General features: G+C 33.1%; 9 protein-coding genes across 22 annotated transcripts in view; 7 read left to right on the top strand and 2 right to left on the bottom strand.

The window, feature by feature from the left end:
• Nucleotides 1–1,411: 1,411 nt before the first annotated feature.
• On the top strand, nucleotides 1,412–120,584 carry LOC132696894 (tensin-1-like). Of its 10 annotated transcripts, none has more exons than XM_060662010.1 (21): nucleotides 1,412–1,693; nucleotides 41,869–41,992; nucleotides 48,666–48,703; nucleotides 60,671–60,946; nucleotides 86,082–86,123; nucleotides 86,322–86,540; nucleotides 88,168–88,340; nucleotides 88,395–88,544; nucleotides 89,021–89,184; nucleotides 89,694–89,912; nucleotides 96,124–96,300; nucleotides 102,225–102,356; nucleotides 103,452–103,840; nucleotides 108,867–109,261; nucleotides 113,774–114,137; nucleotides 115,003–115,311; nucleotides 116,181–116,377; nucleotides 116,565–116,734; nucleotides 117,282–117,585; nucleotides 117,953–118,294; nucleotides 118,652–120,584. In XM_060662010.1, the coding sequence occupies exons 1-21, from the start codon at nucleotides 1,619–1,621 to the stop codon at nucleotides 118,809–118,811; spliced, it is 4,419 nt and encodes a 1,472-aa protein (XP_060517993.1). In that variant the 5' UTR covers nucleotides 1,412–1,618; the 3' UTR covers nucleotides 118,812–120,584. The 10 variants fall into 10 exon arrangements, with proteins under 10 accessions (XP_060517993.1, XP_060517998.1, XP_060517992.1 ...); XM_060662015.1 differs by having other exon boundaries at nucleotides 1,413–1,693; nucleotides 115,003–115,089; nucleotides 116,466–116,734; XM_060662009.1 differs by having other exon boundaries at nucleotides 1,413–1,693; nucleotides 116,466–116,734.
• A 1,825-nt stretch (nucleotides 120,585–122,409) lies between these two features.
• Nucleotides 122,410–123,720, top strand: LOC132697242 (uncharacterized). The gene is made up of 2 exons (XM_060662580.1): nucleotides 122,410–122,775; nucleotides 123,467–123,720. The coding sequence occupies exons 1-2, from the start codon at nucleotides 122,454–122,456 to the stop codon at nucleotides 123,532–123,534; spliced, it is 390 nt and encodes a 129-aa protein (XP_060518563.1). The 5' UTR covers nucleotides 122,410–122,453; the 3' UTR covers nucleotides 123,535–123,720.
• A 352-nt stretch (nucleotides 123,721–124,072) lies between these two features.
• Nucleotides 124,073–127,430, top strand: LOC132697426 (drosulfakinins-like). Of its 2 annotated transcripts, none has more exons than XM_060662932.1 (3): nucleotides 124,073–124,137; nucleotides 126,029–126,240; nucleotides 127,227–127,430. In XM_060662932.1, exons 2-3 carry the CDS (start codon nucleotides 126,036–126,038, stop codon nucleotides 127,355–127,357), a joined length of 336 nt encoding a protein of 111 aa, XP_060518915.1. In that variant the 5' UTR covers nucleotides 124,073–124,137; nucleotides 126,029–126,035; the 3' UTR covers nucleotides 127,358–127,430. The 2 variants fall into 2 exon arrangements, with proteins under 2 accessions (XP_060518915.1, XP_060518914.1); XM_060662931.1 differs by lacking the exon at nucleotides 124,073–124,137 and adding an exon at nucleotides 125,241–125,267.
• A 3,586-nt stretch (nucleotides 127,431–131,016) lies between these two features.
• LOC132696692 (uncharacterized) lies at nucleotides 131,017–136,596 on the top strand. Its single transcript, XM_060661673.1, has 7 exons — nucleotides 131,017–131,251; nucleotides 131,763–131,969; nucleotides 132,026–132,198; nucleotides 132,636–132,799; nucleotides 132,856–132,941; nucleotides 133,126–133,462; nucleotides 136,577–136,596. Exons 1-6 carry the CDS (start codon nucleotides 131,198–131,200, stop codon nucleotides 133,399–133,401), a joined length of 960 nt encoding a protein of 319 aa, XP_060517656.1. The 5' UTR covers nucleotides 131,017–131,197; the 3' UTR covers nucleotides 133,402–133,462; nucleotides 136,577–136,596.
• On the bottom strand, nucleotides 134,156–144,532 carry LOC132697127 (uncharacterized). The gene is made up of 20 exons (XM_060662420.1): nucleotides 144,181–144,532; nucleotides 144,019–144,127; nucleotides 143,155–143,400; nucleotides 141,839–142,373; nucleotides 141,309–141,353; nucleotides 140,862–141,261; nucleotides 139,740–140,062; nucleotides 138,727–138,784; nucleotides 138,117–138,287; nucleotides 137,702–137,900; nucleotides 137,563–137,647; nucleotides 136,813–137,033; nucleotides 136,494–136,690; nucleotides 136,046–136,239; nucleotides 135,810–135,912; nucleotides 135,599–135,758; nucleotides 135,182–135,379; nucleotides 134,909–135,114; nucleotides 134,624–134,743; nucleotides 134,156–134,567 (listed from the first exon to the last, which is right to left on the bottom strand). Exons 3-20 carry the CDS (start codon nucleotides 143,393–143,395, stop codon nucleotides 134,352–134,354), a joined length of 3,672 nt encoding a protein of 1,223 aa, XP_060518403.1. The 5' UTR covers nucleotides 143,396–143,400; nucleotides 144,019–144,127; nucleotides 144,181–144,532; the 3' UTR covers nucleotides 134,156–134,351.
• LOC132696693 (protein Dr1-like) lies at nucleotides 144,156–145,299 on the top strand. Its single transcript, XM_060661674.1, has 3 exons — nucleotides 144,156–144,228; nucleotides 144,597–144,823; nucleotides 144,881–145,299. Exons 1-3 carry the CDS (start codon nucleotides 144,191–144,193, stop codon nucleotides 145,159–145,161), a joined length of 546 nt encoding a protein of 181 aa, XP_060517657.1. The 5' UTR covers nucleotides 144,156–144,190; the 3' UTR covers nucleotides 145,162–145,299.
• Nucleotides 145,300–145,549: 250 nt separating this feature from the next.
• Nucleotides 145,550–150,637, top strand: LOC132696258 (dynamin-1-like protein). 4 transcript variants are annotated; one of them, XM_060660994.1, is made up of 12 exons: nucleotides 145,550–145,710; nucleotides 145,768–145,912; nucleotides 145,968–146,176; nucleotides 146,226–146,684; nucleotides 146,808–147,082; nucleotides 147,511–147,652; nucleotides 148,006–148,032; nucleotides 148,090–148,377; nucleotides 149,631–149,687; nucleotides 149,795–150,044; nucleotides 150,101–150,312; nucleotides 150,391–150,637. In XM_060660994.1, the coding sequence occupies exons 1-12, from the start codon at nucleotides 145,609–145,611 to the stop codon at nucleotides 150,445–150,447; spliced, it is 2,223 nt and encodes a 740-aa protein (XP_060516977.1). In that variant the 5' UTR covers nucleotides 145,550–145,608; the 3' UTR covers nucleotides 150,448–150,637. The 4 variants fall into 4 exon arrangements, with proteins under 4 accessions (XP_060516977.1, XP_060516978.1, XP_060516979.1 ...); XM_060660995.1 differs by lacking the exon at nucleotides 148,006–148,032; XM_060660996.1 differs by lacking the exon at nucleotides 149,631–149,687.
• Nucleotides 150,638–150,735: 98 nt separating this feature from the next.
• LOC132696138 (adenosylhomocysteinase-like) lies at nucleotides 150,736–153,872 on the bottom strand. Its single transcript, XM_060660783.1, has 5 exons — nucleotides 153,745–153,872; nucleotides 153,499–153,689; nucleotides 152,415–152,756; nucleotides 152,045–152,252; nucleotides 150,736–151,387 (listed from the first exon to the last, which is right to left on the bottom strand). Exons 1-5 carry the CDS (start codon nucleotides 153,767–153,769, stop codon nucleotides 150,855–150,857), a joined length of 1,299 nt encoding a protein of 432 aa, XP_060516766.1. The 5' UTR covers nucleotides 153,770–153,872; the 3' UTR covers nucleotides 150,736–150,854.
• A 42,784-nt stretch (nucleotides 153,873–196,656) lies between these two features.
• The window catches only part of LOC132697051 (dual specificity tyrosine-phosphorylation-regulated kinase 4-like), a 41,677-nt gene continuing 13,515 nt past the window's right edge, over nucleotides 196,657–224,818 (top strand). The window contains exons 1-6 of the mRNA XM_060662310.1: nucleotides 196,657–196,885; nucleotides 209,224–209,322; nucleotides 213,635–213,754; nucleotides 216,739–216,919; nucleotides 219,260–219,423; nucleotides 223,026–223,303. Of these exons, the coding sequence (XP_060518293.1) occupies nucleotides 196,808–196,885; nucleotides 209,224–209,322; nucleotides 213,635–213,754; nucleotides 216,739–216,919; nucleotides 219,260–219,423; nucleotides 223,026–223,303 (920 nt within the window). The 5' untranslated portion in view covers nucleotides 196,657–196,807. The remainder of the gene's footprint in view (nucleotides 196,886–209,223; nucleotides 209,323–213,634; nucleotides 213,755–216,738; nucleotides 216,920–219,259; nucleotides 219,424–223,025; nucleotides 223,304–224,818) is intronic.

Genomic DNA, 224,818 nt, shown 5'->3' with positions numbered 1-224,818 from the left:
CTATTAGAACTGACAAACGTCACAATACCAGTTTCAAATGTACCGAAAACATCTGACCGCTCCCAACACGTGACTAAAGTACCGGTAATTGTCTCGCACTAGTGAAATGAGGCTGACGTTTGAAAGTGATATCTTCCGCACGCATGGTCAAAACAGTCTAAATTTTAATTAGTTAGTAAGTTATGCACTCCAACTTTTTAAAGTTGGTGCGCTTTTTCCTACTCGTCACTTTAAAATACCCAATTATCAAGCGTGAGAAAAGACTTACTTCGTTACCCACGGTCGCGAGCCATTTCCGGTACTTTAGTCATGGGTTCGGGAGCGATCGGATGTTTTCGATAGATTTTAGGCACGTTTTTTGACGTTTGTACTGTAGTAAAAAAGTATAGCCTGCAAAATGGTGATAAACTTTTTGGTTAGTTTTCAGTTTTCAAACAGGTTGCATAATTACTATTTTAATTACTACACTTTTTACTATTACTATTTTATTTACTACTTTGAAACAAGACGAGAAAATCCTATAAATTGTATCATCTTTCTACGCTGTATCAATTCATTCATTGGATCTACCTGGTGAAAACAGTCAAGCACTCTAACTTTTTAGACTTAGTGCGCTTTTTCCTACTCGTTACTTTAAAATATCCAATTGTCAAGTGCGAGGAGACACTTCGTTACCCACGGTTGCGAGCCATTTCCGGTACTTTAATCACGGGTTCGGGAGCGATCGGTTGTTTTCGATAGATTTTAGGCACCTGTTTTGACGTTTGTCGATTCTGATTGTCATGTTTTTTACCCCAAAACAACTGGCAATAGAAATAAGTTAGTTTGCAACACGGTGACAAACTCCTCCATTGGTGTTTTCACTAGTTCTTGTTTGCATAAAGACTATTCTAATTACTTACAAGAAAATCCAATAATTCTCCGTCCTCATAATTTCCGCTTTCTCTTGTATCATCTTTCTTCAATAAATCAATTCATTCGTTGGATCTACGGTTTAGACCACCGAGATGCAACAGTTTTTTGTTTCGAGAATTTCGTTTCCGATGGTTGGTCACAATCTCGGTCGTCAATCTCTCGGTCTATTTGCACCAGAGAAGAAAAGGACTCGCGTCGCGGTCAGCCACATGAAATCCGAATAGGTTTAAAGGATGGACATCTATCTGCTATCGCGCGTTCCAACGCTACCGTGTGGCGAACAGAGAATCGGCCGCCGTTAGTTTAACTAAAACGTTGCCGCATCGTCGAGGAGCGCCGGTATTCCACAAAACTCCATTAAGGATCCGAATCCGCCCTCCACGTTTGCGTCGCAGCTGTGCCGCTGGCATCAGTGCGGAGGCTGCTGCGTTTCGGTTCCGGATTAGTTATAGTAGCGGCGGGGATCTGTCAAACACACACATATACACACAAACACTCAGTCGCGTCCGGGACGTCGAAATCGTCGCAGCCGAGCTGCAGCCACGATGCCGCAGCCGTTGTTTTGACACTACGTGCGTAGAAACGTCAACTACTCCAAAACAAATATGCTCGATTGAAAGGACTATTTGATTTTTATGTTGCGCATTTGCCGGCCAGATCTGGCGGCGTTTTTTCAAGAGTTTCGTTCTGACGCGCGCCCGGCATGCCCTGGATAAAATCCTGTTTTTGCAATAAAGATAAGGGCGACAAGTCATCGTCGACGAACCCGCTGTCCAAGGTAGGTATTTTCGTGTAAATTCGACCGGTCGGTGCCTCGGCGACTCCAACATCGCGTCAAGATAAGTACGGTTTCCATTTGCATGTACCGGTTTATTCATTATCACCCCGCGGAACTTTGTTATTTTTGAAAATGGAAACGTAAATCTGAAATCGTTATACATCCACTTAATTCAGGAACATTTTTACGAATATGTGTTTCGGGCACTTAAAAAAAATGTTAATATACATCAAATCTCACAATACTAATGAATATTGTTAGGGTTCTTGCAATTTATTAATGACAATTACATACAGTGTGTCCCACTTATGACACACTTTTTTGTTGGATAGGTCTCTGAAAAATGCACTAAAACCTTGTTTTGCTTATTGCTTTCACTTAAAGTCATGGCCAATTGAGACTATTTAACAAAAGAGAGAGAAGAGAGAAGCACTATTAGGGATTTTTTAAAAAATAAGTTGGCAACGAATTCTTATTCATCTAGTAGTAGGGAAGAGAATATTCGACAGTCAAATTCACTCGCTAATTTATATTTTAATTTTGTTTACATCTTTCGAATACTATGATTTATTATGCTGCTGTTTTAAAATGATACTAAAAAATGAATATCCTTAAAAAGTCTTTTTTATCATTATTTTTTGAAATTTGTATAATTAAAATTTGTAAGTTTTTCAAAGAAACTTCCACAGGCTACTGAAATACTGTTTATAAAACTTCTGAATTCCTCCTGCGTCGGTTTTTGTTGAGTCGAACTAGCTAATGTTTCGCCAATCATCCTGTTGACTTCTTCAAAGCTTGACTGAAATTGTTTTATAAAAAGTAAAATTTGTATTATTATAAAAACACATACAAAAAAATCGTTATTTACAAGGTTTACAATATTTATTTGTCTTGTTTAAATTGAAAACTTTGGTCATTCGTCTAGTTACTTGTAGGTAGTCCTGTACACGAATCTGTTGTCATTTTCAATTTGAAAAAAATCTCTAAAAGTACTTCTCGATTTTCCACTACAAAAAACTGAGTCAGTTAGTCGATGCTATATGAAAAAACCGTTTCATTGCTCTTTAGTAAGATCTATCCAATAAAAAAGAATTATCAAAATGGAGCCATTAACAAACATTCTACAGGAATAATGCTTAAACCAGGCGCCTGCGATATTTCGAGCACTCTTTATTCGAACTTGTGGATATTAGTATGGTTAGATTTTATGTAGTCCTTAGAACAAGCATAAGGTTTTAGTGCGTTTTTGAGAGATCTATCCAGCAAAAAAAAATATAAACATCAAACCGTAATCAAAGCGGAGCGCAAACGATATTTCAAACACCCCGTATTGAAAAATTGGTATAGTTTGATTCTCAGTAGTCCAGAATAAGAATTATTTGCCAATTTATTTTTTTAAAAATCCCTAATAGTACTTCTCTCTGTTTTGGTAAATATTCTCAGTCGGCCATGACTTTAAGTTGAAGCAATAGCAAAACAAGGCATTTTTCGGAGACCTATCCAAAAAAAAATTATCAAAATCGAATCATAAACAAAGATTTTACAAGGATGTACAGTTTTAAAGTGGGACACGCTGTATATGATCGATGAGATTACGGGTGGAAACACTAATGAAGTACTAGTTCGAAATTTCAATAAAAACATTAAATTTGTTAAAAAAAAATCAAAAATATTTTAAATATAAAAGTAAAATCTCTGTCAATTGTCGCAGATTGGTAAGTTAGTTTTGAAATCGGTTGAATCATAAACGTCGAATTGACGCTTTAATCAAAACGATTAAAATGTGATGCAGATGGTAAAATTAAACGAGCCTGCATATTTTCGAAAATATTTTAACAGCCTAAAAACATTTTTCTTAAATCTTTTATGTCACAACTAAATAAGTAGAAAATGCAATCAATCACATTATCGCATGTTTAATTATGTTGAAATAATTGATTATGAATTTAGTTTTTTCTGCATATCTCCATCTTTCGGGCGGATATGTTAAAAAAAAATAAAATGAATAAATTGAAAATCAACAAGAGATAAAAGTACTCTAAGTGTTGTTAGTTCGTGGCTAGAATACCTATATGATTTGTTTGGTTGTCAACCAAAAATTTTGATTACTGCGAAAAAAGGTCTAGTGAAGAAATAAAGAAAAAGAAAGACATTATTCCAATAAGAGCATGGTGTGCTGTGTGGAAACTATGTGCTTTTAGAAAATCATTTATATTTTTCAATACATCACTGCTGCCAGGTTATTCTCAGCCGTGATAAGTGAAAAGTGATGGTGTTTATTTCTCACTAAACACTAAGACTATTAATACTTATTAGATAAATATCTATTTAATCATTTTTATTTAATATATATAAATATAAATGGGTAATTACAAATTTCATTGTATTGTTAAAATTATTTCGGTCAATTGACACAAAAATAATTGACCGCTCAATGGTGCAACGCTACAAAAATATCGACATATCTTCATAAATTGGATATTTTGTTTTTTAGTTTTTGAATTCACTGAAAAATAATTTTGTTATAGCACTAACGATTGGATTAGAAAACTTAATGTAATTAGGTTTTTTATTTTTTATTTTATTTTTGTCTTATTGATTTCATTCTGTGGGTAGCAATTGCCTTCAATTACTTACTTTACAACATTGACATAAAGTACCATAAATGTCAAGATATTAAAGTAATTTGTTGTCTAACCGGGTGAAATTTTATAGCAATTTTTTTTTTATTGTCGGTTATTTTAACAGCAAAACTGTTGAAGAGACGCTGATATAAGCAAATTGAGTATCCCAGGAACCACAATAATGGTCTTCGCAATTGCTTTAGGGTCGATGTAATCATTTAGCTGGTTAATAAAGCATAATAACAGGTAATCGAGTTATTCCGCTATGATTTGAAAGAGCTCTTTTGGAAAGACTCGCTTTTCAGATTACTAAAACCTTAATGGTTCCCACATTAAACGCGTTGGAAACTTGGAATAATATGATTTTTTTCAATTATGCCCACATTTTGCAAAGAAAAACATGAAAATTCAACACTTACAAATATAGGTTTTAGTTTAATTAAATTTATTATTTGCGTACTTAATTTTCTTTATCGTATTTAGATAAGAAACCACATGTCAACTTAAAAATTTTAAAATTGAACTGAGGTGACTTTTACTTGATGAAAAACCGTTTATCAAAATAAATAATATCTAAAAGCCCAGATTTTCACGAAATTATATATTTTTATATGACAATTGTTTGGACAACACCTTGTCTTTATCAAATGTAATATTTACAAACTACCTGCTACTATATATACCGAAAAATGACAATAACACTTTAATTAATGTTGTTACGAGAATTTAACTTCAATGAAGGAGAGGTATTTAAATCTAATTGAACGTTAAGCAATAAATTTGAATGTCTCATTTTGTTAATCTCTATGGCTTCCAATAAATATATTTTTTTTAAATTTAAATCATAGTGACTTACAAAAATTAAATTAATAAGTTTATGAAATTATTTTTTTCCTTATTTATATCGGAGCACCAAACTAGAAGGAAGTTTTGATAATTTAAATCAGTTCAATGTGCTGTACGTGACGCTCCCTACTAGAGAATGAATTTGTATTTCTTCTTTCAATTTTTTATTTCTACTTATGTAAAGCCTTAACAGGAATAAATTCATTTTACTTTGATTTTTTGAATGTATAAATTAAACGAATGGAAAGACGCTATAAACAGCAGCACCGAAACTCATTTGTACCTTTTAAAGATGTTTAATGAATTCCAATGGTGAAATGTACGGTGAATTTGATATTGGGTCGTTTTGCTTTGGAGTCGCGCCAAGTTTTATTTTACATTAACTGTAGACCTCAAATATGTCAATACATTGAAACCCATAAGACGCACATTAAAATCGTGACCTCGATTTAAAGCGCGCTCTAATAATTGAGTTTGTAATATATCGAAAAAAACTGTTCCCATTACTTCTTGATGATTAACTGCGGTGTCTGAGATCACTCAGCGCCGCAAATTTATCATTAATTAATTTAATGCATTTCAATCTTCGCGCCTGCCTTGCAATACAAATACTGCGACAAAATATGACCAGAAACAAATTACTCGCGATTGTTCGTTTTGCAACTTCGCTACTAATTGCAATTTTTACAAGGTCGAACTTGTTATCTAGAGAATTAGTTGTTAATTCTAGTCGTTGTTGGTTGTTTGGTTTTGCTAGAAACATAATATCCGTTTACATAAGGTTTTTCCAATTCATTTATTTCAAAATAACATTATAAGCGTTAGCTTAGGAATAATGAGTCCATTATCTTTCAAACGTGCGAAATTATTTTTGATTCGACAAAAATCGAACATATTTTCTTCGTTTTCGTCTGCATATTATCCCTGATAATAATTTTTGAATGGCAGGATGGAATCTGATTAAATAAGAAATATTTTTTTAAAATTAATCTTACGCTCCGAATGGTCTATTAAAATTATTTTATAATCATTTTTTCCTAAAATAAGGTGTGATATAATGGTTTTCTGAAATCGAAACGTACAAAATCCTTCAACTTAATCCGAAAAAACGCAAAATGTATTGCCTCTTTTTCAAACTTGCGTTTAGGTCTGATTAAAAAATACAAAATGAAGAACTGAAGAACTTTGGAAGAACAAGAAGAAGAAGCAACGAATTTCTTTTGCAATCTGCAATTCTTACAATTCTACAATTTTTAGCGACTCTAGTATCCTAGTTCCAGAGAATACTCTTTCGAAATAACTATACAGCACTGAAACTATGGACTTACATCATCTGCTGAGAATGTATTAGCGGTTTAGGATTTGTGTCTGGTATAAATCCTTATCAGGGACTGTGTGCGCCTCTCAGTGTACTATAAAGCTTTCGTTTACCTCCAGGCTGTAGCGTCGAGTAATTTTTATAGAATATTTTATAGGAATATAATATAGGATGGGATTTTGGATTTTGCGTGAAAGAGAATTAAAAACAACAATCTTTACATTGTTTGAAATCAAGCAGAATGCAACAAAAATTAAACCGCAATTTTCAAAACATCCGCAGTTGTAATTCTCTTTTTAAACGAAGTAACCGCTAATCGACATGACAATAGTTACACCAGTTCCAAATTTTTATAATAAAAGCGCAATTACATCAGCGGGCGCCTATTTTATGACCCGGATAGCCCAAAATTTGTGTGATAAATGTTCATTTACGTTGCGTAAACAGTAACGGTTTTCCGGTCGTAAAGTTCCCTCCGTATAGGCTGCATCGCTGAATTAAATCGCGGCTTATATAAATATACACACGACATTTGAATGCCAATAGGGGCATTTATACTGACACGTTTAACATGACCTCTCAAGAAATATATTTTTTATTTATTCTGTAGCGCAAGTGTATCTAAAAGCTAATAAAAGGTCTAATAAAATTATTAAAAGGTATTCCATTATAAAAAAACACAACTGACTGACTGTATTGGATTCTACGTACAGAACTCTTTGCAGACCAGTTTTCACATTTCCAATAAGTGTGGGCATAACTGAGGTGTCTAAGGGTGACTAGCATTAATACATTTTCAATATTTTCTTTTATTTTTTAGTTATAAAGTTGTATTTATTTATGCTATGGCTATGAACTAATTAAACATGCCGTGCCTTTTTCCAAATAGACTGAATTTACCATAGTTCACTTAAGCTTCAATCTGCATGATTTTTATATCAAGGAACAATAGGGTCGACTCTCGAAATTGTCATCGCTTACGTGGAATCACTGGGCTGGGTCTGCTAGTCTCAGTGTTGCAGTGCAAACTACCACCTATAAAAACAACAGCATTTAGGGTTTTCGGACTGTCATTTTTATTAAACGAACGATGTCGCCTAAATATTTATATAGCCCTCTTAGACGTTGGTTACTATAGTAACAGATCAAAATAGATCAAAATCAATTAATTTTTAAGTTATTAAAATAATTTGATGATGATTCTCGATAGCTTTGATTTTCCTCTATAAAACATACAAACCGTTTAAAAACTGCATAAATTCCATGGTCTGCACACCTTGAAATAAATAAAAACGAATTACCAACTGCGTGGATATATTCCTGAAAAGTTTCTAACAATATAATTGTCCTGTGAATTTACATACAAGGTGTACGGTTAAAAATAAAAAGGAGGGCAGAAAAAAAGTAATAAAACCGCAGACTTTTACAATACCGCGAAAGTGACACTTTGTGGTTCCGGTAATGAGTTTCATCGGAACTATTACTACCAATCTTGAAATTTTAAATAAAAGATCCGGTTTTTTGTACTGAAGCTCAACTTAATTTGGTTGTTCTAAAATATTTGTTAGTACACCTCTGATAATGCATCTAAATACACAACACAAAAAGTTATAATATGTAAATATTATTATATAAATATAGTATTTCCATGTTAATCATGCAAATTATTAATTTGATTTTATCATTTGCATAACATTGGTTAAATTTAATAATTATTTTAAGTTTTGAAAAAATTCATACTGCCATTTTCTAACTAATAATGTGTCTTAAAACTTTGAGAATTTCCATTTTAGAATGCATAATGCAGTGCATTGTATACATCATAATTACATGCCCTAGAATAATTAAAACTATAACAACTAGAACAACATTATTAGCTGCCATTTTCCATTGAAAAATTTGCCGCACATTGCCGATGTCATTCCAATTTACGTAGAGTTCAACGTTTTTTTTTATACTGATCGACATTAAAGCCATTGTGGTTCCAACTCGGGTGATCATGGATCAGCTACCCACAGCCATCCGGTCATAGGTAAATATGGTAATGTAGTGTGGCGATCTATATTAAAATGTATGTATCCTCCGGTTTAAAATGTATACATAATACGTAAACCGTACGCCTCGTTCCGCCCCACTTATTTGTCCTTTTTTTTTATTGTGTTAAACGTGCACCATGGAAATCCGTTTGGAAGGAAGCTGCGAGCGTTGTTTTACGAAAAGTAATTCAATTCAACGTAAGATCGAAACTTAATTTAGCAATCAATCAGGCGGTCGAACCGGTCGTCACGTTAATAATCCATTAATAACGGAAAATTTAATACGCAAAGCGTTACGCGCCGCCCATACCATTTAATTTATAATTGACGCTTGCCCGCGTACATTGGAAAAACGATGCATTATCTAGGTAGGAGGTCGGCAAAGGATTACGGACCGGCGATCTCATATGATAATGTGTAGAGTTAGAATAAATTAGTGATAAGGTCAAGGGCAAATTGAAAACCAATGAACACTCATAGCGATACGTAAAATATACCTGCAGTTTATCTGTGGTCAGGGATATTGAATGCATATGACCATAGAGAACGCTAATAAAAAAGAGAGTTGTAAATTCCGTAGTAAATGTGGGAAACGTAATTACCAACCCCACCGTGAACTACAGGACTAATTTGGTGACTTTAGGTGGTGGGAAGTTTTAATGAGGTCAGTAAAAATTAAATAATAAATAAATATGGAACGCAACAACAACAAACTAAGAAGCAAACCAAAATAGGAACTACAGACCGACTTAATACATGTTTTGTGTGCTCGGCAATTTTCTGGTATAAAAAAAATGGAACAAATTTGCATAATTTTTTTTGTAAAAAATGGAATGCATTGTTGCAAAACACTTAAAATCTTAACAACGGTATATGATAAATCTACATTGAGCACAAAACAATAAGTGGTACAAGCTGTTTCAAGATGGCCGGGAAGACGCCAATGACGAATCTCGCTCTGGACGCCCCAGTACGTCAATAACTGATCAAAGCGTTGAAGAAGTGAAACAAATTGTATTGAAAAATCAAGACGTTGGTATCTCTGCTCGTGCCATGCAATTTTTTCCGGGCATGAAACGTGTAGCAGCAAAATTTATTCCATAACTGCTTAATTTTTAAAAGGGCCGTCGAAAGAGCATCGCTCAAGGGCTGTTAAACGAAGTCAAAAAGGTCGTAACTGGTGACGAATCATGGGTATATAGTTATGACGTCGAAACCAAAGCCCAGTCGTCCCAATGGAAGAACCCAAAATCGCCAAGACCTAAAAAAGCACGTCAATATCAACTGTCAAGGTTTTGATTACTGTTTTCCTTGATTATCGTGGCGTAGTACATCAAGAGTTGTTACCACAAGGTCGTACGGTCAACGAAGAGTATTACCTTGAAGCGATACGCCGTTTTCGCGGAACAATAGGAAGAAAAATCAAGAAACCCATGAAAGGAAGGAAAGGAAAGGAAGGATTTGGGACGATTGGGGAGATAAAGAAAAAATCGCTGAAAGAACTCAAAGCCATATCAGAAAGTGCTTCGAGGATTAGAAAAAATGTTGGCACAAGTGTATTATATCTGGGAAGGATTACTTTGACAATATTAATTTGGTGAATAAAGCAATACTTTTTGATAAATCTTAAAAGGCGTCTTACTTTTTGAACACACCTCGTATATAAAACCTAGTGTAATGAAGCTAAAAAGGAATAGGAAATCTTAATCCTTTAGGCACTTATTTAACTATAACAATAGCTATAATTATAGCACTAACTAACTGGTTTTTACGGGACTAACGGCTCCGTTAGACTCCGTTTCTTTAACAGCTACCGTGTCTTTAGACTGCCGCCTCTAACCCTTCGGAAGTTGACTTTGGTCACTATCTCGATTAAAGCTCGCTTAAAAGCGTAGATTACCTTTGGTATACACAAAATGCCAAATGCCATAAAATCCTTCTTTTTTGAATAGTAACGTTGGAAAATCATCAACAGGGGATACCACACCACCAACTAGAATTTTAAGATGTTATATCACTTTTGGGATGTAATTATTCGAGGAATTATCGAACTACCGTACAAATTTGTTGTTTCCCCATCGGAATCAGATTATTTGGAATTACGATAATAAGTAAAATAGTAATACTAAAATACGTTCTGAGAAATCCAAGGAAATATATAGAATTATATGACCATACAAATAATTTTAGTAACTATAAAAGTTCATTGTTAGCACTTTTATCCCCGGAGCTCTTGTTTTATGAGTTCCACAAATTCCGTCACAGCTCTTGGAAAATAATAATTTATATGTTAAATAATAAATTAATAAGAACCCATTGTGTAGCTTGATCCTATATAGTACATATAGTACCGTAGTAGTAGTAAAATAGTTTCGATGCATATTGTGATTTATAACATTGATTTCGTGCCCAAAATAAACAAAACCCAAATCAGTGACACACATCAGTGACTGCCTAGCCGCAGTGACGAGATGTATTTTAAACTTGTCGAGTTTGGTATTCCGTGGGAGGTAATTAACATTAAAAAGTCAGTAAGTAATGGCAACTGGACCGTAACCGAAATTCGTTGATCATCCGTATAGACTGTTTTTCACCGTTGGTACGACTTTAAACTTGCCTATCGTCTAACACATTTTACTCTTTCGATACTTGCCGGTTTTTTGTTTATAATTGGACGCATTCCACAAGTCGTAGAAACCGACATATTTCAATAACACAATCTCCCATATGTACGCCGATAAAAGAAATACGTAGAAGTTCACTGCCATGGCCACTTTACATGGGACAGAAAACTCTCGGTGTTTACGCCCATGCAATTAAGTAAAAAGCTTTCCACTTTTATTATTGAGTCACTCCAGATATTCAGACATATTAATGCGGCCCGGATATTTTTCGATTATAATAAAAGCCGGTGATGAAATTTGAGCTGTTTGGTTGTAAAATGACCTTACGCTGTTACTACGTAGAATAAAATGTTCAAGTGCATAGTTTCTGATACATGGCTGATAAAATGTTACTAAAAATGACAATTGACAATGTGACAATTATTGTCTGACATCCGCAGTCATTAGTGGTACACAAAAGGTGCACCAGGAGTCTACTGTAATTGTACTCTGGTGTAGCCATGAATTTTTACCCGCCGTTTTATTATTGAAATAAGATTTACAGGTTTGTTTTTCAAATATTACCTTTAAATTTCTTAAGTAAAAAAACTGTTTGTGCGCGATGAACCTATCAATATTAATATATACAGTGTAATTTTACGATAAAAATTTCATCATTTTTTCCGGCTTCTCAGTTTGATTTTCATCAGATATTGAGGCCGTTATTTATTTGCGTGTTTGTCTCCCTCTTGATTTCAATAACTCATTTTGACAAAATATCATCGTTATTTTTCCCGTCGACTCTTTATACGCATAAGAAACTTGAGCTGGTCTGAGGCTTACAAAATACAATTTTTTTCTTCTTAATAAATCAATAAATAATAAATTCTAGACAGTTAACATGGCACACTGGAAAGGGGAGTCGTGTTCTTTTGTTTCAATTCAACATTAAAAAATTGATTGATTGATTATAATTAGACACAATTTGCTAAGCGTTCAATTGGGAAAATCGTCTGGGAGCCGCACTTAATAAGATTTTTTCCCGTCATGACAATTTTCGTTATATTGTGACGAAGTCAATGTGCTCGGCGACACACAATGAAACTATAAATACGCTGTCAGCAGTAGTGAAAAGGTTGTTAGTTCGGCTTTAAATATCCTGCATGATTTGGCGTTATTTTTCGACGTCCTATAAATCGAAGGTGGGCGGAAAATGGATCTAAAAAACGATGCTTTGAAAGCGAGAGCTTCTCCAAAATTGATGGTGTCATGATGATCTCGGACAAATCCACGTAATCCATTACGTTATTGACGTCTTGGTAGCATACGATGGTGATTTATAATAAATGTGTATACGTATACGAATTATTGGGCACTTTGATTGACATTTCGTATCATACAAATCAAGAATGTTATTGTTACTTGGATTTGATTACGACTGCAGTAACGGATCGTTTTTTTGCCACAACTGATGTCACAGCCCATAACTAAAACTTTTTAACTACAAAAAGTAAAGTGCCCATCAACAAAATTAATATATACGACAAATAATAATACTAATAATAATAATAATAATAATGTTTATTTCCATCCATCCAGTATCGGATAATGTCTGCAAGTAAAAAATATATCTTAGAACTCTAAAAAACAAACTTTAAAAACAGATACGTACAAACATACATCAACAAAAAAAAAGAAAAACACACAAAGTATATCACACTGGGAGATCGGCATTACTACAAAAATATCTAGACAACAATTTTTATTTCTTCGTTATTTTTATGTTTACTTTAGCTTGGCAATTGTAACAATAAGCAGCAAAATTGAAATACACACAATTTTTTTTCTTTCTAAATTGACACGTGACCGTATTTTTTACATTTATTTTGTGGAATGACAATATGACATTACAAATTATTTTTCGTATTCGTCTTTTACGTATTAATTTTGTATTTTCCATTTTCCAGGTATATTTATATTATAAATTATTTTCACTAACATTAGGTATTATGGTAAATATTCATATCCCGTACTTGGTTCCGCTTAACTGTTACACAGTATGAATTAGACTTTAAACCTAATAAATTTACACATGCCCGAAAAATGTTTGATAGTGGCAATTGAATTTTTAGAAATACTAAGAAATTGTGGAACCTCAATGGTCTTCATTCGGCCACTCTCTCGCAACACTCATACTTACACTTGATGACAGCCAGCAATTAAACTGCTCGAAGCGTTGTTTAAGGTTGACATCAATAGAATGAAAGTTTGACAATAAGATTTTTTTTTAGATAAATTTGTTATTTTATTTTTACTGTTTTACTATTAGCACAATCGGTTAATATTTGTCAATGTTACTAATTATAGCAAACTCAACTGTTCTCTGATCCAACCGTACACACGTGCAGATCTAGATGTCACATAAACATTAAACTTCTAAATCAATGCAATATTTGATATAACCTTGTGCAGCCGGAAATATACATAAAATACTCCAGTTAATTACTAATCGTATAATATTATTTATTACCTTTGGCCACATTTCAATAATTTCTGACGTAAACTTTTTCAAAAATTGGTTTGTTTTCGTAACTTAAATATGCCTTAAAGTTTAGTGTATTTTCAAAAATTATAGTTGAGATCATAAAATATATAATATATATAAAATTGCATTTGGAATTATGCCCATGTTTATACCCCCACAACGTTACTTCGTAGTTAACATACTGTACGATTTTTCACATATCCAAATATGTTCGTTTCATGTGTGATTAAAAAATGAAAACCTGTAAAAATAAAGTGTACATAACTATGAATACTGCATATTTTTCTAAAAGATTTTATTTTTTTCAAGCAATATTTAAATAATTTTAGTGTGTATACTTTGCATTTTTTGTACCTACTTATTGTTACGAATTTTATCAAAAGTATATAAAAAAAGCAAATTATCAAATTGGCCTGAATATTCTTCTTCAGTAGTAGATGTAGTAGATACAACCAAATATCACAAAATGCAATAAAAATTTTCACACGATCCTATGGCATTTTCACATAGACATCACCTAAATGCGAAAATAAACAACTGTTGACTTTACAGTGTTGTTGAAATTGTCCCGCTTTCATACTCACAAATTGCTGTAAATTACGATGCTGTTTGAACATTTCCGTTTACCATTAAGTCTGAAAAGGCAAAAAATAATATTTACTCAGGCCCACTTGCCTAAATTGAAATAACATCCGACTCGCTAAGGCGAATTCCAAATGTTCCTTAAAATTTTTCATAATCGATATTTTGATATTTGTAAAAAAAATTAGTTGTGTATAGCAATAGAAAGTGATTGATTTACTGTAAATTGTCTCTTAAACCAAAATATATTGTGACCATAGGGCACCCATTGCTTGGTTCGAATGAATAACATCGAACCTCCATAATAAACGTCCTGTTACACCCACACCTGGTCACTATAATGCAGGCAGATGTTTTTTTTATGTGGCGCACACACGCTTTTCGAAACACGCGTCTTTCATTGTCCGTTACGTTAATTTGCTGTAATGGGTTTCGAAATCCCCCTGTCTAAGCTCTGTCAAATAAATTAATTGGATGTTATTATTGCCAAAATTTGTTCTACTCACTCCTCGAAATTCCAATCAGGCGTGCGCAAAGCGTTACTTTAACATTTTTTTCAGTGAATCTCACTGTACCGAAAATCATTTAGACGAAAGTATCCAATTACGATTATATGAACAAAAAATTTTTTTGTCGACTATATAATATGATCATGCATATGAGCGAAAAAATCAAAGCAAAGTTATGGCAAAACTTGACAGTTATAATCTGTTAAATGTCGGTTCATAATTTTGTAGGGTTTTTTTGGATATGAAATATCTGTAGAAAAAAGCTATAAAGCGAATCAAGGCAAAAATACTGTAGGAAACTTAGATTTTAAAGCTTTTCATAACCTTTTACGAAGTGGTTCGTTATCCTAGAATTTTTTCCTCCGTCTCTAAAACTATCTTCGAAAAGATAATACATGTCACCCTACTATGTAAGAATTGACTACGATAAATTCATGCAAAAACTTGTGCAGTGTATACAGGGTGATCTCTTATTGAATGTAAAGAATTAAGGACGCATAGACACATGCTGAGAATCTCGTGGATGAGTAGAATTACAAACAAGGAAGTGTTAAGAAGAATGGACAAAGAACTCGAAATACTCTTTACCATTAAAAAACGCAAACTTGAGTTCCTGGGACATATATCACGCTGTACAAGAGCTGCTGAAACTCATTATGGAAGGCAAACTTGTAGGTAGACGAAGTGTAGGGCGCCCAAGAATCTTTTGGCTGCGTAATCTTCAAGAATGGTTTGGTCTATCGTCAATTGAATTCTTTAGATCAGCAGTATCAAAAGAGAACGTAGCCTTGATGATCAACAACCTCCAAAGAAAAAGCTGATACAAGAAGAAGAAGAATTAAGGAAGAGATTTTTGGCTCCATTAAATAGAAAATTTGAAAAACACAGTGGTCAAGTTTTCAAAAATATAGTTTTTTAATATCTATAGATATAGAGGCATTACATAATGTACCACAATCTTTTTAAAATACACCAGTGGTGGGCGTACGGAATTTCACCTATCTATTTTGTCATACATTGATGTTACGCTACTGATTTCTTAAAATAATTTCTATTTCTCTCTTAAAATAGAAAGTATTCTTACACTTTCCAATTATTTCTAAAGAAATTTAATTTTTTGATTTTTTTCAATCAGTTTCCGCTTAAAAAAATAAAAACCTATTCTCTACATGGTCATAATGATATCGTACTAATGTGACAGTTACAACAACCAGTTTAATAAAATTTTCTCTTAATAAATTAACAACAACTTTTTTGAAAAAAGTAGAACATAGAATCTAGATAAGTTGCTGAAAATGTCCTCCTCCTTGAACGATACACGCTTTCGCTTTTTTATTATTAAATTAAAGTTATTATTATTAAATTAAAGTTCTTTGATTTTTGAAGTATTTTAGTAAAACAGACAATGACTTAAGTAAATAACAATTATGATAATAATTCTCTATATGCTGTCATATTAGCGATATTCTTATGACCATGCAGAAAAGAGATTTTTATTTTTGTCAGGGAAAACCGTACTTCGGATTGAAAATAACCAAGAAATTAAATTTATTTAGGAATGATTGGAGATTTTGAAAATAATTTTTATTTCAAGAGAAATCAGTGGCGTATCATCAACCACTGGTGTATATTAAATTAATTCTGGTACATTAACTAATGTCTCTTGGTAAAGTGGTGTTTATTAAAAAAATATATTTTATTTTTGAAAACTTTACCACTCTGTATCTCAAAAGTTAAGACCTGTAGTACATATGTTCATATGAAGTTTTCTTATTGGAATGGAGCCAAAAATCGCTGCCTTACTTAGAAAACACCCTGTATATATGGTATTTGCAAAAATATACCAAAAAACTAATGGGCTTATGCTTTGAAAACTTCTAACAAAAGTGTCGTTTATCAAACTCGTTGCATCATGTACTATTTCGAGGCGGTACGCTTTTTCTAAGCGTTGACTCTAAGCGGTGTTCAAAACCCACGCGGAACTAATTTCCATCTCAAAACTGCACTAAATTACATTTGAAAATCTTCATTTCAACTACTTCCTACGCAGAGTTTGCCCATTGCAATTTTTTTTATTAATAAATTCGAAATTGAGGCACCTCGAAGAATAGTTATTAAGAATATTATGTATTAGAGAGTTAGTCTAAATTAACCCAGAAGTTGTAGATTATGGTTGACTGTTTATCTGTCACGTGTTAAAAATTGGTAAGAGTTAAATCGGGAATTGGCTTGACCCGTAACCTAAAAGTATTTGTCATTTTGTAATAGTTTTAATGTTATTAAACATTTTTTAATTTTTATTTGAAACTGTTTTGAATATGTTTTGCAATCATTTTGATCCATAATAATAATCCTGTTTGACAAATTTACTTTCAATTTCAGTTTTTCAGAAATCACTAATTAACCAGCTCTGGCTAACTTTAACATATTATGCAACTTGCAGTTTTTTGATAACATATTTCACAGTATACCAAATTAAAGGGGTGATAGTTGCGTTGGCCTTCCAAAGCTCTAGAATTATAAAAAATAATGCTTCTAAATTAAAAGATAAAGAAGATATACGGGAAATTTCTTGACATTCTCAAGGTACCCATATGAATAGATAGCTTGAACCCTCATTAAAATACAATAATTGAGAAATGCATTAAATTCCATAAATGGCATACGCTTATCTAAATGTTACCATCTATCTTAAATAACAAGAATAACATTTTGTCCTATTCTGTTAAACTTTTTCTCAATTTCCGCCCTTCTCTATTCTCTATCTTTTGCGAAATGGCACGCCAGCTTCTTTTATTTTGTAATACTGATTTAGATACTTAGAGTTGTCCAAGCTCGTAACTAATTAATATAATTTGTTTCAGTACTATTTATAAACAGCAGTTCATGGGTTTTCTAATAATTTATTTAAATAATAAAAGTTTTTTTTTCTTTTAGTGTAAACCTAGGTTGCCAATTATAGCCATTAATATACAATATTCATTATTCAATGTATTATTTCCAAACAAGCAAAAAATATAAATTAATTTCTTTGGCAAAATATTTAATTCAAAAACGCAGATTACCAAAAAAGTTTCCTTTAGTTGTGTTCTAACAATTTTATTAGGACGCTAACGTCATTTAAGCTATGGATTCCGTTAGAAACAATATTATTAATTCAAAAAATTTAGATTCTGGGCGAGAGCTTACAACAAAGTTTTGCTTAAAGCAGGACGAAAATTAACCTTCACTTTACACAGTTTCGGTTGGTTTACAAATGATTATTGATAGGGCGTGACCGTAACGCCAGAACAGTAAAACAAATTGGTCATTTTATGGTTAGTTGAATTTGTGCCCGATACGACGGACTAAGTGCAAACGATTACAGCCTTTTATTGTTTATAGCATTCGTATCTACCATTATGGATAAAGTTGTATGATGTATTGCAGCGCCACCTGCTCTGATAACCGACCACTAACGAAAGTCCCAAGACGTAAACTTGTAATTTTTTTCGGTTATTTTTGAGTTTCTAGAGAAAGCCATATGATCTTTAGAGTTTCAGCGGTTTTGTCGAGTTTAGTTAAACATAAAGTTTTGAATTCCAAAATGTCACATTTTTTAATAATCTAAATAAGTAACCAAAACTCTGTGTTTAAAATAAAAAGTTGCAAATTAACAAGTCTCATGGAAACATATAAATGCGGATTTGGGATACTCTGTATATTTTATAACAATTTAAAAAATACTAATTCTTTATACATCTTACCAAAACTACTGCATTTAAAAAGATGATTCTTCCACGTTGTTGTATACAAGAAAGCATAGTTGATCTATATCAATAATTCAAAGGTTAATGAACAGAAAAATATTGACTTCCGAATTAAAGAATATTTTTACAATTACCGTTAAGACTATATTTTAAACTCGTTTTTTAACTATTAGCAATCGAACATTGAAAATTTGCATTACACCTCGTTGACATCCCAATTTTTGGGCTTTAATAAAAAAATTTGTATAAATTCTCTAAACATATTTTTAATGTAAGATTATTTCATTTTCATTTTTCCTTTAATAACTCTAAGCTTGAACCGAAAAGAGTTTTACCACCTGATTGAGTACTACGAGTACCTTTTGCGTTGATATTTTCATCAAAATGACGAATCTTGACAAAATCTTGTTTTATTTGCTATAGTTTTCTCAGTTTTATTACTTTTCTTTTTCTAAATCCTCTTAATTTTTCTGCTTGAACAAGAAATTTCCAGACAAAATCTTACCCAGTGGGTTGACCGTACAGGAAGTCGGAAGGTCAAGATTTTGAAGTCGTAAAAATGGAGTCTGGAGATTCGAAATTGTTGGGACCATTATGAAAATACCAGGGATTCAATTCAAACAGCGATTCCGAAATTATTTATTGGCTTAATAAATTAATAAAAATGGAAAACAGTTCGGTATATTTTACTGCCTAGTGCATAATATAAAGATATTCACATAAAATTAATGGGGTTTCGTGCAGCTTCGTGCCAATTCGTACCTAGCTGCCACATACATAAGAGAAATATTTCACCCAAGCTAACGGGGGGCGGCATTAATGTTGGCCGTTATAAATTAACCTCTAAAATGAACATCTACCCTAATCTTGGTATATTTAAGGAATAATATTAATACTAATTATTTTTCGTTATGTTGTAAATTCAGCGTACTTCAAAAGAAATAAGATTTACCGACAATGTTGTGGTCACGGTAATGTTTGAATTTGAATTTCCAGCAAAAGTGTACATTTGAAAACCATGTGGACTAGAATTCTCTATGAAGAACAAATGACATTTATATGTCAAATTCATCTCTCATATTTTAAGAAAAGGCATTTTTGAAACACTTTTAAAACTTTACAACCTGTTATTATTAAAAACTTAGTGCTCTAGTAACGCAGACAGAATTTGTTTGATCATCTTTTAGGAATTGCGGGGAAGATGCCAACAGTTATATTTTATTTTGAATAATTAATTAGTTTGCCATCACTTATAATCAGGTCATGAGTATTTGTATTTGTATGTATTATGTATATAAAAATTGAAATTAAAAAAGGAATATTATCCAAATTTACGAAGTTAAAACTTTTCGTCCTTTTGCGATATGTCTCGACTCATCTTTGGTAATTTGTAAAAGAATTACTTTAAAAAAAATGTCTACCTTGCAAGATATCTACCAAAAAAAAAAACTGTTTTGCTCCGATTCTGCTTGCGTTTTGCTATATTAACCTGGTATTCCTTTGGATTTTTTAACGACTCTTTCTGAAGAAATTATTAAACTGCTGCGTATTGATTTCACATGTGACTAATAAGTAGTCGCGTATACATTACCTACAGGCCTAATTACCGCATAAAAGTCTAGAATACACGTTTGTTGTATTAATATACGGATTTGACTTACACCAAATATGGAGTGTTGTTTCATTCTCCGCACATTTCTACGTATTTATATTCTGTCGGCGTGTTATCACAGTTCCGTCCCAATGAACTACATTATTTGAAGCATTTATTGTGCGCAATGCCGAGCCACGAGTGCTAGAAAGTTTTTTGAACGGTATGCGGCATCTGTGGGGCAAAAACTGCCATGAAGTTTCCATTTTTAGTATTGTTGCTAATGTTGAGACGGTGGATTAGTTACATTACAATGCAGGGTACACCATATCTAATTAAATTCTCAAGAACGCCTATTAACGCTCTAAATTGTGTCTCAAGCATGGTGCACTCAGAAAAATATGCATATATACACAACCAATGGCGTTGGTGGAAAGGTAGAGGAAAAGGAGGCATAACTCTGCAAATAAAACGTTCCGTCAAAATCCTTTAAATACTATTTGCACCATCCATACAGAATTGTCAACATAAAATTTTGATAAACGGATCAAGCTTGGGTGAGTTAGCCACAAGCTGGTAACATTTTCGATATTTTAACAATGCAAGCTATATTTGGTGGAATTTAATATAAAAATGAAACAATATTTGAATGCCTGTACTTTTTATTTCTATAGTAAGGTGCGTAGATACTATTATAGCTTTTAAGGGCAAGATATTAGCTTCCAACTATACACATTTCTTTGATGTTCTATGTTAACATAAACTTCAGATCGGCACGTTTTCTAGAATATAGCAAAATGACCCAAGTGGTTCATTTTGCCCGGTCCGTTTCGAAATATCGCAAGTAAACGTTCAACAAGTCCAACGAAAAATGCACAATGCACAATGCAGGTGTAAATTATGACAAAAATGGAAAAAAAAAAAGAAAACTAAGAAGTTTTCCGACAAAAAAAGTACTCTTCAAGGGAAGAAGAAGAAGACGCGGACTGTCTATATTGTCACTATTTGTATTCAACGTCAACGGAGAGCTGGAGCCGCCTTACATGTAAACGTTGAACTCGATATTCCTGCGCTAAAGATGATATACGAAGAAGCAGTTTTTATTTGCGAAACATGCAAGGATCAAATGTATTGTATTGGATTTCATTATGCCTTCGTGTTGGTTCCGATGTACCGTCCTATGAAGGCAAAATGGACCCAATTAATGATTACACAAATATAAATTTGGTTTGTCAAAAGTGTTGTTCATCTTTCTTTATCCTGACCATACCTTTAACAGTACTATTTTGCCTACTGATCCCCTACTGCTTCAAAGAGTGTGTTCCAGCTCCAATTAGTTACACAGGGATTTATTGTAGAAAATGTATCTATATAGCTACTAAATATATAGGGACCTTGCTGTGCTAACAATACAGAAACTTTTGAAGCTACAATGGAAAAAAATGTTGAGACGTGCCACTCAATATGTGCATACGCGGTGATTTGAAATTTCGTTTTCGACCAATGACATGTTACCACTTCAAACCAACCAAGAAGGCCTAGCGGCATTCAACAATCAATATGGCCTCTGAAACTTCGTCAATTCAGCAGGTTTCAGCTTAGATGTAGCATTTTTACAATAATATTTCCTCAAAATATGCTTAGATTTGGAAAATGAGATGCGTGTGGAGGTCGCGGTTTAGAAAGAGAGTGGCACAAAGCGCCCCCATATTTTTGCATTTGACATTTGACAGAAATCATCGTTGTAGTCTTGAATTCGCTTTCCTCGTTGAAAGTTAAATGAAACTTGGAATTAGCACATAGAGAATATTGTCTTTCGAGTGTGAAACTTAATCCGATATCACTGGTACAACTCTTAATATCATAACGATTTTGTATGACCAATTCGATAGAATTTGTAATTCAGCGTTAGGTTCTATTCTATTCTATATCCAATGCTTTAAGGATTAAACTCCAAAAAAAAACCAACTTCAGCTGCACTTACTTAACTCAATAAAACTTAAAAGAAAATTTTGGTATGCCGAAAACTATTAACCAAAATTATTTCTCTTTATTTAGTTTGAAATAGAAATTATATTTTTAATATTTAGTTAAGTAAACTTAATTAGAAAAATATTTTGTGCTACCGCTAAATGCAAATGAACACAGCAAACTCGTTTTTATTTGAGATCAAAAGCGATATCAAAAATAGTAAATTCTTCGTGGTAATCGCTTGTGTGGCCTCTGACCCCAATTCACTCGTGCAGTTCGCGCCGACAACTTATTTGCCTGTCAAACAGGAAACAAAGTGTTCAATTTATTAATTAATGAAAACTCAAGTTTTATGTATGAGTTGAAACGTTCAAATAAATCCGTTAAACACGCACCGAACGGTGCACAAAGAGAGATTTATGGGCGACGATTTATTACATCTTAATAGGAAACATCTCTTTGAAGATGTGTTCCGAGGAAGTGCAGCGCGAAATTCATTTGTTTCGAATTGGTTTTGTTGGTTTCTCCGTTACCGATGATCTATACGGAAACGTTAAACCAGTTACTTTGGGTTAAAAGGGAACTTTTCTAATTTAAAATAATGGTTCTGTGACTACTTTTTCATACTTATACAGTATTTACTACAAAACACATAAAAAATACACCAGTACAATATCTTTCGTTATTTTCTTGATCTATTCTTTCTCCATCTATCTGGTATACGTGTTTGGTATTAATCTTTGCTGAGTGCCTAATCTTTGGTGGAACACCGTCTTCATATTCCGAAGTCCCCAAATATATTTTTATTTGTCACAAAGGGTAATATGCTAAGCGGTTTGTTACTGAAGGCGATCCGTACATACGCGTGTTTGTATAGAAAGAAAAAGATTCTTGCTACCATGGTAACGTGTGGCACATTGATTTTTATTCTATCTTCACATTTACACCATTTTGGCAAATGTCAATAAATTGTTGTAAAATATGTTTGAGTTTTTTACAAAACAGACGATGTTTTTATTCTCTAGGCTGTGAATCTTATTTTTTTGAATATATTTATCAGTTTTAATAGTTAACTGAAGTAACTGAGGTATATTCCACTCAGGAAAACTAACTAGCACTAACCACATTTTTTAGTTGTCATTTTCTGTGTTTCCTCTAAAACGCGTGTTCAATAAAATAGACAAATCAAGGAACAAAATCGCCGGTATATAAACAATAAGGAAGAATATCGGATAGAAGCGTACACAAATTTTTGTATTGCACTGATGTTGCTTTGAAGACTAAAAAATTATAATTTCTATTGAGTATACCTTAAATAGATTTATGTAAGGCTTAAATTGAAAATTGTGGCGTGTAAATTGCATTAATTGTTGGTAAAGAATAAAAAAAATAAATTCATTACAAAACATTTTGAAATAAATGGCCGCCTAACAATTTTGGTTAGTTTCCTTGAAAGTTTTTTATTTTTATACAAGTTTAACTTTTGTCTACATCTGAAGTATAGTTTAATCTCTAGGTTTATCCATTTTGTGCGTATCTCAATCGGAATACGGTTGCAGAATGTCATCGCGAATGAAATCGGATATGATTCGGAGATAGTAGACGAGTCATATCAGCCGTAGAGCATTCAGTTCAAACATTTTTATGACCCAACCCTTCGTTGATTTGGAAGAGCAATTAAATCCTAAATTAAAATTCGCCTTTTGGCTCGGGATCAGTTTGGGTTATCATTTTCATTCCAATTTGTCAATCAACAATTAAATTTCTTTCATTAGCAACGTGTTTTCGTGTCATGGCTCGTGCATCGAGCTTGCACGCGGGTAGGTACTCTTGCGACATATAGGAAGTGCGGTGAAATAGACGTGCGGTGGTTTTGGGCCGAGGGCAAAGCAGGTTTCGAGGCAAGTTCGAGGAAATAGTCGGTCGCTCTTTGTGTCTCTCCTTTGTATTGGTGATTTATATAAGCGTTGCCTTATTTATGCATTCCCCGCCCGGGTCAGTGTGAGGCAAATGAGATTGATGAAATTTTACTTTTTTATCAGTTTTAGTAGCTAGCCGTTAACAATATAGGATGCTTCTATCGAAAAACGATTCGAATGCGATAATGATACTCCAAGGCGGCCAATTTTAGGGATAGCTAAGGAGGTGCTAAAGATGAGAGAGTAAATTATTGTTTTAATGCTACAGAAGCCATCATAACCGCAAAATTAATAGAGATATTATTGCTCAAAACAAGAAGGTATAAAATGTTTAATATACTGCTGTAACTGGCTTTGCTTTTTGCATAAAGAACGGGCCTTAAGAAGAAATAAAAAGTTCCCTAGTTAAAAAAGATGTTTTTTGGAGCCAGTGGTAGGTTCATAGCCGGTGAAGGTGTTTACTAATAAAACTAAAGAACATACATTGTCTTTACTTGACTTAACAACACAGTGTAAACTAAACTAATTCCGAATACTACAGCGCTTATATACGCTGCTCAGCCGTGACCGTTTGTGTTTCGATATGTTTTAGGTGTTCTTCGAGTCTTGCTTTTAGATGTCTTCAATTTTGATGTCTCTAGCATACGCTAACGAATTCATGAGGTGCTTCGTAGATGCACTCTGTTTCTTGCTTCGATATTTTGGGTATAGTATTAGTCAAATCACTTCTGAATGTCGCTCGCAACTTGAAAACTGTTTTGATGTAACGAGATTTTTCGAAACCGTTTAGCGTGAGAGTGTGCCTTCATCAGATGGGTGTACTATAGAGTCTGTTTTACAACTGGTTATAATTATATTGATAGATTTCTCATTATAACCGTTAATCTGGTTTAATATTATCCATTTCAGCTCGGTGACTGCATATTGTTAATAGTCGTTTATATAATGTTTTAACTATTCCAAGTTTCGTTGCCCCTAAATGGGTTGACTAATACCTTTACTATTGACCCGTTCAGTGTTAGTTTCATATATAAACATGTGTTAATTAATTTACTTCTTTTACTTACTCACTCGTTGGGTGAATCATTGGAAAGACTGATAAACTCCATTACTCAGAGCATCAAACTTATTTTAACTAAAAAGTCATCACTATATCAAGTGGCAGCGAATCAATGTTTACTAATGTTGGTTTTTCATTTATTCCTACACTATGTACCTAAAGAAACCTCATACCATGGCAAGCGCGTAACACAGTTACATATAACATTTCATTGGAACCACGAGTTTTAACACTACGACGATTGATGCTTTAGGTTTTCAAAGAAATTAACTAAAACTAAAAGTTGATACTATAAGGATTAATTAAATTTTCTTGTTTTTCTTTAGACATAAATAAGAATAACAATCAAAATAAATAAGAACTAAAAGTTCAGATTTTCACGAAATTATATATTGTTTCGACAACACCGTGTCGTTATCGTGAAAATCTGAACTTTTAGTTCTTATTTATTTTGATAAATGGATTTTCATCAAGTAAAAGCCACCTCAGTTCAAGAATCACAATACCTAACATGTTATAACAAATTAATGGGTACTAGAAAAGCAGCCAAGTGCAGAAAACAATACAAAGTTATGTGAATCCGTGGTTATGTTGCGTCCATTTTTCAGAAGACATCTTAAATAACATTGCTGTATATGACGACAGGTGAATGTCCAAATTAGATGCACATACAGTAGCACATATATTTATATTTATAGCATCGAAGAGAGTACTTCGCAATTTAAATTACAACTTACAGTATTATAGGTAAACAACAACCTATAATCTAGTGTAAACTCCAGTGTGATAGTCGTGCACTCAATTATGAACTAATGACATCACACATCTATGGTAAAGAGCATCTTTAAGGATGTGGGAGCCCATATTTTTTGAACAAATAAGTTCTCACACCCTAAGGAGAAATTAAATTTCCGCCAATTTTCTATCATATCTTCTGGTTATTTATTGCCGTTACGCTGTTCTACTGACAAGGAAAATTTACTACAAAATCTAAAACAAAATGACTTATGCACGCTGCTTCTTCCTTAAACGTACCGCAAGGATGTTTTCGAGTGTTTTTTCGCTGCATAAAACTTGACACGAATTACTGGTTGATATTTATTTATTTATCTATTTTCACTATTTATTAATTAACTAAAATTATTTACAAAAGAAAGAAGCACACTAGAGACTGCGATATAACACTTAAAATGAACCTTTCACAATTTTATACCAATGATAACTGTTGACCAGACACTCCAGTCGAAAATATCTCATAATTAGTTTAATAATCTGGATGGTGTAGAACTAAATTACCTCAGTTCAGACAGGAAATCACCAGTCGCATAGTTACTTGAAAAACGGTATGCATCTTACGCAGATAGCAAACGAGTGGTTGCGTCCATAGACTGAGTTTTACGTCAGAACCGGCACTGAAATTTCACCGCATCCTAGTCCATTGGTGAGTGGACGATATGAACGCTCACTGGAGTGGACCGCAGGCTTCCTTGTCAAACTGTATAGGAACGGAGCCGTCTTGAAGCTTGGCAGTACGAAAGCTAACCATAAAACTTTTCCGGATAAAACAGAATTCGAGAAAATGACTCAGCTACCAAACAGCACTAACTAACCAAACAATAATTGGCAAAGTTCAGAAATAAGTACTGCGTGCACTGATGGTCACAGAGTGTTAATAGGAAGACTAGAGGGTATAACACATTTTCCGAATGCCGTACCTCTCGTTTAGACATGAAGTCGTGTTGGTCGAATCATATTCATTCTCTACTGAGATGCTAGAGACGATTTCTGGAGCTCTCATATTTGTAGAATCACCAGGCTTGCGGAAATGGTAAACCTGCTGGTGTGATGCAATTTTGCAAACCACCCTGCTTCACTTATCATTTATCACACTCTCCGATATCAAAACATATTCACAAGGGATATTAAAACCGAGCGTTTTCAGATCTCATTAATTTTTTCAGGGAAAACCGAATTAAGTATGCAGGAATCTCTGTTTAGAAAAAAAACACAAAAGACAAATTTAAAGTGTGAAGTTCAGGTACGTGTCCCGAAGATTCTTTCTTCTTTGCGCTACAATGTCATAGCTATGTGCTATATGGTTTTTCTAATCGACTAGGCTTTCAAGTTGGCTTTGTCGATAAAATGACAAATAAAAAACAGTGAGGATGCATTTTATTTACATATTTCTGCACACTCCATTTCGCTGAAGTGGGAATGCTTCGCAACAATGTCAGAACCAAAAAAAAAAATCAAAAGCAACGTTATTGTATAATTGAAGGCCTTCGCAAATATTGTCACGGAAGTGCCATTTAAAGACACGAAATATTCGCGTGGAATTTCTTCGGGCAAAATCGCCCGCTGAAATAATCACTTCCTCCACGTTCTCAGTTCGCGATCGAGACTAAATTATACGGCTGGACTCAAATCTTCGTTTGTATACTTTATTGTAGGTATACGCCGAGAAAGCTCTTAATAGTTAATAATTTATGTATATCTGGCTGAGTTTTAACGCGTTTCGACCGATCGCGCTGTATATTTCGAAATCTTTGGTTGGCGTTACCATACGCTGCTCTGTCTAATTGTTTAATTCTTCATTTACAACTGCGGTGATTATGAAGAAACAGATATTCTACACAAAATCTGAATACTGAACTGAAAAAAGAAGTTGGGAAGTTATTAAATTTAAAAATGTTATATTGGTAGAACTGACTAGAGAATATTACGACCGTCTCTATACTTTGGTTATGAAGTTTCAGTTATGTTATGGTTATGTCTCTCTCTAACCGGGCGTCCATTAATATGATCTGCGGCAGAAGTGATAGACGATATGTTGTTTTTGTTATGTTTGTCCGTAAGTTGAATAATTGAGAAAAGTGATCCGTTAGTATTAGATTTTTTACGTGAAAACTCAACTGGTCCTGACTTGAATGAAATCTTGCTTGGTTAGTTTCGGTTAGTTGGGCGGAGAAGAACATTATTCTTGCAAATGCGTTGAACTTCACTTTTTAAACTGGGTGCTTGAAATCGATTTTCTATACTTCACCATATTTGTTGGTGAAGTGTGCTCCTGAGGGCGTAGTGCGCATAGTTGTGGAGTTATCAATTTTTTAAAAATGTTACATACGTGAGTTACAAAAAAAGAAACAAAAAGATATAATAGTTTCAAAAGTTTGATATACCTCCCCTTTAGTCACGAGTTTGATTTGGCACGAGTGGAGTGCAGCGGAATGAATTGCTAAAGAAGTTTATCAACATGCATACTATACTTTTTCAACCATCACTTAGGTACATTTTTGCAAACACATTCACTGAATTATATGTGAAGTGACCATAAAAATTGAAAAAGATGAAAATACCATCAGTGGCTAAAGTCTACAGAAAATATCCGATTACTTCCAAACCTGTGATTAAAGTACCGGAAACGCTCGCCCAAAGGGGCTCTCGACCAAGCTCTTAACGAAACTGACGTCTTAAATTGGCACTGAGTGCACATGGATTATTTTATTTTTAGTTTTAGTTTTAGTTGAGTATTGTATTTATTGGCAAAGCATTAAATGCAATAAAGCAAAAAGAAACTAATTAAGTGATTAATTAATTGCATTGAATCATAATTCTTAATGTATATTTTGATATATGTATATGAAATTCTACAGAATTCAAGATGAGTAACTATAAGAATAAAATTCATTTAATGGTCCATATTTCGTTCTGTTCAAACAAATAGCAACATTGCGAAATGCCCCTGCAGGTAAGAAGTTTAAATTATGCTAAAAAATTAACCAAGCTAATATTCACTTCCCTAAAATTATGTGGTTGATATTTATACTTGTGTGTTTATGAGTGAGGTCCACTGTTTCTAAAATTAATGCATAATTGGATGTTCCTTAAAATGAAGAGAGGGTGACGTGCGAATTGCATAGGTGTTTAATTTGAAGGACAAATACTAAATACTATGTGGTGGCAAACAAGCGCCCTAGAAACAAAGAACATAACATAGGTGTAACTCAATTTCTATAGTGCAAACCTCTCTTATCTCGTCTCTAGTCAGTTACGTTATTATTTCTCTTCAACCTTTCTTGTCTGGATCTCGGAAATATCTTAGAATTTATAAATATCAAATAGTTTTTATATCAAAAATAATCATATAACGTTTTGCAACAGCTAGTGTAAAAGAAACACCAAAAACAAAGTTCAAAAATGTTTATTAATTCTTACTTTATCCAGTAAATAGATCAAATTGAATGACAATTTTGGAAATAATATTTACTTTTGGAAGAACTGGTGGCGTATCCTGCTTCCGTAATTTAAACAAATATATTTTACACCCAAAAATGCCCTTGATGATTAAAAGATGTATATTAAATTTGATAAAAAAAGTAATGTAGGGTTTATTTATGATAAAAACAAAACAAAGTTTTTTTCCGTAAAAATAATGGGGGAGTGACTATTCAAAATTTCGGACACTTGATTAGATTTTAAAAATAAGTGTCCTACTGGGTTTTCCATGTATTTTCGTTGATAATTAGACCACAACTAGCCAAGTTCGCATCATCAGCAGATGATATAAACTCCAGCTAAGAATGCAGTATACGTTTTTCGAACCGATAAATTATCTTTTATACATTATATACTTTGGGCGTGCTTCAAAAATTACGAAGGAAGATAGATTTAAATGATAAATAAAGCTGCAGGGGAGAAATATACACCAAGTTGAACGAACTAAATATCTAAACGACGACGTTTTTATTGTCTCGGTTCTTGGAGACCGCGACATTCCGCTATAAATAATTGTCGGCCGGGCGAAAGAAATTCTGATATCTCAATTACAAACTTGTCGTTTTATTTTTAATAAAACACAGTCTATGAGCCTGACGTCGTATTTTATGTTCATTCGTCTGAACTCTTGTACACACGGACCAGACTGTGTCGTGGGACGGGCACCGAGATTATAAATAAATATTTATGGCAAAGATTTATAGGAGGCAAATTTGCAAAGCCATTTACGCTACGAGCGCTAACTAGTAAATCAAAGGATCCTGATGTGAACGCGACCCACACGTAAACGCCGCTGTAAATCTAAACCGCGTTAAGTGTTTCGAGATAGTTTTTTCGGTTTCGGTGTAACGGTGCTTTAGGTATACTTATCATTCCAATGCAACAACACATCGTATAGCGTTTTCGAAGTCCGGCATAAACATATTCTGGTTCGATATGTGCAATAAGAACCACAACTCAGAAATCTCTTACTCAGTTTTTCAGACTACAAAATATATGTTTTGCAAAATTTATTTTTGTGAAACTTGCGTAGCGAATAGGGAATCCACCTAAAACTTGCGTCAATCTAACTTCAAACGGGTGGCGTATTTTAAAACATAAAGTGATTCGGTAAGAACGTATCTATTTCTAAGTGGTGCAACTGGTCCCCTTTCAACTGTGAAATAGTAATCATTTTCTTTTTCTGGGGCGAATTTATAACATTGTTTTACTTCCTCTACAATAAAAAATTCATTAACAACACCAGTCTTTACAAAGAAAACAAAGAAATAAAATAACTTAACAATATGCAGAGGATTCTAATACTCGCACTCATATAGTCGAAACTAATAAAAATAGATGAACATTAAACCGTCAAAAGCAACCGATGTGAAGCAAGAAGAAGCGAAGAGGGCGCTATATCAAATCAAAAAATTTGAAATTTAGGTTTCCGCATCTAGATATCTACGAATGAAATTCATTACGGTTGACAGGATTTTTGTAAAATTACTTATTGTGTGCTATTGTATGTCTGCGACTTTTACAGCAAATGTAGGCGCCAGGGTGTGTGTTTGGCAGATATCGATAATTCTATAACCCGCGCGTGATACTAAGATACCAATAACTATTCATTTTTCCCAAACATGTTACTAAAAAACAGCTTGTAACGCGTGCAAAGTTAACATGGCCGTTTCGCAAGGTAACCGCCTGCTGCGCGTCGAAGTCGCTCAGAACGGCACTTTGCGCTCTTAGTACATACTCACATTATATAATCTAATTGTTGATTTTTGAACCCTCATCTTAATGTCGAATCAATTTTGTTATTCGGTCTAAATCGTATTATAAAGAAGACTATTTTTTGGTAACCTTATCCGGGAGAACAGAACAACCCCAACCTGACATTTCATTGACTGACACTTGGGATGCCAATCAGCTGTGCTTTCCATGTAAACGTAAATTTATAATATTTTTTTTTTGTTGGTGTTGCTTAGTTTATGTTAGTTTTATCGAAACATATTTGCGTCAAATATTTCATTTAATTTTTCATAAGTATACTGCAAAACCTATTCTATTTCTCTGGGATAAATAAACATCCCCCTGTACCATTTATGTGTGCTGAAAGTGGTGAATTCTCGAATTGAATAGTGATTTTGTTAATAGCAAAAACCTTTTGCTGTGCTTATGGAACTAAATGGTGTGTAATTTTGTTACTTAGTAGTGGATTAAACTACTTTTGTGGCCTTTGAATTTGTCTTTAGTAATGCCTAACCAAAAATCAGGAATTGTTTCTCGTATTGGCAGACAAAGTAATAAAACGGATTAATGATATTGGTACGAATTAAATTAATGATGGCCAAATTTTGTTAACACTAATATTGGGAAAAATATTTTTTGACCTTTGAATTTATGGGATTAGCTATGTTCGTGTTACGAAGTAATCGGGAATAGCAGACAGCAACCGTCGAGTCGTAAAGAGTATTTTTGCCATTTGTCCGTCGAGCATGAAATTGCTTCATTAAATTATATGATGTCATTTCACTAATAGCCTGTATAGTGAAAGAAGACTGCGAAATTTTATTTTGTTTTCAGACAAAGAAAAATAATTATGGCTACTTCTCAAGAAATGTGATTTTGTTCAATATACTTGGGCGCCTGACATTGGGTTACTTTTGTTCTTGGCTAATCTGAGTTACTGTGGCAACTTCGTCTTTGGTTTGTTGTTTTACTTACATTTCCTGTCCTCTCTGTTATCTAAGAGATAGGCACTGGTCACCGCTGATTGTCTAGTAATGTTGAGACTCTTGTGGACCTATTCGTTCTATTAATGGTGATGCTATGTTGAGTTAGATTGATGATGGATTTTACCAAACTATTTAGTGAATGCCGTCATTTGTTTTAAATGAACTATTTCCAGGTTTTATTGCCCCCGAAATAAATTTATTTTACAATCACCCATTTGTCATTGTTATATATATTAATTATCTATAATAGCGAACATGAACATGTTTTTTTATTCCTTTAATACATTTTTTTATGTATCGAAATAACGCATACCACATATCAAAACTCAAAACCGAATATTTAAGTTGCAACAAATAATTCAAGTTGTTACACCCGGGTGACGTCATCCCGCTGCTTTTCGATGGATACGGTCACATGTTATAGTGTTATTCTCAGGTTATAGGTCGAGACATATTATTTAAGTTTATTTTTGGCTCGTATAAACACAAAACCGTAAAACACCAGATTAACCTTTTATTCGTTTTTTTCTAACATTATGTTCAGGTAACCGTGCACACATTTTTAACTCTTCAAACTGGCATCCGTCCTATTGCAGTCTCCATGGCTGTCATTGCCAATATATTTTAAAAGCAGTATTTAGGTCTCCAAAAACCCATTTTTGAATTTTAAAAACTAGAAAATTTTAAGCTGATTACAATATTATATTGTTTAAAACTAGTGGCTACATTTTGTATGAACATACCTTTTATATTTAACACCGCCAACCTCAGCAGAAAAAAAATTCTGTGTTTTGTATGAAAGATAAACCATAAACATATCCCCTTACGGTAAAATATCAGATTGACCTTTCAAAAACTCGGCTTCGGTCATCTTGAAAACTTTCTTTGTGATACTAATCACAAGATAACAAAAGCAAGCGACAGGATCAAGACTAAAATTAAATTTGAAACTACCAGGACGAACGCATTGTCGTTCTCTAATGGCTTCTCTATGCTACCGACCGCCTTTCGCGTAATCTTACGAGCGAATTGACGTCACAGATTTTAGTTGCTTATATCTGTTACATAGAACTACGAAATATTTTTTTTTGTGAACTGTGGTTCTATTAATAGTATAAACTAACTTTTATAATCAAAATTTTCCAAATTAAAATTTTGTTCAAGTTTCCTATTGAGTTTAAGCAAATAATAAAATTTCCAACTGTATTGAAAGTGTAAATAAAAATATTGCACTTAAAGCTAAACCTCTATTAAGATATCTTAAAGATATTGCCATATTTTCAATTTTTTCGGTTTGCCAGCTCTTTTCCTGCAGAATATGTTTAGGTGTCAGGCGAGAAATAAAAAGTAAATGGCGACAATTGCATGCATTGTATTGTATCAAAATATCTCTGCCGCCCGAGTTGTAACAATTTGAATTTTCATCCATTTTCTATTACCTTTCTACAACTCTATTTTTACCTTTACTATGCGTACTATTATAGACCAGCGCCCATAATATGTTCTTTTCCATTTTGGAATATTATGTTACAAGACATGGGCAATTCAAATTTTGAGAATCGCCTTGACAACAAGGAACGTCGTAAATTAAAAGCCTATTTGTAACTCTGTTGCCAAACTTGGCCGAAGTAAAGATTAAAAGAAAGCAGATTATGATCTCCTAACTTATGGGCCCCCTTCCGGTTACGGCTTTCTTATAGCGTAGTTATAAAATTCAGGCATTCAATTTTGGTGATCAAGTAATACTTCCGTCTAACAGCTCTCTGCACCTTGATGTGTTAATTTCACGCATAAACGGTTTTCTGTATAGTTTACGATTCTGGTAACGATTCCTAAATAAGTGCGTCATTATATGTCACGAGCGCTTTTGTATTCGGTTTGATTGCTCGGCGTTCTATTCAAATTAAAACCAACCCGCCCATTTCTCGTTGGTTTATAATAACAACGAATTATTCTAGTGGCTGTGCGCGAAACTTCATTTGAATATTAAATTGATACTATATATACTGTTAGAACAATTATTATTTAAACAATATATTCGTTCGCGCCGCAATCGACTGTCCGCGTCATATTCATTAGGTGAAATTATTCGTGGAAACCCGTTATAAATATTTGAAAGGTTGAATTTGGAATAAACTACGCACAGTCGTGAGATTAGCGAAATCGTGTCCTGCAAATCGTGTCAAATTATATTTCGACAAATCGCAATAACAGACGACGAAAATTATCTATTTATCGAAGCGTTTTAGACAAATCATGAGAGAAAACACCTGTAGGTGCGTCCATTGTATCACAAACCCGATTTTTCTTTGTGCCACTAGCTTACTATAGTCGTGCTGTAAATCCTTCAGCGTTTCTACTCTAGCCTTCGATTAGAAAAAGTGCCGTAAATCTTTTGGCGTTTAAAAAGAAGTACGTGACTCTTCTCGTATTGCGTTACTTTAGTCTGGCGTTAACGTGTTCTCCTTTTTGTCTGCCTACTGTCGGCGTTTTTGAATAAAATCCGAAACCCGTATCCCGTATGGCTCCGTGATGGTGTCAAAGATCGGCTTCCGTTTGTGGTCGAATTCAATTTGAAAGTGTGAGAAATAATAATTGAAATTAGGGTCGGTTAAAAACACCAAGGCAGGGGGAAGGCAATTTGTGAAAATGACAAATCATAATTTTGTAAACAGGTCCAACACTGCCTTCTTTGTTGGTGTTTGTGAAAGTTTAAGATAAATAATAAATAAATATTGTCCTTTCGCACATTTCTTCATTTTCTTAATGTGCACGTATAAGTATCCTCAATCCTAACAAGTTAACTGACAATTTTCTTTATTTCATTTGAAGCACCTCTTACAAGTAATGTTAAATTGAAAATAGCCAGAGCAATGTCGTTGAAAAAATGTTTTAAATTTCTGTGATACTTAAAATGTATTATTGTGCAGTGACTGCGTCCCTACCATTTTTAAAAATTTTTCTACAATTTACAGCAAATCATCTACATTTGGTAGTTTATTATTCATGCGATTGTAATTTTTTTTAGACACCCTTGTTTGGTTTTCAGTGGCTCTGTCATAGATCTAGACGATTCCACTTTTTTGAGAGATCCCGTGTGAGCTTTAGTCTTAAATTTGATAGTTGTTTCAATCTAGCTATCTTTTTCGGCAGCGTGCCAAATTCGAACTTGGTCTTACATCAATTTAATACAAATAAATATATGAATCTGATGGCGAAAGTATTAATAAACGTCCTTCTCTATCTAGCCCTGATTGAAGCTTACGTTTTATTTAAGTCGGTCAAATCCCAGGATTCTGAAGCCACAGCATGAATTGAAGAGTATCTTAGAATTCTATCAAATCATTAAATTTTGAAATTTCAGTTACAATCACCAAATTAGTTGTGCAGTTAAACAAGAACGCCAGGTTTTATTTGTGAAATTTGAAGCAAGAAGAAGAAATTTTTGTTGTAAGAACTAGTTTTGGTTGCCTTTCAATCAAAAATAAATTAAGCTATTATTTGCAGAAATAAACATTTTTGGTCATCGTGCTATTGAGCAACACATAATGTGGTGGACTTTTGATCGACGGAGCTTTCACAATGTGACAAAATAAAACAAACGTCTTTTGACCCAGTTAAATGAGTGAGTAGTTTGGGGCAACTCAACTTTTATTACATTAAAACATTAATACGTTTCTTGTGTTGCATCGCATTGCTGCAACTACGAGGGTTAATTATATTTGCTTCTTTGTCTAACTTACAGACCGAAATTCGTTTTGAGCGGTGACCACCGACTTTAGTTTTTGGGTTTATTATAGTTCTCAGAAAGAAAATCATTAGAATATGACAAGTTTCATCGTTCAGACTGTAGAACATCGTATCAAAAAAGGTAAGGGTGTATACTATTAGATAATACACCACATTAAACGAGCACATTGGAAAAAGATCTCGGCAGACCTGGAACATGACTTTTACGGAGGTCAGAAGAAGATTTTGAACATGCTGTGGAATAGGAAGAAACCAATTAATGAAGAAGTAAATGTAACAAAAATAACACTCAATGACTGGGAACAATACTGCTGTAAAATCTACAGCCCACTTATGCAGTATACATGGAAAAACGACAACTTAGCATTCCTCAGAAGCCATGGACCGTGTCTAGGAGAGAATTGAACAAACAACCATCAAAGTAAAAAACCGCAAGTCTGCTGGAGAAGATGAAATATCTAACGAGTTGCTGATGTACGGAAGAGATGAAATATCAATAACAAAATAATTAAGACCAACAAAATACCAACTGAATGGAAGGAAAGCATAACCATCCCAATATTTAAGAAAGGAAACGGATAATACCCAGCAAACTATCGGATAATCCCGCTGTTAAGCTCAATACTGAAGTTATTCACCAAAATCCTGTCGAACGAAATATCTTCTTGTGGGCTGTGTAAAGAGCAGAAGGCTTTAGAAAAAATAGAATATAGTAGTTGAGTTAAATAAATAGCAACAATATGACCCAAATACAAGTGGAGGGCAGAAAAACACGCAAAATACCTATGCAGATAGGAATAAGATAAAGGGGCAGCTTGAGCCATGTCCTTTTCAATCTGACTATGAATGAGCTAATATCTGAAGTGAAGAAGATTGGAAAGGAATACCGACTAGCGAACAAAGAACTAAAGATAATCTCTTTAAGTTCGAAAACATCGCCTCCAAGTACAACATGGAGATATCGGTAGCAAAATCTAAATCACTAACGATATCAAAAGAGTCCAGAAGATGTAAACTGGCCATATACAATGAACCTCTAGAGCAGGTCATGAGTTTTAATTATCTCCAAAAAGAAGTAAAATGCCAAACAATCGAGGTAGCCTTAATAGCAGGGTACCTGCGATATGGAATATGGCGAAACAAATATATGACAATAGAAGGTAAAACTCGCATATATAAGACCTGTGTGAGACCCGTTTTGACATACGCTGTAGATACAAGAACGTAAAACCTGACAACAAAAAGAATCATCCGAACAGCAGAGATGAGAACTGTAAGATCTATAACAGGCCACACACTGAGGAACCACAAAAGAAGCGAAGACATCAGAGAACTTTACGTTGTCATCGATATTGTACGATAGTCCCGAAACAGAAGGCTCGAATGGAGAGATCATGTTGAACGGATGGATGAGCACAGACTGCCCAAAAATTGCAAGAGATTGTCTCCCAAGATCGAGCAGATCTCCTGGACGTCCCCCCATACGATGGCATGATAGCTGGAGCTCATCTTCTCAGCTACGTCTCTGACTACAGAGTACAAAGCAAAAGCCTTGCTTCAGGTAATGGTAATGCTTCAGGCGACTATGATATTTTTATAGAGATAGTAATGATCTTCCGGACAGGCCTCTAAATTTCGGAAACTTCTCAAAAATTTGTTCATAGTTGCTTTATAAGTATAAATGTATGTGTTATCAGCATAGGCAGAACCTCTATATCTCTAGTAGCTATTTAAGTGTGTAACATCATCATTAAACAACAAGCTGCTTTAATGTCCAAGAGCGCCATCCTACAGGAACCGTCCCTTAATACTGAGAAGCTCTGTTTCAGCGCCATTCAAAAAGTTAAAAAAAAATCAAATTACTAAACGCCCACTTGATTCAGAAATGAGGATGCAATGAAAGGAAGTGCCGTTATTAATAAATCTTCTTAGCAATTTGTTAATATTAACCTGTGATTAATTGTTGCGGAATAAATCACCATGTCGGAAATTCATGGTCTATCGCCGCATAGTCCCCCGCCAAATATTCCATAATTATTTCTGAAAAACTTCTTTGTGCGAGTCATGAGGTTTCGATTTGACCACCCCGTACGCTCATCGCTCGTGAATGGCGTTACTGAACTACTCGAGAAAATTATTTATAAATCAAATTAAGAAGCGTTTTATTAAAACCACATCAAAGCGGGTGCGTCGATCAATGGTTTTCTGTTCGGAACTCTTTATCTCGATTATTTCTTTTGGTGTGTCGCAATATAACCGTTCGCCTTCAATTAGTTTCGTTAATACCGAGGCAGATGTGTTTTCAACCATCGACGCGAAGTTGTTTGCTTTCCTAAAATGTACGTCGGATGGATACACTTTGCTTATTCGTTATTTCGTTTTCACGATTTAAAACGTTTTGTTTAAACATAGGCGGGAGCCATTTAATATTCGACTCGTCGCACTTGTATGGTAATGCCGAGTTTAATTATGTGCGGTATGTGGCATGGGTATGCGACAAAAAGGAATACCTAACAGTTAAGAGTTTTGTGTTAGATAATCGAATGCCATTGGCAGTTATCGATGGTTTGTTTATGAAAATAATTGAACAAAAGCTCGTCCGATAATCACTAGGCAACGGTATATCTTCTGCGAAGCACTGACTACTGTTTTACTGGAACACCCCGCCTACTTGTTGTCATTTTCTTCTAGATCTGTGGTTCTTTTTCGTGTTGTGAAGTCGCGAAATATGTAAAATTATATTAGAAAGTAGAACCCTGTTGAATTAAACTCCTATTAAATTTGTTCTATCAGTACTAAGCACTTTTGAAATATTATTAGTGTCTTAAATATCTACCGGAAGCATCCCATTCCTCCCGACCCGTGACTAAAGTATCGGAAACGCGAAACTTCGCTCACGAGAGGGTTTAATGAAGATCATGTTTTGAAGTGAGACTTTGTGCACGCTCGATCAGTGCATAATTCGATACTTTAGAGTAGGGCGTCGTATACCAAACACAGTATCATAATACCACTGAGAATCAGTCTAAAGTCTTATGGTCACAAATAACATCTATATTTTTTGTTATAACCAGCCCTATAGAAACAATATTTAGCCAGAGTTTTCAATGCAGAGCAAAAAGCAAATTTATAGCTGCGTATGTATCTGGACAAATTACATCTATATCTGGTCCCTGACAATGTACAAATTCAAGCCTTTCCGTCCTAAAGTATGAGCTAAAAGAATTTAACAATTCAAATTTGAGTCTTTCCTATAGTAAAAATACACTCATATTTTGTGTTAGTCAAACTGAAGTTTAAGATCCGGAACAGGACTCACTTTTGACCCCAACGTCAAACTAATTTATTTTAAAGTACATCTTTAATGAAAGTTCTGAGTAATTAAGAAAAGGGCTAAAAAATGTATGGGGTTTTATTCAGTTTAACGAAATTGTTACTGACCCTACTGAATTGCCTATTGGAATTCACATCAGGAACTTTGCATTTGTTTACCATGGTTTCAACCTTATGGTGCCGAATTCCTTATACCTGTGAAATTTGAGGCTAATATACAGACACTATACATTTGTCATAAACCATTGTCTAATTTCATTAATTATTTAAAATACACATCCCCTCGCTTCTGAAAATCGCAAAAATACAAATCCTCAAATTTTGTGTCAGAATGTCAAAAATCCTAACTCATTTGACCCTTCGAAATTTTTAAGCATCTTACCAAAATGAAAAGCAATGTTGCCAGTTCGACATTGTACTTATACTGATTTATAAGAATTTAAAAAAACACATAAATAAAGTATTGAATTTAATTCTTGTTAAACAAATTAGAGAATTTCTTACTTTGCTTGATTATATGTGATGCATTAGCTAAAAAAAATTTGGTAACTAGCTATGTCCTTCCATTTTCATTTGTCTGTAGTTTTCCTATTTTCCGGACAAAACAAAGAGTCGGTATTGTACAAACTATAACAGCAATTGGCTCTATACTGGGACTAGCGCATGCACCATTTTCGCGAATAATTCTGTAGAGGCATTTTAAATCAGCATAATTCCTGGAGTTTCAAAGGAAATCAGCTGAGTAGAGAACAGAATATTAAATATTATCAAACCTGAATTCTTTGCCAGTAGAATCTCACAATCCTCATTATTTTTTTAATTCCTATTTTATGACATTCTTTTGCATACACCTGAATTTCATTTTTATATTTTTTAACGTGTTCATTATTTTTTATAAGGCGCTATGACATAAAAATTCTATAACAATTTCAAAGTTTCTTGGAAAATTACCAATCGATTACTATTACAATTGGCATAAAGTTTAAGCTTTCAGTTTACGCAACCTTACAAGAAGATAGCTTTCCTTTAAATTAGCGCGAATAGCGACACGCCTTGTAGGTATAACTCGCGCTATAAAATGGCGTCCGTTGTAATTAACCGTGAATATATTTATACCATGCGCGACTAAATGCCACACAACTTCGGAGAAGGCATCGACTTACAGATAATACAAGAATACGTTTAAAAAAAAGGTGCCGAAGAATTGTGAATGCCGCACGCATTTCAATCTTTGAGCGGGCCGAACAATGAACGCGATCCCTATATAATAAACCCGTCATTTTTATGTCTTTGTTACACGATATCTTTTATTTCTTTTGCCCCACTGAAGAGGCGTACAACATTATAGTAACTTGGCATTCGATTAATTTATATTAAAAAAATTTACACCGCAGATAAACACAATTTTTATTTAGTTCGTCTTCTTTTCTATAGCGTGTGACGTTTATATTTCGATATATTTTCTTACAGTTAAAGGCGAATTATAATGCCAAAATCAAAGATCAGTTTGGGTTTATCTGTTAGAGGGAGTAAAATAAGTTTCACAATTTAATCATAATCAAGAAAACTGTACGTGTAGTAAACAACTTTATTTATGCAATTTACAGATTAATAGTATTAACTTTTGCTCTTAAAAACGGACCCAGGTGGGGCATCAATATCGACAATCTTGCAAAAACAATGGGCAACCGAAACTAGCGACACCACATTTTAATAAAAGGAAATTAAATGGTTCTTAACCCAATAATAGCTAATCGGAAAACAGAAGCAGACTTAAACAAATATCACATGACTTGCTTGGTTAGTTTGAGAAGTCAAAGTTAGGAAATTTCAGTTGCTTATAGTGAGCAACAGATAATCATAATGGTATAGACACAGATTTGACGATTATTCAATTAATTTATAAGACCAATTTATATGCGACCAGCACTTTGGCAGTAAAATATAGGAGGTAATATTTCAATGTTGTTATTTTCTAGTTATTTTCCAAGAACTCGAAGGATAATAATAAAATTGAAAATAGAAAGAAGAAAAAAACATGCGACTTTGAATATGCCGAAAAAATCTTCACATTATTAAAATTTGTTTTGTGTTCCTTACAAACTTAAAATCGACCAACCAAAACTAAGTCATAGATTTGCAACTAAATTCGATCTGCAGCAAATAATTTATTTAAAAGTATCGAAATCAAATGAGAGTTTAACATATAAATAGAAGTTACTTTAAATTTTACAAAAAATAATTTAATTAGTGTACTAACCCCAATAAAGTATTTTTTGGGTTAATTTAGGTGCAATAATATTCTCAAAGCTACATATTTTTGTTGAAGTATTAGGTTATTAGGAATAATGTGAATTCATTGGAATTTTAATAATACTAGTTTCTTTAGTGCTACAGCATTGGAATTATGTGGGTGCTATTTTAATTATTCAAAGAAACTTCCACAGGCTACTGAACACTATTTACAAAACTTCTGTTGGCTTCTTCAGAGCCTAACTGAAACTTATAATAAGCGCTGAAGAAGCCAATAGAATGGCTGGCGAAACGTTAGCAAGTTCGACTCGACAACAACCGAAGCAGAAGAAATCCAGAAGTTTTGGTTAGTCTTGTAATAGTTTTGTAAAAAGTAGGTGCTATTTTGTGTATCTACATATTTTGCACAAAATATTTGGGACAAATTTTTTAAAATTAATTTCCCCTAATCTTGCTTAGTTTAATTAACATATTTTTCCCGCCTGTTGCAGAGCAAGGAAAACCAACGAACTCCAGAAGGATTCAGCCATGCATTCCGATGTAAAAATTTCAAGAAACAGCGCCCTTGCCACTATTGCCATCAACCCATCCTGAACGAGGGCTATTGTTGTCGAGGTAAACCTGAACGCCTACGTTTAAATGTTGATTGAAGGAATGGCCGCCGGTAATATGAACATTGCAAAAAAATTCCGTTGTGGATTATAATATAAAACGCTTTTGCGGTCGGAATAGTTCCAACTAGCCAAACTAGTGTTTCCTGCGTTAGTTATGCAAAATATTTCGGTAAAGTCGAAATTTTCTCTTCGGTAGTTTCAATAGTTCTCGTACCAGCTTAAAATTTATTTATGCGTTATATATTTGTTAGTTCGTGTTGTCGACGTAATTTGAATAAAAAGATAGGCGCGACTACTGTTGTCGGCTTATGAGAGACTTTAGTACAGAGTGTTACTCAAAATATGTACTAAATCTATGGTGCCAAACTTTATTTTTTGTTTTTTTATCAATATTTCAAACATATTTTTGTTATTGTAGAAAATTTACCAGTGTTCTTTGTAGCAGTTATACAATTCAAATAAAATTTTCTCTTTGCTAGGATAATTATTTAGTTATTATATAAATATTATTAGTTTTTATTATCTGTTGACACCTTACCTTTATGTATTATGTTCAATTGATACATATCACATATTGTTCATTAGAATCGCCAGATTGCAAAAATGGTTTTTTATAGCATATTAGTTTTTGGGTAGATTTTTGCAAAACAACACGAATACATTCACTGACATGACCTTCAGAATTGACAGACGTCAAAATTCAAGCCGTGCGGTAAAATCTTCGAAAACATCCGATGGCTCCCAAACCCGTTTTGTAATATTGCGGAAATGTGCGAAGGGGCTCGGATCCATGGGACAAAAGACTCATAGTGACGCTTCCCGCACGTTAGATCCGTGTAGTTGTAGGTATTTTACAGAAAGGAGTAAAAAAAAAGCACACGCGGTTCAGCTTTTGACTTCTTTGTCGTATCCAGAAAAATATTTTTTTCTACAAAAATGAATTGAAATCCAAAGAAAAGTCAATTGACACAAAAGGGTTATTTTGAGTGGCTTATTGTGAAAATTATATCAACATTTAAAAAAACTTAGCGGTGTACATTTTCCCTGCAATAATATTTATGTGGAAGTCTCCCGGGGTCTAAGTCAGGGCTAAAGTAGCAACTTAGTACTACAAATAAAGTTACGAATTTTCAGTAATTACAAGAGGATATTTGAAATATTAATAAAAAAACGCAAAAGGAACTTTGACACCCTGCATCCTAAAAACCAGAAGTTGTATGACACATGTTCTACTTAAAATTGGCCCCGCTTAAATTTAGTACATATCTTTACGTAACACACGGCATGCTAAAAAAATTATTTTTTTATTATTAACTAACCGTTAAAAAAAGGCAGTACCTAGATACTTCTACTATTGATTCAAGTTAACATTTGTGGAGGCGGATACCGTTTCATATCTGTTCGACAAGTTATAGATCGGAACATTCGAACGATTTGGGTAGAGCACAAAACTCTAGACAGTTACATCCCAATTATATTCCAACCATTAATATTAACTGGCGATTTTTTGAACGCTCTTGTTCGTGTCTCCCAAGCAAGCACGACCGTATATACCGATCGAAGATTTTTCCGAAAGGAACAGGATCGGATTTCTTTGCTAGATAAAGTACTTACGCTCACGTTGTGACACAACTGTTTTTCTGTGCCAGTCACCGTGCAGCTAAAACACATATTTATAAGAAATCTGACATATTCTCAACACCTAAAATTTTTAGGAAAAAATATAAATCATTACTTAATGTAAATCAGATTTTATTCTGTAGCTATAATTTGTCAATTTTTAACAACATTTGTTTGTTGGTGTATGGATTGTTATTTTTGCTTTTTTTATCTTTAATTTTTTCACTTTTGCCATATAAGCCCTTTAACGAATCGAGAAGTAACCTGTGCATAAAATTGATATTAGTTTGACTTTCTTTGCATCATACGATATGTTAATTAAATATGTAGCTTAATTTTAAACAATGATTCATTGGAAATCGAATTCAAATTCAATTTAAGTGTCGCTCTAGCTTGTAGAGAGGGTATTGTTACGTTGTTAAATCAAACGCAACTGTCTGACTTCGCGTAAAAGTTAAACTAACTGAACTAAAGATGTATTTCGCCCAAAATAACAATTAAAAACTGTATTACTCATATTTTTGCTCCATGGTCGTCCTGGCATTACCGTCCTTAACTTCCTACGGTTGCTGCCCTATGTCGAGTCGTGTTTCGCTTTTATAAATAAAATATTTAATATGAAGTAAATTCATCGAATTACTCAATTTTACAACAGAAAAAGTGGTCTAGTGAGGCATGGTCATTTATATAAGTGGAAGAATGGGATTTTATCTTCTAATTCCTTCGTTTACAGCGAACAATATTTTCCTTAAATATTTGTTAAAAAAATATGTTAGTCTTTTGTAACGTTTCAAAAAGATGTATTGGTCCGAAAATTGCACTATATATTTTTCAGTATTATTAGTTACTAGTTTTCTCAGAATCGGTTAAAATTATCAGAAAAAAATTAAGAGACAAAAGTTGTTTGGGGTAATGTTTGTATGTTTGTGGACAAGTAACAACTTTCTGATTTAAATGGAACACTCTAGGTAATAAGTTTCTGAGATATTTTTGTATTTTAAATTTGACGTTTGCAAGTTTAAATGTATCTATCGATTTCTCCTTTTTATATTTAGATTTATTTTCTTATAGAATGGGATTTACTTTAGTGATCTGTGTTGATATTTTAAAAATAGGTAAGTACAGGTTGATCAAAAAGCAACATAAAAATTTAAATGCAGAAATCGTTAAAAGTCATTTTTTCAATTGGATATTTTGAAAAAATTGTATTTTTCGAAAATTTAGCAATATAATGTTTTTTATTGTAATCATGGGAGTTTGGAAATCAATATTTGACAATTTTATGCCACCTAACTTATTGTTCTGGTTATTTTAATACAAAAAAATGAGATGTCAAATCCATAAACCGTTTTTGTAAAAGAAATTAAACAATGGAGAAAATGCTAATAGTAATAAAAGCAAATTAACAATTGTTTGCAACATTCACAAAAAAAATTATAAAAATATTTTTACAAAAATATATATATTATAATTATTTAATATAAAATTTTTCTGATTTATTTAAAACCGTGTTTCTTGTAAATTTTGTTCATCTGGATAATTTTCAGTAAATTTCTAAATATTTTTCCTAAAATTTGTTTCATTTTTAAGAAATTAAACAAATTTAAAAACTTGTTTTTTGTTGAATTTGTTTGTTTATTTGCCAGGTATGATTTACAAAATGTATAAAAATTTGTTAAACAATTGTGCAATAAAACGCTACTATTTTGAAATACACAACTTTTACTAGATCTTAAGATAGTCAGTTTATGAAAGTGACTTTTAACGAATTTTTTGTTCAAATTTTTAATGTTAGTTGTTTGCCACCCTCTATTTATTTATTTTTAAAATATCGACACATACTGCTAAGGTATCCTATTTTATAAGGAAATCAACACAAGCTATCGATAGACATATTGAAACCTGCAATCGTCACTTTTGAGATAAAGTTCACACAGTAAGATTTAGGTATAGGTTCTTATATGCGGAGAGGTCCGCAGAATTCAAAAATTCCTTAACATGCAGGGTGTTTTGTGGTGTTTGTTCACGAAAATAGAGACACCCTGTATACAATATTTCAAAGAGTACTTTTTTAAGTCTTTCATTTTTTAAAATATTTTTTACATAACAAACGGGCCACTCCGTACAGTTAACAAATATTTTTAATTTTTAAATAATTATGATAAATCATATCAATTTTTGTTATTTCATTATTATATACTTACCCAAGAAAGGAAGTTTCTTTTACTGGTTACTTATGCAACACATGAATTTATACGAATTTTTTACGATTTAGCAGGTATTCTACATCCTCAAAAAACCCGAAGGTATAAACATTGGGGAACAATAAAAAACAATCCTGCAATTGCACTTATCACTAATTACTAATAACGTGTATGACAAGGAAGAGAATTGTCATTACTGCCCGTCATTACTGCCCTCTAAATAAAATCTATATATTTCTACTATGGAAATCGTGCCAATTTAAACTATCTATTTATTCTAAACCGATCGAAATAATTGTTTTTACCGAATTAAGAAATGACAGGCCCTTTTAGCCAATTGGCGGCAGTTCCCGATTAAAGGATGTAATAACTTCCTGAACGATCGACCAATTGGCGTAATAGTACTTCCACACACACACAAACACATTCGCCATTAAACAATAAAGACAATAAGGAGTATCTTAATTGACGGCAATTGGAAATAATTTATTCTTGCGTAGCCTGTATTCGGCGCGATTCTTGATCTCTTACTATCGCAAGCCGCGGAAAATGCAAAGCAGTCCGTTCGTCGAGAAATGCGCTCGGAGGTAGCATGATGCCAACTGATTATTTGAAATATGCGCATGGGAAACGCGACCGGCTACGTTCATGGATCTTTAAAATTCTTAACTGACGGAACAAAACACCCACGTTTTGGGCGCAGGGCCGTAATAGCCGCGACCATACGTCCCTTTTTGCCAGTGAACTCGATCTAAACTGGAAAGCTTCCGATAATGCAGTCAATATGGATTTTGTGAGGCAAATTTTATTTAGAGGGAAGTGGGTAGGAATAGAGAATAGGGAACTTGAACATTTTTTTTTATTTCTTTTATACATTTGTTTATGTGTAACGCATACGACATATCAAAACTCGAAATCCAATGTTTAAATTGCAATAAATAATTCAAGTTGTGACATCCACCTATTCCTTTTAGACGACACTAAACGCACGGGAATGATCGTGACGTCATACCGCTGCTTTTCGATCGATACGGCGACATGTTTTGGTGTTATTCTCAGGTTATAGGCCGAGAATTGTATTATTTACGTTTATTAATAAAGATTCTTGTTTCTTCTTTCTTTCTTTTTGATACTAAACACAAGACGACAAAATCAAGCGACAGGATCAAGACTAAAATTAAAATTAATACCTCCAAGACGAACGCCTTGTCTTTCTCTATGCTACCGGCTGTCCGGCTAGTCACAAGCGGTGACAGCGCGTTACAAAGAGGATTTAAATTTTACAATTTTTAATTGTTTATATTTGTTACATAGAACTACGAAATTGTTTTTTGTGAACTGTGATTTTTTAGTAGTATAAACTTTCTTTGAAAATCAATATTTTTGAAATTAAAATGTTCGTGTGTTTGTAATGAGATGTTGCTTTATATTATTTGCCAAATTTTTCACCTATTTGGATTTTTTTGAGGTGAATCATTTGCAGTCCGGCTAAATAAAGTTTATTTTTCCGGGTAAGTAAAGCAAATATGTAAACTTGAATATATATTTTATTATTTATCTGTTGATATAGTTATCGAAAAATTTGAAAAGAAAATTTTTAATTTATCTGGAAATAACAAATATTGATTAAATGTAGTCTTTTTGGAATAATACTACAGAAATACATATTCATTTCTTCTGACCAAGAATTTTTTTAGATTTAATTACTTTGTATTTGTAATTGGTCTGGAATTTTTTAAAAATATTTACAGATTTTTTTTTTATCTAATCTAATAATATGTAAATGAAAAGAATTACACGTATCGGTTAATAAAGTAATTATACAGCGGGAGTACCCCATTCACATTTATGTAAATGAGCAAAATTTGTCACACTTCCCTATCACGTTGTCATTACAGTATCACGTTAAGGGACGGCTTCAACATGGCTTTTTGTTCATAAACGAATGCGTTTGTATTAATATCATTTTAATTTTTTATTCACTGAATAGTCGAATATTTATTAACGAATCAAGGTTTCGCATTGTGGATGTAAAAAAATTAACGGAATAAAAGATTTAAAAGCGGGCCGGTTACGCTATGACCAATGGCATGGGAAGCGATTTAGATAAATCATATCCCACATAAACAAGTGAGTGTGAGTATTCAACTTGAAAACACAGAAACATACAAGATTATAATAAAAAAGTTAGTTAGCTTCTATGTACGAAACGTACTCATAAAAAAATATATTATTAACATATACTTGATTAGCTTTGTTTAGTTTTAGAAATGAATAAATCTTGAAGTGAAGTTATATATATTTGGTGATGTATTATAACAGAAGGAGGAAATTTTTCTTTAATAGGATAAAATACAAAATATAAAGATTCCATTTTTTGGCTTTTTAGGACTTGCTTTGATGATCTAATTAGTATCAAGATAATAAGAGCATATTCTTTTGATAATAGTTATAATAGTATATAACAGAGAATAGTTATGTGTTACTTTTACAAAATCGCTTTTCAACTTCAATTTTACTGCTTACTCTTGAATGAACAAAATGAACAAAATCATTAAACCTTGAAAGTATTTGTGCTTAGTGTTATGCAGTTAAATATTGATGACATCGGTTGAGAGGCTTGGCTATAATTAGGATTTGTTTGGAGGACATATTCTTGACAAATGGTGGATGCGCTATTAATTAAAACATTACTATAAACCTTTCGTATTTTCTGTTATTAAAAATTTGAATCCATATTGAAGTGATTCCTTGTTCATTATAACTAAATGTTCCTAATGAATAAACTAACTAAATAGTCTAGCAAACTTGAAGTATTGCACAAATAACTAATAAAATTTTCTTTTTCAGTATGCAAATACGTCTGTCATAAGGAATGCGGCAATAAGGTAAGTTTATATTTTCACGGCATTATTATTGTTTAAGTTTTTTCTTTATTGTAATTATTGATTAAATGATTGTTGGTTATAATCGTATTAAATATGCTAACAGATCCGAGATTTCTATAAAATCAGCTAAGCATTCTTATTAACAGGATTCAATCAGGCAATATTGGAGGTGAAGGAGAAGGAATTTTGATAAGGTAGTAAAGGATTTTCCTTTAAAATACGCCTTTACAAAAAATGCATTACGTAGCAAAACGTAAAAAAATATCTGTGATTCTATCACTGAAAAATGTCATGCAAATTTTGAATTTAAAGATCTATTTATATAATTAATTTTACTTTTTAATACCAAGTTAGTTTTATTCAATCTAAAACATCTAACAATGATCTGAACAAATACTAGCACAAACGTGCGAGGTCGGGGTGCTGTAAATAAAGCAAGAAATCACCAAGAAAACTTTAAAAAAGATTTTTGTAATATTTCAAAATAAACAAACAAACAAAACTAACAATTTCAGCTATCACTGCATATAAACGTTTTATATGTACTCTAAAAAATGGTTTTGTATAATTACTTGGAAAGGAATAAAATAAATTGAAAAATTTTGATCGTGGTTGCCTGCTGAAAAAATGTCAAATGAGGTTTCACATATCCCCTGAACGAAAAAATAAAAACAAAAACAGAGGTCTCTTGTTTCACTGAATTTTAGAAACAAGATGATGTACAGGGCGATTCACTAATAATTGGACATATTTTAACTAGAGAATACTGAGCTTAAATTATTAAAATTTAACACAAATCACTTAGATAAAATGTGTTTTTTCTTCTTTTTTTTTGTTTGATTGTTTTTTATTGTTCTATTTTATTTATTTTTGTTAATAAGAATTAACTTTTCAGTTGCCTGGCCGATGCAATCCTACGCCTATGCAATCTAACGGACATAATTAATCAGTCCTTACCCATTGACATTAATTGAGAAAAAGTTTGTTATTTAATTTACTTATCTTATCAAGTATTGGAGAATCAGATAACAAGTCTGCCTGCGGGGAAGCATTTGAGAAGGGTTAAACAGCCACTTGTCCATATATTTATAATAAGTAGTAGCCCGAAATTTTTATTTAATATAATCTAGTAGAGTATACAGCGCCTACACTCACGCTTACTACGACAAGAATACGTCAAATAGTTTGAAAGTACCGACCAAAAGCAATTTTCAAGCGTTTAAATAAAATACCCTGTAAATAAGTTTAAATTTAAATATATTATGCTCATGAGTCTACAGTTAATTTTTTTTAATTATTAATGAATCACTCTGTATACAATAAGCTAGTCTACCAGAAAACTACTACACAAATCAAATAGGAATGTTGGTATTTCATTTAAACTATGACAAAGTACTTCAAATTTGTAAAAGAAATAAATAACTGTCATTTAATTCTTAAAACTGTTAAGTTTGTGACTACAGTTATGACTACGAATCAGAAAGCTAACTAAAAGAACTAGCAAATGTACCGGTTTCTTGAAAATTTAAAATGTTTGCTTTTAAAATGTGACTCAATTATATTCAAGAAGAATTTCTGTAACGTTTCCGGTGGACACGTGAAGAGAAGTTCTCTTGGCTGTTGTAAAATAAATCTGGAACTGCGACCGAGCGAACGAAAACAACACCAAATAGAATTCCGCGAAAAGTATCATAAAACCTGCGAGAATGGCTTTTTCAAGGTTAACGAGTCTAATAATTTTTTGGTTAATTTCAACCGGCCGTTTGGTCCGTTTTGTTTCGCTGGTTCGTAGCACTTAGTCCGGCTCTTTATGTGTCATTCAGCTGAGCCACAGTAATACAATGGTACAAGAACTAGAAACGTAATTTGTGTTTTGATATACTTTTGAGTCATTTCTCTCCAATAGTAATAATAGTTATCTTTTTATTTATTTTTGTCTTTTTTAACATTTGGTTTTCAATTCCTTAAACTTCTTACATGAAAGTGGGTTTGTTAAGCTTATTATCACCATTTGGGTATTGAAATTTCAAAAGTTTTACTTCATGTACAATTTGCCATTAAACTCTAGCACATTAAATTAGATGTTATTCGTACAAATTTGGCCGAAAATATTTTTAAAATTAATTAAATTTATAACGTTACACAATAATAATAGCCATAGAATTTTCAACGCCAAGTTTAATTACGAATATTGCATTCCGCTGAAACGATTCCAGCAATATTTCCTTTTTCGTGGTAATTTTTAGCTCCGTTTCGTAACGGACGGCGATAATTATTATCTGCCTTTGAGCTTCCAGACAATGCAAAATTGCTTGCTTTTATTATAGCAAATCTATTCCCTCACAATTAAGTAATTGTTCGGTTCCCTTAAATGACGAATTTATTGATGTAGCTATTAAATAATATAAGGGCTGTAAGCCTGAGGGGCCAGCTAACGGGTCTGATATTTCGTACAGAAGGGAGCGTGTCCTTGAATTTCATACACTGCACTTTACGCCATTTCCTTTCTACAACGATATCCACACACTAAACTCGACTTTTTACCAACTAGTAACGGTCATGAAGATTATTAAAGAGCGCAAGCTTTTATTCGTCCAAAGTGAGGTGTTGAATGACAGCTTTTATTGGTTGAAAGAGAAATTTAAATTGACTGGGACATGCATTTGAATTTGTTCGCTTCAAAAAATTTAGGTCACTCAAAAAATTTCAAATAATTAGAAAAAAATATATAACCGAAGTAGTAGTAGGCAGTTATTGTTAGTCTAGTTTCGACTATTTATGAAATAACGTAATTCGTAATTCTAATTATAAATTCGTGAGTGAGTAATTAACTGGTAATATATCCTAGCATTTTGGCTAGAATTGTAGCATTTATTCAAGATGGTCCAAGAAAATGGGAAACTGTATGCTAATGCTAATGAAATGTATACTAACGCTACGGGGAGACTGGCTTGGTTACTAGAAGACCACGATTCGGTCGAAAGAGGATCACCAACCAAAAGGATGATCAATTTTTGGTATCCGCAAGTTTGCATAATAGTACAACTTCTGCTGTTTTGGCTTCGAAATCAACTTCAAGTTAAAGGCCTCGTGCTAATGGACTGTCTTATCGAAGGTTGGCTACAGAGCCACCATTGCACCGACTGCATCGAATGGCAAGATTAACTTTTGCCTGAAATCACTAAGACTGGAATTATATGTGGAAGGTACTGTTTTCCGATGAATCCCGTTTTCGTCTCACTGGGTCAGATGGACGTCGGTGACTGTGGAGGAGACCAGGACTAAGATATGCCATAGATTGTATTAATGAGAGATTTGGTGGTGGTTCAGTTATGAAATATCAGTTCGGAAGAACGCACAGAGTTAGACTTTATACAGAATGGCTCTCTGATAGCTCACAGGTACATTACGGAAATACTGGATGATCACTATGGGTAAAGATTTTATGCACGATAATGCAAGTCCCCACACCGACAGAATTGTCAGTCAATATCTGGACGATTTGGGAACTACACGGTTTAATTGGCCAGCACTTAGTCCAGACATGAATTCCATGGAAAATATGTGGGATGAGATTCGACGACGTATTCGAAGACATACACCAACTCCAAGGAGTGTACCTAAAGCTGAGAGAGTTGCCGCAGGATTGGAACATGCCTCGTTACTCGTTTCTTTAGTTATAAATAAAAAGGAATTGGGCTTTGTTTATAATACACATGAAAACCAACATAAGATTTTCTGATTAAATGTGCAATTCAGTTAGCCAAATAGAGTAGGAATAGTATATTATGCAACAATTGTGGTAAACGGCATTTAAATCACGAGTTTATTTGGCACAAGCGGATCGCAGCGGAGCAAGTGATTAATAAACGAATGACTTAAAAAGTTTACCGAATGTTTTGCATACTATACTGCCGATAAACGTTTTTTCTCAAAAAATTGGTAATTTCTTGAGTGACCTAAATTATTTGCTTCCCAGTTTATTTATGTTTAATATGAGAAAAACACGTCCCTTCACCGCGTTCATCCGCGCGATGATGACGCTTTGCGATGGACTCGTTTAGAAACCAAAAGTATTAAACGAATAACATCGCTAGAAACCAGTAGCACAAATCGGCTCGCATCTGTTTCTCCGTTTAAATACGCAAAAAGAGTGCGCAATCCGCGCTTTAGCAGCGGGGAAATGTAAATTAATAAAATATACGCTTGAAATTATTTCAGACTTTTATTTACAACGGGCGAGCAGGCAGGCGGTCGTTCGACACGTTAAAGTAAACATTTAAGATCGGCATGGAAACGGATTTTAACCTACGACGACGGTACCGCACGTTCGTCAGTCGGTCGCTGCGTCGCCGTCGGTCGCTCTACGTTGCATCATCCGGTCCGGAACGCGATCGTTCTGGGTCTCGTTTCGCCGGCAATTTTTCATTTCGAGTGACGATGAGTTCTCGTTTTTTTTGATCGGCCCTCGTATGTGAACAAACCAAAAATTTCAAAATTTTTTCGGAATAATTATTATTATGACGTGGTATGAGAATTAGTATACTCTGAATCAGCTAAAATTTTAACGACGAGGCTGTGATTGTAGTTGATTTTTTTCTGCAGAGGTTAGGTCTTTGCAGGACCGTAGTCAGAATTATAATTGACTAATTTTAAATTATTTATGTATTTGCGAAATAGGTATCCAATTTTATAAACTAAGTGTAAGCAATAATGCATTGTGTGATATAACAATAGATTTGTTGTATATTGTGTGTCAGAAGATCGATGAAGTGAACACAGGATAAGGTACAATCAGATCAGTTATTAATAATGCAAAACACAAAAAAAATGTTTAAATTATAGTCAGGGCGAGTCTTTAACTTTGAATAAATTCAGTAAATCAAAAAGTGCTTTTTGTAAATATGTTTCCACACGTCGATTAGGACATGAAATTGTCTTCTTTTTAATGTAAATTCTACATAACCATTTAACATAAAAGTTGATTCATCAGAAAACAAGATGGTAGATAGATAAATGGACAACTTCATTTAGTGTTTTCCACAGCCAGTCATTATATATCTAGTAGATAGGTAAATGAAGAACTTCATTTAGTGTTTTCCATAGCCATTAATCATTAAAATTTCAATCTAGAGAATAAATAAAATTTTCAAATTTTGCACATCTGTCATCTTTAAAAAAATAGGGAAGGGATTTTCTGGAATTATTGCACATTAGATACTGTTTAAATTTCCCAAATTGACCAAGCGTAAGCGTTTTTGATAAATGGAACCTATGCTCCCCCAGAAAGTACTTATAAGAACACCCATAAATTGGACCCTTCTTATAGCAAAAATATTCCAATAAAATAAAACACTTAGCCACATCAAATACGGTTAGGCAAAGAGTCAGATTCAATTAAGTTTAGGTGCGGTAAATGAAAAGCTTTGACGTAATAAATATTAAAAATAACTTTAAACCTAATCAAATTTCAAATTGGAAACGTCATTTAAAAAAAATTAGCTGGACAGAGTATACATTTATATGATAAAGGCTAACAGATTATTTTTTCGATTATTTTATTCGTTTGACTAGAAGTTGGGTTTGGCAGTTTCCAAATTTATGAACAGCAATGAAACATTTTGGAGATATCATTAGAAGAAATTGTTTTATTGTTTTTTTTTTTAAGGAGAGACAGGAACTAATTCGCAATGCAATAAATCCACTCCGTGGGTGTCTTAGAAACGTATACTTAGCAAGGTCGCACGATTTGAAAATCTCTCTGCAAATGTGTTCTTTGCGATTGCTTGTCTGATCGTTTTCAAGATAATTACGGTATTCCAGAAAAACTGCTTATAACAACGACAGAGAGGTTCTGACATAAGGCAACAATTAAAAACAAAGAAAGAAATATTTAACTGCAAATATGCACTATGAAAAATATAACTACAAAGAATAATAGATAGTGGGCGTAGATGGATGTGGTTACAGTAGCACATTAAATGAATTATTGCTGACTAACCAAAACATTTTTATAACTTTTGGAATTGGTTCAGTTCTTTTAACTGCAAATACGTATCTTTTATTTGTAAACGTATTTTAGAAAATAGTTTTAGTATCTTTTAAAATCGGGGGCAGGTAATTTAAACGTTCGGGCCAAAAAAAAAATTGTGAACCCAACAAGAGATGTGAGACATGTGAATTTCAGAGAAACGTGAATGTAAACGTAATTTTGGACAGACAAGTCGAAAGTTCAGTCGAATTACTTTTTTAGGAAAGTATTAAATGGACTTTCAACGTTTTATGCAATTGCATCTTGGATTATATAATTTGAAGATTAAAATACAAATGATTTACAATTACCAGAGAGAGATAAGTAGGGGTTGCTGGAAAATTATCTTCAAATCATCAACAACTTCATGAATGTAAAATATAAAAAGGTGCCAATATCTTAGACATGTACTTATCAACGTCAGAGTCGGAGAAATTCAAACGAGGAAAACGTTATAAATATTTTAATGAAAATATTAAAGCGGCACTATTTGCACGCTCAATTTAAAATGATAAACAGGCGCGTTAATGAATTCATTAACTTTGAAATCATACGCTCGCCCTATTCGGAGTAATAAACAGGTATTGCCTACCTTTTAATGGGGCGGCAGCGTATGAATAAATGCGGATTATGTTGAGTTGATTCCCGAGGATGTATAAGTTTGTTTTATTGCAAGAAAAGTGCACATAATTCCATGCATATCTCGGAATTGATTATATTTAATACCTGCAGGCTTCGATGCTCACACTTCAAACCACATCTTTTGCTTTCTTTTGAGTTAATGATCCCGGTAATGCTTTTGGGCTGAATCGTTAATTGATAAAAAAGCAAAAGTGCGAAAGCATAGGTCGCACTTCGTTTGTTCTGAGAAATGAATCAATTAGTTATTAGCGCGCAGAGAGCTAGTGCGCAATGCCAGCAAATGATCTATTGTGCCACCGCGGATCTACATATTTGACTAAAGAGAAAGAAAAAATTAGGTCAAGCGAGACAAAGACTGCATTAAAGCGACGATACCTTTTTGTTTTATCCTAGAAATCAAACCGAAGTTATTTATTATGTACTTTTTTCGTGCCATACATGTTTTGATTTCTCATTTATTTGTGGATGTAGGTCACTCAACTCTTACTGACTAAATTATCCTGGTGTAGACGATACGGCATTTCTATATGGCCGTCGGTTTTGTTCTTCTGGGTATTTTTATGTGGTACATCACTCAAGTACCAAGACACCATGAACAACCCCTTCAACTCTATAAAAAACTGGTTCAAATTTCTAATTTTGATATATCCATAAATAGATTTGTGAATACCGATAATTTAACAGTCAGTAAATCTCAAAGTTAAAGAAATATTTTTTAAAATTTTATCAATAGTCTAAGAGTTTAAGATGAATTGGTCGATGCAACCCATTTAGAAACTCCGTTTTCTTTCCCAAATAGCCACACATTAAACTCAAAAAAATAACAAAAAATCGCTTTTAGTTAAAATTTTGGTTTCAACCAATAAGAAACTTGGCGCTTAAGCTACCAAGATGGCCGCTGACAGTTATTTAATTTTACAGTTTTGAATTTGGGCGCGGCATTTTTAATCAGTATTTTGTCAAAATATGGCCCACAGCCTATTAAATCTTAAGGGAAAAAGTTAAATGTGTTGAGATCCCTGTTTAGAAAGAAAATGCTACCATTCTACGGGATTTACCGCACTGTTTTATCTAATATATGATTTAGACAAGTAGATGATATGTGATATGAGTTGTATGCCCTTGTTGATTTGTGTATTTTTATTTTACTTTATTTTATTTATGGATTTTAATGGGCCATGATAATGGAAAGGCCCGATTCAGAAATGTTTTATTAGGTAAAAGAATTTATAAAAGAAAATTGTGGAAAGGTGGCAAATACCTACATACAATAAAAGCTTTTTGATAGTAGAGGCCTAACTTGATTCAATTGCAGTTTCTGCGCTTTTTTCAAATAAAAAACACCCAGAATATTTTAAATATTTAAACGACACGCCGAGTCGTTATGAAACTTCTAATTATAGAATTTATCACCTAATATAATCTTTAAAAGTTAGTATAGACTTTATGGCTAAGTACATACAATTTCTATTCGCATTTGTTTATTTTTGTTGCCGGTCGTACCTTTACTGAGCCTCAAAATAAACGTTTAAAAAAATGGTGTCGTAATTCGCCGACAGCGGCGTATAAAAATAATAATTATTAAAAGTGGCGATCCTTGTCTGGGCCGCGCGCGACATCGTCATAATAATATGCAAGTTTATACGACATGGCTGATTCTAGCGGCAAACGAACTCAAAATCTTAAGGTGCAAAGAAGGTTAAGCAAACACACAAGATAAAACAATGTCGAAATTGGATACGGGTACTGCTTTAATTCGAATTGCCGCGCGTAATCTCTACTTAAACACATAACAATGAGGTTGACTATCCACCGTCATTTGTTGATATTCGGCAAAAATTTTAAATAAAATCCGTAGCCATTTTTGTTCGCGATTCGCGTCAGTACGACATCTGTGTGTTTAAGCGAGTGATTAATCAGCGTCGCCTTGAAATGGGAAAGAAGAAAGTTTCTCTGAGCTCCGAACAACTGTGGAAAATTAGAGAGGTGCGTATCAACCAAAGATGGTGAAAATAAATAAGAACTAAAAGTTCAGATTTTCACGAAATTATATATTATGATATGACAATTATCATATCATAATATATAATTTCGTGAAAATCTGAACTTTTAGTTCTTATTTATTTTGATAAATGGATTTTCGTCAAGTAAAAGCCACCTCAGTTCAATCAAAGATGGTGACTTTGTGATCATCCCTGGTTTCTCAATTACGAACCAAGCTAACGGAGATAATTTGTTAATTATAATTATTTTGATGCAAGCTTTTTTTTTAATGCATTAGAAAGAGTAAGGTGTTTCAGATCTTTTCTTATGATTTTTGGATTTTAGAAATCGTTCACTAAAATTCATTTGTTGGACATATGTAAACATTTCCCCAATTTTCGCGTAGTACGAATTTAAGAAACTAAGAATTTAGGTTAGTTTTTTTATCATTAAAGAAAAATTGAATCTATTGTATACTATAAACATTAAAAAATCTTAGTCAATATTTTATTTGTCCATTGTTACAGACGTGAATAAAACAAAATCGAAATTTTTATTACATAACCGATGAGAGTATACCCCATTTTTTGCCATTTCGTCCACTCAAATTAATTACGGATCTCATAAATTAAATCCAGAGAGTTGGATTCGCTGAACATGTTGCGGTAAAAGAAACAGCAGATTAACCTTCATCACTTTTTTTGACAAACCTATTTAAAAAGTCATCAGGATATGCGACTTGAATCTGACTAAATGTTCGCTCGCCGGCTTCACAAAATTGAATCAAAATTTGGATGTGGAGCAAAAGCGTTTCGTTTAATAGAAAAACAGGTCGTACGGAAATTATATTTAGAATTAACGAAGATTTGCGCAATTAGATTTGTTCACAGCCGTACAATTTAGATCACTGCATTAACGTTTTAACCTTGACTAGTAAGTAATTTATACTACCACAATTTGATGAGCAGCCTGTTAGTATCAAGTGAAGAAATCGTAACAAAATACATCATACAACTAATTGCAAGTGAAGAAATCGTAACAAAATACATCATATAACCAATTGCACTAACACATTTTTATGTTCACTCGAAGGAATCTCAAAACTTTTAGATGGCAATAAGTCCATGTCAAGGAAAATTCCGGGTTATTAACGGAAATTATAGTTACAGGAAATTTTTTTAAGGAGTCATAAATACTCTGAATCGTATTCCTGAATTTATCCACCCTTGGTTTGCTATAAACAGTCACTTTTTGTCTGGATCAGTCAAATTGTTTATTTTTCGTGTGATTGGTAGAGTCCTCCCATCAATATACAGTTTTTCCAACCTTTTATGATTTTGACTTCGGCATGAGCTTAAGACCCTCGTGTTGTAAAGCGGAAGGGACCATTCTTTTCAGCACGTGTCCCACAAGCCAGGACCATATTTAAAATGACAGCCGACAAGAACGATGCCGTGCGCACTGTTGTATTTTGTGAGTTGAGAAATTTTCTTTGAATAAACCTTCCTAAAACAGTCCCTACTTTGGGTAGTTGAATTTGCCCATTAGGTAGGTTGCTCTTTTATTTTAAAAACACATTGGAAAGCTTAAACTGATTTCCAATTTAAGGATTTAACATAATGACCCTCAAAATTCCTAGGAAAGCAATACAAAATACCGAAGTACGGTTCTGGAACGTCATTGTGCAATTGCGAATCGGTTTATAGATGGTTACAAAGAGATATCCAAGCGGGATACGCCTGCGGTTAGTCTTCATAAAAATTTACCAAAGTTAAATGCCGGTTTATGTCGTAAAAACAGTATATGGTTTGGAGAACTCTACCTTTTACACCATTAGTATAGCACGTTATTTATTCGTTTTATACGACAGGAAAAGGCACGTGTACACTTGTTTACCTAAATTCCACTGTTTAAAAAAAATGGTATAACTTGCATAATTGCTTCCATCAGTAATTTTGGCGTAGACATGTGGAAAGTTACAAACAACAATACAAATATATCAGCCCTTTGCAGACCAAATCCAAAAAAAAACAATGGAAGCATCAGCATAGTTCGTATAGTTCAACATTTCTCGTTGTTCTTCACCCTAGCATCGTTTGCTTTCTGTCCAATATTTTCTTCAGTCTTCCGTACCTATTGGCCTCAATTATTCGCAAAATACATTGTAGTATTTATGAAAATTGCCTCGAAAATTCGAAATCATCGGTTCCCGTTGAAATAAAATTATAATGTATTTCTTAAATCATCTCTTATATTAAAGATATATCGGCAGCTGATGTAATAGCGTAATGAAAGGACGCAATTGGTATATGGCGATGCCGCTAAAAATAAAACGTCAACATCGTGATCGAGGCGGTTACTTGAAAGTTAAATTATCGTACATTGTTTTGCCAAACAATCGATAATGGTCGTTATGATAATTTCAGTTTCATGTAAACATTAATGCGGAACCGTATTGGGACAAAATTAATATCTGGGGGTGTGGTTTTGGTAAATCCGAGGTTATTTTCTCTCGATTCCAGTTTTCATCTAATTTTCTGATGTTTTTCATTGGTTCATATTTAAATTGTAAATACGATAGATTCGTTAGTTTGCCAATTCATTGCATATGGTGTAAAAATATTATTGCAATTTGTTATTACAACCGCACATAAAAATGAAAAATATCTTGATCGCCTATTAGAGTACTGCAAGAATACTTCTCAAAATTAAAGGATAACTAATTTAATTTTACACTCGCTTGCAGCATTTGAATAAGCATCAATCCCGTGTCAATAGCGAAGTAAAAACGATTGAATACAAACACTTTTCAAATTCATTGCATTCCTTAAATTGAAAATAAAGGACAGTATTGGAGGACACCTCTCTTGAACAAACATTTTTTTCTCAAATCTTATTTTACCTTACTAAAGTCGCTACCGTCGTAGTGATTGCAATAGAAAAGGTTCGAGCAATCTGATTTTCCGCATTCAGTTTTATATGTTTAGACAAGACATTAATTCGCATACGACCACTTTATTCCTGATATCTTGGATAATTTTCCCACTCACTCTAAAAAGCAGGAAAAAATATGTTCAATTAATTTTCACCGATTTTATAAAATTACAAAATTAGGTACAAACAGATCATTAAATGAAATAGAAAACGATGTGATTAATTTATTTAGCTTTTCTTTTTGTATCTTCAACATAGCAACAACAACAACATTTCGAAAAATTCTGATAATAATTCCCTCTTCCGAGTAATGCGTGACGTGAAAAAATACGAATATTTTCTTATTGAAATGTCCCAGTTTTTCGATATTTTTACAGGAAGCCGCACAAAGATACACAGACACGAGCTGGCGCATTTTCCGCCACCAAACAGATGACACGCCTCTACCTCAAGTAGACACAACACAAATAAATCGGCAAAATGGCGACCACAAAGGTAGCACGCAAGGGCTGTACGATTCCCTAACTCCCATAAAAGAAATAGCGGAAAACGAATGCGAAAATGGCTACAAAGACGGCCAAACTCAAAACACTAAACAAGTTGTCCAAATTGAAAGGATCGAAACCACCTACGAACCTATCCCCATAGATCTGGTAAGAGTCATGTGGAATGTTGGTACTAACCTGATAATTTTACTAACCCCAGTTTGGATTTAATTGTACACTAATTCTATGAACTAAACTCTAATTTAATTGGGATTGGGACGCATGTATGTTTATTTACCAGTTAGGACATATCCACCTAACAAATATAAGGAAAACCTATTGGTTTACTTAATTCGATCTAAATATTAATTATTAATTAGAGAACAAAAAATGGATAAAAGTAGAAAGACCACGAAATTCTTAATTTTGTATCATTGTGAATGTGAACAATCATTTAGTAAACAAACTACGATGGATTTTAATATTTATTAAATTATTATAAATTATAACCCAAAAGTTTGATCAAAAATATAATCCTACTTAAGTTACGTGAAAGGGACATTGTATTGCGCTATTTAACCTTTATTAATAAATGTCCAACCGATTTGTTCCAAATTTTGACATTCAACAAAAGTGACATACATAGTTATACCAGAGGGGCAAATCATCAACAAAATTTGCTATACCAGATTTCACAGATTTCACGCAATTTTGCGGACTTTACTGATTTTGAAAAATAATTTCTAAATTAAAAATTAACATACATAAAAAAATGCTACAGTATTAAAATAAAAATAATTAAATTAGTGAATGAGTAGGTAAATTAATCCATAAATTTTTAAACTGGACATAAAAATTTTATTTTTTTTTCAAAATTCTTAACTTTTTCTTTTTCTTCAGATTCAGAAGAAATATTTGCTTTAGAAGTTAGATAAATAAAAGAAAACTTGTGCTAGTACATAGTGTATGTTTTGAATTCGAAAATTTGAGGTTACACGGTAATTAACGTGATATTTTTAGGATATGCGCGATTGTCTTTGTAACTTTAATTACGTAATTTTATTTATAGAAAATGGCGTGTTTAAGACATTTAGGAACGAATTTTGATAATTAATAATATATGTTGATGAAATAATTAGTACATTGACAACTGCTAATAATTTTGACATTGGGTTGAGTGAACACTTATAAAAATCTAAATTAAAGATCCCAGCAGTAAAAAGCTTTTAATTTAACAATATTATTTCTCAAACGTAGCAACGGTCCAGCCAAATGTTACACTTGTTGACGCCGATCTACAAATAACTTAAAAATATTTATTTCATAATTGCATTTTGGCATTTTTAAAATTTTAATTTGTTTTAATTAATGTAAAATGTTCACACTTCAAGGAAACACGTTATGGTTTTAAAAATATTTCAGGGATTTTACATTTAACAAAGATTTCACAGATTTGACGGATTTCATAAAGACACGGTGTTGTCGAAACAATTGTCATGTCATAACATATAATTTCGTGAAAATCTGAACTTTTAGTTCTTATTTATTTTGGATTTCACAGAGCTGGTCCACCAAATTTTACGAATGATTTACCGCTCGACCATATCACGGCCCAAGCATTAATTCTTCAGAATTTGCAATGTATTTATAATATTTTTTAAATATATTTATGATATTCTAAACTTAATCATCCAACATACCATTGAGAGAAAATAATTGGATTATTCTAATCTATATGAAAAATCGAATAGTTAGGTATACATTGAAACTGTAATTCTAGTTCCTACTTAACACATATTATCTGCCTATTCTTCCATTTGCATTAAAAACTACACTTTTAAAACCGAGGAGCTTGTTTAAGGTCAACGAAAAAAAGTATAATAATGTATTGCATATGCTTTTAAATTTTATTAGCTAAAGTCGGTGATGAAATGGCTATTAATTACACAGGCCAACACATAATATGCCGGAGTATTTATAGCCGATTTATACACATTTGATGACCTGAATTCGCACATTGCATTAGTTTCGCGTTATGTGTTTTGACTCAGTCTCTTGTTCAGATCGAACTGGAATCTACCGTCATGTGCTTAACTCATCTTCTTTAGTCATTACCATTGCCTTAGTTTTCATATCTTAATTATATCTTTGGTGTACGGTGGAAGATCCAGGATGATTCTTTTTACCTCTGTTTTAAATCTTTGAAGTGACAGATCTTTTATGGAGGGTGGAAGTAAATTAAACAGTGTTATAGCTACACAATTATATAGGTTTTATGCCTATCTTTGACAGTTAGGTAGCCCGATCTTCTCGACCTAATAAAAATTAGACACTGATAGACAATCAGACCCTACAGGGTCGGAATCCTATATTCCCTGAATAGATCCCTACAGCTATCTCAGGGTTTGCGTTTACCCATAATCCTTAATGTGGTCTTTTGCATTTTAAATACCCGCTCCCAATCAGCAGAGCTCCCCCAAAATAGAAGTCCATATGCTATTCGTGACTGAAAATGACCAATGTAGGCAGTTCGAGATACATTGAGGGGTGTAATATCTTTTACTCTGCGAAGGAGATATAGTATTGAGGCTAATTTCTTTGTGAGTTCATTTATGTGATTGTTCGGCAACCTTTTGTCTAGATATTAACCCAGAAATTTCACGGCTGTACTCTGTTCACGTTCCTTAAGAGAAAAGGTTTTATTGAGATTGTTATCTGCGAACCAATCACGAAGTTTTTGTAGTGTTATGTATAAATTTTGTTTGTTTTGTCGCATATTGGACTGTTTTTAAATTTGGAAAGGAGGCTGGGAGTTCGCGTCCATATAAAATAAGCAATAACGGGCCTAAAATAGATCCCTGTAGGACACCCGCTATGACTGGTGGTAATAGATTTTTTTCAATATCAACAACCTGTGAACGATCGAATTGCGAATTGCCTCTCAAGTCATAGCTTGGCAGTTTATCAAGACCTATCTTCAAAATTTTATTACTAAGACCAAACACATTTTACTCACTTCTTCTGTACTTACTGGACTCAGGAACATTGAGACATCATTATGTATATATTTAGTTGTAGCATTGGATGGGCCTAGATCTGTTATTTGTAAGTTAGTGGTGAGGTTATTTGATATGTTTACTAAATAGGAGTTAAATTGTTCTGAAGTAAGCGAACAATTTAATACCTTTTCACTTTTATTTTCTATACTCTTTACAATACCCCATATTTCTTTTGATTTATTTGCACTATTCTTAATTTTCTCTGAGTAAAATTTAGTTTTGGTTAGTTAGTTTGGTTATCTTTATTTTATGTTTGTAGTCTTTAGCATATAATACAATGGTTTGTTCTATTTCTGCAGGAGAAAGGGTCGACTTTTTCAGTCTTAAAGCTACACAAATGAGAAGATCAAAACTATTGTGTCATATTCGTTTTTTTTTTTTTTGAGTTGAAGCCTATCGATTAATCCACAATAAATTAATAGCTTTTAAATTGATTAACTAGGGTTTCATAGACGTTTTAATTCACGTCTGCCTGATGCAAAGAGGATATCTAAAGAATTTAAAGTTGAAAAGCGGATTTTGTATTCGAATAGCTAAAGTTCTAAAATCATCGGCGGAAAAAAAATTCTTTTCCTGTGCTCTGAAATAGGAACTATGCGTCCTTTAAGATTCACTCTGGACTTTCGTCCTTATTTCACAGAAATGACGTTATTGTCGTATTTATATTTTTATTTCTACTATTGTGTTTCTTATTTATTTGAACTGGCGATATTCTATACGCGTAGGGAATAGGAAATAGTTCTATTTGGATTGTAAATAACTCGAGATTGTACCAACTGCATATAAGGTTAATCTCAAATGCGCTCGTTCCGAATCGAGCATCAGTTTTGTGATTTCCGGAAACTTTATAACCCCGTAACGAGATATTAACTAGATTGCGCAACGTAATTACTTGCGATGGTATAGTTAGGCGCTCATTGCCTAATTTTTAGGGGCTCGTAGATTTTAATTTATGTGCCGTTTAATTAATAATATTCTCCCGTAGGATAAATCCGTTGGCTCAGTTAAATTTTGTAGGTTGAAACTCCACACATTTTGACACTGAACATTTTGCCAGTAAGACATTCAAATTTTTTATTTATTAATTCTATTACGCGACTAATTTTTTTTAGATTTATGAAATTTTGGAAAAAAAAATGTCTATAAGTAACTGAAAGGCTTTTAATTGATTTTTTTTTATAAACCTACTAACAAACCTAGTAGCTAGTTTTGGGGATCTACAATTTGTGTTTTTTTTTTCTTGACTTTAATTTCAAATAAATTATGCCTTTGCATAAGTCGATACTATTCCCGAAACCCGAAGCTTAGATATTTCGTAATTAATTAAAATAAGTTGAGAAGAAAAAAATTAGCAATTAAAAAATGACTGACACCTTCCTTATTGGGCAACGTCCACACTTTATATGGATATACAGTTCTTGAAAACTAATTAAAACAGTTATGCCGCTTTTTAAAAGTTTATTTTTGATTCTTCTATAAGCCGGTGTAATGTTTCATGTTTCATCATGCAGCATTAGAAAATTGCGTTTGAAGCATTTTTTTATCAAGAATTTAATTTCCTGGCTGCTGCCTTAGCTTACTACTTCTCGGCTAGGAAATGAATCAAATATAATAATATGTTAATAATTTATAGAGAGATATTATTCCTTTTAGCAAATCAAAATTCAAATTTTTCAACAATAGGAATAACGCGCAGGGATATCATCAGCATCCCAACCACGTTGAGCGTTGAGTACTGTTTTGCCTACAGAAACTTAACACCAACATTATCAGTTCAGTTCATTTTAGCAATTAATCCAACAAAATCCAAAATTTTCAATTTCTAATGTAACACAAAACACGTCAATTTAAAAAAAAACATGAAGTTGACACGGGGGAATGATAAAATTTACCGACGAGCAATAAGATCGAGTTTTAAATTTTTTGTAATATTTTAAAAAATCGATTTAATGCATTTTTGAGGTAATGGGATTTGACTGAAAAAGCTCATTTATATAATAAAAAAAAATTAAATCCTTATAATTATGGTTCAGGATTTTAGGTATATGATAAAGCATAACTTTGTACCTTGACAGTTTTAGATCAAAATATAGAGGAAAAAAATTAACCTCGAATTACTCAAAAATTAATAGTACTAACAAACGAAAGGCAAAACATGCAGTTGTGGTTAGTTGGCAGCTAATCATTTTCGTCGGGTTTTAGGAAAATGTTTAATGAACGTTGTTTATATAAGTGGGTGGTCGGGTAGGGTTTCTTCAATCATTTGGTGTACATTTGTATCAAAGTTAAATAAACCCTCGCGAAGAATTGAACCAGCGAGTACTAGATTGCGCTGACACTTTTATTTAAATGAAATTACTACAGTTTCGGGTTAAAGTACAGGGTGGGCAATATAAAGTAACCCTATACCTTATCTCAGAATATATAGGGTTTACGAAAAAATCTTAAATACAAAAGTCATTTTTGAAGCGAAGTTTTATTTTATTATATTTTTGCATATACAGGACACTCTGTGTTGTTTGGGTAAATACAACTTCATTTTTTTTTAATGGAACATTCTGTATATTTTTACACTTTTGGATTCTAATCAAGTCTAGGAAAATTTCATATATAATATTTTATATCTATGTCTAATGGCTAATTTTTCCTAAAAGGAAATCTTTATTTTTTCATTTGGGTTTAATACCTTGTCGACAAGAACCTACTTTAATAGAATTTCTAAAATATTCTTATAACTAATAATACAGGGTGATCAAAAAATAAGATTAAATACTAAATTAAGAAAACTTCCAAAAACTTCCAAACTAACCACAAATCTTTTTTTTTAATGTAAACCCCCAAATTTCATAATTTTATCTTATTTACCATTAAAAATAAGGGTAAGTTTGTATAAAATGTTTGAAAATATTTAGTTTTCCAAAGATTGAAAAAATTGCCTTTGGGAACTCCTCAAAATACAGCAGAATATCTAATTGTTTTTCTTCAGTAAGGACAGTTCTCGATTTCGTCCTTGTTTTTTTTATGACTGAACCATTTTGTAGGTCACGCACTATTCTATTAAAAATCTCTTGGGTACTGCTTGTGGGTACTCCCGAAGAGCCAAAGCTGGACATTTTTTATTGTGAATTAAGCATTCATATAACTGTAGACGCTTTTCAACAGTATATGAAGCCATATTTGTGACAATAATAAAATAAAAACGATCAAATTACATTTTATCGGGAGCCTGTATGATTCTTGGCTTTTTGTTTCTCATATCCTTCTTGACATTTTATTCGTTGTCAGTTATAACAAAGCTTGAAACTCGAAGCAAAATCCTCATATAAGAATATTAATTTGTCAATCTTTCCAAAAATAAACATTTTCTTACCTTTATTTTTACTTTTATTTAAAAGTTAAATATCTCAAAAACCATTAGACATAGGTATAGAATATTATATATGAAATTTTCGTAGAAACTTTTGTAGAATCCAAAAATCGAAAGTTGTGTTTACCCAGGCAACACTGAGTGCCCTGTGTATGCAAAAATATAATAAAACAAACCAAATGACTTCTGTATTCAAGATTTTTTCGTACAACCTATATATTCTGAGATAAGGTATAGGGTTAGGTTATATTAACCACCCTGTGGTGTCGCTTCAAAACGTCAGCTTCATTACACACTGTCGCCAGCCACTTAGCACATTTCGGTACTTTAATCACGGGTTGGATAATTTTGACTAGTTATTTGATATTTAAAATACTGATGGTATTTTGACGTTAGTCAGTTCTGATGGTTCTCCATCCATCCACCATATCATTTGATTATATTCGTACTATGTCGTGATGGTCATATTAATATTCGTAGCTAAACAGTACCTAGTCTAGCCAGCTAAAAAAACAGTTCGTCTAAAGTAATAAGAGCATTTTAGCATTTCGCTCTTCAATATCTCCTGCTGGTTGCTCCAGTCCATCGAATATAGGATTCTTGGCGCGTTACGTCACCGATTATACCCGTCTCGCCAAGATTCTCTTCCTTGACGCTAATCGCGTTTCTTGCTCGTCGGTGGCCTTCAGTCGGCCTGACGGTTTTACATTATTCACCAGCATTCTGATAGTGCTAAAAAACTGGTTTATAATTCTGATGGGCAATGTGTAAACGCCCAATCTGCGATTACTTAAACTGCAGCTTTTCGGCTCACATCGACGACCTTTTATCTAGAGCACAGGTATTAGACGATTTTCCGTGTAACTTGACTTTTGCGTAGTATTCGAAGTTAGTGTTACCAATGGGTGGCAGTAATTTTCAACAAATAAATGATTGATCTAATTCCCATGTAACAAATTTTTATGGCTGAGACCATGACCGTTTATTTAAAATTAATTCCACAAAGTCGTCTGCTATAGTTTTTGGGAAATGTTGATTTGGTACGTTGGCAAGGAATTTTTTTGAAAAGTTGCCGTTGAAATTTTCCGATTTATGTGACAGGCTGGGCTTGTGTTTAGACTGTAAACTTGAATTTCGAGAACATATTACTTCCAAGCTTGCATACATTGCTTGTCAACTAAAAAACTTAACTGGAACTTCTTAGTTGCAGAGTTAAATCACTGCCGTGGTCTCCTTGGCCCCTGTACCATTAATAATAAACTTTAAAATTCATGTCTAAACTTAATTATGGGGTACGAGGCCCTCGCCATATTTCAAATTACTTACAAATTTCAACAGAGTTTAATATGCATAACAAATTTAACATACTAAGTTGAAGATAGTGCGATAGAGATGGTACAAATTTTGTATGTTTTTAAAGTTTAAAGTAATCTCTTATGTAAAAATCCCTAACAGTAATTTGTATAAAAAATCGTCGATTTATATAGTAAGTACAAATTACAATAAATTCGTGAGCACTGTGACATCTTCAATGTAAGTCAATTTGTCCATTTTCAATAGAACTAGTGTGTGGTGGTCTGTGCTGTTTCATACTCCAGCTTCACTAGAAGCCCGGTATACTGTTTTTGGTCTTTTTGGTGTGCTAACCTGTAATAGCAACTCAAAGTTCTCCACCGTTGTAAAATAAGTTCAATAGTTGACTGTTTTGCGGTATTATTATTGCTATTTCTTTTTCTCTCCTTTTTCTCTTTCTCGCCCCGTATTTAAATATACGATGCGATTCCGAAATTCGTTCTATCTCACGATAAAACTGGAAGGCCCCGTATATACATATAAGAAATCCGATAGCGTTCCATCGTTTGACACACGAGCAAAATAGAGGAAGATTAAACGCCAAACGCGAAGTTCGTTCGCCGATAGGCAATCTCGCGGGTCGTGGATGCCTTCTCGTCGGTACCGCCGTCAACCGGTCCCTCTCTACGTGCTCGCGGATTCTGCTGCACCAGCAAAACACGAACAGTACCCACACGGACACCAACGGTTTCGAACAGTACCCTATCAGTTTCGCACTCATGCACGCCGGCTGGTCGTAGTGAGGGTCGCGTATTCTCGTTCTGTTGGGATTTTTTACCGTCGCGACGCCGCCGCCGACACCGACCACAGCAGTCACGCTGAGAGCGCTGCGAAACAGTTTTGAGTGACTTCGGTCCGCGTGGAAATTCAAGTGCTGTCGCGATGTGTGTGGTTTTGTGACGCCGACTGGAATAATTGTTGTCGCTTCAGTCATGGGGAATAATCTGCACCTACACTTGGCCTGTAAGTGGACTTGATCTGTCGTTTCCGTATCCCATGTCAAGGATGCAGTGCACCGGATTGCAGATTGGTTCAACCGAAATGATTTCATAATAAACGAAGCTCTCATAAACTTAAAACATAAAGATTCATTGATTTTTGCACTACGAAAATGGTAATTAGATCAATTACAAAAAAAAAATTGTATGTCCTTGCAAAGAGAGTTTTATAATAAGAAATTGAATGTTGTGAGCAAGAATTTGAATTGAAGAAATATGATTATTTTTTTGCAAAACTATGATTCAATTAAATAACACGATACATGGGTCATCTTACTTTTGCCTCTTTTTTTTATTTGTTTTTAACAATGTTTATATTTTATGTTTCATTAAATTATTGTATTCTAGTGAATATTTTTGGATTTCGCTGGATTTAGAAAATTAGATGAGGTTTGATTGACCCTTAGTGTAAGGGCTGCGAATTTGTGAATTGTGAGTTCAAAGAAATCTGACAAAATTTTTGCTCCGTAACGATTTTGATTACGATTTGGCCATCATACGCTTTCAAACTAGTCACACTGATTGTACCCCAAAATGTGATATATGTTCTGTACGAAAGGACAAAATGCTTAGAACTTCAGTTGACGCAATATCATATCCATCAAACGTCTTATTGCAAACATAAGTTGCTTTTTCAGAAAATGTGCATAGTCCATAGTCTCGATCATTCTCCTATGAGTTGACAGAGTCAATTGTTGGTGTAAAGCGTACAACTTTAGTTTCGAATTATATGGATTTATAGTTAAGTGTACCTATTCATTCATTCATCAATTTCCCGCCTTTAAAATTAATCTAGTATTAGTATATAGCTAGCTATATTTATTCTTATTTAAAAAAGCTTGTTAGGTACCAGAATTTACGATTTATGAAAATAACCGATATATAAGCAACTTCACTTCGCTTGTGCTGTGAGATACTCGATAATAACAGTATATTATATTACTCCACATCACAAATAATTTATTAATTTACAAGTTTTTTGAAGCAAAAATTATATTAAAATGAAACGAATACGTACAAGGAGTTGATATTGCAGTAATCTCGCTATGAACATTTTCTAAATTTATATATGACATAAGACAACAAACATTTTGCAAAACTGCAACCTGAACTGTGCTATGCTTAATGACATTGTCTTACATACCGTTAACTATTATTTTACATGGACATTAATAATCTACGGTTATGTATTTAATCACGTATAAAACCAGAAGCACGACCCCAAAGTGTCTTTTCTTTCGTAATTGCTTTCCCTTCGTGCCACATTAATCCCTTTGTATATAACATCTCACCGCTACCGCGCATCTCACGATATATCATTCAGTTGCTAGTCATTAATTCTAAGTACGTAATTAGAGTTGCATAGAAATTCATAGAATTAACGCCGATAATAAAAAAATATAAAAATCCGCAAATCTTTGCAATTAAAAATATGTTATAATAATTCATTCCATCGCTGAGGCGCAGTAACATAACAATACGTATGAAAAACATGTGGAAATCATTGAATCATTGAACGCTTTCTCCGAGGCAGTACGATATAAGCTATGACGATGACATTTTGATATATATTTTTAAAACTGCAATCTATTTATAAGTATTATGCTAGTGTAAATATTTTTATTTAAATTTAGAAAACCATGTATTTTACACTCCCTTACAGTTGCTGCTGATCTTTGTTGATTGTTGTAAAAAAAATCTTTCACGGGACTGAAGTTTATACCCTGCTTAAAACTGCCGCTCTATGAAGCCTAGGAAATCCAGTTACCATGAACTTTACCTTTGCGTCTACGCAAGGCAATTATGAGTTTAAATCCAAAAAAATCGTTAACATTCTATTTTTTAAAAAGGCGTATTGAAAATAGTATCCTATTTTAAACATGTATATTACAGTTTGCCATGTCAATGTGCTTAATGAATCTACATTTTTCATGCTATCTATATTATGTAATGTATACATGTAATGAGTGTTATTAGTAAATCAACCATTTTGCCTTGCATTATTATACATTTTTCATAGCCCATTCGCTGATATTTTATAGTCAAATCGGATTAGTAAAAAAAATCGTCCAATTTTTGTTATCCTTTCAATTTAAGGCCAGCCAATATATTAATGAAATGTAAAGCAAAATAAAAATATACTTATTAACCACTCAAATTTTATTTAGTTTCGTAAAATACGTTCTCATATCTCTATGACCAGAATCATTTTGCGTTTTAATACTCTTTTCCCAGACAAGATCCATTCGCTTCGACATAAATCTCCGATATTAAATTTCCATTTATGAAAACACTCGACTATTGGCGTCGGGTTTTCTGTCCAATAAATTTTCCACTCAATTGCCGCAGAGTAAACTCTTTCAAGCCGGGATTATTACCGCATTTTTCCCGACATCACCTGCGTAAATATCTGCGCAAAACTACCGCAATCTGCTTTTTCGCCGATACGAGGGTTTAATTAAGGTCTATAAAGTAGGTGACGCTCAAGTTAACCAACCTAATTAACTAGAACCCCAGTAGCCTTGAAAATCGCTAACGTAAGTGTTTTCGGCTGTGCATATTAACTTATCTAATCGATATATTTATATATACGTGTTTATCCCATTAACCCAATTTTCTATCCGCTCCCAGCTCCTAGTTACAATCCGGTTTAGCCACGAAACGTGCAATCAAAATTTTTTATGTTGGATTCCCTCCGTGAGGCAAATTTTGATATTGATATGGCATCATTTTATATAATTTGCTCGGTAATTTGGGATCAGTCATTATTTGTTTTATTGAGTACGAGTATTACTTACTTAAAAATAAAGAGAGAAATATACAATCAATGCCGCCTTACAGAAAAGAGTGACCTACGCAATTAAGCACTTGGGGTAAAATTTGACGACGTAGAGAATATTCAATTAATTAATTCTTGACTTTTCTCTTTTTCAAAATGTTTTTTAATATTTTCTCAAATAGCTCTTTAATTTCTGATGTTAATGATTGCAAATCAAGCATCTTGAGATTTCGAGCTTAATGTACAGTCAGAGATTACAAGTCTAATAAGCACTAACTTTAAAGCTTCCTTGAGGCAGTTTGCTTCAACTTATACCGTCAAGTTCTAATGCAATAAATGAAACCCTATTGCGTAAATCACAACTTCAAATCGCAATAAGGAGGTACAGGGTCGGCTTGCAAAAATTTAATATCACATAATTGCATAATTATTACGAGTACAGTGCTAGACTTTGGAAAATACATATAAGATTGAAATTAAAAAAATAATGAGGGTACGCAACAAAACAGCTGCCAAGATTTACTTTTTCTACCTTAATCAAAATTTAGTTGCATATCACTATCAATACCTGCACCTAGAATTATGCTCAAAAACCCTGCTTGGTTTTGTATTAGTATACAAAAAATATAATAATTATAGTAAAAGTAAAACTTTCTTGGTTAAAGTTTTAAATAGTTAATCATAACTGTGTGTAGATACTAAAGAAATGGAAAGATCTGCTATTAAATTTTGTGGAGTAACACAGTGTTTCGTTGATTCTCTTTCCCACCACTCTATTCTGTGACGGCTATTTTTGGCATTTTTTTGAATTAAGTTCGTGCCATATTGGTAGCCCATGTACATCCTAATCTTCCAACTCATTAATTGTCAGTCTGGAATAGAATAACTTAATGATGGTTATGTAAATACGGTAAATTATTGTCATCAGTATGAGAAAATTTAGTAAAAATATCATTTTGATTCGAAAATATTATTTTTCTACTCAACAATACCCAAGTGTCTAACACTTCAAAAACGAGAACGAGAAAAAGAAAAAGTAGTATGCAACCAATTGATAAACGTCTTCAGTTACTTCAAACCTGGGCTGTACTATATTTAATAATGTTAATCTAGTTGTGGCTTAATTTTTAACTCTCACCGTAAATACCACGGTGAAATTTCAATACTGTCTATATGCGATGTGAAAATTGTCCCGTTCATTTTAATATTGGAGAATCAAACCATCCTTATACGGAGAAACTGATTGCGTGCTCGTCACTAAATAAACTATATAAGTTATCTGCGTGAAATCAAGCCTCATTTTAGTCGTTATTAATCTTGAGCTCGGTAGGGACCATGCAATTTTTACATGTATTTGTGCCTCCATTTTTTTGTTAAAATTTTGCAAATGCTATGAATAATGTAACTAAAGTTGAAAAACCCCGTTAGGTCCATCACAATTCTAATGATTCCAGATGGAAGGGTTGTCTCCTGAATAATATTATTATCCTATTAACCTAAGTTAGTATTCCTAATTTACGAGAATTGTCCAAAATTTCGTTTTGGATAACACAAAAACTAAATGTGAAATGTTAAAACAACATTTAAAACCAATATGTCACCAATATTTTTTGGGATTAAAATGTTGGTCAACTAACCACGGTTATATATATTTAAATTTAGAGATAACTTTCACTAAGTTTTCGAAAGCTCTTAATATGTTTAGAATCGTCAAAATTTTACTTCGCAAGAAACAATTTTGGACTAAAAGTAGTAGCCAAACCACATCAATTGCTCTCGAATGTTTGAAGCCTCTTAAGTTATTGTCTATAAACCGATTTCAATTACATTCGGTCCATTTTATTGATCAAATTTATTGAAATCTAACGGAATTTCTATGAGAGTATTAACCTTATCAAGGCACATGGATTATACGACGATTTATTGCCATTTTCCATTTAAGGCAACCCGTTTTGCGTTGTACGCTTGTAGGAAACTAGTCCATCGGTTAATATTCAGATACCAATAAGCTTCTTTTAACTTCATATCTAATCTAGTCAGAGGGTCGTGGAATTTGGAATTTTGGAATAAAGTAGTTCAAACCAAATCAAAACAAGTCGAATCATGCACAGAATTTTGTAATTGTTTTGCGATTATCTAGTTGAACGATTGTATTTGCTATATTAACCAGCAGGTTTAACCTGTTAATAACTGTTATTTATGCGGTGTTAATCTATTCATTGCGGCAATTTTAGTCCATACCGGCGTGTGTTTAATGATTTGTTTTACACTTAATTCCTGTCCTTAATTGTCTTGTAACAACTGATTTACCTTGCTCTGAAGCCGTAACATAGCTTCCAGTTAAAAATATAGTCTCTGGTCGCCAATAAAAAGGATAAATCGGAGTCGACGGTCGACGCTCTAACTATGTAGATCGTTTTGATTGTCTATTTGGGGAATATGGGAAAGACTCTAATCTGGAATAAATGACGTTACACCAAAATGTGTATCGTTAATTGTCAACTATAAAATGATATTTCCGTCTTCTCTGAAAGAGAGTATGGTTTAATTGGTTTTCATATATTACCAAAATATTATAATTTATCTAAAAACGATCACCCCGTAGATGGTAATTGGGAAGTCATGGGCTCGATTATTTAGAAGTATTTAATTACAAAAAATCGCATGTAGTGGCGTTATCATTTTTTTTCCGATTAATTCCGACCACCGTCTGCAAAGTTATAGAAAAAAAAATGAAACAGTAGGATCTTCACAAAATCGAAAAAAATTGAATTCGAATCATTGCAACAATTAAATACGATTTATTTTTTTATGGAGCACCCTTTTTTCCAATTAATCAAAGCTATAAACTGGACGTCAGTTGTTTCTATCTACCCTCAATAAACCAATACAATTGACCTTCGGTTTTCGGGAAGTGTTTATAATGAGTTCGGCACTCTTGGAAAGAATCACACACAGAGAATAATATTTGAACCTAAATTTTTCATTTGTGCGACAAATGTAAATTTAACGAATTATCTTACTAGAAGTTCACTCTTTCGTCAATATGATAACGCACGCACGCTTTAGCAAGCACGAAAACTAGGTATCCCCAAAAATGACTGGTAATGCTGCGTTGTCCAGTATGAAATATTAACCTACTCTCACATGTTATGACCAGACGCTCATTTCACTCAAACAATATCGAAATTCTTCAGTGGAGTAAGCGTAAAATAATCCATTATTTTAAGCATTTGGTCCCTACGTTAGAACTACTAATAAGAACTACTATTATCCCAGCTCTGTATGTGCTCCTCGATTTGACCCTACTATCATATTAAAAGCAGAGTTCTTGCCAGATCTTAATTAGAAGAGGTGTTGTTTGCCGAACATTGAAATTAAATTTTATGGGTTATTTACAATTAAAAGAAACTAAATTAATAATCAACTTCACTACAAACATTCGAATATCTCTCATGATCGTAAAAAAAATTGTATCGTAAGATCGAAGTAAAGATAAAAGGTGATATATATTAAACAATATAATAATACATATATTAAAAGAGTATGTTTTCGCAAAAACGAGTAAGATTTTATGCAAAAATGTGCTACGCGTATAAAATGTAATCTATATGTTGGTCCCGTAAACATTAAAAACCTGTCGGATCTCCTTTACGGCCATTGGATTATACTTTGGAATCAGTATTTTTAGACTCTAACGACGACAATAACATTTTGTCGACACCAACGCTGCATACAGAAAAGGAGAAAAGTAAACATTTGACCAAGAAGGCACAAACCCGTCGAAAGCGATCCAAATGCGGATTTCTAACCGTCCACTGGTCTATGCTAACTATACAATCGTCTGTCTAATAACATCGCAAACACACCTTCGAGGATTTGTCTAAATTCGAGGCGAAGAAAAAGATGCCAAGCCTTTCCTAAACAAATCAACTCGAGAGCTTTTAAACACTCGCCGCATTCCAGCCATGTTTACTTTTAATTCTTTCTTCTCTGCAGCGAGCGAGGCCTGTTTATGATCAGCCACGCTACTATTTATAGGGGCATGCTCGACTGACTGGAAGTGGTAGATCGGTAAAAAACAGATCCACTGACGCTGATTGAATTATTAGCTCAGTGGCAAGTGAAATTGGAGGTGTATCCGAGCGGAAACCATATAATTATCCCAGTGAAGTAAATCAAAAGTAACGTAAGATTAGAGCTGAGATAATCAAATCTTGCTTTACAAAGGGTCACGCAAGCACTATGCAATTAAGTCCACCTTTTTAAATTGTTTGCTTAATTGTTCATGGTAATTTATTCGACAATTCAATGACAATGTCAAAATGATCTGAAAATCCAAAACAATACTTGCAGCCCGCAATTGCGATTGCAATGTAGTATATTCCCGCATGTTTTGTTCACAAGGCATTGGTTAATGTTACACGTGATAAACTGATATACACTCACAGATTGATCTCAAATTCGTTTGCATTATAAGTCTCATAAGTCTCACAGAGCCTCTAACTGTAAGCAAGACAACCTGTCTTTTATAACAAGCTTATTTAGTTAATACATACTGAAAATTGATACTGTCTGGGATAATTTTTAAAAAGGTCGATACACGTCTCGGCCTTTGGAACATATCAGCCATCACATTAGCGATATTATAATAGTCAAAAAGTCATTCGTTTTAACGCAATTCCCGGTAGGTATATTATTCCTCTACTTAAATATGGTTTCGAACAACCCTGAACTTGCTATATCTAATACTCATTACTGCATGCGGAACATTAAATAAAAAGTATTCATTCGCATCCCTAAACATCTCAAAAAAAAATGGGTTTACTTAAATAACAAATAAAATTAAATAATAGTTCTTATAAATTTTTAATCCAAAAACGCTTACATGCAAATATATTTGCCTACCTTACTAGCAATACTAGCGATATTTTAAAAAATCTGTGACTTTGCTGTGACATAGCATGAAGCAAATTGCGAGTTTCCCATTTCAGGAATGTGAACGCGAATGGTTACAATTTAAATATCTTACACCATTTTATCAGATTTATCATCAGAATGATTTTTGGTATCTTCTGGTGACTATGTTCGTAAAATTTTTTCAAGCCATATGGATTAAATTATCTTCTAAAAGGATTTATATTTTCTTATATTAAGGAATGGATCACTCAACCTATTATATATAGCGACTATTCCACAGCATCCGTGGCTTTCTGCCTCAACTGACTGAAACGTTATCTAAGTGTTTTAATGGAAATTTGAAATTGTGTTAGATCTGTGCTTAGCACATAGTCTTATTTGTTGGATATAATGTTGGCAGAACAACAATATCATCCATTAAGCTTGCAAACACTGCAAACGTAACGGTAAGAATGTTTTAAAAAAAATACTCTCAGACTAATCCGCGGATACCAAATTTGAATACACGCACGAACCGTCGTCAATTTCTAAGGCAGTGATCGGTAGTGCAAATAAGGAATTACATCATGCCTATTTTTGGAATAAACACGATTCGTTAGCTTAAGCTTTATAACCTGCATACATAAGCAAATTTTAAGGTTATTTCAAGGTTCAATGTTTGTCCAATAAATATGTGCAAAGCCCGGCCCGTCAACCAAACCGGCGATATCACCAACACTTAACAATATACTCACGTATACGAAAACTTGGCATTGCAGATTTCTGTAAGAGATCTTTAGAGGGCCCCGGCACTTAATTTGAATATATATGTGGAACAGCAAATTTGTCGTTTTCTTCGAAAATGTACGCTATTTTCTTCGTGTATTGCTTAATAAACTACTGAATTAAGTTGAGCTTTTTTTTAAAAAAAAATCGTTACATTGAGTTTTTGTTTTATCATCAAAATATCTGTGAAACTTATTTAAATAATTCTCACTGTCGATATACCAGATGTGCCAAGCAATTATTAACCGAAACATTTTTATTTCTTCAGAATATGATTTTTGGAACTTTGGATATTACCACCTCAGACTATTATGGATTTAGTTAAAGCGTCAATTGTTTAAAAAAAGAAACGGTTTTCCGTTCATCTTATTGTTGGTGGCAAACTTTTAAATGAGCGCATTTTTTTTTAAATAGGTATAGGCCTCTAATTTTATTTCTAAATAATTTTATGCGAAAGGACGTTTTTAAGAATTTATAATAACTTCTCCAACAATGCAGAGAGGAACGGGAAATAACTTGCACATGTAGCGAAATCACCAGTGAGCGTCAACATATGTGCGTTACATTATTACAGTAATAAATTTTAAAATAGATCAGGATGTGATTTGTTAAGAAATATGTTTATTTATTGCAAAGAAGTTACGATTGCGCGGCTAACTCTAAAATAAATATAATGGGGTAATGTAATTTTTCAGTATGAGTCATTATTATTAGAGATACAAAAAATATATATGAAGCTTTAAAGATATCGAACGGTGCATATTTTATAATTGCTTTTTTATCCATGAAGTGTACGAAAGGTCATTTTAATACCTTCTGGCTTTTTGGTTTTTGAAATCTGCAATAGCTTTTTTGTTCTATAAAATTTATGCCATTTCCTTAATGTGCTGCGGTATCATTAGTTAGTGCTAATGTGGACTGGAATTAATTAATTTCTAATAAATTAATTTCTAGAACAAGATGAACAATATTTGAATTTACACTTTTTAAAAGTAAATTTTATTTGAATAGGGAACTTAAACGAAATTGAATTTGAAAAATATTGCTTATAAAAGTAAGGTTATACTATTAAAAAACTACAGTTCGCAAAAACAAATCAATTTCGCAGTTCTATGTAACAAATATAATCAATTAAAAATTATAAAATTCAAATCCTCTTTTAACGCGCTGTCATTGGCTGTGACCGGTTGTGACGCCAGTTCGCTCGTAAGACTACGCGCCAGCATAGAGAGAGAACCCATTAGAAAACGACAACGCTTGCTTTTGTTATCTTGTATTTAGTATCAAAAAGAAAGTTTTGAAAATGACAGAAGCCGATTTTGTTTATGGTGACATTTTTTTTTAAGCTAGTGGAAACCTAAATACTGATTTTAATAGAATATTATGCAACAAGTGAGGTAATAGTATGTTATGTAACAAGTGCGGTAAACGGCATTTGACTTGCGAGTTTGTTTGACACGAGCGAGTGTTTAATAAATAAGTGACTCAGAAAGTTTATCAAACGTGTTGCAACACGAATGCATTCACTGACATGACCGTCAGAGTGGACAAACGTCAAAATTCAAGGAGTGGGAAATATCTCCGAAAACATCCGATTGCTCGCAAACCTGTCCGGTAAAATCCCGGAAATCTCCGAAGGGGCTCGGATCCGTGGGAAATGTAACTGACGTAGTAAAGTGACGGTTCCCACAAGCTAGATCGTTGTGTAATTATTCATTTTACGGACTGAAGTGAAAAAGTATATTTTTTATTTTATATAGATCACGAAGCCATTCCTGTGGAGACTCCAATAGGATGATTGCAAATTCGAAGAGTTAAAAATGTTTTTCTACTCCCCTCTGTAAAATGCCTAATTATATACCGATCTAGCCTGCGGGAAGCTTCACTATACAATGTCAGTTTTCCACGGATCCGAGTCACTTCGGACCTTTCCGGGGTTTTACGGCATGGGTTTGGGAGCAATCGGATGTTTTCGGAGATTTTACCGCACGGTTTGAATTTTGACGTCTGTCTATTCCTGTTGTTTTCCAAAAATGTTCCCAAAACCAAATACATAGAAAAATTTTATACAATATATCACACAATTTAAATACTACGTGCTATAAGCTACAATTAAAATCTAGTGGACTATTCGGTAAGTAAAGTGACATTTATAATTTTTAAGTTTCCCATTACATACCGTTCGCATAAACTTTAGTGGTTTTTACAGTTTTTATATTAATATCTTGCCTAGACCAATTGTACCATTTTTAAATATCCGTGTGTCATTATCAGAAATAAAACAAAATTGAAGGTTAAGTCCTGCTTTTTCTTGTTTACACGATCTTAAAAATTTAATCTTAAAAGTTCTACCCTTGGAGGGTTTTTCTTCCAATTACAGTCTTTTTCTTTAAATGAACTACTTAATGATAAATTGTAAAAGTTAAATAAACAACATAACGTTTTGAAATTGTGTTTATTCCGTTGTTTATATGACATATCCAATAATACATCTCTCTCTATCTAACGCACACACGCACACAGTTATATATATATATATATATATATATATATATATATATATATATATATATATATATATATATATATATATATATATATATATATATATATATATATATATATAGTTAAAATATTTTGTTTAAATGGTACGAAATTTAGTAATCCAATAATCTGTTATTATTTTTAATTTGTTAAATTGTCATTTTTTTCATGACGGTCGTAAAAAAAGTAAGTATGCAACACGTTTGGTAAACTCTTTATCTCACTCGTTTATTAAGCACTCGCTCCGGTGCGCTGCGCTCGTGCCAAATAAACTCGTGAGTCAAATGCCGTTTACCGCACTTATTGCGTAATATACTATTGCACGGTTAAGACTAAAGTAAGATCTGAACATAGTGTTAACAAAAAACGGCGGGTTTTATTTTCTGGTAGAGGAATAAAAGATTTATCTGGCGTTTTGCGGGTTGTACTCAAACACGATGGAACGATTTTTAATATTGTTTTTGTGTTGCTTCCAACTGCAACTGGCGAGATAAAATACAAACACACCTTTACACGAGCCAAAAATAAACGTAAATAATATAATTCTCGGCCTATAACCCGAGAATAACATAACACTATAACATGTCGCCTTTTCGATCGAAAAGCAGCGGTATGACATCACGGCCATTCCCGCGCATTTAATGTAGTCCAAAAGGAATAGTGTCACAACTTGAATTATTTATTGCATCTTAAATATTGAAGAAATTAAAAAAAAACTGTTCAAGTTCCTTATTGAACTTAATTTCAATAAACGCTCCTCAGTTGACTTTCTTTTACTGCATAAAAATGCAGTGCAGTTTTATAAAAAATATTTTTCTTAACTTAAAGAGAAAAGGATGACTTCTATTTCTTCTTTTTCAAAAATGGTTTAAAAAAAACAAAATCAAGATCTTCTGATCTTCCTTCCATTTAAGATTTTTAAATAAATAGGTGACAGGCTCGCGTTATTCAAGTCAATTCAACACTTTTGAATATTTCACAAATGTTTTTAGAGATACTTGGGGTGCAAAGAAGAAGAGAACGGAAACAGCAAGGCTTAGAGTATTCGGACGAGGCACTTACATTTTGCGGTGACGCATCTGGAACCAGCTTCTCCTTCCTTTGCCACTCGTTTATCTTGCGCAGTGACAACGTAACGTATTTTCTTTCTACGTCGCCCTTAATTCATCGGCCTCCGCTCCCTTTCGTATTACACCGCCCTTTCCATTATTAAAAAGCAATTTGCGCAGCTATTCAAGCTCGCGTTTACGTAACCAACGACGAAGATTTTCCCGCTACGTCCGGTGCGGCGGCGGCGTCCCGGATGCTGGGCGTTGTCACGGCAACCGTCAAAATAAACCGAAGAGCGAGGCCGGTCTGTGCATTTTCCGGATGCACAGCCAGCCAGAATCCTCTCCGACGATTCACGAAGCTAGCGAACGGGAGTTTTATCTCCGCGATCCAGACGTCCGAAGTGCGATGAGGGAGACGTTACAGGGGTGTGTCTGGTGTTCGTTGTACTCGTGTGCCGCATTAACGAAGGTGTGGTTACGAATCGGGAGTTGATATTTGCAGATTTCGAGTGTTAGCGAGTGCCGTTATCGGTGTAAGCCAGTCAAAAATATTAAGCGCATGTTCCGTAAGAAGAAAGTTAGTCTGTAATTAAACGATTGAGAACAATAATTTGAAGGGAAAAGTTGTGTAAACAATATTCGAGCAATTTTGACGCTGTATGGGGATGAATTGCGGATATCGCTCTGCCGGATAATTGAGACATCGAATGATTTTTCTAATTGAGTAAACACCAGCGTAGTTTTTTCTGCAAAGAAGAGCAGTTGCGAATGTTTATTTCGATTTCGCAAATGGGATCACTAAATTATTCATACTTCGTATACATCTCGACAGATATCGTTTATTTTTCATTCGAATGATTCGAACATTCCGTGTTTCGAGAATCGAGAACAAAATTATTATATATTCGAATTCTTAAAAACTAGCACGATGTAGTACTGCTGGTAGATAAGAATTTAATAAATTTGCGCAAATAATAACTGAGTTGAGCGAAATAAACCTGCCAAGTGCTATGGATGGTGATCCCTTTTTTTTTAGAGAATCAGTGATGAAAACCAGGACTTGCTATCGTCTTTTATTTTGAATACATATCAAAAAGTTTTTCTTGTCTTAGAAGATACCAAAAAGAATTGACACTTGAACTTTCAAGATCTTCTTTTTGGTTGACACTTTCTTTATCTCGTGAATAGTCTTCTTTTTTTCTCTCTTTCATGATTGTTCATCGTTCAAAAAGAACACAAACGCTCTATTTAACAAGTTTAACTGCCTATGAGTTGCATATAAAAAACAACAATAGAAATACCAAGAACAAATAACAATATCTGTTTAAAGCATCCAATTTTACTCAAAAAAGTGCTTAAAGTGCGCATCTTTAATCACAATCGCAAAAAAAAACATTTTTGCGTTACTCTAAATACGCTCTAGAATGTGCCATCTATATTTCCATAGCTCTTATACTTACTGAGATCTCCTAGGAAACTGCATTTGCATAACGGTAAACTATAATGTGTGGCGGGTCTGCAGCTTATTTTGTATGCTAGAGTATTCTTGTTGAGAGTGAGTAGAACCCAGCATTCATAAAAAAAATCCCAATGAACATACAAAAAGAAATATTATAACAGCTTTTGGGTTTTCTACAATTTTGACCAGTCTATTGTTCATTAGTGTTATTATTATTACCCCAAAAATAGCGTATTTGATTTTCTGCAGATCATCCCTCCAGCATTGAGATTGCTTTAACCGTTTCCATTATATTTGCAAAAAATGAAAAAAAACTGATGTTTTCTCTTTAAATTGTTTATGAAATATTAACAGTTGATGCCTAGGATTTATAAAAAATATATAATAATGAACTACTAAGGTAACCTTCTGACGGTTTGTCGTACACGTTATCTTTTGACTGGTTTACTCTTTAACCCTTAGAACGAAATGCGCGTCGAAAAATTCGACCCTCGTTTACCCTTCGAACGCTCCCGCACTGCGGATGACGGAGGGGTGTTGATTGATATGACGCCCAAGATCTTGTATAGGTTGGCGTTTACGATATGGCACGTGTCGTTCTACATTGAAAATAGACAGGTGAAAGTATTTGCCTTGCTCTTCTTTCTTATTTATAATTTTTGACAAATGTACTCAAGCAGTGGGTACTTGTTGATTGTTTTCGAGGGAATCAAAAATTCAGAACTGACAACATTTGAATTGTCGTAAATGCGTTATGGTTAAAAGTGCTCGTAGAAATATCCAAACAAAAATTTGAGATCCTGTATATCCAAATAAAAATGGCGGTTTAGTTCAACTGTGAATTACTTACAGCATATATGGTGGTGACATTTTGTCAAATTATTAGAAGAAAATCAATTATCAAAAAAGTTAAAAAAGAGGTAACCATCAATCAAAGCATTATGAACATCGTCAAAATTGACCAAAATAATTATAATTTATATTTTAAGAAGTGAGGATTGATTCAATTCAAGAAAAAACAATTTTCTCAATATTTGATTGTTTATTGTTACTGTCAAATCTGAACTTGCTGAAATTTCTTGATTCTATTTAATAAGTACAGCCCCAAAGAATTTCCGTTTTCAATAGTGTGACTTCATTGCTTATAGCGACTTAAATCGGTGCTGCTCATTCATGTTGCGTATCCTATTACAGGTTCATGAAAACTAAATAGAGAAAATTCAAATTTATTATCAGACTGTAATGAATTTAATATACTAGGGTAGCGCCAAAATTTTCCTGCCTGAATAAGTAGAGTAACAATTTTTTATTATTTTTCAATATAATCCCCCTTAACTTCAATACACTTATTACATCTCTTTATTAACAACTCAATTTCTTTAAAAATATATTTTTTTGGTTTGTCTGCTGAGCCAAAACAGCCTCTTTTAACTCAACTTCGTCGTTAAACCGCCGTCCACGTAAGTCCTTTTTCAAATATCCAAACAAACAATAGTCGCCGGGGGCCATATCTGGACTATAGGGAGGATGATCTATCTGTTGGAACCCACACCCTAAAATGGCAGCTTGTGCAACACCAGCAGTATGGACAGGTGCATTATCGTGCAAAAGACGCACACCTCTGGTCAGTTTTCCTCGACGTTTTACACGTATGCAGTCTCGCAATTTATGTAATAATGTTGCGTCATATTTACCATTGACAGTGGTATTAGTTCCTTTAAAATCTATCAAAAGAATTCCTCCACAATCCCAAAAGTTCGTGGCCATCACCTTTTTTGTTGACTGACAGACTCTGATTTTTTTTGGAGGTGCTTCACCCTTACGACGCCACTCCATTGATTCTTTTTTCGATAGAGGGTCATAATAGAGAACCATAGTTTCATCTCCCGTTACAATAGTTTCTATCACATTCTTAGGTTATGACCCACAGAGTTCCAGAAAAAACAGCGCACACTCGACACGGCGTTGTTTTTGAATAGCCGAAAGGTTTTTAGGAACCCATCTTGCACTAACTTTATGCATACCTAAATGAGCATGCAGGATTCGACTAACACTTGTATCAGAAAGCTTAGTAATTTCTCAGATTTCCTTAACCTTTAAACGTCGATCACTCAATACCACCTCTTCCACAATTGCAACAATATCTTCCGTTATGACCTCTACTGGTGGACCAGTTCTTGAATCATCTTCAAGGGCCTCCTGTCCCATTCGAATACAGAATACGAAGGAGAACTTTGGCCGTATACACCATCTTTCTTTAGTAATTTTAGGTGCTAAGCCTTCTTTTGTTAAAAACTTTATGACTGCTCGATACTCAATTTGCGTTATGTGCGACATTTTTTCAGACAGGTCTTGTTTAAAATGCTGTCAATAAAAAACTATTTGACGCAAGACTTTAATTTTTTGTTCGCAGCCTACTAAGATACATATTTAAAAGAAGACTAAGTTTTATCGTGATACTGGAGCTGCATCTATGTCAGGCCGGGAAATTTTGGCGCTAACCTCGTATATTTCTTGGCCGCGTTGCGTCATTACCAGAAAAAGCGGTACACCTACAGTTCAGAAAGGATGGGGTGGTTATTGATAATGTAATTTTGTTGGATAAGATTTAGTTAACTGCTATAGCAGATTAGTTTTTTGAAAAACTATAGACAATGATCCGTAGTTAACATAAAGGTACACATATAAATAGTAATATACTTAAATAGACATGTTTTTGTTAATTTGGGAGGAAATTGGATTGCCAAACAATTGTTTCACCGAATCCATGAAATCCCAGAAACGTTGCTAACTTGCCCTTTGTCCATGGATATTTCATCGAAATGCAAAAATATAATCAAAATGAAAAATACCAATCTTTTCTATCTGATTATTAATATTCATTTAAACAGTTCACAAAATTGCTGTTAATTCGGCTAAACAAATTTTAACCAAAAATTTTGATTTGATGCTATAACTGCTAATGAAACTTTTTGCAGTCCTGTAATTTTCTTTGTTTTCGTTTCAGCACTCCGATACCAAGACGCAGGAAAATGAAGAAACTGCAAAAGTGAGTAAACTATTTTTGCACCAAATACATAAAAACTTCCCTTTGTTATATCCATGTTACAAAATTTTGTATTTCTTTCAATTCCTGGAGTTTTTGCGAAGTTTATTCGAAATTAGTTTAATTTATCATTTCTAATATTTTCACATTTACTTGTTCATAACTATTTTTTGTTTCCTTCAACTTTGAACTTTATTGCAGATGTTGAGATCCAACACGTATAACGGGCGAGATGTTCACCGGAATCAATTGACACTGGGAAGATCTGGCTCGGCGACGACAGCAAGCATGGATTTGAGCTACGTGACCGAAAGGATTATTTCGATGTGGTTTCCACCCTCCGTCTCTCCGCACTCATTTAGACAGAGTCAAAGGCAAGCGGCCCACATGCTCATGAACAAACATGGGTATAATTATATGGTAGGTGAACATTTTACCTTACCTATATAATTATGGCAAAAGGCCGTTGTATACGCGGCATTAATTGAATAATCTCGTATATGGGTGGATCGATTATTTATGTTACTTTATCGCAAATACAGAAAAAGGAGACATGGATTACAGATTTTAATTGCAAATGTCGAAAAAAATAACATCGTTCCTATAGAAATTTTTTTTTTCGCATCACGTTGAAATTTTTGAAATATGCTGCACAAAAGTATCTGTAATTGAATTAAATACAAAATTACAATGGAATGATTTGGTAACTTTAAATTTTATGGTAAATTTCTCCTATAAACGTAGCCTGTTCTAATTAAAATCATTTGTCAAAATGTATGTCATATATTTGACTGCCGACTAGTCAACGTTAACTTTATACCACTGCAATGTCGATTGCGAACTCTTTTAAGCGTGATGCACCTGATATATCGATGCAGTTAGTCAATCCGGTTGCTAAATACAATTTTTGTGGTAATATTACTATGCATTTTTCGATACATAGTTTTCTGTTGAGAAATAAAATTATTATTATTATTACTCTTCAGTCAACACTGCAACTGTAATTACAATTTAAATATGCTTTTTATTTTATAATTTTTTTTTTGCTCAAAATTTTTTTCTTCAAAATTAGATCAACCAAAAAATTAAACATTTAGTCCAGTTTTTCTATTAAAACATGAGTATTGGTTGAAATTGTGTTTTAAACTACTGTTACTCCAAAAATATATCAGATTAATCTGTTAGTTGCTTTTAGGTATTCATTTTTTTAATTTTTAATTTTAAACTTTATAGATTCTAACAGTAACACGGGTAATTTACCCATTCGTACGTGCTTTGTGGTTAATTTAATTATTTATCGATATGTTTTTCCATTCTCTGAATTAACTTTTGACTCATATTCTATCTACCTTAGAAAATTCTAATTTAAATTTATAAAGCGTTTTGGTTTGAAATATTTCGCTTTTTACCTGGTGTTGATTTGCCTCTCAACAGACGTAAAAAAGACAAAAAGTAAGGTTAGGCGCCGCCATGGGAAATCCCGAAATAACTCGAAACGACTCTTGGTCTGTCGGTGACGGTAGATTACAAAAACAACCTGAGATATGTGTCTTTTACTTAATAAATCTCCGGGTTGCTTTTTAATATATAGATACCAGAATTTATTTTTGTTTTTTGGGCGAACAGATATTAAGTATAATTTTGACAACATCTGGAATAATCTTTGGTGTCTTCCTAAAAACTTTTGAACCAAAAAATCTCTATACAGGGTGTGAAACAATTGATGATGGATGGGTATTATGATATCAGAAACTGTTGAATGGAAATATAAAAAAAAACTAAAATAATGACTATAGAAGACGTATGAGTAATCGAATGTTATTCGTTCATTACCTTTTTCATGACTTTTCCCGCTTTGCGGTATGACCAAATTTCCTATCGGTTGAATGCTACGATATGTGTGGTAACCTAAATCATGAAACCTAAAGTAGTTGACACAAATCTAGGTGCAAAAGAAATAGTTAATAGAAAGTGTAATTACGTATAAGTCGGTTAAGTCCAGTTGTTGCACTGCCAGCTTTCTAACATTTCATATCTTTTGTTTCAGGTGTTTAACCTATCGGAACCAAAAAAATCTTTGAGAAACGAACACAAAAACGTGACGGAAGCGAGCTGGACCCCTAACTTGGCACCCCCTTTAGAGAGGCTCTGTAGCATATGCAAAGAAATTGATTCGTGGCTCTCCAAGGATCAGCACCGAATAGCGGTATTACACGCAAGGTAGGGAGAATTAATTTTGTAGCCGTTACAACACAACAACAAACATTTTTACAGGGGTTCTAAAGAAAAGCTGGGTGTGATTGTCGCAGCCTACATGCATTATTCTAGCATATGCGGCACGGCTGAACAAGCGTTGGATAGATTCTCTATGAGGAAATTCTTGGATGATAATATTGGTCCTTTGCAACTGCCATCTAACCGAAGGTTGGTAGTTTGAAAACGAACAAATTGAGAATATCTGCAATAATTCGCAATATAAGATTTAGAATTAATTTAAATTAATAGAAACGTTTAATTCAGCTTTTAATATGTAATTGTAGCAATCTACATCATAAGTTTTTTTTTCTATCGTAATTAAATAAATGCAGATTTATACAAATATATAATCAAAATTTTGCACCAAATCTGGAAGTGACATTCACTTCCAATTTCCAATTTTTTTTTCTACTTTTACAGTGTTTCCTGTATACTTTGTATGCAGTTCGGTATGGTTGGGTAAAATTGCGAATATTTTACTCAATATGTGAAATATTTCTCGCAAGTGCTAAAAATTTTGGACTAGACATTAAAAAATCAAGATATCGCGACTATTTGCTTGTGACACCATTTTAATAGACCAGGTTTACTAAAAAATATTATTTAATATATTCACAACAATATTTTTTTCTTTTTTTTTCAAGATACGTCGATTATTTTGCCGGTCTTTTGTCGCACAACATTAAAATCAACGCCGCTCCTCTTTATTTGACCCACGTGACGGTTTTGGGTGCCCCAGTTTTCCAAAACGGTGGATGCAAGGCCTTTCTCAAGCTTTACGAAGGACAGACTCCAGTTTATACCTCAGGTATGTTTAGTATATATTTTTTGAAAACTATTTTATACTCTTAAGTTAAGAACATGAATATTCCTAACAAATTCGATCATTAATTGATTTTTCAGACCACGTATTGTTGAATTTTGTTTTTGAACAGGAAAATGACTTCAAACACATCAAAGTCAGGTCTTTCAAATTTTCCAATTCTATTTCTTCTGATTTTAATTATGTTCAGGGTAAAGCATCAATTCAAAATATTGAGGATTTCGCTTACCATGTCATGTTGTTCAATATCTGAACATTTTTACTCATTTTATTTAAACTTATTTATTAAAAAATATAACACTCCTTTTAATCAATAAACTCCATTTGCACAATATACATGCTACTATAGTTTACTTTTCCACATAATCCTCTTCGTATTATGTTTTGGTTTGCCCACCTTTCGCTAAGTTATTGGAAAAATGATTTTGAAAAACATATATTTAATTTAGTTAAAATTACTAATACATTTTTTAAAAATGATAATTGCATTTCAGGTGTTTATTACGTGTCAAATGGCGTGTCTCACTTTACCGTGAACATAGCTGGCGAACGAAAGAGTGGCCTTCAACTTCGCGGAGACATTTTAATCAAATGCTATCACCGAGACCTGGGCACCGGCAGAGAAACGATTTTTGCCTGCCAATTTCACACGTGCGCGGTCTCCGATCACACCCTCAGCTTTACGAAACAGGAGCTGGATTATGCCTGCAATGGTAAGCGAATTTTAAAACAATAAGGCGGTCATTTCGAATTTAACTATCTATGCAATCTCATGATCAAAGTGCTCCAGTTTTGTTTTTTTGAAAGAAAAGCTTTATATATCTTTAACTTTTTCTGCTTGGGTTTTATTTTAATACGAATTCAATGTTGCCAAAGTTCAACTTTTCTTTGAATGCAGAAGAGGATCTTTCGGTGTTGAAACTTCTAAATTCTATTGTCTCTGTTTGACCTAATGACATATCGTTTGGGACAGTGCGTTATGAAAGTTGATTGCACCCAACTCCGTCACGGATGAACAGCTTAAACCAGTATATAGACGAAACTACTGCCCTGTAAGTGCAGTAGTCTCGTAAATAGTTTATCAGTTTGAAGTTAGCAGCTAAAAGTTGGCGGCCAAAATTACGGAAAAAGCCGAACCACCAGTGACGGCGGAGATTTCTAAACCAGTTTAGGAAGCAACTGATTCCAATTAAATAGATCTTTCGCGTTCGTTTTTAGAAAAACATTTTTATTGCAATAGGGTGAAATTTAAAAGTTGTCAATATTTTTTTCTACTTCAATAGAAATTTACACACTTTTATTTCTTGATAAAAATGTGTTTCCAAATGTTAGCTTTCGTTTGTAGTAAAAATACTCGCTTGCACTCCTGTATGGCTGTTGCTTAGGGTGAAACTTAAATGTTGTCAATATTTTTTTCTACTTTAATCTAAATTTACACACTTTCATTTCTTGATGAAAAAGTGCCCACAAAAGTTAGTTTTGGTTTTGCAGTAAAAATATTCCCTTGCAGTCCAGTACGAGAGTTGCTATAGGGTGAAACTAAAAAGTTATAAATATTTTGTAGTGTGTAAATCTCGATTAAAGTAGAAAAAAATATTTACAACTTTTTAGTTCCACCCGTACGAGGCTTCAACCGAATATTTTCTCTGGAAACGTAAGCGAAAGATCTATTTCATTTGAATCAGTTGCTTCCTTAACTGGTTTTGAAAACTCCGCCGCCACTGATTCATCAGCTCTTTCCGTAATTTTGGCTGCCAATTTTTAGCTGCTATGCTCACACTGGTAACTAGTTTTTAGTTTACACTTGATTTTGTTAAAATTTGTTTAGGGTAGTTTTAAACCTTTGCTACGTATTATTTTTTAACATTATTTTTCGAAACGTTTAGGTATACTTCTAAAGTGATGACAAAAGATAAAGTTAGTAAAACGATTAGATATGCTTTTTTACGAGAATTCCATCATCGCCGATTTTAACACTCTCGTATCAACGACATTGCAAGGCTAAACATAGCCTCGGGCGTACGAGCATTTTTTGAAATTTTAAAATAATCGATAACATTTCTGTCTGTAGTGACAGTGCTTGGACGATGCTATTTCAAATTTATGTTTTATTAATGTGGTAAATTGTAAGCGACTAAGACAAAAAACGTCAATATCATTACAAGAGTCATTCAATAATTTCATCAACTGATAGAGAGGACCATTGATCAGAAAATTGGTTCTTAGAGTTACTAGGTGAAATACAGGTGATCCCCTTACAGTCCTTGAAGGCACATGAAAGTTCAGCTGGCTCAGCAACTCGGGGCAATCCACAAATGAATTGCCAAGTTTATATAAAAACTGAAATGAAAGGTACCTCGTCCGATTCAACAGTGACGAAATCTTAGATATTAGTAATAAATCACTTTGTGGCATTTCCTTAGCCTGGTAGAAACCATTTACATGAAAGTGAAGAAATTTCAGAAACTTTCTCACGTGTTCCATTTTAAGTGATGTACTTGCCAAATAGTGGTTGCCACACCGTTGAACCATACTCTTGCTTCGAGCGCAATAATTACAGTATAACAGTCTTAAAGTATGTTCCCTTGCAAAATCTCTAGAATTTCTCAATATGAAACCCATCATTTTGAGTGCACCGCCAAAAGTTACACCCAGGTGTTTAAAATTGTCACATTTTCTTAATAATACGTTTTCCAGATGCTAATTAAAAGTTATAGTATCAGTTTTGTTTGAAAATGTCATTGCGAAACATTTATCTGCATTCAGGGGTAGGTTATTAGAAGCACACCAAGAACCAATAATCTCCAAATCATTTTCAAGAGACACGCAATCCACCACACTATCAGTCATTCTAAACAATTTCACATCATCAGCAAAGTGCAAAATTTGACTATCAATGTTAGCTACTATATCATTAATGAAAAGCAAGAACATCAATTGCGCTAAATTGGTACCCTGACAAATGATGCTACTGACCATACTGGATTCTGTTATGCATATATGACATTATGAATGTTACAAGATCATCACAAAATCCACACATTAGAGAGCAGTACAGTGCGGTCCACCTCCAAAAGTCTATGTATTGCCCATCCACCCGCCTCCTGTCGTCCAAAGCTTTAACAGTGAATTCTGTAAAGTAAGTCTAATTACTGATGGTGCATTAAAGAAATCATGTTGTTTGTGGCTTATCAAGTGTTTCATCTGGCTGAAAGTACTATCATGCAGCGACATTTCGAAAGCCCTCCCAAAAGGCGATATTATCGATACAAGACTTGGATATATTTGATGCTTTTCCCTCTTTTAGGCCTCTTTCTAGACATCTGCTAGGGCTGAGTTAAAAATAAGAGACATGGGTTGAACCAAAGCATATGCGCAATCTCGCACAACCAAACAAGGAACTTTGTCAGGACCACAAGATACTTTTTTCCTAACCCGTGCTAGTGCTATTGATATAGTGTCATCAATGAAGTGATCAATAGTAATAAATGGGATCTGTTGGGAGGCGTCTAGTATACCCCCTTTGAATATCCCTCCTCAAAAATTTTTATGAACAGATTTCTATGGATAGTAACACGTGCATCTTGAAGAAGGTAAGGTAAGGTAATTAAAAAAAAAATGCAGCCCCACTGAACTACTTATTATTAAAATTCACGTAACCGTTTTTTTTTTATGACGCTGAACTTTACGATCAACATCCGGCGATAAAAAAAAAACAAATCTAACGTTATCCGACTCCCACGTATTATAACGTGCGACAAAATATGGCACGTATGCACCTATAAATTATTGTAAACATTATTATTCTTTTGCGATATAAGCTGATAAGCGATATCGATTACAGCTATCAGTAGATACATAGATCACGCGTAATCCGTGAGCGCGAAAATAACGGTTTGCATTCATCGATGAGATCATTTCGTTACCGAAAATTGTGGCCATTTTTCCTTGAATCTATTTATTCTGTGAATGTGCTTTCATTCCCTCTTTAAGGAGTTATTTTTGTATGGCACCAGGTATTTTTTTAAATTTATTTATTGCATTTCAGCGTTTGACAAGGTAAAAGTGAAAAGTGGATTTAAGATTTAAAGCCATCCCTTCTTATTATAATAATATAATAATTTTGGAGAGCGCACTCTGCGTTACATTACGGTTACTAAAAAAAGAATCAAACTCCACAGCATGTAAATGTGGCAAATTAATTAAGACTTGAGCATCATTTATAATTGGTTTCAATTTCAGTTCAGTTTTTTTCGAAAATTGGCCTAGGGAGTATTTTTTAAATAGACATTTATATTGTAGCAAACAGTACGATTAAACATTAATGAAGCTACTCTGGGTAAAGTAGCAAAGTAGCAAAGTTAAATAAAAAAATGTCCTCTCCTTTTTCGACAAATACGTCACCTCCTTGTCAATTTTTTTTTCTATCGACGCACTCTATCTAACCACTAGTAGTTACGTTCATCAGTTTTTTGTCACAATTTGTCACAAATAGTAACATCATTTTAAACGAAACTTAAAATTTCAAATGGCAAATGAAGCGTTTTAGAGCAAATTTCGATTCGAACTCTTCTTTTGTTATTAAATCATCGCCTTGCGAATCGCAAAATCTATATTTTAAAATAATTTGAATGAGAATTTACGTTTTCTGAGTAGTAAACATGAACATCTATAAAAGAATCAAACTTAAAATTAAATGTCGGGCTTTTTTTTTAAGTATTTTTTTATATAATTGTAAACTAACCTGTGAAAAGTTTAATTTGGCAACACTGTACAACAACCATACAGTAAATACAGTAAATGACGTCGGTTGGTTGCTTTTAAGAGTTTTTTCCTCTCCAGTGTGGTGCAGAGCAATCACTAATTAAAATGAAATTCGCTCGAAGACAGACAAGGTGTTATTGTAATTGAAAATAATTGTGATATGAAAAATTGACTCTGTATATAATTATTCTACGCAACAACTTCAGAATTCAATATTTTAAAAAACGATTTGTTTAATTTAATTTCAGCCCGGTCAATTCATTACCATCATTATAAGACACTTAATACTTTAAGGTTCAAAATTAAGATTTAATTATTTATTTTAATTAAGCTTTGCGATAAAATTATTGATTTTTGCTTTAAAAAGAGATAAAATTATCTCCATTATCTAAAAGTAATTTATAAAGGAAATAACAATTAGTCCTTTTTTAAAGATTTTTGAAGGTTTATTGTTTTTTAAACGTTATATTGCATAAAACTTTATTAGAAAACTCGAAAATAGGAAAATTTGTTATCAGAGTTATACAAATTTGATAAGCAATCGAATATTTTGGTCTCCAAGTCTTTGGTGTAAGCGTTGATGTTTTGAGCAGATTTGCCATAGAATTAATGCTACTTTAAAAATATCAATATATTAAGTAGCTAATTTTTGAGGTTGTTTTTTGAAATAAATATACACATTAAAAAGGCCACGTTAACTTTAGTTTTAACGAAAATTACCAGGATGTACTTGACCTGGCCTCGTATATCTATTCCGAGAGCTGAACAATACTTTGTGTCACAAAAACGAAAAGAGCTTGTGAAATTTTGTTTATTTCATTTCTTTTTTCGCAATAAAGTAGGGCTCTCCTGAGAAAGCCTCATCTGTTTATATACAGGGTTAAGGTAACTAATTGCCGTATCAAAAATTTTCCAGCCGTACAAAAAAAATGAAAAATGTCTTTACTGTAATTGGGAATTGGAACTGCTGGAATTCCTGCTGCATCGTATTGTTGCTGCCGCGATGCGTACAATGCATCGAGTTTATATTATGAGCAATGTTGCACGAAAGAATGCGACGATTAAAAGGCGCGTTTTGCGAAAACGCTTTTTAATAATGTTATAGTCGACGTGTCTTCCGATAACTAGCACGAATGTGGGCAACACGTACTGAACATAAAAGAAAAAATGAAATGCGCACGAATGTACTCGAACAATTATTTATGTTGACACGTCTGGTAATTCGAGAAAATATTTTTTTGTAAACACATTTATTTCAAATACACGAATTTTCTTTTTTACTTGTCAAATTCTTATTCTTGCAATCCATTCTTCGTCTTTTTTAACTGCTGTACACACATTAAACAACGGATATAACTTAACTACACGCCTTTGTGACTTCCTTGAATATAGGTGTAATAATAAATGGCTTAAACTACAGCTGCTTTAGTGAGCTTTCGCAGATTCTCGAGCAAATATCACGTCGAAAGTGTTATCACTTCCCAGTTTACAATGACAGTGATAGCTTTCAAAAGTTAACATGTGTAAATCAAAATTTAAAAGCATAATTTTCCATTGTCATAGATATTATAAATTCATTGCTTCTTCGGTCGGTCAAGTTTAATAAAATTCGCATATATTTTTATACTCACCTAAACGACCTCTTTGTTTGCAAGCTCAATTTTCTGCTCGTTCAAATTAAAAGGAAAATCCAGTACATATTATTGGGATACATTTTATCCATACATACATTTATCTCGTTTTTACTATATTTCACTTTTATAAAAATTATAATAATAATTCCTGATACACATACTTACCATTTCTTGAGTATTTTTTTCACGTGGCATAATTCTCTAATGCTGTTTATACGCATTTTCTTCTCGGGATCCCAAGCTTAGATAAAAATAAGGCAGAAACATTTTTTTCATTTCTTGACACGGACAATTGATGTCGCAATCCTTAAGTAGTGCATCCGATCGAGTCCAAGTATCTCTAACAGAGATCTTATAATAATAGTCTTCATTAACTCAAAAAAATATATTTTTTTATGCTTTACAAAAATAATTTTGTTTGCAGTTTATTCTCAGTCCTAGTAAACTTGTAAAAAGCGGTTTGTGTGAATAAGCCTGCATGTAATGACGCTTGAACTACCTAAATAAAATACTTCAATTGTTTCAGATCCCCGATTTCCCGTTGACGGAGCAGTCGAGCTCCATTTTTCTCCCGGTTGTGACGCGAGACACCCAGTGCCGGCCCCAACACCCGCAGTCCCATTTACCCTGTCGAATGACCCCATAGTCAGAGCCGACACACCTTTCACCTTGGATGAATTCGACGAAGAAGATTCCGATTCAGGTACAACTTTTCTTTTAACAAATGTACCACAGCAAAACCAAAAATTATTTGTCGATAATTTCGTTCTAACGTTTACCATCACGATTAATTAATCCTCGCAATTTTATGACAGTAATTACTCTGTTACATAAGGTCGCATCAGCGTTAATTTTTGTTGTAGCCTACTTCTAACGTCTTTATCTAAATCAAATATTTTTTTGATCCTATTGACAGGCCACGATCAAGCAAACGTCATTTTAAAAGGAAAACGATATTTTTTAAAGAAAACGCTGAATAAACCAGCTATAAAAATAATGTGCCTTTTTAAATGACTAGTAGAAAAGTAGAGGCGCGACGGCAAATGTACATGAAATATGTTTGTTTTCCGTTTTCAGACAAAAATTAGAAAGCAACTGCTGACATTAACTTATACAGCAAGATCACTTATAGATCAGTATAGTTTTCCACGTGTTATATTTGCTTGCAATCTATATACAGATCAAATGAAAGATTTAACGTAAAAATTAAACATAACCTATTCAATTCAAATGTGATATGCTTACGAAATGAATTGAAATTGAATTTGTTAATATTCATATATTAATATTTATTAATATTTTTCCTTAAAGAATCATTACTTTCTCTCCAAAAATAACCTCTAGTTCATCTAAATACCTTGACAGGATCATTTTCAAGTTTCTACTTCCGAGAGGTTTCGCGAAAAACTTGACAACGGGCAAGCGTTCTACTTTAATCCAAATATAACAAAAATTAGTGCTTTTCCAGAAACGAAAAAATTGTGCAAGGGTGATTACAAAACCAGCCAGCTTATTATTTTCGTCACCACGCACCTACAACGGTTTTACAAACGAACAGTAATAAGCCGCTTCTAAAAATATAGTTTCGCTATGAACCAAACGAATTCGAACGGAAAGACTGCTGGCTTTATTTCTGGGTTATATTTCATCGTACTATTTCAGTGTACGAACGGCAAGTCGATGGAGTAGATCTAGTGATTGTGAAGTAATTCACTAAGGTATCAATCAGTCTTCGTAGGTAGTGCAGTTTTATTTTTAGGTGTTGGTGGTGAGTAAATTATCTCCCGGGCCTATTTTTTTAACTAAAAACTGAAACATCACTGAATAGATCTTCGCCTGAAAAACAAAAATATGCAGATGAGATACAAAAAAGTCAGAGTAACTATAATGTTAGAAACTGGTCTTGAATGGCTTCGCCAGTTGGACTTTTGACTTGGTTGTCTATCGAATTCGTAATTAGACAGCAGAAAAGTACACAAGTTTTTAAAATCCTAAAATACAATTGAATGAGACATTTCAATAATGTTTGGCATTTATATTTCAGACAACTGTACCAATTTTGTGTTGTTTTCAATACTTTTCACAATTTTTTGAAAGACTTATATTGCTATTGTCAGATAATTTTGGAACAATGTTTATTTCCTAAGTGGTTTTGAACATTTTGAGATATTTTTAATTTCGGAATAGCATTTTTTTTTTGCGATATAAATTGGGTGGTAATTTTAATTGTTTATTATAATGCAATATCAGTTATCTACACAGGCACTAACGTAACAAAATAAAGAGTTTTGGGAACAAAGTTGTTAAATTAAGCTTTGTGAAAATATTGTTACCAGCGATGCGATAGAGGTTGTTAGCCTCCTTTAAATCGAAAATGTCCATTTTATCTATCCCTGAGAAAAGGTTCTTGGAGTACTGGGTGCCGGAAAATTTTGGGACAGAGTTGGTGATTCTAGAGCCCTTGCTGAGATACTGCGGTAAATCCGGAGATTTGATATGATTTCTCGATCGCATCGAAATGAGTTTTTAATTTTGGGACAGTTTTTTTAATAGTTATAAATAAATATTAATAGAAATAAATTTCGAACATGAGTCAGCTAATAACTAGTAAACTTAGAAAAACGTAGTAACTTATAATTTTTAAAAATAGTTCAGAGCATAAATAGTTCAACAGAAGACTCCTTGAAGTTCGAACTTACTTGCAAACCCTGCTACGAAAAAGATGACCCGATTTTTTTCGCAGCGTTCATCTCGAAGAGATAGTTTCGACCAGAGGGCATCGTCCATTACGGCGTTATTAATCTAACCGTATCAACTTTTAAAGTGTTATAAATGCACCGTAAAAGGCAACGAATAACTGACAGCGTTTGCTTAATGGCGTAGACGGATGTTTAACGAAAGTAAACACGAATCGGCGCCCCGGGCCGCCATTTCTGTAAATGGAATCGAGAAAATTGACATCTGTTATTAGTTTGCATCAGATTATTAGTAGTTGTTTCTGCTTTGGTAACCGCATCTGATCCTCTTACTCGTCGACAGTCTGCCGACAAAGCTTCAGCTACGGTTCTTACCACGTATGACATGTGTATTATTACAATCACAGTAACATACTACATAAGTATACATATGAGATCCTAATGAATTGAATTTCGTGAAAATGCACGGTACTAAGATTGAACTCCACCTCAATCCGAATTAGATTTGGAAGAAATCATCAATACTTATCTATTTTTCGCTATGCTTTTTTTCTGTTTTTCTCCTACGTTAAATCTCTTCATTTTTTCATTTTCAACGTGAGTATAGACGCAAGCTTATTTGCTGATCACATATGTGCCACTAACAGAAAAAAAAAATTGTGGTTTCATTTTATTCAAATTTCTAAAAAAGTTATATAAATAATTGGTATATACTTTCTTAAACATAAAATCCGTTTCATAGCAATTCCTCAGAAACTTACACGTTCCCCAGACGAGAACTAGCTCACACATGAAGTACCTAAACCGAAAACGATACAGCAATAACAAATATAGTGTCTTACGACTAAAAATATCTTGACAATTTTATTCCAAATGGATAATACCATGGACTGATGTGTCGCAACACCGACGGTACGGGTGGTATTCCACGAATTTCTCATTAGGGCTATCGCACACAGGTATCATTCCGTATCAATTGAATATTTTAAAAAATACTCAGTGGCAGTAGTGATCGTTGTTTAAGAAGCACATTTTCGAAAGTGTGTATAAGCAAAGTGAGTACGCCAATTCAGTGTTTTGTTTTACTTGGTATACTTATTTCTTGGGTTTTATGACCCAATGAAAACCACCAAAACTAAACCAAACTAACCAAAACTAACCCAATGAAAACGGTGTACTCTGAGTATGCAACTAACTATACGTTCGCGAATTTAACCTCACATGTAGGGAATCTATTTACTTTTGGTTGCCCCCTTTGGTCTCTTTTTTTCAGGGTTCGTATGAGTCAAATTAAATTTTCTGCCGGCAGCCTAAAAAATAAAGTAAGATAAAAATTATTTGGAAACAACTGTGTGAGATCAAAGTTGCCTAAGGATGTTAATTGGACAAATAAAAAATAATAACGATTTCCTTTTAACTTTACGAGGTATCAGGAATTTAAGGATTGCTTGATTTTTAAAATCTAAAATAATGTTAGATATTTTAACCAAGCAAAAGTTGTTTCACCGGTCTTGAGACACTTTACATTCAATTCAATCGTATAACTTTGGCGTATTTTTTATATTGCTGCGATACAAACATATTACTACTATATACTTACTATTATTCGCTAAGTTAATTGAAATATACAATATTTTAATAAGTATCCCTATATAGCAGTTTCAATAGGTTGTATAACCCTATTAATTTCGCGGTCTAGCATTAAATTTCTAATTGGCCCTACGTGGATATCGCGTATCCTCAAGTCTTTACGCACGATTGTCTGGCGAGCCTGTCAAGGTCTACCGGTATTAATATGAACCAAGTATCGACAACGTCAGCTGTGGTGGGCGAACGAGTCCATTTATTATTATTATTATTATTACCTTTTGCACGTGCTCTTCCGAAACGCGATAGATTGCGGCGAGTTATGTTTGTTTTACCGGAAACGGTCTATATAGAGTGTTAAAATTCGTTGCAAAAGTATCAGAGGAGTTGTCTGATCAAAATATATTTTTCCCATAAACATATAAGAAGCACCTATTCCCAACTAAAGCCATTGTAACTTCTCTGACGTCCGTTTAATTCCCCCTTCTTGTTTTTGCTTGCTAGCACATTACTTGTCAGTTAAATATAGCTGTGAAATGATTACGTTTTAAAATGTATGTTTATAGGAAAAAATGGCTTAAATTCAATTCAAATTAAACACTTAAATATCTCATATTTAAACGGGTTGCCCGTTTATTGAATAATTATATTGTCATGTATACAAGATGTTTGTATTTTTGTAAAAACTTATTGTCAACAGAATACGCTCTATATTAAAACATTTTTTATTTTGATCTGATTGATAGGTCAATATCCCTATCTTACAGTTTCTGACATATTTTGAATGTTACGCCATAAGTGACGTTTGCAGGTCTACTGCCCGATTTCTGCGCCTGAAAGCCTTTTAATTGTTATACTTTTTACAAAACTTCTGGATTTCTCCTTCGTCGGTTTTTGTTGTTATTGAAGGGGATCCGCGAATTAAATAAATCTACAGCGCTAACAGTAAAAAGTTTAATAAAAAATTCGTTAATTTTTATTTCAAATAGAAACTCATTTTTATAATTTTATCGTATTCGTTCGTTATTGTTATTTATAACGAATCAAATGTGTGCAGATCGCGCAGTTAAAAAAGAAGAAAAAGCGCAGTTTAGTCTGTGAAATTTAGGAACATGTGCAGATCATTTCCTGTTCTACGAAAATATCATAGCCGCCCGGGACGCATCAATCAATTTTTAACGTCCTTACGGTCACTACATCATCCAATATGGTACGATATTAATATTCATATAATCATAGTAACTGTTCAAATATTTCAACAACTCCATAGGCAAAAAAGTCTTGCATCGCGCCACATTTTTAATGGTAATAAACGCGATATCCATTCTATGCAAATTAGTTGTGACCTATATCGCGGCTTATATGTCGTGTAGTATTTTGGGAAATTATTTTAATATTCCGTAACCACTCGAGCTTTTAATTTTGAATTTGTTTAAGGGAATATTTAATATTAATTAATTAGTTAAATGTTAAAAAGTTCATAGATAAAACAAAAATTGGTCATCGATATGCTCATAAAAATAGAAGACAAAATAAAAAGAAACTATAAGGTTAGGTCTTCGAATTAAATGTCAAAATTTAGCTACGTTGTAATTTGCGTATTTTCATTTACACACCCAAATTTTTTCGCAGTTCACCATGACTTTTTGTGATTTCATAATTTGTAAAACCGAAAGCATTCTTAAAATAGTTAGAAAGAAAAAATACTTACATTTACTAGCATTTCAGTTCTATAGAAAACACCGGAAGTTTACTTTTTGACATTTTGACGTTATCTCTAGCAAATTGCAATAAACGCGATGTTTTATTTCAATTGCAACACGTCCAGTCTATTACAAACAATTAGCAAGCAAATAAAATGTCAAGCGTTCGATAAAAAGGCACCGCGTATACTTAAAAGCGATAAATTACTCTAATCCTATCTTCGGGGCTGAATAATCATTTAAAATTCAGTTCTAATAGCGCTAAACTATTTGACATTTTAAATAGCCTGTAGACTAACAGCGGAAATTATACAATAGTAACGTGCATTGTAATCTTATATGAATTATCTTGTAGTCCGTAAATATATACGGATAGTTAACGATCACAGGATAATTATTTAAATTCTTAAAACTACTTAACGTTTTGATTTGATTTTTCCTGCAAAAATATCGCCTGGAAGCGTGTTGTTCTCGTCTGCCACAACTGAATTGTATTTCTAAGAACTTTTCTTAATACCCATTATTTGTACAAAGTAACTGAACTGATGAAGTTCACATTTATCAAGAAAGTCATTCGAATGCTTTGAATTCGTGTGAGCCATAAAAAACATTTAAAGCGTTGAAATAAAAATTTGTTGCAGACGAAGCAAATCACACATTTGGGCCTTTAGACGGTAGCATCTACGCGACCATCACCAAGAAGCCCGAGCTCTCTCCTGGGGCTGTTTCTAGTCCATTGGCGGTGTCGATGGACAGTGGCATCTCCTCAGCAGGTACATTTAATTTAATTTAATATTTGAGAAGGACGTTGTAGGCAGTTTTTGACTTCAAAAAAAGATATAGCGTGAAGTGTTACCAGGGCAATATGATTCAGGTTTTTTAATGATTACAAGTACAATGAAAAATCACAAATTGCCTTTTTTTTAATATGTTAGAAATTATTCTAAATTTTGTTTTAAGGCTTCAAAGATGAAATTTGAAAAAAAAATACACTTATTTTATAAAAAAGAGGTCAAAAGTCTATATATATAAAAATTGCTTTTTTATTTCAAGTGGTAGTTTATGCGGCTAATCTACCGAAGACAAATTACATAAGTAATTAAAGTATTATATTTAATGTGGTTTAGGTCGAATTGAGGTACAGAACACACTTTCTTAACTTTGCTCTAAAAAAAAATTAATTATAAAATTAATAAATCGTTTTTTTTTTTGAAGGTTTTGATTGCTTTACGAAGTTCCAGTACATATTCGTATCGTGTTTTGTGTTATTTTATTTTCCATAAAACGACAATAAAAAAGTCCAAAATTGGGAAAACATGCCAGCCACAAAAACTTATTAAGTAATCATAATCGGTCAAAGAGTGTACCCAGTGATTGTTTTTTTTTTAATTTTATATAAACTAACTAAACTAACCAAAACTAACCGAAACACCTTTTTCAATAAAGATAATATTTAGAACGATATATTTTTGACCTGACCTCGTATAATAATTCTGCGGGACTGAATTTTACGATAAAAATTATATAAAAGGTAATCACTGCCTATTCAAGAAATTATTTCCATATCTTAAAAACGAAAACCTCTGGGGAAGTTCAGATCATGAAAAATAATGTGTTTCACAAAAAAGTGGCAGACTATTGCGAAAACCGCATCTTTCAAAATAGTGTAAAAGTGCACGAAATCGTCCATATTTTTGGATCTCGTGTGAACCCAAATACATTTCACACCTGTACTCCGTACACCGTGTATAATAAGAGCTTCTTACAATTGGCCAGGGACATTTCCGAACACCTTGTTTGTATATTCCCTTTTAAACCGACCGTATTATACATACGATCGCTTTCCCATAACATGGCCATATTTGCAGGGCACCAGCATCAGAACGCCAATACGAACGCCTCCGGTAGTCCCCCGCCGTCGACCGCCCAATCGTCCCCCCTCACGCCCGAAGACCAGCACCGCGAACTCGACGAACTGCTATCCGATATGATGCTGACGGTCCAGAGCATTCCCGATTTGAAACCGACAGAATCGCGTCACGGTTACGATAGAGATAATGCGCGTTACGAGCATCGGGACAACTACAAGGAACGGTACGAAGACCCAGATAGTATACCATACCACGCGAGGGAAGATAGTACGCCATTCAGTTACGGAATAAACGCCGACATGATCGGGGAGTCCAGGAAGTTGTCAAGTCCGAGCCTCGTACGGAAGGCTAGCGTCAATAAAAGTTCCGGTGACGTACTTGCTAAGGTGAGCTTTTATTTTTTGTTTGCGCTTCCTACAAGAGTGTGTTGACGGCATTAATATCCATTCTAAACGTAATTAGAATAAAAAGTTTACCATTTGCATTGGACAACATAGAAATCATTGGGGCTGATATCAGATTATCTTTTTGCATCGTGAATTATTTCACTTCTTTATTATTTGGTTTTAATGTTATTTTTATATAGATTTTTAAATTAACAAACACATGTGCATTTTTTTTTCTTCAAAGAAACTTCCACAGGCAATTGTAAAACTTTTTATAAAACTTCTGGATCCCTCCTGCGTCGGTTTTTGCTGAGTCGAACTTGCTAACGTTTCGCTAATCATCACAGTTTAAGTCAAGCTAACAGGACGATGGGCGAAACATTAGCAAATTCGAAGTTTTGTAAAAAGTAAATGTGCATTCTTTAATAGACATTTTAATAAACTTTTTTTGTATATTTATTTTTGCATAACAAAATTAAGACTAGAACAAATGGTACATGAATTATAATAATTCCAAAAAATGGTAGTAACTAATAACTGATAAAAATATAATAATTATAATAATTCCAAAAAATGGTAGTAACTAATAACTGATAAGAATTTAATTGTGTTATGTGAAACACTAAATAGACTTTCTGAAAAATTAATAGAATTAATTTAGTATTAAATTTAGTTTTGGGGTAGTATTATTATTTTAACGATGGACAGGGTGGCCCATTTAAGAGGGATCTATACATTATCTCGAAACATACGGGGGTTACAAAAAAAAATTAAATACAAAAATTGTTTCTATTAAAATGACTTTTATTTCTTTTTATTTCCCTAATGGTCACTTTTTAATACACAGGGCGGTAAAACCTACATTTTATTGCATTTTTGGATAGTCTGTTCAAAGATAAATACCGATATATATGAGTATGGGTCTGTAATGCACCGTTTCGAACTTATTAGCGATCATCTTCAAAATTCCGGTTATGTTTAAACCAGCATTGTTGGGTTGCATATTGACTTTTTAAACTTTTTTCCATCTACTATTTTTACGAAAATAATGCTTTTCTTTAGGTAGTGATCAAATTGTGTTACCACTTTTCGCAAAATTATACTTTTCTCAATTTTCTTAAAAGAGACACTCTGTATATTATTGGATTTTCGAATAGCCACTGTAATAACAATTTCAATTATATAACATAGTACGGGTCTCTGACTTACCGTTTTGGCTTAATTGGCAATTATTTTCCAATAATACATAAATTCTTTTACATTCATAATTTAAGAATCTTGTAAATAATATCCTTAAATGAAAAAAAAATATATTCAAATTCTTAATAATATAGACCACATGTCTTTAAAAATATATAGAAACCTACCTGTTTACTGTTTTACTGATTTTTTGACAAGTGTACTATAATGTTTTAAGCGTATTTTTTCGGACTTCCATTTTCTATTTATTTTATTAAGTTCCATTTTTGTGAGTCTATTTTGTATAAAGTATATGAAGAAGAAAAAAGTTTACCTATTAGAATGTTACATCACCAATAACAAAAGTCCGGCTCGTGCTCTCAGACAATATAGAGCCAAATTTCCCCATGCCGATTGCATGTACATATAAACTTGATCCTTTGTAGCACTTTGTAGCACTAGCACTTTCCTACTTTTGTAACTGCAATAATTCAAATGGTTAGTAACAATGATGCTATATACAAAAATTAATAAAATAGTCGCTCATTCAGTCTCTAATTAAATTCATACGATCTTTTCCGTGAAATAGTTTTCATTTAAAATAAATGCAAATTCCGTTTTCTACTGAACAGTGAACGTAGTCTGCATTTGACAGATTTAGGGTATGAAAATTGTCATAAATTAAGTTTTAGTTATTAAGCTTTGGATAGACAGTTATGCAAATGTTCTATTCTAGATCGATATGACCCAATTTATGCCTTTGTCTTATTGTGTTGTCTAGACATTTAGTCCGCTAAGGACACTAATTATAGTTGCGTTTAATGTTTTATTTAAAGCGGTTTTACGTAGAAAAATAACTTGATCCGGCTTTCATTGTTCCCGCTAACTACACCACATGCCAAGGTTTACATCTGATTCACCGATTCAAACCATGTCACTTTTCTTCGTACGGACATTATAAGAAAATGTTTATTCATTCCTACTCGGATTTGGTATTCGACGACAGATCATGTATTTACCGTATCGGCAGTTTTCCATTTTCAGTAGCTACTGTTGAGAAAGAAGACATCTATTTACTACGAATTTTATAATTACCCCAGCAGGATATCTTTTTCAGAACAGTTTATGGTTTCCCACCGCTAAACTATTTACCTATATGTAGAAAAATAATGCGAGTGTGGTGTCTATGTTCTGGGAGTTGATGTTTATATCAAAAGATTTATTTGAGGCCATTTTATTACCATTGTATCAACTATCAAGCCTACTAGTTCGGAAGTAATTTTTTAGTAATAATACTTGGTGCTAAGATTAGATACAAGTACCATATTTTTTATTATTTATTAGGAAAGAAAAAGGTGACTACTTTAAATACATTCTGTAGGAAGAGATGAACGAGAACTAAAAAATGTTTTTTTTACTATAAAAAGAAGTGACTCAATTATGAAATCTTAATAAGAATGTTATTATTTTTGTAATGACTCACCACAGAAAAATGTATTTTTTGAAATCTCGAAATGCTCTATTTCTAGCATGGAATAGGAGAAGAGAAAGAAGAATATACGAGACAGACGTATAACATGAATATCAAAGTCAAAATTATTCAGTGATCCATGCGTATATCAGATGGATCTTGATTAACTAATCTGTATGTTGAATAGACTTGTAATTCGTTTAAGAAGATGCACAACTACAATTGCTTCGTCCAATTCTATTGTTGTACTATCGGGCGGTACCTTTTGCGCGTGGCATCAAATGCAATTTAGAACTAAACAATGTAGAAAAACAAACAATTATTGCTACGCCCATCTTTATTTCGTTGCGTATCGCCATATAACTACCGGTGTAAGCCAGCAACAAATAAATAAATGGTCTGCCCACACCGTATCAAAGAAAATGTCCAAGGTCGAAAATTGCATAGTTGACTTTATTTCGACCATTCGCCATATGGCCAACTCGGACAGCTAAAAATATAGATTTTTTTTTGTTAAGACTGGTTTTGTCAATGGTAAATTTTATGTATCGGAAACACGGGACCAGTTGAGTACTTATCGAGACTTCCCTTATTTGGCTGAACAATATTAATTTTTCGATAAAACTTTATTGTCATATACTGAATTTCATTCAATTTTGCACACGCAGGAGTTCGCGAAGCGATGCAAAATTATTATGGTGTTACTAAAAAAATATTTTAAGTTTAACAGATTGAGAAAATAATAGTATTAACGTACCAATTCAGCCTACGAATTTTAAATTTGAACTTTAATTGGAACGTCGGCATAAAACATGAAGAGAATACAAAATATAGGAAATAAAACAAAAAAACATAATGCTAATACTTAGTTATTTAACTTTATTTATTTTTCTTTAAAAATTAAAGTTCACATGAATCTTCCTTGCATTCCTCCTATGTCGGTTGGTGATAAATGAACCTTGCTGTTTCGCCAATCATCATGTTGACTTCTTCAGGGCTTAACTGAAACTACCTCGCATTTTACTCCGTACCTGCTTATGTACTGCTGCTTGAAGGAGACGGATCTAAAGGCGGATGACTGATGCCCATATTGGTGCAAGGTAAAACCTGATTCGCAGTTAAGATTACAAAAACCTAGTAGGCCTACTAACCTTAAAGGATCATAAAACCTGTCATCCAAGAATCCATAGAAATCTCCTCTTCTTTCACCAACAAGAATTGTCGCGGAACATTGGCTATCCTTTAGCTTCGTTTCCCTCAAAGAATATATAAGCGGGTAGAGAGTAGAGTGCAAACCAATCAAATTCGAATGTGTATATATATATATATATATATATATATATATATATATATATATATATATATATATATATATATATATATATATATATATATATATATATATATCTAATCTAATCTAATCTAATCTAAATTAACCTTGAGTATGAGTTCTGAAAATAAACGTTCTTTTTCTTCTTAATATGAAGGACTTTCAATTTTAAGTGGTTTATGAGGAAAACCAGCTTTGTTTAAGGTTAGGAAAAAGGCGAATAAAGGAGTTCTGTGCTTTTTAAAATTTACGGAAAACATCCAAGTCCAGAATGTCTTTACTTTTATTGATGTTTCGGAGATTGATATGATACACTAATAACATATACAGTACACGAAGATTCGGTCTATAAATTGATAAAATCTTTCGTTATATGTATTCAATATTAAGGATTGATTCCGTTTTTCCCTAGTCGGATACCCGAAATAAAGACATTCGTTAAAAATACTAATAAACACTAATGGCTAAAAGGGCAAGCTGAATTTCATTCGCTTTTTCAAGAAGTTGATACCAGTAAGAAACAACGAATGTAATCTCCAAATATACAGATAATAAAAATTTATCTATTAAACAAAGCCGGATATTTGGGAAAATCGAAACAAAATTTTAGAACATATTCTCCAAACTGGTATAAGAAACTTATGTACATTGAAATGAAATGAAGTTATGAAAATTTAACTTCCGTATTATGTCAAAACCTATAATGTTACAGCACCTTCGTTCAAAAGAAAAACAAATGCACTTTCCTAAGATTTGTACCATCTTTTCCAAACATCCTGTATAATGACAATTATGCAAAAACCAAGAAGTCTGCGCGCCAATTCATGAGCCTCTCCAAATCCTTTCCTTCCGACGAAAGAATTTGTCAACACGTAGACTTAGAAACGAAAACAACATGCGTCAAACTACCCACTTTACGGCTATCCACTTTGTTGTTCATTTTTAATTATTGCTTATAATTGAAATTCTATGTGGCGCCTATTTGGTAATTTTCATGATTTAAAATGTTAATAATAACAAACTCATTGATTTAATTTTGTTTTTAGGTTCAGACACAAGTGTATGCATCACCTAAACCAGTGCCAAATTTCGAAAATGATCCGGACCCAATCAAGAATGCGCATTACTCCTCATTAGACCGACGAACATATTCGCCAGCTCTCCTGCGCAAAAGCTCGCCTCGCGATACCGACTCCATCGACGATATCTTCACCCAAAGTGCTCTAAACGCTCGGCCCATCAAACGTGAGGAACGCTATGAGTACTACAAAGATGAGCGAAAAAGATACAACGATCCGCTAAAAAGGAGCCATACTGATGATGCATTGAGCAACCCGGACCGACTTATCTACAAGTCGAACTTCATCGAGAGTCCGTATTCAGATTCGGAGAGTCGTCAGTTCAGGAACCACCTAGCTTCAACGGAGGCGGCGGGGGAAAGGTATGTTTTGGTTCCGAGATCATTATTGTTATTCCGCATTTTTAATGTTGTTCAATAAAATATTACATAATTTTCGGCATATTAGAATTTTTCAGAACATCAATGATGGAAGCGAATAGAGATTATTAAAAACTTGGAACCCAATGAAAATTATTTTGGTTAATGAGAGCTAAGATTTTATTTCTACAACCTTTTACTACCAGCTAGTACTAGCGATAGAATTAATACAAAGCAAGTTTTACATATATTTATAACAATTCCTTCCCATGGGAACATCGCAGATAATAGAAACGCCGAAGTTGGCATGTCCTGTGATGACTTCAGCAACTTGCAAAATATAATAAAATTAACACAAACCACGTAATTTATTCTGGAAAAGCGTTGTAAAAATTATGTTTCCCAACACTCAGAAAATTATTGTTCTCTATTAAACCCGGAAAACTATAATAGTATATTATGCAACAAGTGCGGTAAATGGCTTAAAAAGTTTACCGAACGTATTGCATACTATACTTTTTCTACGACCGTTAGTTTTTACGTACATTTTCGCAAAACAACACGAATACATTCACTGACATGACCGTCAGAATTGACAAACGTCAAAACTGAAAGCTTGGGAAATATATCCGAAAACATCCTATTGCTCCCGAACCCGTTCGATAAAATCCCGGAAATGTCCAAAGGGGCTCGGATTCGTGGGAAACGAAACTGACGTGGTAAAGTGACGCTTCCTGCGCTCTAGATCGGTGTATAATTAAGTATTTTACAGACGGGAGTAGAAAAAAGTATTTACAATAATAATAATAATGAATAAAAAATGTCAAGCTTTCAAATTTTGTAGCTAAAATTACTTAAAACCAACAACTAAAACATTAGGATAAATTTATCCCTAGTTTCAATTTATTCAATGGAGGGTAAAAAGTTTAACCAAACCACATTTCATTTAGTATGCTGTCTAATAAAAAATTTTATCCTTATTTTAACTTGTGGGGTACCTCGAACTCCTAATCCGCAAAAACATTTTTTAAAATGGTAGTGAAACGTACAAAACGCTATTTTTAGTGTAATTGTTTTAAAAGAACAATATTTGTGTGTCGACTGTTGTTGGACTTGGTGGATCATTTTTGATACTTGCTTGATTCGTAAATATGCGTTATCATAATCGCCCGACACGAAATTTATTAATTTAATTTTCATTAATTTAATTATCTCTAATAAAAAATCTTAATCGGCAACAAGCATAAATTATATGTGCAAATTTTTGGAAACCTATCTGTTTTAGAATAATCTAATAATCGATTAATTATAGAGTTTTTTTCCAATATTTTAACTGTAAATAAGAAAGTTTTTAATAGACATAATTTTTGCTCCACAATCTCAAAACAGGTTTCAGTTATGAACTTATTTAAAAAAAAAAAGATGCTTCACATAAATTCACACAAAACTTACTGCAAAACCAATGACTGGGAATTGCTGTTGGTTCTTTGTTAAAATACGTGAGCATAAAATCCGGATTGAAAATATTTAAATGTTTATGTTTGACTCTTGTTTGCTCTTATATTAAGTAAATTTAGGTATACATTGGTTGCTAAAAATACACTATATCTAAATTCGAACGCAAATATTTACGTTTTCGGATATGTGTATACGAGGTAAGCGCCAAAGTTTCTCAACATTACTACTGTGAAAGGCCCCCATTCTGTATTTATATTACATACAATTCCACACCATTCAAAAATTAATAATACTTAGTACACTGTTCAATTTACCTCTTCATAATTTATTTATGGTGTTGGGTTCTTTACAATACACAAGGTAAAATTTTTGTTTCCATCCAAGAAAAAAAATCTTTTCGATTTCTTTTACACATGCTTTTCATTTAGTAATTGTTTTACACACAGTCATTTTCCTAACTTTTATTCGCTCTTTGTCGGTTTCACTGATAGTAAATAAGTTTTAACCGATTCGAAAAGACAACACACCTATCGCCATCTGTAAGGCTGATTAATTTTTGCGGTGTTCCCATATATTAAACAAATACTGACAATTTTCGCAGAAATACTTCTGTGGCGCAATTTAATACCTTCACCTGGATATATCATAAATCGATTTTACCGCTTTTTTCTGAATTTGCAACAAGGGAACACATTTTCAAGCCTTAACTTTAAAAAATTGTTTATTTGGATTACGATATATTTACTTCTAGTTCCATGCCAATACAGCCATACAAAAACGTCGTATATTACATGAAATATTTGTTAACAAATATTTTTTTCTACTCCCTTCTGTAAAAATACCCAAGAACCCGCCGATCTAGCGTACGGGAAGCGTCACTTTACCACGTCGGTTTCGTTTCCCATGAATCCGAGCCACTTCGGACATTTACGGGATTCTACCGCACGGATTTATAAGCAATCGGATGTTTTCGGAGATATTTCCCACGCTTTGAATTTTGACGTTTGTCAATTCTGACGGTCATGTATTCGTGTTGTTTTGCGAAAATGTACCCAAAAACTAACGGTCGTAGAAAAAGTATAGTATGCAACAAGTTTCGGTAATAGTATATTATGCAAGTGCGGTAAACGGCATTTGACTCACGAGTTTATTTGACACGAGCCGAGCGAGTGTTTAATAAGCCAATAAGTTAAAAAGTTGACTGAACTTGTTGAATACTATACTTTTTCTACTATCGTTAGTTTTTGGTTCATTTTCGCAAAACACGAATACATTCACTGACATGACTGTCAGAATTCACGTCAAAATTCGAAGCGTGGGAAATATCTCCGAAAACATCCGATTGCTTCCAAACCCGTGCGGTAAAATCCCGGAAATGTCCGAAGTGGCTCGGATTCCTGGGAAACGAAACTGACGTAGTAAAGCGACGCTTCCCGCACGCTAGATCGTTGCGTAATTAGGTAGAAAATGGGAGTAGAAAAACTTTTTAACTCACTCGTTTATTAAAAACTCGCTCGGCTGTGCTCCGCTCGTGTCAAATATACTCGTGAGTCAAATGCCGTTTACCGCACTTATTGCATAATTTACTATTTGGTTACCAATTTCTGCGGACATTTGCGGAAAGAACGACTTTTTGAGTTTTAAATACGGCATTTTTAGTTATAACAAAGTTTTATTTTAAAATGATTTTTTTTTATATCTTTTCGCTGTTGCTAATTTTACATGTACATTCTCAGTATGTTATGTAAATTAATTCGATTAAATTAAACCTCAGAACCAGTTTATGTACTGGTTTCCTCTTGAACAATTAAAACATTTTATCTAGGTGACGTAAAATGAAAACTTCTGTGTTTATGACCGCTCGCTTCCAAGAATACGTTACACGCTCCTGTTGCGATAACGGTTAAAAGACGGGATATTTGTCGTACCTAACTGTCCGAAATAACTTGATATGCGAGCGAACTAAATATGGTAAACATTCGGAATATGCCCTTTATTTGTTATGTACGTATTTGCTCGCTTGAATGCAGAAACTTAGGTAGGGTCTTATCTGCCATAGTTTACTTCAGGGTATATGGTATTAGAAAGTTCCGTTCCACTTTCTTGGTACGGTCACATGAGCTTTATTGCGGGAAAGCACACCAACCACGCAGCGCAACGCTGAACACTGATATATAACGAACATATAGTTTAGAACCGTTTTTAGAAAAAATGTCTGGAAGATATTGTATATAGTCGGTCTCCAAATAATTGCCTTTTTAAGTTGCTTATTGTGAGTTACTACTTATCTGTCATAAATTTTGCAGCAAGTGACTCTCCAAGTATCAGATCCGTATTCATGTTTTTAGTTGTAAGAAATAAATGTTTACATATTTTTAAATATTATCTAGTAAGTTATTTAATGACAAATATAAAATGATATTAAAAATTTAGGCAGTGTTATCAAGAATTATAATGGCACCTAACGTATTGTTCCCGGCATTCTCGGAAAGTAATTGTAAAGACTTGGAATGAAAAATTATATGTAACTTATATAACTAAAGCGGCCCAAAAAAATGCTGAAATTGTTTTTAAGTTTCTAGAATTACCGCCAGGGGGTGCAATTGCATTCTTGAATTTCAGATCCTATTTTTTGAGAAATAATGTTATACTCGTATTACAGATAGCTGAAATTTTCGTTCAATAGTTCTGAAGTTTTTCTACGGCCATTAGTTTTTGTTAATTTGTGAGTGAACTGTGACACCTGACAAATGTCAAAATACCACGGTCAAAATTTACCGAAATCATTCCATCGCTTCCAAAGCTGTGACGAAAGTATTAGAGTAACAAGCACAAAAAATATATTATACTGGTATTATATAATAGTTTAATAACATATTATGCTTAGAATTGTATTTGTAAATTACATGTTACACTAGTCCACTTCGTTAAAGAAGACTATCTTCATTATGTCAGAAACTTTCATCATCATCAAAAAGATTGTCTGATAATATATGGTATTTTATCGAAATCCGTTCAAGATATTTCGACTTTCCAGTTGGGTTATAATTGTTCCAGCACTACGCGAAATGGAAACCTCACATGGTTGCAGCGGCAGCAACAAAAGCTGAAAGATCGAAGGGAAATGCAGCTGCGCGAAGAACGCCACCCACACGAAATACGGTTGCTCTCCGAACTGAAAACCGTTCAGTCGCGTCATATGAGGCCTACGGCTAGCCACAGATTGGATGGCTATACTAGCGACACCACAGCTTTTCCCGACGATGACGATGACTACACGATCCCCTTGCATATCAACACCATGCAGAAAAATTACGAGGTGCTGCCAAATTCTACCACTAGCACATTGAAATCGTCGTACGCTTCACAACAGGAGAGGCCTTTTATGATGGTCAAGTCAGCGCATGCGAAATATTCGCAGGTAACTTCACTTGGGGTTCATCATGAACTCTTATGATATAGATTCTATCTACTAAATCATTTTTCTTAAATCTTCCTTTGGTAGCGATTAGAGTTCACAATCACCAGTTTATTTTTTTACAGATGTTTTAAATACAAATTTGAAAACTTCGGTACACTCTGCAATAGCTTGCAGTTTTCACGTCTGTATCGAACTATTTCTTATTAATTTTGTTTAAAAGTGATATTGCAGGACCGCTTTGAAAATATTGATGAGAGTTCCACCCAACAGCGGTTTATGATTTTTGATAAATATTAAAATAACGTTCAAAATCACACTAAAATGATTGTTGGTACAAGAAAAACTCAATTCTTCGACAGGCGTACGTTAGTCTAAATCATTTTTAAGAGTTAAATATTTCTAATATTACTTGGTATTTTACATTAGTAGCAACATTGATTTCTATTTTTCGTATATGTTTAGTTTTAAAAACTCTGAATTTATATTACGATCAGGCAGAAATTTTTTAATTTCTACTGATTCTGGTGATATTTTTATTTGACGATGCACTTGCACTTACACGACAGTGTCTTTTTCCACTTTACCTCATAAAATTTCGCCTCCGGGTTTTTTTGTTTTTGTTTTATTTAATTAATTTAACATTTTAGTTTAACTTTTACGAAAAGTACCAACGTATTACTTCGTATATTTATGATTCATTCATGAAGACAACAGCTATTACGAATTTAATTTATATTCGTAGGTAAACCAGCCCAGAGCGAACAAATCAACGCTTATATGTTCTAAGAGTCATTTTCATTGTAAAATAATTAAATTGACAACATTACACCACCCGTAATCACCTACAAGCACCGTAATATTGCAGAACACCGACCCAGTAACTGCTCTAACCTCTAACCCCCATGGACAAATAATAAGGGTACCATCGGACGTTGGAACTGATAGAGACCAGGTAGATAACCGATTACTTTCCGTAGTAGAACACCGTCACTATTCGACAACCGGACAAGATCCCGGAATGTCGCGTAGCGCCCAGCAAAGCAGCAGGGTGGGTATTAAACGCGACATGCTGGATGAGAACTCTCGGCTAGCCGCTCTTGACGATCTAATCGCTAACCTGTCTAGTGGCTCTGAGCACTCTAGTAACAGTCCTAATAACACAGCATGGCAGCAGGTATTAACACGCTCTATTTTTGATTTTTGTTTCTATATTTTATTTACATTACATAGCGCGGATAGCGTCGAAGATTTACGTAGGTACAAGGTTATTGGTCGAGGGTGCCGCAAAATAACTGCTTCTTAAAAAATGGTCATATTCCAGTCTCCAGTTTGTCTAAAGTTAAAATAAATTTTCAACAAGCCCGTTTTTTAATGGGAACTTCTTTACTTGTTTATGTACTTGTTATTTTCAAGTTGAGATAAATAACAAATTTGAAAATGAGAAGATATCTCAAAAAATTACTGAATTAGCTTAATAACAATGTAGTTTTGTAAGGGTTTAAAAATTTTATGATAGGTGTGGTTTGGAACGTATATGTTTAATAATAAACCTATTTAGCAGAAAGTGCGCCTTTAAATTTAATGCAAAAAATAATATCATTTTAGTGAAGAGTTACGAAACTTACAAAATATAAGTTATATTCCGTGTAATTAGAACATTCAAAGTAGTTGTATTACATAACTTCGACGTCCCCGGTTCTCCGTCGAAGATTTTATTTTTCAATATATCTGCCGTCACTAGCATTCCGACTTCTTGTTGTGCTAATCAAAGAATTCGAATAAAGTTTCGCCATTCTGCGTTTTTTTTTATTGTATTTTTGTTTGTTAAAAAGCGCGCCCTTAGCGTATAGCCCTGTTTACGTGCTGATTGCTTTTCTCTGCAGATGCATGATATTAAATGAAGATTCGACAATTTTTTTAAAATATATTTGTCATGTACTTACCTGACCGTGACAAAGCATATATTTTTTAATCGTGAAACTTGCTTGAGCGCCGAAACAGTGCACAACAACAAAAGTGCTAATAAAACTCTGTTCTCTCAAGTATCGAGAAGAGTCGATCCAAACTTGGAGGACGTCGAACGACAATGAAACATCGCCGTCGCATAGTTCGTCACCCCGTCCCCAAACGCCAGCTTTTCCCGTGCACGCCCGAACGCCGTACCTCAACGCTCCGACACCGACCGTCCAATTTGATTTGGGCAATGAGCGATTGCCACCTAAAAGTCCTACAACCCAGCGGTGAGTTTTCTTAATGATCTTATTTCCCCAATAGACCTAACGAGCATCAATAGTATAGGAATCAATACCTACCAATTCTAAATTTTAGAAAGGACCGACCCTTGACCCCCAACGATCAATTTTACGGCATTTCCGATAGCGAATATTCGCAAAGTACATTAAGAAGCGCATCTGCTTCGGGTTTTAGAGAGTACAACGGGTCCGCGTCACCCACGTCTTACTACGGTCACTCACGACACGGCTCGATATCGTCCAGTAGCGAGCAGCAGTCACCGCAGGAAGTATCAGCCGCTCACGTTAAAATAGTTCGGGACACCAGCAAATTCTGGTACAAACCTACTATAACACGGGAAGAAGGTAATCAATTAATACAACATAATACCCAATGTAATGTAATATTATATGTCGTCTATATCTTATTATCACCTTAGACCAAATTTGGAAAACCCCTCGGTACTAAAGTATTGCGATTTATTTAAGAATAACTGCCAAAATCTTAAATCGAATGTTGAAAATGTTTGAACTATATTTTGCTCCCGAAATTTTGAAAAATTTAGTAATTATTAGTAAAAAGTTTGTAATGTCTAAGTATAAAATATATTTTATATAAATTAGCAAAATTCTTTTTGCTTTACTCAAATGACATTAATTTTACAGTAGTTATCTAGGGTTATAGACAAGTTTTTTGCAATTGTAAATTTAATGTAGTTTGGAAGATCCAAAAAATTCTTATAAACAAATAAAAGTAAAACTGCAATATCAGGTAGCACACGTTGATAGTATTTTGTGACAAACTGTGACTGTGTCTTTTGTGACAATGTATTAACTTGGTGGGAAGTAATCAATTTTAGACCACATAAAACATAGAACTGTGGAAAATACTATTGTGTATGTTTTCTTTCAGCCATAAACATGCTGCGGGATCAGTTGCCCGGCACTTTTGTCGTTAGGGACTCGAATTCATTTCCTGGTGCCTTTGGACTCGCATTGAGGGTGGCTACAGTGCCGTCGAATATACAGACGAAAGTAAAGGGTTCATCCGACGAATTAATTCGACATTTTCTGATTGAGCCAACGTCGAAGGGAGTGCGATTAAAAGGGTGCCCCAATGAACCCATTTTCAGCTCACTTTCGGCTCTGATTTATCAACATTCGATAACGCAAATAGCTCTGCCTTGTCGGCTCGTTTTACCTGAGCGCGATTTAAAGTAAGTATAATTACAAGAAAACCTGGGCCTACAACGGCAGTAAAGAGCATCTAATAATTAAATTGACAATAGGTTTATCGTTTATTTTTACTAAATGCAGATATTTTGATCACGGGAGCGTCAAGTATCATTCTTATTATGAGAAGCATGACCACACCTAGATTTAATTTTTTACGAGAAAACCAAACCGTGGTCATTTTAGTTAGTTTAGAAAAAAATTCTCTTGTATGTTTTATAACATCAAGACCCAAATGCTTAAAAAAGAAATTGTTACACATTTTGCAGAACTAAGGTTTAAAGCTTGCTTTTGCTACTTATATCCTTTTCAAATGCATAATGCTTGACCATTACATTAAATATTGTTAAGATACGACGCCCAAGGTCAGCAGGCAGCTCAGCTTCAGCAGTTGCAAGTACAAGGAGCGGCGTGCAATGTTATTTACTTATGCACTATTGAAATGGAGTCGTTAACTGGTCCGCAAGCCATGAAAAAAGCGGTGATGCAGCTGTTTCAGATGTCGCCCCTACCCGACACAGCCATAGTTCACTTCAAGGTTAACGGGCAAGGGATTACGTTGACCGATAACAAAAGGAAGCTATTTTTCCGAAAACACTATCCAATTAACACAATATCGCACTGCGGTTTAGATCCAGAAGAACACCGTTGGTTAGTTAATGCGGAGGAAACGGGTTCAGCGAAAAGTTCCAAGTGAGTTTTAATGTCCCATCGGACGTTCCATCATTTTCTGAAGACACAATTCTAAAAAGAAAATGTAGATATTGTTTTTTTTTTAATTAAACTGTAAATTATGACTTAGTTTTCTTTTTCAATTTCAAATTTTGTGATTTACATTTTCTTTAACTTAGGCAATTTGCTTTACAAGACATTGCAACAGATGAAAAAAACAATCAAATAAAACCAACCATTTGGTGTTTGTTTTCACTAATAATACAAATTTTCTGTAAGCTTTTCAAAAATATTAACTTAGCATTTTTGTGAATGCTTAACCGTTCTATGAAATATGTTTTTGCACTTGTTATATTGTAGTCGCCTAACTTGTTTCAGCCGAATCTTTGGTTACGTGGCGAGAAAGCCCAACGTGACTAACCCCGACAACCAGTGTCATTTATTTGCTGAACTAGACCCCGATCAGCCTGCCACAGCCATTGTCAATTTCGTAAACAAGGTCCTAAGTTCGAACGGCATCAAACCAAATATTGTATAATTACACAAAAAGTGTGAGTTAAAATCTTGAAGTTTGAAAAGTTTTATTTCATTTTGAACAGGTTCGTGTAGTGCCTTCTTACATTCGAAAATGCGTTAGTTTTCGATGTTTTCGAAAACGAATCCATTATTTTTTTATAAATTTTATCGTCGGCACTTTGATTTCTGAGAACGTGTTGCCAAATTTTTTAACATTGGAGCACAAGGAGAAGTCTAATTTGTACATAGCTACACTACCGATTGCATTAGCCCACTGAACCTTCTAAAATCATGTAATATTTTCCTAGTCTTATGTTTTACGCATTAACTTTGAGTATTACTTAAATTATTTTTGTTCTTATATTATATACTTTTAATGTTGTATATATATGTTATGTATTTATTTTAAGCCATACCTAAGAAGCTGCGCTTCGACCCTGTGAATTGCTCGTATTCAGAATATAAGTAAATTCACGCGAAAATTGTTTGGCGGAGGACGAAGGACTTTGTTAGTGTTTTTGTTATGAGAAATTAACAAAAAATTACAACGGAATGGATGTATCATAACTATTCTTGCTGCATAATTTTGTTGCTCTACCTGTCCATCTTCATTTGTTCTTGGTCGTTCATGCCGATGGGGAAAAATGGGCCAACACGCAGGCATGTTTTCTTTTTATCAAATCTTATGAATGGCATGATATAAATTTTTTTATTTAAATAAATTGATTTAAATTTTAGCTCCATGAATTAACAAAGAAAAATGTTGTGTCCATCTGGGAATATGTTTTATTACCCTTTTGAAACATTTTTTATTGATAGTGAATACTTTCAAAAATAATTAATTACGATTTTAACTATACTTAATTTTTATATCTTTATGCGATAGCCATTCAGCGATATTCCAGACATTCCTTTAGGAAACAATAGACTTGGTAAAATTTTCTAGCAGTGCTCGTACTAATTTGGCTATCCAATATGAGCTAAATTTCTTTTGAACTTCTTATTGTTTCTATTCATAAAATGAGGCAAACTTTTATATCACTAAATTCCGATTAAAGCTTTAAAAGCATAAACTTACCTTTGTAATAAATAAAATATCAATTTACATTCCATTTGTTACTTCCTGTGTACATTGTGCCATATGGAATCATACACATTTTACCCTATTGAGGAGGGTAGAAAATAAATAATGAAGATGACGAGGAATGAAAGGTTTTGTTCAAATAACAAATTATACTTTGCATTAAGCGATTTCTATAAAACTGTAAGATAATTAGAAAATGGATCCATCCTGAGAACATTGTTACTATGTACTCAAATGGACACATAATACAATAGAGGCTCAATTTTATACTTTCACATATAGAGTAAAGTTTGTCTGATATGTGCCCACAATACGCCGTATCATCCCTATTTCCCCTAAAGGTAAAGTCACCAAAAAGCAAGCTAACAGTGTTGATAAACTCGTAACGTTGTGATGTCATTCTTATTCATTTTCACGTCGCACTAACAATGTCTTAGCAGTGTATCAAAATAGTTCTGAGGTATATTTAAAGGACTACTGCATTAACATTAGTCACTGAGTCGTTAAAGTCTAAAGAATCTCTATAAAACTGTTGTTAGTTCATAAACAAATACTGTAAGATTATTCGCTAATTTTTATTTTCGCGAAAGTACAAAAATTTAAAATATCCAAATCTGTTCACTGAGCATTATTTCAAAACCATAATATTGAATTGATATATTGTATGTGAACTTAAACACTAACAACGATGTTTCAAAAAAGTAAAGGTTACTAACAATAATGTTGCGTTTTTATAATATCCACCTATCCTTTTATCCTTAGTGAATCGATATACAGTATGCCTAGAGACGATGTTGTGTCCACGTCACGGCTAGTAGGGGTAAACCCGTAACACTATTGTAAACTACTTACTTGATATGTTCAGCCAAATCAAGATCAAACTCGATAATAGTGTAAATGACCAGCGCTACAAATTAAGCAAAAAATTCCATTTTGTCTATGCTGTCATAAATAAAGTTATTTATCAGCTTATTTAATTATGGGCATCAAACAGGGGAGGAAATTTGAAACGGTCTCGAAAAGAAGTCACTTTACATTTGTGCAAATTCGGAGGCACTGCTTTTTTAAAAAAGCGGTTTTTATCATTTTGCTTTGCTTTAAGGTTTTCTGACAAGTCTAAACGTAATCCTTGAATGCCGAATCAGCAGTATTCTTTATTTATTAACAGATTGAAATGTTAAAAATATTAAATAATAAGGATTTTCATCTACAAAAAAATACATTTTGTATCTTATTTACGCATTTTAACATTAGTTAGTCGGGGTTAAATATGACAACAAATTGTAAAATAAAATGCTGATAATACAGCCTATCTTGGAAAACAAAGAAATAGAATTTTAACTTCATACATCCTGTACTTCCTGAACCAGAATTACACTATTATTTAGAGAGAAAGGATGCAAAAGGCTTTAAATACACATTCTGCAATTTAGTTATGAAGAAATTTTAATTTACAGTTCGCAATGTGAATAGTTTTTTTGACTTCATGAAAATGTATTCATGGCTATGGCTTCATGAAAATTATTATGTAGTACACCTATCAAAATTTGCAGTTATTGTAATTCCTTGAAAATAAAGAATACTTTATTTTTGCGACTTGTAATATTTAAAGAATCCATAAAACATAATTATGATCATTTTAAATTACAAAAAAAAGATAATTTTTTAATTTCATATATCCATTAGTTTTATGTGTTTAAGATGCAAAATTTTGATTATATATATATAAAAGCAAATGTCATTATTTTCTACACAGGCATGTGCAAGGTACCACTTTAGCCAATTCTAGCGTTTTCGGTATTTTAGTCATGGATTGGAAGGAATCGGATATTTTCCTTAGATATTTAAAGCAGTGATGGTATTTTGGCAGTTTTCAGTTCTGATGGTTCCGATGGTCTTCTGCGTTTATCACGTAACTTATTAAAGTGAATTTTTTTATGACGGTGGTACAAAAAGTATACTGTCCAACTCATTCAACATTTTTACAAACTCATCTGAAGTGTCGTTTATAAAACTTGTTATTATACTGTTTAAATGAACATAAACCGACACTGTCACCTTTTCGGAGACGGCAATAGTGGTATTATTTAAAAGGGATCCCTGTTTAGGTATGTATATTTAACATAAAAAGAAAATGCAATACTAGCTACAAGATTTAGTTGTGAAGGCAACCTTGCATATCCAACCAAAGATTTTTTTCTGGAGAATGGAGGATTTATTGCAACGCTTTAAGCCCCCTTTGCTTTTTTAACTCTTACAATAATTTTTAAAATTTCATTTTTATACAAAATCAATACTGATCATCAAATCCAAACAGAGCTTTAAACGCACTTTTTATTCAACAAATTTCCGATGTTTTTAAGTGTTCAAAGATATTCTAATTTGCATTAAATATCACTTTGAAGGTTATCCACAAAATACGCAACTCTAAATTGTAGTAACGATGTCGTTATTTTCGATGAAGGAAACCTTAAGAGTAACCCAATAATTAAATTATTCTTGTGTCCCTTATGTTTTTCCGATTTAGTAATCGCTGCGTTGCATTTACAACAACAAACGAATACAAAACTATCTTTTAAAATGGAACACTGGATCAAAAACCAATACGAAGTGGCATTCGGGAGCCGGAAAATTTCGTCCGCTATTAAGATGATATTCAAGAGAAACGAGAGCACAAACGAAGAACGTTTTTTAATACCGGATCCGAGTTTGGAAACAAAGATTGCACAAAAAAAGACTGAAAACGCGAGAGAGTGCGACAGACAGCAGAACAAATTCGTTAGACAAACGTCCAGTCTCGTTGGAAGTCTGAAATTTAAGAGGCAAAGTCAAAAGGAGAAAGACAGGAGACCCAAAATTGCATCAGTTTTGGTCACATACGATAGAAACGGTGTTGCCGGCAGTAAGTATTCAAATTTCATATTTCTTTAAATTTATGTCACATTTTCCACACTTTTTTCAATATTAAGTATTGAAACGCATCATATCTTTTTGCTAGAAGCAATACAACAAATTTTCTTACAAGTTCAGAATGTTATTTATTTTTTTTGAAATTCCACCCTTCTGCCATTTGTATCTTTAGGGATATACGCATTAATACTGATTCGCACAGCTTCTTAATTTTAGCACAGAGTACTTTATTCACCAAAAAATAAATACATTAGGATCTAATGAATACTTATTTTAGGTAAAAAAGTATGTCAAAAAGTCAGTTTAGTTGAAGAAACTAGTGCATACTTGGCATTTAGTGGTAACATAACATATGGATATGTAAACTTCGTCTTCGTAACCTCAATACTGTCATATTGCAAGCTACGTGATGTTTCAATATGCTAGAATTTCTCAATAATTATATATTTAACTTTGAATTGAAAATTAAGAACTTCACGGTATAAATCAACATTTTTAAGTATATTCACAAAATTTTTCGAAAAGCGTTTAATAAAACACAACGCTTTTGTCAATCTCGATAAGAGGGTTTCGAATGCACGGGCATTTCAAAAAAGACATTACGACTTTAAAATAGTGAACGTTTATCAAAATTCGACGTCTCTGTTATAGTAACCCGGAAGTAACAAAGTTTTTTATTTTAGATCTTGGAAACTGCAACAGAAACGATTCTATCTGCACAAGAAGAGAGTGCAACAGTACTACAGTATGACGTTTTGTTAATATAAGCACTAGCTCGTATTATTTTTGTACATAAACATTCCATATTATAATCTGCACCTTACAAAATGTTTTGTAGGGATAATGAAATTGGTAATTCACGTAATTAAGTAAATATGTACGTACTTTTAGGAATAGAATACAATATTTTAATGTTATATGTCTAGGTGATGACACAATAAATGTATCATCAGTTCGTTGGATAAGAGTTGTTTCATTGAAAAATATTTACCTAATCAAAACAAAAATATACACAAACCACCAATACTCTACGGAGCAATATCCAATAGCTATGAAAATGCAGGTTATTTTATTGATTTGGTCAAATTCTTTTCTTGGGATCACTATAAATAAACAAAATTCGGTTAAGTATGCATTAAATACAAAGCCGAAATCGAAAATCTGTTTTATGATGTGGAAGGAGCGTAAAAATATCCGATAGATTTGATAAGATTACGCTATTAAACTGCACAAATAGAGAAATTAAGTCTGTTATTACGCAAAGACACAGTTTTATAAACTGAGAGAAACTTCAGTAAAAAAATTTTATATTCGTCAAACTATTTTTTATACCTAGTGGTTTAGCTGTATCCTGGTAACTAGAAATATTGTCACATTAAAGTTGGTGAATTGAGACCACTGGGTATGTGCTATAAATATTCCTGCGAAGTATGGACACTTACCGATAAATCACCCTGTACATTTTTCGACAAGTACGACATTTGCTTAGTTTTCACAAAACGCACCTAAATACTCCATTTATACATAAAGTGCGACCTATTTCCAAAATTGACTTAACCCAAATTGATAGTTCGCTTACTATTCTTCAAAAAAAATATGGAAATAATCTGTAAAACAGATACGGTAAAATTAAGTCAGTTTTTTTTATTTCATTTTAAAAGAATAAGTAGGTATAAGTACAATATAAAAATATAAGTAGGCACTAATCTGATATAAATAATAAAAAAAACATGCTGTGGATATAGAATGTCTTTAATTGGCCAAAATAATATTTGGTTGATTGATTGGTGCATTGATGTGTTGATTCAGGATTAGGTTGAATACTACTGATAGTATTTTGTCAGTAAGATTAAGAGCCTGAAAGTCTTGGGGAACGATCAAACCTGTAATGAAAATACTGACCATATGAGGTGACTTTAAGTAATACTAATTGTTGTGCATCTGGCTGCTATAAGTTGATAGCAAAATTCCTTCAAAACACTCTTACTAGTTGTCATGTTGAAAATGTTGAACTAAACACGTCCCAAATATTAGTCTCGAATTGTATCTGCTAAGTCCATTGGGAAATGTAGGGATTTTTTTGGATTATTTATTTGATACAAAATGCTTAATCCTAATAAGCTCAAACAAAATATGGCGCGTTTCATTTTATATTGTCATTAACATTTTTCTAAAGAAATCGTCCTAATTCCTAAGCAAGCGAAAAAGCACATTTTCTCGATCATCCCAGCATGTCAGCTAAAATTAGCCTTCCCTTTAAACTTCGAATATTAAATATTCTTCGTCGACATTGCACTGTTCGAAAGCGCTAAACGTATTTATTATCGACAATCTGTCAAAAAATTACTTCGTTCAATTCGTTAGAAAAATCGCACCATGAATTTACAATTGCCGCATTTTGGCTTCATTCGGATTATATAAAAGCTGCTACAGACCCAGGCGAAGTATAGTTGGTGTCTTGACTTTGTCGAATGTCAAGGGGTGGTAAGACTCATTTTTTTAGTTAGTTAGCGTTATGTACCATTATTATGTTCGTACTTTTGATGTTACAGGAATATTTTTAGTAACAGAAATAATAAAAAAGTTTCAATGAGTAGAAAACTATTAAAAGTATGGCACAAATTGCAACAACAGGCAGTACTGGCTGGACAATAATTACTAAGTCAAATGGTATACGATTTTTTCTCGTGCTTAAATTTAATATATCTATAACACACCAACTTACACACTAACACAACTAATTTTATTTATCGGGTGTTTTCGGTAGATTTTTTAATGAGAGAAAAATTATATTTTTTATTATGAAAATTATACTTGAGAACAAATGTATATATTTTTCTACATTGCATTGCGTTTGTTTTTAACAAAATTATATAGCCCGAAAGCTTATGCTTATGAGAATTATTATGGGGTTGTATGTTTTTAATGTTTTACCTGTAATGTTAAATAGGTGTAAAAAACTGCAAAAACAATTTTATCTACCCAAAAATAACTGACAATTTGATATTCCAATCAGTTTTCGAACAACGATTTAATTTTGTGTGTTGACCATTCTGCCAGAGTGGTTTGTAAAATTTGTGGGCATGCGTGCAAGAATATTGTATATCCTCAAAATTCGCCAAGGGGTAAACTAAAAATTCGTCAGTTGTCTTCAATAGTCTAAGTTACTTATATATTATTAAATTCATTATATAACTAAATAATATAATAAAATAAAAGTACCTATACATGTTTTATTCTTTCAGAGCAGAAATGAAAAGTCTTTGTTCCAGCATGATGCTGGTGATGATATTTTATTTCATATTCATGTACCAGTTAGGGATAAGTTTCGGCGTCATGCGAGACGGAAATATTGTCTCCCATAACAGCAGAGGTCAGAACCCAACGAGAATGATATCCAGGCATAACAATCAGTATTTTCCAGCCAAATCTGATCCACTTCTAAATGACTTAGACGGTTGGTATTACTTACTTTAAAAATATTTTGATTAATTAACTTGATGTGATTCTTACTTGTATTTCACTCTAAAACTCTGCGTTGAACACCGCGTTTTAAAAGTTTAGGTTTGCCTGAAAATTCGTATAGTATAACGGAGATATATAATGAAATTTCAATTTAAATCTTTCATCTTTCAATTATTATAACTTTTTTTCCACTTTTAATGTTCCTAGCTGCCAACTAGATGTCGAACAACAATTAGTATGTCTGTCAATTTCACTTCTTTTTCATAGAATTGACACCTATGAAAATAACGGAAAAAGGATAGTAATGAAAAAAAAAGTAGGTTTCTATAATAACTATATCTAAAATTTATATTGATAATGATTAAAAAGTCATAAAGGTACACAAAAATAATTTAATTAATAATTTAAGCTTAAAGAAAAACAAAAATTGTAGGAGATAATGTGATGGTTGAAACAATTTGTCTTGTTGTCCATTAGACACGAAATTATCCATTGTTGTTTTATTTTCTACCGCATCCCCGGTCATATTTTCATAATTTTTGCTTACTTTACTAAAACAAATGGAAAAGCGCCACTATCCGGTGTAGAGTAAGCAGGCAACAAATTTAAAAGAATGAAGGGCGTATCATTTACAAATTGAAGGTCTCTTCCGCATCGCATCAGCGTAAAATTGTTTTAAACCACCCCAATTTCAGATGTCTATCTTACAACTTAAGTGTTAGTGAAAACTAGTCCAATCGTAAGTTAACGGTAATCGTAAGTTAATCGAATTTATAACATACTGTGTGCTATTCTTGCAAAAAAAAAATTATAATTTCTGTAGCCCGTCCATACCACTATATTTTTTAAACAATATATTGAAAGGTTGCTTGATATCTCAATTGTGTGTAATGGGAAAACCATTAATGCAACAAACTAACTGCTCGATTACTCTAAAAGTATGTGCTGAGCAATGGTACTAACTTTTACTTTTTACAGATGAGGACGAATTTGGTATTTCCAAACGGCAACCGCAACAGGACGACTACGGGCACCTTCGATTCGGCAAACGAGACCAACAGTTCGACGACTACGGACATATGAGGTTCGGACGCAATGGGAACGAGTGACGTGCGACCGTTCAATAGAACAATACATTTACAACCATAAAGATAACTGTGTTTCAATTCAGCAATATAGATCATTTCTGGGTTAACTCTAAAGGATTTTATTTATGACCTGCGAAACTATAGTTTCCTATGTATCCAAAGACCGATAAATCCTTGATAAAACTTGCAATTAAGATAGATAATAATGTTTATTTCCATTGACTTTTAACAAAAGTATCGGGTAATGTCAACAAGTAAAAAAAATACATTAGAACACTAAAATACAAACTTTAAAAACAGATACATACAAACGCACAAAGTATATCACTCTGAGAGATCGGCATTACTACAAAGTATTCATCAATAGAATAAAAAACATTCTTATTCAAAATGACCTGTTATTTTTTTAAATAGATGGACAGGCAATATCTGTTTGACGGACAAAGACAACTTTTTATATAGTTTTATTGGTAAAATCATAGGGCTGTTAGTTACTTTGGATAACTTGACTTGGCACCTGCAAATTAAGATTGGCTCTAAAATTGAAATCTCCATCAATTCTGGTCATACAATAATTAGATTACTCCTTATGTAAATTATGTATTTAATAAATTATGTCTTTAATATGAAAAAAGAGGGAAACGTTAAAATATTTAATTTTGGGAACAGGGTTCTACAAGAGTGACCACGAGACTTCTCCAACATTGTTCGAACAATACGTGTTTGTTGGACAAAAACTTTACTCTGGAGGAGTTTTCCCAGCATATAAGCGTAAGATAGGCAAGATTAAACATATCCGAAATAATACAATAGTAAAAGCTGAAGATCCACACTCGACCGCAGTCGCCAAATAACAAAAGTGTGCATAGCCATTTTGTTTAATACGGAATAAATTTGGCATATCCAGGACAAATTACTGTCTATGAACAAACTCAAATACTGGACAACGTTAGTCTGATTAATCGATTTATCCTGCATTCCAACCAATAAGCTCTTGTTCATATCCCTAAGCGAAAACAACATCATCTTAGTCTTTGTCCGGTTCAAAGAAATACGGTTATTATAATATAATGGGAAACCAAGCTTTGGGAGATTGATAGATAAATGTGTTCTATATATAGAAAATATTTTTGAATAACAAATGTCGCGTCACAATTTCAAAACACAAATAGCATTTTACCTTGATTCAGGAAACCCAAAACACGTCTGCGCGTGTACTGCTTCTTCCAATGCCACTAATATCACTGAGAGTAGGTATTAAATCATTTGTTCACATAATGTGATTCATTCGCATGACCACATATTGTTACGATTTAGGTCAAACAATTATTTTCGCCAAATACTTTAAAACGATTTGACGTATCCTTGCCATACATACATGATACTAGAAAATGTTAAATAAAACTTTTTGGTTAGAGGCGTTCGATAGTGACGTGCCTGGCTAACCCTCCCCAAATTCTATGCACAAGCGGAAATGCTATATCTTGTTGCATCCATCTCTGAAAAATAACCTATAATGCCTCTCCATATCTTTAGCGATTTTTCAGATATTAATAATTTTTCCCATTTTTTACAGCCATATTTGAATTCGTGCATCTGAGTTTTAGCCTAGAATTTACGAAGATCTCATGCAATCGTTTCATGTTCACTCCATAATATACAGGGGCGTTCAAAATGTACGATTATACTGGTGGGAACAACTATTTTGGGAGACAATTAAAAATCCCTCTAATGATATATCCAATATGGCTGTAATTGGAGCTGTATTTTAAACTAAAAATTCGTATAAAAATGACAAGAAATTTATGGCGGAACAGATTATCCAATAATATACTAAAATAATAATAATAACAATAATAATAACAATAATTTACTCTCGTTCAAAAGATGGCGCTATTAGCTATAACTATAACTATTTTTGAAAGGCGTTCCTACTAACCACGGTAACATACATATTTATCTCTACATAGATTCGAGTTGCGTTTTTAAGTTAGGTAGGACTGCTTTTTAGGATTATTTAAATTTTATTTGTGGTATTCTGGGAATATAGTAGCAAGTCATAATGTTTAAAAAATATTCGATATTCAGTTGAACAATAGAGTGTAGCGTAAATATTTTGCTAAGGAATAAATGTTATTTTAAAAAAGTGTATGTGTAAAATTTTAGTATTACCTTTTATCTAACATCAACGTCAAAATCGAAGATACAATTCAACAAAAACTGCCAACACAGACATCAAGCAACTACTCACCCTACAAAAAACTTTTGGTATTATTCCAAGGGCTCTTGATTTAAAAACTAATACATCCAGGGCACTCTCTTGCAACGATAAATGACAGCCCCCGCGTCAGTCAATCAATTCACGAAGTCACTTTTACATTTCGATTGCGATAAGTTATAACAATGTCCAGTAATAGTCAACACGAATTTGAAAATGAGTTTGCCAACATCGAGTTATACTGCAGAGAACTTTTAACTGAGATTAACAGAAAACGGGTAAGAACGCATTTTTAAGTATGTTAACTCTCGTTCATAATTTCAAAAAATAAACCTACTTGATTTGAAGAGAATATCTACATTACAAATTATAACGCGAAGCTAAAAATTTAATTTAATTAATTTTTAATTTTAATTAATTATTAATTTTTCTCTAATATTTTCAACCTTGGTAGCAATAAATGTTTGTTTGCATGTATATACGAAAAAGACAGAATTTGAAAAATATGGATATTTGGGACTCCAACTAATTAAAAAAAGTATTAAATTATAAGGTGAATTAAAGTCGAACTTCGATAACTCGTGCGTGTTAGTTTGTCTTGATTACTCGAATATCTTGATAACTCGAACGAAACAAATGGTGCCAACTTCGATAAGTCGAATTTTCTCGGGGAACCCCCTAATTACGACCGATCTTAACCTGTCTTTTTAACGTATCTATGCAAGCAGTTCAGTTTCCGTGCTTGGTAAGTTCACTTGTATGACTTACTAGATAATACTAAGTCAAAAATACTGTCCCTATTCAATTTACACATTATATTAAAGACATTTTTGGATTTTTGCATTTGTTGACATGTCATCAAAACGTACTTTAAAAGCTTTGTCTGTTGATCAAAAATTCAAGGTTATAAAAGAAGTGGAAAGTGGCTCAAAAAATAAAGATGTAGCTGTGAAGTATGGGATTTCGGCAAGTACAGTGTCTATAATTTTAAAAAATAAACATTCGGTCATCACGGCAATGGAACGTTTCGAAGAAAACAAAAACAATAACATTACACTAATGGATTGTGTTGACGACATAACTACCGCATGGAATATCGACGTTAAGCCTGAAACAATTTCCAATTGTTTTAAAAAAGCCGTTTTTGGTCAGTTTTCTGAATGGGAAGAAGATGAGATTCCCTTCATTTTCCTAAGTGAACGCCTCAAAGAAAAGAGTGAAGACGAAATCCAAATAGAAATCGAGTTTAAAGCTTGGACAAACATTAGAGGTACAGCAGAAGGTAGCACCATCAACAATTTTATGCATGTGGATGAGGATATTGTTACTTCAGAGTTTCCTACTGATGAAGATACCATCGAGTCCTGCAGATCCGAACCGGTACAGTTAAACATCGAAGATGACTGTGAAAGTGACACGATGGAGGAGGAATTGGAAGATGATTCTCAGCAACCACCTTCAAATGAATTGGTTGAAAATTCGTTGATTGCCTTGCGTTCCTATTTGAAAACCAGTGAATACACAACCGATTCCCTCTATGATTGTTTAAATAAAATTGAAGCTTTTGTTGAAAAGCAAAATAAGAAATCCGGTCGTCAGTCACAAATAACTGACTTTTTTCCAGTGAAAGAGTAAACTTTAATATGTACATACGTATGTATGTATATGTGCACACATACTATGTTTATATATACCGGGTACATATACAATACATATATATTTCATAATTTTCATTTTTTGTTCAAAAATCATAGATATTAGGGCATTTATGTAACGTATAACCCATTTTTAAAAATGAATGAATAAATGTTCATTCACAAAAAAGTACATGCATTTGTAGTTTTTATTGATAACTCGAAATTTTCATCTGTCAAATCGCAGTTCGACTTATCGAAGTTCCACTGTATCTTTACTTTTACCGCAATCAAAAATCGGAAATTTTAAAACGTTTGTAAGTTAATTGAACTGAGGTGGCCTTTACTTGATGAAAATCCATTTATCCAAATTAATAAGAACTAAAAGTTCAGATTTTCACCAAATTATATATTATGACATGACAATTGTTTCGACAACACCGTGTCCTTATCAGATGTCATTTGATAAAGACACGGTGTTGTCGAAACAATTGTCATGTCATAATATATAATTTCGTGAAAATCTAAACTTTTAGTTTGTAAGTTAGTTTACCTAATGAAATGCATATTTTAGGAGGAAAATTCCAAACTAAAAACTGAAATGGAAGCACTAACGAATGAAAATCAAACGTTGAAAACATCGTTAGAAATAATGAAAAAGTCTCTCGAGGAAAATGAAATAATATTGGAGGTGTTTACTAAAAAGGCCAATGAATACGAACAGAAATGCCAACAAAAACGGGACTTGCTGTTGAAAACTCAACTTCAGTACAAAATAGCGGTACCATGATTCAATTACAAAATTGTACTTATGACTTTAAGGCTAATCTAAATTAGGTGGCTAAAGTTGAAAGTTTGCGCGAGGATCTGCAAAGTGTGTACTTAGAAAAGGCTCAACTTCAAAAACATCTCTCTAGTGTGGAAGAAAATTTTAAGCAGGCATCCACCAATCAACTTGATATTTCAGACAAAATAAAAGGCATCAAAAAGGTCGTTAATAATGTCAAATAGTAAGTCCGATAAAAGCGAACTCCCGGAATCTTTTAAGTTTCAAACCTTAATCATAATCCACCTGCTTATAGCGCAACGCCTTAATCATTGTCACATTTGCTAATTATGCCTAACTGAGATAAAGGAACTCCTTTACAAAACCAATAAATCCTTCGACTTTCCTGTTAGGATTTTTTAGCAAACAATGCGGTTCCCTCCATAATTTATACATTTAGAACCGACCTTCTGTAACTATATAAATATAAAAAGACGCATGGTCATTGAATGGAGGAACCTAAAAAATGACAAAAACGATAATCATTAATTTTCGTCTCGGTACATTTAATAATTTATAGTTAGTAGGACTTCCAATTATTGCCATATTGCGGTTCGAAAATATAGACACTAAAATATAAATAATAAGTATTTCCTGTAACCCTGTGAATATTGATTGAAGTGAAGTCGAAATGGTAAAAAAGAACCAAGCGGAAAGTTCCAAACTGGCAAGAGAAATTGATCTGTCTACGAGGGCAATCCAAAAATGTGACCAGCTGAAGGACAAATGCAAAAAGTTAGCCGACGCAAACCTAGCTCTCGACGAGTTATGCGTAAAACTAGACGGTAACAATTTTTCCACAAAAACACCCTCGGAAAGTTATGTTCCACTTTACTTACAGCCAAAAACAACAAGTTGTGCGAACTTATTGATGAGAGTAATATTGGTAGCCACCCGTATTTAGAAACAGAAGTTCTTTTAAAACAGGTAGCATTAGTAGCATTAAACACTTCTTTAAGAACGAAATTCCAAAAAAATCATATCGCAAAAAAAAACATAAATTTACTATCTCTGTCCACAGTGTTAATATAGGTATTCTTTTTAATTCTTTAGCTAATTTAATTTTTACTCTAAAATATTTAGCACGACTAATTAAAAATACGCTATTTAGTGTACGGAAATGCATAGGCGCCACAAAGATACTATGGAGAAAAAAGATGAATGTCTCAGACTTCTGAATGAAAAATTGTACGTCGAGAGAGAGAACAATGTCGAGTTAATAAAATCCAACAAGAGGCTGCAAAAAAATTATAAATGTTCGCTAAAACAAATCGAACATCTCAAACAACAATTGGAAACATCAACGCACCAAAATTTCAATAAATTTGGGAAATTAGCCATAAAATCGGAACCTGTTATAGAGATAATGGATAGCCCATCCAATTAGCGTAATAAAGCACTGGACAACGCGGGCAGGGAATTAAATGCTTTTCGTAGTCACTAAGAAGGTAACCCTTATTAACTTTAATAAAAAAAAATTGTAAACAATAAACGTAGCTATTTCACCACTCTTTGCATTATTTTTGATTTACAATTCACATACTGGGTCAAAAAGAGGTAATTCTAATATGATACGTGGCCATAACTATTTTAATTTTATTTTATTTAAAAAATTTCGATTAAAAAATAACACCTCCATATAACAAAATTTACATTAAGCAACAACTTTCGTAAATCGATAAAAAAAATACTCGCCGTGTTACGATGTAAATACATATCCCAGATGAAAATAACAATAATAATAATTTTATATTAAAAATAAAAATTTACGTTAATCACAAATAAATTTGTTCTACTCTAAAAAAGTATATTATGCAACAAGTTTGATAATCGCCAGTCACAAGTTTCTTTTGTCTCTTGCTTCAAAAATATTTCGTCCATTTTGATTTTGACTGCAATTTTATTAACAAATATTTACAATGTCCACAAGATTTTAAAAATGTTTTTGCCAACATCAAGAAAACTGCAGTTTGGGCCCGCCAAATACATGTATTTTTAACTGGTAATTTTTTGGTGGGAGACATGTTGTAATTTTAGTGTAATTTTGTTTTTAAAGGTTGTCTTGAAAATTTTATTATATTATGCTCCTGGTAGTTCTTTATGATAATATGTCATATTATGCATTAAAATCGAGGTCAAACTTCAATTTTATTAAAGCAAGTTTATTATCATATTCCTTCTTAGCATAATTTAATTCACAACTTAATGTACACATTGAATTGAAATATATTTTGATATTTTATTTGCAAAGTACATATTCTCTACTACTACATAGGACCATCTATTTTAACAAAAAAAAATACAAATAATAACAATAGACACTAACTATCAAAAAAATCACAAAAGGTGTTTCTCATTTTTCAAAAATGACAAATGCTTTAGTCTCAGAAATCCTGCTTGATATCCCACGGCGAAATAGCTACATGCTTGAGGATTCGAATTAAACGAAATTTTATTTATCGACGATAATGGATAAATTTCCGTCCAAGAATTTGCAAACTTATCACTGTCTACTACTTCCGTATTGACAATCGGAAAATTTCCTGGATCTTCCTACAGAAAAATAAAAATGAAAAACTAACCAATCAGGAACAGTATTTACACCTTACCAGTCGGTAATCTAGTAAACAGAGGGCATAATTATTAATTGTGTGTTCATAACTACAAATATCTTCAACAACGTTTCCTTGTATATCAGCTTTAGCGACAATTCTTGCATAAGAGAGTAACTGAAAACGTGAAAATAATAATATTTGGGATTTTATATTAATTTGTTAATAAAATAAACCAAATTTTTGCCAAAACTACAGAATCCACAAACAGCACCGTATATTTCTTCATGAAGTTTAATTGCTTTGCAAATTGCAAATATTATAATGAAAAAAATAACGTACTGATTTTTTAAATTTATTCCGTCTCGATTCCATGCTACGCAGCATTTGATTGGGAAACACTGACATAATTTCCCCCATTAAAGAACCGTGAACAATCCCATTGAGCCAATCGCTAAACGACAAGCACTTAATACCGGATTTTGACACTGTAAGGGTGGCTGGTTCCGAAATGAAATCTCTGATGGGCTTCGCCAGTGAGTAAAATCCTATAATAATTAATTGACAATACGCAGCTTTCTTTTAGTAATTAAGTATACAAAGCGCTTGACATACTTTTCGCAGAAGAACAGGACTCGTCTTCAGCGATTGCACAACACAGCCAATGCGTTAACCAAACGCAATCGTTTAGAGGGGTACTTCTCTGAAAAGACGTTTTGTCCAAGGTGGTCAAATCCCACCAAATCGTTTCTCTATCAAATGACGAGGTCGCTAGCCACCTGTTGCCTCCGTTTAGGTGGCTAAGGGTCAACCCTAATCACCAACACTTTTTTTAAATTGAAACGTTTTATAGAAAAAAAAATATCAAAACTTTAGTTCAAGTTTAGTTAAAGAAGTTGTTTTGATCGCAAACGTTTTTTAGCAACTTCAAAAATAAAAAAATATTGTACTTATATATTAGGAATTTTAAATAAAAAACTAAAATTGAGGAGTACCCTGGGACCATTAAAATATACCATGACATAAAATTACCGGTTATGTTTGAACGGTGAGCCTGTATCGCAAGATAAGAGAAAATTATTTCGTCTCCGTTTATGCTAGTTCTTCTCAATAAACTAGACTCGCAGTTTAAGTCGAACATGCCGACCATACCATTTGAATAGCCAACGGCTATATATCTATGTCCGGCAGCCTACAATTGATATAAAAAGCCACGGGTTCAAGTCAACACGATGGCGTTTACCTTGCTCCACGATAGTTTCACTGGATAATATTTATCTACTTCAGCTACATTTCCCGAATTCAATTGGAGCTTAATAATTGAAGTGCCTTTGTAAAACATGCCTCTGAAAATTTAAAATTAAATTAAATTTCACAAAATACTACTTAATTGAATTAGATTGAGTTAAAAACAAATACCAAGGACTACGCTTTAGTTTTTAGTTAGCTTTATAAAAAAATCCACCAAAAATATCTTACCGGTCCTCCTCCAATAAATTGTGAACTGAAAAAATATGTACAAATGAATCGGAAGCAGCCACCGCCAGCAATCCTAGACGATTTTTAGACGGCCCATTCGAAGTATCAAAACATCCGGAAGGGCACCACTCCAGATCCCATATTGGTCCTTCATCTATCCCTAAACCATATAGAAGCGACGGTACTAATTTTGACTAAAAAAATGCAATCGTACTTTAGTTTTAGTATACTGAGTGTTTGAAAAAGTTGTTTTAGTGCTTGTAGTAGTAATATAAAAAATTCCACAACAACATACAGTGTAGGTAGGTTTTTGTTAGGTACAGCTTGGACTTGACATATGGATAGAACTTTCCCATTGGTGTATTTGTGTATCTAATTTCACTTTCACCTAAGCTTTGCATTAACTTTTTCAAACACCTTCTATAGAAATATTTGTGTAGTGGTTTACTTCTTTATTTTTTAAGACTCCAAAATCCCAGAGTAAAATCAGCGATTGACAATTATAATTCGCGTCTATTAAATATTTTTCAGTCATGCTACCAAATGAAGCCACAGCCAAAATCTGACGATGATCAGGTTCGTTGAAAGGTGTTGGTAACCACGCCATCGCATTTATGGGCCCTCCACAAAATATAGTTGTATCATCTGGAGCAAAGACGAATTTGTTATGAACCTACATTTGCACAACGGCAGGTTGAAAGAATACAAATGGTACTACCACTCCTTCAGGAATTTTCACTTCAAGAAAAATATTTAAAAAAAAATACCTTCACATAACTCCACAGGTTGAAACAAATCGATTCTTTTAAAAAGGCAATCTTCTAACCCTTCAGAATTGTTCTTCCCTGTAAGCGTTTTGGCAGCGACATAACAAGATGTTTGAGTTTGAGGCAAATATTGGGCCAATAAATCGCATTCTAACAACTGCCAACCTTTGTCGTTTTTTAAATTAGGAAAAAGTTGTCTATTGCTGCAGTTGTTCTCGTAGCTACAAATTTACCTCATACGTTTAGAAAAAAAAAAAGAAAAATGGTTAAATATTTCTAAAACATAGGTTGTCAAAAGGTTCCCTCTTTTAGTTTTAGAGATGTAGAATAGAATAATCAACACTAGGTGTTGATTATTCTATTCTATATATTGAATTTTATTTTTTTAAGAGTGTAATTTAAAATATTTTTTATTTACAAGTTATAACTTTAGTTCTAAAAATAAAGGGCATTAATGAAAAATGTTTTTGGCTTTGATATTTTTAATATTTTTGCAACTGTTTTGTCGCATTTTCAAAAATTTGAATTTTATTGAATTATTCTGTAAAGTTTGCTAATACTAAAGAAGTAGTAGGAGTAATCCAGTATCAACTAAGAAAAGAGTATAACTAAACACTCATCAAGGTTCCAATCGCTTACAGAACTAAATAGTGTTATTTTTAATTATATTACTGTTTAACATTCGCGCTGTGTAAAAAAATTTCATCTATTAGTAATAAAGAGGTTAAAAAAATACTAAGAGGAACTTACAATTCCAACATCCAGTCATACGAAAACGGATATACGCCTTGCTTTTCAGACCTATTGCCCAGACCAAGCAAAAAATTTGGGGTAACTAAAAAAATATTTAGGCAAGACCGTGGAATGTCAGCTCAAGCACCCATCATACCTTTATAGCAGGCGTTCTTTTGCAACTTTTTTTTTTCCTCCATCATGAAAAGTTTGAAATACTCCGCATTATCTTCCAACAATTCGTCATCGCTAATTTCAAAATTTTCGTCTATGTTCATACCGTGCTCGGCATGAAGATGTTTCAAAATTTCGGATTCTTGTTCAAATATGGAAATACATTTTTTACACGCAAAGAACTGCAATTTGAAGAATTATGGAGAATAAATGCGCGAAATGACAATCAAGGTGAATTAATGAGCATTCAACTGATTTATTTATTCAGTAAATATTCTTATAAAAGCATTTATAGTGTAAAAAAAATAGAATATCCAAATTCAAAATAAGAAGCCACGAACATGCAAATAATGTTAAGACCAAATAATGAAGGTTTATTATTAACTTAAAACGTATACCTGGGAAGGTTTTTTATTACAGCTGTCCATATGCACCGCTAAACTTTCGACCGAAGTGTCTGTATAAATACATTCTGGAAATTTGCAAGTGATGGTAGACGCATTTTCGACTTGTTGCGCCAACACTGTGGATATCGAAGCTGACTTGAAGTCTTCGTGCGTAAAGTACTTCTGCAAATGTATTTTAAACGTCTCATATATGGGGCATTTCGCGTGAAGCAGAAGTTTCCGATTTTTCTATATATGAATTTGGTAAAATAAAATTTGAGTAACTCTGTGGTATTAGATAAATAAAATAGAGGACATAGAAAAATTAAACTAGATTACACAGGGTGTTTTTTGGTAATTGTTAGCTTAGTGACAACATTCTCACCTTCTGAAATCCTAAGACTATCGCAATGAGTATTCCTAAGTAAATACGTAAAATTCCTTTAATGTGCAATATGTTAAAATGGCAACAACAAATCAAGTTCGGGGTGATTTATTATTTTAATTAAATATAAAAATTAAAATAAGCAGAGAAAGACGTTTTGTATCTTTCTGCTACATTGTTTACAATATTTTTATAGATAGCGCAAAACGAACTTAAAATTCTGGAAAATAAACTTACCGTTTCAATATCATCAGCACATATGTTTCTTCCATACTTGTTAATCATTTGAAGAGCCCTAAAATAATTGGAAGTGTTGTTTGAAAATAAAAAATACTAAAATATACCTAGTACATACTCGAAAAATAATAACTAGTCCATCTACTTCTGGCCGTTTAAAAATAATTTATTCTGTAGTTTGCAATATCCCATATGTCTGCTGTATGGACATATCAAGCATAAGTACTTACGCTTAATTTAAATAGATATTTTCCGACTTACCTTTTGTATGTTGTTGTATGATGTTGACTATTTGAAATATTTTTTAGTGAAATAATGTTCGACCAACAAACACCAGAGAAAAAAATTGTAGTAATTAGTTAATTAAGAAATTCAAGTACAATGAACGTGGCATGAGCTTCAATAATACAAATATTCCTCCGGCAAATTTTAATCCGGCAAATAAATTTTTCTATTCAAATATTTAGCAATTTTAAAAACTAAAGTATTAGTTACCTTGTGGCTATCAATCAATTAAAATATTAACACAAAAAAATATTATAACAATTAAAACCTACCCAAGTTTAGTCATGTTTTATTGTGGACTGCTATGGTTCATTTAGTGAGGCCTCTATCTATTGGGTTTAAAACATTTAGTTTTTAGTTTTTGTTGTTGTCATTGTTTTTCAATTTTCAAAATTTTGTAAACCAGGATTTTATTGAACTTTTTACAAACAAAAAATTAATATGGAAGCCATCAGTTGCTTTATTGAAATAACAAAACACAATGTTATTATAAAATGAACACAACAAATACTAGTTTCGGTAATTTATATTATTTGACACCAAACTCAATTCTGTTGTTTTCGTCTATTTTTTTATGGTAGGTACCTAATACTGAACAGTACAACACATATTAAAATGTATTTATAATATGTACATAAATACATTTTAATTCTTACCTAGTACGAGGTCCCACAAATTAAATTAAATTAAATTAATTGAATTTATAACATTACAAACATTTGCCATACTTTTGAGCCGCTCTCCTCTTCAGATCACCCTGATCAGTATTGGCTGATGTCCAATCTCTCTCATCCAATTGGTTTGCTTTGGGAGGGGCGTGGCTTGTTTTTAAATGATACTCTAAACTGACTGGTAGCAACTTCTTGAAACACAACTTGCACTGAACCTTCACTTCCTCCAATTCTTGGTCCGATTTTTGACACGTCGATTTATGCGACAAATATCCCACCACAGATTTTTTGGATGCGCCACATTTCTCGCAATTTAAGGGTTTCTTGGATTTATAAAGCTGATTTAATATGCGCATCACCAAATCCTGGTCGTTTAGATCCTAAAAGATGCATGCATTGTTTCCCTTGGGACATTTTCAATTTTTATTGCACAAGAGAAGAGCTTGCCTTTGCATTTGATATGTTGGAACGTTGGTGAAAAGTTGGAATAAATCAAAGTTAGCAAAACGTCATGACAAATAATTCAGGAACTATGGAAGACTATCTCTAAGTCTCAATGGTAGTACTGACATATTACAGTCCAAAATATCTACTAAGGAATATTTGTGATTTATTGAACTAGATTATACAGTTTTGATCGACCATGGATCTGTATATCTTCCATAACTCTACTGTAGTGTCACAACACACTTTCATTTTTGATTTAATAGAAAAAAAACTTTCAAAGTGTAAAATCTATAGTCTGGAAAACATGAAATATTGGAAATAAGCAATTCCCGATTATTTGACAATGTTGAGTGGTTGACAATGTTGAGTCAACCACAGTTGTGGATAACTTTTTGAAATCCGAGTTGAATAGAATAAAATATCCATTTGGTATCAGGACATTAAGAGCAAAGTTCAATAGTCAAAACCTTCCAAGTAGAGATCAACTTACTTTTATGTGTTCTGATACAAATACCACATATTATATACGGGTCACAATTATATTTTTTGCTGCCTTTTAGAACTTAACTGTCTTCTTATAAAAATTTGGATTACAAACCTGAACACACAAAAATATTTTAATCCTAGTTTTAAAATACAGTTTTAAATATCAAAAAGTGAGTTTTTTTTTTAAGAATCTTTAAAAGGATATAAGCTAAAAAAACAAGAAAGTAAGACAACCAAATTCCTTACCAATGGAATATCTCCTACTCGCCAAGCTAAATTATTATGCAACTTATACTTATGATAAGGCCATTCTTGTTTCGTCAACACTTTCTTGCAAACAGCGCATGTTACTTTGCCCGTAGCGGTAACAGCTCCGGTGCAAAGCTCCAGATGATCATAAAACTTCTTCGCAAGGGTGCTTTTCTCTCCACACCTATGGCACTTTAGTTTATTTTGCTGCTTCAATAAATTTCTTAGAGTAGCCATAACAACTTTGAAGTTGTGAATATCTATGGGGGTTTCTCCGTTCCGCCAAGCCAAGTTGTGATGAATTTTTTGTTTGTGATATGACCATTCCGACCAGTCGATGGTTTGGTTACATACCATACAAATAACTGGACCACCTTCGGCAGGGGATTTTATATCACTAAAAGAACCAAGATTACTCTCAAATTGTAATGGGTATCCCTTTACCTATTATTTTCCCGGTCGTTTTCTTTTACTCCAAACGAATCATCACTGTTAAGAAATTAAAGTCAAACCCAATCAAAATGGATATTTATTTATTTTTTGCACTTTGGAACGGTCATATTGCACAGATGCCAGTGGTCCTTTAAATGAAGATAATTTGCTCTATATTAACCCAATATTAAAATGTAATCAAGATGTTGGGAATTTGGATTTGCAAAACTTTGAAAACATGTTTTCTGTTCACTTTTGGTGGCTCTCTACCCAAATTCTGGTTATGTTTGGAAATTTTTGTACTTATAATAACTGACTATTCATTAAAACTCGAAACATAGAATAATAAAAAAATTCCAATACAAAGCATCACGCGTCTTATTCATTGACAATTTAATTACAACTTTATTTTTAAAGGTCTTAAAAATTTCCAACGTTTAGAGGCTAACAAACGTATTGTGTATAATAGCTTTCGAGCCTACATAGCACAAAATCCATTATGTTGTGCGTTCCAAAGTGCAGAAATGACACGAACATCTCACCTGCATTCCTTAGAGGTACCCTGAGCTGCTTGAAACACCTGCTTTAACATTTTTGTAGTATTACCCGTAAAACTGTACCTAGATTTATTTTGATTTGTAATTTCTACATTGCCAGCGCCTTCGCCTGTATCCACAATGCTATTTATTTCCAAAGGATCGGATTCATCCATTTCACGGGAAACGTCACCTTTTGCGCATTTTGTCTTATGAGGTAGAATCATATGGATTTTTTTTCTTTTTTTTGTTGGCTGATCATCAATAGAAACGGAAGAATCGCTGTCCAGAACTGAATAATCCAATTCTCTACGTTTCCTACCTCTACTTGAGGTTGACATCACTGTTTCTTCCATTTCCAAGTCGGACTCAACAACTTCGTTTTTAATGAACCTACCTTTCCTCTCTGTCGGATCACATGTGCTTTCCGTAGAAGTTGATGATGATTCAATTTTTATTTCTAAAGGCGAATTTTTTCTCGGTCTACCTCTTTTCTTTTTAATAGTTATGTCGGGACTTTTAGTGACAGTAGTATTAACATCTAAAAATTTCTTCAATTTTGAAATCGTAGCAAAACCTACCACAATCAGTGGTTGTTTGTTAAGAACCGAAGATATAGAAACTTGCAAAGATGAGTGCATTTTTGGGAAAAACGTTTTCCTAATCAAGGGATTATTCGTTTTATTACAACGCCACGAATATTTTGGAAGAAACATATAGTTTTAAAAAAATACCAAAAAAACATCAGTTTTTATCTAATTTTTAAAGAGTCTAAAATCATTTTGTTTAATTTATATTTGAAATTAATACACTTTTTTTATCTTATAAATGTGGTCAGGGAAAAGGAATTGCGGTTGCATAATAGATTCAGTTTCTCATAATATATATATATATATATATATATATATATATATATATATATATATATATATATATATATATATATATTTTATATTCTGTGATCTACTTTCACATACTGGCATTCAAAAAAATTACTTAAAAAAAAGTTGATAATAAACATAGTGCACTTGCAAATATTTATTTTATCATTAATATTTAATGACTATTAGTTCAGTCTAGGTCAAAATATTTCCCACCAGCGTTTTTGTCTATCTGATAGAGTAAATAACAAACAGGAATATGTTCAGTGTTCAAAATTGATAATAATTCAGAAAAAAATCAAGTAAGCCCTAGATAATTTTGTTAGTATCGAAAAATAGACTCACCCTCCACATCAGTAGACAGATTGTAAAGCATGTCAAAATTTGGGATATATGACATCCAAACTTCAAATAAAATTTAAAATTTTACTTTCTACCTACCTGTTATTAATGAATCTCTGTCAATATTGTCGGCTTTAAGATCTAGAGTTTTTTTTCTGGGTCTCCCTCTTTTTCCTTTCTGACCAATGTCTATTTTGATTTTACTTCCATTTTCTGGCACATTTACGTCTTTTGGTATATCTTTACTATCACAATTAGAAGCAGGGTCTCCGCTAACACCTGCAGGCAAGTTACAATATGTCTCCTTACTGTCCACCTTCTTCGATATTTTGTTTTCCATTTTAACTGTTGGGAAAAAGCAAAAGAATTTTTGACACGAGTTTGAGCCTTTCCAATAAAAGGAAAACACACAACCAAGAAAATTAAACTATAGCATCTATGTGCACTAATTTCTACTTGGTATTACTGTTTCTAAACAGAATTTCAGAGCCTGTCTTAATGATTTTAAATGCGATGGCCTTCCATTGAGCCTGTCAGTGCAGTTGTGTAAATAGTGCGGGAAATAAAACTTCACCCTAGTGGAGTAGGAATAAAGAAATAATTTATTTTTTCTGCAACCATATAAAAAGGAATGATAAATATGTGTCTTGTAGAATTCCCTGTTCCATATTTTCACATTGTGTTATAGCGTGACAGAATTTAATTTAAGATTTGAGCAAGTGAAAAGTTGTATTATTGTGATAATAATTATAGTAAGCTTAATAGCAGCAGAGGAAGTATATCACATATATTATTGACAGCTTGCACTGAAGCAAGAATAAGTTTTTAGGAGAATATTGCCCTATCCTAACACAAATTAGATGCAAAAACAAAATCAACTTAACTTTGACAAATCTGAGGCAACTATGTACATAGCAAAGGACTTTGAGTTACCCATTAGGAATTAGGAAGGAAGCCACTTACTTTCCTTTGCAGCTTGATTCTGTAATATAACTAAACCAATGCGGCATAATTCTTCACATTTTTTATTTTATCGTCATATTTCTCCACAGATAAGTTCATAATTATATATCTAAAAAAAGAATCAGTACTCAAATTTGATCATCCAAACTACTTAACTCTCACCGGCCAATTCATGTGCAAAAACCAGGAATTTTATTTTAGCCCAGAAAAGCAAGTATCCAAAATTGTAGTCATAAGTAACTGCTTGTATCGTCTGCGAAACTGCTTCTTAATACATTAAAAAGTTATGATAATATACGAAATAACTAATAACTTTTAAACCTAGGGAGGTTATATTCATAGATAATAGAATTAGCATTTTCTCTTAACTAAATTAAGCAAAGTTTAACAAAACAAGAGCTTATAGCTTGAACTGCAAGTTTTAGTTAAACACTTTTTGGGACGAATTTTCGCCCATTTAAAAACTGACTCAATACAACCACGAAAAAACTAAATTTCAAAACTTTTTTCTATGGTTATAACCTCTTTTTATTTTGAGAGTATTCAGGAATTTACATTTTAATGGCAAATTCAACTAGGTCATCCGAATTGTCCGGAAATACCGAAGATGATGAGCTAACACTCCCACGAGCGAGCATAAATAAAATGATTAAAGAACTAGTTCCATCTGTTCGAATAGCTAATGAAGCTCGGGAATTGGTTTTAAATTGTTGCACAGAATTCATCCACCTTCTTAGTTCTGAGGCAAACGATATCTGCAACCAACTTCATAAAAAAACCATCAATGCCGAACATGTGTTAATGGGTAAGTGCTTTTTGAATCAATTGAATTTCATTGTTCAATAAGGACTAATTTTTTTAGCCCTTGATAAATTGGGATTTAGTGACTATCATGCCGAAGCAGAAGCTGTATTGAAAGATTGTAAAGCGGTAGCAGCGAAGCGACGTAGACAAAGTACACGATTAGAAAATTTAGGTATCCCTGAAGAAGAACTTCTGAGACAGCAGCAAGAATTGTTTGCAAAGGCCCGTCAAGAGCAAGCTTATGCAGATCAGCAACAGTGGGAACAGCTTCAAGCAGCTGCACAGCAAGCTCAATCTCTAGCTTTGACTTCCAATGATGACCAAGAGGATTACTCTTAACTTTATCACAAAATAATGACTAGCATAGGTATTTTAAAAATTTTGGACAATATTCTTGTTTGTGTAATAAGTGCATATTCCTTAAGAAGTAAATAAGACTCAGTTTATGTCACCGAAATATATTGAAATATCTAGAAAGTTTTTGAGATCTGTGATTTCCTTCAGACTTTTCCATGAATTCTTTTGGAGTCACAAGTCCCCAAAAATTAACAATTTTTTTGCCATATGCCGCATAATTATAAGAAATAAATAAAAGAATGAATCATGACAAAAACTTATCCTGGCGACCTTCAGCATTAAAGAAAAAAAGAATATTGGACCATAGAAAACTATGGAGTAAAAACCTATTACTCTGTGATGTTGATCACCTTAATTGACATTTATCCGTTCTGTGGTCCGAATAATTTTATGGCAGTTTGTGGCTTACTCTGATTATTTTTTTGAATAATGGAGGCCCTTATTCCCGTCATAAATAAGTTGCAAGATGTCTTTAATACAGTGGGATCTGATTCCATTCATTTGCCTCAAATCGTCGTTCTTGGATCACAGGTATGAGATGCTTAACTTTAGCTAAATGTTTACTAAATGACATAACCTATTCAATAGAGTTCCGGAAAAAGTTCAGTAATAGAAAGTTTGGTGGGCAAGTCGTTTTTGCCTCGCGGTACCGGTATTGTTACAAGGAGACCTTTAATTTTACAATTAGTATATTGTCCAAAAGAAGACAAAGAACATAGAAATGCCAAGGATGGTAGGTGTTGAACTGTTAATGAATTAACAAATCTAAATATCTTTCCAATTTTCAGGAACTATTGAATTGGAAGATTGGGGAGTATTCCTACATGCCAAAGACAAGATCTTTCGAGAATTTCAGGATATCAGGCAGGAGATTGAAGAAGAAACCAATCGTATTGCTGGAAGTAACAAAGGAATTTGTCCCGAACCTATCAATCTTAAAATTTACTCCACGAAAGTTGTAAATTTGACTTTAGTTGATTTGCCTGGAATAACAAAGGTGAGTTTTTATAATTTTTATTAAAAATGTCTTATGTTACCTCTGGCAGGTTCCAGTGGGTGACCAACCTGCCGACATTGAGCAGCAAATACGGGAACTAGTAACAAAATACATAGCAAACCCAAATTCAATAATATTAGCAGTTGTTACTGCAAACACTGATATGGCTACATCAGAGAGTTTGGCAATCGCCAAAGATGTAGATCCAGATGGACGGAGAACCTTAGCGGTTGTAACAAAGTTAGATTTAATGGATGCTGGTACTGATGCAATTGATATTCTTTGTGGCCGAGTAATACCTGTTAAGTTGGGTATTATAGGAGTTGTAAATAGATCTCAGCAGGATATTATTAACAATAAGAGTATAAAGGAGTCATTAAAAGATGAAGCAACATTTTTACAAACAAAATATCCTACCTTAGCTACAAGAAATGGCACACCCTACTTAGCAAAAACTTTAAATCGACTTCTCATGCATCACATTAGGGATTGCTTGCCTGATCTTAAGGTGGGTATTAATAAATTGTATAAAGGTATTAATTATATAAGATGATTAAATATAAATAAGCTTGTAAAATTACCAAAAAATATGAAGCATTTGAATGAAGGTTAATATTCTTTTATATCGTAGACCAGAGTAAATTTAATGATATCTCAATTCCAATCATTGCTCTATTCCTATGGGGAAGATATTTCTGATAAGAGCAAAACTCTTCTGCAAATAATAACCAAATTTGCCTCGGCATACTGTTCAACAATTGAGGGCACTGCTAGAAATATTGAAACTACTGAATTGTGTGGTGGTGCTAGAATATGTTATATATTTCATGAAACCTTTGGACGTACTTTGGATTCAATACATCCTCTTGCTGGATTAACAAAAATGGATATTTTAACAGCCATAAGGTAAGTTGGAACATTATTTTACAATTTTTTTCATTTCCTGTATTTGATCTTTGTTAAACATTCAACATTCTTTCTTTTTCGTACAGTTGCCAAGGTGCAAACCTTGCCAGTCGTCTCCTTACTGCCTTGCAGTGCAGTTGCAGCTTGAAACCTGCACGAGAAAAAATTTTTTGTAATTTCCTGGGTAGTCTTTCGAAATACTGTCAGTAATATTGATCAAGCATAGGATGATGTTAATTTGTTAATCATCTTGGTCCAGATGTTTTTTCTCATAAAATAGTAAATTTTCTGAAGTATCTTTACTTATGGAAAGTAGTAAGGTGCATGCTGGGCTTGCAACACATTACTATTAAAACTATTGTTAAATCTAAATTACCTTATGGTTGATATAAATAATTTTACGTAGTACTTCAGGTAATGTTTTATAGGAATGCCAATGGGCCACGCCCCGCACTCTTTGTGCCTGAGGTGTCTTTTGAACTACTAGTCAAGAGACAGATTAGGCGGTTAGAAGAGCCTTCTTTGAGATGTGTTGAACTAATCCATGAAGAAATGCAACGTATTATACAGGTAACTTAATCTTTAATTTTGCGTTGGTGTATTAGAAAATATTGCTAGGTCGCGACCAGTTTTGCACGAGCCCTTTGAATACCGTAGATTATATTCTCAATTTAAATTTTTTCTTAAGTCTAGTTATCAGTGACATTTGTGAACTCCCTATTATGTCGTGAGATTCACTAAATAAAAATAGAAGAGTATCCTTATGTTTCAAATTGAAACAAAGGAAAAACACTGGAATTTTTATTTTATTGAATGCACCTATCAAATTCTGCAATTTAACTAAACACTTGTTGTCATTTAACAACCATTTTCTCACACTTGTGTAATTTGTTATAGTCATTTACTTGTTATTTTCTGGGCAGCAATTTTTAGGACTTGACATCCTAATGGTATGTTATCCACCCGCCCGACGTAATGCACTTAAGCCTCGTTTTTGCACTTTTTAGCACTGCGGCAGCGAGGTTCAGCAGGAGATGCTCCGGTTTCCAAAGCTCTATGAAAGTATAGTTGACGTGGTCACGCACCTGTTGAGGAGAAGGCTGCCCACCACCAATAATATGGTGGAGAACCTCGTCGCCATAGAATTAGCTTACATCAACACCAAACACCCGGATTTTTATAAAGAAATCGCCATGGTTCCGTCGATGATCAAATCAGAGGGATCCAGACCTGGGAGACCCAAAAGTATGTATGGGAAAATGGCTGCCCTACACGCTCAGGAACCGCAGGAATTGGTAAGTTCATTTGAATGAATTTCTATACATAATGAATGAAAACCAACAAGCAAGTGCGCAGATCTTTCCTTAACGATTGTGGCGCTTATTCACTATTTTTTGAGGTCAGTTGACCATTACAGTATTTTGATGTTTAGTTAGGATTATGTGGTGCTTATGCAGAATGTTAGCTACAACTTTATTATTATTGTTATATTTTGTTTTCGTTTGGTTCTAGCTGTTATACCGCTGTCTTTCTCTCTACCTTTTTAATGATTGTAAAACTTAATTAAATTGGTTAAACCGTGAATAAATAAATAAATAAATAGTTACCCACCACAGGCTGCAACCTCTTACAATCGATAAATATTAAATAAAAATTCTATGGAATAAATAGCCACTTGCCTCAAAAGATTTTGAATATTCTTATAAGATTATAGTATTTATTTATCTCTTTTTTTCTATCTCTGTAGAGAGCTCAAAATATTAAGGCCTCGACCACAAATCAAGCAGATTTTTTCGATTATCTCTTTCATATCTTGCCCGTATCTACTTATTATGACTTCGTGAATGTCGTTGAGGTATTTACGATATTCAATTGTTTGGTTTTGATAATAAACAAATTCATCAATCGATAACAAAAATGAGCGTCACCAATTTTAGCATATTGTTATCTGTGGATATGCATTCGCGGGAGAATATTCAAGTGGTCAATGTCCAGGTTATAACATCACTTTATGGAATGTTGTGATTTACCTAATAAACTATTTTTCGAGGAAAGCGTCCCTAGTAAATGCCATAAAGCAGTTCAACATATTCGAAATATTGCTCAGTGAGTGCACATATCAAAAAATAGCTATTTAGAGAATAATTAATAATTAAAAGAGAATATTACAAATCAATATGTAATTATAAAGGGATATCACTACATTTTGTAATACGGAGGAGAATTGATTTGAGTTATCTGAATATTTCAGTTTTCATTTTCCTAAATCACGGATTTTTTGAGAAGTATTATTTTGTGGATGTGTCACTATTGCACTTAGTGAGCGATATGAGGTTCAATTAATATTTAATTAGGCATATATATATTTTTGGTACTTAGATACTTAAATATTATGTAAACTGCAGGATATGCTTTGACTGGTTATTTGAAATCATTTGGTATTGTGCTCATTTTTATAACGATTTGTTGCTTTATGCATTAACACGTCATTTTGGATAAGTTACTTGATAAAACAGTAACGATATATTTTAAAATGGCCCCCTTTTAGATAACAAACGGTCCCACATCCCGCGTGTCTTTCAAAACGGAAAGCAAAAGGAAAGAGGTATATTTATAACTTAAAACCCTTTTTTGTGCGTACATCATGGAGAATGCTTTTTTTCTTAAACAAGGCAACTTGAGTACTCCGTATAGGTAATCAATAAATTTTAGGCCAAATCGTCCAGTAATCCCCAACTAAATAACGACGATGCAACGTCTTGGGTCTCTAACCTCACTTCAGTTCAAAACGGAACCAAAGAAAACGATATCGATCGTCCGATACTCGACGCCAGAGGTGAAGCCGATCTCAGATCTGTTCTGAGTCCTGACAAGCCGGTTAATTTATTACCGCAGGTTCCTATAAATAGTAATAGTTTCCGGAAGTTATCTGAAAACGAGGAGCATGACTGTGAAATCATAGGTGTGTCGAGTGTATCCAAGCCCATGGTTGATTTAACAGTAGTTCAATGATTTCAGAACGTTTGATTAAATCGTACTTCTATATTGTTCGGAAATCAATCCAGGATACTGTTCCAAAGGCGATAATGCATTTTCTAGTCAATTTCGTTAAGGACAACTTGCAATCGGAATTGGTTACTCATTTATATAAATCAGATAACGCCGACCAGTTGTTGGATGAATCTGAGCATATTGCTCAGAGAAGAAAGGAGGCCGCGGACATGTTAAAGGTAATTTTTGCGAGTATCAATCAGGATTAAAATCTTATCGCTTTGAAATTAGCTTTCAACAGAAAAAATGTTTTTTAGGCGTTGCAGAGAGCGTCACATATTATAAGCGAAATCCGAGAGACTCATATGTGGTAATCAAGATTTGCAGTTGAAGTAGTAGGTGTCTTTTTTGGATTGGATGCGCCATCGTCAGACTAGTCAAAAGAATCCCGACCGTTTCACGAAATCGTATCACCTCTTTATATGTCACACTATATGTAATTTTTGACACTGTTATTGTTATAATAGACTTATTGTCCAATAGTTGGAAATTATAATATTTGAAATCCAAGCATATGTTTTTGTTCAAAAAAGATCTGAAAAATTAACAGTGGTGAGAAACAATTCAAGTAAAAAAAATCTCGTAACAAAACTTTTGTAATTCAATTTATTTTACTTCACAGCTTAAAACCCATAGCAGAGATATTTATTACCACTGACACATTGATGTACAAGATTTATGCTTGCTTTTAATGATTCTAGAAAAAGATGGATATGACGGTCTAGTACCTGTAGTGGTCCGGTTTGAAAGGCCCATCAACCGACACACCAATATATTTGGCCTGTTCAGGTGACAATTTAGTCAGTTTCACACCCAAATGGTCCAGATGCAATCTGGCCACTTCTTCGTCAAGCAACTTGCTCAAAGTGTGCACCCCAACGGCGTATTCGTTTGGCTTTGTCCACAACTCAATTTGCGCTAAAGCTTGGTTGGTAAACGAGTTTGACATCACGAAGGAAGAATGGCCAGTGGCGCATCCCAAATTTACTAAACGACCTTCTGCCAAGAGAATGATGTGATTGCCGTTTTGGAGTTCGTATCTGTCCACTTGTGGCTTAATGTTTACTTTGGATTTTGCGTTTTTTTCTAACCATTTCACGTCGACCTCGCAATCAAAATGTCCAATGTTGCATACGATACTATCATCTCTCATGTTGGCCAAATGCTCCCCTTTGATGATATCTATATTACCAGTAGTGGTGACGAATATTTGACCCCTTTTGCTTGCGTCTTCCATCGTTGTCACTTCATAACCTAAAGTAGTATTTTAATGTATATCACCAGTTAGGGAAAATGCTAAAATTGTAACTATTCACTCTATATTACAGAGCTTTCTTGATTTGAAAGGTTTAGGGACATTAAAAATTAAAAAAAATTATTTAAGTACAAATTACTGACTCATGTCTGTCCCCAAAAAATAGGATATTGTACAAATGAGTGGAAAACCTGAGTCAGTCTTCCTCTCTATGAAAACTAAAGTCTTGCCCAAAAATTTTTAACACAATTTTTTTGCACAAAATGGTTCGTTTGCATTTATTAATCAGCTATAAGAGGTAAAACATTTTTTCTTTTTCGTTTGGTTAGAAACAAATAACATTTCTGTGAAATGGGGAGCAACAGTACTGAAACCTACTACGGGTATAATAAGCCTTGCTTAATGGCAATACTGAATAGTAACTAAAACAGCACCCCTTATTCTCCACCTCTAAAAGGTAGAGATAAAATTAATTCTATGGCCTGTATGCTTATCAGAGTCAAGAAGTGCCACTGAACAGTGGAGAAGGTTTCCTTGTCTTTGTAATCACAAAAGATAATTTAATAGAGGCAGTATCAATTATCTTGAGAACATTAATAATTAATATCAATTCTTTGTTTGTTGTATCCTAGGCGCTTTTATATAAACTGACTTACCTTCCATAGCAGCTTGAAGGGCAATAATTGGATCAACTTCCGTGATAATGACTCTTCCACCCAAAGCCCTCAATGATTGAGCGCAACCTTTACCCACATCTCCGTAGCCAGCAACTACACATACTTTGCCGGCAAGCATGACATCCGTTGCCCTTTTTATGCCATCTATCAGAGATTCCCGGCAGCCATAAAGGTTGTCAAACTTACTCTGTCAATAAGGGTGTACAATAATACTAGGTTCCCATAAGAAATTGAATTAGAGAAAAAACAAGGTAGATTTAGACCTCCAAATTCAATTTCAAAGTATTGAAAATGAAGCAACTGGATAAGTACAAAATTTTACAGTTTTTCTGTAAAACAGGATATTTACCTTTGTTACAGAATCATTGACGTTAATGGCGGGCACTTTAAGCCTTTTTTCCCTAAGCATTTTATACAAGTTGTGCACACCTGTAGTAGTTTCTTCACTTAGGCCCTTAATATCTTTCAAATATTGTGGATACTTATCGTGAACTAAGTTAGTGAGATCACCACCATCATCCAAAATCATGTTCAAAGGTTTTCCATTTGGAAAAACTAAGGTTTGTTCAATGCACCATATGAATTCTTCATCTGTTTCTCCTTTCCAAGCATATATAGCAATCCCTCTCTTAGCTAAAGCGGCAGCTGCATGATCCTGGGTGCTGAATATGTTGGAACTTGCCCATTGGACCTGAACATGAGGGGAATATGACAAAACCCCGCATTTAGCATAAATGATTGCTGAAATTTTAACACTAACAAAGCAATACTTAAAGCATTTTTTCTACTTTGTAGATATGTTTTTGGTTCTACCTTCTATTGGAGAATTTTTAAACATGTTTTTGATTTCTTTTTGTATCATTACTAACACTGCCAAATATAAATAATAATAATATAATAAACCATTAAAGAAAAAAATGAATTATAAAAATAATTTCCATATGATCTAAATGGAGATAATAAATTATGATGAAACATTTGAGTTTGAAAGGAGGTTCTAAAATTTTACCATGAAACTATTTCTTTTTAAAAACGTCCAAGAGGTATAACTAAAGAGAAATAAATATACATAACAATAGAATTGTGTTAAGAGGTATTCCAAAAATAATTTTAAGTCTTTTGTTGTTCCCAAAGCTTTTAAAATAACAACATGTTGAAGGTTATCTGAAAACGATAATTGTTTCACAATTCAAAAACAATTATTGGATTTTTACGTAAAAAACAAAAAACCTTTTTAACAAAATATTCATATTGTTAACAACATAATTATAAGTTAAGAGGTTTTAAAATTGTCGCTAAAATAATGACGGACTTAAATCTTATACCATATTCTTAGACTTCAGATTTTGATTAAATTCAAGGTTTATTGGTATATTCATATTCTGATGATGAAATAAAAGCGCAAAAACTTAAAATTAAACATCAAACTATACCTCAGCTCCTAGTTCAATAAGAGTTTCAATTAAAACTGCAGCTTGAATAGTCATGTGGAGGCATCCCGCAATCCTGGCGCCTTTAAGGGGTTTGCTTTGAGCATATTTACGACGAAGGGCCATAAGACCAGGCATTTCGTTTTCGGATAACTCGATATCTTTGCGGCCCCATTCTGCCAATTTAAGATCGGCTAAAATAAACAATCGCTTCAGATTTGTAGAAATTTTGTATTAATCATTACTTACCAACTTTGAATGGAACTTTCGTCATGTTTCTAAATGAATTTGAGCTAACCAATATGAGATAACCAATCAACACACTACGACGGAAGCCACATGCGAAATGCCGATTACCACGAGAGGTATTTTTAAAATTTGAATATTAAGGTTAAACAGATCATGTATTGAATTCTAAGCTGACTCTACCGAAGTCGGTAATGGGCGAATGATCAAAGTAATTTAGCCCAACACACGTTAAGGAATGCTTAGGCACAAAATACAATTTAAAAATTGCTATTAGTATTATGTAAATATGTACCTGTTGTAGTTTTGCTCTCTAACGTAACGAATCTTTTAGATTTATTTAAAAAAAAATTGCCTATTGGCACTTTCTGGCATTTATTTGGGAGGCGAAACTTGCATTTGCAATTACTAGGCTTTCAATGAAGGAGTAAGTGTTCTGTCTATAGCCGGTTCTACAGTTGTTTCTTAAACATATTTTCCATTTAGATTTTTCCTATATGATATCTAGTCGCTCATAAAGTTATATTTACATTTTTTTCTACTCCCGTTTGTAAAATACCTAATTACGCACCCATCTAGCGTGCGGGACGCGTCGCTTTACCATGTCAGTTTCGTTTCCCACGAATCCGAGCCACTTCGTACATTTCCGGGATTTTACCGCACGGGTTTGGGAGCAATCGGACGTTTTCGGAGATATTTCCCACGCTTTAAATTTTGACGTTTGTAAATTCTGACAGTCATGTCAGTAAATGTATTCGCGTTTTGCGAAAATATACCCAAAAACTAACGGTCGTAGAAAAAGTATAGTATGCAACACGTTCGGTAAACTTTTTAATTCACTCGTTGCATAATATACTATAGATAATATGCTATAATATACTATTAAAGTCACCATTAAGAAAAAACATGGCGCAGGATCCGCCATTTCAAATCTGGTTTTCAACCGTATAGGTAGTAGAGATATAGGTTTTGCCTACTTTGATAATACAGGGACTTCTGAAGCAATTATGAAAACATTTTTGAAAAGGTTCATTGCTGCATTCAACAACCAACATGGCCGCTGACAGGTTATCAGTTCGACGGTCCCCGTATAGATGTGGTACTTTTTGGGCAGTGTTTTGTTGAAATATGCCGAGATCTTTTTAAATTTTTGCTATTGCTATTTCGAAAGAAATTCGCGCAAAGTGCAGGTTAGCGTGTAAACATTCCCATTCTTTTCGAATTGGATGAAAAGACATTTTTTTTATAGTGGATTTAGCATCTATATTTGTACTATACATGCCTCCTTGCCACTGCTAGCCTTGTTCTATCTCTGGTTTTAAAAATTATTTAGGTAAATTCAGTAAATGCAAATTGAACTCATAATACGCATCATGTATTTAAATCCCTTTTAATTGTCAGTATAACTTGTGGCCTGCCGGTGCTACCGTCTAGTCTAGATTGGGTTACATTTACCATAATTGCGTAAATGTAATTAGTTTGCAGATTTGCCATAAGATATAAATGTAAAAATGTGTCCCGGATTTCGATTTTACAATAAGTTTTATCCACTAAATGAACTAAATAGCGAACAAGGCGGATGCGCAAGGCCTTTAAAAAATAAATATGTACCTATTAACTAGCATTAACAGAGATCTGACAAATAACTTAAATAATAATAATGATGTCTATTAACAAACCAACCAGTTGGATTAATAATGAAAGTAAGCAACAAAAATGTATTAAATTAACAAAAAGAATTAAATTAGAAAAAAGAAATTGAAATAATTATTATTACTAGTAGTGCTTTCTTAGGGACAATTTGGAATTGTGCTTTCTGGAAATCTATATTTATAATTATATTGAGGGCACGCATTTCGGTTTAAAAGAAAACGAAAAATGTACATGGTGTGTATATAGTTAAAGGCAGACCACAATGGAAATAACGGCTTGTAGTCTTCTGGGTATACGGGGAAATTGTGTTCCATACTTCACTGTTTTTTTTTACTAGTACTATTTACTTTGTTGCCAACCACAAATTTTCAATTACGTTTAAGTCCGGTGACTGGGCTGGTGTCTTAATAACGTTTGGGCAGTTATAAAGCAACCAACTGCAGACCCGAAATGACGCGTGCTTTGGATCATTGTCACGATAGAACCGATAATTGTTACCCATATTTAATTTTTGGGCACTAGCAACCAGATGCTGTCTTAACATATCCAAATACACATATTGGTTCATATTTCCTTCAATGAAATGCATCTTACCTACTCCTGCAGATAACATACAGCCCCATAACATCACTCCACCTCCACCGTGCTTAGGTTTTCACTATACTGATATTTTTCCATCGGATCGAAATAAGTTTATTTTGGTCTCATCGGCAAATAGTACTGAATCTCAGAAGTTTAAATCTTTATCGATATGCTCTCTAGCGAATGCCAATCTCACGCGTCTATTTCTTCGGCTAAGGAAAGGCTTATTTCTGGCAGTTCGACCATGAAAATTATTTTTTCCCAGGATTCGTCGAATTTTTTCCTCTGCACACATCTTTAAAGCACTTTTTTTTTGATAATTCGATTTCTTTTTTACAATCCATCTTTACTCATGTTCATTGAAGATCTTATTTGGAGCTAACTTTGACTCATTCTCGACCCTATTTTCGTCTCGGTATCGCTCAATGATATGCAGAACGGTTGACGGACATTTATTTACCATTTGGGCTATGCCTCCTTGGCTGTATCCATTTCTGTGACGAGTAATAATTAAATTTATCTCAGAAATTGTAGTCTGACGACGCATTTTTTAAAAAATTCGTTATACTGAACGAAATCTTGTTTTAAAATGCTAAACTAAACAAAAAACAATTGCAGTAATAAATAAAAGCCACTCCGGCTTGGCAAATTTCAAACTGATAAGTTTTGACCCCGGTCATTATTTTTGCATCATTTAGGATGTCACGTTAATATTGCATTAAAATTTAATTAATTCTTTATTGTCAACTAGGTAAGGTATATTTAATACACAAAGTAATTCACACTTTTTAAAGAAGGCTCTTTACTAACTTAATTTCAATAAATCGTTTTTTGTTAAATAAATAAAGAGGCATTCAGACCAGTCAGTTTTTGTTATAGCAATTGCATCACCATTAACATAATTTTATTGTTTAATTTGCTTGCTATCCGATTTCTTTGCAATCAAATAAATTTTCATTTTCAATTTCATCAACATTTATATTTTTATATATATTAAACCAGGTATTAGTTGGGCTTTTGACTTCCTTTCATAGGGGTTGTACTTGACCGTCCCTGACATAGAGACAGCAACGTGATGTGGTGTCGGGTGTCAACCGAACGCAAAAATACCAAAGGTTTCTTCGACTTTTTAATCAGCCTATTCCTGGTAGACATGTGGTTAGTTTAGTTCTATCAATTTTGTCGAAACGATAAGTATGGAGTTGCCCGCGTGTTTGTATGTCAAATTCTTTGCCGAATTTTAAGTCACATGGGATTAGGTGATCGTGGGTCTAAAGGTAATTTTATAATTAACGATCTTGTTCAAAAATTCTCTTTAGAGTTTCTTTCCCTCAGGCACAATCCAATAGCCAGCAATAATCGAGCAAAAAAAAATCCTTGTAGATTTACTTTTAAATTTAAAAATTAAATAAATAGCATCTCCACGGCACAATCAAATTTTTAGTTAAACTATTTAGATATTTAAATTTTTATTTTGTTTATATTTGGTTTCGATTCGACTGGGCCATCAAATCAGTTCAAATTTCTAAATGAGAAATGAGAAAGATTTATCATACAACATTGTTTACATTGCTGCTTTGCGTTCTCGGTATCATTGTATTTTTAACTCGATCGAACTTCTTGTAAAATTCAAATAACATTCCTGTACATAATTCAAAAATCTTTGCCAACGCTAGTGCCCTATTTAGGTTTTGAAGAGACAATTTTTTCCATTGCAATATTGACCCATGTTCGGATGATGATTATTATTTTGAAACATTAATCGGAAAGTTCCGTTAACAGATATTGTGTTATATGTTGCATAAAGCCCTCGATAAATCCGCAAGAATACAAAGAAGAATGTGAAGCCACAAAATTTTCAAAACTATTCAAAAGTTGACGAATCTTTGGTGCACTGCTTTTAATAGCTTTTAGTAGCGGCGTATAGTTTTAGTAAAGCTTTTCAATTATATTTAATTGCGGTTTAGGATTTTTGGGTCCATATTTTTCGATGTTCTGTTAAGACTTATAGGGGATATCTTTATATATTTATACTTAAAAGATGAATTACATAGAAGACTAAGAGACTTGTCCTCCATTATTGAAACGGTTTTGTTATGGTTCGCGTAAAAAGAAATTTCAGGGGGCAACTGGCAACAGCTTCAGACAGCAAATTTAGACCGGCATCATATTTGTATTCCGTTTAGCTATATATCCATCGCCTCTTCCTCTAAATTTTAATTTACGTAGTATAAAATATACTAATTACTGAAAGTACTTTAAAATTTTAAATACAACCAACGAAATGAAGGAATAAGATAAAGATTAAGTCAAATATGAATCAAAACTCCAAGAATTCATATTTGCGCCTAATAAACTGTCAAAAAGTTTGCCCTCAGTAGTATATATTTGATCAGTTAAACTGACTTGGACATTTTGCATTATACTAAGTACAATCCCTACCTCTCGATTTTCTTCTTGAGATATTTTCTCACTACACGACTGTCATTCCGATTATCCTGAACTCTGTAGTTATTTCTAAACATATTTAATACGATTGGTTGTTAAGGAGAAATGGCTTTATTCAGGTTGATATTTTTTAATCATTTGAAGCAAGTCGATGCAACACGTGTGATAAGTCACTCGCCACAAAACAAAGTTGTTGCATAGTATATTATTAAAAAAATTGACGTAAATTTATATATTTTTAATTCAACTTATATTAAGCGGTAAGTCGTTGTCATAAAATGTCATAGCCGCCTTATGTGTAACAATTTTAACTTAAGTAAACTATATTAAACTTCGCAGGCATTGACCAGTCAATGTGCAAACTCGAATGCACTAAATTAGATTTATCTCTTTGTCTACACCTACATTTGCTTCGTTTACATTAGGTTAGCGCCAAACAGATCCCTATTATGTTCGTTTCTCTTTTTCAACGGCGACCATCCATTTTGGTTTTTGGTATATTATACCGATTTTAAGAGATCTCTTAATGTCATGATTGAGATGTCCGTCTTTAAAGCTTTTTCATGTCACTTAAAAATGACAAACTTCGTTTGGTTAAAAATTGATATGATCCAGACTATACCATTGCCGAACGGAACATAGGAAATTCCATGTACATTTTTAGGTGGCCAAGTATTGGCTCCCCTCTACATTTTATAGTATATAATAAATCAATCTTTAGTGATTGAATTAAATACGATGGCTAAATTAGAAAATTTTTATAGTTTAGGTAATAAATTAAACACCAGTAACAATATTTGGATATGTGATTGTTATTCATTATTAAACGCGCTTTAATTAAAGCTAAATATGCATTATGTAACCATAATTAAGTGCAGGAAACAGTCTTACAGCAGTGTTTCAAGTATTTTAGTTTAATTTTCTGCTAGAACTATACCTTCAATTTGAACATTTAAACGTATTTTTACCCAATTCGAGTCCAAAGGCACTATAATAAATAACTGCGAATGTTCAGCTGAAAATGTTGATAATAGAGCAGAAGATTATTGGTCAAACGGTAAATAAGGATCAAACCACAGTGTTACGCACATTAAAAAAACACAAATATTTTTCCTATAAACACGAAAAGCACCAAGAGCTCCAGGACCGAAAGCGACGAAGAAAGAAGAGTAGCATTTTGTTTTGAAATGATGGAACACGCAAATAATAATAGAGATTTAAAAAAAATATATTTATTTCATTGTTGAATCTACATTAACACTCAACAATTAACCAATTATTGAAAACTGGAGCCAAGACAATGAATATCGTTTTGTTTATACTCGAGGCCAATATCCTCAAAAAATTAATGTTATGATGGGAATTTGTGAACATCATATTATTGTGCAATTTTATATAAGTCACGGCAGAAACCTATTTGGACTTATTACAAGATCAAATTAAACCCGCCCTAGAAGAAGTTGTTTGCGAAGATCAGGACATCTGGTACCAGAGGGATGGTTGTTCCGCCCATAATTTAAGGGGAATACTATTGACCCAAAGTGCAGAATCCTTCGGCCAACCAGGTCATCTGACCTCATGCCGAACAACTTTCTATAGAGTCACTTGAAAAGTGTTATCTATAAAAATGTTAAATTTGAAAATTTGAACCAGTTACAAAACGCTATTTCCATAGAATGTGACAGGATTTCACAATAACTAGGAGATTGTTTAACTGTTAATGTTTATTTTAAATAATGTTTCTTTTTAGCGATGTTTTGTAGCCGTATTTTTATTATAATTACAAATTATTTTTAATAAAAGACTTGATGGTCAAATTTATAATCGTTCCTTCAAGCTTCCTTGTTGCTTAAACCATACTTTAAAAGAAATTCATTCTAAGAATGCTTTAAGAGATAAGGAGGTCTTAAGAACCGAGTATGGTCCTAAGAAAAACATAATAATATACCTGCATACTTAGTTTTGAAGACTTGATGGTCAAATTTATAATCGTTCCTTCAAGCTTCCTTGTTGCTTAAACCATACTTTAAAAGAAATTCATTCCAAGAATGCTTTAAGAGATAAGGAGGTCTTAAGAACCGAGTATGGTCCTAAGAAAAACATAATAATATACCTGCATACTTAGTTTTGAATCTGTGAAACCAAATGTGCATGTTTTCATTGTAATTTATTATTTGATATGTCATTGTCCAACTTGACGTCGTCAAGTTTTTGAAATAGCGTCGTGGAAAGTATTCGCTGGTGTTTGTTGTATTGACCTTTTGCAGTTGTGCCATCATATATAATTCAATAACTGAAGATTGGCTTATTAAAATTTATTCAAACTCGGTACTTGAGTTAATCATACCGACTCTTTCAAAAACTTTGCAATAAAATTTACAGGGGAGTTAATATTCGGATACCTAAAAATTTACATGGAATTTCATATGTTCCGTTAGGCAATTCATCACCCGGTATATCGCATAGGTTTACGATATTGTTAACAAACTTGGCCGAAATAGTGATCCGCCGAAAAATGGTCCATGGGTTTATGGGACCTTCTGATGGCTATGGTCTCAATTTACAGTGATTTTGAAATATTAAACATTTATATTTCATTTATATAGCTACGGCATCCACTGTAACATCAAAGCCAACGGTTATATTATATTAAAATTTTAATTTTCCTGTTTTGGTGGTTATATATTTTGGTTCACTTGTAGTTATTTCATTAATAATATGCAAATAACTAAACACTAACGTCCCACTATTTTTCTTTATTCACTGCTAAGTTCTAATCAATTCTAAGAAAATACGCGGATTGGGTGTGGTTGCCAACTTTACTGACCTCATTTCCCTCATCTCATAAACCTAGCGATTTGAGGGCGTACTTCTTCTTGATGTAGTGTCCGCTTCTCAGAAAAGTGCAAAAAAAAAACCGGTCCCGCAAATTCAGAGTAATTTTTATTGTGTGTGCGTAAATATTATTTGTGTGGGAATAAGGTTCGAAGCCAATCGGACTTACTGTAATTCAAATTGGCGGCATCGGTTTTGAAGTAACCAATTTTTGCATATGCGAACGTAATTTAAATAAACGAAAATCGTATCGGGTTCAACGGACACGGTACCGAGCCGTGTGACGAGATTTCGCGCTGATTGCCCAGTCCGAGATTGCTGGAACCCCATCATGGCTCGTTAGGTTTTATTTATTTAAATCCATTGCATTTGGCTGATTCTGAAACGAGCCATTACAAAATCTCAAATTGAGAGTTTTAATTGGAGTGGTTCAAGTTTGGGTTGCAATTTCGGGTTCAACATTTTTTTTAATAATCAAAATTTGTTTTATAATTTTGTCGGTAAAGTTATTCACCGGTCAGAGAACCATTTCTTTGTGGAATATATGGTATACAACATGCTCAATTATCTAAAATTACCCAGAATTAACGAGAATTCTATTATTTCAAAATCGTAACTAGTACTAATTTTCAAACTTGGGATATAAGTTTGCACTCAACCTTCGTTCTTCATTTTGCTCTCCCAATTCATATGCCAATAGGTTTAGAGTATTCGAAATTCTAAGAGTCCGCCCCTTAACAAAACTAACCCTTAAAAAAAGAAAACCAGTGGAATATGAAAAACTTCGTTGTATATGATCAAAAGTTTCTTTGGCCAAGCGATATCTAAATTATTTTTAGGATATTCATTGTTGTTGAAAAATATTTAGATTTAAGTCCACAGGATATGTCCTATATTTGTAAATGAAATCAAAGTACCACGAGAGTGGTGGAGGTGATTCTTTGCAGAAAAAGCCTGGTTAACTAATTTGGATAAATACCTAGTTTAAAAAAAATCAACTATAATAAAATATCGTATCCTATTTATTTGTTCATTTTATTACAAATAAATCTTATTGTAACTTATTAAAACTTATTGAAAACTGCAATATAGTTAGCACTTTTACAATAAGTTTAAAGTGTCTTCATGGATAATAAACTTCATTACCAATATAATGGAATTTGGATCATTATTAAGAAGCTACCTATATTATTCAAGTTTGATAAATGTCATTTCATGGGTTTAGTTACACACGACAGGAGCCAATGCTTGATAAACCAGTGACTGAAGAAGTTTTAATAGCACACTATGCTTTCTCATGCGACCATTAGTTTTTGGGTACATTTTTGCAAAACAGCACGAATACGTTCACTGAGTGAATTTATAAATCATTCAGGCCAAAAATGTGGGGATTTTCAAATGTCATTTTTGGCAGATCAATTTTTTTTAGCAGATCAAACTGGATTCACAAACAGTTTCAGCTTCATTTTGTGTGTTTTTTATGCAGTTGCAGCATCTCTTCGACAGTAGATTTAAATTGGAATATCATCCGAGACAATTTTATTTTATCATCATTATAAAAAAATCATCGATATTTATGATGAATGAATTGCAAAATCAATGAATTTTTATTTATGTTCTAATAACTAAGGGACCGTAAACTTTGAGACATATTTCATAAACCTAATAATTTTTGTCAAAAGTTTTCGATTCAAAATGGTTGCATGTGCGATAAATGTTTTTAGTTATATTTTTTGATTTATTTTAAATTAAAATGATTTGTGTTGCTTCTATTAGATTTGCTAACATCATTTCTGGTGTCTGGTTTTGCGACTTGTTTGGCCCAAACAAACGAGCGTCTTAAGAAGTTTATAGATGTGTAGCATACGCGTTTTCTGCAACTATTAGTTTTTGGGAAAAAACATACATGTAGTCCAAATTAAAAAATATTTATCTTTCGACATAAAGAATCTATGCTGGTTGACATCCGGTATATGATCAATAAAGAGGCCAGTATTAGATTCGTAAATATGTTCTGTTTGTTTAAACAATGTATGTCACACATACACCTCTGCCTGATCTGCAAATTGGTTAATGAGCGAGCACCCAAATATTTTTAAATAAATTTGTCGACCTACATTTAGTGTCACTTACGCAAATTCTATTCGTCGGTCAATGTCGTGTGCAATTATCAGATTAGTATAATTGAAAGCGAAATTGAATATTTACAACTGACAATAATTAATACGCAAATTTTCTTTGAGAAAGTACTTTTAGAAATTTATTTACAAAGAAGCAAAGTTTTTGAACGCCTCGAATTATAAAATAATTTCTTAACGCTTAGTAAGTGCCTACTTTTACTCATTTTGCAGGTTAATTCTATCCAATTTTTTTTATAAAACGATGACCCTTATAGATTTCGCCTTTGAACAAGTAAAAACTATTCTTGAGAGAATGTTGCTTATAAACTAAAAATGTATTTTTTTTTAATGAAACACCCTATGTGGGTACTTTTTAATTATTAACTGGCAATTAAAATTAGGAAAGTGTGAACATTTGTGAAAAGTAATTTTTATAAAACAGAGGCAGTAAAGCAATAGTAAACATCTCAACGTCACGGCTCCGAAACCCAAAGGAGCTATGAAAGCATTATCTTGATCTGACTGCCCGTTTCATGGAGCTCAGTGATTCCGCAGAGGCTATGACAGCTCCGAGAGTCGTCTCAATAATTTTTGTAGGCAGTTTATCAATGTCGGGTTTCCTTTGGGTAATGGATAACGTAAATATGCCGTCCCATTCACAAAAATTTTGTGATGTGAAATGTTTTTTAATCAATATGCCCTGACATTTTTGGTGCATTATTCTAATGTTAGTGCCGGATAGTTTAAATTCGACATCCTAATTGGTTTTTAATTTTCAAGTTTTTTTTTTTGTAGCCTCGTTCCAGGTTCCATTCCTTGTACCAGTCCCTAGTCTAGAAACAACCCGCATCAAAGTCATCAAAATCACATCTCCTATGAAAGCATTAACGCATATTTCTTCTATGTAGCAAATTAAGACCCTTATAGTAGAAATGTCACTTCTTACCGTGAAGCCGAAGACAACCAAAGAAAAAATGGCAGACGACAAAAGGATGATTGCTATTCGGCCGTATTTATTAATTCATTAATCAGCCGTTCCATACATATCTAAATAAAAGGAATTTGGTTGATTGATTGTGTTCCTGATTGAATTATTACTGATTATTTTACAATTGTAGATCAATTCATCTTGAAACATGTAGTAGGCACGGAAATAAATCACGATATATGAAAATTCCGTGATAGACGGGGGATCCGATAGAAACCCGAAGTGAAAGCAGCACTAAATAATTTAACAAATATTCATATCCAATAATTTCGCCCGACAAATAAGTTAACTGTTACGCCGTGCATGGTACATTTATTATTCATATATTTTTTTAATAATAAATCAATGGGCGATTGAAATCGTGGAAAACGTGGGATTGACAACACTTATGAAACATGTCTTATTGGCCTAATAATCCCATTTTTATAATTTGCTTGTTTATTTATGAGCGTACGTACTTGAAGTTTAATTGTGGGATTAGTGGTGTGTTGTTACAAGATTCGTAATGTCTAATTACTGACGCTTAACGTGTTGATATCTCAATTCGTAATCATTTTTTGCGACCGAAAAACCTGTAGTAATTTTGCTCGTATGTATTATACGTACTACCGGATCGTTTGGTTATATTTAACGGTATCTAATTGACTGAGTATCGAGGTTAAAGTCAATGATATCATATCCAAATGAGACTGAACAAAGAATAACCGACAGCCAATGTACAGAAATTACATTACAATAATATTTCGACAAATATCAATCAAAATTTTCAAACAAATTTATTTATTACAGCCTGTGGTAGGTAGGATAATCTACCTCATAGAGTTGACGTCGTTGTACATTCAGTATAAGATGCGACAATCGACTTGGCCTTCTTCCTCCATATCTCACAAATGTTCAATAGGAGATAAGTCCGCGTGACCTTGCAGGCTACCGAGGAAGTTTTCTAGTAAGTGCGGGGGCATGTGGTCCAGCATTGGTGCTGAAGGTGAGACAGCGTCTCAGGTTGTAACACGTATTAATGTAGGATTGAGCGTTTGTTTCTTAGCTTGGGTAAAAAAAAATAGTATTTTTCTTTTTGGATCTGACACACATAAACTAGTTGTTAGTTACCTCTAGAAAGTACTTGTCACGTATGAGCTCTTAATATTGATTGGGAAAATTATCCTTTTGCATTTTCGAGTTAGTGTCATATATAAATAATCATATCATATCACCAATAGATCATTAAGCCAATTTCATTGATAATTTATAACTGGTGTAAATTCGAGGGTTAAAAAAACTGAGATCGATCGATTCGATTATTCAGAACGATCTGAGTGACGTTTCTCGAAAATCATTGAATTTGTTCAAAATGTTTGACTTACCATATGATTTAATTAATGTCGGCTTCAAATGAGAGTTATAAGGAAAAAGAAGAGTATTTCAAATAAATGACGCAGCAGAGCGTTGAGTAGCGCTGGTCTGTGACGCTGCTGGTCTGTGAACATAATCATTGTTTAATAATTTCAACACTTACTGCAAGTTATCAAAAAACATCGAGAACTATGTGCTGACTGTCGATTTGTATAATTAAATTTGGAAATTCAATAAGTAAATTGAAAATATTTATTAAAAACTGTGAATAAAAGGGGAGAATTGGGATTGAAATGTAATTATCTTCAAAATGGTTTGAGTAATATATAAACCACAAGAGACCTTTTTTGTAGAACATTAAATTTCCTATAAGAATAATTGAAAACATTTCACGATAATTATTTTTCAGTTAATAACAAAATTCAGAACAAAAAGTTATTTTTCTTTAAATTCTTCAATCTTTGACCTCGAATATCTTTGAAATGATTAGATTTACCAAAAAATATAAGAGACCATTTTTGTAGAACGTTCAATTTCATATATTAGCAATTATTAATAAAATAATTATTGGTGATGAGATATGATTTACATATGAGACTAAATCGAAAATGCAAAAATGTAATGATAACTTTCCCATCAATATTAAGAGCTCATACGTAAGTACTTTCTAGAGGTAACTAGCAACTAGTTTTGTTTTTTAACCGCCATAATGTTCCTGTCCTACAAAACTATAATTGACCTGTTCCGAACTGTTAAGGCACCTAGCTTAGTTGGGGTCGCTTTAATACGCTGCTTTGTTACGCACAATCGCGAGCAATGTCGGTTTTCGGTGCCGGTTTTTAGTCACGGGTTTGGGAGCGATCGTTTTTTCACATATCACACGTGCCTTTTGCATTGCAAATTCACATGTCTTCGAGGGTAGAAAAAATATAGAATGAAACATGTTAATAAACTTCTTGAGTTACTCGTTTATTACTGAAAAGGACAATAATTAGGGTGCTGTTTTTGTTTAAAATACAATATGGCAATCCGCAATATCACAATATCCATATCTACCACAAAAGTTTTATATATCATTTTATTTAATAAATCCCCATCTTAGAAATTATTTTTCTTTATTTAGAATCACATACGTCAAATTGGCTCGGCCGATACTGAAAATGACAATATATATTGCCAACCCAACAATATATATATACATATAAAATATATATATAATATATCTAGAGATGTATACGGGAACAAATTGTCAAATACAGAAATTTGAAATCGACGTCAATCCTAAAAGCACGCAACGCATATAACTAGATGCCATTTAAAAACAACGGCCAGCGTGAAATGCTCGTGCAATAAATAGGAATTGTTAAAATAAACAATAACCGCAAATGAGTATAATTGCAGTGGCAAAACGCGGATATTTGATACATTCAGCGGCTTTGTTTAGATTCGAAATACGAGACATGAATGAATCACAAAGCCAACAAACGGTTGAGAGCTAACTAGGAATGGGAATATATTATTTTCGTATAATGTCGATGTCGATAGGTATCGAATAAAAATAATAATGATGTCACTGTCCCCACGAAAAATTGACATTTATGAATTTATTTAGTAGTTTTTTTTTCGTTAATTCATCTGCCTATTTCAGTCCTCATGAACTATCTCTTGAGCTATCGTAATCTAATGCAGCTAAGCATAAACAACTTTAAGTTGTTCAGTATCGATACCGTAGCCCAGCCTTACGGGAGGACCGAAATTACTGAAATGAATTTAGGACACACTAAAATTTGACGACATTTAAATAACGGTATTTTATTGTTCGCCTTTAAAAAAAAGGCTAACTCACTAACATTGTTTAACATTGCGAAACATGTGTTATACGTTTACGAGAAACGTCAAGGAACTCATCATTTTTCTTCCCATGACAAAGCCTCTTTTCTTTAAAACTCAGATTGCAGATTTATGTCCTTTTTTAAAAACTGAAATGTAATGAACTGACTTGAAATTTAAAAAGTTTCTAAATGGTAATTTCAAATCTCAATGGTGGGGGTGGAATTTGAATTACTCAGTGTACGTATCGTACCATCAATTAATCTAATCTTAAATATCTAATATTATGAGAATCGAGAACATCAAGCTGATCTTGTACGTAGTCTGAGAACCATGGAAATTTGAAAACATAGAACACGAAGATATTTCATTTGGTAATCCAAGCTTTCCCTCAATTTAAGTGGTACTAAAATGCTACATACCTCCGAAACTTATACTGTACTCTTTCATAGACATTGCAAAGGGGAGACCAGGAACAATCAGAGCGATGGGTCGTTTTCTGGAAGTTCCGGAATGACGGCCCCTTTGCTTGCAGCTTGAATTTATAGGATTTTTTACTGGGTTGAAAATTATGAATTCCATTCCACCAAGGTCTGACTATTCATTAACATGGGTGGCCTACCCACTTTGCACTATTATAGAATCTTAGATAATCGGATCTCGTTGGACCGGAAATTTTGAATCAGTACTATTTGTGCGTGCTTTCAGTAAGATCGAAATCAGTTCTGGAGACCTGTGATCATAGGTTGTCGTCAATACTAAAGAAAAACTCGCTTGATATGAATAAAGAAGAATTTTGTAGTAATATGTATCACCAGAAACATTAACAAGCTCAACTAAATCAAAAGTTCTGCGTTTTGATAATTTAAGCTACACAAGACAAAAATCTGGCTTTAATTAATCAGTAATTCATTAACGTGAATTTAAATAAGACAGGTAGTGACCATTTAACACAATGCTGCATTCCGTGGAGTATCTTCACCTAATGACGTCCGAGGGATGGCATCGAACTTTACTTTCTTGCTTTTCTTTTCACTACCGTTTGGCGATCAGTGTAAAATGTATGTGTGTGCGTACAAAGTTCGCTGTCCGCCTAAAATTGATTTATTTTGCGATAATTTCTACCTGCGCAGCAGCAAGGGTTCAATGTATTTTGATGCTGATATTAAAACTCGTTCAACAAAGGCGAGGTCTTTTGAAAGAAAATCCCGTGGGTGTCTTCACGGGTTGGAAGGGAACAAAACGGAAGGGTTAACCACAAGCTTTACCACGTCTTAAAACTCACGGAAGTGATTTAGCTAATGTGCTGACTTATTTAGTTTTTATTCTAAGTACGTGCCCCAACTAAATAATGGGATTATGAAGTGTTATTAGAAATTTTTCTCTATAGAACAAAACCGAAATTAGTATCTTTCAGTTAAAAACAGGCATATGTACACGAGACACCAGTAATGTTTATATAAAATCAGATAGAGGATTGTTGGAAACTTCGACCTGTTTGGGTTGTGACAGATTTATATGTGTGTTATTAATTATGTTTTCATTATTTATTTGTCTCGATGTTGTTACAATTTACCGATGAGATTGTGCTATAATTTATTCGAAATAGAAGTTGCTAAGCTGTTGCCAGATTACAGGGGTGCTTCTAATTTAATTGGGTTCATACTTTGTACGATGTGCATGATTGTATGTTTTCAAATTTCTAGTTTGCAAGATAGGGTGGTTAATTTTAAGTTGACTATTAGCGTAGGTATGGGTTATCTAAAGTTTTTTAAGGAAAAAGAGTGGTAGACCCTGTTTTTTTTTTCAAAAAAGCGTAGATATGGGTTACCTAAAGTTTTTTAAGGAAAAAGAGTGATAGACCCTATTTTTTTTTCAAAAATTGTTGCTGTTTTAAAATATATCTATTTTTTTTTCAATTAATAATACTTTATTCAGTCAGGCACATATACATATTATAATTATATTGTAATTCACTATTGTATTATCTAGACCTGAATTAAGGCAACTTTCTAAACAATGCATTAAGCAAAAATTTAATTAAATGTATTATTTTATTGTCGAAATATTTTTACGTTTTTAAGAAAAATATTATAAGAAGTCTCATTTTTCACAATGTTAGGCAATAGGTTTTGAGGCCGAACTTATTCTATTTTGCAATTCTTTATTTGTTCTGGCATTCCATAACTGTATGTCAATGTGATTTCTTAAGTTGTGTGAGTGTATTTAGTTGATATAGGTTATTTTCTTGTTGCTTTTAGTTTTGTTCTGTATTATTTTAAACATAAGTGTAGATTGTACAAATTTTAACATAATTTCAATCGGATTAATTTGAAGATGCAGAGATACAGGGTGCATTTTGTAATCTAACTTAAATAGAATTTTAAGGATTTTATTTTGTATTATTTTCATTTTTGTTAAAGTTTGTTTTATTACATGTACCCCAGACTGCAATAAGATATTTTATAACCGACAAGAAACACGCATTATAAATTTTATATTATTAAATTTCACTTGAAAAATAGTTACTGTATAACGCGGCAACTAAGGGAACAATTTTGTTTTTTATGTGACTAATGTGAGCATTCCAAATGCTCGTCAAGCATAAACCCTAAGTATTTTACTTTATAAACTCTTTCCAAAGTAAATTCATTTATCTTAACGTTAAAGTTATTATTATTTTTATTTTTTGTTTTAATAAAATGTATTTAGTTTTTTCCTTTTTCTAAAATACAATATATCCGTCATGTATCAAAGAGTTTTTGAGATAATTGGAAATTTGTCTCTCACGTTTGCAGTCAGAATTGTACAAAATTCAACTAATCCTATAAAAGTAAAGAGAAAAATCGTACGTCATAATCATCATTACGATATTAATGGTGATATTTTTTTAAATTATAACTTATTGACGCCTTGTATGGTAAACGTTTTAAGAATATTTTTTATGTTGTTTCTGCTAAGACTTCGATGGGTTGCCTATTAAAAAAAACGCATATCTTTAATGGTGACTATGAGTAAGAGAAATTGCCACCCAAATTGATGATAATGGTTCAGTTATAAAATTAAGCATATTTTTACCCATGTTTAATTAACCTACTATTACTTTTAAAGTGGTATGGACTACTACAATAAACCGTTACATAACTCTGTAAATTATCTGCTGATGACAATAACTTGATTAACAAAACAAGCGCTCTGAAGCTGAAGTTCTAATTTTTCTTCCACGACAGGCTGCAACTCTTCGCATTTGCATGGGTTTGTGCAGTTGACATTTATACTGAACAGCATACGCTTCAGTCAACAGGGAATATGATAATTCCGAAATCAAAATTTCCATTTCCTGGGATTGCCATAAATAGCGTATTTAAATCGAGTTTAATAAAATACCGCTGTTTTGTTTTCTGTTAGCAGGAGTGACTTCAAATTCCAGTCAATAGTCTTTTTTTTTGTAATTTGAAGTATAATATGATGTTTGTAATATTTAAAAATTTTATATTTTGTAATTATATAAGTGAAAAAAAAAACAATGATGTAAAGATGACAACAGATAAATATCTAATTGGTGCTACTAGTTCCTTTGTTCTCGTAGGTAATGAGCGCCCCGAATTTTCAATTCACATCAAATGTTTTATTCCAACTTTTTTACAAATTATTCATTTACAAATTGAAAAGGTCCATATTCGAAGTATATTTCTCGACGACAACGGTCGTAAACTTTTATGGCGTAACTTAATATCTGTCAATTAGTTCATGGTAATATCTGTTATTGAATCGGATTGGGGTTATCACGAGCCTAGTCTTTAGTCCATTGTCTGCAGCAAAATCAGATAGCATGCCTAATAACGTATTTGGAAAATAATTCGTCTGTCAGATAAGGGTCGCCCTGTCGACATAAATAGAATGATTTCCCGCTGAAAGTTGAATTGCTATTCCACTAAACGCCAGCTGTTTCTTGTTGAATATTGTAAATAAAATTTGTTGATAGTTTCGGACAAAGCTAATCTCTCTTAAATGAATAAGGGATTGAATTACCTAATATGATTTCTTATTTGCCGATATTATATCCGAAAATGTAATCAGTTATTTTATTATCAGCTACACCATAATAACAATCTTAAGGGCTCTCTCTCCCCTGAAGTAAATGGTTGCCAACAATAACGATTTTAGAAACTAAAGCAAATTACTGCTTACTAAGAACACGTTTGATAAGTTGGTTTGATAAACGTTCAAATTTATCACTTTAAAATAGCTGCAAGTTAAGCGTGTTTCAACAAACAATATAAGCTAATCATTATATAATAAAAATATGACTGGAATGTTTAGCAAATATTGCATGAAAAACTTACTGCCGTGATTACCATTTCTAAGTTGTATTTCCACTGCTTTTTAACATTTAACTAGATACATTTCGTCACATTTTGGTTCATGGTAGTATTCTAATAGAAAGAGAAATGGCCTCAAATATTTTTTCTACTTACCATTCTTAAGTACCCATGTGCATTGATCAGGGCGTATGCAAAGTATCACTTTAAATATCAGTTTCATTAAACCTTTACACCATTTCCAGAGTTTGAAGCATTTTATTCACGGATTCGGTAGATAAATAGTGAAAGGATTCCTGTTGTTTCGCTAAAACTCGCTCCACTGCGCTTTGTTTATGTCTAAAGTGCCGTTTATAAGACGTTTTCAGGTCGTCTTCTTTTAAAACCAACTTTTTCTGTAAACTGTTCGTTTATATTTGCGTGTGTGTTTGATGTATTATTAAATTTGGCATGATCCGTTTTTAGATGGCTTCCCATAAGCACAAAAATATTTTACTGATGTTATTTGCGTAACAATTCAAAAATTTTCGAAAAAACTGAATAGTTCTCAGAACATTTACAAAAGCACCTCTTTTTACGACTAATTTTCAAGGTACAAACAAATGCTAAATACTCATGGTACTAACAGGCAGATGTTCAACATCAACAGCGTACTTTTGTAAATAACTGGTACAACATTCGGCGTCTTCAATTCAATTTCCCTTTTCAAAACACTTTATGTTGTTTAAAGAGACAAATTTTTTTTAGGATTTTTTTTCATTAAATTTAACTGCACATTACCCCAACCTTTTACTTAAACTCGTTTATATTGGAATATCGTAAATTGCGGCGATTACTAAATTTCAATGAAATACCGTGAATATTATTGCAAATACCATGTCATCATTAAAGTCCACACCATACGGGAAAATTTTTTATGCTTCGAATTGTAATAAAATCAATTTGTTTGGTTTTAAAATGTTTAAACCATATTAACTTTAACGTATTAGAAGATTTTTTTGAAGTCGAGTATTTAATATTAATTCAAAGAAAAACAATTTTTACAGTTTTTACAGAATAGTTACTATCATTAAAACTATTGCCTCTATACATATTTTGTCTGTTAGTAAAAAAAAAAACAATTTTAAGAAGTTTCCATCCATTGGGAAAAATTTTGTAAGCCCCACCTTAATAAAGATTTACTTACACCTTCATGTAATGTTCGCATTTTAATTTTGAGCCACCATGCATGGTGGGACACTCCAGGTGACCTTTTGTTGCTACCGTATCGAATATAAAAAAATAATTGTTCATATCGCGCGTGGAGGTTATTACAAAATAACGAATCTACTAAAAGTTAGATGAGAAAAGGTAATTTCCATTGGACAATAATCTACAAAATAAATTTGCCAAGTGGGTTTCTAATAGATAACAGATACGTATTGGCGTTCAGTTCAATTAATCATTGCATTGGAAATAGACACGACGCAAGGTACGTAAATGTTAATTTAGAAAATTAATATTATTTCTATCGTAGCATATAGATCGATTTGATAAATTCGCGGTACGGGAGTGAAAGAAAGCAGATTTTGCGCCCGTTCCAGAGAAAACCTAGTTGCTTTCTGACTCACTCGTCTTGCGAGAATATTTAGGTTATCTGGAGTTTCCCGATTTTGATGGACCGTTTGCCGTTTTAGATTAGATAGCGATGATATAATGATGGGGCACTTAAAACAAATTTTTTTCGTCGAAATGATGGCAAGCGATATAAGCTTTTCTTGAAACTTTCTGTTTATGAGCATTAAACGATTTTGATGCCTTCGAGAATCTTGATTTTTTCCTTGTATCCAGGATACAATAAAGATGATAAAAACATACAACAGTATATAGAAATGATTTTTGGTACACCAGCCATAAAAAATTCAGACAATTTGAAATTCAAGACTTGGTTTTTAAAGGAAGTTGAAAAAATAAAATGCGTTATTATTTAGCAACTATTTTCTCGAAATTATGTACAAACGAACAAAAAATACACTATTTACTATATGTGAAATACCTTATTTCCCAGCTCCTCATAATTATGGTAAAAATAAGTGAACTAAGAATGAGAATGACAACAGAAACATCAATAACTAAGCGAGTGGAGAGACTCATATTAATAGAATGCTCTATCGCTTTTGTGCATTGTCTTAAAAATTACATTCACTGTTTACCTAAATATTTCCAATAAACTTCAATTTTCTGCATTTATCTACCAGATACCGAAAGAATTTGCCTTATTTGCTAAATTACTGGTTTTAGATGAATACTTTGCATTAATAATTATATATATATTTACTACCAAAATTTCTATCCAACTGATATTGATTGATTGATTGATTGTTGCCGCTATTTATATTTAAAAGGAAAGCTTTTTTGAAACCACATTTTTGGTAATATCTTTGCTGCTGATTATTTTTTATACTGATTTTAATGCACGCATAATAATCGTGGCTCGTTTTTCATTCTCTCTGTTCACGTATGAAAAAGCCATTTAGAATAATTATTTAGAATATTATTTCTATTTATTAATAGCCAAAAAAACAAGAAATTTATTGTTAACATTCGATATTACTTCATCCGTAGTATTTCCAGTTCTTAATATGATTTTTTCTACTCCCGTCTGTAAAATGCCTAATTACTCACCGATCTAGCGTGCGGGAAATGTCGCTTTACCACGTCGGTTTTGTTTTCCACGAATCCAAGCCATTTCGGACATTTTATTGCACGGGTTTGGGAGTAATCGGAAGTTTTCGGATATATTTCCCAAGCTTTGAATTTTGACGTTTGTCAATTCTGACAGTCATGTCAGTGAATGTATTCGTGTTTTCCGAAAATGTACCCAAAAACTAACGGTCGTAGAAAAAGTATAGTATGCAACACGTTCGGTAAACTTTTCCACTCATTCGTTTATTAAACACTCGCTCCGCTCGTGTCAAATAAACTCGTGAGTCAAATGCCGTTTACCGCACTTGTTGCATAATATACTATTAAAATCCTTATTTTCGGATTTCGGATTCAGAATTTTCAGGAAAAACAAACGGAAGTCATTTTTCTAATAAGGTTCTTCGCATAGCGAGTGTTTTCCTAAGGGTCGCTGACAGGTCGAAGGATACCTATAAGATAACTTCAAAAAGCTATTAACTGCGACACCCAGACGCACCAGAAGAAGCAAAATCAGGCCCGCGGGCAGTGCACAATATATCCCCCACACGGCTTCTTTCTTCCTCCACCTAGTTGCTCTGCGCTTTGTGAGAGTGAATGATCTGATATCACTGACGTCGTCTCCATAGGCAGGCAGTCGCCGTTCGGAATCGAAAGCATTTGGTCGCCAGTTGACGTGAATTGGTCGCCTCGCTTACGTACGAAAGCGTTTGTTTATTTACGCACTCGTCTTTTCCCAAATCTTCTCGTGTTCCGTGTTTTGTTATGGTTCTGTGACGTAGGTTGGTTAATTGGACTTTTTTTTTCAAAATTTGAGACGAAATCTCTCGCAATGTTGGTCTTTGAGGTAAGTAGAATATTCGCCGCGTTTGAAGCTCTAATTTTTTGTCATTAATATCTAATTTTTTTCTGGTTGTCCTTTTTCTAATGTCATGTCTTATACAAAAATATTTATTTTTGCATAAATTGTAAGTACTGTACCGGAATTTGATAAGATGTATTTTTTCTTAATTTTTTTTACTTTCTGGTATTTATTAATAAAAAAAAATTGTGGAAATTAATCTCAATTATGTTCTAATAAATGTAGTGCCCAAAATTTGATAAGATTTTAGGCTAGAGTGATTAAAGAATTCAGTGTGTTTGTAAATATGTATTTATTATTTTGATGGTATAGTAGGACGGTGGCGAGGGAATGTGAAAACTTTTTATTGATATAAAAGTCTACAATAAAAATGGAAATAATTGTTCCAAGTATACCTACATGTTTCGAGTGTTTGGATGATATACTATAAAATATGGTGTAAGTTTCCTAAGTCATTGATTTGCAAGAGACTTTAACTTTGGCCTCAGTAGAGGTGAAGCACTAAATTATAGTATTTACAGTATTCCTGCTAAGAGTAAATCACATACGGAAGCTTAAGTAGCCTCGCCCGCGACTAAACTCACCACAATGTTCCGTTTTAAGATTACGAATATTCTTATCGCCTTATCTTAGTCTCTAAATAAGGTCGAATTGGACTGTTTACAGCATGTATACTGTAATTGCTTTTTTGATAGCACGTTCTGACAATGGGTGCAGCATAAACGTTCTTCAAAGTTCGTTGGTAGATAACATCATTGACCAATTATTTTGCTAAAGGAGATTGTACCGACTTTTTTATAATCTTTAATTCGTGGTTACTAGTCTGGAAAATATATCCGCTGCGCTCGTTATCTCGGAATAAAAGATGTTTACTTGAGTTGGATAATTTTTTATCACTTACATTTATTTTATTTATTAATGTGATTCACTAGTTAATTATTTCAAATAACTTGCACTTAAGCGCGTGCAATCAAATGCGTTATTTTTCAACATTACACTTTAAAGGTGCGTAAATCTTCATCAATCCGGCGCACTTTCACTAGGAAGTTGCGCATACGGTAACGAATTAAAATAAACACACCGCAAGTAACAAACAAATGCTAAAAACTCATCGTACTGACAGGCAGATGTTCAGCATCAACATCGTACTTTTGTAAATAATTGGTACAACATCAGGCGTCTTGTTTTACATAAATAAAGTTTTGGTAATGGACGGATACATAAGGAATTGAAATTTCAAAACTGTCCTACCTTTTACGATTTTGAAATATTGAATATTTATCGAATTTGTAATTTTATAAAATTTCTTGTGCCGTGAACGAATAACAGCTGCTCCGAAGCACTGCTGGGCGCATCTGCACCCGAGATGGTTTTTACCCATCCAAACGAAAAACTCCCATCGACCAGATTTTACCTGCACGGTGTCGCACCTGCTCGTGCAGTGGATAATTGTCGCTGTCATTTAATTTGACATTTAGTTTTGCCACTTTCACGATATTTAATAATTAAAAATTTCATCATTCCGTTTGTACGTGTTTGTACGTAATTACATCGTCACCTTTATTGTAAAAATCCGCGATTTTTATATTTTGCAACCTATTACAAAATGCAATACGAGTTATTTAAATAGGGTCCCCGCATGCGACGCCCAGATTAGAGTAGGGTACCGTATATTAGTAGGTACTATATTCAATTAAATTATGCAACAATTTTGATAAACCCCACTTTAGTAGCGTAATTTGGCACGAGCGGAACGCATTATTATTTTTACATTTTTCTAAAATAATAAATATTAAATATAGATAAATAATAATAATAAAAATGGTAATCAGAAATTGCAATTTTTATCAAAATAATATAAAAGCGAAGCTAAATAATGACCAAAAATTATTATTAAGCACTGTCGATTTTCTCGATGACAAGACCAATTTGAGAAACTCATATTATTTTGAAATGTTGGCTGTTTTGTATTCTTCATAAAGGTGTGTATATAGAACGGAACAATTTGTATTCATAAGCGGACAATAAAAAAGTATTTTCATTTTCAATGCGAACAAAAATATACACCCTTTAACAGTTCTTTCATTATCTTATCTAACTAAACTATAACGAAAATAAGTGTATGTTGATATCATTATTCCTAACACATTAATGCTCTCTATCGTATTTCCATTGTAGTTATGCCGAGGATGATAATTTAACGTACTCTGGACCCTGCTTCGTTTATTATTTTTATTTTTTATTTTAGTAGTTATTAAAAAAGAGGCCACAGTATTAATACACTGCATAATATTTAATGCTGGGCAAATAATATGTCAACATAAGCATACAAAATGCGATAGATTAGGCATAAACAATTCGCCAAACAGCAGCAGAAAACCCGTTTTTGTGAAAAATATTTAGTGGAGCACAACAAATTAAATTTAAGAAAGGTACAGCACGTGACCCGGCCTCCCGGTTTGTTTTTATTGTATTACTTCCACCGTCGACCCGCCTCCACTCATTTTAAAGTATATGGCTGTCCTTTCTTAAATTTTTTGAACCACAGCATTGTGGAAAAGATCATGGCTAGTACACTTTTCTCCCCCCCCCTCTCCACCTTTTTCACTTCAGTCGTGTGCATATTTCCTCGAGTGAGAAAAAGACACATTACCCCAACCGTTTACTTAAAGAATTATTTTTTCATATTCTTAACTTACTCTATCATCTGCTGTAAATTGTAAATTGCGGCTCTTACTAAATTTCAGTGAAAAAACCGTGAATATTATTGCAAATACAATGTTATCATTAAAGTCCACATCATATGGGATTTTTTTATGCTTTGAATTGTAATAAAATCAATTTGTTTGGTTTTAAAATGTTTAAACCATGTTAACTTTAGCGCAGTTGAAGATTTTTTTTAAGTCGAGTATTTAATATAAATTCAAACAAAAACAATTTTTACAGTCCACCTAAAAAAATTGATTCCTGTTTTTTGAGCAAGGGCTTGGAAAAAAGCCAAATTTGTAGAAAACTGGAAGAAAAACAACTTCCGTTCCGATAAAATTTTTCAATATTTTTGAAAATAATCAAATTTTCTAATATTTCAATACAAAATGTCAATGTTGACAGCTAAACTAAAAGCACAATTTTCGTAAATTGGTTTATTCATTATTTTTGATGCTAAATTATGCCCAGGATCAAAATTTGCCGAAAATTCATTAATAAAAAATGTTCCCATTTAATACTAGCTTTATCTCTTACACTGTGTTTTAAATTTCGCAAAGACACTGAATTTTAGGTAGGTAGGAAACAAACTTTTGAATATGAAATTTTGTGCTCAGTACTTCTGGATTCCTCCTGTGAATCGAACTTGCTGCAGTTTTGCCAATCTTCGTTTTCAGAGCTTACTCATACTCTACAGATAGTATTCAGTTAGAAGATTTGTAAATAGTAGAATTTCTTTGAAAAATTTTACTAGTTTGACAAAGTTTGAAAAAGAAAAAAAATGATCTGATTTTATCACGACGAAAAATAATAGATAACGATTTTTAAATAAATTGGTTGTTGTGTTTGTGCGTTTTATAAAATTTCTTAGAAATGTGCACATCGATGTCGGTTTCTTTTGCGTCGACCTAAAAAAAATACCGATCAATTAACACCATTATCGATCGACTTCAACCAAAATAATCAAAAGACCGGTTGAAACGAAAGTGATGTGGCAAAAATAAACAGAAATCATTTTCACTTCTTGCACTCGAGAGATTTGCCGACGGTCGTTTGATTTTTAAGATTCTTTCGCCAAGAGGCGCGGCGAAAAAAAAAAAAAGAGAAATCCTCTTATATTCGCAAATCATTAATTTCATCTTAACGTCGATTTTTTTTCTAAATCATTGACACGAGCTGTTTGTTTTCAGATGGCAAATATTTGTTCAGGGTTGGATTTGCAATCGAAATCGTTATCGAACGCGTTTCTATGTGGGAACACCGACCTAGATAACTAGACAATACGCGAACGATCTTATTATAATTATCAGATAAACATTTAGAAAACGAAACTGCAACAACGACCTCGGTGGCAGTTAGCGTTGCACAAATAAATCCTTGATTAAAATCACCCGTTTCTCGTTGGGCTAATAAAGAAAGTCATTGACGGATGTGTGGGCATTACGGCTCTCCATTAAGGATGGGTTTATTCGCCTTCAATCCAAAATATATTAATACCTTCCGCGCAAATGTCATACGAACAATACTGATTGTTGCAAAACCGCGTGGTTTTCCCTTGAAATCGGTTTCTTTTTATACAGTGTACCGTTGTCGATGCGAGGTGTCTGAGTCACGGAGCATCAATAAAAGATAACCTCATTCAAAAAGGTTTCTCAGTTGAATTGTTTCAGCCCTTTTCGTGGACTACGTAGTACGTAATCCAATTATTTGAGTATTTTATTAATTGATCGTACATCGAATTGATTTTTCTAATTTTTGTTATGAACATTTTCTATTTGACTTAAACAATATTAATTGGGATGAAATATTCGAGCTAACTGACGTTGATAAAAGGGCGGAGTTTTTTAATACTAACTTATTGGAGGGGTTCAGCTTGCATGCTCCTCTAAAAACTGCCTTGGCTCATTGGATCACGGAAAACAGCAGATTTAAATAATGATTTAATTAACCAGTTCTACAACAACCCTTTAAATCCAGAAAAATTTTCATTTTCGAGTGTCAACCCTAACGAAGTAGGATGGGATGGGATTGATACGAACATTTTCTACTAATAATATCCCTAAATCCTGGAAATATGCTAACGTCATTCCTGTCCCTAAAACCGTTCAACCGCATGATGTTTCTCAATTCCGGATTATTAGCATTCTCCCTACTCTATCTAAAGTGCTAGAAAAAGTTGTTGAGAAGCAGTTTGGAGATTTTATACCTCGGCACAACATTCTACTCCCAACGCAACTGATGTAGGCTTGAACACCTGCTTCATATTGTTTCATTATAGCAATTTATTTGACACCATGGACCAGCGCCTGCTCTTTGTTAAACTGCAATACTTTGGTGCGGGGCCTGGTGTGTTGCAGTTATGTAAATATTCGCAAAGGTAGTATTTTAGGTCCGATGCTGTTTTCCGTTTATATCTGCGATTCTTGTGAATTTATTAAGCATTGTTCCTCCCATCAGTACGCAGACGACATTGAAGTATATCTATTTTATTAAGTATCTCTACTGTCTACTGTAATAAAGATATTCTGGTCGCAGCAATTAAGTGAAAACTTACCGATTCTTTAATTCTCTCCTCAATTTCATATTGTATGGCACATTACTGGCCCGCCCTTCTTCAAAAAGACAAGGTTAGTCTTCATCGTCTTCAGAATGCCTGTCTCAGATTCTCATACAACATTCGTAAATTTCATCACATATCTACTAGACTAGAGGATTATTCTCGATGGCTAACATTAGACAAACGTTTTAAATCTTAGCTTTTAGTCTTAATTAAAAAAGTAATATCTCCCCAACTTCTGACATATCTTTTTGACAAACTTACTCGTGGATCTAATATTGATTCAGTTAATACTCGCAATAGAGGGCTGTTTACTCCCTCTCCAACTTAGATCAATCACCTCACTAACTTCATTCAAAGAAAAACTTAAATAATACATTTATCATAATAGAGACCGATCATAAAACTATTAACTATCAAATTGTATATATGTATCGTGTTAATTCATTTTTTCTTATCTCTTTCTTTTTTGAATTCACTCTAGCAGTGTTAAAACTAATAAAAACCGTTTTTTTCAAAATTTAACTCTACCACTTTGAATGAATGCATATGTAACTTATATGCTATATTTTATTTTATAAATAATTTGCATGAGGGCAATATATTATTATTAATTAATTTAGCAGAAGGGAGAAGTACTAAATTTCGAAGTTTTTATTTGAAGTTGATTGTTTTCACTGTTCGCAGGGCTGAAGCTTTTAAAATTATGTAGTCAAACTTACAAAAACCTATAATGAAAAAAAATTGGTCAATTTTTTCTAAGGTTTCCGTCTATATAACCCCCCCTAAGACTGTCTTAGATTCAATGAAGCAGGATAGCAGCTTTTCAAAATTTTTTCAAATATTTTCATCTAATTCAATCTAGCCATGAAACCAAAAATTGTCTGGATTAGGTTACTACTTATTGTTTCTTAAAAATTTAGCGGTATTAAACTATAAAATTCAATTAAATTATAGTTGAATCGCATTTGTTTCTTTCACTTGGATTCCATATATTTTAATCAATTTTGAGTTCATAGCACTAAAATGAGGTGGAAGGTTTGAAGCACAACATTTTATAAATCATACATTTTACCAATCTGTTAACGATGATCAATTCTCAGAGATTTGTTTGTGATCTGTTCTTCGAGTAATGGCGAATTCTGTTAATTTTAATGCGTCACCCTGAGATTTTCGCGAACTTACCGTGCAACAATATCACCATGAATAATTGCATCTATATTCAACTGTACATAATTCTATTGGTACTTCTGAACTATCAACTATCAGAAGAATTGAAACAATACAGTGCCCAAAAATAACTTTTCCGTTAAAACGATTAACATAAAAGCATCATTGAAATGCAGAACCGTTGGACTTGTGCGTGATAACGTACAAGACCTTGAAGGATGAACGGACTGGGAATAATCATGTAACAGCGGATGAATAACAGAAATAAGTTTTCTAAACTTATCGTTTCATCTTGTTCAAGGTTTCGCGCCGTTTTGTCTTTGCGTCCTATGGACGCCGTATATAGAAGCATGCGATATTTAGAATAGTTGAAACTACACACCACGATCGCCACCAAGAAATATTTAAAAAAAAAAACTTTTGAATGCCAACACATGAACATAATATATCAACACAGATTCATCGAACAGTTGAAATAAAATCACATAAGGCGAAGAAATTCTACTGTCTGTATCATTAGATTTTATCTTTTTTTACGAGCCATCAAACGGACAATAGCTTCATGAGATTATAAACCTGTTCTGGGACAAAACACCTAAACCTCATCGTTTGGCGGCAGAGTAGGTATACTCAGTAGTGAAACTAAAAGATCTTCCCATATATATCTATCCATCTACCACTGCGGTGTGGTTTTGAATTCACTATAAAGGAATAATGGCCAAACCTAGGATCTGACTTAGATAAATAGTTAAATAGATAATTTAAATCGAATTTTTAAACTTTAAAATGCGTTTTTGAAAAAAAGTTAAATTTATTAAATTAATTGTTATAACAGGAATTTATTGATAGAAGTGTCTGAAAAAAAAATTCCATGAAAATTTCAGAACCTTTAGTGTTTTAAAAAACTGAAACAATTTTGGTATCCAAAAATATATCCTCAGATTTCAGATTTTACCTTCGAACATGCAAACTTGTCTTTCTATCCGTTTTCTTATGGCATCATATCGATATGTGCAGATAGTATATCAGTAGCAGATAGTACAATAATCCTGCAGTGTTACGAATTTTAATGACGATGCTGTGGTAAGAGTATTCTGTTTGTATTAGTATTGTGAAAGTTAAACGACTCAGTTTTTACCATTCGCGTCCAGTTTACAATTTTTAACGTCAAATTACGACGAATGCGCTCTAATAATCGAATGTTGATTGAAAATAAAATAGTGACATTTCTCAGATCACTTTCACCACTAAAAAACTGTTCAATAAATGCATTTCAGTGTTACTGGAACATTATGGTTTTTTGAATACAGAGCTAAATAATCCAAAACCAATTTCAGAAGAGAGGCCAGTGTCAAAAACTAACCAAAATAGCTTTTGCTGCCCTAAGTGGTTCAGTTTTTGAAGTTATAAATAATTTAACAGCATATTTCAGAATCAGGGTAAAATACATTTATTTTGTGTAAATTGTGTAATACTGTTATTTCAATTCAATAATGCTGAGTGCTCTATCTCTGTTACTGCACACATCCTCATCAACTTACCTCGTTTTGAAACATTTAGCTTGCGACTTTAACGAAAATTTGTTAATTAAAGCGTAAAGCGTACTCCAGTCATTTAGATTGTGATGTTTTTATTGTTAAAAACCTAAACAATTCGAAAAAAATGGTTGAAAGGGACTTCAGGAAAGGTATTTTCGTCTATCTAATTTCGTGATATGTTAAGTGTATTTGAAACAGTGCAACAAATGGTAAAACCAAATCAAAAAGAAATTTATTACTTGTAATCATCTTAAGCGCAAATTATTAACCAAGTCATCGCAGCCAGTCCCAGCAGCTTATGGATCATACGTAAAAATATTCTCGTTCTTTTTATTGCAACCTTTCAAATCACTAATATGAATTTTGCTGACTACGAGAAAATATAATAAAAATCTCCTCTCTTTTAATATTCTCAAGAAGTGTCAAAAATATTAAGAAATTAGCAACTATACAGAAAAACTAAGCAATAAACGAACAGAAACAGAAAGATTCATTATATCAGTTACTAGACAATATACAATACAGTTAATATAGGCGACTTCCTCTATCGCTCAAACAGGGTAAGTAAAGGCCGATGCAATAACTGGGTCAAATCATCAACATTAAATCCCAAATTTACATTCACGTACGGTTAAAAACAGAAACGCCTGAGTGATAAAATGTACATAAAACACCCGGTAATGTACTCCTCAAATTTTCTCTCAGTTTTTTTAACGGTAAATTAATGGTGCATTCGCATATGTAATTAACTGTGACATATTTTAGTTGTAATGAAAGCGAATTTATTTACATTAAGGATGAAAATGCCTACGTGCATCGATGTCTTTCCGCGTCGGTTCGTATCTGCAAACATAAATCAGTTTTTTTCCACTTGCAGCGGAAGTTTCGACATTCAATGCTTTCCACCTACGAAATCCTATCGGAACACCTGGTAGGAATTTTACTAAAATTGCAAATGCGTTTACCTTCACTGTGTCGCCCGTTAACGTACATTCGGTCGATTAGTTTTAAATGTAGAGCGAAAATGGACGGAGTGTCAGCACAACGTTTTGTTATAATTTTAAATAATGCTAATAATACCTTTGTTAGACAAAATTTCTTCTTCTTTTCTTACTTACTTACAAATGGATATACAAACACTTGTTGGTTATGCAATCAAACAACATGAAGTACCTTAGATGGTTTAACAATGAGTAAAAACTGTTGGTATTAAACATTGAGCCCTCGTGTCTAGTGCTGTCCTGAAAATGTGCTGAAAGGATGGAGAGTTTGCATTGATGAAAACCGTAGGAATGCGTGCCCCTGATCAGAAGCCAACTACGAAAGTGCTTTTTGGTATAGCAACTTACGCAAAAAAGTAAAAGGTTCATTCTCAACTTTCAGGTATCTGTTATGTAGGAAATGCTAATAAGACCCAACCTACCTGTAACTAGCGATGTTTACGAAAGTGCTACTTGGTATAGCCACTTGGTATAGCAACTTTCGCAAAAAAGTTCCTATTTTGAAGTTTTTTTCATTCTTCATTTTGAAGAATCTGCCATCTACGAATCTCATTTATACCCAATAAGGCTTCCGGCAACAACTGAGACCTCGACAGAGGCTATAAGCTACCTGGTTTATCCATTTTCAAGAAGGTACTGCTCTATATAACAGCTTCCGGAACAACTAAAAGTACATGGTATGTACTTTTGACGTTCCTGTTTTGTAGCAAATGCTATTAAGATCCAATGAGATTTCCGGCCAAGTGCTGCTTGGTGCAATGGATGAAGTAAAAGTATCTACTGAAACTTAAAGTATTAAAGTATTAAAGTATCCGCAACAGAGAAAATGACGCTGCAGTTGGTCGTTTGTACTACAAATAAAGACCATTTTAAGAAAAACATTATCGGCAGAACCGATAGAGGCATAAAAAAATGATCAGACTTACAGCGGCGTAGCTAAACGGGTTGGGAATAACACATATCTGTGGTAATTGCAGTGTATTTTGCTATATGGGGTTATATGCTTATTGCCGATGTAGAGACGGTATAGTATAACATTGTAAACCACAGGATGAATGAATCTGTTTACCGTTAGCATAAACGTCGCTTCCATCACGGTACCGTTGTGAGAAAAAAAGAGAAGAAAACAAAGATCTTAATGCATTTTTCAATAACACGGAACGTTGTCAGGTTATCGATAAAGGTGGACTGGTTTTAATGGACCGATATTTTTATTGTTCTTGTTTCTTTGTCCGGCAGTTGTGTAGGAGACAATGACCTAGCGCGGCACGTGACAGCAGAATGTGTGGCCTTTAGTCCGAAGCCCATTTTTGGATGTTTAAACTCTGCGAATTTTTATTCTTATGTAAACAAATTAAACGCAATATTGTAAAAAATGAAATATTTATTGGTGCAAATGTTCAATTTTTTACTCTGAGAGCTACGTAGACCCAAAACATTGCAATTGCACTGGCATTGAACAAAAAATATTTTTTGTAATATTTTATTTCACTGACACAGGATTGTTCGTTTTAATTAGCATTCCAAGTAAGTAGCCGGCCATATTGTGCAATGAGCATTATTTGAACTTTGATCTTTCGTCAGTTTCCGGTTGATAACCCTATTACGATAGAATTGCTATTCTAGCTATGTACATTAAAGTGTGTAGAGCGTTTCAGAATAGTCACCTAACAGTCACAATTCACACTCACTGTAATAATCAATGCCACTTAGCAATGCAAAAGCCTCAAAGTGTGAGCTTCAAAAAATGGCTCGAATAAGGGCAACAACATTATTTTTGATATAAAAGAAACGACCTTTAAGAAGTCGCAGGTTATTTTTGGCGACACTATTAATATAGACGAGTGTTATTGAAACGAAATTGACGTCAATACTAAAAACCTAAAGAGGATTGAATTCATCATTATCTGTTGCTTATGCGGCTTCAATATATTTCGATTTTTCCCCATCGTTAAATAGCAGGAAGTCTTGCATTTCTTTGTAAAATTTACCAAAGCGATTTCCGGGTTTCATTTTTCCTGCTTATGCCAACATTGAGTCACTCTAATCGATAGCCTTGATTCGTACGTTCCCTTGAATTTGTGCAAAACATTCATCTGGTGTTCTATAATAAAATATACGTAACGCGTATAAAAACTGATGCCGTTTATGGAAAACGATTACGTATCTAATGTAACCAGAAATGTTAATTCTTATTATTCGGTTCGTTTCATTGTCATAAAGTATTGAAAACATTTGAAGTTTTGATAGATGAACGTACAATACAACAACAAATAGGATAATTTTATTCTCACACCAAACAGCGTCACTTAAGTTTGTCGAGTCGTGTTATATAAATTTTATATTCCACTCAATCGGTTTACAAAACACGTACTCTTTGTGCCTTTTCACTTTGTAAATTAAATGAATTTAAATAATAATGAAAACTATATATAAAACAACTGGAATCGTGCTTTGCAGCTCGAAAAATGCAAAATTTTAGCTGTAGGAGATCTCTCTGCGAAAGGCTTGATAAAGTCTTGTAAAGGACATCATAGATACGAGTTTCATCGTTAAAAAAGTACGCGACACACAACCAGGGGTCGTTACGCTGGTAGAACAGGAAAATAGTATTAAATAGCCATACTAAAAAAAATCGTCGTTAGTTGCAAACACCTAATCGTATTTACAACTCGACAATACCATTTGCCGCAATATTTGGCCTGTTTTTTGTGTTAGTGTTAGTTATCTTTAACATCGTTTGGACTTTGAGACTGACATGCAGAAATTTTAAGTTACCAACTAATGACGTGAGCTTCTTAAATTAATGGAGTAAAGAAAATAAAATGTAATTTCTCGCAACTAATAATTGATGGTAAAGCCAGAATGATTTTGTTAAATCAGACAATGGTGAAGATCACACGCTAAAGCTCCATGTTCAAATAGAATTCAAAGGAATAGAGGCCAGGCCGTTGGTAACTATGTCCCTATATAATAACGTATACAAAACTCAAAAAGCACCTGACATCCTGTCCGTAGTGATATTAATTTTCATTCATCTTTTTGGGTTTTACGGTAACTTTTATGGTAGTAGTTTCGGTCGTCACCCATAATGCTTCCGGATATGCAAATCCTATGCTGTTCCCGACGTACATTTTGGCGAATTTATTGATAATATTAAGGAATATAAATAGTCAATTACGCTCACGCGACGTGCGTATATTGGCATTTTGTTTTGTCAATAAATCTGATACCCTGTTCTTCAGTAGGTAATTTATGTTACTTGTCGAAGGGGGATGCGAACATCATTCTGGATGATTTATTGGAGGATACCATTTTTAAATACTTAATTGGAATTTGCCACAGCGTTTTTGCAAAGATGGATTCTTTTTTACCATCGATGTACCTGTAGTGTAATTTAGTATTGCTTGGAAACCCCAATTAAATAAATTAGTGATCCATTGTCATTGCAGCCGAGTTAAAAAGAAAAGAAGGAAAATAATGATTTTCTTATTTTCTAGAAACTTTTAGAAAATTACGACGTTCTGGGTATACAAGCCAAATTGGATAGACAATTTCGGCAGTAAATAATCTTTAGCAGTAACAAAGTTAGTAAATATACGCGAATACCCACTTAATTTTTTCTCAATAATTGCCTTTAATAAATGTGACTAATTGGTAATTTTTATTTTATAATCGTAGAATCACCTTCGTTTGAGTGATCAATACTTGTATCATTGCAGTTTTTGTGGATTTCATTTTCAAAGTTCCCAGTGACGCGCAAACGAAGTATTTGATTGTGTGATTTCTTGTGCTTCCTTAACAAATATTTCCATTTCTATGTATTACTAAAAACGACACATAATGATATATGTCCGTGATATCTAGATAGAAAGAAAATTACAGTTACATTAGAGGAATAACACAACATTTGTATAAATGAATACCAAATAAACACTAGGTTACGTTTTTTCTTATACCGGGTGTCAAGGAATATATTATAAAACGGTAAGGATCCAATTAAACTCCCATGCATCGACTTCGCAGTTTAATTGAGCCCTTATGATTTTGTGACATCAACACGAGACTTGATATGGATAAATTGTACAAAAAAATTCGAGCAATTTTACGATCTTTTTCACTTTTTCGTCACTTTGGGTTTCACCAGAAATCGTTTCCAGAAGAGACATTTTCCGTACATTAACAATAATATATAATTTAAAACCAATCCCCGAATATTGTTTGTTCATAAAAGGCAATTGAAAAAAACATTGACTTATTCTATCTTGCAATCACTAAAATTTGGATATTGTAATCGTCTTTCTGATCCGAAATTGTCTCAAAAATCCAAAAATGTCAAAATATATAAGAAATTTGAAGTCGGATCCATTAACGGCAACCTGTCCTCTTTTTCTACACCAAATGTCATTTTGATATACTGAATAGTCTAGTCGTTGTCTAACAATCGGTGACATCAAGTGCATATCTTAATATTTGCAATATATAAAACATCCTTTATGCGTTTGAAATGGGTTGCGTCGAAACAATAGCAAGAAACTACTCTATATCGCTTGCGTGATGGTTGGCGGTTCAGCCCACTCCCAAGTCGCTAAGGGCTATTAATGATTTTTATTATCGCAAGCATTGGTATTGGTATTGGGATACTTTCCACTCGCTGATCAAGTGAGACCAAAGAAAATTTTTGTTAAAACAACGGGTACTATAGACAATCGATTAATGTTTGCTCATCTCTCGATTAAAAAGAGTGAAAGTTGTTTATGCGCTGTCTATGTCAAGGTTCTTTTAATTATCGTGGCGAGAACACAGTAATTGATGCGGCATCGTTCCGATTTTTAGCACAATCCTATACGCGCAGAGGCGTCCGTCACTGACCTTTCGCGACGAGCCGTTTAAGTTCCGTACTCTCGTGTGGTATTTAAAAATGTTGAACAATTTATTTTCGATTGAAGCATAAATTTAAAAAAATGGCATATTGACTCGGTCTGCTCTCTTTTGCTTAGAATTAATAAATTACATGTAGGAAATATTATTTTTCCACTCCCCACTCTAAAATACCCAATTGTGCACCGATCAAGCGTGTGCAAAATTAACTTTAAGACATCAGCTTCGTTAAGCATTTTTTAGCCATGAGGATTTTAAAGTTTGTCAGGTCTGGCGATCACATGTCACTTTGATGAATCTTTCAAGGTACTGTAGCCTTGTGCATTCTTTTAAATTTTATGTCCTACCCTGCATACCTTTTCATTGGAACTATTCTAAGGATCGTCTGTCTCAATCTTTCTAATATATTTCTGTTGATCATTTATTTTATTTATAGTTATTTTACGAGAATCTAACAATGTCTCGTCGCTTTATGCAAAACCGGTTGTGAAAAATGAAAAAGAAATCGGTCTACTTACAAAAACGCCAATATTGTCGGTAATAGTAGAGAATAGAAAAAAAAGAATAAACGTAGTGATTTTCAAAGTCACCGTATAGACAGACAGTAGTTGTTCCTACCTCGGATAAACTAGAAAAGAAGCTAGAAGAAGATGAAACTAATATAAATATAAGCGTGCCACCCTCCAAAGAGTTTTTTTGCAAAATGGGATTTAAGTATCGCAAAATAGACAAAAGACAAGTAGTAATGGAATCATAGATTTAATTACCTTCAAGAAATTAATAGATATAGAGTAGACAACAGATCCATAATTTACCTTGATGAAAAATGGTTCGATATATACGACTCTCTAACCAAAGGATGGCTGATTCCACTCAAAAATGTTAGACGAAAAAACCTTGAAATAAGGGAAAACGCATCACAATAATACACGCTGCTTCAGAAGACGGATTTGTCCCAAACTGCTGTTGTCTGCAAAGAATATTAAGGATTGCAGCATGGATTATCATGAGGATACAAGTGCCGAACTTTTTGAAAATTGGTTTCAAAACAATCTTTTAAAAAATATTCCCAATAGCAGTGTTATTGTCATGGATAACGCAACCTACCGCAGCCGTCTCCTACGCAAAGCACCGGCTTCATCAAGTTCAAAAACGGAAATCCAGGAATATTTGTTACAAAGTAATATTTATTTTGAATTTAGTTACAAAAAAGCGCAACTTTTGGAAGTCCTAAATTCATATGCAATTAAAAACAGTATGTATGCGATAATTTAGCTGAACACTCTGGGCATACTTTACGCCTTCCTCCACATCATTGCATATCTAACCCCATAGAACATTTGTGTAATATAATTAATAATGAAGAGCTGGAAAATTTCAGTACAGCACATTGGGGACTCTTATATTTCTATTTAAAACAACATTAGTTCTATTATAATTAATCTCAATGACGACTCTGATAGTGAAACAGACATTTAGACATTTTAAATACAGATATTCCTAGCTATGAATTTATTGTATATATTTAATGTCATGTTTTTTCTTAATGTGGTTTAATAAGACACCCACCTAAATAAACAAAAAAAAAGTTGTCACGATAAAGATTGAGATAACTATACACCTGACTGTCAACATGCACACACTTTTAAATTTTGAATATATTGCACACTTAAGTAATCCCCACTATATGTACAAAATTAGAGATCTGGCCTACGTTTTCATCTGACCTATAAAATCCCACACATTATCAAATCGTTTGCAGGAAAAATGCCACCATCCGTATGCTCTCACGAGCATTTTTTTAATTCTTTGCAAAAATTTTTGGAGAAGCGCAAATTAAAAAACCCGAAAAAAAAACTTCTCAACCTTGTGAGAATATCGATATTAAAGATTCCCATGCGGACCCATCTAGCTCATGCGATAAATTAGTATCGTGTTTTGCTGCATTGATAGGATAGTTCCTGAAATTATAGCCAATTAGGTTGACGCCGTTAACTGAGAGCAACAAAAATAAAATTACTAGTTAATTAGGCATATTCGAAAATGTTATTCAATTATCCAACGAACAATCCAATCAACATTTTAGTGTCTTCCAGCATACTGGCCAAAAACGGTTTTAATATTTTTATGTAACTATGCATTAATTACTTGGAAAACCGACAAGGTCTGTTTATATTTAGTGCGAATTACATTCGTATTTTTTGACGAATCCTGCTAAATATTACGCACTTTTAATGAACAATTAAAAGGTATAAATTTCCAGAGATATACGTAAAATACAAAATAATTTAGGTAACATATAAAATAATAATTCATTTGTTTAAAATCGAGTCCGTTACCAAATATAGACTGTGAAGTTCGTACATAACCAAACTCCGACCTATGGCAATGTCGGTTTTGGAAAACGTGGGGAAGGAGCGGCTGAACTGTCATTGTCACTGCTTGCTTAGGTGTGCACCTAAATGTCCACTATATTAACAAATCGTCTTTAAAAATTTAGGAAAAGCAAAGCCTTAACCTTGATTATGTTTGAAAAGTAAAAACAATATGAAAACGAATTTATAATGGAAACGGACTTTATAAGTAATCGAAGGAAAATGTGGCATTAAGTTTGGCAATAATTCTCAGCTTATCGTCTTACCAGCCTACAACTTTGGGTTTTCATGGTAAATTTGATGAGACGCACCCAAAATATAGGGATTTAGTTCCACTCTAAGGAACCGGACACCTGTTAGAACCTGAAAGGTTCACGTTTTAAATTCGCGTAGGTGAAAAACCGGTCGGTTTCAGGCAGCCGGCCGACTTGTATTATGTATCAGCTTTTTGTACAAATTTCTTTTCATCGGACAGATAACAGCTGCTAGGTTTGCGGTAAAGTTATTTTTGGTGGTTTCAAGGATGTGGGTTTATGTTTAAAGGGCTACAGTTTCAGTCTATATTGTAGAGCATACAATGCCTTACGGACTAATTAATTAAGAGTTCTGGACTTTTCCTATAAATATCTACTTAAATATTGTTTCTTTAGCTCTTCATATCGAGTTTAACTTATATTCGTCTGGATTTTAAACCAACAAAATTGTCTTGATACGACCTCAACATTATTCCTTTAGTTCTTCCCTTCTGCACAAAGTTGTAGTACAAGCCACGTAAAAAAGTTTTGATATTTAATATTAGTTTCTTTTATTGACTTATACAAGACTCAGGTGTTCAGTTTGTCCAATTTTAAAATACATTTATTTCTCCGTAAGCGATAAAGAATTCAACATGGGAACGATGTAATTTAATCGGTTTTCGTACGTGTGTGTGTTTGTGCGTGCGTAGTGTCATGTCATCTAAAAGTAAACTCAACTGTTTATATCGAGAAGTCAACGCGGAGTGCGATAATTAGGTGATGAATTATGAATTGGTGCGGCACTCCCGGGACTGTTACTGAAAGCAATACACACTAATATTTAAAAAGTAGGATTTGCACCACATTGCCAATTCATTGACTCGAAATATTTTCTTACATTGAAATGAATACAAAGTAAATTCCAATTCTCCTATGCAGTTTCAAGGTATTCTTGGTTTTCTTTTGCGTTTATGAGTTGAGGAACCAGCAAAACAACATTAGGAAAACATTTGATAATGGCATATTAGGCAACAAGTTTGGTTAGAATTGGCAAAAGTTAAACATCTCCGAAAACATCGGATTGCTTCCAGACCCGTCAAATGACACTTTTCTCAAGATTAATTATTTCTTTTATTATTTCTTATTCTTATTCATATTTTAGAGAAGGAAGTAAAAAAAATATTTAACTTCATGTGCAACATTTAACATAAATAAAATAAAAAACAAAAACAAGAAAAAGACCTCGTGCGTATACTTTATATATTCTAAACTCTAAACGAATGTTTAATGCCGAAATAGGTAATCGTGATCCTACACACCTTTTTTTTTTATCCCGGATTGGGTTTTCATGAATCAATGGCCTTATCGTACTCTTCAGTTTTTAACAGGGAAGTAAATATGAGTAATTTTGCTCCTGGCTCAAGCAAGACAAATTTTATTGTCGAATTACCTATATACTCTACGAAAAAATTAGCCGTAGTTCCTTATTGCCCGGTTACGGTACATCAGTTGTAGAATCTGCTGCGCAATGTTCAGCTTATGGAACATAACTGAACCTAGCGTATTGACTTTATGGCACAAATTTGTGCGCGAAGTTCATAGCCGCCTTAATTTATAATCGTCAAGATGACAGTTAAAATGACCCGAAGGTTAAAGGCAAGAAATGAGAGATTCAACATGTTGTAGATTTAAAAGACGAACGCGTTATCTCGTTTTTTTCCCGTTTATTGCATGAGAACTAAGTTATAAATGAAAAATATTTTAAACACGGAATTGAAAAGTGTCCAAAAACACCAAATATTTTTGCTGCTGTAGTGCTGCAGAGGGCGTTTTTTGACATAAAAAAGGAAACAAAAAAAATAAGTACCCAACAACACAATGAACACCGAATCTCAATGTCTTTATCCTAACCTAAAGTATGAATAATCGAAAAAAAATTTGAATTTTGTGAAGCATTTCTACTTTAAGGAATGTTATTTACCAAATAATACTCTAATTTATTAGTTACGATATATAATATCGAAATAAAATGTCATTTATTTATTATTATTTATATTAATTTAATACTTACTTTCCTAATAAATTGTAGAAGACTAACTAATTTTATTATTAAATTATTCATATTAAATTTATATTGAAATACTCATATCTTTTTTCCTAACGCTTCGATTTCTTTTAGGCCATTATGATGAACTCGTTCGGGTTAAAAAGACGTTTTTAATGGAATAAATACAATCAGAGCAGCGCAATTTAAATGTGAGGTGAATTTGACCTATTGAAAATGGCGGAGCATTAAATAAAGTGAACGATGCGTAGTGTTGTTGGATAAAAATTAAATTAAGCCACAAAACTAAATATTATAACGGGTAAATGTTAAGTTAGGTTAGGATGAAGATATTGAGATGCGGTTTTTACTTTGGAACTCTATTAGACTATGAAATGATAATTTTTTGTCGATTACCTATATCCCAACACTTCACTTGGCGGCGATTTAAGCAATTCTATAGTTCATAGTACGATTGATAACCTAGGAAAAGCCATTTTTAGTAAATGTTCGATCATCCCCCACTATTTTCCTTGCAGAGATAGAGAAAAGAGGCTTTTAAACAGTCACAATCTAACATGGTTAATATTAGAAAATATTGTAGAAACCGGGTTTTAAAAATCAGGAACTCGAAAGGAATTTGCAGCATCTGATCTAACACTTTTAATACATTCGTTTTTTTATACGTATACTAATGACTATTGTTTTGTTTTCACTGCTGCAACAAACTTTCTTATTCGACAATCGCCAACTCAAAAAATATAGGAGGGTGAATGAAAACAGGGTGAGTTTGCCTTGTTGTAATGAATCTGGGAGCGCGCTAGTGATTTTTTTCCATAATTCAAAGCTAATATTTTAGCGTAGAAAGATAAAATAAAGATTATCTTATCTCGATTTGAACGATCGAATGAATTGATATGAAGCGTTATTTGATCCAATTCAATTAAAAAGTAAAAAAAAACGGTGTGTATGGTTAGTTGAATAAATACGGAAAGGAAGGAACTCTATGTTATGTATTTGTACTGCATGTAGATTCCAACATGTTTAGTTGTCATTTACTTGAAATAGCTTTTCACTAAATTACGAATTTTAACAGAGACACGCCATGCAAAAATTCCCCAAAATCTTGGTAAAAAAACAGGTCAATTCAGCGTACCCCAAATCATCCAACGCTATATATTATCATTAACCATATGTTCCAAAATGAAACCCGTACGTTAAGCCCACAAAATAAATATCCAACGTGCAATACGCTATAAATAAATAAATTCGAATGACATTTCGTTTCGCAGCACTTTATTTACGGTGAAAGCATTTGGCTTATAGGGATAAAGAAATGTGTTTTACGCGGGTTTTTAAATATAGCGTGGCCTGGTTTTTTTCCCTCGAACGTAATAAATAAATATTTACGTTTCGCTTTATAGAAATGGAAATCATCGTCCCCGAGCCTATGTAGCAGAAACGTTGCTCGCTGGTGCATGTACTCCATTCTTTTCTACTGTATGAAATAGAACAAAACGAAAATCATGATAGCTGCGAGTTATTATTATTTTATTTCAAACAATAACTACCGGCGGATTTATACACATACCCACATTTATATTTTCGCTATTAGTTTTCAATTTTTATGTCATCTCCCTAGTTCTTCGAATTTTTTAAAATTAACAACACAAAATTCTTAGTGCCAGTCAATTTAAAATGATAAAATCTTCATATAAATTGCTAAATTGCTTCGTTCGATCAAGACTCATGGGCCGAAGCCTGAACGGGATTAAATTTCGTGGATGGTTTTGTTAGATGTGTAGACTTACTGAAAGAGTTTCGCTGAGTTGTTCAACGGTCGTTACAAATTAATTTAGGCCAGATTTTAAAATCTGATACGATTTCTTCATTCAATGCTAATCCGGCATTTCTTCCAGTCTAGTTTTATGTACAGTTTTCATTTATTTCCTTCAATTTTCTTTTATCACAATATAAAAATGTCGGAAAAACGAGTTTATAACCGATCCTCAACCGAACAATCTAAAAGAAAGTCACTCCTAACTACTAAACTACTAGTAATTTCAAGCTTGTGGTTTAACCCCTTATTCGTTAATGCTGGTCGCTATATCGAAATAACCTGGAACTAAGCTTTAAGTCGCGTAGAAGATAAGATAATACTTTTATCTTTTTGAACGTATCTAATATTACCATTTATCACTTCTCAAAAATTATAACAGAGTTAGTATATAGCTGATATCCCATTTTATGTTCGATTATGTTTTTCTCCATCTATTAACATGCTTTACCGATTAGTGCCTTTTAGTCGCGATCATGCCACTTTAAAATACGTTTTTCTAAAAAAATCAGCGACTAATCTAAGATGGTTGTACAATACCTAATTTAAAAGTCAACTGCCACTGGAATAAAAAGAATATTTGATGAGTTATTTTTGTCCATTTATGGCAAGTAATTAAAAAAGGAAGACATATCTCAGCAAAGCTACCAAATTGAAATGCATGGAGCAATTCGCTGGTTAGAAGAGAAACAACTCTTATAAAGTTCTAGGCGGTCGCAAAAAAATGACTGCAGAGAATAAGGCTTGGAATGGCGCAAAATTTAACTCGTATTTTTCGATGACCCGACTTTGCACCGCCGAAACGTGTATATTGATCCTTTGCGCGGGATCGTGAACGTTCCAGCTTCTCTGGCGGCTCTTCGCGTTACGCTATTTAGTCTGGCGCGATCTCATCTCCGGACGCGGCGTCCAGGTTCCGGTTGTCCAGCCCTCGTCCACCAAACCCCAATTAATCTATACTTGTTCCCTTTCGTGACTTCCCACACGATGCTCCTACACCCTAGTGCTGTGGTGGAGGAGCATTTCGTAGTTCTAAGGGAGCCTTAATGTGCGCCTACCACACCTACCCTAGCAGCCGGGGAATCCGCGCTATGGGATGGACTATTTCCACTAACCAAGATTTGGTAATGTTTATTTTATTGAGGAATAAGTAGTTAGAATAGAATAGAATAAAATACGTTACGTCCTAGTTAAGAACTTGTTATAAATAATTGTTTATGCCCTTTCGAATTAGTTTTGGTTAGTAGACGTGTTTTTTGTGAAGGAAGTTTACTGACCAGTTTGGATACCAAATATATTGCAAAAGCTGTTGATTTGCTTAGTTTAGTTCTTTATAAAAGCTAAATATCATGATGGTAGTGTATCGTCATTGTGAAAGATATTATTTTTTATAAAACTTTATAACAATAATGTTTTAAACAAATCTGATTTTCTCTCTAACTTTTTATGGTAAACCAAAATACTTATTCTTTTTCCGAGAGAAGTAGTAAGAAATCAATTGTTAAAGTGGCTTCGCAACAATTTTTTCAACATATTGTTAGCTCATAATCTGCAGTTGAGTACTTGAAACGTATTAATTCTTAAGAAAAAAAAAGGGTATGCCTTCTAAAAGCGGAACTTTTATCACTGGTCTCCAGTAGGAGGACACAAAACAAATTCTTAATTAATATTACAGCAAGACGATGCTGCTTGAATATAAAAAAAATATTTTGCCCAGCTTGATCTATTCCTAGTATATAGTAAATGATATAATTCAGTTGCAATACTTGACATTCACTGAAGTAAATTTGACATTTACATTGGCAGCTGAAAATTGGTTACAAAATGTATGGTTAGTTCCTCGTTACAAATATTTGCCGCGAAGTTTATTGATATTTAAGCCAAAATTTAGATGGAAAGAATTGTATATTATGCAACAAGTGCGGCAAACGGCATTTGACTCACGAGTTTATTTGACACGAGCGGAGCGAGTGATTAATAAACGAGTGATTTAAATAGTTTAACAAACGAGTTGCATACTATACTTTTTCTACGACCGTTAGTTTTAGGGTCAGTATTGACAAACGTCAAAATTCAAGCCCATCCGATTGCTCCCAAACCCGTGCGGTAATATCTCGGAAATGTCCGACGGGGCTCGGATGCGTAGGACAAGAAACTCATGTGGTAAAGTGATGCTTTCCGCACGCTAGATCGGTGCATAATTAGGAATTTTACAGACGGGAGTAGAAAAAATTATTTGTTCGGTTTTGGTCCGGTTAACTTTTTAAAGCATTTATCAATGTAATTAGTCCGATTACGCTCATTGCACCGTCATTTAGATTTGTAAGGTATTTTTTTATAAGGTAATGATAAGTAAATATGGAAGTTCGATTTGCTGAAGGGGGCATGGCTAAGTGTACCGCAATTTTCTCCTTGCTTAAAGGAAAATCAATTAAAACCGCAAATCCGAAATCCTTTCTCGCTATTTTGCCTTATTATGTTATTGTCGGATTAATATCTTTAGCGGACTTACTTTGCTTAGAAGGCCCATGTTATTTTACGGTACATTAAATTTTAATTAAGCGCGGCTGGAAATATTGCACAATCTAGTTTACTCCGCTATATTTTAAACCGTTTAAAATAAAGGTTATTATTTGCTATATTTACATAATAAATGTTATATAGTTTTGTTAAATAGGTCAACGAATTTGTTTTGCTAAAAAGGTCAGGGGTTTAAGTAACGTAAGTAATTAAATAATTATGGAATAATAAAGCTTTTTTTTTTGTTTAGTGAAAATTGCTAATCCTTTTGTCGCCAGGTTGCGTTTAATTTTGCAAATAAGTGATGACCTTTCCGAAAAAAATATGCAATAAAATTCGCATCCCGGCATACTAGTTTACGCTAAGTTAATTGATGAACTTACGTCAATTATTTTTAATACAAACAACGCGAATGTTTAGCAAACAAATTTTCCGTAGTGTAATAATAAATGCTAGAGTCGTTTTTTATGGAGTGCCTTCATATTTCGATTAATTTTTTTCTCCGGTTTTGTCTTTGAGTCGCATTATTGCATGTGTTAAAAAGCAAGGGACAAACATACTTCCTTTGCACTTTTCAAAAAAATTGTGACATGTTTCCTAACCAAATAAGGAGTGACTGATCCGTACTACATTTAACTATACATCTATGTAAGATCCATTTTCTTCACCATATTTTTCCCGAACTGTTTATAGAAATTCGTCTTACCAGCATATTCTAGACGGTCCTTTACTAAATATCCATGCCTCGTCCAAAAATACTGCATTGAATGATCAGGCATCGTTTGTCTATCAAAAATGTCAGTCGTTTATGGTTGTTCCATGAGATATTTCCGGCTTGAAATACAAAATTTAAACTTTTTAAATCCATGTAAAATATTAATACCATCGATTTCGTGTAAATTTTTTGCGTAGCCATTATATTGTGACATGTTCTCCTATAAAGGAAGAACAGAAATTATTAAAATGTATGAATTTTTTCGAACCAAAAACTATGTGAAATTCATATAGATTTTCAAGTTTACTCAAAAATTATCTTATTCATTTGGAAAAAAGGAAACTTTCAAATTTTTTTCATACCTGCTGCGTGCATAGCATAAATTCGTGTCCGTACTTGTGCTTTATATAGGGATATTCCGTGTGCTGCAATATGACTGGTCTGAACTTTATGTTTATCATCGGTTTTGATGCCTCCAGAAACAAGCAACAATAAGACATAATAAGTACCTACCTAATTAATAATTTTCAGAAACTTAAATTGCTCGTTCATAAAAATGAGATGGTGTTTAAGGATAAAAGCAGTTTTCTCGCATTTTTTTCTATGATGAAATAATCCAGAAGTTTGAAAATAAGAGCCACCAAATCGCTGGGGCGTTTTGAAACAATTTAATAATCCACTAAAATTAAAAAACTGACAAACAAAATTCCTGTAACAATTTATTACATCCAGTAATGAACTTGATTAAGATGTCACGCTATGACGTAACTGCACTGTTAGTCTGACTGGACTTTACTTTTGCGTTTCTAAAGCTTGACAAGAACAATCAGCTTTCCTTTAGTTGGTGCAAATTGAACCATATATGTATAATAGGGAAAAATTAATACAAACTGCATTGCATTTGTTCAAATTACATAATAAAAAACCGATAGGGTTAATAGAGAACAGGAAAGACGTACTGATTCAGGTTGTTATATTAACGTGATAGTCGACTTAATTTTTTTCGAATTAAATGTGTATTGAAATCGTACTCAAAACCTGAAAATGTGCGTTTTCATGAGATTCAGTTGCCACCAAATCGATTCGAGCCTATGTATACAACATAATAAATGTCATTGGTTTTAATGATGTTTAATTTTAATACTACAGTTCAGCGTAAAACAAATTGGATTTCCGCAATCAGTTATGCTCCTCATTAATAAACACGTCAAAATCGGAATTTTGAAGCAAGAGCTGTTTGCATACAAAAAGTTTCGCTTTTGTCTTGTATTATCACAACGGTTTCTTGATTTATGCACCTTATTTTTCTCTCGGGATACACAACGTCAGAGTATGATAAACCGACCAGTTCTGGAGCGACCGCTGATATATCACGTCTCGTAATATAAATGACCGACCGTTAGTGCTACTTGAATAAAAGATTTGTACTGGAAGAATAATTGTTTGATAATTATTAATGGCGATTGTATGATATAGAGCGAGCTTTTCTTTGCCGCGCACATGGACGCAATGCTAGCACATTTCGAAAAAGAGTCGTTTTGAAGAACAATGGAAAGAATTATTGCATGCCGCTGTGCTGGGCTTAAATATTATTAAGCTCTAATATGGCGTGAAATCAGTTCCCGCTCTTTGGTTCAACGAATTCTTTTCGGATTGAACTTATTAGTCTACGTGTAATATTGGGTGATTAATCGGTTAACTCATAAACAATATCCTCGGTAATGGCCCATAATAACGCAGACCTACAAAGAATGATGCACAAAATTGTCAATAGCAGTGAAGTAGCTGGTCTTACTTTAAACCAATAAGACAAAATTCATGGTCATCAGCAAAGCAAATGTCCGGGAAAGATTGTATGTTCGCAATGAGAAAGTCGAGAGAGTAAGTGTTAAACGCTACTGGAGCACACTCCCGAAAAATAAGATCCAAAATAGGACAAGCTAGAGCTGCGTTTACCGCTAGAGATTTAATCATCAAACTTAAGATCATATTGGCCAGATGCTATATTTTTTCAATCCTTTATGGAATGGAGTCGTGGACAACGAACAAAGAAGACTCGAAAAGACTCCAGGCTTCTGAAATGTGACGAATGGATAAAACAAAAGAGATAACGGAGACTCTAAAAACAAGAAGCCGTTTGTTTATTGTTTTTAGCCATGATGGTTTGTACTTAGGAAAATCATTATAATCTTTAATGCACTAGTTTTCCCTTGCCTTATGGATTTCCTGTCGTTGACCGTATTGGTTCATCTGCCTTTTGAACCGATTTCACAGCTGAAGGACCAGAGATTGCCCTACCCATTTACAGCTCCTCCACCTGAAGCTGTAGGGTATCAAGAGGGGGGCTGTAAAGAAAAGGTACCATATGCTGCAACTAATAATGCAGAATAATACCAGGCAAGAGAAGCGTGGGGAGAAGGCGCACTTCATGGCGGAAAAACTTACCATTGTGCCACTGTACACCAATAGAATTATTCCGAGCAGCCACTTCTAAAGTGAAGATCGCCATGATGATAACCAACCCTCTTAGAGGAGATGGCACACAAAGAAGAAAAATATTGTGTGTCCTATTAAAATTTCTGGACAAATGAGAGAAAAGCTTTTAAATTTTGGTATAATATATGATAATCTATATTTTCAAATTCAGTATTTTGGAAAACGAATTAAAACCTACTTGGGTGAGAATCTCCGTTGTTTGTGAGCAACGCAGTGTATTAATTTGAAACCTCTACATGGTGATCACCATATGTGAAATCAAAGTTGAAATCAAAGTATTGTTTTTTAAACATAACACCATGGATTTTTATTAAAGTTAACCCAAAAAGGTGTATTTTTCCCGAAAATTGAAATGAAAGTTTTGTTCTTTAATACAACGTCATGTATTTTACTAAACTCCACTGATGTTTCAAAAGCTCTCATAACAAAAGCATCCAATTAACAAATAACTTAAGCAACATGGGTGATTATGTTAATTTTAAATTACTGCTGGAATGTTCTAAAAACTAACTTTTCATAACCTGTCTAGCTGTTATTCATTACGGGGTTACTGTTGTTATGTAAAAGAAATATATTTTTAATGTATTATTCGGGTGACAAACCATTATTTTTTGTGACACCTTGCACTTACATACATAAAACCTCAAGGGTGTTTTTGGCTCACTTGTCGATGTCAATAATAAACTTTATTTATTTTACTTTATTTTAGTGAATTACCTTAGGAGGTTAACAAAATTTAATTAATTTTGTGGAGAATGTAATTTTAAAATTGCCAAGGCAGCGCCATGGCAATATGGAATATGGTTTTTCTAGATACAATTATTTGGGTTACTTTAATTTGCTTGTTCAGAAATCATCCATTAGGCCCGTTGAGCATATAATTTTTCCTTTTTTTTTTTAAATTTATTTAATTTATCTCAAATTGCTACTAGCTGAATTGTGGACATTCTTTTAAAGTATATGGGCAGTCGTTCTACCATAAATACTAGAAAATAGCTACCGAGAATCAAAACCTTCCAATATTGCTACTTTGTGTTAGTAAGAAAATTAAAAAAAATAGAGTGACGTTGATATAAGGGCGAAAAGTTTATTTTGTCTGTAATTTGCGTATAATTTTGTTACCGGAATCCACACTGTATAATCGAATGACTCAAACTATTAAATTTGTGAAAATCCAAACTCCAAATAGAGAAAACAAGTGAATTTTCGACGTTCATTTTGTTCAGTGCTTTCGTTACCTACCAGAGTCTTGATAAAAAAAGGTTTTAATGAACCGAAGTAAATTAAAAACGTAAAATAATAGAAAAATCACTTTTAATTTATGTCACGCTTTCTCGGTCGTTCGTTTATCGTTCCTACGTCGGAAGAAGAATGCGATTACGTCTTGAAATAGGCATGGCAAGTTTGAAATATCATTGTCTTCGTTGTAAATTTCTAGTTGATTGGCGTGACGAATACGTTTACGTACGGTCGGATATTAATGTTACATTTAAAGTTATTGTAAAGTGAAACTCACGAAACCGTCATAAATAATACGCCCGACGATTTCAAATGGACAGAGAAAGAACCCAATCCGAAATATTACCGTTTATCTAGCCATTGTATGTATATCGATGCACGTATGTAATTGTCTAGATGGAGGTTTAATTCAATATGTTTGATAAATAGAACGTAACGGGTACTCTCCATTATTTAATTCTAGTTTACATGATCATCTATATAATTACAACACTATATCAGCGCTTACACGTGGTTTCGTGGAAAACAATGTTTGATTGTCCTCAAACATTGTTTTCCAGTTATATTATGTTGACTAGACAATAATTGGTATACTGGTAATTGATTCGACTAAAATTCGTTATAAAATTGTTAAATATTTTCTTAGTGAATTGATTTTTCTGTACTGTTGTTTCGTGTTTTAATTATAGTTTATTCCATCAGGGTTAACGATCGCTTTACCGTTTTTAACCAACGAAAAGGTTCAAAAATGAACGGAAACTAAACTGTGAGCATTTTAGACGTTTGTTGTATTCAAAATATAAAAATGGGGTTCCTCAGAGCCAGAATAGTTATTTAATTTCTCAAAAAACGCCCGTGAAGCGAACCATTCAAATAAAAAAAAAAAAACCATTCGGTCCACAGGTTTCAACTGCGCCTTTTCTTTATTTCCTATTTTTCTTTTACAGAAAGATTTTTTGAGTATATGTAAATAGATATTACTTTTTGCCCAGTCGCGTTCTTAGCTAATTATTTCCTTGGGTTAATAACCATTTATTGTTATTTTTAATTCGCAAGTTATGAGGAAAAAATATGATTTTTAGTTAATATTTGTTATTTTTAATTGGTGAAGTATGACTGTAGCTGTTTTGAAGAGGTATCAAATCTGCAACCGTTTTTAATAATGGAAAAGAACCTGAAGAATGTCAAATGTATTACCGTTTACTAAAATTTAGTAAAACGCTGGCTTACTGCCCCCCCCCCCCCCCCATTGCTTCGGTGAAGGTTTCCCTATATCTGTCGATTTAAGTTTCCGTAATATTAGTTTTTATTAATCTCATACAAAAATATATTAACCTCTCGCTGTCTAGTGAGCCGTAAATATCGAAAAAAGCGGAACATTTACATTTTTAATTTAAATAATCGATTTTATACGCTGCTTGCGCAAAATGCGTTTTTAGTTCTACTAAACGTGAGTTAGGTAAACGAAAATTGAAAATTTGGTTAATATTTTGGTATTCTGTTGAACCTATTCAACTCGAAATTTCCCCGTTGGCTTGACAAATACCTTCGTCCTATTACGGTTGATGAGTTAAATATATTACATATTACACTTTAGTTTCAGATACCACCTGTCCAAAACTAACCACAACTACAATAAGCAAGAATTTGCTTAATAGTGCAGAAATAGACTGTGTAAATTTCTTTTGACTTAACTTTATAACTTTGGATAATAACCAATTATTATAAAAATATAAACGGTTTTTAACCGTTGCCATGAGTCACTGTCCAATATTTTCATATAGAAACAATGTACATGTCAAATTACAAATTTACAAAAATATAGAATTACTTACTTATATCGTTTCCTTTAAAAACCCGTTTTTGTGCACCAAAGAAGAGCTCCATATTTTATTTTCTCTAGTAAAAACACTAATATATCCACAGAGAGTTTAATTTACCTAAAATGAAACATCTAACCAAAAATAATTTTCGTCAGATTGTTGGTTCAAATCAGTTTAACAATATTTGATTAGCATCGAGAAGTGTTATGGTGCAGACTTGTACCTATAAATAGGCAAACGTCTCCACACGTGGCAGTGACATTCAGAATTTCAAAAATGCAGTTTTAAATACCTCAGATTATTTCTGGGTAGTAAAATCCCATTTAGACTTTAAAGAATCACTCGCGGTTTAACGATTTCGTAAAACTGACGTCGGCAGAATTCGTAATTTTAGTTTTAGCAACCGGCTGGACGGCCGGCAATTAAAACTTCTTCAACGGTCGGTGCGCGACCGCTATGGTATCTATCGCATTTAAAGCGAAATCTACTTTGTTTTGATCCTTCGACAATGGTTCTCTGACGAAACCCAATGTTTGTCTCCTAACTACAATTCGGTTTATACTGGTTGTGCAAATTTAGATTTTTCGACTTATCCATTATTGCTAGAGCTGACAGGTTACGAATTTTGCCTTCGTATCTTTCTTTGTCAACACAACGAAACTAAAACAAAACACTCAGGTCAGCGATATAAAAAAATGGACATACCACAATGTTAATGACTGGTGTCATTTAAAACTTATCATAAAAATACCATATCAATTGTTTAACGGCAGCCATAGAAATCGAAATAAATAAAAAAAATGCTGCCATACTTCAGACTCATTCTATTAATTCATCCATTTAATTCCAGAAAAATTAAGAACAAACAGATCCAGTGGATTCTGGATAGTCATTATGACACTCGTCTAGCCTTCTGCTTTCTATTCTCGTTAGGTCAATATGATAAATGCATGAAAATCACCGGAAAAAAATGGTTTCATTTGCAAATATCTATAATGCACAAAATTATGCATATCACTAAGAGTAGGTATTACGTCTCTCAGGCCAAACAGATCGGTACATTTGAACTACTCCGTATGTCTGACATATGGAAGTATAGGAAAGTTATGTGGAGGTATAGAATAGGACAGAGGCCTAATGGGATATATATGGAAGTATATGTCGGTTATGAGGAGTAGTTCAAATGTATCACTAAGTTTGTGCACTAACCGGCTAAAATATAATTCTGAATATTGACAGTTCTCATTAGATTGTTTGAAAGTTTTAAATACGAGTTGTGTGAATTTATCTAATATTTTTATTATTCTTTTCCTTTTTGAGAAGTTTCTATAAAATGGAATTGAATTATTCCTTATAGATATGTATTTTACATTTATGGTATCTGTTTATTTTTGCCATAAAATGCAAGTAAGCTATTAAGAGTTGGCGTCATACAACACACATAATTGTTGAAATCTGGACATCCGGGACATAATTTCATTATGTTGTATTTTAAATTATACAAAATTATACCAAAGCGTTGTGGTTAGTATTTTCATTCAATCTGTGGTCAAAAAGACCAAAACATCTTTACACGCGACTGTAGAGTAACCATATACATTACGCAAATTGTTGTAATTAAGTAAGTTTCTGAGAAAATCACTTAAGACACACCTCCTTTAATTGATGTGTTTAACGATAATTTGCAAAACTGAAAAATCGGCAGCATGTATTTTGAAAATACTTGGCACTATTAAGGACCAACCTTGCGACTAACACTTAACTGTACGAATGTTTAACTAAAGGGAAAATTTTCTTAATTTGTTCGGTGATTTTTCAATTTTGCTTCCTGTTTCCATTTCCATTTTTCCATTCGATTCCATTTTTGTTTATCAATTTTGCAGTTTTTCACATACTTTGTCCAATATTTTCAAACAATCTGACATTAACTGACTGACTCATCTTTTCGATTCGAATAAGAGGCTCTTTGCATTTAGTAGCTACCTCAGAGTTGATCCGGTGTCACTGTCGAAACTACTACCCAGAAGTATTGTGAAGTAGAGTGAAAGTTAAATTTTTAATTCATTTGAAGAAACCAGTTACATTTTCTACTATTTCTTACTATTTTCTCAAAGAATTATTTAGATTGCTTTGAAATACCAATAACCGTTATTTGGGTTTGAAGTTTATATATTTTCGAGAATTTAGATGACAGAAGCCCTCGAAAACCAAACGCACATAAGTCATGGACCCTCTTGTTGAGAGGAAAACCAAGTTCTAAGGGTTTTTAACCAGGAGTCTTCCGGGTCCTCTTCTGCGCAAGATCTTTCCGTGAAGTATTAACTGAAGCAGATCAAATCTATTTTGGTTGTTCATTATATGTCCCAGATATTCTAATTTGAGTTTCTTAATGATATCCACTGTTTCGGCGTCTTTCTGAAGCATATCTAGTACTGTCTTGTTGGAAACGTGAGCAATCCAGGAAATTCTGAGAATTCGTCTGTAGAACCACATCTCAAAGGCGTCAAATTCAAGATGGCTCTTGTTTTCTTTATACGGTATTTTATTTCTACAGAGTCGTCCCAGTGCTCATAGTAGTGTGCAAACATGTGTAATTGGCAACTTTTTCGATTGGTTGATTATTGAATACCAATTGGTCGGGTTTTATGTTATGATTGCTAATTACTTACGTTGTTTTAGGGTTCTCAATACCATTTCACCCACCCACGCTCACACAGAATTCTAAAATTGAACCATTAACTTATTTAGATTTTCAGTTTCAATGGACCGGCAAATACATTCAAAGAACGACGGGTTCAAAGTATTTTCGTTCATAAATTTCAAATAGCCGTTACCTTTTGTAACTTTGACAACAAAAGAGATCCTTGAACGCCCCGATATTCGGAGATCTAAATTTAGCCACCGCGAATTTTCGAATGATAAATGACAACACGTCGAACTGATAGATATACGCAACACGGGTCTAAACATGCCACGATAAAAAAATTACGAAAATACGAAACCAAATAGCTGAAGTAATAAAAGTTGTTTTAATTTGTTTGAAGTGAAACCAAAACTCTACGCGACTGAAAGGGCATGATGTTTGAAGCGCGTAGCTTTGGTTCACACCTATTCATTTACCTTCTCCCCTTCACGCTAACATTTTTCTTATAGAAAGGTGTTGGTGAACGGTTATTACAATCAAGAGTGGGTCTTTTTTGTCAAAATTTGATTTGTAATGTGGGATATATTGCTGCCATTAATACATTATTATTGCAAAGCGGTATAGATGTGGATATATATGGATATAGTAGATACCGCATTAAAATCCTACTAGGAGGGTAATATTGGCTCAGAATTACTTTTTAATAAATAGAAAATCTTACAGTAGATACTTGGTGATCGTGCCTTATCTGTTTTAGCTAGCACTGATATTATTGCTATATCACGGCAAAACCGTACCACGCGGCGTCGAATATTTTTATCACAAACGAATTTGAGGCCGATACCATGATAGGTTTTAATTTCATTCTTGGGAATATTTATTTTTAATGACGTTGCTGACCTTGGCATATTCCCTATCATGGGTACTCAGTATTTTTGATAACGTTTCGATAAAGTTGCTCGTATTGTAAAAACGCAGTTTCAGCTATATTTAATTATTTTCAACTAATTTTTCAAAGAAACTTCCACAGGCTACTGTAATGCTTTTTACAAATATTCTGGATTCCTCCTGCGTCGGTTTTTGCTTTTCGAGCAATTTCGACTAAGCAAAAACCGACGCAGGAGGAATCCAGAAGTTTTGTAAAAAGTATTTTCAACTAGTTTCGCTCAAATTGTTTTTCTGCAACCCTTATCAAATAAGTTTTCAAAAATTTTTTCAATAGTTGATTTCATTTCACCAAGATGCCCAATGATTTAGGAAATATAAAATTCTGGCTTGAATATTAATGTCTAATGGTGGATTAAATACACAGATAACAGAGGATCTTACTTATGTTACTTCCATTTTACTAGTCTACTAATAAAATGACGGACAAAATTATTTGCTAGAAAAATTCTTGAATAAACTCTTTTCACGACAATAAAGCATATTCATTGCATACACAATAATTTCTTCTGTTTTATTTGACCCCATAATGTTTTGCAAATATTTCAGTCTTAGATGTAAGAAAAATCTTGACATTCTTGTAATTTACTTGTAATGAATCTCCCACCTTTTGGGATGAGGAAATTTATATCTATTATTGCAATTTCTATTTGATTTTCTCAGTAACATTGCAAACCTTACTGGCTCAAAAATAAATCTAAAGAACATTGTATTAAAATGTATCATCTACAATTTCAAGCAACGGTGCGTGAACACTGGGAAGACTTCGGCGTAATTTGCTTCTCGATTGATGGTTTGCTACGCTAATAACGTTTAAACTAATTACCTTCATAAATGAGCGGTTCAAACGATACGATCGATCTCCCGTAATACAGGTTAGAATTTCTCTTTCGTTTCTAAAGGAAAATGCTGATCGATATTAAAATCTATTAAACCATTAGTCGACGGTCGATTAAGCTAATTTCGTTCACGATTCTATTAAATTTCCAATAGCAGACTTATAACTTTATGAGCGATATTAAATCGATTAGAAGAGCGCAAAATTATAATTTAAATAATTTTTCTAATTTATCGTTTCAGAATCCAACCTCGCATCACCAAAAAGAAGTGCTGTCGTCCAATTCTGGGCACTTGGTTAAAGTTACTGCTAGAAAAATTCCAGCACTCAACACTTATCAGGTAAGAAAATTGAACAGGACGTCTTAATCTGTATTAGCCAAAGAGGTGTTTCTTCTATTTGGAGATGTTCTTCTTCTCCTTTACTTCTATTGGCTACACTGCTAAGATCATTCGGCCACTTACAACTATAGGTCAAAATTTTCTTTATTAAATAAAGGATGCCTTAATTAAAATGGACTGAATGAATCGATCACCCTCCAAGGGGAACAAATTAATGGAAAATTCTTCTCTCTTCGAAACATTTAACCGAACACTAAATCCACACAATGGAACCAATTTCAAGTTTTTTGGAGACGATTACCAAGGATTCTGTCGGGAGCGAGCGGAGGTTAACACGCCATTTGCAATGCTCACGACAGATTTGGAGTTAATAATAATTTAACTTTTTTTCTCCGTTGTTTCGTAAAACGAATCCCTATTTCCGTCATATCAATTGTTCGGTCACATTAAATAACGTTTTTTCTTCTTCACGCCATGGCAATGTTTGAATTTATCTATGATGCAACCTTTCAAGATAGAGGAGTATTGAGCAGAAGTAACATTTAGTCATTTGACATTTTAATTGGATAACTCGTTCAGTCGCTGAGATATTGTTCAGATCCAATATTTTGTTACTGAGGATTGTCGGGGTTTTGGGTTTTATTAATATCGATTTTGAAGCCGTGGTCATACCTGAGTGTGTTGATTTCCTTCCGTAAAGTTTGGAGTCCCGGCATACGTTAATTTTTCAAAGAAACTTCCCCAAGTTGTTGGAATTTGTAGATACATTTCATCTCGATTTCTCTTGCGTTTGATATTCACTTTGTCTTCGCAGACATAATGCTGGCTGGCTTCCTCAGTGCGCTGTCTGAAACTCGTCGATGTTGGATACCATTTATTTTGATTCTCTGATTCTTCGTACATTTTATGACATAATCATGAAATTGAATTTTTCTCAACCTAGTTAAATCCGTCGATATGACAACCTACTTATTTTTTAAATTTCATGGTACACTCTTTGCATTTTTCGAAAGCTGTTTTTTCGAATAGTACCTATTCTATGTCCTTTTTTACTGAGTTTTTAATATTGCATATAACTGCTAGGTAAATGTTATAAATACTTATATGACAATACTTGTTTTTTTAGACCGGAATACTTTGTACATTTTGAATGGAATGCAAATCTTTCACAGATCGTAAATTGAATTAAATAAATCATTAATTTTTTGACAGCAGAACAATCTTATGACGCATTAAATGTTTTTTTTTATTTACAGCTTGTTAAAAGACACAAGTATGTTAACAATTCTGTTATTTCGTATTTTAGGCAAATATTGTATAGAAACTTTTATGTTCTATGAACGATTTGCAAACATTAGAATTAAAAATGTATAGTGTTCCATAGTGTATAGGAAACATGCCTAATATTAGTCGGCATAAAAAATACAACTAATTTGTTAAATTAAGCAATCTCTAATCTATAATAATGAAATAAATAGTAATAGTGTACACTTAATTTTCTACACTGTGTATATAATATACATATCAGCATTCTTCAATACTTGCTCTATTTTGAGAGGACGAATTATGAGTTGCAATAATACTAATAACATATTTTCAAAATATCGCAACTTTAGTGGCTCACTTTATATTGAAGATTTTTCCACATGAGACTACAACTGAATTTCCTTCAACTGCTCATGGTGTTATACATGTCATCGATTTTTTCTACACCGGAACCATTGTTCTTCACCATTGTTTAAGTACAATAAGAAATGGTCTACAATTTTACCAGAAAAAAACTGACTGATAATTACCCAAACTTCAATGAACCGCAAGTTCCTGTTTCATTCATTCATTCTTGGCTGCGATATTGACTCCGGTCGTTTCGTATTTAAAGTAATTTTGTACAGACGTAGTTGTTGATTCAAGTATTCAATGTATTGCCTTGCAAACAAAAGTGACTTTGTACCGACCCTAGAAAATGATCTCGAGTAAAAGCTTCGTTGACTATTTATATCTGATCTAGAATTGTCTATTTAAATATGTAGAGGCGCATTTTTTGATTATTGGACTTCTTAATTAGACTTTAATGGGAAGTGGATTTGGGCATATTCCCCAGACCGCAAAAAATTGAAAATAATAATTACTCAGAATGAATTAAAATCACAACATAGAAATTCTTAATATATGATTATATCTACATGTATTTATAAATACAAACTGCAGAATTGTTTTTTTCACTTTTTTATTACTGAAGATCAGAATTTTCTCAAAGCTTATTCAATAAAGCTGGTGCGCTTTTACTTCCCAATGGAAAATTTTAGGATGTAATTCAACTAGATACTCCAGCGATACCAGTTGGAGTGAAACATTCAATAATAACACACCTTGAAATGGCGTCAAAAAGTGAGTGGAGAATTTGGATTAACCATGTAAAAAAGTTAGTCCATGTCAGAAAATAATCCTTTATAAAGTATTTAATTTTATTAGTTTGGCATTTATCTAAAATTAGTAAAAATGATCCTAAAAAACAAGTTCTGCGCATGAAACTTGCTGAAATAAGCAAAGCGACTGTTATTTAATCGAAGTGAGCCATTGAATAATATCGTGGAAAGTCTCACCTTTGTCGAGTCAACCTTCTCACGCTGGGCTGCGATATTGACCTTGTCCGTTTACTAGACATTTAAGTCAAGAAACTGCCGATTAGCTACAAACCGACCAAACGAGTATAAATAATACGACCATTTCCGATTTCTTGTTCCATTCAAATCGCATTTAAAGAGACGCTGTCGATACCGGAATTCTGCCACTTGCCGCTTCTCGCGTGTCGGTTTTGTTTATTTATTTGCCTCTTTATCTGCCTTATCGAGTCGTACGTAGAAAGAATCAGTTTGTTTGACGTAGTTAAATATTTCTTTGTTTGTAATTTTATATCTTTGCGTATCGATAATTAAAGACAAAAGTAGATTATTTATTTTATAATGAATTTTGCCATATGTTCAAGTTCTAAGGGTCAAAGCTCTAACTTTAGAAAAAGTTAGCTACAAAAAGTAGGACAGTATCGCAAAAAGATGAGATACCCAACAATGTCGAAAAATGGACAGTTAACAGTAAATATTTTTTTTAATTTTTATTAAAATTCCGATATATTGATCGGTTTAAATAAATTTTCAATTTTTTTCAATTCAAAGTTTTAGGTTATAACAAACTTAAAAGTCCCCTAAAAGGTTTTTAATTTGCTTTGTTTCTAGATTTTACTAGGGCCTGTGAATACGTTTTGTATTACGAAATTGGATCCGATCTAACCGATCTGACGCAATTTAATCCGGGTAATAAATGATATATTAAACACGGCTATGATCCAGGTTATAATTGAATCAAACCTTTTTTGTCCTATCTTTGTTAGATGAAAATTGACTCGAAACGGTTTGGGTCCCATCAGTTGAACTAATTTGTAATTTGTCATCATTGTCCTTCGAATTTTATTAGATGGTTACCATGACTAATTGTGGTATATACAGCAATAACAATTCGTGCAGTCAAAAGAACAATATTTTAAATTATTACTTTGGTTATATTGGTCAAAGAAACTTCTTAACAATTTTCGTAACGTTTTTTTACTGGAGACAATCGCCCATTGGCGACTTCCGTGGAGGATTTATTCCATTCCAGTCAGGGACCGAGACCTATGCTGTGACTTGATATTTCCAACAAATAAACTCTTGAACTTGAACTTGCATCGGCGTGAATAACGAAAAGAAGTACTAGGATCTCTATTGACTATTACAACGGAAAATAAACCGATAACAAGTACTTTTAACCTCATGCAATGGTTCCCACAGAACCTCCGTTAAAAAGGTTGAGGCTTGAACTTGGTTTGAGCTTTGGTTTCTTCCGTCCTGTCCTTAGAAACTTGATAGTTTACTTTCTTATTCGCACACGAACTCTAAGATTTGTACATATCGACTATTGCGTTGTTCAATTTAATTAAAGTTATACGAGTGACAGAATTAAAACTTACACTCACTAAAAATGGATATGCACTATTTCCTCGTTGTTCAAATTGTATTTAAATTGGAATTGTTTATCGGCTTACTTAATAAAAACCTTGTTTTCCTGAAAATCTATTTTTGAGATATTTTCCAGAGCCATCCTTATTTCAACGCCTCGTAAATGAAATAAGTTATTAATTTCTAAAGCTGATAGTTGGCGTCGAAATATTCGTCAAGTCATTCATAGAGTTAATTTTTTTTGTAATGGTTGGTGCGTGGTCATATGAATTAAAGTCACTTAACACATGACAGATAATATGTATTTCTCTTTATTTCAGCCTCTCGAAAAAGAGACACTAATCTCGTCGAGTTATGGTTCACACTCTGGTCCATCGTCGAGGCATCTAAGCGCCACCTATCGGAACGCAGTCTCCAGAAGTGCATTTTTCAATTCCGAAGTAAGTACAGCAGAACTCGACGATTAACTTATTTATCTGTATTATATATGACATGAATTCGTTGTGTTGATATAATCAAAGTTATTCCATAATAACACCTGTTATATATGATTGATTGGTGTCCTGTACAATATCGTTAGAGGTTTGGTTGGGCATATGTAGTAAAAAAAACTTCGAACAGATTCGTTCAGATTTTAGAATCTGATGGGCATTTTGATTTGTTGTTTAACATTATTAATATAATACAAACAACAACTAAAGCTCATCATTAAGATTATAAATGAACGAGACAGTATAATGAAGAGATAATAACGACAAAAACTGCTGTTTTCTAAAGTACAATTCTTCTAGTAATCATTTGTATTTATTAATGCCGTATGTGCATCCAGAAAGCTATATGTATTGGCCTGCTATGTTGTAGACGTGTAAATACGCAATACAAATAAAATAATAGCAAACCGCAATAGACAATGTACCAACATTTTCATTATAATATTGATTTTGATTTTGTTCTTATTAGTCTTGGACTCTATGTTCCTCTTTACTTAAATTTAATTGACACCTAACTATTAGAGTTTCGTCACTTTATTGCTAATATTGTTTACAAATGCTTTTGGGTATTGAAAAATATTCTTACATGTCATTTTAAATGGATTAATGCAGTCTCATTCTTTCTGTCTAAGAAAGAAAATTAGCATCACCTAAATTAATGTGCGCCGAGAACTTTTATTTCTTCTGCTTAATTGTTTTTTTTGCTAATTTATAATATGGAGGTTTATAAATTCGTTCAAAATTGAAGTTGTACAATAAATTCCACAAAAACAAAAATTCTTGCCAATTATAGAGGCGTCTCTATGCTTAGAAAACAAATAGAAACAGAATAACGGCAATATCGGAAATGGTCTATCATTAAACATTTTCACTATTTCCTTGATTTTCACTTTATTGTTTTTGAGCACTATTTGTACTTTAATTATGTTTATTGCCGTTTTAAGTTTTTCTATAAGAGCTTCTTTTTTTTATCTTCTTTATATGTAGAAAGGAAGAGAAAACCAACATATAAGCAACGAAAGTCCTAAATTGTTAACCAAGTTGTGGACACTAAATGCAGTGGGAGGGTCTTTTAAGAAACATTTTATGAAAGAAACCAAGTTTCGTAAAAACTGTATAAAAATAATCCGGCTTTTGAAATTTCCGTAAAATTAATTTCTTATCTACGAAGTAAAAACAATCATGCGTAAAACAAACTTTACTAGTGTTATTCTTAAGTCTCAAAAGGGAAGACAACAACAAAGGAATCTGCACAGCAACGATCCGATCGTTTATGTTTCTTTTACATAACACAATGGGAAAAAAGTTGCTGAATAACGCTAATCCGAATGTTGTTAACATTTCGCTTTTTAAAAAAGATTACCGTTAATAATGTGACTGTGTTACTTTGTACGTGTGTACGACTCGTTTTATTTCTGAATCGATTGGAACCGAGTATTTAATTTGCTGCACGAAATAATGTCGTTACTTCGTGAAATACATAAATAGTGCACTGCGGCGAAATTATGAAATACAGCGTATCAATTTTTCGAATATATAAAAATGTTAATCAATAACCTCGAACCAAGGGGGGTGGCGACAGCTTTGAGGGGGATTTGGAAGATATCGAAATTGTTCCAAAGAGAGATGAAATAAGACACATAATCAGTTAAAAAGCAGTTACCTATATTATTTGATGATCAAACAATATTTGTAGAAAATATAATTTAAAATAATCTCACCTTCGAAAAAAGCGCATTTAAATCCATAAACTTCTAAATTCCCCTTAAAAAATAAAATATTGGTTTGATTTGTACTCAGAAACACCAAACAGGTAGAAAAATACAGAAATAATATAAAAAATCCCCGCTAAATAAAACAAAAAGTCAATAAAACTTTCTTTTCAAAATATTTAATATGCTTAAAAAATGTAACAATTCTATTTGGTTTACTAATTAGAAAAAGTGGTCGTTATATTAGGGCCGAGGTTTTCGAAACGTTTTTGTTCCTGAAAATAAGTGGACGTGTAGAAAAATAAATATTTCGAGTAAAATTTTCTACCAACAATTTATATTCTGGAATCTTCCAGATTCCCTGATTCTTCGTACGTTTTCTGACATAATTATGAAATTGAATTTTTCTCAACCTAGTTAAATCCGTCGATATGACAACCTACTTATTTTTTAAATTGCATGGTACACTCTTTGCATTTTTCGAAAGCTGTTTTTTCGAATAGTACCTATTCCATGTCCTTTTTTACTGACTTTTTAATATTGCATATAACTGCTAAGTAAATGTTATAAATACTTATATGACATTACTTGATTTTTTAAACCGGAATACTTTGTACATTTTAAATGGAACGTTTGCAAATCTTCCACAGATTGTAAAAGTTTCTTAGAATATTGTCCTAAAATGAACAATATTGCCATATTTATCTACAAACACATTATCGAATTAATATTCAATACATTTTCGGACTTTTTTGAAAAACTCTTTTTCTATTTTTCCTGCAAACAATATACGCTTCTAAATGCATGAATGCCATTTCATAATATTAAATTTAAACTTACTTTTCAAAATATTTAATATGCTTAAAAAATGTAACAATTCTATTTGGTTTACTAATTAGAAAAAGTGGTCGTTATATTAGGGTCGAGGTTTTCGAAACGTTTATGTTCCTGAAAATAAGTGGACGTGTAGAAAAATAAATATTTCGAGTAAAATTTTCTACCAACAATTTATATTCTGGAATTTTCCAGATAGTTTTCCCTATATAAATATTTTTCCGTCGTAAAATTACGGAATGTTATTTACATTGAATGTTTCTGCTGAAACTGTTTGATTCCTAGAAGCTGGTTTCATAATATTTTCAAATTTAACATGTTTTTGAACAAATGGTGTTGATTTAGATACACGTTACGAAAATTATGCCTATTTTTCATCATTTTTAGTTGCCGCATTTCGACACGAGCAAATCATCTTGCAGACTAAACCTAAACCAAGGATCGACAGCCCCGACGCCATCCACGCCCATGGTTGACTCACTCCCTAGTCTCAATAACAACCTAAATAAGGACCATGAAGTTACAAACAACAACAAGGAGGACATTTCCTTCCCCCTTACGTCAATCGGTAAGGTTTTTAATCATTTCGGTTCTATTGTCTAGGCAAAATGAAAATAAAACACACAGCTCTGCTAATTTCAGTGTTCCTTTCCTTTCCAGTTTTATATATAAACATTTTCATAAAATCAAATGAAAATAAAAGTGAAAGTGGAGACGTGTATTAAAAAAAAACAATTCAAAAAACCATAGAATAAATCCAAAATAAACTACTCCTAAATAGGAAGAATGATTTTAAATGTTATTTAATTTCTTCGGTAATTAATTAGTAATTAATGTGTGCTCTTTGGCGGTTTTGAGTCTGAGAGAAGTAGAGCTTGAGCTTAAAAATATCCAATTTGTTATATGGGTCCTGCACCATTACTGAATATTAGCCACTGCGGAAATTGGTTGTCAACGCTTGCCCACTTGCATAACATATTTCAAACTTTCGACATAGTTTCGATATTAATGATTGGGCCACCAAAGGTAGGGGATCCAATAAACAACTTTCATCGAATCAGAATTTAGGATCGCCAAAATATTACGCCGTGTAATTTCGAAACTTATAGTAGGGATGTAAATGCAACTTTCTTAACTGCTTGAAATACCTTATTTTCATAGTATATTTTATAGTAATTTAAAATAAATTTGTGATAGATTACACAAGTATATACTGAGTTTGATGTTTGATGATGTTTGGGGACCCTTTTTCCAAAAAATTCTATAGTTTTGCTCTATCACGTTTTTTTTTTAAAGCGCTACGACGTGAATATCTTTGGTCCATGTTAGGCACGATTTTTAAATGAATTGATTTAAACTTATGTGCAGTTTGGTTGTATTGGTCGTCGTCCTACTGCGTAAAGTATAAATATGGAAAGAGGACATTGCGTGAACAATGCAAATAACTTTTGTTATATCTGTGGTAGTACTGTTGTAATAATGCAAAGCCAAACTATAGCTTCTTTTGCCAAAGATATATACCACACTTATTTTGGTGTAAAAATTGGCGACCAAGTCCTGGGCTCCTCATACTGTTTGTTCCGTTTGCGTTGAAGCATTAAAGGACTGGTAAAAAGGTAGGAAGAAATGTTTCAGCTTTGGTGTTCCTAAGGTTGGCGAGAGCCTATGAAGCACAGTAATTATTGTTATTTTTGGTCGTGTAATGTTCAAGGATTCAACAGAAAAAATAATAAACAAATTGTGTATCGCAATCTTGACTCTGCTATATGACCAGTTCCTCATGGACCAGATGTATCGATACTTACCGCCCCCAAGGAATTAGAATCTAGTTCCGATCCAGATGACTCAGATTTTACACCAGATTTGGTGACGAGCATTTAATGACACCTGGCGTCACATCGCGAAAAAGAGTTATGTCGATATTTTACTCAGGAAGGACTGCTAGTGTATCATAATAATAATTTTGATGAATTTTGTAGACCTGAGTTATTGGAATATTTGTGGAACTGATATGATGATTCGTGCATTCGGATTCCAATGATCTCGTACTCAGAATTGGTATTTCTGCAGAAATTCAGCAGCGATCTTCTTGTCCAAATACTTTTTTCAGCGCTGAGGAATTGTAAAAAAAGTAAATGCAGAAATCGTAAAAATTTCAATTTTAAAATAGCTAAAATTTAAAATTGAGGTTAATTTCTTATATCAAGTTACCATAATTAATTAAATTGACACGATTTTTTAGAAAGGCTTTTATTAATAAAATCATAATAAATTTAAACAGCGTAGCATTAATAAATTACGTTCTGACTTATTTGTATTTTATATGGCAATTCCAGCACTTGCTTACAGAACGCTGTAGGCTTTGCAGGCAGCCAGCCATAAAATTCTAATCATCCAATTACCATAAAATACCCCAAATTTATCGGGCACACTGTGCTTTAAAGATATTGTGATCTATATACAATAATGATAGGATTGGGGGATCGGATAAAAGCCCAATACTCTGCTCATTAGGGAAAAATGCGAATTGATAATACAAGATAGACTTACAATTTACCATTCTTCTGAAACTGGGTCAGTTTAACTCTGATGAAGCCAACAGGATGTTTGGCGAAACGAAAAGCTTTGAAACTAGTATTAGTTTCAGTTAGTATTAGTTAAGTTTTGTGTGTTTGGTAAACAAGATTATTCATCCTCGTTAGTTTGTTTGATTGCTCAAAAAAATGCCTATCCTTTTTTAAACTTAATTTTCTAATTCACTTTGAAGAGAAAGGAGCTTTTTCTATTCATAAATTTTATTATTTGATTAGTAAATGACTGAAGCTTTACAGTTATAAATTTATATAATTTATGGGGATGAGATTGATAATTGTTTGCATGATGTCTAATGATTTGTATTTATTTCTAGAGGCACTACGCTTATACGGAAACCGACTCACCGAATACGAAAAGACTGAAATTGAAAAATACTCGAAAATCTGGTATCTCGGTTTGAGCGCCTGTAAAATTCACGGCGAACAAGGCGGATCCCAAAATGGTGGATACGATGACGAGAGCGGAAGTTATAATAAGGTAGGATATTTTGTGCAGTGTGTATGTTTTTTCATCCAGCATTCATTATTTTGTTAATGAAATACGGTACCTAATTAACTAACCAAAACGTAATTAATTACCGATGGTATATCAGTAGCTACCGTTAGGGTAATCATTACTGGTCTCACACAGGCAAAAAGAAAGAAGATTTATGACGTGATTTATTGTAGTCTAAATATTTTTAAAAAATTTGCTCGAAAATAGTTTAGAAATATAATCTTATCCCTTATTTGTATGGTTCAATTTTTTTTACGTTCTGTTAATGTATGATTTTGCTTTTACCAAAATGTAGGTTAACAATCGTTATTTGTTTACGTTTTCATTAATTACAAAAAAGATTTTTTTTTTGTAATTAATATACAGAATTCAAAAATAGTAAAAGCTACGTTTCCAGATTCCGCGATGATATTTTAAATTCTGATAACATTTCACTGATACACTTCTAAAGTTTCCTATTTTGAAAAACCTCCAAAATTCTAAGATGTTAAGAATTTTTTTATCGACACTGGTAAATCTGACAACACTGCTGTTAACATTTCTGAATTGTTTAATTAATAGAAACAAAATTTTGAAATGATGAGGCTTTATCAAATTCGACATGCGCAATTCACGACAAAAAATATAAATAGGGCATTCCATTTAAAACAAAATTATGACGTTTAACGTAAAAGTGTTAAATTTGTTTAATTCTGTTCAGTTTTACAGATATTTAGACGTTCTGGTACTTTTTACTAGATAGTTGTCCAGTTAGGTTACATTTTTAACATAGATTATCTAAATAAAAACACCAAACTAGCAAGAAGTGGGTGTCCTATACTGCATTATGCTACCATATTTTCTCGACGTACGCATATGGTCTTAACACTTATATCGTTTCATAAACCCCTTACTTAATAAAATTATCTTTTTCATGTTTATTTTTGAATTTATGTATTATTGCAGTTTATGAGATCTTGTAAGTTAATTACTACTACTAGTTTTTATTTTGAATAACATAAGAAAAATTATAAGTATAAAAATTAGGCCTACTTTCAAAATTCTAAGCCCGGAACATGGACAACTTAAAATCTCTCAAAAGTCGCTAAACGAAATAACTTTTATGACCATATTTTTATTTAGACAATAATGGCGAGGAATGGGGTACAGCTCACTTTTTTTCTGGTAGCGTGCCGCCCTTATTTAGAAAATTTACATGAAAATCGAACAGGACAATTAATTACCGTAAAAAACTTAGACACTAGAATTTTGGTGCTTCGATTTGAGTCAAATTCTGGGAACTGTTTGTTGGTTATCAACGCAGGAACCGCGTACGCAATACGAGTTGTTATCAAAACTTATCTTCCAGATGTTCGTCGTTTCCGTTGTCGTTCAGTGTTTATGGAACTAATGAACTAATGCATTACAAATTAGCATTGTTCGTAACACAAATTTTGCGCCTTAGAAAAACCCGGGCCTATGTCGTGGAACTGGGTCGCCCGCCCGACGAAGTATATTAAAATTTATTTAATCATATTTTGCGACTACCTTCCATGTCATTTGAGATGTAAATGAGAGTTGCGTGACTATTATACGAATGCTCGGTGGATTCGGTCGCGGTCGGAATGGTTGATAGTAAAAGCTAATTGATGTCTTAAAGGCAATACCGGTGAAATTGAAATTAAAATCGCTTTTGCTCTGGGCATCGGGTTATTTGTATCTCTAATTTACAGTTTATTTGCAGCAGTTTACGAACTGACGATACTTAGATATCGGGTTTATTATAAATGGACTTTTAATTTCGACAGTTACATACTTATGGAGGTTTGGCTCGAAATAAAGTTCAACATTAATAACTTGAACTTTAATACATTTGTTTATACATAGAAATAACGCATACCAAATATCAAAATTCAAATCCCAATTTTTAAGTTGTGAGTCCTTTCGAACGACACTAAACGCGCGGGAATGATTGTGACGTCATACCGCTGCTTTTCGATCGATACGGCGAGAGAAACTTACATTATTTGCGTTTATTTTTGGCTCGTATAAAGGTGTGTTTATATTTAATCTACGCCAGTTTGTATTTGTGCTTTGTGTGCTTTACATTATAATAATGGCAGCAACACAAAACCAAATCGTGCCATCGTGTTTGAGTGCAACCCGTAAAGCGCCAGATTAAATTATTATACGTTTACCAGAAAATAAAAGCCGTCGTTTTTTGCTAACATTATGTTCAGGTGTCACTTTAGGCTCGAGCTTGCAAACATTTTTAACTATTCGAACTTGCACCGATCCTATTGCAGTCTCCATAGGAATGCCTTCCTGATCTATATAAAATAAAGAACACTTTAGGTTATCAATGCCAATATACTTTAGTTAGTAGTATTTAGTTCCACTAGTTTAAAAGAAATCCTTTTTGTTTTTTTGTTGAATAATTTACATTTTATTTGAAATACCGTTTGAATTTTAAAAACTAGAACACCTTAAGCTGCTTACAATATTATATTGGTTTAAAACTAGTGGCTAAATTTTCAATAAACATACCTTTTAGCTTTAACACCGCAAACCTCAGCAAAAGAATAACTTTCAGTCTTTTGCATGTAAGACCATAAAGGTAAATCGTAGTGAGCTTTTAAAAAATCGACTTCGGTCATTTTCAAAGCTTTCTTTTTGATACTAAACACAAGTTGACAAAAGCAAGCGACAGGATCAAGATTAAAATTAAAATTAAAACCACCACCGGCTTCTCTATGATACCGTCCTGGTGACGTTTTTTAACAAGCGCATTGACGTCACAGCCGGTCACTGCGCGTTTCAAAGAGGATTTAAATTTTACCATTTTTAATTGCTTATATTTGTTACATAGAACTACGAGATTTTTGTGTACTGTGATCCTTTTAATAGTATAAACTTACTTTTTTGTAGTTATATCTAATACTACATAGATTATTATACATTTAACAAATAAAAAAAAAACAAATCGGTTATTTCAATTTTAATTATTAATAAAGTTTATATTAAATCTTTGAATGCAGGTTCTTCTTGTTTACACACAAATGTGCTACTGTTGAAGATAATGTACCCAATAACAATAATTTGAACAACGAATGAGGTTATCGCGACTCCAACTTAAGAGTGTATTGCTCAGCTTAAAATAATATAAAAGTTCGCTTTGTAAAATTTAGAACAGAAAATGCAACTGAGTACATAAGTCTTGAGCGAGAATCTAGCTTAGAACAATAAAAATGTCGATGCTTCTAAACGTGCAATATTTTGAATGCAATATGTGGCTACAAAGTTGACTGCTACAGCTTAGCGTATCATAATATTTAATGCAGATAATGATGTTTCGTAGACGGGCTACACAATCTGGCAAAAATGAACGATGAAATCATACGCTTTGTGGCGGTCGAATTTTAGAAAAGTTTTCTTGATCAAAACATTATTTGAAAACTTTTGAAGAAGGTCAAGTCAATGAAAAATAAAAATTAAAAAAAAGAAGGAACTAAGTTCTAATTATTTAAGAAATTGTGGATAACATGTGCACTTTTTTATTATTTTTAGGTGAAGATCTCCCTTTGATATTGCTAATTTGTTTTCAGGTCTTGCACGACCATATATGTTACCGATACGAGATTCTGGAAGTAATAGGCAAGGGTAGCTTCGGCCAAGTGATACGAGCACTCGATCACATGACCAACAAGCACGTGGCCATCAAAGTGATAAGGAACAAGAAACGGTTCCATCACCAAGCATTGGTCGAGGTCAGGATTCTCGATCACCTCAGAAAACGGGACAAGGAGAGCAATCACAACGTTATCCACATGCTGGAATATTTTTACTTCAGGAATCATCTGTGTATTAGCTTCGAATTGCTCAGGTAAGCAGTACCTATTATCTTTTTGCAATAAATAATAGTAAAGTCAAAGTAATATCTATTTATACAGAAAATACCTAAAAAATTAGTGCCCGCCTTACTGCTGTACACAACCAACCTGCCTCGAGTTTTAATTGTTAATACCTATTGTTTTGGTAAATCAGGATAGATAGTGATACATTTTTTATCTTATCAACTCATCCCGCTGTATTTGTGGCGTCCAGAATGCAATTATATCTAATTGTATAAGTATCGTTCTAACGGCAAGGAACAAGTGGTTTTAAGTAGAAGCGAAATTATAACCGATTTAGATATTTTGCTTTGCAATTATGACTCCATGGTTTCTATACGTGCCCGCCAAGATGTTATGCTAAAATGCGCCCACGATGGGTTCGAAAAAGATTAACAAAGATTGATGTACCGTTAACACGACTTTTTAAATATCGACGACCTGTCCCAATATATCGCGAAAACATAAGTACATCCTGAATGAAAAATCGCACTTTTAAATCTGACCCAAATACATTGAGTGTTTGTAAACAATTTTCTGTCATTAACGCAGGCAAGGAACCTGTCTAAAGATTAGACAATAACAAATTAAATGTAGGTTAAGAGCTTCGTCTGAAATGCCTTTTATATTCTAAAACCCAGCTTAGATAAACAAATAAATCATGTGAGGACTATTAAAAGCCTATTCATAGATGTGGGACAAAATATATGTCGCGTTTAACAAAAAGTCCTCTCTTTGGTTAATTATCTCCATTGATTGATTTTTCCTTTTTTTACAATTTGTGAGGGGATTGTAATATTTTTCTAAGTGGCACTTCTAATTGACAACGAGCAGTATATTTAACGGTCGACTTAATTCGAACCAACACTTACGAATTTCCATGGACAATCCGTAAGAATCTTATTAGGTATTTATTTCAATAGTTTTAAACAGTCTATCTTATTTATTTATTGAAACTGAATTTTTCAATGTTAAATTCGGTAAAATATGTGAGGTATTGGCAAATAGCACATACCGTGCGTTCAATTTATCTTGATAACATTTTAATTGACTGTAACTTTTTTGTTTTTAGAGATGTCAAGGTAAACAAGAAAAGAAAATGTAGGGTTAGTGGAAAAGTTTCTTTTCCAAGGGGCATGTAATACAAAACACTATCAATTATCTGACGTATAAGTCTGCATCATATTGTTTTAAATGATTACTTTATATTTTAGTCCACTCGTTTTTGACAATTCCGCAAATATAGGACTGCAACAAAAAATAATTATTTACAAATTAACGAAGAACGAAAACATTAAAAATAACAAGACGCAGTAAAGTGAAAAATTCTTTAACTAACTATTCTAAATAGCGCTGCAGGTGACCAGCATTTTTCTGAACACATTTCTCATACACTCTAATTGTATGATGTCTTGCATTTAGTAACGTTTCCGGATTGTCTCTTAACTGATCAATTGCCTCTGGAATCCTTTGCCAAAGTTCCACGACATTATTACAAGTTTTCATGT

Source organism: Cylas formicarius, unplaced genomic scaffold (genome assembly GCF_029955315.1).
Source record: "Cylas formicarius isolate icCylForm1 unplaced genomic scaffold, icCylForm1.1 PGA_scaffold_1__22_contigs__length_36826433, whole genome shotgun sequence".
NCBI lineage: Eukaryota > Metazoa > Arthropoda > Insecta > Coleoptera > Brentidae > Cylas > Cylas formicarius.
Note: the sequence above shows the minus strand (reverse complement) of the source record. Positions and strands in the feature narration are given on the sequence as shown.

Excerpts from the sequence above, each read along its gene's own strand:
- LOC132697127 (XM_060662420.1), bottom strand. The coding sequence starts at position 143,395 with ATGGAAAACAAAATATCGAAGAAGGTGGACAGTAAGGAGACATATTGT. Across the intron at positions 141,354-141,838 it reads GGTACCTCTAAGGAATGCAG|TGATGATTCGTTTGGAGTAA; the intron begins GTGAGATGTTCG and ends ATTTCTTAACAG. Across the intron at positions 141,262-141,308 it reads AACGACCGGGAAAATAATAG|TGATATAAAATCCCCTGCCG; the intron begins GTAAAGGGATAC and ends TGGTTCTTTTAG.
- LOC132696693 (XM_060661674.1), top strand. The coding sequence starts at position 144,191 with ATGTGCAAAAACCAGGAATTTTATTTTAGCCCAGAAAA. Across the intron at positions 144,229-144,596 it reads TTTTATTTTAGCCCAGAAAA|GTCATCCGAATTGTCCGGAA; the intron begins GCAAGTATCCAA and ends AAATTCAACTAG. Across the intron at positions 144,824-144,880 it reads TGCCGAACATGTGTTAATGG|CCCTTGATAAATTGGGATTT; the intron begins GTAAGTGCTTTT and ends TAATTTTTTTAG.
- LOC132697242 (XM_060662580.1), top strand. The coding sequence starts at position 122,454 with ATGGAACACTGGATCAAAAACCAATACGAAGTGGCATTCGGGAGCCGG. Across the intron at positions 122,776-123,466 it reads TAGAAACGGTGTTGCCGGCA|ATCTTGGAAACTGCAACAGA; the intron begins GTAAGTATTCAA and ends TTTTTATTTTAG.
- LOC132696258 (XM_060660994.1), top strand. The coding sequence starts at position 145,609 with ATGGAGGCCCTTATTCCCGTCATAAATAAGTTGCAAGATGTCTTTAAT. Across the intron at positions 147,653-148,005 it reads AAATGCAACGTATTATACAG|CAATTTTTAGGACTTGACAT; the intron begins GTAACTTAATCT and ends TTTTCTGGGCAG. Across the intron at positions 150,313-150,390 it reads AGGCCGCGGACATGTTAAAG|GCGTTGCAGAGAGCGTCACA; the intron begins GTAATTTTTGCG and ends AATGTTTTTTAG.
- LOC132696692 (XM_060661673.1), top strand. The coding sequence starts at position 131,198 with ATGTACATACGTATGTATGTATATGTGCACACATACTATGTTTATATA. Across the intron at positions 131,970-132,025 it reads AACTTCAGTACAAAATAGCG|GTGGCTAAAGTTGAAAGTTT; the intron begins GTACCATGATTC and ends AATCTAAATTAG. Across the intron at positions 132,942-133,125 it reads CAGAAGTTCTTTTAAAACAG|TGTACGGAAATGCATAGGCG; the intron begins GTAGCATTAGTA and ends TACGCTATTTAG.
- LOC132697426 (XM_060662932.1), top strand. The coding sequence starts at position 126,036 with ATGAAAAGTCTTTGTTCCAGCATGATGCTGGTGATGATATTTTATTTC. Across the intron at positions 126,241-127,226 it reads ACTTCTAAATGACTTAGACG|ATGAGGACGAATTTGGTATT; the intron begins GTTGGTATTACT and ends TACTTTTTACAG.
- LOC132696138 (XM_060660783.1), bottom strand. The coding sequence starts at position 153,769 with ATGACGAAAGTTCCATTCAAAGTTG. Across the intron at positions 152,757-153,498 it reads TTATTGAACTAGGAGCTGAG|GTCCAATGGGCAAGTTCCAA; the intron begins GTATAGTTTGAT and ends CCTCATGTTCAG. Across the intron at positions 152,253-152,414 it reads TCAATGATTCTGTAACAAAG|AGTAAGTTTGACAACCTTTA; the intron begins GTAAATATCCTG and ends CCTTATTGACAG.
- LOC132696894 (XM_060662009.1), top strand. The coding sequence starts at position 1,619 with ATGCCCTGGATAAAATCCTGTTTTTGCAATAAAGATAAGGGCGACAAG. Across the intron at positions 86,124-86,321 it reads AAAATGAAGAAACTGCAAAA|ATGTTGAGATCCAACACGTA; the intron begins GTGAGTAAACTA and ends ACTTTATTGCAG. Across the intron at positions 114,138-115,002 it reads CGCATGCGAAATATTCGCAG|AACACCGACCCAGTAACTGC; the intron begins GTAACTTCACTT and ends GTAATATTGCAG.